Source organism: Lynx rufus, unplaced genomic scaffold (assembly GCF_022079265.1).
Source record: "Lynx rufus isolate CCGP_SWC_20201006 ecotype Redwood Valley unplaced genomic scaffold, mLynRuf1.p SCAF_3, whole genome shotgun sequence".
In the NCBI taxonomy this organism is placed as follows: domain Eukaryota; kingdom Metazoa; phylum Chordata; class Mammalia; order Carnivora; family Felidae; genus Lynx; species Lynx rufus.
The window spans coordinates 126809359-127097716 of NW_025814845.1; the positions used below are offsets into that span (position 1 = coordinate 126809359).

The window sequence follows — 288358 nt, forward strand, 5'->3', positions numbered from 1 at the left end:
CAGGTTCCAGACTGTGAGCTGTCAGCACAGAGCCAGACACGGGGCTCGAACTCATGAACTGTGAGATCGTGACCTGAGCCAAAGTCAGACCCTTAACCGTCTGAGCCACCCAGGTGCCCTGAATTCTTTACACCTTCTTAACATTTTTTTTTCCATCCATATTTAGTCTGTTGGAAGCTAATAAGCCAGAACTCTAGATGTAGCTGTTTTCCCTTTGTGTGTCTTCTCTTGAATATTTTCTCAAACATCTTGTGGTCCTTATAATTGATTCAAACAGCATACTGTAGGGGCACCTGGGTGGCTCAGTTGGTTGGATGTCGAACTCTTGATTTCAGCCTGGGTCATGATTCCAGGGTCGTGGGATTGAGCCCTGCATTGGGCTCCGTGCTGAGCATGTAGCCTGCTGAGGAGTCTCTCTCTCTCTCTCTCTCTCTCTCTCTCTCTTTCTCTCTCTCTGCCCCTCTCCCCAACTTGGGCATGCTTGCTCCCCTCTCTCTAAAAAAACCAAAACAAACCCAAAACAAAACAAAACTGAAAACAAATGGCATATTCTATTAAGATTCTCTTTTATCCCTGTTCACACCATCAGGCGTTTTCTGCACAGGCACTTTTCCTTTCCTGTCGAGATGAAGAGACATCAGGTCTATTGGAATTGCTATACTAAGCTGGACTTGGGTACTGCTGTTTTGGATGTTCATTTGCTTTTATTTTATAAACTTTTTTTAAAGTTTATTTTTTTGAGGGAAAGAGCATGAGGGGGAAGGGGTAAAAGGAAAGAAGGAGAGAGAGGGAGAGAGGGAGAGAGAATATTCCAAGCAGGCTCCATGCTGTCAGTGCAAAGCTTGATGTGGGGCTTAAACTCATGACCCATGAAATCGTGACCTGAGCCAAAATCAAGAGTGGGACACCGACTGAGCCACTCAGGTGCCCCTGCTTTTATTTTAAATTAAAAAATGTTTTCTCTAAGTAGTACATGACCATGGTACCAAATGCAAAAAGTGAAGAAAGGTACACAGTGAAAAAAGGTCTCCCTGCCTCCTCTGTCCCTAGCCACCTGATGTCCTTCTGCAGAGGTAGCCACTTTGCTAACCTTTTTGGGTATCTTCACAGATGGTCTGTGCATTTTCAGGCATATAGAGTAAGTAACACATTGCTTTTTTTCTTACACAAACAATGGCGTCGTGTATTTGATGTTCTGTACATATCCTGGCAGCCTTTCCGATATCGGTACATTCAGAGCTACCTACTTTAAAAAAAAAAAAAAATTGTGACATAGTTTCCATTATATAGAAGTGCCCAACTGGGGCACCTGTCAGCTGTGCTGACAGCTCAGAGCCTGGAGCCTGCTTCGGATTCTGTGTCTCCCCTCTCTCCTCCCCTCCCATGCTCATGCTCTGTCTCTCTCTGTCTCTCAACAATAAATAAACGTTAAAAAAAAATAAAAAAGAAGTGTCCAACTTATGTAACCAGACCACTGCTGGGGGATATTGAGGATCTTTCCAGTTGTTTACTATCTAAACAGTGCTACAAAGGCTATCACTGTAGTTAGAGAGGTGCTAGTGGTTAAGAGGACGTGTCTGGCTCAGATCCCAGGATATCTGCATGACTTTGATTAGGCCACTTCCTTTACCTCTCTGTAATTTCCCTACCTGTGGAAAAAGGGGAGTATAGCCCATGGGACTGTTGAGAAGATTTAATGTTGTAATATATTTCAAATAGTCCTGGCACAGAGACATGCTCCGTGTGTGACAACTCTTACTATTCAGTCTGCCATTTTGCAAGATGAAAGGGTCTTCATAGGATAAATGCACAGAAATCGTTTTGCTGATCAAATTTAATTTTGAAGACTATTGCCAAATCATTCCCTGTAGGTAGAAGACCAGTTGATGTTCTCACCTGAGGTGTGGGAGGTGAGCTCATTTTTAGTTCTCATAAATTGCCTCTGGATATGTGTGTAAATCTAGACCGTGATTGTATATTCCTGAGGCCCATTTAAGTAGTTGCTCAAGAGGGAAAGATTTCAAGTTAAAAATTTCTGACCCCTGAAATTTTTCAGTGCTTCTAGAAGATCTTACTTTTTTACTTTTATCATCATGATGTCTTATCTTAATAATAAACTGATCATGGCAATAATAAATGTGTGAGTGGTAAACTACTTTAAACCAGTAGGCTTTTATTATGTACTCGTAGAATTCTTTACCTACTTATAGATGAGAAAATGTAGTCTATTAAATCTTCATACCATTTGTTAGAGGGATTATTATATTTACATGTAAGGAAGCTTTACATAATTTTTTTTGTAATGTTTATCCATTTTTGAGAGAGAGAGGGAGAGACAGAGCATGAGCCGGAGAGGTGCAGAGAGAGAGGGAGACGCAGAATCTGAAGCAGGCTCCAGGCTCTGAGCTGTCAGCACAGAGCCCGACGCGGGGCTCTAACTCAGGAACTGTGAGATCATGACCTGAACCGAAGTCAGACGCTTTAACCGACTGAGCCACCCAGGCGCCCCCATAATTTTTATGTTCATAAAAAATGAATGTAAAATTAGAACTTGATAGTGTTAGCTTACCACATAAGCTACTAGTATTGCACCTGCTTGAAGGTAAGACAGCAGTCTCGATTAGCTCAAGCACCAGTGGTTTACTCCATTTCTGTCATGTTCAGAGTACGCAAAAGGCACCCAACTCTGTGGCCCGTTTCACAGACTGGTGAAGAAGAGTGCTTTGTCCTAATCAGCATAGGATCATGTTCTCGGAGACGAGCAAATTGTTGACTTCTAAGCCTTTGCCAACTCTGTAATAAATGCTAATCACTTTGTACCTCTGATGCCTCACCTTGCAGTGTTTTGGGTAAGAGTGGAAGCGCTTAGCCAGCCATGAAATTGGTAGGACACCAAGGCCTGACCTGATTATTATTCAAGAGCGTGGTTACTCATGGGCTGGAACCAGCCCCACACTGCTGCAGCAGAACTTTTAGTTACAATTAAAGTCACAAAAATTCTACAAGTCTCTCCAGTAATACCTTTAGTACTGGAACTGGCTGTTAGCCTCTGTTTTGGGACTCTTCATGGCTTTACCATGAATGCATCTTTAAAGTGGCTTTTAAACTTTTTTCAAACGGGAGCAATTCATTGACGCTTTTTTAGAATTGGCTGAAAACTGTAGCTGCCTCTCTTCAGAGAAGGATGCCTGCAATTTATGAGATTCCTGGATATGCATGGGATTTTATTGGTACTTCACTCATTGGATTTAGTATGTCTTATGCCGTGCATGGATGAAGGACATTTTTTGAAAAGAGGGCTTTTCATGTTGTTATTTCAAAAGGTAATCATCACATCACCTTGGTTCTACTATGGATTGTGTATCTGAAAATTTTCACTGAAAGCACTTGAAAAACTGCTGGGAGGGAACTAATTTTGAATGATACAGCTATAAAGGTAGGTGTAGACTCAACAGCACAACTTCCCAAAGTACCTGCTTTTCCCTAGAAAGTGCCCAAAAAACGTGTTGGTCAAAAACTTTTTTTTCCAAGAACATTTCTTGAGAAGAACTTCATTAGTATGAGAGGGTCCTTAGATTCAGAGCGTTTACCCCAAATCTCTGTTTTAGAATATTACCCCATAGAAGTTGTTGGTTCATCTTGTTTCTGCATTTACCTCAGTTTTGTGGCATAAATCTTACCTGAGTTATCCCTTGATAGCTTTCAACAAAATAGTGGTGTGAAAGGGCGGTGCATACTACCAAAATTGTAGTGGTGAACTGGTTTGTTGGGGAGACTCCCCAAGAATGGTGTAGTTTTCATGTTTCAACAAATCAGTCCATGTGTGCAAGAAACTTTTCTGTTCAGTCACCAGCGAGCTGATGTCTCGACACTTCGTATAATTTTCAAAAACTATAATTTTTACGTTCTAAATCCTTACCAGTAGTGGGTTAGTTTCTTAAATAGCCTTAAAAATTAAGTCCCCAAACAAATTTCAGGTATGAATATGAATATTAATTTTAATTTTTCTTCTCCATTCTACTTATCAATCAGTCACATGGCACTTGGGTATGACCTTGGTGGCAGCCTGTTCTAGTGAAATTAAAATGTAAACCATGGAATTCTTTCAAGAAGTTATTGACAGTTTTCTGCAATCTAGTTACTATTTTGAAGTATGCATTTATCAAAGCCTGAAACTATGTGGAATCTACGTACCGAGAGAATTTTCCTTGTGCACACTCTGTTAATGGGCGGTTTACAACTTGGTGGGACAAAACAAGATTCTGCTTTACTGAATAATGGACAGTAATCAGTGAATGAGCCAGAGTCAAAAAACTATGGCAGGTTGAGGGAGGCTAAGGACAAGGTCCAGGAGACTCAGGGCCTATTGGATGCTTGCTTTATTTTCTACAGTCCAGCATTGCTATGTGATATGACAGCCAGAGAGAAAAGGAAACTGGGCCAGAGGATTACAGCACAGGGAGGATTAGGGTTTAATAGGATTTTATTAGGCTCTAAGTAGAGGTTGTCTGAGGTAGTTTAACCCAAAATGAATCCCCCCCCCAACTGTTATTACTCATAATTGAGGGCACAAGTTTTTTCTCTCTTCAGGTGTTCCCAGTATTTGAAGAATCTTCATCCCTAGATGGAATTTTACATGATAAGCACATTTATAGTAATAGACTTTTTATGTATTTAGTAGCAGCCAATTCAGGGCATTCCAAAGTGCATTCTAAAACAATGAGTTTTTCTATTGGCAATTGCTTAGGAAAAAACCCAAACAAACTGAATTATATTAGAGATGGCTGATTCCTGTGCTTTGGGTTCTTTTTTTTTTTTTTTAATGTTTTATTTATTTTTGAGACAGGGGGAGACAGAGCATGGACAGGGGAGGGTCAGAGAGAGGGAGACACAGAATCTGAAACAGGCTCCAGGCTCTGAGCTGTCAGCACAGAGCCCGACGCGGGGCCTGAACTCACGGACCACGAGATCATGACCTGAACCGAAGTCAGACGCTTAACCGACTGAGCCACCCAGGCACCCCTGCTTTGGGTTCTTTAAGTGAACTAGGCTTTAATTGTTGTTTGTTTAATATACCTCCTTTTCTTTTTTTTTTCTTTCTTTTTTTTTTTTTTTGAGAGAGAGAGTGTGTACGTGCAAGCATGAGTTGGGGAGAGGGGTAGAGGGAGAGGAAGACAGAGGGAATCTTAAGCAGGCTCTATCAGCATAGAGCCCAAAGTGGGGCTCCATCCCATGATCCTGAGATCATGACCTGAGCTGAAATCAAGAGTTGCACACTCAACCTATTGAGCCACTCAGGCTCCCTGAAATATGCTTTTAATTGTTAAAAAGAGTACAGATAGAATCCATTTATAACTAGAAATCTTACAAAGATTTTTATATTATGGCCATTATTCTGCTTCTAAGCTATCTTCTTACCCCTCCCCCATTAGTAAAACAGTGGAATAAAGTACAGAAAATAATGACTTTTGAGCTGGGAGAGACCTAAGAAATAACCATGTAATCCTAGTAACTCATCTAAATCAGGTTCCAAACCAAGAGCCCTGTTTTTTTACTCAAGGTCTCACAGCTGGTTAGAGTCCTGGAGCCATCTCCCAGTTCAGAGCTCAAGTCTCCAAGTGATGACTTGACATTTTCTGGCCTCCACACATGGAAGACTGAACTAAAAACTCTTAGCCCTATCCTTTGTTACCACTTTAAATCCACCTAATCTCTCTAAGCATTTCCACAAGCCAACCAGAGAAATATGAGGAGGGAAGAAGGAGAAATGGGAAGGAAGCCTGTCATGCCTTTTCATCAAGTTCAAGAGATTGCTTCTAATTTGGTGACTCACTGTGGAAAAACTCAGTGTGGCTTTTCTTTAAGTCTAGGCCTCTCCTACCCGTGTTCTTGACCTTGCCTTTCCTCCGCTCTTGTTGCTATATCAAAATCCTTAATACACACACACACACACACACACACACACATATATAAATATGTATATAAATATACATATATATTTAAATTCTCTATGTTCATTGGTTCCTTCCCATTAGGCCTGCAAATATGATCATTTTTTCCTTAATAAAAATGTTCCCTTGGCCTTGTTTCCCCTTAAGGTGACCATCATTTCTTTTCCTTAAGGAATTTTTTATAATACATTATTAGAAGATATTATATTTAAATAGATAAAAGAAGGATGGTATGAGTGGTATGAGATCATATATCATTAAATGACAAAATGTTTACTTTGTAATTTCAGTCTTATAGTGAAAGAGGGGTATATGAAAATAGAGTCATTTGTTGTTCAGGGGGAAAGTGATTTTCACACATTTATAGCTTTCCTCAGTATTAAACTTTTCAGAGGAGCCTGAAATTAGATAAGGATGTCTGTCTATTTGGGAATGAGGCTGAAGGAATTTTTGCAGTGGCAAGAGGTATAATCTAGTAACTAGAATCTAAGCCTTTATGATCTGATGGTATATTTTATAATTCTGTGGTATGGAAGCATATGCATGTGCTTTTTTTCATAACCAAATAAAAGATATAATGTACTTTCAAAAAAGAGCAAATAAGAATACATATAATTCTTATGTCAGTTATCTCTATCCCCAACAGTGATTTAATAGCATTTTTCTTTCCTTACTGATGAAAAATGTTTTTACATATAATATTAATGAGATATATAAATTTGACTGTTCAGTAATTTTGGAAATAATAAAGTCAGCTCTGTCTGCGGTATAGAATCAGTGCTGGCTTATCAGACGCTATACATGTATTTTGGTAGCTCCTCCCCCCCACCCCATGCCAAAAAACTCAACAACCACACCACAAAACCACATGCAACCGCTGTCGGAAAGAGTCCTTTGGGTATTTTTCAGTGTTGGTGGTTCATTTGAAGACAGAAAAAAGTCACTCTGAATGGTTTATAGAGCTGTCTCTCAGGCATGAAATTCGAGTTGAAGAGCGTGTGGGTATTTGCAGGGAGAACAGGCTGAGTATGTGGCCAGAGTGTTCCTCTAAACAGTCCCAGCACCTATAGGTCAGGCTACAGAGAGTAGAGGGCAAGAACGGGGAGAAAGGTCCAACAATGCCGTACTTATGACTTGAGCACATGTTCCGGTGGCTGCAGCCTCTTTTACCTGCTCCTGGCTTTTTGCTTAGTTTTGTCCTTCTCTGTTCTTCACTTGGGACGTTCAGCTGTGCTCTGAGAGTTAAATAAAAAGCCTGGAATGGAAAAAATGCAAAAGGGAAAAAAAGTGAAGCCTGAGAACAGGCAGATGCAGGAATATATTGAAAACCTTGGCATTTGAGGAAATATGCCTTTATACATCTCTCATAAATATGGAGTCCTCTCTTTCAGTTTTCTATTGCCCTGGGGATGCGCTAGTGCTTTAATACTCTAACATGGGAATGAGAGACAGATAGACAGACAGACGGAGGAAATATCCAGCTTTCTTGTCTCGGATGTGTTGGAAGTATTTTCATTTATAGAATCTTCTGGCAGTTTCTCCTTCTTAAACATGGCTTGCTTGACTTGCCTGATACCCCACCCCCCCTTGTTCTCCCAAGCTTACCCGTTATTATGGTTTCTGTATTTATGACACATTTAGAATCTTCTGTATTTATGACACATTTAGCCTTAAAAATATGATTGGTTAAGCATCGTCCAAGCGAGATGCACTTTTCTTAGAGAAGATACAGCCTCCTTTGGGAATAGGGCCAGGGATTAAAGCCAGGAGAAAGGAGAATATAGATTTCTCGAAAGAACAGTGGACTGGGAATCAAGAGACTTACCTTTGATTTCCATCAAAACTAACCTGTGGGGCACCTGGGTGACTCAGTGGGTTGACCATTTGACTCTTGATTTTGGCTCAGGTCATGATCCCAGGATTGTGGGATGGAGCCCTGAGTCGGGCTCAGTCCCAGAGTGGAGCCTACTTAGGATTCTTTCTCTGCCCCTCTCCCCTGGCTCTCTCTCTCTCTCTCTCTCAAATAAAATAAAATAAAATTAAAACAACAAAAGAAACTAATTCATGATTTATGACTTTAGCTAAGATATTTTTCTTGTCTATAATGCAGTCTCACTGTCTGAAAAGAGTGCGTGTGCAGCCCCTCTGAGAACAAACCTAACAGACCTTAGAGAGCATGTTTCTAATTTTGATTTAGAAGCAGTTGGCATGTTGAATGTTCCCTTCTTATGTCAGAAGAAGAATCTGGGGATCCTGGGGCTGGGAGGAGTCTCAAGGAGTCTTGTACTTTTTGAACCTCTGGGATGAACCGAAACACTCTGATTTTCCTCATTATTTTCATTATAGCATCTGAATAAGAGACATTGTCACAGAAATATTATGTTTAGGACAACGAGGGAGTTAAGTCAGAAACTTGTTTTTATCTCTTATCACGTAAAGCAGGGCCACATACTGAAATGTTACCTAATAAGGGCCAGTCCAGTAACCAAGAGTGAGGTGATGACGCTGGCTGTCAGATTCTAGGGAGTGGTGGGGACCGTGGGAACGGGAAATGTATACCCTGTGTGCGTGGGGAGGCCACTCCTGGTGTTTAAGACACCACATGGGCCTGTCAAAACATGCCTCTTAGTGGCAAAGAGCTATTGTTGGCAGTGGGCAATGTCTTACTGAAAACAATAAATTTGTATTATTAGGAATTAAGAATTACATGTTGGAAAATTCACCAATTTGAGTAATAAAATATAGTCCTAGACGATACATACGAGCTGTTTCCCTCAGGTATGTAATTTGTGTGGTCTTTCTTCAAAGAGGCTGTCCTCTTTCTACATACTTTAATTTCCTTCCATTCTCCTTAAAAAATGTTTTCTTTCCTCAAGAATGATCACCTCTAGCAAGTTTTCTGTTCTTACATTCTAACATTTTTTCCCCCAGATATGAATGTTGAATGGTTAGCCTTCTACCCCCAAGAGATGTCCTTGTTTTGAATATTCCTTAACTATGTTCTAGTTAATTTCACTCCCTACAAAGAACTTGAGCCATAAGTCTAACCTGAATCCTCACATTAAGCCGCCTTTCTCACACTTTATTGTTAGTGGGCGGAACAGTTGACCAGTGTGATACCCTTCATATTACTCAGTTGAAAATAGCTGGATTTTTTTTGGCACTGCAAGTCTGGAAATTTTATCATGGATTTTGTTTCCCGGTGCTCTAATAATTATCGTGTAATCACTTTGAACTCTCTCCAGTTTGTACGCTTAAAAAAAAAAAAAAAAAAAAAAGGATTCTGAACGGTACCCAGTCCTTTGGATGGGCTGACCACAATGATAAGACAATACCACTGTCTTACCACTTTTGTCTGAGAGTTAGCAACACGCAACTGGCTCATATTTACTATACACTCTGTGACCTCAATATCTTTTTTCTCCCTACTGGCTCTGTTGTAGTCATACTTTCTTCATATTTTATCCACATAATTCATTTTTCATTTGTAAGTGTGCTATCTTGTACTCACACCGAGTAAGCACTATCTTGTTTTTGATGGATCATTTCTATCTGTGATTTGTCAAGGTTACTTGGAATTCTATTATTTTTCAGAAAAGCTAGAAACCTTAACTTGGTTTGTAGCTATGGAATGACTGAGAATGCTTTAAATTCCATTATGACAGCCATTGATTAAAAAAAAAATTCAATCATAATGGACCCAGGAGTCTGGGTGCTGTTTTATAAGTACCCCAGGTGGCATCAAGCCATTTATTTCTGTCGCTGTTAACTAATGGTTTTCCTGTTTCTGGATGTTTTTAAACTCCACAGACATTGTTATCATAATCTCTTGCTTGATTATAGACACTGGATTTGAATGATTAGAAATTCAATCTAGGGGACTGTGGTTGGTGGTAGTGGAGAAAATAAAGCTGATAATTGTTTAATTCATGCACGTAGCTTTGGTAGTAGCATCATTATTTTATATTTTTGGTAGCAAGGTAGGAGAAAATAGGGGAACCCGTAGATAGAGTAGTAATGTCTCTTTCGTGGATATTTTGTTCTGCGTTGGACTTTGAGAATGTCTATGCTTGGATTTAAATTTAATAGCCAGTGTCCTATTAAATATATGAACATAACGAGATGTGTTTTTGTTATTGTCCTTACAGGTTTCAGAAGATAGCAATGAAATGTGAAGAAGTTACATTTCTTACGTGATACTTGAAAGTTAGTGACTGCTTGCCAAATTTTCTGGAAAATTAAATATGACTTAGAAGCATTGATGTATGAAGGTTTATGATGTCATCGGTTGCGACAGAAAGTAAACTCCAGCAGACTGTGAGCCTGCAGGGAGTTGACCCAGAAACATGCATGATTGTATTTAAAAACCACTGGGCACAGGTAATGTATGAGTTCCACTTCCTCTGCTGGCCTAGGTAGCCCTCAAGGTCTCCATCACATTGAACCAGGATTGCCTATCTCTGTGGCACTAACTAAGGCTTCCAGAAGTATAGGGCACGGAAACCCTTTCAGGTGGAAGGGAAATCAACTTTTTTTTTTCTTTCCTAGAATAGGGATCTGGTTAAAAACCATGGTTGCCATAAAAGCAATTAGAGAACATATATGTTCCTCAGATATTTTTAGAAGAACAGCAATTGGCCTTAAAGTGACTTTTGCATCACTTTGCAGTAGACTTGACCTTGTTTACAAACTCTCTTTCCCTCCTCCCTGATGATTTCCATTTACCCCTCACGCTCCAATAGCACTAAAATACACATTTATGAAATACCTACCAAGTGCTGTGCTGAGTACTTCAAAAGCTTTAAGCTTTATGTCATTTAATCTTCTCCGCAAACCCACAAGGCAGTTAATATTAGCTTCCTCATTTTACAGATGAGGGAATGGAAAATTAGCGATGTTAAATGACTTGCTTGAGGTTATACAAATAGTGAGTTTGCAAGCAAGTGCATAGACCTTGGTCCCTTGACTCGTGTATTTGACCTCTGTGCTTCTACCATTTTTTGGGCTGGTGGTCCCTGTGTAATCTAACAAAAGAAGATGCCTGGCAGTACCTGAATTCATTAGAAAGCTGTTTATAAAAGTTTTCTTGATTATTCGTTTTGACTTCTCTGTAACTCTGATCTGCTCATAGAGATAATTAAGGGTTGAGTGTTCAGAAAATTTATCAGCTCACCACCTTTCCTCAGGGAGTTTGTAAGTAGTAAAATAAATAAAATTGGCCTTCTTTACTACTTGTCCAACATTACACTCCCTAGGTGAGCTGGTAAGTGGCTATTTATGTGACAGTTTTTTAATGACTACCCAGTTCCTTCCTGTGGCCGGACACAGCACAGGGGTTAAAGCACTGAGCCTGCAAATCACAACAATTATAGGGGACACAGTTTAGATCAAAAACAAAATCGATTCTACTTCTGGGTCATTTGCACTTTGTAGCTTCTTGTCATTCATATAAAGCTTCCAAGATTTTTTATGCATTTCCCATTCTCTGACTTTTTACAATTAGAATCATAATGGATTTGCTCTGGATTTTAAGGGCATGTCTGCTTTAGCAAAGGGAGGAAAGTAATTCAGGAGTTTTCCAGATAATTAGAGTAGTTGTCTTTGACTTTGCACTTTTATAAGTATTTTAATGTGCCAGCTCCAAAGTGGGTTTGTGAACCAAGGGGATGTGGCTGTTAGCCCATTGGGTGTGGGAAGAATATTTTAGAAAGCCTATTTTTATCTTTATCTTTATCTTTAATTTAACTTATTTTTTGAGAGAGAGAGGGCAGAGGCGGGGCAGAGGGAGAGGGAGAGAGAATCTTAAGCAGTCTCCATGCCCAGCCCAGAGCCTGACATGGGGCTTGAACTCACAAACGCATGAAATCATGACCTGAGCCCAAGTCAGACACTTAACTGACTTAGCCACCCAGGCACTCCAATTAGATGTTTTATATTAACAGTACTTTCAGCCTCAGTCATTTCACTTGGCTGAAGAACTCCCATCATTCTAGTATGTATTCTTGGCTCTGAGCCCATTTTGTTTATTTGTGTAAAAATACTTTTGATTGTAATTGTTCCTGGTGGAGTATCTGTGATGTGGTCCATTTAATATCCATTTATATAGACATGATATATCAACCTCTTGATTTTGTGTGGATGGATCATTTGCCCTGTCAAATTCCGTCCTGGGCGAGCTTTCTCCAAAGCTGTTGGAGTGCTGTTAGAGAGTCTTAATTCATGAATTTGTAAATACTCTTTCACACTAGTGAAGGAGTAAATTAGTGGTCCCAGAATCATATTACTCATTTCCCTATCTTATATGAATGACTTCAGCATTATCAGACATTTTGGGTTATCTGAAACATAGTACCCTTTGTTTTGTGCAGAAAATATATATATTTTTTCTTTTCAAAATTTTAAATGTTTATTTATTTATTTATTTAGAGAGTGAGGGTCAGAGAGAGAGGGAGAGAGAGAGAGAATCCCAAGGAGGCTTCATGCTGTCAGTACAGAGCACGATGGGGGATCATGACCTGAGCTGAAATCAAGAGCTGGATGTTTAACCAACTGAGCCACCTAGGAGCCCCTCTTTTCAAGTTTTTACTTAAATTCTAGTTAGTTAACATATATTGCAATACTGGTGTCAGAAGTAGAATTCAGTGATTCATCACTTACATAACAACACCTAGTGCTCATCACAAGTGCCCTCCTTAGTACCCATCACCCATGTAGCCCAAGCCCCACCCACATCCCTCCATCAACTCCCAGTTTGTTCTCTATAGTTAAGAGTCTCTTATGGTTTGTTTTCCTCTCTTTCTTTTCCCCTCCTCCCATATGTTCATCTGTTTTGTTTCTTAAATTCTAATATGAGTAAAGTCATATGGTATTTGTCTTTCTCTGACTGACTTATTTCATTTAGCATAATATACTCTAGCTCCATCCACTTCGTGGCAAATGGCGGGATTTCATTCTTTTTTTTTTTTTTTTTTTGATCTGATGGCTGAGTAATATTCCATTGTATCTATATATGCCATATCTTCTTTATCCTAGTGCAGCAGAATATTGAGTTGAGAGTAAGGATAACTTTGTCAGAGGGAATGGTGTTTAGTTATTAAATACTTGCTTTTATAAAGTGGAGACACTCTTTGTTTTATTGTTGTTTCAACCATTTCTTTAACTTTCTTACCTCTTTAGCCTTGACTTTTCCTTTTAAATAAACCTGCAAAGTGCCCACAGTGTCTATTTACTTCCAAGAAAGGCTCTTGAGGACCTTTCTGTTGCATTTCTTCACATTGAAGAAATGCATGTGAATGTCAACACAATTATTGTTAAATGGAGATTTACCAAGCCTAAACTGCGGATACATTGGTATAGGGGGCACAGGTGGACATGGGAATGTGTAAGCCTTGGTCTGAGCTTTCAAAGAATGTATATGCTGGGATACCTGGGTGGCTCAGTCGGTTGAGTCCGCCTTCAGCTCAGGTCATGATGTTGTGGTTCACGAGTTCGAGCCCCACATCGGGCTCTGTGCTGACAGCTCGAAGCCTGGAGCCTGCTTCAGATTCTGTGTCTCCGTCTCTCTTTGCCCCTCACCCCTCATACTCTGTCTCTCTGTCTCTCTCAAAAATAAATAAACGTTTAAAAAAATTTTTAAAAATGAAGAATGTATATGCTAATTTGGATGACAAGGTGAGATACATGATTAGAAAATGAATAATACTACTACAGGAATTAAATCAAAGGAAGGGACTATTATGGGTGAAAGTGGCTTGGGAAATGGAGGAAGTGAGATTTTTGCTAGCTTGACTATAGGAAAGGAAAGTTTTCTTGACAAAGGAAAACAATGTTTTGGAGAAGATGTTGGGAAGAAATGTTCAGCTTTGGCTTTTCTTGGTGATAAAAAAAAAGTGAGGAAGTTAGGGCAAAGTGGACGTGCAAGGCTGACTCAGGTAAGGAATGAGAGATTCAGTTGATAGGAATAAATGAGACTCATTTCAGAGTTTTGTACATTAGTACTTTGTTGTGAGTTGTGCAGTGTGGAGGTACATGTGGAAGGGTTGCAGAGGATTGGGAAGTGAGCTAAAGCCTGACATAATCTCCTGTGACTAGTGTGACAGCAGCCCCTGGGTTCCCCTGAGGCCACCCAAGGAAACTGTAAGACTGGTAAGAAATGTGGCAGAGTCAGAACTGGGTGACAACATTGTGTTTACCGAAGTGCCCCAGCAGCTGGCAAGCATAATACTTTTTATCTGTTAAATTAGGGAAAATGAAGTCAACGGACGTCCGTGGTATCCAGAGTTCTTCTGTTTGTTAGGATACTTGAGTACAAATTCAGCCTAATTAACATGTATTTGGCAGTTTCTGTTCCAGGCCTTGAGTTACAAAGCAAACTCTGATGGAGGAGGCTATCTGCTTGCCCACCTACACGTTGCAGTCTGTCAGGGACAGCTTGTCACACAACCAGCCATCATCCACGGCAGTCTGTGATTCAGGAAGGTTGCCAGTGGAGAGATCTTGAGTGGCCCAGTTGTGCACTTGAGTTTCCAAACTGTTCCCTGGGCCCAGTGATGTCATGACATCCCCAGAATAGTTCTTTAGGGGACATTCGGCAGGTGACATTGCTGACGGTGAATCCAGGCCATAGGAAGCAGCCTCTGGCTTGTACTTTCTCTCACTTTCTGAGACGCCGTCTTGCACTGTCATGTTGCCAGAGCAGTGACTCTAAAACCCAGATTTACCCGTGTCAGTTTTCTAGTTGGACATTTAGGTGGCATCTGGGCACCTACAGGCCAGCACGTCACACAGGGCCTTTATGGTCTGGCTTCATTTCACTCCCTGTCTCTGATTTATTCTCTAGAGATGGGAAATTACTTGCAGTTCCTAGCCAACCCCACTCCTAGGCAGTGGCCTTCACGCTATTTCACGCTTCTCTGCTTTAGGCATTTCCTCCTCTTCCTGCCTGGAATATCCCTCCCCCTGGTTAAATGCCTCTCCTTCTTAAAGACTCTTTTGGGACATCAGTTTTCTAGGAAACCTTCTCTGCTCTCTTTTATGCTTCCACTCAGTGCTCCAGCAGCATCCTGAGTGTTCTTTCTCTGTTATACCAGCCACATTTTATTAAGATTATGTGTGCAGTAGCTTCCTTCCACCCTCATTTCAAGCTCTTCATGATCAGAGACCATTTATAGTTGACCTACATCTCCAAGTGCCAAGAATAGCATAGCCCCATTGTTGTAGATATTCAATAAATTGTTGAACTGCAAGATAGGAACAGTGTATGAAGTACAACTTTAGAAGAGCTAGGTGACTTAGAAAACAGCTTTGAACATACGTTAGTATTAAAACATTCCATAATTTTGTAGGAAGGTCTTTGGACTTCTATTTAATGATCTGTGATTTGAAGGACTGTGTGTGTGTGTGTGTGTTTAGTTTTTATAGTAGTCTGGAAGAACGATTTATAGTCGAGTAGATTATTGTTTTTATCTCTTGCCTTTACTTCTGTGCTTCTTCTGAATGGAAGAGAGAACAGGATGTAAGAAGCATTGGTCCACCAGATAATAAACTGTTCAACTATTTTGCCATGTGAATTAACCCACCCATACACCAGTTTTTTGTAATGGCACAGCTGTACCGTGAAGCTTCATGGACCTTGCTCTATTCATTCTCTGTCCTCTCCTTTTGAGCCTTGAATCAGTATTGGTTATATACTCAATGGTGTCTGCACTTAGAGCTAGGAGAACAGAAGTGATGGGTTAAAAATAAAATCAATTGGAAATGCACATTTCTGTGTGCTTCTGGTTAGTCAATAGCCCAAAGCTTCTCCTTACCACCCCTCAGCCTCCAAAAATAAGCGGTTATACAATTTTTGAGCCAAGAAAATTTCAGCTCAGATAGAATAATGGCAATGGATGAAGAAAAGCTAGTGAGTCTAGTAGCCTTTCTCTTCTTGGTGAGGGTGGGGATGGGAAAAATTAGATTAGTTAATTAAGTCAAATGTCTTCCCACAATAATGCAAAGTAGATGATATGGTTTAAGTATAGTATCTTATGTAGAGCTCCAAGGGGCCTGATCCTAGTAAAGAAGTATAGAGGACTTATAAATGGATTTGAGATGCGTCTGTTCCCTGTGAAACTGATTCTCTTGTTCCGTTCGTCTTCATTCTTTTGGTCTATGCCTTGTCATGGACGAAATGACAAAAATTAGTCTTTGAGAGATGAAAAGTTGGGAGGTATTAGAGAATCTCATCTTAATATCTTAGTCAAATGATGTTTGTTAATATTTTAAAAATTCATATCTCTTAGCTTCTCAAGTAGCTCTGAACTTGACAGTAGAAAGTGAAGCAGAACAGAAGCTTTGTTTCTTTAGAGGGCTGAGGCATTAACTTATGCTTCTAGTGGACTTTAAAGTGGTCGAACATGTGGAAATATCAACAGTGCACCCACTGTATGATCAGTGATAAGTCTGTTTTTTACCATGGAATATTATTACATAGATCATTATTCTTAAATCCTTTCCCTAAAACCTATATTTAACAAACATACCTAAATGAAGGTTTTATTATGTTATTTTATTTATTGATGTTTCTACCATGTTTCTTTATTATGGTAGTGCTAGACCATCTTTGGTCCCAAGGAGGTATGATGTGTAGATATAGCTCCTGCTTTTTCCCTGTTCAATCCCAGATTTAGATATGCCTCTGGAGACTGGGACTGGAGCTGACATGAACCAAATTGTACAAGCACAGATATATTACTAGGCTGTTAATCTTAATACAAAAAGAAATGACTCAGTAGATGTCTCCCATGGCAATAGGTGTGCCAGGAATACCCCAGATTGAAAGACATGGCTTTTAAGTAATGATCAAGGACTGGATGGAAACTTAGTTTTGTTGTAGTTATTTGGTACATTAAGTGGAATTTGGCTTAAGATCGCAAAAGCCTGGCCTTCTTCTGTGTGATGGAAAATGTTGCTTAGTAACTTGGTTTTTTCCACGATGCCACTTTAATTAGCATTCCAAAGGATTTGGAAGTATGGGTTATACTCATGTGACTTTCTTGAAATAACTAGGCTCTAACCAAAGTAGCATAAGTAATCATCTCTTAACATATGCGTGTATATAAGACATAAAACAATATTAAGATGTAGTCAAAGCTAATCTGACAGATAAACACTTGTGTTTACCACGAAGAATAATCATTTGTTAGCTAGAGGAGTGATTATGTGGATCTTTCATTTTGACAGCATTTAAGATGCCTATTTTAGAATTTGTGAATATTTTTAATCCAGGCCTATTATTGCTGACTGATGGGGACCATCATTAGGAGTAGCTGATATCCTTAATAAAAGAAAAATGCTATTTATTCATCTCCTTTACCCCTAATAACCTTTATATTTATAGAGCAAATGACTTTGAAGTTAGGTTAAAATTTAAGCGTATTTGTCAGATGATAATTTGTATGCAATTGTTCATACTATTGATTTTTTGTACATTTGTGGTAATTTACATGTGGCTCTATTTGTGATCCAGGCTATGATTCACACATATATGTATCAGCTTATATTTTTTAAAGTTTGTAGACCAACAAATGCCTAGCCATGATCAGCAAAACATTTACAGTACTATTTCCGATCTTAGCTGCCTTACTTAATGAGCTGGGGCTGTAGCAGGGGTTGATTGCTTTATTAAATGGCATTTTTAGCCGAAAGAAGTGAACTTGTTTAGTAAAGGAAATATTTGCACAGCATATTTTGCTTGCGTTCATTCTCTTCCCATCTCTAGGTCCCTCCAGCTCCCCTAATGGTGTTTTTTTCCGGGACCTGAATCCCCGAGACTGAGTATACAGCTGAGAAGCCAATTTAGCAGAGTTGTGAGCATAAGATAGAGGATACTCAGGGGAATGTGCTAGGCCTGGGGAAACCACCAGGAGCAGCAAGAGACCGTGGATCTAGAGGACTGGAAGCTCAGAGTAGGTAAATGGATGAAAGTAGGCAGCAGGCAGAAGTCAGGACACAGGAGTACTGGTATGGTGGAAGTGATGTGAGAAGACAGCACTAAAGGAAAAAATAAGGAAAAGTCCAGGTCACGTGAGAAAGCATCTACAGAAACTGAGAGAACTGTGACACCATCTGGGCAGTGAACTTGAGGCATCAGTTCTTTGGCATTTCAACGCATGTTGTGCTGTAGCCGAGAAGCTTCTTAAGACCTTCCCTGTCAGGTTAGGAACCAGGCCCTGGGTATGGGCCCTTAGAGACCACTCTTAAAAGCAGTTCATGGGTGTGTCTGCCAGGAAGGGAAAGGGAGGTGGCCTGGGAGGGTCCTGACACCTAAGAAGAGAGGTTAAGGACATGTGTCAACACAGGCATAATTAACGCTTTGCTGAGCACTGTATATTCCATGACTCACAGGCCTTGGTGTAACACACCCTTTTCCAGGCAGTAAAACCACCCGGCCAGGGCCGGGAATGAGTAAGGGCTCTTAACATGTCTGCTCCATTACAGATGATCAACAAACCTTCAGTCTCCATGGGTTATCATAGCTCTGTTCTTGAGTTTCTCTGCCCATTAACCAGTGTAGAGGAGCTTATACTATAAAGAGGGTAAAGATGCTTCAATTTAAAAGTGGCTAAGTAGTTTGTCTTCTGTATAAAAAACTCAGTTCTCTTTTCTAAGCTTTTTCACAGCAAAAAAAGTAAGTCTGTTTGCAAAGGAATACAGTGGAATAAATAATATGTGACGGTTAATTTATGAGAAAATGTGCTTCATGACTATGTAAATAGTTCTGCTATATATTACTTATATATATTTAGATGTGTAACATATACTTACTTACATGCATGCATATAGTATAAATACATATACACGTCTATAAATTTATATTGCTTAGGAATTTCTGAGAATTAGGAGATTTTCAATTATTAATTGCTTTTAACTCAGTGTTTTGGTTTTTCTTTTTTTAAAGTTTAATTTTTGAGAAAGAATGAGCAGGGTTGGGGCAGAGAGAGAGGGGAACAGAGGATCTGAAGCAGGCTCTGTGCTGACAACAGAGAGCCTGATGTGGTGTTCAAACCCACAAACTGAGACCATGACCTTAGCCAAAGTCAGATGCTTAACTGACTGAGCCACGCAGGTGCTCCAGTGTTTTGGTTTTTTAAAAAAGAGATTAGTGCAAAATTACTTTGTCTACTTTTATTTTTATTTATATTATGAAATTAGATCAATTTATAGGGGAGAAGAAGTAATTAACCTTAAAATCCCATTTATATCTTTTCAGACTCACTTATGATCCTGTGTCTATTTGTCAATATATTTAGTTTTTAACTTAAATTATTTCATATATACATTTGCATGCAATGATATGTTTCACTTAGTGTTTATTTTTAATAATTTTATTGTATGGTGATGTAACATTTCGATTATAATTCTCTTATTGTTGACTGGGTCAATATTATTTTTATTTTTCATTATTGAAAATATCATTGGCGTGAACATTTCTTAACATATTATTTTTGGATTGTTTTCTTAGATTCTCCCCAAAGTGAGATTAACAAGTCAAAGGGCAGGGATAATTTTATAGCTTCTGATACAGATTGCCAAATTGTTTTCCAGAAAGATGGAGCTAATTTGCCCCACCACTAACAGTGTATAAAGCATAGGATCAATTTTAGACAGTTTAGACAGTCTGAGCACACATGAGAAGTGTAATTACATTTCTACCCTGAGGCCTACCTGTATAGATAGTTTTCATAAGTAAACTCAATATGTGGACTTTGAAATTATGAAACTGGGAGAAAGCGTGTTGCTGATTTATTCTTCAGAATGTGGAACGTTGAAGTTCGAGCTTTGGGGGCTCGAGAACATACGTGTTGAGGTGGAGGCCCCTTTTGGACAAGTGAGGTACTGTGGTCCCATGCTGGGAGATGTTGTCAAGGCCAGAGCAGAGGGAAAGGACAGCCAGATCCCAACATTTCTGCCAGTGAGGTAGTCAGGCCTCTGAGGAATTCTGGAGGACTTCTTGGAGGTTGGGGGAGGCTGGGGGATCTCTGGAGTCTGGCAGGGAGCAAAGGAGAGATGTCCGTCCAGTAGATGTGCTGGGGCTGACTCATTAGGCCAGGTGCCACCTGGGTAGCTGCGAACCCAAGGCCTTTCTCATTGAAAATGTCAACTCAGGGGTGTTGCAGTGATTTTTTTTCTTTGTGACAGCATTATTCATTTTATAATGAAGGTTGATAGAGATTCCAGATTCTGTAGAATTCTGTTCATTCTATGAGGATACACTTGCTTGGTCTATAAAGGCTCATTTACCTTGTTTCTGACAGGAGAAAAACTTAGACCTTTCCTGGGGAAATACATTTTTCTCATTTCTCATGCATGCTGACATAGCATTGTACTTTTGCCAGCTTCCCCAGTGACTTGCAAAAATTCTATAACCTAAATATAGAGCGTGTAACAGCACGTTATAGAACTGGGCCAGGAGGGTACTGCAAAAGACAAACATAATCCCCATAGCGTGCAGTTCAGAAAGGCAAAAAGGAACAAGTATAAATTCATCGCTAGGGTGCTGGGTTGTCTAAAAATTATTATTAGAATATGTATACATTTTAAGGGAAGTCAATTGAATGGATATTGTAGAAATTCCAAGTCATAAAGTTACATGGGAGTTGAGATAGGAAATTCTTTTAATTTCTAGGTCCTAAAGTAGAGGTAAGTACTGATGGGCAGAGAGAGGTAGGAAGCATTCAGTAGGCAGCAGTCGTAAGGGAGAAAAACACCAGGACATCGCATGACCTAATTGGGGATTTATTTATATTTTACCGTCAATAGATTTTTTTTCTTTGTGGTGGTAAAACATATATAACAAAGATTGCCATCTTAGCCTTTTTAACTTTCTTATTTATTTATTTATTTATTTATTTATTTATAAATTGATTTTTGAGAGAGAGAAAGAGAGAGCACAAGTGGGAGAGGGTCAGAGACAGAGGGAGACACAGAATCATGAGCTGTCAGCACAGAGCCCAACATGAGGCTCAAAGTCGTGAACCACAAGATCGTGACCTGAGCTGAAGTTGGATGCTTAACTGACTGAGCCACACAGCTGCCCCTCATCTTAACCTTTTTAAAATGTGTAGTTCAATGGCCTTGGCTACTTTCACAATGTTGTGCAACTGTCTCCACTATTTCCAAAACTTTTTTTTATCACTTCAAACAGAAACTTGCTGCATTAGGGATTTACTTAGTAAATGGTCATCCCAGAACTTTTCTGGTTTTAAAAAATGCAAAGTTCAAGCCTTCATTTTTTTAGTTTCATCATATGCCATATGCTAGGGGTGATTGTGCTAGGTATGTATCCCTTGTTCATCAGTTTCCTTTCATCCTTACTAACCTTGCATGCTTGGTGGGAGAATGTGTCCATCCAAGTAGAGGAGGGAGGGATGTTCAGTTGAGGGCGTGCGAAGGAGCCGTGTTTTCCTGTTGGAACCTCCAAATCTATTTGTAGAACAATGGGTAGTCTTACTTATTTAATGTATTTTAAAATTAAAAAGTGATATTTTTGACAGTGCAGAAAAAAAGTGAAAATTTATCATCACTTTGAACACAAAAGTGATTATTTTTCCATATATATTTTTCGATCTTTTTTCATGTACGTTTTTGACATAGTTGATAATGATGTATCTGACTATATATAAAGACTTTATTTTTCATCTAATATATCACTTACAATTTTTCATTTTGCTCAGTAGTATTCATAATAGGCTCATGAACACGAGTAGCTTAATTTTTTAAACTATACTACTTTCTCTGACAGTTAGGTTGCCCAAATTTATAACGATTTTAAATGAACATCTTCAAATGTCTGCTTTCTATAGTTTAACCACTTCATTTTATTCTTGTGAGAGAGAGAGAGAGAGACAAACACAGTGTTCATATTTATCTTGTTTTGGGCCATGGCTCCTGCATTTTCCATGAAAGATAAGGCGCAGTCAGGGGTGGTGTGTATTGTAATTATGGTAAACATGAGATGGATGACAAATGTTTGAATTGGTTACAGGTTGTGAAGATCTTAGAGAAGCACGACCCCTTGAAGAACACCCAGGCAAAATATGGATCCATCCCTCCAGATGAGGCCAGTGCCGTGCAGAATTATGTAGAACACATGCTCTTCTTGCTAATTGAAGAGCAAGCCAAGGATGCTGCGATGGGGCCGATTCTGGAATTTGTGGTCTCCGAGAACATCATGGAGAAACTCTTCCTTTGGAGCTTGCGGAGGGAATTTACTGATGAGACTAAAATCGAGCAGCTAAAGATGTACGAGATGTTGGTCACTCAGTCGCACCAGCCTCTGTTGCACCACAAGCCCATCCTGAAGCCCCTGATGATGTTGCTGAGCTCTTGTTCGGGAACAAGCACCCCTGCCGTGGAGGGGAAGCTGGTTGTCCTCCTCAATCAGCTTTGTTCCATCCTTGCCAAAGATCCATCTATTCTGGAACTCTTCTTCCACACTAGTGAGGACCAAGGGGCAGCCAACTTCCTCATCTTCTCCCTTCTGATTCCCTTCATTCACCGAGAGGGGACAGTGGGTCAGCAGGCCCGGGATGCTTTGCTTTTCATCATGTCTCTGTCTGCTGAGAACAGCATGGTGGCCAATCACATTGTGGAGAACACCTACTTTTGTCCAGTAAGTCCCTCTCGTTGGCATGCTTTCCACCCACTCCGCTTTTCCTCTCTCGTGCTAATGGTAAATACTTTTTTTTATACCTTTCTTTTCAGCAAGTTGTACTTGGCACCTTCTACGGAAAGATGTTTGGAGGAAATCTTTTGGAGGGAGCAATCTAAGTTGAAAAGCTATTGGCTGAGCATTGTCAGCTCTAAATAAGCCAACAGAGGAAACTCTATGTGTTACCATTTCATGTTTCATTTCTGTTGGGTTAGGAACTATTTTAGTTTTTTACTATGAATATATCCTGAGTGATTGGTAGAACGTGCACTTTTCTATATTCTTAGCTTTTCAAGTTGATCTTGCACTGTAGAATCATGGCACGCTGTGAGACTGCTCAGCGGGTTTCATAGATCAGTTTATTTCTCAGCAAGATAATGACCAGATGATTATAGACACAAAGCACTGATTTTATTTATAAAAATAAATACGTATTTACAGTTTGAGGTAGCAAGAAATACTTCACTCTGTATAGCTTCGTGATCATCGACATGGTGACAGAGAAAGTGTGAGGTCCTTTGCAGGTGTTGGTGTAGCATAGATCCAGTCGTGGTCACAGTTCCAGAAAATAATGGGAGCTGTCTGAGGCTCTTAAGATACCTTAGGGCTCTGATTAGTTTTTGGTGTTAGTGTTGTCTTTGGAAGGGGCATTTGAATGGCAGATTTATATCATCTGATTTGTCAGGGATGTTGGGCAACAGCTAATTTTATTTTCCCAACTCAGTAAACACTCCCAGTCTATTTCCATTGTCTGTTCTTTTTAAAAATTTTGTATTTATTTTATTTTTTGAGAGAGGGACAGAGAGCGCACACATGCATAAGTGGGGGAGGGGCAGAGGGAGAGAATCCTAAGCAGACTCCACGCTCAGTGTGGGGTGGGGCACAGGACTTGATCCCATGACCAAGAGATCATGACCTGAGGGGACGCTTAACTGACTGAGCCACCCAGGTGCTCCGATTGGTTGTTCTTCTTACAGTCACCTCATTATATTTCTTTATAAACTGTACTGTCTTAAGTATGCCTGATTCTGCTGGAATAGTAAGACCATTAATGAGTTTTATTGAAATAGGCCAGGCAAGTTGCCATAAGTAGATTAGATTCATTATTAATGAACACTATATGAGTAGTTCTTGACTGGGGGGAGGGCAGTTAGGAATGTCTGTGCGGTGTCCTTTGTTGTCATAGGGACATGAGGTGGCTGTGGAGGGAGGTCAACCAGCATTTAGTGTTCAGAGGCCAAGGATGCTTAATGTCTGGTAGTTTGTGGAACAGTCTTGCACAGTAAAGAACCGACTTGCCCAAAATGCTAATAGCAACCCTAGTGAATAATATACTGTGTTTTGCTTTGAGGTTCAAAAGCAATAATCTTTTTCATGCTACTAAATTCTTATTTTTACTAATAAACCAGGATCACCTAGTATGTGGTGAATATTTTGGGGCAAACAGATGGATAAAAATTTTGAAAATTAGAACTACAGTTCAGAAATTCAGGGTACCATGTGTCTCTTCTGGGTTCTGACCAGTAGAATTAGAAATTGTAGAAAGAGTGATAGTCAGATGGGAAGTAAGGAGCTGATTCCCTTCCATCTGTGCCAACATATTAAATCTCCCTTCCTTACTGCCTTCAACGGTGCGGTTTCTTGTAAACTCTTTTTAAAGAATATATTATCATCGGCAAAAATGGAACTTCTTACCTGAATCTAAGCACCTTTGAAATACATTGCTGTATTACTTTTTTATTTCTTCTGGGGGCTTTAAGCAACACAGATTCATTATCTTACGGTAGTATTGGCTTACTGTAGGTTCGAAGTCCAGCAGGTGTCACTGGGCTAAAATGGAGATCTTGGCAGGGCTCCTGCCTTGGCAGCCTCCTTTCTGGAGGCTCTCGTGGTGAGTGCACTTCCCTGCCCTGTCCTGCTTCTAGAAGCCTCCCACATTCCTTGGCCTGTGGCCCCTTCCTCCACTTGTGCGGTCAGCAGTATTGTATCTCTCTGAACACCATTTTGTAGTCACGCCTCCCTCTTCTACTTTGAAGGAGCCTTGCAATTTACTTTGGGTTTACCTGGATTATCCAGGATGACCTTATTTAACCATCAGCTGATGAGCAACCTTAATTCCCCTTTGCCATGTAACCTATTACATTCACAGGTTCAGGGATTAGAAGCGAACAGTGTGGGTGTGTGGGTGCGGGTGGGCATTAGTCTGCCTATCACATTTGCTCTATCCAGTTCAGAGAGCTCTTGAAGAAATTTGAGCAATAACACGGTAGAATCAGAATTCTTTTAGGAGTTTAAACTGGGTAAGATAGGTGAGTTTGCTCAAGATGGGGAGATGCTGAGGAGGTCGGGAGATACATTAGGGTCTAGAAACAAGAATGATAGGGATGAGAATGACAAAGAAGGGCTGGATATGAGCAATGCTGTGGAGGCAGAAGCTTACTAAAAATAGTTTTGTGAGAGACCTATACAGAGGTTTGGGTTTGGGCTTATTTGAATTGTTTTGGGTAGTTCTGTTAAAGAAGGAGCACAGCCATTGAAACAAATCATCAAAATATTCAGGTGGTTCTCCAGATCAGTATGCAAAAGGCAATTAAGAAAAGATATTATCTGCAAAAGCAAACAATTCTAAGGTATCTTGAATAAATCTAACAAATCTGTGAAAGGGTTTTACAGAGAAAATTATAAAACTTTTTTAATCAGTATAAAAGAAGACCTAAATAAATGGAAAACTATTTAGTTTGTAGATACCGTGTAGATGACACTTTCCTGAAAATCAGTCCATAAAGTTAATGCCACTTATGCTTTACAACCTTTTGTTATAAAAAAGGTAAAATACAGAAAACTTGGAAGAATACCGAAATGATCACCAAATACACACCACTTACATTCAAAATTGTTAATATTTATGTTTATCATCTATGTTTTTTGTTTCTGCTGTACAATTTGAAATGAAGATATAGACATTTGGAATTAAGTTACAGACATTAAATACTTTAGTATGAATCTCCTATAAATAAGGACACCCTCCTGCATAACCACAATGCCTTTATTATACCTAAGAAAATTATACAATAATTCCGTAATAGGATCTAATATCCAATTTCTCAGTTATGCCTCGAATGATTTTTGTAGGTTTTTTTTTTTCAAACTGGAGTCTGATACAAGGTACATCTCTGATTGTCATATCTTTTTTTTTTTTAATGTTTTTATTTATTTTTGAGACAGAGAGAGACAGAGCATGAGCAGGGGAGGGGAAGAGAGAGAGGGAGACACAGAATCTGAAGCAGGCTCCAGGCTCTGAGCTGTCAGCACAGAGCCCGACGCGGGGCTTGAACTCACAGACCGTGAGATCATGACCTGAGCTGAAGTCAGACGCTCAACTGACTGAGCCACCCAGGCGCCCCTGTCATATCTCTTTAAGTCACTATTAATCTATAACAACCTGACACTTTTTCCCTCAATGACAGTGACTTTTTAAGAGAAGCCATTGTCTTGTTGAATGTCCTACATACTCTGGGTTTGTTTCTTTTTTTTTTATTTTTTTTATTTTTGGGACAGAGAGACAGAGCATGAACGGGGGAGGGGCAGAGAGAGAGGGAGACACAGAATCGGAAACAGGCTCCAGGCTCCGAGCCATCAGCCCAGAGCCCGACGCGGGGCTCGAACTCACGGACCGCGAGATCGTGACCTGGCTGAAGTCGGACGCTTAACCGACTGCGCCACCCAGGTGCCCCGCTCTGGGTTTGTTTCTTATGTAGTTTAACTTGTCCCTATCACCTGTATGTCCTGCAAATTGGAAGTTAGGTCTAAGTGCTTGATTAAATTCAGGGTAAGTTTGTAAGAATACTTTACAGGTGATGTGATACACTTCTTATTGCATTATATCAAGAAGCATGTGTTGGGTCGTCTCACTTTTGTGATGCTACACTTGATTACTTATTGGTTAAAGTGGTGATCACTTTATCTCTCTCCAGGTAAAAGTAACATTGCCCCCTTGCAAATGTAAGGTGTAATTTATGAAGTGTTAATGTGACTTAAATCAAAATCCCAATAGGATTCTTCATGGAACATGACAAATCACTGCTAAAAGTCCTATAAATGTGTGTAAAATACCAGAAATAACAGATGATTATGAATAATGGTAACAGTAACGTATTTGTTGAGAACTTACTGTATGGCTGATACTGTTCTTCATGCTTTACATGTATTAAATCATCTAGTCCTCACAACTATAAGTACTAGTATTATACCCTTTTTTATAGATGAAGAAATTGAGGCACAGTGACAGTAAGTAAATTTATAAAAGGCCTCATGGCTAGTAAGAGATGAAGTCGGGATCTGAACTGGGGCAACCTGACTCAAGGACCCTTGTGCTTAAGCAGCACTGTGTTCATTATATGAAGACTTCCTATAATGCATGAACCATAGGAAGTGACTGGAATTAAGAACAAAAACACAGATTTGGAGAAGATATTTGTAATACACATAACTGCGTATGTGTTTGGAACCCCAAATACACAAAAATATATGTAATGCTACAAATTAATAAGAAAACAATGAAACAGCCCATTAGAAAAAAGGGCAAAGGAGGCCCGCATGGCTCAGTTGGTTAAGTGTCCAACTCTTGATCTCAGCTCAGGTCTTGATCTGAGGGTTGTGAGTTCAAGCCTCCCATCGGGCTCCACACCCAGTGTGGAGCAAAGGATATGAATGGACAGTTCCCAGAAGACACCCAAAGCCAATAAACATATGAAAATATTCTCATCTTCAGTAGCATCAGGGAAAATGCAGATTGAACCCACAGTGAGACACCAGATAATGCTCATCAAGTTGGCTAACTGTTGGACATCTGTTAACACCAAGCGCTGTCAAGGGTGAGAAAAAACAAGAACTCTTGAGAATATAAATTGGTACAATAATGCAGGAAAGCTGTATGGCAATATTTAATAAAATGGAATATTTGCATACTATGTGATCTTGTCTTCACTTCTAGATATCTGCCCCAGGGAAATCTGGCACATGTTTACAAGGGTACACACACAAAGATATTCAATAGAATAGTGATTTGAGGAAGAGCAAAACAAATACATTAAGGGAAAGATAAATGAATGGTTTATTCTTTTTCAATGGAATACTACTCATGATTCAAAATGAATGAACCACATGTATTAGCAGGTAACTAGATCCACATGTGTGAACACCAGTAATCTAAAAACATGTTGAGTAGAAAAAGTAGAAAGAGGTTTCATATAGCATGTTAGTATTTACATAAAATTTACATAAGGTTTTAACTCACAGAATTTTAGTATAGACTGTTTTTTGGACACATATGTATACAGCAAAAGTACAAGACCAAGCACAGGAATAATATGTACTGAGTTCAAAATTGTGGTTATTTCTGGGGATGAAGGAAGGAGAAATGATTGGAGTAGGCTTTAGCTCTATTTGTAATGTGGTTGTTTTTTTGTTTTTTGGGTTTTTTTTTTTTTGAAAAAATAAAGAGCACTCTGAATAAATTATGGCAAAATATTAAAATATGTTAAGTCTTGGAGGTGTTTTTAGGTTTTATGTTTGTAATATTTTATACTTCAAAATGTAAACATATCACTAGAATGGAGCAGTTTTTAATGTTTAGATACCCACTTATTATGTGTTATAAGCAGAATTCACTGAGTAATTGTTGCTTTTATAAAAACGTGTTTTAAAACACTGTACAGTTCATTAAAATCGGAGGGACAACAACAGCTCCAGCTGACCTTATTTGCTAGAGTGGAACACAGAGGTCTGTTGTGCCAAGTTGCCCCTCAGGATAGATCCCATAATCTCATTTGTACCCAGTTTTCTATAATTACATCTGACAACATAATTAAAAAAAAAAAAGAACTCTTTATGTTGATGATAAAAGCGTACTCTGTTAGCCATCCAGCTAAGGACCACAATTGACAAAAAGCTTTCTGTAATTAGTATGATTGTCAAAGTGTGTTAGCATCAGGCTTTGGGAAGAGTAATGACTCTTTCAGGAAACTGGACCACATTTTGGAAACTTTTGTGTTGTAGTTTTTAGGAAGAGCTCGTTCCGCTGCCTCCACTGACAAGACATGCTCTCCCAGAAAAGGAGGAGAATGAGAATACTCTAGGGTACAATTTAGTACTGACAAATGATGGATGGGCAACTGTATATGACCCTATCACTTTTGATTTTTTGTAACCAAATATTGATGGTTATGTCTTCGTCACTTGTTATATATTGGCCAAAGTAGAAAGCTGCATATAGGTAGATCAGGAAATGTAAATTGAATTAAGCAACTGTAGGTACACAGCCACTGATAGAAAGTTATTTATCTCCTCTCCAAAATTTATGAGCTTTTTTATTTTGGCAAGTTGTATCAAATGGTCCCCACCAGCTGTTTTGCTGCTAGCTTCAGACTAAAGTCATCTTCTAGAAATCTTTTTCTTTTGCTAAAATTAACCAGGTACCATTAGTGTTTAAAGTTAATGATGGACCTTCCCTGAATTGTTCCGCCCTCTGTGCATGTCCTCTTTCCTCACCTCCACTGGAAACACTGCTGTGTGTAAGCCACGATGCCCATCTCTGTACATGCGTATTGTCTTTAATTCTTTCACCAGTTCACTGAAGAAGCTGAACCTTAGAAACCTCTGTAAATGGCAAAGTCAGGTTTGAAACCGTGTTAGTCTGATACTAAAATCCACAGTTGCAACAAGTCCCATACTGTTCTGCTGTCAGGGAAGTGGTTTGCTTTTTATTTTATTTTGTTTTTAAAGTTTTTGAGAGAAAGAGAATATGTGTGAGAGAGCCCTGACATGGGGCTCAAACTCACGAACTGCGAGATCATGACCTGATCGCTTAACCAACTGAGCTACCCAGGCACCCTGTTGTTTTAAACTGTTGTTATCCTTATGATTTTATATGGTGATTAGCTTTCTTTTAAGGAGACTCTTGAGAGAAGATAAATTAGAAATACTGAGTTAACACTTAATGGGCTGGGAATAAATACTATGTTTTAAAATTACTTTTTTTTTGTTTGTTTTGTAGAGAGGATCATAAAAGGCTCAAATAATAGATGGGTATTTTATGTTTAACTGTTGAATGTCTATGTTTTTTTAAATTTTTACGTTAAAAATGAAATATAAAAGTAAATAGATTATGTCATTAAACTACTGGGAAAATGATCTGCAAAACCTATTGTTGCCTCTCCTTTTCCCTTCTACTGTTCCCACAGCACCCCCTGAGTCCCTCTGTAGAGCATTCGTGTTTCTTGCATTTGTTAGTTTGTTGGCTGTCTTCTCCGGCTCACCCGGTCTGACTTGTTCATTCTAGTCCACTCTGGAGGTGTGGATGATCTGTCCAGTCAGGTATGTTGAGTATCAGATGCTAGAAGCACTCACTATGAATAACACATCCAACTCCACAACAGACTACAGGCCTGTAGATTGAGAATCTGAGGTCTTCATGCGGAGACACCAGCTGATGCCATGGGAGAGAGTGGGAGTCGGGCGGTGTGGGGGGGCAGGGGGGCGCATCTGGGAGAGAAGCCCACAGTGGAGTATGAAGGGCCCTGAGAAAAACAGGTGAACCATTTCAACATGGGAGGTGTCAAGAGTATATGTATTTCTCTGTTTTGTTTATAATGACCTTTATTGATGCATTCATTCACTCACTCAAATGAACACCTTCAAGCCAGATAATATGTTAAAGTACTGGAAACAAACAGTAAACGAGATTGTGCATTTATCTCTTTTTCAAAATCAGGGCATTTGTTGTCCCAAAGAAGAATGTCCCCTATTTAAAGTATTTAACTCCTTGTCAACATACCCAAACAAATCATTTTAATTCCAGTTTTGAATGTGACCCGAGTGAGTTGCCTGTTACAAATTTGGAACCTCTGGCAAGGGAGAACAGACACGGAGAATTCTCCTTGAAGGGAAATCTAATCTTGATGTCACATTTTAAAAATCAATTACATTTGCTAACTCATGCTAAATTAACCGCAGTACAAAGGCTTTAATTCTGCATACTCCCGATTCCTTAACCACTTTGAGGCTTTGAAGATGAATTCATAGACAGGCCTAATTTGTCTGACTAAAAAGCTGGGAATAGCTATTCAGTATATCAATATAATTACAGCAACATTAATTTTCAAATTACATACATCACTGACAGTAATTAAAGATAACACATACCTAATATTTTACTTAAGAAAAAAAATTTTTATTTATTTATTTTGAGAGAGCGACAGAGAGCGAGTGGGGGAGGGGCAAGGGTGGGGGGGGGGAAAGAGAGGGAGAGAGAGAATCCCAAGCAGGCTCCACTCTGTTAGCACAGAGCCTGACATGGGGCTCGAACTCACAAACTGCGAGTTCTTGACCTGAGCTGAAACCAAGAGTCAGATGCTAACCGACTGAGCCACCCAGGTGCCCTAGTATTCACTTTTCAAAAAGAGTATTCTGAGAAGGGCATGGTTCAGATGCAAACAGAAGCCTGCCTGTGCAGAAGGACAGTGCCACGTGATAGCTGGACACAGAGGCCTACTTTGTTCTGGCCTACAGAAAGTGGAGCCAGAGGAAACATGGATGAAAATGTTCTGCAGAATAATGAGTATTGCATAGTCTTAAGAACAAGACTCCAAACCTTCGTTGCTAAATATTTATGTCTTCCTTTCCAAGACTTTGCTCAGAGTTCAGATTCATTCACCCGACCTACACATATTTCTAGAACAGCGACTGTCGGCCAGGCACTATGGAAGGCTGGTGCTGGGGAAAGAGCAGTGAATAAGTCAGACCAGATGAACTGGAGAAAATAGCCAATCACCTAATAAAGACGATCAGAAAGATGACTGTTCCACAGAGGGATGGGAGAGTGCTGTGGGAACAGGACAAGAGAAAAGGAGAGACAGCAATGAGTTGGCAGATAATTTTTCCAAGTTCAGCATACCTGTTTCCATACTTTCTTCTGACTTTCTGTTTCTGATGCCAAGCCCTGGATTATTTTGTCGTATCTCATCTGTCTGAACCTACCTTCCCTCCTCTCTCTGGTCTTGATGGCTTGAGGTACCATCTACAAATGGATGACTCCAGATCTCCACATCTGGTCCAGATCCCACTCCTGAGCATCAGAAGCACACATCTGTCTACTAGGCTCCCCATCGGGGTGTCCTTCAAGCTCTTTTCCCTGGCCTCCAAAACCCTATAGGATCTGAACCTGCCTGGTTCTTTCTACCTCTACCTTTACATTCCAGTAATGCTGTATTTCTCTTAGTTCCTGGAAGATGCCATCTTTTCTTACCCCTATGAGCTTTTGTACATCTGCTGCTTGAAATAGTCTTCCTTCCAAGGCTCTTTTTTGGCGTAACTCCTATTTATTCCTCAGCAGCTTGGATATCAGTTCTGTTGAGAACATTTCATGCTCTCAGCCCCCCAAGTCTAGAGTAAGAGCCTTTTGTATATCCAGAGCACTATATTTTTTCTCTTACATATTTTGAATATTTATTGCGCTATTGTAATTGGCCTGTTCATCTCTTATTAGATGGTCAGATCAATGAATAGTTCACTCTTTCTTTTCTGGGGCTAACTCAGGATTGAACGTTTCCTTGAGTGTTCAATCTGATTTGAATTCCTTGTAAATTTAGCATTTACTCTGGAGCAGTGCCTTCTATAGATGACCTCGTTGCACCCGTTCTGGGCCACTCCTGCCCGTTCTTTGCATGGCTGCCAGATTGGGATCTCTAAGGTGCTGTTTAGCTGGCATCAGTTCCCAATTGGGAGGCCTCTTAATAGTTTTCCTTGGTCTTATACTCTGCAAGATAAAATCAATAGGTACCCACTGTAAATGTGTTTCTTTCCTACACTTCTATCTCTGTTAAAGGCATCACCAGGGTGCCTGGGTGGCCCAGTCGGTTAAGCATCTGATTCTTGATTTCAGCTCAGGTCATGATCTCATAGTGTGAGAATGAGCCTTGCTTTGGGCTCCCCGATGGGCATGGAGCCTGCTTAAGTCTCTCTGTCTCTGTCTTTCTCTCTCTCTCTGCCCCTCCCCTGCTCACATTCTCTCTTTGAAAAAAAAAAAAAAAAGAGGATCGCTATTTTCTTAAAGACCAAGCTGGATAACCTGACAAATTTGAGGTCTCATTCACCCTCACTGACTGAGCCCAAATGCTGAAAGTTTCATGTTAGCACTGAGAGAGGATGTAAATAAACCCTGTGACCTTTGGATTACTACTGGATTGATAGAGGCCTACCTAGTGCACTCTCACAGCCACCTGACACATGATACTCAGCTCTATTTCCTCCTCTCTTCTCTTATTGCTGATGCTTCAGCTTAGACCCACCTTAGCTGATCATCATCACATCTAACTGGCCCATGACCTCCACTTCTTGCTATAATTTGTGGAGATCAGATTAAGGTGCTTTCTAAACTGTAAACATGTGTGTATTGGTCATGACCTTTAATACGTCTGCACGAATCTTTCTCATAAGGCTACTCATGGTTCCTACCTGTGCGATCTTCTGTCCTGGATTGCCTTAGTCTTTCTCTGGATTTGAACTCAGTGTATTGTACTGTAATGCATTGTATATGGATCCGCCTCTCTCCCAAACACCTTGCGGGCAGACTCATGTTTTCTTCATCTCCGCATGTGTCTCCCTCCACTCCCTGTACCCCCAGCTGAGCGTATGCCTGGCACATAAGAGATAAGCAGCCTGTATTAACTGTGCATGTGTCAGCCAAATCCCTCTGGTGCTGCTGTGTCCTCGGCTGGAGTTGAACTCTTCACCTGTTGAGTCCTTCCTAGCTAGCTGATATTTTTGAATATTTGAATAGCCTCGGTGCTTAGAGTGTGGTCTTTGGAAAAGTGGCATTAGCATCACTAGGCAGCTATGAGTTACAGGCTAAGAACTTTGGAAAAGAGCTTATTTTTATGTCTGAACACAGGTACTTGCAACCGGGCTCAGTGGTCTCTACTCTTCCCTGCCTACAAAGCTCGAAGAGAAAGGTGAGGAATGGCACTGCCTTCTGAAGGACGACTGGCTCCTACTCCCTGCTCTCGTTCAGTTCATGAACTCCCTGGAGTTTTGCAATGCCGTCATACAGGTGGGTAGTGGAACACAGTAGAGGAGCCCTTTGTGCTGGTGCATTCAGGATACAAGCACTGCGGAAGATAGTTCAGCAGCATTCCTTTTTAAAATTTTAATGTTTATGGAATATTGCTGCTTTGTTTTAAGCATACTGAATGTCCTTGAATGAACAAAAATGTTAGTTTATAGGTTTGGGGGAAGTTTTAATTGAGAAGAAAATAAGTAGGTTTTCTTTATCTTCCTTATAAAAAGTGTTAATTCTGTTTTGATTATCCACTTAACCATCAAAAATAAGTTCAATGCTTCACTCATTAAATAGATATTTTTAGGCTTCTAAGTACACCAAATTATACTACTCTTACTTCAAGGTCTTCTTGGGAGTATACAAAGGAAAACACTTTATTTTGCTTAATGGCGCATGCTACATAAAGAATATTGTTATCCCAATTGAATTTAGAAGAAGTTAAGCATCTTCTTAGCAACACAAATTAAATCTATGCTTTGAAATTGGTCTGCTTCGGGGAAAAAACAACCACTGAACTCTAGTATATTTGGCTCCTTGATTAGATTTTTACCTTCAGATTTCTTGTTACTGCTTTCAATAAAAATCAGATTTTATATATATTTAAGGATGTAGTGGTTTTTCATAAAAAATGTCTTCTTTCTATACAATACAAATATTACCTTCATATTGGATTTATTAAGAAATCAAGTTTTCCTTATGTTGATTATAAGGTGAAAAATGTTAGTTATAATCTGTTTATCTACCAAATAAAGAAATAGCTTCTGGAAGAAAATGAAAGTAAATTACTTTAGTTCCTATCTCATTTTTATTGCTAAGTCAAAGGAAGTTTTATTTATATATAAGATAAATGGATTACATCTTCAGGGTTTTTTTTCCCCCCCTTTAATATTACAGTCTATCAACATTTCTTGCAGAAGTGTGTGGAAATAAAAAAGATGAAACTATTAGTTCCTTCCCAAATGTACACACAGAGAGAGATTATCAGTAATTTAAAGATCTAGGTTTACTTCCCTAGAAATTGCTTTTCACTTTATTGTTTGATTTTATTATTATTATTTTTTTTTTAAGAAAGAGAAGTAAAAGCTAACAGGCATGGTTAAAGACAGAGAAATGATATATTTCATGCTATATTTTGAAATTGAGGCCATATAGTTTTAAGATTTTTTTGTTTGGAGGTATTACTGAAAAGATTACTCATAAAAGATATTAGTAAAGTGTTATCCATGCTAAATATATTTTAAAAATCAAACATAGGAAGAGTTGTACCTCTGGTAATGTTTTCAACTTTTGAACAGAATCTTATTTTTTATGAAAAGATTTTCTACATGCCTTCCCCTCAGTATAAATGTCAGAAAATCCATCATTAACATGAATTCTTTCTGCTAGCAAAATAAATGTATTGAATTGTCCACTCTAGTAGTTGTACTCTTTTTTTAAATTAGTCAGAAGTTGAGATGGGACATAGGTGAAGTTATGGGGCAAAAATATACTTTATAGTTTGTTAATTTTAATTTATGTGTCCTTATACATATTCAATCCACTATCTGTTTTCAAGTAGAAACTTGAAATTATCAGTTATTTCAGAAGTTTATTTATTTATTTTGAGAGAGAGAGTGTGAATGGGGTGGGGGGCCAGAGAGAGACGGAGAGAGAATCCCAAGCAGGCTCTGTGCTGTCAGTGCAGAGCCCAACGTATGACTCGATCCCATGAACCTTGAGATCATGATCTGAGCCAAAAATCAAGAGTCGGATGCTTAAGTGACCGAGCCACACAGGCACCCCTAAAGTTACCAATTTTTAAATTTGAAAGTCCAAGCTGTTTATACTGGAATAAACCATCTGAAAAAAATTACATAGTGGTTTGAAGTCTGAATTACTTTTTAACCATGGAATAAATGGCCAAAATATGAATTTCCTTTTTTAATGTAGGATGTTCACAGAAATGTGTGATTTTAAGAAGACCTAAAGATTAAACTCTTTGTCTTTTTCATGACTACCTGTTTCTCTCTTAGGTGGCTCACCCCTTGATTCGCAATCAGCTTGTTAATTATATTTACAATGGGTTCTTGGTACCGGTCTTGGCTCCTGCGCTCCATAAGGTCAGTGACTGGCTAATGTAATCTTGTCTGTTTATGGTACAACACCTTGAGGAAGGTGAACAGTGTAATTGACTTGATAGTGACCTTAGCTTCGTTTTTCTTCTCATTCCATTCACATTCCTCAGCAATATCAAAGATAGGTCTTTTTTAAAATTTTTTTAATTTTTAATTTTTTAATTCTAATTTTTTTAAATATGAAATTTATTGTCAAATTGGTTTCCATACAACACCCAGTGCTCATCCCAACAGGTGCCCTCCTCAATACCCATCACCCACCCTCCCCTCCCTCCCACCCCCCATCAACCCTCAGTTTGTTCTCAGTTTTTAAGAGTCTCACTTAGCATTAACACTCTCCAGTTCCACCCACAAAAGGCCTTTGCTACAAAAGGCCATATTTCATTCTTTCTCATTGCCACGTAGTACTCCATTGTGTATATAAACCACAATTTCCTTATCCATTCATCAGTTGATGGACATTTAGGCTCTTTCCATAATTTGGGTATTGTTGAAAATGCTGCTATAAACATTGGGGTACAAGTGCCCCTATGCATCAGTACTCCTGTATCCCTTGGGTAAATTCCTAGCAGTGCTATTGCTGGGTCATAGGGTAGGTCTATTTTTAATGTTTTGAGGAACCTCCACACTGTTTTCCAGAGCAGCTGCACCAGTTTGCATTCCCACCAACAGTGCAAGAGGGTTCCCATTTCTCCACATCCTCTCCAGCATCTATAGTCTCTTGATTTGTTCATTTTGGCCACTCTGACTGGCGTGAGGTGATATCTGAGTGTGGTTTTGATTTGTATTTCCCTGATGAGGAGCGATGTTGAGCATCATTTCGTGTGCCTGTTGGCCATCTGGATGTCTTCTTTAGAGAAGTGTCTATTCATGTTTTCTGCCCATTTCTTCACTGGATTATTTGTTTCTCGGGTGTGGAGTGTGGTGAGCTCTTTATAGATTTTGGATACTAGCCCTTTGTCTGATGTGTCATTTGCAAATATCTTTTCCCATTCCGTTGGTTGCCTTTTGGTTTTGTTGACTGTTTCCTTTGCAGTGCAGAAACTTTTTATCTTCATGAGGTCCCGATAGTCCAGTTTTGCTTTTAATTCCCTTGCCCTTGGGGATGTGTCAAGTAAGAAATTGCTGTGGCTGAGGTCAGAGAGGTTTTTTCCTGCTTTCTCCTCTAGGGTTTTGATGGTTTCCTGACTCACATTCAGGTCCTTTATCCATTTTGAGTTTATTTTTGTGAATGGTGTAAGAAAGTGGTCTAGTTTCATCCTTCTGCATGTTGCTGTCCAGTTCTCCCAGCACCATTTTTTCCATTGGATATTCTTTCCTGCTTTGTCAAAGATTAGTTGGCCGTACTTTTATGGGTCTAATTCTGGGGTTTCTATTCTATTCCATTGGTCTATGTGTCTGTTTTTGTGCCAAAGATAGGTCTTAACAATGGCAACAGTTTAAGTCTGATGGAATCCAGCTGGTGTCATAGAACCCAGCATTGTGAATGTTAAGTAAGATAGTCTATGTGAGGATTAGCAAATGACTCTGACTATTGTGTTTCCTTCAGTTCATGGGGAGTAGCTACTTGGAACTCTCTGTTAAGCTGTCCTCTGAGGCCAAGTCTGTTCTAGAGAGTGAAAGGTTTACTGTGGTGGGGAAAGGGGCAGTGGTAGCACAAGTGTCATAGATTCGTCATCTCCTTAATAGAACGTAATTTTTTATTATAACAATTGTGTGACAGCAAAAATTAAAGCGAAGCAACTTAAGGTCCCAGCAAAGATTGGCTGTCCCATTAACACCACTCTGAATTCCTTATGATGCACTCATTTCATATAATAAATCAACTGGTATCTTTTCCATTGTGAGCTGTCCGGAGACACCCATGCACCTAGAATTCTAATTACAAGGAGTTTTTCTTCACTGAGTAAAGAGACACATAGAGTATTTAGTTCATAGAATCTTTGTGGAGTTACTAGAGTTGCCAGTGCATGTGGGGAGATAAGCAAGAAACAACTTATCACATGTGTTGATGGGATGCCCAGGTTTCTACATCTGAAAGTACCATTTCCATGGGCTCTCATTTTACAGAATTGAAGAATACGTTATTATGGCAGCTTTGAAGCCATGGTAATGGGGTTTCTAGTTTAGAGCAACAGTTTTGATAGAAAATGTTCATCTTTTACCATTTAGTGCTGCACTATTTTGCAAAACAGTGTTTTTGGTCTGACTGGGACTTTTGTGCTACTTCTAAGTTCAGGAGGTCATCTTGGATGTGGTTTAAACCTCAAAATATTGATATTTCCAGATTGTTTTAGTGGTTAATGGGCACAAAGGGACCAAGTGTTCAAAATGAAGTCTGTCTTGGAAAACACAGGATATATCTTTGGAAAATACAAAGCTCATGTTTGTTTCCAGGTTGTCTTTCTTTTAGTACCTTGCTGTCCTGGAGGTGGGGTGGATGTCTTGTATTGAAGGTCTCTAAGCCTCTACATGGAGACATTTTCCTCTATGAAGGAATACAATGCTGCTATTGAAATTCTTTGGCAGTAATTATACTCTCTCACACATTTAGACTTTCTTCCTCATTTATTCCCATGCTTTTCCTCATTGACCAGTTGATATAAAATAATTTCCCAAGTCATTATTATAATAGTGATAATTATCATGATTATTTGTTCAGGATATTTTACATTATTATAATTATCATACCTTAATGTTACAAATATTAATGATAACTCTTTGTCCATAATTGAGAATGAGATCCACCTCAGAGACTGTTACAGGGACCTCACTGGTCACTCTGTACTACTCCTTCATAGCACTTACCAGAAGTGGAATCAAATCATTAAATGTGCAATAGCTTGTTTAATGGCTGTCTCCACAGTGGTTTGCCTGCTTCTTGTGGGTAAGGTTCAGACCTGCTTTGTTCACTGGTGTATCTTCTATGCCAAGGACAGAGCCTTGGACTTGGGAGGCTGAATAAACAGTGCCCAAACGGAAGGATGTTTGTTAAGGTGCCATGCAAAGAGAATACTAATAGCACTTTATGTATATTAATTAATATTGCCCTCTATTATGCCTGTAATTAAAATATGAGGTTTTTTAAAATCAGGAAGTCAGAAATACATCCTTATTGTGATAAAAAACAATACCGTCACTACTGAATAAATAAAATGCAAAGTGAATGTTACTGTATTGGATTTGAATTTCCAACCCCTAACTAAAATTCCCTAACTTTTATCCATTACTGACAGTTTCTCCCAGGGCTATTTAGAGACCAGGGAGAATATTTCCTCCCTAATTAATTTTTCTTCTTGCTTTCCAATATTTTCTCCTTTGTGGTTTTTTATCATTTAGAATGAAAAGGTTTAGGAAGGAAGCAGGGCAAGGTGGGAGGGTAAACAATCTCTCCCCTGACTGTTGGCTGCCTCAGTGGTTGATGAGGTAAGGTGCCTCTCATGAGTGGCAGGACAGGAGCCCCCGAGGCAGGTGAGGAAGTCCAGAATGGGGTGTTTCTAGAGGAATTCCTGGGGGAACACTCACCTCCAATAGCCTGTGGCCTCTCCTTTGATATGGGAAAGGATAGCTGGAAGTCTCAGGTCTACTGTAGAGGCTCCAGTGTATGTTTTTTCATGTTTTGTGTCCCTTGCCCTAGGAGAGGAGCCTAATTTAGTATCCTAAATAAATTTCCATGGTGTACTATCTCAGCTCCCAAGTTATGCATAGTATTTTAGTTACTGTCCGTCCCATCCACGTAGGCAGTTTGCAGAGGTGAACTCATTCTCTCTCTCATAAATAATATAAATAAATTCATAGTTAAAAATATTCCTACATCACAATCAATTCTCATAAACTATTTCTATGGCATTTCCTAACCAGAGATGAAGTCATCACGAAGGACTGCGGGTAATGAGAGGTGGGGTGCTGCTGCTTGACAGGCGAAGGTAGCCTCTACCATCCCTCTCCCAAGTCAGTATGTGCACAATGTAAAGTTGCCTTTGCAAGTTGTTCCACTAGGTGCTTTCTCCATCCAACACTGTGGCCTGTTAGCGCAAAGGCATATTTGTGTTAGCGCAGAGGCATATTTGATTTTTTTCACAGGGCTGCATAGTTTTCTGTAGTGTGGATATACTCATCCATAATCCCTTATCCTCAAGTCAGAAATTCAAAAAGCTTGGAAAACCTTTTTTTTTTTTTTTTAAATAATTCATGTGGCAGCACAACCTAACCTTTGCTGAACTCATTTTGTGGTAAACCCTCCCCTGAACTATCTTGAGACTATTTGTTTTTATTCCACTTGTGTTAACATGTGTATGTTCTGTGGAAGGAATACTAATATATTTGGTTATAAGGTGCTGCCTCAGATCCGCTGGGTTAGTCAAATATGGCAAATTTACTTTTCTTTTTTAAAAATTTTTTTTTTCAACATTTATTTATTTTTGGGACAGAGAGAGACAGAGCATGAATGGGGGAGGGGCAGAGAGAGAGAGGGAGACACAGAATCGGAAACAGGCTCCAGGCTCTGAGCCATCAGCCCAGAGCCTGACGCGGGGCTCGAACTCACAGACCGCGAGATCGTGACCTGGCTGAAGTCGGACGCTCAACCGACTGCGCCACCCAGGCGCCCCTCAAATTTACTTTTCTTAAAAAACAATTTTTGTAATGTTTATTTATTTTTGAGAGAGAGAGACAGACAGACAGACAGACAGACGGAGTGCAAGCGGGGAGGGACAGAGAGAGGGGAGACACAGAATATGAAGGAGGCTCCCAGCTCTGAGCTGTCAGCACAGAGCCTGATGCGGGGCTCGAACCCACGGACCGCGAGATCATGACCTGAGCCAAAGTCGGACGCCTAACCGACTGAGCCACCCAGGCACCCTGCAAATTTACTTTTCTAAACTATGAAAAGTTTGAGTTCCAATGTATGTATGGTCTCCAGGATTTTGAATAAGGGATTGGAAGCCTGTTTTGTACATTTAGGAAAGGATCAATTTTTGGAGATAGGTTTAAAATCATACTTTGTAAAAGTCATACTAGAGAAAATGATACCATGTTAATATGGATGATTTAGGAATTAGTTTGATCTAGACACTGTGTTGTACAAAACTGGTTATTTATGACTTTAGGCAGCCCTTAACCAGTAAGAGTAGTTCTCTTGTTTCTGTATATTTAATTTATTAAAACTAAATTTTCAAGGCTGAATATTCATTGGTGTGGTTGTATTAGTCTGTGTTCTCAGAGAAGCAGATGCCAAGACAGGATTAAACGTGCAAGGATTTTATTAGGGGAAATGCTTGCGAGAGAGAAAATAGGCAGCAAGGTGGGGAAGGCTGGGAGTTGTCAGACCTCAGTGCAAATCTGACCCCAAGTGAAGTAGAGAGAGGGAGGTTGGCTGGGAGTGTCCTTCGGTGTTGTGCAGTCTGAGGAGGCCCATCAGAGGAGGCCTGTGTCTCCCAGGGACAGGTCTGCCTGGTGTCCCTGCTGCACTCAGTCACTATGGGGGCCGCCTGTGGGATATGTGGCGAGGACTTCTGAGTGTAGTAGCAGGGACCCTTGGTCTCTTTCACTCCTTGTAGATGGAAGTCTAAGAGGTGGGTTCCCATGTTTCCAAATGGTTGACTGATTTCCATGCTTTCCTGATTATAGATGTGAAAGCGATGGACCTATATACTTGCTTCCTTGTGTACAGAATATTCAGGAGTTCAAATGGTCTCCACTGGCAAGGGTTTGCTTTGGTCAGGATTCACTTGACGAAGGAGTGTACTATGTCAGTCACGATGAGTATGCTGCAGTCGCAAATGACGCCAACATCTCAGGGGCTGAAAAAACTAATACTTATTATTTGTTCACACTACTTGTCCATCTTGGGGTGTGGGGCGGGCAGTTTGCAGCTAGCGTTCCTCCATGTTCTTCTAACTCAGGGACCCAAGGTGGGGGTCCATCTGGAACTGATAGCTGGGCACATAATGTCAGAGGAAGAGAACACAGTAAATGGTCCACTGGCTCTTGAAGCTCTTATCTGGAAGTGACCCATGTCATTTCCATTCACATTTTGTTGTCTAAAGCAAAGCAAGTCACCAGGCCACATCTCAGAGGGAGGTGCAGTTCTACCATTTTCCTAGAAGAAGAGAAGTCTGCAGTGTGATTACAATATGACCCTAATGTCTGTCATATGTATTTTATCAGTCAGGGCCCAGAAGGAACAGATGGCACTCAAATTGGGCAGTGGGGGGACTGGTTACAAGAGTATGGTGTTTCAGTGATCTACTCCTATGTAATAAATTCTCCCTAACTTAGTGACTTGAAGCAACCATGTATTAGTGTAAAGCACGACTCTTTGGTTCAGGAATTCAGGCTGGGCACAGTGGGGATGGCTCATCTCTCTCTGCTCTTTGATATCTGGGACCTCAGCTGGGATGAGTACGGTGGCTGGGGCCTGAATATCTTGGGGCTGATTGGAACGTTGGGTTTCTTTCTCTTCATCCCCCTTCTCCCTCTCCCTCTTTCCCTCATCCCACACAGTTTCTTCACAGGGCTGGCTTGGGCTTTGTCTCAACATGGCAACTGCAGATAGATGGATTCCTTTTTGTTTGCTGGGGGCTCAAGAGACAGGAAGTAGAAGCTGTCAGTCTGGAAACTGAAACAGTGTTACTCCTGGCATATTTTATTATTATTCATAGAAGTCAGAGTCCACCCCTTTTAAAGGGGAAAGGACATAGACCCCACCTTTTGATAGTAGGAATGTCAAAGAATTTGTGGGCAAGTTGACCATGGTTACCATCCCTAGGACTGAATGTGTTTGTAAAGTGTCAGAGAGAGCTGTGTGGAGAGGGCCACCTGAATAGAACCAGAAACTTCAGGTGTGGGTCACAGCCAATCTGAGGCAGTGCCTCAGAGAGGGAGGCAAGGGAAGAAATAGCCAATTTCATTCTCCTCCTTCCCTCTGGTCTCCTGCTGGACTCCCTTTGAGTGAACCCAAATGGAAACCAGATAGCAAAGGAACTGTGGAAAGAAAGTGGTCCATACAGGTCATCTGGGGCTCAGAGCATGGTGGAAAAGATGGAGAACAGATATGGAGAGGCGAACAGAGGTGATTCAGCACATGTATTTACTAGTATCAGCACTTTAGAGTGTCGACTGTAGGAACAGACAACTGTAGAGTGTATTTGGATTTAGTGCTTAAGTAAAATGTGGTTTAAAAATTTCTAGAAACACAGAAGTCCACTTGTCATAGTTTATAGTTACTGCCTGTTTCTGTGTATTGATCCTTGTTCTCTGGAACCTGAAATCATAGTTAGACTTTAATGCGACAGGCAGATATGCTAACGATATACCAGATATGAATAAACAACGCAAAATTACCTAAAGCACAGGCAGAAGCAGGGTGTGCGCTGGAAGAGTACTAGACCGTGAATCAGAAAATCTGAATTCTAGTCCTGGCTCTCAAATTTACTGCTGTGTCACGTTGTGCAAAGTTTTTAGCCTCTCTGAGTCTGTTTCCTCAGCTGCACAGTGGGAACAGCAAACTCCTCTTTCCTCCTTGCAGGGAATGGAGAGCAAACATGAGAGCATTCTGAGAATCACCTGCCGTTATGTGCAAAGGTGCTATCATAGTTATTCCAGGACAAATTCTGCCATCTCCTATGCAGTCAGAGGATAATATTGTGTGTTCTAAGACCACTTAGTGATTGTGCACCGGAAGCAAAGGTCTGTACCAGACCCTATGGGGAAATGAAGTTGCCTGAAAACCTTCTTGTCTCCATGGGGTTTATAATCTGGGACCTAGGGTCCTGACATGTTAAGCACAAATGTGAAGCAAGATGGACTAACATAAGTGCTGTCCCAGAGAAGGAAGCCAGGCAGGTGGGGGAAGGTGTGGGGTGGACACAGAAGGTGGAGTAGTTAGGGAGAGAGTGACGTGAGTGACCTGGGGCTGAACCTTGCAGGTGAGCAGGTGGGGAAGGACGTTCAGGAAGCGAGCTCCAGCGGGAGTCCGGGCTCGGGGCGGACCGGAGCGCTGTGGTGTACACAAGGGGACAGGGAGAATGAGGACTGGGCAAAGACCCTGGTCTGACTCCCAGGGCAGGTGAGCATTTGCATCCATAGTGAGCAGTTTCAGTGCAGAGGGAGTTGGGAGATTGGGCTCAGGACCTGTCTGGCGGTGACAAGATACGGCAGTAGGTGTGGTTGGCGTTTTGGGATGTGTGGGGGTGAACTGAAAGAAAACAGAAAGAAGGGACTCAGGAGAAAGGAGGGGCTGAAGAAAATAGGGATACAAGGAAGAAGGATCCTAAAGAGAAGATATTATCCCTCTTGCTACCCATAAAACCCTTTCAAACTACTGAAAGAGATGACTGCTTTTCTTTTTTATGTATGCCTGCCAGCTTTCCCCTTGCTGGATCATTAAATGCACTTAAACTTTTGTTTAAAATTATTGGGATTTGAAAAAATTGCTTTATTAACAAATCCAAGACTTCTGACTCCTTAGTAACCTCCTTTCCCCTTTGATGTCCACTCCGTGGACTCTCCTGGTTCTCCTGTAGTCTGTTGGCCGCACAGACTTAACTTTCCCCTTTCCTTCTCTAAATAATGGGCATGCGTGGGGCTTGGTCTTCTGCTGATCAACCCCTACACCCGCAATGAACTACACAGATGGCCTGAAAATCCTCCACCGCCGGCTGGATATCTTTGCCTAAGCGACCTGCTGTGTTCCTCAAATTTAGAATATCAGAAGCCAAACTCGTAGCTTTCGCCCTAGTCCAGCTTAGCTCCTCCTCTGCACGTCGTTTATTTCCTAGTTACCTGGCCTAGATGCCTGGTTGTTTTTGAACCTTTTCTCTTACTATCCCCTTTGTTAACCTTTCTTCATAAGGTTCTTTTGTGTGATCCTTTTGTTTCTTCTCCCAACATGGGCACTTTAGGTCCTGTCTCCATGTGCCTTGACCAGGGTTACTGTCTGCTCACATGTCTTGTTGCTGCAACTTCTTTCCTCAGGTTGTCTCACACGTATGGCTGGGTTAAGCTTTCTAAACATATCTTTAAAGCCATTACCCTCCCTCTGAAACCTGAAATGGCCCCATTTCCCTCGGTCTCCTCAGTCCACACCTTGCACCGTGCCCCCTCACCCCCCACTCCAGGCCGTCCTCCTTCTTGCTTCAGAACCTCTCCTATACTTAGCCTATTTCCTTTGCTTGGAATTTTCTCTTTCTTCCTCTTCTCTTGTCAGGTCTTACTGTCTCTTCAAGGACCAGCTGAAGTCCCACTTCTGCCTGTGGCTTTCCCTGACTTTGTGGGTTCCAGGCATCTCCCTTTTCTAGAATCTGTAGCTTAGTGTCTGCGTCAATCTTTTATCCATGAGCCTATTCTCCTTTCTGTTGTTTGATGTATCCTTGGCATTTGACTCTGTTTCCCTGCCTCCATCCTATCAGCTGCAGTTCCTAAACAGTGTGCCAGGTCTCGGTGAAATACTCTAAATTTATGAGGGAAGTACAGTGACGTCTGTCAGATACCACATGAATTACTGGCTTGGAATTGCTGAGTTTCAGTATTAAATATACATTCCTTTCAATATGATTGTGCTTTTGCAAAACTGAGTTTTTGGTGGGTGCTGTACATAAAAATCAAGTATCACCTGAAAATCATTGTGGAATGTGGAATGACGTTGGTATTGTCCAGTCTGATTCCGAGGTTTGAGTGCCCAACAGGAGGTAAGTTGTTAGGACTTAAGTACATATTAAGTTGTTTGGACTGAAATACTTAATAAATGGGATGGTTGGGTATTTCTTTTGGCCTAGAGGTGCTGTGAAAAAATTACTGATGCACTGAAGGTGCCATGGACTGAGAAAGTCCTACGACCTCTGTGTTGTAATACTCTTTTATGCCTCCAGAGCAGGGCTTGGAAAACTATGATCTATGGGCCAAATCTAACAGACTATGGCCTGTTTTTGTATATCCTGTGAGTTAAGAATGCTTTTACATTCATCTACAGATAAACGGATGAACAAAATATGGTATAAACCTACAATGGAGTATTATTCAGCCTTAGAAGGAAAGGAAGTTTTGATACAGGCCTCAACATACATGGGCCCTGAGGACAGCATGCCAAGTGAAATAAATGAGTCACAAAAAGACAAATGCCGTATGGTTCCACATAGTAGTCAAATTCATAGAGTCAGAAGGTAGAACAGTGTTTGCAGGGAGCCTGGGGGAACATGGAGTTTATTGAGTATAGAAGTTTCAGTTTTCCAAGATGAAAGAGCTCTAGAGATACATTGCACAGCAGTGCAAATGTACTTTACTGACCTGTCCACTTAAACATGGTTAGGATGGCAAATTTTATATTATGTGTGTTTTACCAAAATTTCTTTTTAAAAGAGTGTTTTTTACCTTTCTCAAATATTGTTTTTTTCAACGTTTATTTATTTTTGGGACAGAGAGAGACAGAGCATGAACCGGGGAGGGGCAGAGAGAGAGGGAGACACAGAATCGGAAACAGGCTCCAGGCTCTGAGCCGTCAGCCCAGAGCCTGACGCGGGGCTCGAACTCCCGGACCGCGAGATCGTGACCTGGCTGAAGTCGGACGCTCAACCGACTGCGCCACCCAGGTGCCCCAAATATTGTTTTTTAAAAATGTTTATTTATTTTTTTTGAGAGAGAGTCAGCAAGTGGAGCGGGGGGGGGGGGCAGGGAGAGAGAGGGAGAGAGAGAATCTCAAGCAGGCTCCGTGCTGTCAGCGCGGAGCCCCACGTGGGGCTTGAACTCGCAAACCGTGAGATCATGACCTGAGCCCAAATCAAGAGTTGATGCTTAACCGACTGAGCCACCCCATCACCCCTCAATTAGTGTTTTTTTTAAGAAAGGAGTATATGACAGAGCCTGTATGTGACTCACAAAGCCTACGATATTTACTCTCTGGCCCTTTACAGGAAAAGGTTGCTAACCTGTACTGTAAGAGGCAGCATGGTGTCCTGTATTCGTTAGGTGATCCCTAAATGTTTGAAGATGGTGGTAATACTGGAAGGAAGTCCCTAGGTAGAGAGGCCTAGTAAGGGGATTATCAAGACCCTTTGTTGTTGGTGCTGGTCGTTTTTTGAATGCGGTGATCAGGCTGGGGAGTAGCAGATAAAAACGGAAGTGAGGCAGGCTGGTTGACTTTGTCACTAGCTTGGAAGAATCTCTGTGCAGGTGTGTCGTTTAGGCCTCCTGGGCTGGCGGGAGACCGGCAGACTGCTGGCAGTAGCAGCCAAAGGTGGCGTTAGTGCTTGTCCTGGCCATGGCGGGGTTAGGAAGAGGGGACTGGCAAGGCATTTGGAGGAGAAAGGGTGCGCGAATAGCATCCCAGGCTCTGTCGTATTATTTTGGTCAAGTGTCTTGTGGACTAGCATGTTCTTCTGTTCTGTGGGTTATTTTGGCTCCCTTATTTGGAGACCGCTAGGAAATTGACAGGAGACCTTGACAGGGGAGTGTGCTGAAGGAAGGGAGAGAGAGAAGGAAAAATAATTACGTACCCCGCTTTTTTGCAGGCAGCTCACAGACATTAGCAGTAATAACTGACCTCAAAGAAAGCCTGTACCTTTGGTTTTTGTGAAGAGCAGCCAGCTGTGTTTCATTCAGCAAGTTACTCCGTACAAGGATGCTTGGAAAAGAAGTAAAAAAAATCTACCAGAAAACCCAATTTCCCACCATCTCTTGTGTGCTACATGCTTGAACAATATACATGGGTAGAATAATTTCAGCCATTTCCTTAAAGGCACGTGTGGCTGGCTTCCTCTAAACCACGGTGGAGCCCATTTGTTTTACAATCTTGTCTCCTAAACACACACATACATATTCATGATCTGTATCCTGTGAGCTCAATAATTCATGGCTTATTGACTTAGGTTGATGGATGGGAGTTTTTTGGGGACTGGAGAAGATGGAAATTTTGAGAGGCTGGGAGCAGCCACCCTCCTGAGTCACCCATTTGCTCTTAGTGTGTCTGTGGGTTAGGTGGGCTGGGACCCCTTTGGAGTCTAATTGGGCTCTCACTGGCTAGGAATGTTTTTGACTTTTATGCTCAGGGGAACTTGTGACTGAAAGTTTTAAGAGAAATTAAATACCATCTTCAAATTATCACCAGTAATAAATGTTAAAGAGCTATAATTGGATGCTGAGTTTCCAGGAGGTGTGCACTGACCTCTGAGGTCATACTGTTTTTAGTCTCCAGGGAGGAGTGGGCAGAGCAGCCTGTCACTTAACTGTCACTTCACTCCGTTTCTTCTGTCCACCATTCTTTACGCATCTCTAGTCTGGGAGATGGTGGAGAGGGTTCTGGAGTGGCCAGAGACAGGCCTCCTGCCCTTCTGGCAGACTTCCTGTTGCGTTTCTGGATGCCCAGCACGTTACTCTGCTGTCGTCTGCATTACTTCCTGATGAAAAACACCTTGAAGTTTTATGCCTGGTTCCAGTAATGCTGTAAAACTTCACCGATCAGGTCATTCCTTTCAGTGGGAAATAGGAAGAAAGAAGGAATCAAAAACATGGAATTAGGATGCCATCTCGGCCCTGGAATTTTGAGGTTTTATATTTGAAATTTGGTGTTTCTTTGCTAAATCTTTTACAATTTCCCTTGAGTGATGGAGCTCCAAACTAGGCTCCAGCTCTGGGGTGTGCCGTATAAATAACTGTAATGGGATAATATTTTGGTCTCTCCATTTCATATTTCTGCTTATACACTTCAGTAATTTGCTTTTTAAAACCCATTCTCTACATTTTTGACCTAAGGTATCCAATCACTAAAGACTCTGGAATATTATCCTGCCCCCCCCCCCCCCACCGTTTCTTTGCTAGCTTCTTACTCCTCTTCTTATAATGATGTTGAGCTATACTTGTTCATATGGAACTTGGTTTCTTACCATGCCTGGAGTAAACCAGTCACTTAAAATGATTCTGTCCTCCACCATGCTGAAAGCATACCTGTGCACCCACCTGGCCCATACACTGCTGGTCTGGTGTAAAGTGAAGGGGTCTCAGGGATGTCCTAGAGAAATGGGGTCACTTCTTCTAGAAGTTGCTGCTCTTGTCTCAGAGCCTGAGGCAGGCTCCAGCGGCTTCGGGTCAGGGAGGCAGGCATTCTCTTTAGGGCCATCTGGCAGTGGGGAAGCCATGTGCTGCGGATGTTTGAGCTTGAGCTCAAGCGGGAAAGCCTGATGCACCTGGTGCCGTCTCCAGCTTACATCCTAGTGTCATGGTCCCAGTCTGATGCTGGAGATCTAGTTGTGACCGAGTTGCTGGGATGGCAGTGGCAGGGGCCCGAACAGTCATTCTGTGTCCTCGGTCATCCTGGATTTAAACAGAAGAGTCCGTGGAAGTCGAGAGGCCAGATGTAGGGATCACTGTGGTCTGTCAGTAGAGGCAGTTGAATGAGGTAATTAAAAGGCCCGTCCTGTCATGGGCCTGCAGCTATGTAACATGGATTGGCTGTAGTGCTATGCAACTTGGATTGAAGAAATCATGTGAAGCAGGCCAGCTTCAGACCGCCTTAATTAATAATTGCTCTGTCCAACGAGAGGCAGCTATTAAATAGACCCAGAGGATTTTAGTGACACTTATAAGAGGCTTTGACTTGGAAATACTTGATTTATGAATTGAAAACTGAAGGTGTGTGTGTGCCATCTAAGACATTCAATTAATGCATTATAATTGATTAATACAATTTGAGGAAGCAATCTAGCATAACATTTCAAAAAAATGTTTTTTGAGGTCAAAGAGATCTTAGTTTGAGTTCTGGCTCTTTGCTACTTAAGTAGCAATGTGACTGTGGCAAGTACCTTTGTCTATGTATATATAGTATGTATGGATAAAATGATACCTATTTTATTGGGTTCTTGTGAAGAACAAACAAGGCACTGCATTTACAGTTCTTATTGTCTCTGGCACTTAGTCCTGACGCATATCACCCGTTAACTAACCAGCTGAATCTCTTAAATGAGACATCCTTCACATGACACCGTATGTTACTGGACAGTGAATCTTGTACCATTTGTAGTCACCGGTATTTTGATTTTAGATAATATGCTTATTGTTCCCTTTTTTTCACTCTAAATAGACACAATTTTATTTGTCAGTTAAATTTAGTGGGAAAAATTACTGGTTCATCAGTATTCTGTAGCCCTGTAATCTATACTTCTGCTTATATTTTTTTAGACCTTTCAGTGGAGATTTTTTTAAAAATTTAAGTCCAAATTCATTAACATATAGTGTAATGATTTTACAAATCGTATTTAGTGATTGATCGCTTACATATAACATCCAGTGCTCATCCCAACAAGTGCCCTCCTTAATGCCCCTTGCCCATTTAGCCCATCCTGCCCCAACACCCCTCTAGCAACCCTCAGTTTGTTCTCTACAGTTAAGACTCTCTTATGGTTTGTCTCCCTCCCTGCTTTTATATTATTTTTGCTTCCCTTCCCTTATATTCATCTGTTTTATATCTTAAATTCCACATATGAGTGAAATCATATGATATTTGTCTTTCTCTGACTGACTTAATTTGCTTGGCATACTACACTCTAGTCCCATCCATGTTGTTGAAATAGCAAGATTTCATTTTTTTGATCACTGAGTAATATTCCATTATGTATATACCACATCTTCTTTATCCATCCATCGATGGACATTTGGGCTCTTTCCATACTTTGGCTATTGTTGATAGTGTTGCTTATAAACATTGTGCGTGTGCCCCTTTGAATCAGCACTCCTGTATCCTTTGGATAAATACCTAGTAGTGCAATTTCTGGGTCGTAGGGTAGTTCTATTTTTAATTTTTTAAGGCACCTCCATACCGTTTTCCAGAGTGGCCGCGCCAGTTTGCATTCCCACCAACAGTGCAAAAGGATTCCTCTCCTCCGCATTCTCGCCAACATCTGTTGTTGCCTGAGTTGTTAATTTTAGCCATTCTGACAGGTGTGATGTGGTATCTCATTGTGGTTTTGATTTGTATTTCCCTGATGATGAGCGGACCATTGAGCATCTCTTCATGTGTCTATTAGCCATCTGGATGTCTTTGTTGGAAAAGTGTCTATTCATGTCTTTTGCCCTTATCTTCACTGGGTTATTTGTTTTGGAGTTGAGTTTGATAAGTTCTTGATAGATTTTGGATACTAACCCTTTATCTGGTATGTCATTTGCAAATATCTTCTCCCATTCTATCAGTTGCCTTTTAGTTCTGCTGATTGTTTCCTCTGCCATGCAGAAGATTTTTATCTTGATGAGGTCCCAATAGTTAATGTTTGCTTTTGTTTTCCTTGCTTCCAGAGACATGTCAAGTAAGAAGTTGCTGCAGCCAAGGTCAGAAAAGTTGCTGCCTGTTTTCTGCTGTAGGATTTTGATGGCTCCTTGTCATACGTTTAGGTCTTTCATCCATTTTGAGTTTATTTCTGTGTGTGGTGTAAGAAAGTGGTCCAGGTTCATTCTTCTGCATGCCGCTGTCCACTTTTCCCAAAACATTGTTGAAGAGATTGTCTTTTTTCCATTGGATATTCTTTCCTGCTTTGTCAAAGATTAGTTGGCCATACGTTTGTGGGTCCATTTCTGGGTTCTCTGTTCTGTTCCATTGATCCGAGTGTCTGTTCTTGTGACAGTACCATACTGTCTTAATGATTACAGCTTTGTAATACAGCTTGAAGTCCGGAATTGTGATGCCTCCAGCTTTCATTTTCTTTTTCAGGATTGCTTTGGCTATTTGGGGTCTTTTCTGGTTCCATACAGATTTTAGGGTTGTTTGTTCTAGCCCTGTGAAGAATGCTGGTGTTATTTTTTTTTTTTCTAATGTTTTTCAAATTTATTTTTGAGAGACAGAGAGAGAGCATGAGCTGGGGAGGGGCAGAGAGAGAGGGAGACACAGAATCCGAAGCAGGCTCCGGGCTCCAAGCTGTCAGCACAGAGCCCGACATGGGGCTGGAACCCACGAGCAGTGAGACTCATGACCTGGGCTGAAGTTGGACGCTTACCCAACTAGGCCACCCAGGCACCCTGAGAATGCTGGTGTTATTTTGATAGTGCTTATTGTTCCTTACCTCATTTTTATCTCTTCTCATAGCCTAACTTTGGATTTACTTCTTTCCTTATTTCTCTCAGAACGTGATGTCAGCTGTGTTGTACCTGGAATTACTTTCTTCCTTATTCTAATTCTCAATGCACTTTGCACTTAAATGTGCAAAGACAGTCATCTGGAAACTTCTTACTCTCAAACTCCTGAGTAGCAGGATCTAATTTAATAGGGCTGATACCCAGAGCTTTGCCTGTTAGCCAGCAACTGGATGATCCATGGACCACGCTGGGTGATTGGACGAATAATCTCTGCCCTTCTGCTGGCATGGTACCTGCTTGTGCTCTTTCATTGGACTAGGATTCAGAAGACATAGATCCCAGTTTTACGTGTGATCCTAAGGGGCTTATCCTGGTTAAGCACGCAGTTTTTTCATCCATGGTAATCCCCATGCTGTCAGCCTCCTAAGGCTGTGGTGAACATCAGATGAGGAGGTAGAGAACAGTGCTTTGGGAAGTTGTGAAGTCTTCCCCAAACGAGCAAGGCATTAAAAAAGGGGATATGGTCTGCTCTGCCTCGCTCTGGAGCTGTTTTAGCCATCAAAGAGGGTAGCATAGGTCACAATTCTTGCATCATTTAAGGACTTAGTAGTAGTAGCATCTAAAGGTGAGTAGTGAAAGGACATTGTTGAGTTCTTATGTATTGGTTCTTTTTTTAAATGTTTTATTTATTTTGAGAGAGAGAGCGAGAGAGAGAGCAGGGGAGGGACAGAGAGAGAGGGAGACAGAGGATCTGAAGCAGGTTCTGTGCTGGTAGAGAGCCCATTGCCGGGTTCGAACTCATGAACTTGCAAGATCACGTTCAGGACCTGAGCTGAAGTCGGATGCTTAACTGAATGAGCCACCCAGGTGCCCTTTTATGTATCGGTTCTAAGAATAAATTTCTGCTCCCTTGTGTGTGTAGAGTGTTTGATTGTGAGAAGTACCTCCCATGGTTCAGGATGCTGGACAAGTGCCATTATTTACTGCTGTGAAATCAACATGGCTTTCCTGTGTAATACTATGAAGATGTGTATACAGTGATGTGAATACCATAAAAAATACTTTCAAATGGAAATGTTGCCAGCTTGGCAGTAGGAAAACTGGCCACACGTTGGTGTCCTGTGTATCACAGAATACAACAAAGCATCATCCTTGTACTGCCGACTGAACCCACCAGATGCCGTGGTGCTATGGGCAGAAGGGGAAGTGAGTGCTCCTTGTCATGAGAGATTGCACAGTAGAGACAAGATTTTCTTCATTTGACTGTAACCATTATTAGTTTTTTTTTTTTTTTACTTCTCATATTCTAGGTTATTAAGTGGAAAGATGATGCACACAGTCATTTAGATCCATATACAAATACACATTTCCCTTCATCAATATATAGAAAAGCCTAAGAGAGTCAACTGTTTATCCCAGAGCGCTATCCCTTGTGGACCAACTGTGGAACATAATGAAATGTCTTAGTATTTATTGTGGGAAACCTCTGAGAATATAGAAATAGGTTATAATAGAAACTATCAGACCAATTAACTTTTTTTCTAAAGAAAATCTTCTAATTAATATCTAGGTTGTAGTGTGAAGCTTCCAGCCTATGTAACCACTGTATCTTAAAAAAAAATTTTTTTTAACATTTACTTATTTTTGAGAGACTGAGACGCAGAGCATGAGTGGGGAGGGGCAGGGAGAGAGGGAGACACAGAATCTGAAGCAGGCTCCCGGCTCTGAGCTGTCAGCCCAGAGCCCGACGCGGGGCTCCAACTCACAGACCGTGAGATCATGACCTGAGCCGAAGTCGGATGCTCAACTGACTGAGCCACCCAGGTATCCCGTAACCACTGTATCTTTGAATATTTTGTAAATGTGGAGGCTCCAGGTAGGGCACATGGTAAGCTGAGACCTGGGCACGCTCTTACGTGCACAGAAACCCAAATCTTCCCTCTCCTTTTGCATATTCCCAGAACAAATTGTGAACTGACTACAGAATCCATGGCCCAGAGCCAGCCTCATGGTGTCTTGGGGGCATCCCTATCTTTATAATGCTGTATATAATGCTGTGACAAAACAAAAACCAAACAAAAACACTGGCCGAAGTAAACAGACTTAAAATAGAGAGCAAAGAGGAAGGTGCATTTATTCATTGGCATAAACCTGGATGTAGTGGTTAGTGGTATCTAGTTAGTTCTTTGCGGAGGATTTAATGTGGTGTGAACTTCAGAGTCACACTGCAGGGGTTGATATTCCAGCTTCGCCACCTGCTAACTCTGTGCCCTTGGGCAGCACTTTCAACTTCTCTGAGCCGTTTTCCTTGTTTGTAAAATGGGGATGATATAATAGTGCCTACCTTAAACGACTTGTGAGGATTTAATGGGTTGATACTTTGCAGTGTTGCCTGGCACAGAGTTAGTACTTTGTATGTGTTAATTCTGTTATTCCTTTTTAGTTCTTATCATGTACATGTTGGAGAATCATAGTTTTAAGTCACTGGGCAGCTCTCTCATTAATCTGTAATTTATAAAATTTGGCATATTGCCAGGAGTAAAAGGTAGGAAACCGTAGGCATCAACTAGGAGAGATACTAGTACTAGGAGAAATAACTCTGGGACTCGACTTGTAGAGCTCAGCTGTTTGAATCTTTTCCCAGGCTGACCCCGAACTTCCTCCAAAGGTTGACTTTTCTAGCTATCTTGAACCATTTACTATTCACTGAGTATGAACTTGATTTCCAGTTAATTGTGCTTATGCCATTCCTGTACTTGAGATACCTTTATCCTCCAACTATACTTATCTCCTCCAACTATACTATACAAATCTTTCTCATCCTCCAGTGTCCCGACCACATACTGCCTCCTTCTGAAAGTCTTCCTGACCAAGCCAGGCATAGGCAATCATTCTTCTCATCTTTAGAGCTTTGTTGGTTTCATTCCTATGGCACTTAAAAGATTGCCTTGTATGATCATTATGGGTTTGCTGTGTCTTACTTATCCTACTAGGTAACAAACAGCATGAGAGCAGAGATTATGTGTGCTTATTTATATATCCATTGAGCATACAAATATTATAGCAGCACATCTAGCACACTGCCTTGCACATATAGGTATTTTGCTGTTTTCTGAATAAGTAAGTGAACATAGATATGGTAACTAGATAGTGATGTGTATCTGTGGAGGAAATGTGAGGGAGAAAGAGGAGAGAGCTAAGAAGACATTAAGTAGTTGGAGCTGTTGCGGAGGGGTCATGTCAGGTTGATGAACTGATGTTTGGGTGACAGCTGGCACTCCGGGGTGGCATGGAATGGGAGGAAAGTGAGGTACTTGAGGGGAGGGGTGTTTAGGATTGGCTAGACGTGGCTTTTTGCTGAAAATGGAATATGTCTTATTTGTTGTGGAAATCCACAATGGAAATGACCAGATTTGAGACAGATATTGCTGGAGCAGTGTAAAGGAAGATACGGAGTTTTCCAGAAAGAAAAGAAAAATGAATAAAAAAATACTACTCAAGAATCAGCGATGACACTAAGATTCATATTTAAACTTTTTTAATGTTTATTTTTGAGAGAGAGAGCGAGCATGAGTGGGGGAGGGGCAGAGAGAGAGAGGGAGACGCAGAATCCGAGCAGGCTCCAGGCTCTGAGCTCTCAGCACAGACCCTGATGTGGAGCTTGAAACCACCAACTGTGAGATCATGACCTGAGCCAAAGTCAGCCACTGAACCGACTGAGTCACCCAGGTGCCCCTCTAAGATTCAGATTTAAAATGTGCTCTCCACATCTGGAATTGAAATTGTTCAAAATGGGAGAATTTTCTTTATTGTTTTTGGCTTGAGTTGCCTAGGAGATACCTATCAAATTAAAAATAATTGGCAATATATCATTTTCATGGTTATTTATCAAGACATTCAACTATCTGGATAAGCATGTATGATATTTATATTCGTGATAGTTGCTTTAATAGAACTAGTGGATTTAGCTGTCCATTTTGTTCTTTGAAGATAGCATTCTGTCTGTCAGAATTTATGGTTTATAACTATAAAATCTATTGGATTTCAGTTTTACAGAGGAACTCTGTGTGGAACAAAGGTAAGGAACTCCTTTGTTTCTGTATCCTTATTTCTGAGACAGGTGTCACCCCAGTGCTTGGCACCCAGTAGGGATTCTAAAAATGTTTGTCAGTAAATGAATTAATAACATCTCAGTTTAAACAAATTTCACAGATTGGTTGGATTTCATGAAGCATTTCCTGTGTGTGAAGTTCTTCCCAAATCTAAATGGAGAGATTGAATTGGAGATAGGAACATAGTATGTGATATACACTCACAGGATTTTAGTACTAGACATAATTTCAGAGACTGTATAGTCTCAGCTCCTCATTTTTCGGATAAAGACATTGAAGACCAGAGAGGTTAAGTGACTTGCTCAGGCTCACACAGCTGATTACGGGCAGAACTTGGACCAAACCTAGAACTGCTGGTCTATAGAGGCTTCAGTATCATCTCTTCCCATTACCCCTGTGGAAGTAAATCTTAGATCCATTGATTGCTTCCAAAGCGTAAGTTAACTCCTGAGCTCCCAGGGCAGAATTTAGAACAAATTCTCCTTATGCTTATATTAATTGCAAAATAGATTTCTTTGAGAGCAAATCCTTTTACTCTCAAGCCTCCTATGTGATCAGGGGCTGGTTGGGTGCGCCCATACTAATTTTTGATGTCCTGCTTGAGTTTCTCCTCTTGGTAAGTCTGCTCTAACAGGAGAGCTTGCACCATCTAGTGGATCTAAGAAGAGGCTCTTGGATTTAATTTTTTGGTGGCCCCACTTTAAAATAAAGAAAGGAAAAATATTTTTAGTTAATCTGCAGATTCTTACCTGGAACTCTTTATTCATATCATGAGAGTGATATTAGAAGCCCAGAATGAGAAAAAAAAAAAAAAGAAGAAGAAGAAGAAAAAGAAGCCCAGAATGATGTTAGGGTCGCTTTGTACCTCACAGTGCTAAAAGCAGAACATGCTATTGACCATGCTCTTCCTCCTTTTTTTAATGGTAGAAGGAGGGTAAGGAAGTGGGTGTTATATCAACCTGTCTTTTCAACCATGCTTGGATCCTTTGCCTCATTAATTCAAAACATTAACTCTTCTATAATAGGTCTTTCTATAATAGGTGGGAATTAGTCAAATCCTGCTACTATTCTCGGGAAATTCTCTAGTACTCATTTGGACAATTAACTTATTCAATAATGTACAGTATTCTATCCAGTTGGATACGTGAAGTTTTTGGAAGCTTCCAAATTACTCCTTTGTTTTCTTCAATAGAAATTTAAAATCTTTTCTCAAGCTCCGCACGATACTCGCTTTGTATGGCAGGTGGTAGAAAATGGCATCTTTCAAGCAGGGTAATTTGATGACTGCGTGGGCAACGCGGGGTGGGGATCTCACCACTGACTTGCCCTGTGATGTGAAATGCTCATTTACCTCCTGGGCCGGAGTCTTCTTTGGAGGGAATGTGATTGTCATCCTTATACTTACAGAGTAATGCTCAGCAAAAACCAGAGTTGTTGTTGTTGTTTGTTTGTGTTTGAGTTCTTCATTTTGGTTTTACTTTTGTTACTCCATCCACTGAACTATCTTACATGGCATCCTAGCACCTGCGTAATGTAGGTGTCCTTTGTGATGGTGGTTCTTACCCTGGTGCACATCAGAGTCATCAAGGGAAGCCTGGCCCCACCCATGGAGATTCTGATTTACCTGGATCCAGATAGGGTGTGAATATGGGTATTTTTTAAAAGCTTTTTGAGGTGCTGTATGATGTCGTTGAAAATGTGTTTGAGGGGCGCCTGGGTGGCGCAGTCGGTTAAGCGTCCGACTTCAGCCAGGTCACGATCTCGCGGTCCGGGAGTTCGAGCCCCGCGTCGGGCTCTGGGCTGACTGCTCAGAGCCTGGAGCCCGTTTCAGATTCTGTGTCTCCCTCTCTCTCTGCCCCTCCCCCGTTCATGCTCTGTCTCTCTCTGTCCCAAAAATAAAAATAAACGTTGAAAAAAAAATTAAAAAAAAAAAAAAAGAAAATGTGTTTGAACCATTGGATTCCAAATCAAATTGAACATTGGAGATCTATATTTGAAAACCATTATTCTCTTTGAGGCTAGAAGCTGTACTGTATTGTGATTGGAGTAATGAGGTCATTGCTGCATCTAAGAGACTCCAGTTTTGCATCCCCGTTTGGGGCTGGTAGAGTCAGTTTTGGGTGTAATTTCCAGGTCTGAGGAATGGGAGTCCCTTCTGGGATAGCCAGGAGCTGTGAGGACCAGAAGTTCATGTTTTTGTGAGGGGCAGTTTAATGTGTTATTATAATTGTCCTAATCTTAGGTATGGATTCTATATTGTTGGCATGTGTCCAGTGATAGTAGGAGAGTTGTCCTTTCACATTAAGTCTTTTTCTTCTCTTGTTGGTTTTAAGAACATTTTTTTCCCTTCCTGTTGGCTTAATAATCAATTTTACCTCTTTCGGTGGTTCCCAGGAGTAAGGTGCTCAGTAAGTTCTTTGGAGAAGCTGTTTTCTGGAGTGAAGTCTAGACTCGTCCCTGGGAGCAGCTGGTTTAGAGAAAAATAGCTGAATTGGTGGGATGAGGGATGGTGTGATAAAAGGGCAGGAATGGGTCTAAATCCTCCAAAATGCCATAACTCAACTCTTATAATGGGAGATAGTGTCTTTGACCTTAATCAGCCCACATAGTTGATACAACTATTCAATTTCAAAGTATTTATGCTCAGTTTCCAGAGGGCAGGGGACGAGAATGCCAAGGAAATGTTAGAATTCTTATCTTGGCTTCTCCTCAAAATAGTACAAAGAACATGAAATTTGGTATTGGGCAGACCTGGTCTCTGGTGAATCTGGTCTCTGCCACTTATTGTGTACTTTTGGGACAAGATTATGAGCCTCACTTTTCTTATCTGTGAGAAGATGACGCTGACAGCTACCTTGCAAAGCCAAATTTATTAACCCAGAGAACATATATGAAACACCATAATGCATGGTGCAGAGCTGGGACTCCATAAATGGTAGCGATTTCTGGAAATGCTATTAATAATAGTAATAATTACTGATGATTATAAAAATAAACAAATTTTTTCCTCCTTTGGAAATGGCTCCTGGCCTGTGTCCAGTTGTCTCTCCGGTGGGCTGAGAATAGGGACGGTAAGGGTGTTGACAGAGGCCCCAAGCTGGAAAAGGTGTATTCAGAATTTTCATCCTCATATAATCAACATGTTATCATTTGGCCTCATCACATGTTAAACTCTTAAAATGTAGATGCTCCTTAGAAGACTTAATTCCACTGATCTTTCATCTTGTGTATAGCTTGCTTGTTTACCTCAGAGAGAATAGACTATAAATCTTCATTTAAACAGTGTGGAAGGGGGGGTTAGGAGGGAAGATGGGAGAATGTGACTTGTGGGGCGATTACTTTAGTGTTAAGTTATACCTGGTGGTGTGGGCTTCGGACATACAGAAAGGGCTGGACCATTAGGAAGCCCAGAAGAGGAGATGCCAGGACCGGGGACTTTAGGGTGGTGAGGGCCCAAATACAGCAGCCGTCAGTTTGGAATTGCTGTCCACAGTTCCCCGTCAGGACTGCCTGTGTGTTGCCGTAAGTTTGTTTCGGTGGCCACCTTTCTCACTGCCCTAGGCTGGCAGTGTCTGGGGTTACAGTACGGTTGAAGCCCTGGGCCTGGAGTCTGAAGCGTTTCTGAAGTGGAAACTGTGCGTAGCAGAGGTTATGCAGTTTCAGGAAAGTCAGTATGGTGTAATTGAGGTATAAAGGGCTTTCTTCCCCATCTGAGTTCTGACAGGTTGAGAACTACGAGTGAGGCAGACAGGAGATCAAAATAGTGCCTTTGTTATCAGTAAAACTGAGGCTGAAGAATAGAGTTTATACCTGGGGGTAAGATTGCCTCATACCGACCCCCAGGATTAGACAGACTTGCCCAGATGCACCATAGAGCCTGCAGTGAGAGGAGTAGAGAAGAATGTGTACTTCCTGCTGGCAGTTGGGCTCCCAGAAGAAAGGAGAGAGGAAGGACAGGCTTCTCAAAATGACCTTACTCTTCTTCTCCTGGGGAGGGTGTTAGGGAGGCAGAGAGGCCGGAAGTACTCTGTTGGGTGATCCTGCATGTGGGAGGAAACATTAAGATCATTTTTCTCTGTCAGGTTTACGGAAATGCAACCTTTCTAAATTCTAGAGATTTGGAAGCAGTAATTCATACTACAAAAACAAATAGGGGTAGTTTAGATGTTATTGCCATGTTGAAGAGCCCATCATGCGTGCCTGTTGCCTGCAGAAAATAATCCAGACTCCCTCCCTTGTTTCTGAAAACCCCTCCTAATCTGTCTCCATCCTGCCTTGTAACGTACCTTCCCCCGTGATTTTCAAAGGCAGACCTGAGGTCAGAGCAGTGCCTCCCTTGTCCTCTTTCTTATTACCGTGTTCCTGCTGGATAATTCTTTCTGCTTCCTGTCTGTCTGTGCAAAATGTATTCATCGGTTAAGTCTCAGCACAGTCCCTGTATTGGGCTAACGCCCTGCACTGAAGTACACACTGAGTTGTCTCGTCTCTGAACTGCTGCTCTCTGGAAGCACGCGGTCTCATGCTTGTTTCTCCGCCGTGAATTTCAGCAGCCCACCTCTGGAAGTGCCACGAGGGACAGGATGTTTCCTGTACTTCTTTTATGTCTCCTCAGCTGCTAGTTTACACAGGAAAAGCACTCAATACATAGGCAGGTGATTAAATAAATGTTTCCAAAGAACGTGGGTAGCACCCTTATCACTACAGAATAGAGTCATGTGTTGATTATGCTGGAGGTAAAATTACCAAGGCAAAGAAATGAAATTAGCTCCCGTTTCATGTCGCTGACATGAAATCAAAGAATTTCAGGGTTTTGGAACTGAGAGGGTAGATCATCTGGTTCAACGCCATCATTTCACAGCAGAGCACGCTAAGGCTCATGACTTGAAAAGAAATATTCAGAGACCGTGAGCTTAATATTTGTGAGAGGAATAGAGGATATGGAATAGATGATTTTTCAATGCCTAAACATTAGATTGTCCAGAGGAGGCTTGTGTGGTGGCTTTATGTTAACTTCAGGGAGTCCTCTAAGTGTTCCAAAGCACTTTTCGGTTACCCTGAGCCTCACCTTATGGGTTCTCACTAAAATCTGTGGAGGAAGATGCTTTTCACAGAAGCTTTCACCACATCTCGTTGTTGGGCTTCTTCATGGACATGCTGGATTCCATCGTGGGTCAGGGACATCCTGCTTGTTTTGCAGCTGCAGCAGTTGAGACACCAATAGATTGCTTGATTTGCCCAAGGTCACCAGAGTCCAAGGATTAAAATGCACGTGTTTTACATTCCCACTGCTGTCTGTTTTCTACTACACCATGCTGCCCTTTGCTTCTTTTTTTTTTTAATTTTTTTATGTTTATTTATTTCTGAGACAGAGACAGCACGAGTGGGGGAGGGGCAGAGAGAGAGAAAGGGAGACACAATCGGAAGCAGGCTCCAGGCTCTGAGCTGTCAGTGCAGAGCCTGATGTGGGGCTCGAACCCACGAACTGTGAGATCATGACCTGAGCCGAAGTCGGACACTCAACCGACTGAGCCACCCAGTCGCCACCCTTTGCTTCTTTAAATTAGTATCTGTAGACTTTGAGAATCCCAGCTTAGAAAGGAAGTGCACTTTCGGTTCCCTCATTAGCTAAGAGAAAGAACAGTTAACCATCCAGAGTAGGCACTTTTGGAACCAAGCTTGGATAAGACATTAGTGATGATATTTAACTATTGTATAAAAATGGCAAAATAAGCACAGTGTTTTGTTTTTTCTACCATTGTTTCTTTTTGTTACCTTTTGAATATTTTAGCTTTTTTTTAAGTTTTTATTAATTTTGAGAGAGCAAGAGAGAGCAAACAAGCAGGGAGAGGCAGAGAGAGAGGGGAACAGAGGATCCAAAGCAGGCTCTGCGCTCACAGCACAGATCCCGATGTGGGGCTCAAACTCACGAACTGTGAGATCATGGTCTGAGCTGAAGTCGGGCCCTTAACTGACTGAGCCACCCAGGTGCCCTGAATATTTTAGAGTTTTAATTAAGAAACAAAAAATCAAACTTTAGTGTTTGCTCTTACTTGTTTAGCAGTTAACAGAAAAATTAACAGGTAAGTATATCTGTATTTTAAACAGTTTTCAAACACTGAGTATTGTCATATTAATGAGTCACAAATTTGGTTTGGTGGGTTGCAATTAGCCCTTAAAAAAACAATAAAATAGAAAACATCGGTGCGTTGTACTTTGTAACTGTAAATACTATGTATTATTGTAAAATATAGTTCTTATGATGGGTTCTGGTTTTAAAAAGTTTAAAAAATACTGTTCTCATGTTTTGGAAGATTATTTGGAGAATGGGTTATGAGATTAATCTTGACACTACTTTTAAGCCTTATCATGGGCTGCAAATGTTAGCTGGTCTTCTCTTGGTATAAAACATTCATTATTAATCCACTCACTCAACAAATATATTTTGAACACCCAGTATATGCGAGGCACTGTTCTAAATGCTGGCATGAGATCACTCCAGCAGTTTACTTACAAAGCAAATCATCTAATTTTCAGAGAAAACACTGTATCAGTTTGCATAAGGTTTAGCTGCAGATAACAGAACACTCCCTTCATGTCACAGAAAACTCCCTTTAAACATTCTTCTTTTCTTTTTTTTTTTAATTCCATACACCACTTCTGTTCACCTCTATCTCACTGGCCAGGACAGGTACAGCTATACCTAGATACAAAGGAAGGGGGAAACTGTAGTTTTTTTAGCTCTAAATTTGAGGTTCATTCTCAAAGAAGAAAGAGAGACTGAATATTGGGGAGACAGAAGTGCCTGCCACAAACTTCAGAGTTTCATAGATGTTAACAAAATTTAGTTTCTGTTGATGGGAAGCTGGAGCTTTCTGTTACTATTCTGTGGAAAAGCCAGGCTGTGTACATATAGGGTTGCACATGTTGTGCACTGCACAGGGACGTCCTGCAGAAAGGGCAGATCAGAAGAGGGAGTTGGGAGAAGCAGCTAGACGTTAGGAGACTAAAGTGTGTTCATTGTCTCAACACATGCAGTCAGCTTTTTAGAGTCTGAATCAGTATAAGTTTCTGAAAAGCTACGTCATCTCTGACCTCGCCGTGGTACTTCATGTCATTTCTCTGCCATTGTAGGAGAGAAAATTAGGGTTATAAATTAAGCTTGCATTTACTGTTGATTTGAAATGGAAAAGTAGATTTCTGTCTTTCTTTCTTTTTAATTTCAACAAGTGCACGAGGGAGATAATGCTCCTCAGTTCTTAAGCATCAGAGTTATGGAAAGATAGGAAGGGTCCCACTCTCTCTAACGCAAAGAACCACAGGAAAGTACCTCGCACAAAGCCCCACCTTATTTATCTAAGGCAGCCAGGTGGTATTTGTCCTGGAAACAGTCTTGGAGAAGGGGAGGGAGGGTCCGGTCTGGAAGGTGGTGTGAATCTTCTATTCTTTCCCTGCACCCTCCTAGCAGAACATTAAACATTTATCGGCAACAAATGCCCGGCAATATTTCAAATTGTCGTGAGAAAACCAAAAAGGAAAACAGAAAGGAAGTTTACAGTCTGCTTAGTTTTCTTTTGCCCCACACTAAACTTTTTTTTGCTCTTCCCCACCCCCCATTTGTATGTCTGACTGGCGTTTCCAGTGAGGTAGAGACAGAATCACTGTGACAGGGTCCGCCTCTGTGTACTTTACTCTGTGATTATCTAGTGCCAGGTGATGACCAGGTTGGGGCAACAGAGAGAAACGAGAATTAAAACAGAGAGACGAGAATTATTGAACTCACTTGGGTAGATACCTGTGTGTTTTCTAAGTCTTCCCTTGTGTTGAGGACTTTCTGTCTCATGGAAAGTAAGCCAGGAGTGAAATCTGGCTCTTGTCATCCTAGCTTGCCTTTGTTATAGTCTGTGGTGTCTAGGAAAATTGTTCTGTGTATAAAACTCCAGGCCAAATAATACCTTTGACCCAGCAGGCAAATTGAATGGGGAGGGAGGTGGTAGGCCTTCTTAGAATTGTTCTCAAATAACTTCATTCTACAGAAGCTGCTGATTGAGACTCTGGTCCATGAGCCATTTCCCCTTGACTGTTGGGTTTTAATGTCGATGCTCATCAGAATTCACTAGTACTGTCCTATTAATCAAGAAGAGAAATTAGGAGGAAACCCGAAGAAGCATTTCTTTTTTCCCAATAGGTCACTTTTCTAGGTTGCTGTAATTCAAGAGCATGGCATGAGTTAGGCTCTGTATTTTCAATGTAATGTTATTCATGATAAAAGGAAAATATCCTCTGCTTTGCATGTATTGTCAAATTAATCTAACCACCTCGCTGATGAAGGCGTCCCCAAACATGGGCTGTAAAAGCCACATGTTTTTATTAGTAACAGGGCTGCTGATTTCCATCTTGACACATGTATTGATTACCCTCTGAGTCCCTGCTGGCGTAGCAGGTGCTTTGAGAATTCACACTGTAGGTCAGACACAGTCATTTCTGCAGTAAGTTTGTAGTCTTAAAGGATGGGCGAAGGCATTAAGGAAACTGGGAAAGGAAATGGACTAGCCCACAAAAGAGGAAGCTGAGGGCTTAATAATTCCAGAATAGGAAAGACAGCTGAGTTTTGAGAGATGGCATTTCCCTGTCACCACGTCTTAATGTGAGCACAGTTTTTTTAAAAAAAAGTTTTAACATTTATTTTTTGAGAGACAGAGCATGAGTGGGGGAGGGGCAGAGAGCGAGGGAGACACGAATTTGAAGCAGGCTCCAGGCCCTGAGCTGTCAGCACAGAGCCCGACGCGGGGCTCAAACTCTCGAACTGTGAGATGGTGACCTGAGCTGAATTCGGGTGCTCAACTGACTGGGCTGCTCAGGCGCCCCGCGTGAGGCACACTTTAGATGACGGGGGTAGAATCTTCTTTACAATGAGGATGCTTTCTGGTTGGGAAGACCGGGGCTGTGTTGCCACGGGAAGCAGTTTAGAAGAAGGCAGAGTGGCGATGTGTGTTTTGGCTGCCCGGCAGCAGAACCCCTTCCTCTGGAAGCCCACTTCTTCAGCCTTCTGGTGGTTCCGCTCACGTACCGCAGGGTCCTTTCATGCAGGGTCATTTTGCTTGGGTTGAGTCCGTTCTCATGAAGTTGTGTGGACTCCAGGAGCTGAAGCAATATGCTGAGAATAATCCTTCATTACACAGTAGGTGCTCAGAAACTGACCAGTGATGATGGCGTTGTTTGTATGGTGGTTCGTATTGTAAGTTCGTAAGATGCTTTCTGAAACAGCTAGTAAACAGCAGACGGATGGATTTAGCGATCTTTGGGATACTGTTTGGATCTCTGCTTCTGCACTTAAACACCCACCCCAGAGTGTCTCTGTTCATTCTGACCTCAGAACCAAACTGTGAAATAGCTTTCTTATGCAATATTTGGAGTATTTCAATAACTGAATTCCATTAGATGAGGTTCAAATATAATGGATCATATGTTGAATTACACTCTGGTAAGTTATATTATAATGAAGTATTAGGGAACAAATTATGCACACATAGTACAGCAAGGGAGGCTTTAGATATAATGTGCCAGGGCACCGGGGTGGCTCAGTTGGTTGAGCATCCAACACTTGGTTTTGGCTCAGGTCATAATCTCATGGTTTGTGGGCTTGAGCCCCGCGTTGGGCTCTATGCTGACAGTGCAGAGCCTGCTTGGGATTCTCTTTCTCCCTCACTCTCTGCCTCTCCTCTGTGCTCGCTGTCTCTCAAAAATAAATAAATAAACATTAAAAAAAAAAGAAAGAATTTGCTGACTGCTCTGGGGAGAGGTTTATGATAGGCAAGAGGAAGTGTATTATATTTAATGAATTAGTTAATTGATAATATTTAATTGATTTAATTATTACATTTAATGTATTACAGATATATGGAAGAAATGCTGGGAATAAAAGATAGAGACTGGCTTAATTTTAATATTTTTCCTTAAAATATGTTGCTGATGTCACTCTAGCCATCATTTTAATTCCTTCCTTCCTCAAATATTTTAGGAATAAGTAGTCAAACTTACTGATTTTGGATATCACCTCCATTTGCCTTTTCAGCCTGCCCGTGGCGGTGTCAGTGACTGGTGTGGCCTAGAGGTCTAGGAGCAGAAGGGAGGCTTGAGGGGCCAGGAGGGAGAGAGTCTGACTCATCAACTGCAGGCTCTCTGCAGACTTGGAATAACCGAACGTCATCTTTCCTGAATGTTTGGCTGAAACAGTGGGGCTGCTTGCTGAGAACCAGGGTATCTGTCTTCCTTTATGTACTTGAACGTTCTTTGTGCTCTGTGTCCTTGGAGGGTAGAAGATGTCTGTGAAGAGCCCACCCAGCTGCTGCCCTTGGCTGCACTTGGGTGGACATGCCTCCCGCCTGGCCGCTAGCTTGTCTGGCAGCAGCGAGCAAAGTTCTTAGCCTGTGTTTCCTGTGAAGGTCCCTTCATGCCTGTTCGGTGCGATCCAGCCTTATTGTTCCTCTCTTCCCTGCTGCTTTCAGTGGGCAGGGTTCAGCTGAGTCTCAGTTTCCTAACCCTCCAATTGGAGCTGCAGGGGCTGAAGACTTACACATGACCCGGGTGAGCCCCTGCTTAGCTAGTTTTTTCCTGTCTATGGAAGGAAAAGCCAGGGAAAGGTGGCTTCTAAGTTGGAGAGGATGCAACAGTCACCTGACCCCACTGCCTGCCACCTGCCTAAGCGACAGAAGGTAGAACCCATCTGTTTGTTCCAATGTGACTGGATCACAAAAAAACAATTAGCAGGTGGGAAATTTGTTTTTCGGGACATACACATAAACCTGCCATTATAGGGAGGATTCTGGTGCTAATTTAGATGCAAATGGAATTGCCCAACTAGAGCTGATTACAGAAAGGTCAGAATGTCTATATGCTCAATTTCACTCCTACGCTACGCGTTAAGTTAATGTGCTGCCGCAATGGCTGGGCTTGGTTCTGGCCTTCGCTTTTGAGAGAGTTTTGAATTACAGAAGTGGGATGTGACACATGGTGTCAACTCCTATCTTCCTTCCCACTCCCTTTTTTAAAAGGAAAACAAGTCCTATTTTGTCCTTTTCTGAGAGGCTTGAGATATTAATTTTAAAAATGCATGTCTGGGGCTCATGGCTAAGATAGAAAGGAGTAGATTGACTGTAAATTCAGTTGCTTCCTGGTCGGAGAACTAATCTGGACTATGCATGCACTTCTTCCAGACTCTGAACATGCTGGGTTGTAGCCTGGGGTGTAGGACTGGTGAGGAGCCTGAGCGGCTGAGGGGGAGGCAGAAAGGCCCGTGGGCTGGTGTGGTTATTGCAGTGCTACTGTGTCGCTTTTCAGATGTTTCTGACTCTAATGCACAGTCCAAAATTTATCTTAGGCATTTGTGTATGTTTGTCTATATTTTTTACTGAGTATGTAACAAGGCACATACATAAATATAATATATTACATTACATATAGTTTGAACAAAATAGGCACCCGAAAGTTTCACAAAATAGTTCCTACCAAGTGCAATGTACTCTAGTATTTTCTGTTTCAGTCTGGTCTAAACCATGAGTGAACTGATACACTGATTTCACTATCCACTTTTGGATTTCAGACTCTAGTTTAAAAACACTATTTTGAGGGACTGGTGAAGGCATTGGGCGTGAAGGGGACCCAGGTGAGAGCTAGTGGAGGGGGGAGAAGGTGGGTGAAGAAAGGGATTGATTTTAAAGGGTAGACCAGGGGCGCCTGGGTGGCGCAGTCGGTTAAGCGTCCGACTTCAGCCAGGTCACGATCTCGCGGTCCGTGAGTTCGAGCCCCGCGTCGGGCTCTGGGCTGATGGCTCGGAGCCTGGAGCCTGTTTCCGACTCTGTGTCTCCCTCTCTCTCTGCCCCTCCCCCGTTCATGCTCTGTCTCTCTCTGTCCCAAAAATAAATAAACGTTGAAAAAAAAAAATTTTAAAAAAAAATAAAAAAAAAAAAAAAAAAAAATAAAGGGTAGACCAAACTGGTCTTGACAGAGATGAAGTCAAGTCCCTGAGTCAGGGCTCAGGTTCCATTCTAGAACTGGGGCTGAAAAGTGAAGCACAGAAGGGTGCCTCAGCAGATACATTCTTTAGGTTCATGGTTGCATTTATCTTGTCAAGGATAATTATTTGTTTGTGGGAAGGAGTTTTCCTTAGGTTATTGCTGTCCTGATGCCTTAATTTTTTAAAATTTGTTTTTCTAAATAATTTTTTTAATGTTTATTTATTTATGAGACAGAGACAGAACATGAGCAGGGGAGGGGCAGAGAGAGAGAGAGAGAGAGAGAGAGAGAGAGAGAGAGAGAGAGGAAGACACAGATGGCAAAGCAGGCTCCAGGCTCTGAGCTGTCAGCACAGAGCCCAACACGGGGCTTAAATTCATGAACCGTGAGATCATGACCTGAGCCAAAGCTGGACGCTTAACCGACTGAGACACCCAGGTGCCCCTATGGTTCTGCCTTTAGTAAGAATTAACATTCCTAAGCTTTAGTATCCTTAAATTTTATTACTGTATATTATATGGTAGTAAGGTAGAACCTCATTTACTATTTCTACTAGTATTTGTACCCAGATTTGTAGCTACCTGCAATTCCTTACAGAACAAGAGAAATAAATACTGACAGTCATCTCACCGGTAAGGCAAAAGGTCTTACATACATCAAGAGCTGATCGTCCTTCGTAATTGGACCATGAAGAGGATGCTACTGTCCTGTTCTACTAATGTGTCCTCTTTGGGGCATCAGTGGCCGCTTTGGTTTTGCATTCTGCATGGCAGAGCTGCCTTCCCCTGGGGGTTCATCGTTAGCTTTCAAGTGATCACACTTAGGCTCTGGTCTCATCCTCGTTAAGGAGGTTGCCTATTTGGGGGATTAGAGGAAGATTCTGAAAAGTAAGATAATGGGGCAGGAAAAGATTTTCTGGGATAAAAGTCTTCTGAGGGCTCTGTGAATATGGAGGAGGGAAGAGACAGAGAAGGGAACCAGATTTTCTTGGCTTGGGTATTAGTTTAAGGTGAATGTGACCTCGATTTATAAAGAGGTTACAACTTGATGCTTAATAGAATTGGGTTTTTAATATTTATACCATGTTATGTAAATGCTGCCCCTCCAAGTGTTTTCTTAAATCCTCTTAGGTTATAAATGACAGCTTTGATTGCTAAGAAAAGAAAAAAAATAATAAAATCTTTCATTTATCCAGCCTAAGAGTAGTAAACAATAGATGCTTAATGCCCTGCTTTCATGTGAGCCCCCAAAGACTGAGACTTCTGTTCTAAAGGGTTTATTGCTGTGCTTTTGAGCTTATTAAGGTCATGTGTAACTTAAGGGGGGAAAAGCTGATGGTGCATTATTGGTGCAAAGGCAGCTCCTGGAATTGTGCAGGACATGTCAGCTCAGCAGTGCTCAGTAAGGAAGGCTGAAAATACAGTATTGCATAAATTGCATGCATGCATGGCCCGTTTGAAATGTCTGGTTGTGCATTTTTCTAGTGATCCAGATCATTAGGGAATTAGACTTCTGCCCAAGTGATTTTGAATTAAGTTTCTGCTAACGGACCCCGAGATTGTGGCAGTGGAATGGGGGTGAGCTAATGGAGCTCCACGTTTGGTGGTGGTATGAATCATTCCCCCATAAGTATACTTGGTGGCATCAGTTATTTCATAGGTTTTTATTAAAAATGTCCCCATTCTCTGGGGCCCTCAGAACACATTCAGAGAAGAGGGAAGAATTAAAAATTAAGCTCAACTCTGGCAAATGTAAATCACTAGGACCTTGGGGGCTGTTGTTTATTCAGGAAATGTTATATTCAGTACCTTCTATGTGCCCAACTCTGTACATTGCACTGGAGTAATAAAAAAGACATAGCATGTGTTCCAGGACAGTGTTAAGAGTGCTATGAGCTTGGGACTGGAGAACACCAAAAAAACACAAGGATAGAAGCAGTTTATTTCAGGACCAGGGACAGCCCATGAGAAGCACTCTTCTCAAGGTAATTTATTTGCCAAGCGGTTGAGGCTCATCTGTTTGTTTTGTTATATTTGGGCCACAGAGAGCCCTTTCAAGTTGGTCAGATGACACAGTGGTGTGTGGAATGTTTTGGGGGCTCAGAGCACTGGCGCTGAGCTGGAGGGGGATGGTGTTTGCACTCTGTTGCACACTGAGCTCATGCCACTCAGGGTTCTGCTGGGCCACTTGTCAACAGATCCTGAGAGGGTGAGTTCAAGTGTACTGTATAGGCATGCCTTGCTTGGAATAAGGAAAATAGACAAAACTTATTTGGCTTTATCTTATCCACTTGGACTCCTCTGTCTGGAATATAACTAAGGACCAAGAAAATATATGAAAACAGTTTAAGCCTTTATGTACAGATGCATCCACATGGGGCCTATCTATACTCAGATATCAGATTTGCTGATCTGGTTTCTAAACTGATTTTGAAGACAACATTACAAGGAGAAGAGTGTATTATAAAAGGAATGACCAACAACATCATAAAGTGACAGTTAATACTTTGGAAGAAAGGAAGAAAGAAATGAAAAACTGGAAAAGAGAAAGATGTAACCACTCAAAAAGCATCCCCATCTGTTTAGCGTCAGGTGCATTAGACTCATGGCAGGGGAGATTGCTGAGATTTCTAGGGGATAGAGCTGGAATCTGAAGTTTGGAAATGTTTCCCTCGTGATTTCCATGCACCCCAGTTTGGGTATTTCTGTTCTACAGTCAGTCAGACAATTGATGACCCCTGTTCATCAAGAGATGTTGTACTTTGCTTTTTAGGAAGACAAAGAAATCTATCCGAGTTCTTAAAATATTCCCTATCAAAATGCTTAAAATTAAAATTTGAATGCTTTAAGCACCAAATCCTCAGCACTTTGAAAAACTTGACTCTTGAGAGTTTTATATTCCCTGAAAGACAGACATTTTACTGCTTGGGATAATCACACCATGTAGAAAATACTAATTTGTATTATAAAAAAAAAAGTCGGTTACTTTATAAGTGGTAAATTCTTATAGCACTTTATAAATAACACTTTACGTATATTATTCAGTTATAAAAATTTGACTTGCAACTTTCCAGGAACATACCTGAACATCTGCATTACTTTGTATCTGTACCTCTTACATATATACATACATACACACACCCATCTTCCTGGACAGAAAATGTGTTCTTATGGTTCTAGCTCCTGGTACATAGCAAGTCTAATAAATATTTATTGGATGACTAATGATGAAACAGTTATATTGAGCTTTCTAATTAATCCTTTATTGACCATGTAGATACTTTACATTATCTCCCCCCTCCCTTTGTGGTTACACACTAAAATCTTTATGGTATTTGAACTGCATTTGATGATTAGAGTTGTCAGAACACTTGAATTGCTTTTTTATGTCCTTGCTTTTCCGTTACTGAATTAAAGGGCGGAAGCAGCATGTGGTATTGTGGGATGTGAATAGGTTATAGGCTTCAGATGAAGCTCTGAAGCGTGTTCTTGTGGTTGGCATGTCCTTGCCTTGATGGGGTCACTACGGTGAGGCCAGGGGCCTTTGGGGAAGCATGTATCACAGCATCGAGAGGATGCTCGCCTGTGCTCACTCTGTCGTTGGTCCCAGGTGACTGTGGAGGAGGTCATGACCACAACTGCATATCTGGACCTTTTCCTGCGTAGTATCTCCGAGCCAGCATTACTCGAGATCTTCCTCCGTTTTATCCTGTTGCACCAGCACGAGAATGTCCACATCCTAGATACTCTCACAAGCCGAATCAACACCCCATTTCGGGTAAGGTGAACCCCAGAGGAAGGGACTTTATAACTCAGAACAAATTTCAGGAGAGTTTGTTTTGGGGATTAATGATGAATATTTTTTCTCTAATCCCCCCTCCCCTGCTTTTTCTTATAGCTATTATTTTTATGACACCATTATGGATTTCATTGACCAGGTTTTAGGTCCGTCCTGTCTAGAACACAGACTAGGAATTACTCCCTGGTGCAAAAAATTACTTAAGTGCTCTGATGAAATGATGAAAGCTTACTCTCAAAAGGGTACAATGATTTTATAATTCATTTATAATAGTATCTTCCCTATTTGGCTGTTTACCTTTCCTTTTTGGAAATTAGAGATCAAAGGAATTCTTCGTTTTGAATGAACTTCTTAGAAAACTGTATTATCATACTCTCAGCACTACTGAAAATGGAACCAAGGAGAATGTTTGCCCCAAAGCCAAGAGACAAGCCCAAAGGAGCTGAGGCATGGGGCTAAACACTCTAGTTGGGGAGCTGGCCAGGGTACCTGCAATTTTCTGTTAGCCCTGTCTTGTAAATAACCAATGTCATATTTGAAAATAACTTGGGAAAATAAATGCCAAGCAGGAGATCGTGTGTGTGCGCGCATGCACTTGCGCGCGCGTGTGTGTGTGTGTGTGTGTATGTGTGTTGGGGAGTTGTAGGAGCACGTTTATGTGGATCTTTAAAAGTTGGAAATAAGAGCACAGGCATTTTGTAGGAGGGTCATTCTGCATTATGGCATCATTCTAGACATAGGCTTTCTTAAATGTTTATTTATTTTTGAGACAGAGAGAGACAGAGCATGAGCAGGGAAGGGGCAGAGAGAGAGGGAGACACAGAATGTGAAGCAGGCTCCAGGCTCTGAGCTGTCAGCACAGAGCCCGACACGGGGCTTGAACTCACGAACTGTGAGATCATGACCTGAGCCGAAGCCGGACGCTTAACTGACTAAGCCAACCAGGCGCCCCTAGACATAGGCTTTCTAATCAAATCCTGTAGGAGAACTAAAAGCCTTAACACACATTCTCTCGGGAAGCAGCATGTTTTTATCAAAGCTGCTAAAAAAAGAGGCCATTTTATTTTGTAATTCTGATTTATTTTCCATCTGTGGGGAGTAGAGCTATCCTTCCAATATCTGAAATAGAATGTGTGTTTTTTGCTTCCCAGCTCTGTGTGGTGTCCCTGGCATTGTTTAGAACTCTCATCGGTTTACATTGTGAAGATGTGATGTTACAGCTAGTTCTAAGGTGAGTTGCCCTCTTTTGTTCTCTTTAAAGAAAAACTCAATATGTACTATTGCTATTATATTTTTCTTTGGGTCATATAAGCCATGTAGGAGCCATGCTTCTAAGGGAAAAAATGATCAGGAATATCAATCTAATTTCTGTATCATTTCCCAAGGTTAATTTTAGTTTTCCTATTAAGAGTATTTACGGGGCTAAATACATTGTATTATAAATATGTTCCTGGAAATAACAGATAGGATGTTGGGAAATTTTCAGACTATGAAGGCTTTCCTGTTCTGCGGCTGAATGTCTTTCTCCTGAAGTACACTTTTAGAGGCCTGTGTTACTGGAAACAACTTTTCCAAATATGAAATGCTATTGATATATAATTTTTATGACTCTTGCTTTCCTAATGTTACACCTACGGCGTGCTCTCTCTGACCCATAAGTATGTTTCAATTCAATTCAGTAAATATTTAATGAGTACTTTCCGTGTACAGTTCAGAAGAGAGTAGGGCATGGGGTAGATGGATTGAAAAGGACTTCTAAACAAGGTGGAGCAGGTAGGACCTTCGGAGGGACAGGTGAGAAAGGTTTGGGGAATTGGCGAGTATTTGAAGACAGGTGTCAGGAGTCAAAGTGAACTGCTGTTAGGATGCTGTTAATGTGGTCATTTGGCAGGGGACTCAGGAACACCTAATCACGCCTTGGCCCAACTCTGCCTCTCCTGTGGGGGTCCCCAAGGGAAGCATCTGCTTTGTGAAGGGAGAGAGGGGAAGGTGGCTAGGCTTTGTGCTCCCACACTCCCCTCTCGGGGTATGGAAACAAAAAGGAACAAGTCAACCAGGGTCGTCTGGCACGCCTTCCTGCCTCCTCCTTCCTTTGATTCCTTTGAGGACGTTCTGACCCTTTGTGTGACCTCCTCCTTGGGAATAGCGGGAGAAGAAGCCTAGGACAGGGGAAGAGGAGGAGACTTGGACCACCTCTGGTCACCAGTGGGGTTTTGATACAACGTGAGTAGAATTACGAGAAGAGGACATTCCAAGTGGCTGCGTTAGCATTTCCAGCGTGGTTGCTGTGGACAAGTAAGGGGGTGGCGAAGTGGTCGGGGGACAAGAGGAGAGGCTTCACCCAGGAACAGGTTAGAAATGCAGATTCTTGGTCTTTTCCCAGATGTGCTGACTCAGGGGGTGGGTGGGGCCTGGCAAGCTGTGTTCTAACTAACTCTCCAGGGGATTCTGATGCATGGCTGATTTTGAGAACCAATGGTCACTGGTTTATCTGCAAATGGGAGCGATAAAAAAACCAAAACCAAAACCAGGCTGGAAGAGGTGGATGGTGGCATCATGGTGGAGGCCTCATAGAGTTATCATTTCGTGGGGAAGTAGATCACTTATTAATTTTCTTACTTTAAAAAGAGTTTTTGGACTTTCTAGAGGTTTAGATTAGGTCATCAGTCACTAATCTTAAGGCACTGGCAAAGAACAAATCTGATCACGAAGAGAGAGCCTGGGTAGAATATTTTGAGTAGAACATCCCATCCTAAAAGGATTGCTTCAGCCTCCCGTTAGGTGTCTGCTGACGTGACAGATGCATTAGCAAGGCCTGAACGGAATCCCTCAGAGCAACTTGTTAAAGCCTTTCTTACTGCCCCAAACCACACTTTGCTTCCCACCACGGTAAAACCTGATTATATTTAAGTGTCAAATTCCTAAAGGCTGCTTCGCTGGGGGCATGAAATGCAGCTGTCTTTTTCAGCCTCCCTGGAAGCCTGGCCCTGCTGGGGATGTGCAGAGCCTTTCCCCTCCGAGCCACCTCATCACATGTGGCCCAGCTGGGGACAACTCCTCCATCACCTTTGGTCTACGCGGGATGCGGTGTGGTGCTTGTTGTGCTAAACACTGCCCTCAGAGATCGTGTTAGCTGCTTTTGAGACCCAGTCACGTGCCACGTGAAGGGGGAGAAATTGGCTCATGGTTGAGATATTTCCATATCCAAGTCAGGGCCAATCGTTTCCCAGCAAAGTGCCTGAAGGGCACACGTCGAAGATTCTGAATAGGGTGATGGAAGCCAAATCCCACGTAACTACCTGGTCTTAGGCTCTCTGAGCCCAAACATTTTCCTTGTTTCTTTAATGAGGATGATGGCGATAATACAATAATGATAGTTGCCCTTTATGTAATACTTTCTTTTTCTTTTTTTTAAGAGAGAGAGAGAGAGTGTGAGAGGGGCAGCAGGTGGTGGGGGAGGGAGAGGGAGAGAGAGGGAGAGAAGGAGAGAGGGAAGCCCCCAAGTGGGCTTCATGCTCAGTGTGGAGCTTGGACGTGGGGCTTGATCCTATGACCCTGGGACCATGACCTGAGTGCAAATCAAGAGTCAGACGCTCAGTGGACTGAGCCACCCAGGCACCCCAATTTATTTCGAATTCTACCTCATTGCCTGGGGGAATCCATGAGCGAATGGAGAATATACACGGAAGTCAGGTATGCAGCAGACTCGTGGGAACCCTCAGCTTCCTGGTCTCTGCCCTCTGAACTGCCAGCCCCCCCCCCCACATTTTAAATTATATTTAATTGTCATAACATACACAGAACATAATATTTGCCATCGTAACCATACAGTTCAATGAATGGTATTAAATACATTCACATTGTGGTGCAGCCATTGCTGCCATCCAGCTCCAGAAATGTTTCCACCTTGCAACAGGAACACTGTGTCCCGCTAAACACGAATTCACCATGTCTCCCTCCTCCGGCCTCAGGAAGCCACTCTCCTACTTTCTGACTCTCTGAATTTGACTACTCTCTAGATACCTCCCTTAGGTGGAATCATACCCTTTTTTTGGTGCCTGAACTTTTTCACTTTTCATTTTGTCTTCATGTTGTTGCATGTGTCAGGATTTCCTTCCTTTTTAGGACTGAATAATACCCCACTGTTTATATATTCCACATTGTGTTTCTCCATATGTCTGGTGATGGACGTTTTGGGTTTTTTTGGCTGTTGTGAATAATGCTTCTAGGAGCATAGGAGTACAGATACCTCTCTTTAACACCCTGCTTTCAATTCTTGTGGGTGATATACCCAGAAGTGGGATGGCTGGATCACATGGTAACTCTATTTTAAGTTTTTTTTTTTTTTATATGAAGTTTATTGACAAATTGGTTTCCATACAACACCCAGTGCTCATCCCAAAAGGTGCCCTCCTCAATACCCATCACCCACCCGCCCCTCCCTCCCACCCCCCATCAACCCTCAGTTTGTTCTCAGTTTTTCACAGTCTCTTATGCTTTGGCTCTCTCCCACTCTAACGTCCTTTTTTTTTTTTTTTTTTTCCTTCCCCTCCCCCATGGGTTCCTGTTAAGTTTCTCAGGATCCACATAAGAGTGAAACCATATGGTATCTGTCTTTCTCTGTATGGCTTATTTCACTTAGCATCACACTCTCCAGTTCCATCCACGTTGCTACAAAAGGCCATATTTCATTTTTTCTCATTGCCACGTAGTATTCCATTGTGTATATAAACCACAATTTCTTTATCCATTCATCAGTTGATGGACATTTAGGCTCTTTCCATCATTTGGCTATTGTTGAGAGTGCTGCTATGAACATTGGGGTACAAGTGCCCCTATGCATCAGTACTCCTGTATCCCTTGGGTAGATTCCTAGCAGTGCTATTGCTGGGTCATAGGGTAGGTCTATTTTTAATTTTCTGAGGAACCTCCACACTGCTTTCCAGAGCGGCTGCACCAATTTGCATTCCCACCAACAGTGCAAGAGGGTTCCCGTTTCTCCACATCCTCGCCAGCATCTATAGTCTCCTGATTTGTTCATTTTGGCCACTCTGACTGGCGTGAGGTGATACCTGAGTGTGGTTTTGATTTGTATTTCCCTGATAGGGAGCGACGCTGAACATCTTTTCATGTGCCTGTTGGCCATCTGGATGTCTTCTTTAGAGAAGTGTCTATTCATGTTTTCTGCCCATTTCTTCACTGGGTTATTTGTTTTTTGTGTGTGGAGTTTGGTGAGCTCTTTATAGATTTTAGATACTAGCCCTTTGTCCGATATGTCATTTGCAAATATCTTTTCCCATTCCGTTGGTTGCCTTTTAGTTTTGTTGGTTGTTTCCTTTGCTGTGCAGAAGCTTTTTATCTTCATAAGGTCCCAGTAATTCACTTTTGCTTTTAATTCCCTTGCCTTTGGGGATGTGTCGAGTAAGAGATTGCTACGGCTGAGGTCAGAGAGGTCTTTTCCTGCTTTCTCCTCTAAGGTTCTGATGGTTTCCTGTCTCACATTTAGGTCCTTTATCCATTTTGAGTTTATTTTTGTAAATGGTGTGAGAAAGTGGTCTAGTTTCAACCTTCTGCATGTTGCTGTCCAGTTCTCCCAGCACCATTTGTTAAAGAGGCTGTCTTTTTTCCATTGGATGTTCTTTCCTGCTTTGTCAAAGATGAGTTGGCCATATGTTTGTGGGTCTAGTTCTGGGGTTTCTATTCTATTCCATTGGTCTGTGTGTCTGTTTTTGTGCCAATACCATGCTGTCTTGATGATGACAGCTTTGTAGTAGAGGCTGAAGTCTGGGATTGTGATGCCTCCTGCTTTGGTCTTCTTCTTCAAAATTCCTTTGGCTATTCGGGGCCTTTTGTGGTTCCATATGAATTTTAGGATTGCTTGTTCTAGTTTCGAGAAGAATGCTGGTGCAATTTTGATTGGGATTGCATTGAATGTGTAGATAGCTTTGGGTAGTATTGACATTTTGACAATATTTATTTTTCCAATCCATGAGCAGGGAATGTCTTTCCATTTCTTTAAATCTTCTTCAATTGCCTTCATAAGCTTTCTATAGTTTTCAGCATACAGATTCTTTACATCTTTGGTTAGATTTATTCCTAGGTATTTTATGCTTCTTGGTGCAATTGTGAATGGGATCAGTTTCTTTATTTGTCTTTCTGTTGCTTCATTGTTAGTGTATAAGAATGCAACTGATTTCTGTACATTGATTTTGTATCCTGCAACTTTGCTGAATTCATGTATCAGTTCTAGCAGACTTTTGGTGGAGTCTATCGGATTTTCCATGTATAATATCATGTCATCTGCAAAAAGCGAAAGCTTGACTTCATCTTTGCCAATTTTGATGCCTTTGATTTCCTTTTGTTGTCTGATTGCTGATGCTAGAACTTCCAGCACTATGTTAAACAACAACGGTGAGAGTGGGCATCCCTGTCGTGTTCCTGATCTCAGGGAAAAAGCTCTCAGTTTTTCCCCGTTGAGGATGATGTTAGCTGTGGGCTTTTCATAAATGGCTTTTATGATCTTTAAGTATGTTCCTTCTATCCCGACTTTCTCAAGGGTTTTTATTAAGAAAGGGTGCTGGATTTTGTCAAAGGCCTTTTCTGCATCGATTGACAGGATCATATGGTTCTTCTCTTTTTTTTTGTTAATGTGATGTATCACGTTGATTGATTTGCGAATGTTGAACCAGCCCTGCATCCCAGGAATGAATCCCACTTGATCATGGTGAATAATTCTTTTTATATGCTGTTGAATTCGATTTGCTAGTATCTTATTGAGAATTTTTGCATCCATATTCATCAGGGATATTGGCCTGTAGTTCTCTTTTTTTACTGGGTCTCTGTCTGGTTTAGGAATCAAAGTAATACTGGCTTCATAGAATGAGTCTGGAAGTTTTCCTTCCCTTTCTATTTCTTGGAATAGCTTGAGAAGGATAGGTATTATCTCTGCTTTAAACGTCTGGTAGAACTCCCCTGGGAAGCCATCTGGTCCTGGACTCTTATTTGTTGGGAGATTTTTTTTTAAAAAATTTTTTTTTTTCAACGTTTATTTATTTTTGGGACAGAGAGAGACAGAGCATGAACGGGGGAGGGGCAGAGAGAGAGGGAGACACAGAATCGGAAACAGGCTCCAGGCTCTGAGCCATCAGCCCAGAGTCCGACGCGGGGCTCGAACCCACGGACCGCGAGATCGTGACCTGGCTGAAGTCGGACGCTTAACCGACTGCACCACCCAGGCGCCCCTGTTGGGAGATTTTTGATAACCGATTCAATTTCTTCGCTGGTTATGGGTCTGTTCAAGCTTTCTATTTCCTCCTGATTGAGTTTTGGAAGAGTGTGGGTGTTTAGGAATTTGTCCATTTCTTCCAGGTTGTCCAATTTGTTGGCATATAATTTTTCATAGTATTCCCTGATAATTGTTTGTATCTCTGAGGGATTGGTTGTAATAATTCCATTTTCATTCATGATTTTATCTATTTGGGTCATCTCCCTTTTCTTTTTGAGAAGCCTGGCTAGAGGTTTGTCAATTTTGTTTATTTTTTCAAAAAACCAACTCTTGGTTTCGTTGATCTGCTCTACAGTTTTTTTAGATTCTATATTGTTTTTTTCTGCTCTGATCTTTATTATTTCTCTTCTTCTGCTGGGTTTAGGCTGCCTTTGCTGTTCTGCTTCTATTTCCTTTAGGTGTGCTGTTAGATTTTGTATTTGGGATTTTTCTTGTTTCTTGAGATAGGCCTGGATTGCAATGTATTTTCCTCTCAGGACTGCCTTCGCTGCGTCCCAAAGCGTTTGGATTGTTGTATTTTCATTTTCGTTTGTTTCCATATATTTTTTGATTTCTTCTCTAATTGCCTGGTTGACCCACTCATTCGTTAGTAGGGTGTTCTTTAACCTCCATGCTTTTGGAGGTTTTCCAGACTTTTTCCTGTGGTTGATTTCAAGCTTCATAGCATTGTGGTCTGAAAGTATGCATGGTATAATTTCAATTCTTGTAAACTTATGAAGGGCTGTTTTGTGACCCAGTATATGATCTATCTTGGAGAATGTTCCATGTGCACTCGAGAAGAAAGTATATTCTGTTGCTTTGGGATGCAGAGTTCTAAATATATCTGTCAAGTCCATCTGATCCAGTGTCTCATTCAGGGCCCTTGTTTCTTTATTGACCGTGTGTCTAGATGATCTATCCATTTCTGCAAGTGGGGTGTTAAAGTCCCCTGCAATTACCACATTCTTATCAATAAGGTTGCTTCTGTTTATGAGTAATTGTTTTATATATTTGGGGGCTCCGGTATTCGGCGCATAGACATTTATAATTGTTAGCTCTTCCTGATGGATAGACCCTGTAACTATTATATAATGTCCTTCATCTCTTTTTACAGCCTTTAATTTAAAGTCTAGTTTGTCTGATATAAGTATGGCTACTCCAGCTTTCTTCTGGCTTCCAGTAGCATGATAAATAGTTCTCCATCCCCTCACTCTGAATCTAAAGGTGTCCTCAGGTCTAAAATGAGTCTCTTGTAGACAGCAAATAGATGGGTCTTGTTTTTTTATCCATTCTGATACCCTATGTCTTTTGGTTGGCGCATTTAATCCATTTACATTCAGTGTTATTATAGAAAGATACGGGTTTAGAGTCATTGTGATGTCTGTATGTTTTATGCTTGTAGTGATGTCTCTGGTACTTTGTCTCACAGGGTCCCCCTTAGGATCTCTTGTAGGGCTGGTTTCGTGGTGACAAATTCCTTCAGTTTTTGTTTGTTTGGGAAGACCTTTATCTCTCCTTCTATTCTAAATGACAGACTTGCTGGATAAAGGATTCTCGGCTGCATATTTTTGCTGTCTAGCACCCTGAAAATCTCGTGCCAATTCTTTCTGGCCTGCCAAGTTTCAAAAGAGAGATCAGTCACGAGTCTTATAGGTCTCCCTTTATATGTGAGGGCACGTTTACCCCTTGCTGCTTTCAGAATTTTCTCTTTATCCTTGTATTTTGCCAGTTTCACTATGATATGTCGTGCAGAAGATCGATTCAAGTTACGTCTGAAGGGAGTTCTCTGTGCCTCTTGGATTTCAATGCCTTTTTCCTTCCCCAGTTCAGGGAAGTTCTCAGCTATTATTTCTTCAAGTACCCCTTCAGCACCTTTCCCTCTCTCTTCCTCCTCTGGGATACCAATTATGCGTATATTATTTCTTTTTAGTGTATCGCTTAGTTCTCTAATTTTCCCCTCATACTCCTGGATTTTTTTTATCTCTCTTTTTCTCAGCTTCCTCTTTTTCCATAACTTTATCTTCTAGTTCACCTATTCTCTCCTCTGCCTCTTCCATCCGAGCCGTGGTGGTTTGCATTTTGTTTTCCATTTCCTTTAAAGCGTTTTTCAGCTCCTCGTGACTGTTCCTTAGTCCCCTGATGTCTGTAGCAAGAGATTCTCTGCTGTCCTGTATGATGTTTTCCAGCCCAGCGATTAATTTTATGACTATTATTCTAAATTCACTTTCTGTTATATTATTTAAATCCTTTTTGATCAGCTCATTAGCTGTTGTTATTTCCTGGAGATTCTTCTGAGGGGAATTCTTCCGCTTGGTCATTTTGGATAGTCCCTGGTGTGGTGAGGGCCTGCAGGGCACTTCCCCTGTGCTGTGGTGTATAACTGGAGTTGGTGGGCGGGGCCGCAGTCCGACCTGATGTCTGCCCCCAGCCCACCGCTGTGGCCACAGTCAGACTGGTGTGTGCCTTCTCTTCCCCTCTCCTAGGGGCGGGATTCACTGTGGGGTGGCGTGGCCTGTCTGGGCTACTTGCACACTGCCAGGCTTGTGATGCTGGGGATCTGGCGTATTAGCTGGGGTGGGAAGGCAAGGTGCACGGCGGCAGGGGGGGCAGGCTTAGCTCGCTTCTCCTTAGGTGATCCACTTCAGGAGGGGCCCTGTGGCAGCCGGAGGGAGTCAGATCGCTGCCGGAGGTTTGGCTCCGCAGAAGCACAGAGTTGGGTGTTCGCGCGGAGCGAGCAATTTCCCTGGCCGGAACCGGTTCCCTTTGGGATTTTGGCTGGGGGATGGGCGGGGGAGATGGCGCTGGCGAGCGCCTTTGTTCCCCGCCAAACTGAGCTCTGCCGTCCGGGGGCTCCGCAGCTCACCCTCCCTTTGTCCTCCAGCCTTCCCGCTTTCCGAGCAGAGCTGTTAACTTATGACCTCCCAGACGCTAAGTCGCGCTTGCTGTCGGAACACAGTCCGTCAGGCCCCTCCGCTTTTGCAAGCCGGACTCGGGGGCTCTGCTTGGCCGGCGAGCCGCCCCTCCGCCCCGGCTCCCTCCCGCCAGTCCGTGGAGCGCGCACCGCCTCGCCGCCCTTCCTACCCTCTTCCGTGGGCCTCTCGTCTGCACTTGGGTCCGGTGACTCTGTTCTGCTAATCCTCTGGCGGTTTTCTGGGTTATTTAGGCAGGTGTAGGTGGAATCTAAGTGATCAGCAGGACGCGCGGTGAGCCCAGCGTCCTCCTACGCCGCCATCTTCCTATTTTAAGTTTTTTACTGTTTTGCATAATAGCTGCACCATTTTACATGCCCACCAACAGTGCACGAGGGCTCCAGTTTCTCCACATCCTTGCCAACACTTGTTATTTTCTGTTAAAGAAATGGTGTTTTTGTGATAATGCAAAAATGACAGACAGATTTCTAAAATTTTTTTTTTTTCAACGTTTATTTATTTTTGGGACAGAGAGAGACAGAGCATGAATGGGGGAGGGGCAGAGAGAGAGGGAGACACAGAATCGGAAACAGGCTCCAGGCTCTGAGCCATCAACCCAGAGCCCGACGCGGGGCTCGAACTCACGGACCGCGAGATCGTGACCTGGCTGAAGTCGGACGCCTAACCGACTGCGCCACCCAGGCGCCCCAACAGACAGATTTCAAGAACCAATCAGAACTCTTAGAAGTAAAAGCTGTAATTATTACAATGAAAAATCAGGGGTTTGGGTAAATAGCATGTGGGACACAGATTAAGAGAGAAAGAGAGAATTAGTGAACTAGGAGATAGAATGGAAGAAGTTACTACATTTGCAGCAGAAAGAGGTAAAGAGATTAAAATTATGAAAACAAGGCTGTGAATGACGGTGGTTAAATTGATAAAGTGTAACAGATCCCATTAGAAGGAGAGTGAACTGCTGACTTGACCTATTCTATTTTTGGAATTTCTAGCTCAAACAAAGATGTTTGGGAGGATCAAGTGTGGGGCTATCTGAAAAGTGTTTTTGAAACACTGTAACATACTACACAAATTGAAGGGAGGAGAATTTCCTGGAAAATACATCCTAAACTAATGAAAACGTTGTCTTTTCTGATTTAGAATCTGTACAAAAGCAAAGACAATGCAAAATCCTTATTCTTCTAGTCATTTAAACTTTATCTTCAGGGACATAAAACACAGATTTATAATCTGTCCTTTTTGTTATTGCCACTATAGTGGTTCGAACGCACATGATAAACGTGTGGGGCTGAGAGGCAGTAGAGCAGTCGAGATTATGTGAGTCCACCGAATTGAACTTATTTGTTATGTGATAAATAATAACTATATGTCCATTTTTGTTGCAATCCAAATACTACTAAATACTGATATTGCAAAGTGATAATCCATTCATAAGTGATATATTTCTTACGGTTAGCATAATAATCAGAAGCCGTAACTTGAAATAAGGTACCCCCAAAAGAGAGGCTATTTTAGTGAGCAGAAAACCAAGGAGAAACTGTCTGCCTGCATGGATGTGACATAGAATAGGCCAGAGGCAGGCAGGAAATGCTGATAAGCAGTGAGGTGACAGATCACCCCCGTATTCCTGGCACTTGCCAGTTTAGGCAAAATTTAATTGCTTACTACCCTGAATGCCGTTTCTGAATGTTCTGGTTGGGGCATTTTTTCCGGAAGTGCTGGTCTGTCATCAGGTTCTTGAATTGCGTTGCCTGTTGTGTTCAGTTAGAGGATGTTTTGCTTGGAGAGCAAAGTGTGTTGCTGTGTGTCCACTTCAGGAACATTTCCATCCTGCATGGGAGCTAGGTGTCTGGAGGAGAGCAGGGGGAAAAAAAAGGCAAGCCAGCCTAGGGGAAGATGGCTAGGAAAAGTACAGTCAGAATGTCTTTGGAAAACAATCTTTTTGAAATTTACTGATGTTGCTTTGTAGATTTTTGCCTCTTGGTGCGTTATTGAGGTTCTTGTCATCTCATAGAAACACCTTACCTACTTCATTGTACTGCTTTGTTTCGCTCGTGTTGTCAGTGTAGCAGTAGGCAATGTGTGCGCTTTGTTATTGATTGGCTGTCACTGAACTGTTTCAGACGCAACGATGCTTCACTTCAATGAGTGAGAGCCAGGGAGAGAGACAGTGGGCCAAGGGGTGCGAAGGGTTGGGGAAATAATGAAAAAAAGAGAGGACAATATGGACGATATCATTTTTTCCCCCTGCTTTGTCGTAGGACGGCTTTGAGTAATCTGGATCTCTAAAATCAGATATTTCTTAGTTTCTGATTATTTTTACTGCTTTTGAATTTAAATAAAAGCCTCCAGACAAAGTATGTGTAGTATAAATGAAAAGATGGTTTGAGGACAAATTCTGGAGTGATTTTTCTCTTATCGACAGCCACTTCATTTTGATATTGGACATTAGGGCAGCTTCTGACATTCATTCTCTTCCTAATCTTTCCCTGTAAGGGATGGGAAGACAGAGGGTCAACGCATGGTTTTCCCACTCTTCCCTCTGGGATGATCCTTCATTTCAGAGGTGCTGTGGAAGCGCTGTGAATATGAGGGAGGGGTTATTCATGTGAACTCACTCCCCATTTCCAATTTTTTTTTTAACTTTATTTTGAGAACGCACAGCGGAGAGGGGCAGAGAGAGAGGGAGAGAGAGAGAATCCCAAGCAGGCTCTGGGCTGTCAGCACAGAGCCCAAAGCAGAGCTCAGACTTATGTCCTGCGAGATCATGACCTGAGCTGAAATCGGGAGTCAGACACCTCACTGACTGAGCCACCCAGGCCCCCCCCCCTTTTCGATTTGATAAAACCTCTGCTTCAGCCTATAGGGAATCTGTTTATTAGATTTACTCGAAGAAAATTCTTAGTTTCTGCTGAAAATATGTGTTTGCAAAGTTGCAAATTCCCAATTACTCTTTATTCTAATATAATTTCCAGCTACCCACTGGTGATATTTGATAAATAGCTTTATTAGGTTTGATCCACTGTTCCATTTCTAAAAAATACTTCAAACAAAGAGCAGAAATCTATGTATATCAACTTAAATCATGAAATATGCTTGGTTGGAGCTGTAACCAGTCATCAAGTTCCTGCAGTGTATCAAAGCATTGAAGCAGTTTCTTTCTTAAATAATTAATGATCAAAATAAGGAGATAATAAATCCTATGTGATATGAGTTTCCCTAGGCCTCACCAGCCAGTGAGATGAGAACAGTCCATCTCAACAACCACACGATGTTTTCCTGGGTCTTCTGGCCTTTAGCTGTCAACTAAGACCTTGGCCTTAGGGAGGGGTCTTAACCCATGGTCACAAGCAAGTGTGTCCACCACCACAGTTGCCACAGCAGTGCCTGGTGTGGCCCCTTTGGTTGGTGCTGTCTCCCTCTGCCCCTGCCTGGTCCCCACCTGAGAGTGCAGAGGTGCTGAGGTGCTGGCCCAGCACTGCCTTCCCTTGTGCCCTCAGGGCCAGAGCTGTGCCCTGTGTAGACAAGTGGGAGAAAGCCTCTCTCCTCTGCATCATTGTCTGTCACCAAAGCATCTCTGCTCACAGAGATCCTTGTGAAAAGACCTCCTTCATTTTGCTACCTACAGCTTCTTTTTTAAAATGTTTGTTTATTTTTGAGAGAGACACACACAGAGAGAGAGAGAGAGAGACAGAGACAGAGGGAATACGAAGCAGGCTCCAGGCTCTGAGCTGTCAGCACAGAGCCTGACGCAGGGCTCGAACTCACAAACTGTGAGATGATGACCTGAGCCAAAGTCAGAAGCTTAACTGACTGAGCCACCCTGGTGCCTCAACCTACAACTCCTGTTTCTTCTCTGCTAGTGCTCGGATCAAGATCCCAGAGCTGGGCCAAGAATTAAAACAGACCTGTCACCTTGCCCATGTTGTCCTCCTCTCTTTCCTTTTTGTTTTTATGACCTTTGATATTCATACACTCGAATTTATGAAAGTCGATGCCACCACATCAGACCTGCGGGGAATGTCTGGATCTCGGTGATTCCAAGTTTAGGCTTCAGGAGTGTGTGGATTATATGCCCGTGGGTGTGGGGGAGAAGAGACTAGGAGCCTCTGGCAGAGTACTTGAAGAATGGTGTGGTGGTTCTTTTGGGAATGGGAGGGCTAAGTGGCAAACTTGTTTCACACTGTGAAAGTTATTAAGATTGTTCATGTAAAGCACCATGAAAAGAATTCAGTCTTTTTTCCTCCTTGACTCAGGCTCTTGCCGTTGGTCAGTCATTAATGTAAACGTACCTTCCTCATTTGGATCAACAGGAAGTGGGAGACACAGCTTAGTTGTTCTCAGGCCTCCAGACACACCCTGAAAGTTGTACTTCTATCTTTTTCACCGAATCCTTCATCATAGCTTGTTTTCTTCTGTACTGCCTCTTTCTCAAAAGCGAAAAACAGAAACAAAAACATTCTGGTTTATTGAAGATCATGGCTCAGGTCTTCGGGAATTGGCCCCTGTGTCCGAGTGACACTTGGCTCTGGAATGCTCCATCCCATTTTTTTCCGTCTTTGTTTAAAGGAACAGTATTGTCTCCCCACCCACCCCCCCCCCCCCCCCGTAAAGAGTGTCAGCCATTTAAACAAACTTTATTCCACCTGTGAAGCCCACGGATGTGCTCCCAGAGTGTCAGAACTGATTGCCCAGATTTTCTTATCTCTAGGTTCATAGTGATACTCAGGTATTTTTGATTACCCACGGAAAGCATTTTGTGTGCAGTGGGGCCTAGTGTTCCTTGGTGAGGCCTTGGCCACTGTGAAGTTGTGATTTATAATAAGAAATACATATTTGGTCTCTGTCCTGTGTCTGGCACAGACCTCCTAAAACCCTTGGAATTTCCTACATGCTGAGAGGAACAAAGATGTGTTTGTTATGTTGATAAGGCCACTCCAGGACCCAAATCTGGGGATGGAGGCTGGTTGCCAGGAGACCCAACCTTGTGATTAGATGGTTACTTACAACTCTTGGTCCTACTCCCCTGACCTCCCGGGTTAAATCAGTCACCAACAGCCAATGACTTAATCAACCGTGTCTCTGTAATAGAGCCTCCATAAAAATCCAAAAGGACCGGGTTCAGAAACCTTCCAGGTTGTTGAACACACAGAGATGTGGGGAGAACAATACCCTCGGAGAGAGCATGGAAGGTCTGCGCCCTTCCCCCACACCCTGCCCTATGCATCTCCACCATCTGACTGTACCCCAGTTATATCCTTTTGTAATAAACTGGTGATCCAGGAAGTAAAATGTTGTTCTGAGTTCGGTGAGCCACTGCAGTGTATTATTTGATATCCAAGGAGGTTGTTGGAACCTCCCATTTATAGCAGGTTGGTCAGAAGCACAGGTGATAACCTTGGCCTGCGATGGTCATCTGAAGTGTGTGTATGTGGGCAACAGTCATGTAGGACCAAACCCTTCACCTGTGGACCCTATCTCCAGGTAGATATGGCCAGAATTGAGTTGAATTGAAGGACACCCTGCTGGTGCCTAGAGCCTTGCTGGGCTTGTTGGTGTTGGGACACCCCTTCTCCCTGTCCCCAGCTCCCATGTTGGAACTGGTGACCAGAACACCTCTCGCCGCCATATTTTCTCAGGGTCAACCACGAGAGTACAAGAGGGGGTTTGCACTGTGGAGTGGGTCTTTGCCTTTTCGTGCGGCTGCGGTCATTCGGCATCCACTACGAGCCAGAGTTTCTGGGACTATGAAACCACACTGTCAAAGAAGGCCCCTGCTCTGGTAGCACGTTGTACTGAGTGTCCGAGTGTTCTGAGACGCTGAAATAATTGTGAGTCTAGGTACCCGTGCTTTAGGAGAGGGCGGTGAGTGTAGTGGAGGGCGGGAGTAGCTCTGTCTTGGAGCAGGAAGCCCCGGAAGCCTTCCCAGAGAGGGTGACACTGAAGCTGGACCTTGCAGGATGACAAGACATCGGTGAGGCAGGGAACGGGGAGCACATTCCTAGTGAGGGTTACCGTGGGTGCAGACATGGAGGCAGAGCGATAGCGGACCCGGTGAGAGAGGAGGCAGTTCGTGAAGGTTGCAGCGTGAGGGCCCTCTGCAAGGGGGTGGTTCTGCCAGAAGAAGGAAGCCCTCTGCAGGTTTTAGGCAAGCGAGTGAGCCCCGGGGCTGGTAGGGTGGCTGGCTCGAGAGTGGGGAGAGGATGCATCATGCGTCCACCTCAGGTCCCGATGGGAGTGGATGTGGCAGACACTGAATGCAGCCGTGTTGTCGTTACAGGTATCTGATCCCTTGCAACCACATGATGCTGAGTCAGAGGTGGGCCGTGAAGGAGAGAGACTGTTACTCTGTTTCTGCGGCCAAGCTGCTCGCCCTGACCCCCGTCTGCTGCTCCAGCGGGATCACCCTGACTCTTGGGAACCAGGAGAGGGACTATATTCTCTGGTCAAAGTGTACACATGATAGTTCAGGTAAAAGAAACTCGCCTAGTGAATAATCTTTAAGCAAAAAGGATGCCAGATGCCATTCCTCCTCTGGATATGTGTCTCTTTGGGTAGACAGGGAATAATGCAGTGAGCCCCATTTCATTTATGAATGACTCGGGGAGGGTCTTTTCTGCTTCATCTTATAAAATTTTTTTAAATGTTTATTTATTTTAGAGAGAGAGAGACAGACAGACAGAGCTGGGGGGGGGCAGAGAGAGAGAGACACAGAATCTGAAGCAGGCTCCATGCTCTGAGCTGTCAGCACAGAGCCCGATGTGGGGCTCGAACTCACGAACCACGAGGCCATAACCTGAGCCGAAGTTGGATGCTTAACCGACTGAGCCACCCAGGCACCACCCACCAGACCTTTATTTTGACCAGGCTTTAGTGGCATCCTCAGAGTACATATATGAAAATATGTGCCACCATGTCTTTTTAAACAAAATGGGGGTAGAGATGTGGAGATGGTTGTAGCTAAGATAGATTAGTCCTTATTCTAATTTCCTAAATGACCCTTTGTGCGTGCTTGCCTGCCAATAATATATCATCATAAAGCTTGAAATTTGTGATGTGGCAACAATATCTGAGTCATTTCGTTGACCTACTTAGGTTTTTTTTTTTTTAGTTTATTTATTTATTTTGATAGAGAAGAGAGTATTCACTCAGGTGGGGGAAGGGCAGAGAGAGAGAGAGGGAGAGAGAGAGAGAGAGAGAGAGAGAGAGAGAGAGAGAGAGAATCAATCCCAAGCAGGGTCCATGCTGACAGCACGGGGTGGGAGCCGAGGAGTGCGGGGAAAAGCTTGATCCCAGGAATCATGAGATCATCACCTCAGCCAAAATCAAGAGTCGCAGAGTCAGATGCTTCACTGACTGAGCCACCCAGGTAACTCCGAGGGTTTTATTTGTTTTTAAATAAATACTCTGGTTTTGTTTTGTTGTTGTTGTTGTTTGTTTTAATAGGAGTTATAGTACTCGTGCTATTTGCCAGTTACAGTTGATCTTGTCCAAGTAAAATTTATTTATTTATTGAGAGACATGGAGTGTGCAAGCAGCAGGGAGGGGCAGAGGGAGAGAGACTCGTAAGCAGGCTCCACCCTCAGCGTAGAGCCCCACGTGGGGCTCCATCCCAGGACCGTGGGATCATGACCTGAGCTGAAATCAAGAGTCAATGCTCAGTTGACTGTGAGTCACCCAGGCCCTGCACAGGTAAAATTTAAATGGTCACCTATATCAACCTTGGCCCCCTGGCAGGCAGTTGAAACAAGGGGGCATTTGTTCATCTTCGGTGGCCAGAAGGCTATTTCAGTTCAGGAACGTTCTGCCTTTCCTGTGACCGCTAGGAAAGAGTCCAACCCTGGCACTGACCCCGGTATTTCCAGTGTGTATTCTGATATCCCCCCAAACAATATCATCCTGTCTATCCAGGCACCATCCTGTTAGATAAAGTATATTTTCTCTAAGAGCTGGGCTACTTGACCAGGAAAATATCAGGGTGTTTGGTGTAGATGTAATTGTTACAAATTAAGGTGGTTTGTATTCTTGGTCTTTAAATAAAGATACAGTGATCATGGAAATTAATAATTTACTTGGCAGTACAAGTTATTTTAAATGTATTTTCCTATTAGGTAAACTATTCCAAATATCTTCTATTTTCCTACCAATAGTCATTTTTTAGAACATATTTGACAACTGATGTCTTTTTTTATTTACTAAGCAAGTTGTTTCAAGAATGATTCTGGGGCTGACCTTGCTGCATAATTCGAAATTTAAATTAAACAAGCGATTGTCGAATGCCTACAACTTGCCACATTCTTTCCCTGTATTCACATTTAATCCTTTGAAGAAAGTAGTATTTCCATTTTACACAGGAAGAAACATACTCAGAGGAGTTGACTTGTTCAAGGCTATACAGCTGATGGGTCCTCTGATTCCAAATTCCACATTATTTCCACTCTCCCACTCTGGGATCGCCTTACAGTGGAGTGCCCGAATGGATGAACAGTGGCGTAGGTGGGTGGGTAGACAGGTAATGCAATTCATAATTCTGGTCTGGCCTGGTAGAGATTTAGATAATGAAGAGACAGGAAGCTTGCAAAGGTGTGGCATCGAACAAAGTATGAACGGGGGTTGACGTGAGACAGCCTGTGCTTGAGTTGTGCTCTGCCCCTGACTAGTTGGGTGATCTTTTGTCTCTGAGCCTCAGTTTCTTTGCCTGTAAATGGAGAAAATGATATCTGCCATATAGGGCTGTTGGGAGGGGTAGTGTTGAAAAAGCACCTGCCATATAAGTTCTCCATTTAAGAAATGGTAGAGTTCATCGGGCTCTGTGCTGACACCTTGGAGCCTGGAGCCTGCTTCAGATTCTGCGTGTCCCTGTCTCTCTGCCCCTCCTCCGCTCATGCTCTGTCACTCTGTCTCTCAAAAATAAATAAACATTAAAAAAAAGAAGAAGAAGAAAAGAAATGGTAGAGTTCTGGGGCACCTGGGTGGCTCAGTCAGTTAAGCGTCAGATTCTTGATTTTGGCTCAGGTCATGATCTCACGGTTTGTGGGACTGAGCCCCACATCAGGCTCTGCACTGACAGTTTGGAGCCTTCTTCTCTCTCTCCCTCTCTCTACCCCTCCTCTGCTCTCTCTCTCTCTCAAAATAAATAAAATAAACTTAAAAAAAAAAAAGAAATGGTGGAGTTCTAGGTCTCCTCTATGATTCTATAACTTCTATGAAGACATTCTGTTCTTAGCTTTCCTTCTTAAAATCTAACCATTTTTTTTTTACTCAGAAGTTAATTAGAACTAAAGTAGCTGGCGGGACAAAATCTTAGCAGCCAAATGAGTCACATCTGTGTCCACTACCTTTGTCTCCCCACCTGTTGTACGTGTAAGCAGGGGGCTCGTTCTGACTCGTTTCTGCCTCCCGTGGCAGGGGCCGTGGAGCAGCCAGTGCCCCAAGTGTCGTCTCCGTCGGCCTGCATCGTGGAGTACGGCAAAGCCCTGGACATCAGCTACCTGCAGTACCTGTGGGAGGCCCACACCAACATCCTCCGCTGCATGAGGGACTGCCGAGTCTGGTCCGCCCTGTACGACGGAGACTCCCCTGACCCGGAGACGTTTGTCCAGAGTCTGACGGAGGACAGCGCCGTCGGCTCCCCCTATCCTGTGTTCAGGCTCCCGCCGCAACTCCCCAGGAAGACGGGCTCTCCGCTGCCTCCAGGAAAGGAGAAGAGCCACACGGAGCTGGAGTGGGATGACAGCTATGACACCGGCATCTCCTCAGGGGCGGACGTGGGCTCCCCCGGGCCTTATGATGATCTGGAGAATTCGGGCCCGCCGGCACCAGTCGACCCCCCCAGACACATCCAGGAGATGAAGAAGAACGCCATCCTGCTCTTCAAAGGGTCCTACATCGAAGAGTCCGACTTCCAGGATGATGTGATGGTGTACCGGCTGTGTGCTGAGAAGGACTCTGAGGATACTAGGAAGGTACAGGCGGAAACCGCCAGCCCTGCAAGCCAAGCCCAGACTGAGGTTCAGGGTCCCGCCCTGAACAACGGCCCCCTGCCCAGCCCTCCGTCAGGCACGGATTCAGAGGAGGAACACGGTAGGGACAATTCAGACCTGTTTCCAAATGCGTCCAAGGGACCGAAACAAGAAGAGGAGCTGGAAATAGCCCCGCAACCGATCCCGGAGTTAGTGTCTCCCATCTCCGAGGCCGAACACGATTCAAAGCCGATGGTCATTAACCCAGGGGGTGAAGATTTCATCGCCCAGTATGACCAAATCATTAAAGAACTGGATTCGGGCCCCGAGGGCTTGACAGAAGAGAATTTCCTCTCGCCTGCTGTCTTGCATCTCAAGGGAGAGCAAGAGGGGAAGGAAGAAGAGAGCAAAGGAGAAAAGGAGGACGAAGAGGAGGAGGCCGGGGAGAAGGCCCTGGAAGAGGAGGACGACTTTGATTCTTTTATAGCAGACGCTCCCACCATCGATGCCGCGCCGTCCCCGTTTGGGGTGAGAGATGAGACTGCCTTTGCCAGTCAGCCTCCCGTGAGGACTCAGAGCACCCCGTTCACAGGTGATGGTCTTCACTCGCTTTCTGATTTCTGCTTTTGTAAGTACTTGGACGTATTGTGACGAGGAAGTACGGTAGGTGGAGGCAAGGGGCATTGCCACTTTACCTAACAGAGGGGGGAAAGTGGATTTGTGAAGAGCACAGAGAGGTGGTTTCATGTTACCTTGTCATTCTAGCGGTCTTTTTTGGACCCCAGCCAATCAGAGGATGCATTTCACAGCTGGGTAACTGCTTCCCTTGATATGTGTGTGATAAAATAATAGGACTGATGAAACCACACAAAAAATCCAGTCTCAGTATTTGATAGCCTCATTTCCCTTAGTCTACTGATTTTTCTCCATGGCATGTGTTTTTGTATAGAAAAAAGGTACGGTTTCCCCCACTAGAATCATAGGCTCCGCGAAGGCACAGGTGTTGGATTTTCTCTGCTCTTTCCCAGCACCTGAACAGAGAACAGAGCACAGGGCAGGTGCTGAGAATAGCTGCTGAATAAAGACAGCTGTATACACACGTCAGAGGCCATTGGAGCTAGGTATGCCTTTGCCCCGGAGCTCATTTCAGGTAATTGCAAAATCTTTACCCAAAAATAAGTAGAGTGGACCCCCATAAACCTGTAACTCTGCCAACGAATGGGTGTGTTCCAGCATATACCCCTAACAACAGGTAGGAACCGAGTAAGAGCCCAAGGGATAGGTTAGGATATCAGACGCGTGGATTGGGGTGAGGAGTTATGATAGAAAACATCATTAAATATTAGCCAGTAATATCTGAATCTGCAAATTGGGGTGCAGGGGGAACTGGCCCAGGGGGCTCATCAAACTCAGGGAAGGCTGGTGTGGGACCCCTGAGCAGTGTCTAGGTAACCGGGAGAGATCCCCCCCTTTAGGGGCTGACACCGCAGAGGGACCCACAGCGACGTTGGAGTCAGGCCTGTGGGGGATTCCTGGCTGTAGCACTTCCAGCTCTGAGATCCTAAACCCTCCCCTTTCTCCTGTGAGGACTGAATGGGAACCCCGGGGCGGGGCGTGTGTGTTGTTATCACTCTTACGGGCAGCCCCCGGCAGCCTTGGCTGAGGCTTGCCTTTCTCTGGCTGGCGGGGAGCAGCTTGGTGGGACCGGCCGTGCTCCACCTCCTTGGATCACCCCAAATAGATGAGATCACATTATCTTCCGGCCCAGTCTGGTAGGCTTCCTGTGATTTCAAGTGGCTCTTCCAGCCTCCTCCTGTATTTATTCATCTATTTACTGAGGCCTGAAGATTTATTTAAAGAGGGAGAGAGCTTTTAATTCCACAATTAAAAGGCTTGAGGTTCTAGTGGAGATAACATTTCAGTGTGAATGGGTTTTAATTAAAATTCAATCAGTCAGTCCATCAGAAGTAAGAAGGATTAGATAATCTCAGTTTTGCCCAGGTGATAAGGGGAGGGGGCTGGGGGTGGGGTGGGGAGCAGGAGGGCCCTGGCTGCGTGAAGGGGGGCAGAGGTAACCTACCACAAACCCGAATTTTGCCTGGGGCCTGCCCCATTTACTCTGGCCCAGCTGGAAATCCCCACTTTGCAGAGCTCTTGGGGGTGTGAGAGCCACCCAGGGCTAATGAGGGTTGCTCTTTAGAACAGAACGCTGGCTTTCTTGTGAAAGAGCTTCGTCCCTGGGAAATATGTAAATTGCGGAAACAAAGTATAGCTTAGGGCAAGAAGAAAAAGAGAATACAACACTTTATCAAATAACATCAATGTTTTGCATAGGATACACCTGAGAACCAACAAAATGTTGTGAGTTTTTTTGATACATATAGGTAATTTTAACCAAAACTTTGCTTTTTTCCTCCTTTGAAATTTGTACACAGCTTCAGGAAACATCTTTTCTCTTTCCACGTATATAAACTTTGTAGTTTCCAAACTCCTGAGTGTGTTGTGTAGCAGTAAGCATAACTTCTGTCTCTCCGTGGAATCCTGATTTCCACCGAAATGAATTTGCTTCTCAGGACGATCAAAGCATTCCATTCCATTTATCTAATTAACTCTATTTGTGCATTCAGCAGTCTTGTATTGATCTCCTAATATTTGGCAGGTTCTGTGCCAGATACTAGGACAGAAAACTGAAGGGATTCACAGACTTTCAGAGGAGAGATCAAGAAAGAATTGTACTCAGTGAGAAAAGCATTATTTTCTTAAGTTTATTTGTTTATTTTGAGAGAGAAAGAGACTCACAGAGTTGGGGGGGGAGGGGTAGAGAGAGAGGGAGAGAGAATCCCAAGCAGGCTCCATGCTGTCAGAGTAGGGCCCGATGTGGGGCTTGATCCCACGACCCTGGGATCATGACTTGAGCCAAAATTAAGACTCAGACACTTAACCGACTGAGTCACCCAGGCGCTCCAAAGAAGTGCATTATTAGTGATTGTGTGTCACACATCTTAGGGGAGCCCAGTGGGGGGGGGGAGTGGGAAAGACTTCACAGAAGAGGGGTACAAACAGCGGATAGAAGCTCTCAGGTAAAAGTGGCTCAGAATGATCGTCTGGGGAAGAGGAAACAACAGGCAGAAGACAAAGGAGCCTGACAGCGCAGGCACAGGTGTGACAGAGTGTGGATCCTGTGAGACAGTGAAGTGTCTGAGAGCGGAAGCCAGAGAGGTTGGTGGGTGCCACCTTCTGGGGAGGGGGTCTTTGGGCCAAGCTGAGGAACAGGGACCTTGCGCTGCTGGCACTGAAGAAACCCTGGAAGCGTTTGAGTTGGCAAGTGATGTGACTGGGTCTGTGTTCGAAAGGCCAGCCTAGAGTACTAGGGAGAGAGAGAGCAGGTGGGAGCCTGCTGTCACTGTGGCAGAATTCAGAATGCACTCATGCTCTGAGTTCTGTTCCTGGGAACGTCTCACAGTCTGTATTCACACGTATGTGCCAAGATGTATTTACAAGGATGTCTGTTGAGGTGTTGTTTATAATAGAAAAAGACTGGAAACAACCCAAAGGTCCACTAGTAGGAGACTGTTTTACGAATGTAGTACCCATGGTGACTGACTAGCTTGCAGCCTTGTGCTGAATGCGACTGCTCTGTATGTGCTGCTATGGGACAGTCTCTAGGGTAGAGTGTTCGATGGAAAAGCAAGGTGCAGGACAGGGTGTGGAAGATGTCATCATTTGATCAAAAAAAAAAAAAAAAAGAAAAAGAACCAGGATACACACACACGTGTGCGCGGGCAGAGGCAAGGCAGTGTGTTGGTGAAAAGAAGCAGAGCACTGGAAACAGATGGGCTGGATTACAGTCGTACTTTTCATTTATTGGCCACGTACACTTAGTGTTCTGCCTCATCGTTCAATGGGGATAAATAACCAACTTCGTAGGCTCCTGTAGAATATTTAAGTAAGTTGATACATGAAAAGTGTGGAACACTTAGAACACTGCCTGGCACATAGTGATTAGTAAATGTTTTAAATAATAATTCAGTTATTCTATTATATATGTATTATTATATTCTATATGTAATATATAGAATATATATAGAACATATACATTCTATATATATAGTATATATATATTCTCTCTATATATATATTTATATATATCTATATATATCTATATATATTCTATATATATATATTCTATATATATTCTATATATATATTCTATATATATATTCTATATATATATATTCTATATATATATTCTATATATATATATTCTCTATGTATATTTATATATATCTATATATATCTATATATCTATATCTATCTATTCTATATATATAATATATAGAATATATATAGAATATATATATATATATTCTATTATATATGTATATATATATTTCTGGAAGAACACGCTCTAATCTGTTAACAGGGGTTGCCTCCAGGGACAAAGGCTATTCTTTATAGTTCTGTACTGTTTGAAGAAAACTTAAAAAAAAAATCATTTAAATCTCTACTAAAATAGAAAGACCATTGCTGGAGTCAAGACAAGCAACCATGGGACTCAGACCTCAGGCAGAGCTGGCAGAGAGGTGGCAGTGAAGGCCCACATTCAGGAGGTATTTCCAGCATGGGACCAGCAGAGCCGAGGCACGGAATTGATGGCCGCTTCATTCTTGGAGTTAGAGAAAAGAGGAGGAGTGGGCGGGTAGGTGGGGGCAGGGGAAGAGGGCACATGAGAGGGGAGAGATGTGAATGACACGTTGTCTTGTTATTCTGAGAAATTAGTATTTGCTGGGTGGGGAGTTTGCCTGTCCTCCTAGAAGAAGAGAGGAAGAAGAAACACACTGCCCACCCCACCCCGCACACACACCTGTGGCTTTCTAAATTGTAGCTGAGTTTTTCTGATTTTCAGCTGCTTAAGAGTTTCCCCTAGCAACTGTTTGTTGCCAAGCAGTTTTTTTTTTAAGTGCTGGAAATCAACTAAGAATAAAAGAGGAATTTGAAAGGGTTTCATGGATGTTTCTTTTTGCACATGCCTAAGAAGTTGTAATTAATGTCATTAGTGGATTATGACAGTTGCTGGTCTTGACCTAACGTTCTATCATTCAGAACAGAGATGGTGATGCCACTCGCTCTCCACAGGGGGCTGGTCTGTTTCCCTCCCCTGTAGTAGCGGTAGACTATACCTGCTCTGCCCTGGGCACCTGCAAGGTTCGCACATCTCATGTGCATTGGATGGCTACACGGGCAAAGTACAGTCTCGGGCCATGGGAGGGCAGGGTTGGACTCTCATTAAGGACATGTGTTTATTTATAGGGGATTCTATCTACCTCAAGGGACTGAATTCACCTGTCTTGGCTTCCTCTGGAGGAAAATATGCTGAGCCAGGGACTGCAGGGCAGCGGGGGAGGGGGTGGGAGGGGAAGAAAGGGCAGACCTGGCCGGGAGTCGGGGAGGATGAGGGCAGCAGCCTTCACCTTGTACCTCTACCTGAAAAGCTTGAATTGGGTTGTGATGCCTTCAGAAGAGTTACTAGTGACGTTTCCAGGGTTTTTGATGAAGCCTCTTTAAGGTGCTTTCAAAGTGGGATTCTCATCCAGTTTCTGAATGTGTTTGGCACACTCCCAGTTGTGTTTTGTGAGCAGGGCCTCTGCGAAGGCTCTCTACTCAGAGAGTTCATTGAACGCCTGTGTTGTGGAAAGTGAGGAGCTCTGTCCATCCCAGAGATGGGGAAGTTGAGGCTCATCTAAATCCATGAGGGGGTAGTACCTTTCTGTTTGAGGCCCCAGTAGAAACATCCTCTGCAACCCCAGCAACAGGAATATCGCCATCATCCAGGGGTAAAGGGTTTAGGTTTGGTGTTCCCAATTCTCACAGATGGCTTCTCTTTTCTTGCAAAGGGTTTTACTGTCTTGCACCACCAAGGCTTCTGAATAAAGCATCTTGTGGTAAAGTGTGTTTTTGTTAAACTCGTATTAATGTTGGTGAAATCTTCGTAAGACAGGTTTATTCATCAAGGGTGATGTGCTTTTGTTATAAAGATGCCATGGTTTAGAGGCATCATCAATAGCTCCACTGGGGGAAATGCAGAATTCTCATTCATTTTGCTTAATGGACCGCTTTTATGGTAAAAATGGAAAATGTCTTCAAGTAATTTTATTAATGCCAGATTAATTTTTTTGATTTTCCCTGTCTTCAATGAATTCCCACATAAAGCACATTAATTTTCTCACGATCCAAATTAGTCAAAGCCTCCTTTTGCCTAATTCTTTATGAACTACTTTTGCAGTCATATAGATTTTCTTTCTTGAGGAACCTGTGACACCTCAAACTATACCTCCCCAAATTGAGTCCCTCTTCTCCCTCCCTCGCCTGCTCCACCTGAAGATCAAAGTATTGTTACCCAGCTGCCCAGTGCCATTAAAATTACAGCCCAGGCCTCATTCACCCCCGGTTTTTCTCTTCTTCCGATTCTTCCACATGGTGATATTTCACAAGACGGGATCTTTCTCTGGGTGCTTCTTGTGGATAGACAGTCCCTGTTCACATGTTGCTACTTGGCAAACATAGTTTGTGTGTGTTTGCTATTCTTTACTAGCACAAAGGTTTTTTTGTTACTAAAACTTTTGCTGGTTTCTGATGTTTGTGTGAAGCCCTACAGTATGTGTCTTCATGAGGTGATTGAATATCATGGTTTTGAGCTCTGGCAGTTCCAGGAAATACGGCAATGTTATGGAGTATATTTTAATTTTTAAAAAAAATTTTTTAAAACGTTTATTTTTGAGACAGAGCATGAACGGGGGAGGGTCAGAGAGAGAGGGAGACATAGAATCTGAAACAGGCTCCAGGCTCTAAGCGGTCAGCACAGAGCCCGTATTTTAATTTTTTTTAATGTTTGTTTATTTTTGAAAGAGAGAAAGCTTGAGCAGGGGAGGGGGCAGAGAGAGGAGCGGGGGGACAAAGGATCTGAAGCAGGCTCTGCACTGACCGCAGCGAGCCCGACGCAGGGCTCAAACTCACGAACCATGAGATCATGACCTGAGCTGAAGTTGGACCCAAGTGCCCCGAAGTGTATCTTTAAAATTATGCTTCCTCTGACTTTTTTCAAGGTCTGTGATAATTTTCAAAGCATCAAAACTGCTCATAGAGTCAAAATACCAGCTCCCATGCACGTATCCCTGCTTTCTCCTGGTGGTGGTGGTTTGCTTCATGTTCTGCTTTGAGGCAGGAGAAGATCTGGCTCAATTTGCTGTTTCTGTATTTGATCTGCACCTGGCGGACCCGCGGTTTGGGAGCGGTGGCCCCAGTGCCTCCTGAGTTGTCAAGGAAAGATATCATCTGTGCCGAGCCAGCCCTGACGCCTTGTGCTCTTCCTGCAGGCCCATTCATCAGCGTGGTCCTGTCAAAGCTGGAGAACATGCTGGAGAACTCTCTACATGTTAATTTGCTGCTTATTGGGATCATTACTCAGCTAGCCAGCTACCCGCAGCCTCTCCTGCGCTCCTTTCTGCTCAACACCAACATGGTCTTCCAGCCAAGTGTCCGCTCCCTCTATCAGGTACGTTAGCTGAGCCCATATCCATACCTGTTGATTTTATGGGCGCTAAGGAGAGGGCTGCTTCTCTCCTTTCCTCTGTTATTTTGTTGTTTTTCTAAAATCCCTCGGTTCTAATTCATTTGCTCTCCTTCCCCGTCCTATGACACCAGTTGTGTGGATTATTCTAGACAAACTGCAAAGCTTCATTTAGCTTGATGTTTCGAGGGTGCCCTACCAAGAACACCCAGGCAGTTAAAAACAAGCAAATGCCTGATATCATAAAAGTTCCGGCAGCGAGGGCTGTATCAGAAAGATGTATCGATAACTGAGGGTGGGATTCCATTGTGAAGCATTAACATCATTAATGTCGCTTTTGACAGGTCCTTGCGTCTGTGAAAAACAAGATTGAGCAGTTTGCTTCTGTGGAGAGAGACTTCCCGGGGCTCCTCATACAAGCCCAGCAATACCTGCTCTTCCGAGTGGACATGTCTGACATGACCCCTGAGTCACTAACCAAAGGTAAGTCAGGTGTCTCCTCTGTGTCTCTCCTCCAACTGTTCTTCCATTTCCCCAGCCTCCTGACTTGGGCTCACCGATGCTGTGCTGGCTCCTGGGCCTTAAAAGCATGTAAATACATCTTCATTTTCCCCAACAGGGGAGAGCCGCCTCTTCGCGTTCTGAAACCTAAAGAAAAGTCTCCTCTGCTTGCACCTGGCCTGCTCCCGGCTGGGAGGGCTTAGTAGGACATTTGCTTGCCTCCCCGACAGTGGTCAGGGAGGAGTGCTGCATGTTGTTGCTTGGCTGAAATAAATAACTTGGCGTGTGTGGGCCAGAAAGAGGCATTATGTGCACACCCTGAACCATTTTTTGGCCAGTCCTGCCCTGAGGAGGGCATCTGTTCTCTTTATTATGTTTTCAGAGACTCTCAGGCCCCAAATAAATGTGCTTTAGGGCTCTGGAAGGTAAAAACTATTCATTTGGACTGGGAGAAGGGAGCTGAAAAGATCCCAGAACTCTGATGGCTTGACCTTGTCTCTGTGTAGCTATTTCCTCTTGGTCACTGGGCCTCACTGAGCCTCCTGTTCCTTGACTTTTAAATGAAGAATTTGTTTTCTATCTCAAGTCCTTTTGGCTGTAGAGCTCTGACTGTGAAGAGCCTTCAGGGCACTGCAAGGCAGACTTTGAAAGACAGGTGGGCCTGTGCCACTGGGAGATGAGGGGGCAGGCTCCAAGCTTTGGCCCTAGAGAAGAGTAGTCCAAGCTGGGCCGGGCCATTCACGGAGGGGGAGTAGCCCCCACGTCTCTGTGGAAAGGTGGGCTGTGGGCCCGCGTGGCCTCTCCTAGCTCCTGGACTACTGGTCTCTTAGTTGTGTTCCTCCTGAACCCAGAGCACACCTCTGTAGCTCACCCTGTGAGCATTAGCTTTTGTTCAGTAACAAACCACTGCAGCAAATCAGTGGTTTAAGAGAAAGTCATTTATGAGTGCTCACAAGTCTGTGTGGTTGCCGGGTTTTCTGATCTGGGCCAGCCTCGGCTGATTTTGGCTGGACTTGCTTATGTGTGGCCGTCAGCGGGTGGCTGGATGTCTGGGATGGCCTCACTCATATGGGTGGTTTCCGGCTGGGGTGATGGGGATCGTGGGAGTCTGTATTACTCATCATCCAGAGGGTTCACCCCGGCTCGTCAACATCACGGCTGTAGGTTTGCAAGAACGAGAGCAGGATTGTACAAAATCTTTTGAGGCTCTGTCTCGGGACCCAAACAAGGTCAATTCTGCTACATTCTGTTGGGCAACGCAAGTCATGGGGCCGGCCCAGGTTCAAGAATGGAGCCAAACTTCCACCTCTCCATGGCAAGGGCTAGAAGAATTGTGGGCATTTTTACAATCTGTAGATGGAAGGTGGCATGCCTCTTCTTACATTACACTCCATGCTTGGTCTTCATTTGTAGTTTTCAATTTGGAACGTGCTTTCCGAGGCAATCTTGTTTTCAGATAGCACGGTGCAGTGGGCGAGAAGGATACTACTGGCTTCATTTTCGTATAAGGCAGCCGAAATTAGGTGCCTGGAGTAGTCCGCCAGGGTCATGAGGCTCAGGTGCCTGAGCCTGTCTTGCCCAGGGTGTGGAGCCCAGGGCACAGACGCTGACTGGCTTCCTAGGCTTTCCTTGACCCACACACTCCAGGTGAGGGGTGGTGGGGTGGGGAGTGGCGGGGATCACTCACACCTTGTGCTATGTCCTGGCTTCAGACTGTTTCTTGGCTGTGGATGCCAGGTGTGTGCCCAGGGGAACTTGTTCTCACCACATACAGTTGTCAAATGAGCCATAATTGATGCTTTCTAAGGTCTGTAATGTTCAGGGGGCTTTGACTTGTGAGAAGCTTCTCTCGGGGAAGAAGACTTTTCCTTTAACAGAATTGTTCAGGTAAACTTTCCAACTTCTTTCATATTGGCAAAGTGACACCCTCCTCTCAACTTAAAAAGTCTCTAAACTTTCTCACAGAATGAGAAAGGTGTCTGTCCCCTTGCACAAAGCTGACCACCAAAGCATTGAGTGTGATGCGATTGCCTATAAATGAGTTGAATCCAGGAGCTCAAGCGTCATGGTAATGGGCCAGACACTGGGGTTTTCCATGTTTGTGAGCTGTGTACTTTGTCTAGCACTGTGGACGTGGTGGGTGGGAGGAGCTTGTAACGGATTTCTCACCTGACTTTTAAATCTTGCCAGTATTAGTCTTGAAAACCCTCTGTTGCAGCTTTTCAGACCCAGGGCAGCATTTCAGAATGCTCCCGATTCTGACATTTATTTATACTTCTCTTCTTCCCTGCCTTTTTCTTCAGGTGCTTGTGCGTGCTTGCTGAGTCCTCTGATGATGGGTGGAACTCAGGTGCCTGCAGCGAGTTCCCCCATCATGCAGGTGCTCTACTCCCTTGGCCTCCTGACAGCCCTGTAAAGAACGAGCCAAAGGGGTGCCTGGGTGGCTCAGCCATTAAGTGTCTGACTTTGGCCCAGGTCATGATCTCACAGTTCGTGGGTCAAGCCCCGTGTTGGGCTCTGTGCTGACAGCTCAGAGCCTGGATCCTTCTTCAGATTCTATGTCTCCCTCTCTTTCTGCCCCTCCCCCATTTGCACTTTCTCTCCCTCTCAAATATAAATAAGAACATTAAAAAAAAAATAAAACAAAAAAAGGAGCCTCCTCACTAATGGCTTCAAATAGGGACAGACTTCCTATGCCAGCTGTCACTTTGTCATCCTTGAGACTGTTGATCTCTGGGATCAGCCACTTCCCCTCAAATACTTTCCAAACCACAGAGGTTGTATTTGCTTGTATTTAGTTATCTTCAGAGTCCTTTCACTGATCATGAGTTCTGGGAGGGAGGGAGGTCAGGTGGGTGGTATTTCCATTTTACAGAAAAGGAAACAGAGATGTTATATGATAAGCTAGTTGCCAGGTAGGAACCATAACTTGGTTCTCCTTGCTTTTGAATTGAGAGCTTGATGGAGCTTTGTGACACCCTGAGAGGCCACTCCTGTGCTAACAGCACAGCCTGCCGGGAGGGTTTCCCTGCAAATCTTAGGTCTCCCTCACTGGGCACGCTCCTGCTGCTGCCTTATTAGTGAAGACAATTTTGATTCTTGGATTCAAGTGGGTAAATGAGCCTTGGTGATGACACTTTTTTAAAGTCATGACACTTTTTGAATTCATGGATGAAGCTAGAATAATGAACCACAAAAACCCTTTTTTGGGAGGAAGGAGGATGAATTTGAAAGAGAAAGATGGAGATGAGGAAAATGAACCATCCAGGGAGATCAGTTGTAGGGAAGAGCTGATGTTGGTCAGTTCCTTCCCTCATTCGTTCACTCAGCGAATGTTTATTAGCTTCTGCTATGAATGACGAAGTGGGTTGGGTGTTGTGAAGGACACATCGCCTAGGGGCTCAGCTCTCAGAAAACTCAAGGTCTGATAGAGGAGGAAAAACAAACAAGGTTAAAGGGCCACATTGGCCTTTGCTGGTTAATAAAATGGGGTGGGAGGCTAGAGCAGGGAACGACATCTGGGGCAGGAAACAGGAAGTCTGTGAAGTCAGTGGCAGCTGAATTGCTGATGATATGATGGATGACCCATCAAGAGGTCCCTGTGTACATTATGCCTACTGGCTCATTTTTTTTTTTTTACCTCTTGTTTGTTGATTTATTGAGGTATAATTAACATACAATATTAGTTTTCAGTGTACAACATTGATTCAACAATTCTATGCATTACTCAGTGCTCATCACGGTAAGTGTAGTCACCACCTGTCACCAAACAACATCATTACAGTGTTATTGACTATATTCCCTCTGCTTTACTTTTCGTCTTATAACTAGAAGTTTATACCTCTTAATCCTCTTCATCTGTTTCACCCGTCTCCCTACCCATTCCTCCTCTGGTGACCATCAGTTTGTTCTCTATATTTAAGAGTCTTTTTTTTGTTTTTCTTTGTTCATTTGTGTTGTTTCTTAAATTTCACATGTAAGTGAAATCATACGGCATTTGTCTTTTTCTGTCTGACTTATTTCACTTAGCAGAATACTCTCCAGGTTCGTCCACGTTTTTGCAAAAGGCAAGAGCTCGTTCTTTTTTATGGCTGAGTAATATTCCATTATATATGTACTATATCTTCTTATCCACTCATCCATTGATGGACATTTGGGTTACTTCTGTATCTTGGCTCTTGTAAATAATGATGCAGCAGAGGGCTGCATAGATCTTTCAAATTAGTGTTTTTGTTCTTTTTGGGTAAATACCCAGAAGTAGAATTACTGGATCATACGATAATTCTATTTTTAATTTTATTGAGGAACCTCCATACTGTTTTACACAGGAGCTGCACCACTTTGCATTCCCACCAAACAGTGCAATAGGGCTCCTTTTTCTCCACACCCTCGCCAACACCTGTCATTTCTTGTTTCTGATTTTAGCCATGCAGACAGTTGCAAAGTGAGATTTCATTGTGGTCTCATTATTCAGGTCTTTTGCCCATATTTAATTGGATTATTTGTGTTCTGGGGGTTGAGTTTCCTATTGACTCACTTAATCCTTACCACTCTGTGAGCTTTTGACACACGAGGACATTAAAGTACAGAGAGGTGAAGCAACCTCCCTGATGTCACTCAGCCACTAAGCGGCAGAGTGTGTGCTCTTCTTAACCACTGCACTGGGGTCTCTTGAGGCTAGTGAGATCTAGAGGAGCAGAGATATGGGGAAGAGAATTCCATGGATTGTGCAGGTCTTGGCCTGGGATTACTGCCTATGGGTGTCCCATTCCTCACTCGTAGCCAGGCCAGCTTCCTTTGTGAGTTTTGCTGGACCCTTTGAAGAGCTGCGGTGCTGGAGGACTCCTGTGAGGGTCCCAGGGGGGTGGTCTCCAAGGCTGGCCATGGACCTCAGTGATCTCAACACTTTTGTCCTCACTTTCTTGTCCGGACATGTTGTGTGTTTCTGCTGAAAGGTGGCAGCAGACAGATCCTCTACAACTTTTCCAGTTCTTCATGGAATGAAGTGTGATAAACTCTAATCTAAAAGATATTTAAAGCAGTAAAGCAGAGGATTTTTTTTTCACACTAAAGACTATAGTAGTGAGATGTGGAAAGTACTATAAATGTCAAGAATTTTTAGTACTGTAGTTAAGCGACACTCTGAGAAGTGTTGAAAAATGGGACTGAATTCTAAAAAGCAGCCAAAATAATGAAGAACTTGAATATAATGATTTATAAAGAGTAGTGAGCCTATTTGAGTAGGGGCAGACGGACGCATAAATAATTCCTATAAATATATGAAGGCTGGAGATATTTAAGAATTAAATAGTGGGGAAAGTTGAACCATTTTAATTAGTAAAACTGATTTGATGTGGAAATGCAAATCATTTGAATATGTTCAAGTTTGGGCTCATCTCATCCTGGACCTGTGTTACTGAAGCTGAGATTGAAACCCCTGAAAACCCTTCTTAGATGGAGGCTTCTAAGCCACTTGCTGCCACTAGATGCCCATGGTGGTGGGAAGTTCCCAATCTGGTCGGTCTTCCTAGCACCCAGCTTCCTCTCCGTTGTTTCCAACCTTTAAAAGGCTTCTTCCATTCTGTTCTTCAAAAAAGGCTGGAGATCCCAGCCAGGAGCTGGGGGTCATCAGGGAGCCCTTGAGGCCGGAGCTACAGAGAGCATGGAGTGGCTTGGTTAGCCCAGCTTGCCTCCTGCAGCTCTGCTTTAATTGGTAAAGGTAGGTTGGTTCCCCCAACACCAAGAGAGCAGGTGGAGCCTCTGGACGTCCCCAGATAACACGTGGTGAGTTAAGTCTTCACTTGGTAGGATGCAGTGGCAGGAGACACCTTTTTCATTTTTTCCTTTCACCATGTCCTGGGCATGGAGGGTTGCCACAATTGCCGCACGAAGTTCCTTACACAGGATTTGGGATAAAACTCTCGCCATCACATACCTCGTGCTGGAGGTTATCTGCTGGGCAGCAACCCAGCCACGTGTGTGTGTGCGCCACGGGGCGGAGAAGGTACATGTTCAAGGGCTGTGTCTTCGGACTTCGGTTCTAGGAACTGAACCCACGACTAGACAGTCCACCAGCCCCCTCCCCTCAAACACACATACTTAAGAGGGTGGACATAAAGGCCTGTGGAGGGTCGCCCTGACAGTTTTCTTTCTGCTTTCAGATCCCATTCAGGATGCTTCCAGGACAGGAATTGGCAAGAACCTTTTGGATGGTCCCCCAAGAGTGCTTCAGCCCTTCCTGACAAACAGAGCCAAGGTGGCTGGGGTGCCCCCAAGCCTGCCCCTGCCAGTGAGGAACACCATGCTGGCCGCTGCCCTCTTCCCAGAGTTCCTGAAGGAACTGGCTGCCTTGGCCCAGGAACACTCCATTCTGTGCTACAAGATCCTGGGTGACTTTGAGGACTCCTGTTGTTAGTTTTTTTTTTTTTTTTTTAATAGAGGTTCTTGTTTTTAAGGTTTTAGCGTCTTGACTGAATGTTAAATGCAAAGCTGCTTACAAAAATTTCTACTTTGATATTTCCTGACAATACTTGATTTGTGGGGAGGGAAATTTTCTGTGTACCTCCTCTTTCTCTAGCCGGGTCTTTCCACCTCCTCTAGAATGTAAGTCTCATAAGCTGGTAACTCCTTGGGCAGGTTTTCTTTTCTTTTTTACTCCTCAATTTTTTGGTATTCTCCCATCCCTTTGAGTCACTTATCTTGCAGCTTAGAGCTTAGATCACACCAAGCAAATACTGGGGTTCCATGATTTCTGGAAGTACCCCGGGTTAGAAGGCTCAGCTTTTCAAATAGCACATGAATGAACATCTGTTCCTGTTGCCTTCTGCATTTTGGTTTCCCTTTTCTAAAAGGGAAGAATAAAGATGGGGCCCCGCTTTCCTCTATCACACAAGCATGTATCATGTGTCCCTTTGCATCTTACTTCCAAGATTTGCACTCTGCCCAACATGTGTTGCCTTATGTTGCAGGCAAATCCATTGGTTTCAGCTGTTTGCCTGGGAAGTCAGATGTCGTTGTGGATAATTTGGAATGCAGGGAAATTTTCTTGTTGCTTGAGAGCTTTCTTTAATCAGTGTATCACTTCCTAAACACTGGAAATAGTCTTATTTTAGTAAGATTTGCACAAAATGAAATCTACATAGGCAAACCGTTACGTTGGTTTTTAGAAGTTTGATCTGATGGAGAAAGTGGGGTATCATATACTCGGGTATCATTGTTTTGTGTTTTACAAAAGATTTTGTGAAGCTATCTCACAGTGGGTTTTGGGGGGGGTAGGGAGGAGTATGGGGCAGGGGAAAGGATAAAGGTGAACTAAATGAAATCTATAAAAACATTGGCAATTATTTTAGATCCTGTTTGCTTTTTCTAATATGTTGCACTTTGTAGAGAAACAAGCACCGTACACTTTGGGACCTGGAATGTAAATGCAGACGGGTCACAGGAAGCCCTGCGAAGCCAAGTGCCTGCTGGTGACTCACTACACACAGAAATGCTGCCTTCTGAGTAATGGGGTTCATTAGAAGCCCCCACACGATGTATTAGTGCCTCTGTGCTGCTTTGCAGCCTGCTCCAGGCATAATTATACTTAGCGCCACCGGTCTCCTTAAACCACCAAAGAGGGAGAAACACAATAACTGTCTGCTAAAAAACGAGACCATGAACAGCTGATATTTGTGGACATTGAGTTCCACTCCCCTCTATTTTGAGCAGGGGAGGAGCACATAACAAGGGTGGGCCTAGGGAGGGGGAAAACGGGAAGTCCCGGTTCTTCCCAGTTCTTGTTTTCTTCGTGGGCATCGCTGCTGAGCCCTGGGGGCAGCCACAGGTCTGGCGGTTGTGCCTCAGGAGGACTGGTATGATTTTAATCAGGCCCGTAGCAGAGGAGGGCAGTGGAGGAAAGAATCCCATCTGAGACCTTGCAGAGCAGAGGCTGCCCTTCAGTGTTTCACGGTTCTTGAAGCAGCTTTGTATTGAGAGCTAGCCAGCCCATGGAATGTGGACCCCAGGAGACCTGGCCTGGGCAAGGAGGCTCTCAGCGGCCAGCCTCACAGTGTTTCTAAGTCTAAGCAAGAAACCAAATATGTCGACCTATTGTATGTTTCTGACTTCACATTTGTCTGTCTTGGAAAATGGTTTGCCCAGCTGTGGTACAGCCGCAGGAATGTATGAGGCCCAGCGGACTGGCCTGGCTTCCTGGCACAGCCTTGTATTCGCAAACCCCCAGGTCTCCACTGGAAAAGAAGGTGGCTCAAGGTAGATTAAGAAAGAGGAACAGGAAGATGGAATGTAAGCTGTAATTTATTATCCTCTAGCTTCGTTTTGGACAAGTATTTACCTCCCAGTTTGGACTGAACAGGTATAGAAAATGCTGCAGTCATACCTGGAAAGTGTATTCATTGGCTTTTTGGCTTGATTTACACTTCTCTCCATTATCTGGTGATGGTGTTGATTCTTCAGTCCATATTGCTTTATTATAGACCATTGTAGTCCCCTGTGTAGAGGGTACCCTTTAGGAAAGAGATTGCTTTTGTGCCTCTTAGCATTTTTAAAAATAGGTACTGAACTAGACTTACCTTAAAGGAGGGCAGAGATGATCAGTGTCGGGGGTGGGAGACAGTAAAATTAGCTCCCGTGGTGGGGTGCCGGTAGCAAACTCACATGATAACCCTATTTGGAACTGGAAACTGGTTCATCTTTCTGCATCCATTATAGGCCTCCTCCACAGTATTGTGTTCAGGGGTTTTCAAAATGAAGTCAGAAATCTGACTTGGAAATGCATTATAGAGAACTGGAAAATCCACACGGTGGAGTGAAACAGCCAGGTAGCTTAGGTAAGGATGGTTGTGGCAATAGTGTGGACATAACAGAGGAAAAACAGCAGAGTCCTGGGGCTATGAATAAGAGAAAAGCAAATATGGTGGGGGGGGGAGAGGGGGGGTTGGAGGAATGAACTTTGATCTAGGAAGATACGGAGATACTGTACCGTAGGTGGGTGACAATGGTAATTCCTCGGTGGGAAAAAATCATGGTAAAAATCATAGTCAGTGGGGCCTGCAGAAGTTCTTTTTTGTAATGTAGGGAAAATTTGTAAAGATATTTGGCGTGCTTTAAAATGTGGTCCAAGAGTGTGGTCCCTGCTCCATACGACAGGCTCCCACTCAGATGCTGTGCTACCTGTTGGCAGGCACAGTGGGCACAAACCCTTTGCTGCAGGCCTGAGACCGGAGTCCCTGTGTCTAGCCTCATGGTCCTGGGCAGTGAAAACAACTTGAGGATTCCTGGAACATCACACATGCCTTTCAATTCCCAGTGCAGGGTCTGAGGTAAAGTTCCAGATGGAGTGAATTTTATGATTCAAAGTATATGTGTGCACTGGGATATTTAAAATAGATCTTTAGAAACAACCAACTAAATTTTAAAAATTATAAACAAATTCCAGGTGAATTTAGGCTAACGTACAGCTTTTGGGGTATAAACAATTTCCCAGCCATGAAAGGGGGGGTGCCAGAGTAACCAATTAAAGGGATGTGATTTCCTTTATTAATAGATAACTTCCTTTCCTCAGTATTTAAAGGAATTCTGGAATTTTCCCCTCTTTACCCAGTACTGGCTTGGAAAATACTTTGACGTATTGATGGCTTGGAACTGAGGTCTCTGTCACATGTAGGGAGGATGCATTCAGTTCTTTTTTGGGTCCTTGGGAGTACCTTTTGCTCAACAAGTGCCTTTGATTTAGGTCATACATAATTGTTGGTTTTCAGTCCATTAAGAAAGACCTCACAGAGCTTTGGAATTATGGGGAGAGCATCCTCTTACAAATAGACTCCAGAAACAGGATACGAGAATATTTGGGTTGCCTGTTCAGTTTGGGTGGCCAGTGGTACTCAGGGTTGAAAATGGTCTCTGAATCGGCTAGGATGCCACGGTCATGTGGGTTGACGTCCAGATCTGGTTGGAGGTTCTGCGCCGTGGAAGCACCGCTCATTCGGAATCGGGATCGGGCGTGTCTAGGTTCGTGAGGGAAGCGCTGCCCTGGCTGGGGTGGGCCGTGTCACTGGTGTGAGGTTAAGGATGTGCAGCATCAGCTACAGCTCTCATTTAAGGGCAGTACAGTTTAATTGCTCATTACCAGTCCTGTGTTTACAGAAGTGGCTGTCAAGCTTGCCATTTTTATGAAACGCTTTATTGCAGGACAGCTATTACTGCACGTGCTACTTCAAGCCACTGGCCCAGACCAGTGTAATTTGTGGCTTGCTGCGAAGCTCAGCCAGCTCTGCAGTGTTGGCTTTTCCTGGAGGCAGCGGTCCTCTGGGGGCTGAGGCCACACCAGCTTTAAGTCATTGAGAAGATATTCTCAGGCCCCTCTCGCTTCAGTCATCATTCTGTAAATCACACGGCACTAATTCTCCATCAAATCACAGCTTAGAACACTGTCAGACCAGTGTATACTCCACCCTTAAATCACATCATTGAGGAAACATTGTAAGAAAACGGAGTGGACTCTTTTTTTCCTTTTTGAATGACCATCATAAACCTAATGCTTTAGGAAGAGCTCTCGGAAGACTAAGAATTGTTTTCGGGATAATTTTGCCTCAGTAAATCTTCCCCACGCTCAGGCATTTATTAGGCCATTACTTGTTTTGGAGGACAGATTATCCTGGCAGCTCGTTAACTGGATAAACAGGGCTTTTGTGAAAGGTTTTTGGTGACGTTCTATGGGGAAGAAGACAGGGACAGGGTTGGGGGCGGGGGTGGCGTAAGTCTTCAGTTCTTTGGCTCTGCACTTTGGATCTGAAGACAGATGATGATTTTGGCTAGGACTGACCCTTCCCATCCCATTGGGTCATTGTGAATTTTGTTCCTGTCTTATGACATGAGAGTAAACCTAACTCACTGTCAGCCACACCGGTTACAAGACTGCCAATAAGCTCTGTCAGTATGCATTCGATATGTATTTCAGGCATCTTTTGGGGAGCTTAGATTTACTATGTCATTTCAGAACCTGACAAGGGTGATGGAAGCTCTCAGGCCAGATTATAAATTTCATGGAGCTGAGGCTGCAGAAGTCTGTGCTTCTGAGTGTGTCTACGGACTTTTTATTGGGACGAGTCTGCAGAAGGCTTGTAACAAGGCCCCTTTTTGGCCTGGAGATATTTTAAGGGGGAATTTAGTGTTGATCTTAAATGCTTTTTGCTAAATTATTTGATTAAGGGAGGCAAGGAGAGAGGATTTCAATCACATTCTAGCCATCTTTCAATTTAGGGTCATCCGTGTTCAAATAATCCATGAATACATTTGTCTGAAATCTGCCAGAGAAGCATGGCCGCCATTTCCACGCTGCTTTTGGTAATGGGTAAATAACATGACCTTTGAGATAGACTTAGTGTTTTGCCCCCGCAACACTCGGTAGAGTCCTTGAAATGCAGCAAATTCAGTAGAAATGAAAAACACAGTATGAATTGTGGGTTATTCCCATAAGCTGTGTACTGAATTAACTCAAAGCTCCAGGAGGGTGTGTACTTTCAAGAATTTCATAGTCTTCTTGCAGATAAGCAATAATTAGAAAAGAGGGGCGTGTGTGTGTGTGTGTGTGTGTATAAGCTCAGCTAAAACATGCTAAACTTGTTATAAATAATGATTAGCTTCTTTTTTTCTGAGGCATGTATACTTTGAGAGACAGGAACAGAAGTTCACCGTGGTGCATATGCCTGGACAGAGTCAAGAAGCTCCTTCCTAGACTCATGTCCAGAATTCAAAGCCTACTTGTTGGCAGCACCAGCCTCTCATTCTAAAAGGCTGTCCACTAATTTGGTTTTATAAACTTAATCAGCATTCACTAAAGTTACTCTGTGCCAGGTACCATGCTAAGTGTTGAGGCTGAGCTTCCTTTCTGCCAGAACCAGCCAGCCAACCAACCAACTTCCCTGTCAACCAACAGAACACATGGTTTGGGCATGACCAGGTCCAGTTGGTTCATGCCATCCTGGGGATGAGCCAGTTTTCCAGCACATTTCCCTCCCAGCCTACAGGTGTGTGGATTCCAATGACAGATGGCAATGGCTTCACATGACACCAACTCACACATCTTCATGAGATTTTCGTTGGAACAGCAACGAACCAGACTAAATTCTCACTCATGCAAAGATGTATTTGAAACTGTACTTGAGACCTGTTTATGAGTAGAGCCATACTTTGTTTCTGACTCTGTTATGCAAATAGGTCTTTTGAATATATAGTCAGGTTCCGAGTAAGATAATCTGAGCTGTGTTTTGATTTTACTTTTTCTATTAGCAGTTATAACTAATTCTCGGGATTTCAGAAGTGGGCATTCAAGACCACGGGCAATTGTCAGAGGTAGACAGCACTATAAAGATCAGGTGTCTCCATGGCATTTTTCTCTGGAAATGATCAGTCCATAATACAGTCTACACTGGACATAATTTTGGTGATTTGTCTTCATCTGGCTGCCTCCCCACCCCCATCACCCATTTTAGCAAGGCCTTGATTTAAAAGGGTCTGGAAAGATCCTCCAGTATCATCTTTTGTAACGTTTGATTACCCAGAAGCCAGACCTTTGGTGAAAATGGGAGTTTTTAACACAAAACTGAACCGTATTATTCCTGAGAAAACCATCCTGCCAGAATCCAGGCTCAGGCTGTCCTGCCCCATTTGTAATTCAGACTTGCAAAGTGCAGAGAGAAGTTGGACTCAGCCTCTCTCTCTAGAAAAGAAAATATTCTACTTCTAGGTCCAGTAGGTCGTCAGTGTTGGAACAGAATGCACACGGAGCAGGCACGTGGTTGCTGCGTGAGGTAACACATTCTCGCACAATTCTGAGCCACTCATTCTGTCACAATTTTTTAAAAACCTTACCTCTTCTTGCTTGTCTGGTTTCCTTTCTGTCCCTGCTCTTTTGGCTGGGTAAGGGGGATGCTTAGGGAAGTCCTGAGCAACTGCCAGCACCTGGGGCACCACTCATGGTCACCCTGGCGATGGGGAAGGTCTGCTTCTCTGTGGTTCCCCAGCTGCCACCGTTCATGACGGCAATGCTTGGACTCTTCTTGGTACGCTGGAGAAGCCAGTGTAAAATCAGAGCCTCCGAAGAGCCTGTTCTCTTATGCCACGGTTTGACACGTTACAAGACAGCATTTGTGAAAGTGGTCTTTGAGCACCATGAGTCAGAGGTAGCAAAGGCACGCAGCACACACAGGGGTGCTCCAGTGCGTTACACAGAAGCCACATTACTGTCAACGAGAACGGGGGTGAAGGCGACCCAGCCTTCACGGAGAGGTTGTTAACTGCACCACAATTACTGCTAAAGGTCAAGATTTTGATGTACTAGTTTATAATCTTATTCTTTCCAGGGAAAACAAATCAATTTAATGTTACTTTTGTTTTAATCTTTTTTCGGCTTGAGGGTGGGGTGGGCGGGGGTCCTTGTCAGCTGCACAATCTTTGACGTGTAAGTTAATTTTTTATGTGATATTTCAGTATATATTTTGTTCATTAAATTTATTTGAAAACTTTTTTTTTTTTTTATTACAAATAATGTTTCATTTACTCTCAGACCTCCCGGCAATCCCTGGGGAGCTGAGCATGTGGGCAATGTCACTTTTACTCCGTGGATGAGTGCGGGCTAGTGAGACTAATGCCCTCCTTCCCAGCCCCGCAGGGCCTGTCTAGACAAAAGTGTGTTTGGCATGTCTGTCCTGTTGTGGTTTTCATCTCCACTCATCTACTTTCAGGTCTAAAATACTGCATCCAGACCATGGTCCCTCTTGACCACTGCTCATGCCTGGCACCTAGAGCAGTGCCTGGCTTTTGGAACTTACTCAGAAATACTTGTTAAAGAAGTGCGGGATGGGAAGTTTTCTTAGAACAGTGGCAGCACTTGAAACCGTGTGTTTCACTTAGTTTAGAATTACTAAGGCCTGGAACGTGCTATTCCTTCAGCACCACTGCGGCCATCCTGGAACCACTTCCACGTCAATGAGGCAAACGGGGCTGTCGCTGCTGGTCTGTGCAGGTAGCATCCCAGGGCAGAGTTGGGTCTGGCCCTGGGTGGCCTACAGCTCTAGCTGGGGCTAGAGACTGGGAGGCGCCAGCAGGTTGAGCCCCTGGATGTCAGGTTTCACGGGCTCAGGTTCTCAGTCATGGCCACTCTGCTGTCCCTCAGGCAGAGACGGACCCAGAACATCTCATGACGACAACTGCTTCTCCAGGATCTCCTTTATCACCATAGGATCTGCTCGGTTGTGAGTTACTTTTCGTACCAACCCAATCAGTTTGTTTATGGCTCTGGGGTTTCCCCTCTTCATGTCCATTACCTTTAAAGATAGATAGAAACTGTTTTAGAGGAGAAAATAATGATATGCATACTTAAAAATGCTAAATTAAGGTTTATGTTTGCTGACACTTAAACTTCATTTCTTTTGTTTTCCTGTTAGGATTAGATATAAAATGAGAAAAGGAAAGGGGGGAGGTGTGAACTTCTGAGGAGGTTTCTAGGCTCCCATCACAGGGATGTCTGCCACTGTGCTCTCTGATTAAAGCGGACAAGGAGAGGGCTGTGTGCATGACGAGGGACTGTCCACAGCAAGGGAGCTGGAGTGCAGGAACGAGGGTGCTCTCCTGGGTGCCACAGTGACACAGGGACACAGAGCTTCTCAGTCTTGGGGTGAGTAACCCTAGATGAACGATCTAGTCTAGTCAGAGTGAGGTCCTTCTCTAATCCTCCCGTGGTTAGCAGGCACGGAGATGCCCGGCTTTCCTTCTCCCCCACTGCCTGCCAAGGACACGTGTTTGTCAGAAGACAAATCTGAAAAATGGCAGCTGTCCCGGACCACGGGGGTTGGGGAGTGCACTGTGGTGGGCAGGATGGAGACAACAAAAGAAGGAGGCGCCAGCTTCCTATCAAGTAGCCACTGACTGTCAGGGCCACCCGCCCTGAGCTCCGGCTCTGCGGCATCTTGATGGGTAATAACGTCTGTGGGCATCTGCACTCAGTGCCGCAGGACGAGTTCGAAACTGAAAGTGTGTCTTTATCAGTCACTACAGATGAGGCAGGAAGACGGAGATTGCTGGACCCAGCGCAAGCTCATTTTCCTTATCGAGAGCTCTTTTCAGAGCTGTTAGTGTCCCTGGCAAGCCGATGGGTGGGTGGGTATTATTCTGAAAGAGATGCTAGCAATTTTTTACCCACTAAAAAATCTCTAGACAGTATGATTAGACTTGGGGAGGAAGGGATGGCACTCATTTTCGCTTTTATATTTTGTTCTGTGCTCAGAACACAGAATGACTTGGTTTTCAGCTATGCTCCTGTCAAGGATTTTCTCCATAATTTACAAGTAATTTCCCTTTCTGCCTTTCTTCCCACCTCTTTTAGGCATGGAGCTAAAGTGTTTGCCCATCTTTCTTCCCTTTCTGCAGTCATGCCTGCTGGCTTGTTAGTGAGCGGTCTCCTTATAAAGCAGAGTGAGCGGTAACAGACTCAAAGTGCCTGCCCTGGGAGAGGGTGCCGTGCTGGGAGGTCAAAACTTGGATCCGGTGAGCCCAATAAACACCCCTGTAAACTGAACTGCGTGAGATGAAACTCCAGGGGTGGATTTTCCTTCTAGGAAATGTGGTATTTTTCTAATATTCACCAAATTTCAGCTCTTGACCTTAGCTAAAAACGGATAAAGTGTTTTAGGGAACTGCTGAGCAAGCTGGGCCGGCCCTAATTAGGAAGTGCCTCTGGGCGGTGAAAGGGAGCAGTGGAGAGGCTCCTGGCCGAGTCCTCAGGCTGGCCCTGTCCTGGCCTGACCAGGAGAGTAGACCCTCTCCACCCTGTGGTGACCATTAATTACCACTTGAGGATGCCCCTCCATCACGGCGTGGCACACCCGTTCCAGTGCCTCTTCATCCTGCATCAGTTCAAGCTTCCTTTCTGAAACAATCTGTGATGGAGTCTTCCCTTTACTCCTCCACAATTCCTCAAACACCTACGGGCCAGAGGAGGGAGAGAGGGACGGAGAAGTGAGGACCTGCTCCACCTGCTGTGGCCAGGACAAGCGGAGCTGAGGTAGAGCAGATTCAGTGAATTCCCAGATGTGTGGGCCTGCCCTATGGGAATTCCCTGTCTCTCCTGAAGCACCTGGACAGTCTACCCAGGCTGAGGTGTTCCCACAGAACAGAGCCTGAGACAGGGGGACAGCGGGCCCTTCCCACTCATGGACTCAAACCACATGGCCGGGAGAGGCTGGGAGGAGCTGGGAGCTGAGGACTCACAGGGCCCCTGCCGCCAAGAGTCAGAGGGCCAGGGCCAGCTCTGCTTCAGGCCCACTGCATAAATTAGTTGAGGTGCTATTATTCTGTTGAAGGCAGGGGCAGCACAGGCTGAGGGATGTAACCACTGCACTGAGATGAAGTCCAGAAAGCTCAGCCTGCTGGGAATTATGATTTCCGGGGGACAAGAAAGTGGCCCCATAATAATTTACAAAAGGGAAAATAACTAAAAACATAAATCATAATCCAACAGGGGCCTCTGCCATGCCACGTTTATCCCCTACTGGTGGAGCTAGACCCAAATCTGGCTACGATAACGAATAGTTAATGGTGTATTTTTCTACCTAAAAAAATAAATAACAGCAACAAATCCCCAAGCTTATCAAAGTTGGGGAAGAAAGGAATACATTTTTAAAGAAGGCATTTGCTAGGGTAGTTTTCCTCCTTCCTCTTGTTTTTCTAGTGTCAACTGCAGGGGGTGGGGTGCGGGCTCCCCTGTTAGTCTCCTGCGGCACCTTCTTCACCTCTGCCAGCAGTCAGTACTGAGCACTGGATGTTCCTTATGAACATTCGGGCTCAGGACAGGCCAGCCAGGAGCCATTCCTCCCAGAAATACGGAGCTTGTCAATAATTAGCACACAGGGCAAAGCAAATGAAGGGGAAGATGCTTTGTATCTCTGCAGGGCTCAAAGGTTTCCCCAGTCTGGACAAAGACAAACCACAAATATTTACCGTGGCTACAACAGTCCGTGCACCATCCGCTCAGCTATCAGAATACTCACGGTGACTGTGGCTGAGCGGTGTCTTTGGTGGGTCTTCCTAGAAGCCCCCCCACAGGGCACCCCTCTGGCTACCGCTACACAGGCCTGGCTGCTTAGAGAAAGCCTGTCCCTGCTCTTAGAAAAACACAGACTATATATGCGTCCAACCAACTTTTCAACTATTTTTTCAGCCAGAAAATGGGTGAGGCATTGAGGGAGAAGGGCTCAAAAACAGATAAGAACTTTCCCTGCCTTCAACAAACTTCTTGGTGGAGCATCAGCAGCATGGGGATAACGGAACAATGTGTAAGGCAGAAAAGCAAGTCTGAAGAATTTCTCTCATCTGCTTCTTAGATTAGAAATTTCTTAAATTTCTTAAACTGCAAAACATTGTTTCTAATTATATGAGTAAATACATGTTGGGGGGATAGGATGAAAATGGCAGAGTAAGAAGATCCTGAATTTGTCTCCTCCCAAGGACACACCAAAACTACAACTACATCCAGAACAATCGTCTCTGAGGACAACCTGAAGACTAGCAGAACAGCTCTTCCACAACTAAAGACCTAAAGTGAGGTGGGCAGGAGGGGCGGAGACGTGGTCTAGTCAGGACCCACACGCCTGGCGTGGCAGTCCACAAGTAGGAGGGAAATCAATGCAGAGGTCCCCCCTGAGGAGTTTAGGATTCAGGCTCGTCAGGCACTGCTGCCCCGGGGACCTGTACTGGGAAGATGAGCCCCCCAGTAATGTGTGCCTTTAAAAATCAGCAGGGTTTAGCTCTGGGAGAGCACAAGGGCTACAGGAAATGAGGTTCTGCTCTTAAAAGGTTGAAGTACAAACTCACTCTGACACCCAGCTCAGGGGCAGCCATTTGAAAAGTGCCAGGCTGGGGCGCCTAGGTGGCTCAGTAGGTTGAGCGTCCGACTTTGGCTCAGGTCATGATATCGCGGTTCGTGAGTTCAAGCCTGTGAGTTCAGGCTCTGTGCTGACAGCTCAGAGACTGGAGCCTGCTTTGGATTCTGTGTCTCCCTCTTTCTGCCCCTTCCCTGCTTGCATTCTCTCTTTCTCTCTCAAAAATAAACAAAGGTTAAAAAAAAAAAAAGAAAAAAAGAAAAGTGCTTGGGCCACATAAGGAGGAGATTTATTGACTACCCTTAGGGTATGTGCCAGAGGTGCATGGATTTGTGGGAACTTTCTTCTCGTGCAATGGAAGCACTGGTGGGCACCATCTCTGATACTCTCCATCTACCCTGCAAGCACTGCTCAACCCACCCAGATGTTCCCCTGAGGTGCCCCTCCAAGCAGCTCCTGTGCACCACCCCTGGGGAGTAGTCGGGATCAGCACATACCTTCTACGTAAGATCATTCCTCAAGACTGGGCAATGTCGCTGATCTGCTTAGTACATAGAAACAAATACAGAGAGTCGGGCAAAACGAGGAGACCGAGGAATATGTTCCAAACAAAAGAACAAGACAAACCTCAAAAAAAGAACTAAACAGAATGGAGGTCAGCAATCTACCTGATAAATAGTTCAAGGTCACAGCCATAAAGATGCTTACCAAACTTGGGAGAAAAATGAATACAGTGAGAACTCCAACAGAGAGAAAATATGAAAAAGAGCCAATGAGAGCTGAATATAATAACTGAAATGAAAAATACAGTAGAAGGAAGCGAGAGCAAATATGAATCGGCATCTGGAAGACAGGGTAGTGGAAGTCCCCTGAGATGAACAGCAAAAAGAAGAAAAGAATCTTAAAAGCAGCAAAAGGAAAGCACCTAGTTATGGACAAGGGAAACCCCGTAAGACCATTAGCTGATTTTTCCACAGAAATCTGGTAGGCCAGGAGGGAGTGGCATGATATATTCAAAGTGCTGAAAGGAAAAAACCTACAACCACAAATCTACCTGGCAAGGTTATCATTTGGAATTAAGGAGAGAGAGTTTCTGAGAAACAAAAGCTAAAGGAGTTCATCACCACTAAACCAGCTTTAGAAGAAATGTTACAGGGGCTTTTGGAAACAAAAAAGGAAAGGCCACAACTATAAGAGAACTGTGAAAGGAAAAAATCTCTGATAAAAGCAAACATACAGTAAAGGTAGTATGAAGGTTAAAAGACAAAAGTAAAATCAGCTAATCTATAAAAATTAGTTAAGCAATATACAAAAAGACTGAAAATATGACATCAAAACAATGGAAAGGGGAGGAAAACCATAGTGCTTGTAGAATGTATTTGAACTTAGGTGACCATTAACTTAAAACAGACTGCCATATACGTAGGGTATTATATTATGAACCTCATGGTAACCGTAAACCAAAACCTGTAATAGGCACACACAATAAAAAGAAAAAGAAATTCAAACATAACATTAAAAGTCATCAAACCACAAGGGAAGAGAACAAGAGAAGAAGAAAGGAATAGAAAAGAACTACAAAAACAACCAGCAACTAATAAAATGGCAATAAGTACATACCTACCAATAATTACTTTAAATGTAAATGAATTAAATGTTCCATTCAAAGAACATCAGGTGGCTGAATGAATTAAAAAAACAAAACAAAACATCAACAACCCCCCCCCCAAACCCAGGACCCACATTTGCTACCTTACAAAAGACTCATTTCAGACGTAAAGACACACAAAGATTGAAAGTGAAGGGATGGAAAAAGACATTCTATGTAAATGGGAATGAAAAGAAAGCTGGGGTACCAATGATTATATCAGACAAAATAGATTTGAAAACAAAGACCATAACAAGACAAAGAAGGGCACTACATAATGGTAAAGGGATCAATCCAACAAGATGAGAAAACAATTATAGTATCTTTGCACCCAATACAGGAGCACCTGAATATACAAAGCAAATATTAACACAAAGGGAGTAATTAACAGTAATACATCAGGCTCTTGAACAACACAGAGCTTAAGGGTGCTGATCACCTGTGCAGTCAAAAACCACATATAACTCTCGACTCCACAAACCTTAAATACTAACAGCTTACTGTAAACCAGAAGCCTTACTGAAAACATAAACAGTTGTTAACACATTTTGTATGTTAGATATATTATATACTTTTATATTATAAAGTATTATATTTTGTATGTTAGATATATTTACAATGAACTAGAGGAAAGAAAATGTTATTAAGAAAATCATAAGAGAAATATATTACTGTACTTATCAATACCATAAGTTAATGTACATTTACAAGTATCATGTCAGTACCTATATTAATACTGTCTTATACAAAACACTGTTATATGTATACAGCAAAAATAAAGACATTGTGAAAAAAATTACATTTACAAAATAAAAACTTTCTAATATATGTTGAAAAAAAAACCTGTGTGTAAGTGGACCCACATAGTTCAAACCTGTGTTGTTCAGGGGTCAACTGTACAATAATAGTAAGGAACTGTAACACCTCACTTACAGCAATGGAAAGATCACCCAGACAGAAAGTCAATAAGGAAACAGTAGCCTTAAATCACACAATAGACCAGATGGATGCCTACCACCCCAAAACAGCAGAATACATATTTTCTTCAAGTGCACATGGAACACTCTCCAGGACAGATCACATGTGAGGCCACAAAACAAGTCTTGATAAATTTAAGAGGACTGAAATCGTATCAAACATCTTTTCTGACCATGACTGTATTTCAAAGATACTGATTTCAAGGAAAAAAACCTGGAAAACACAGAAACATAGAGGCTAAACAACATGCTACTGAACAGCCAATGGGTCAACAAAGAAATCAAAGATGCAATAATAAAAATACCTTGAGGCAAATGAAAATGGAAACATACATTCCAAAATCTATGGAATACAGCACAAATGTTGTAAGAGGGGAGTTTACAGCAATCCAGGCCCACGTCAAGAAACAAGAAAAGTTTCAAACTAACCTTACACCTAAAGGATCTAGAAAAAGAACAAGCAAAGCCCAAGCTTAGTAGAAGCAAGGAAATAATAAAGATCAGAGTGGAAATGAATAGACACCAAAAAACAAAACAAGAAAAATAGAAAAGATAAATGAAACCAAGAGCTATTTCTCTGAAAAGATAAGCCAAATTGGCAAACCTTCAGTCAGACTCATTGAGAAAAAAAGAGGTTCCAAATAAAATAGGAAATGAAAGAGAAGTTATAACTGATACTAGAGAAATACTAAAGATTGTAAGAGACAACTGTGAAAACTTGTATGCCAACAAACTGAACAATCTAGAAGAAATGAATAAATTCCTAGAAACATATAATCTTCCAAAACTGAATCAGGAAGATATAGAAAATCTGAACAGACCAATTACCAATAATGAAATTGAATCAGTAATAAAAATTTCTCAACAAACGAAAGTCCAGGCCTAGACAGCTTCGCAGGCAAATTCTACCAAACATTTTTAAAAGAGTTAACCTATACTTCTCAAACAATTGTTAAAGAAATTGAAGAGGAAGGAACACTTCCAAATTCATTGTACAAGGCTGGCATTACCTTGATAACAAAACCAAGGACACTACCAAAAAAAAATTAAAAAAATAAAATAACATGTCAATATTCATGATCAACAACAGATGAAAAAATCCTCAACAAAATGTTAACAAATTGAATTAAAAAGTATGTGAAAAGGATCATACACCATGATCAAGAGTGATTTATTCCAGGGATGCAAGGATGGTTCAACATACACAGATCAACCAACATGATACACCACATTAACAAAATGAGGATAAAAATCATATAATAATCTCAGTAGATGCAAAAAAAAAAAACCTCTGACAAAATTCAACATCCATTTATGACAAAGTGGCTAGAGAGGAAACACACTTTAACATAATAGAGACCATATATGCAAAACGTACAGCTAACGTATTCAACAGTAAAAGCTGAAAGCTTTTCCTCTAACATCAGGAACAAGACAAGGATGGCCACTCTTGCCACTATCTTATTCAACATAGTACTGTAAGTTCTAGCTTAGTCCTAGCAATCAGGGGAGAAAAAGAAAGAAAAGGCATCCAATTGGCAAGGAAGAAGTTAAACTGTCACTATTTATGGATGACATGATACTAAGAAGTCTCTAAAGACTCCACCAAAAAACTATTAGAATAAACAAATTCAGTTGCAGGATACAATATACAGAAATTAGTTGTGCTTTTCTAATAATGAAATACCAGAAAGAGAAGAAAGCAATCCCATTTACAACTGCATCAAAAAAAATAACATACCTAGGGGGAAAAAAAATGTAACCAGAGTGAAAGACCTGTACTCTGAAAACTATGAGACACTGATGAAAGAAACTGAAGATGACACAAATAAATGGAATGATATTCCATCCTCACTGACTGGAAGAATTTATATTGTTAAAATGTCCATACTAACTAATCTATAGATTCAATACAATCCCATCAAAATGCCAACATTATTTTACACAGAACTAGAACAAATAGTCCTAAAATGTGTACGGAACCACCATAAAAGACCCTAAATAGCAACAATAATCTTGAGAAATAAAAACAAAGTGTGAAGCAGCATGTTCCCTGATTTCAAACTGTACTACAAATCTACAGTAATCAAAACAGTATGATATTGGCAAAAAGGGAAAAAAAAAAAAAACAGAGGTCAATGGAACAGAGGCCAGAAATAAAACCATACTGATATGTTCAATGAATCTATGACAAAGGAGTCAATAAATATAATGCAATGTAATAAATCTACATGCAAAATAATCAAACTACCACTTTCTTACACTACTTACAAAAATTAACTCAAAATGGATTAAAGACGGAGATGTAGACCTGAAACTATAAGACTCTTAAAACAGTAAAATCTTGGACACTGGTCTTAGCAATGTTATTTTGGATTTGTCTCCTCAGGCAAGGGCAATGAAAGCAAAAATAAACGGGACTATCAAACCAAAAACCTTTTTTGTACAGCAAAGGACACCATCAACACAATGAAAAGGTAACTTGCTGAATGGGAGAAGATATTTGCAAGTGATATATCCAGTAAGGGGTTAATATCCAAAATATATAAAGAGCTCATACAACTCAACACCAAAAAACGTCAAATGATCTGATTAAAAAACGGGTAGAAGACCTGAAGAGACAGTTTTCCAAAGAAGAGATACAGATGACAAACAAACACATGAAAAGATGCTCAACATCAGTAATCTTGAGGGAAATGCAAATCAAAACCACAATGAGGTACCACCTTCTGTCAGAATGGCTAAAAACAAAACACAAGAAGCAATAAATGTTGGTGAGGAGAAAAGGAATCCTCATACACTGTTGATAGGAATGTAGACTGATGGAGCCACTCTGGAAAACAGTGTGGCGGCTCCTCAAAAAATTAAAAATAGAACCACCGTATGATCCAGTAATCCCACTTCTGGATATTTATCCAAAGAAAATGAAAAAAACAATTTGAGAAGATATATACATCTGTATGTTCACTGCAGCATTATTTATAATAGCCAGGATATGGAAGCAACCTAAGTGTGTATCAGAAGATGAATGGATAAAGAAGATGTGGCATATATATACAAACGAATATTACTCAGCCATAAGAAAGAAAATCGTGCCACTTGTGACAACATAGATGGACCTACAGGGTACTATGCTAAGGGAAATAAGTCAGAAATAAAAATATCATATGAGTTCATTTGTGGAATCTAAAAAACACAAGACAAATGGACTCAGGGATACAGAGAACAAAATGGTGGTTGTGGGAAATATGTGAAGCGGACTAAGAGGTATAAACTTACAGTTACAAAACAAGTCACAGGGATGTCAAGGTACAGCATAGTGACTATAGTCAATAATAAACTTTGGTAACATGGTAATCAGAGTTATAGTGATCATTTTATAATGTACATAAATGTTAAGTCACGAAGTTGTACACCCGAAATTAATGTAAGTTATGTGTCAACTATACTTCTATTAAAAACATGTTCACTGTAGAAAATAAGGAAATATAAAAACGATAAAAAGAAATCACTTGTATTTCCCATTCCCTCAAGATAATAAATGTTAGTATTTTGGTGTTTTTCCTTCCCCTATTTTTCTTTGGGAACACAGTTGCAATCATAACATATATACAGTCTGTGATCTGCTTTTGTTTTACTTGCTACAGAACTACTTTTCATATTAATAAAAAAATTAATATCCATTAAGTATATTTATCATAATATGATTAAATTAGCCCTCTGGTAAGTATTTAGACTTTGACCAGTGTTTATTTTGTTCATCTGCACAGTCTCCTAAAACAGTGCCTAAAAAATGTCCAACATTCAGCAGGAGAATGTGGAAATCTCAAGAGGGATCTAGATCGCTGGCTCAAAAGTGAAATCACCTGTGAGGACTCAGGAATCTATGCAGCACCTCTTTATAGGCAGATGAGGTGGAAAGCTCAGCAGACGTGTGCGGTCCCTGGGGCCTGGGAATCGTAAGCTGGCACACCTGGCCGACCCAGGAGGCCGCTCCAGGGCCTGCTTCATTTTTCTTGGCCTGCAACAGCCACCGTGGCTGACAGCACACAGCGGACCCGAGCAGGCTGACCAGGGGCTCAGCCTTTGCCTGGCACCTAATACAGTGGGACCCGACAGGCTCGAACGCTGGTTGGATGAGCCTGAGCCAAAAACACCAGAACAGAGGCGATGTGAGGCATCTCGGGAACCACTGCCAAACCACACCATTCAAGAGGAAACGCAAGACAGTGCTGGGATGGATACTTTTAAATGCAGGGGCTGGCTGCTCCCTGAGAAAGTAGAGCGAGGTAGGGCGGGGATACAGAGTGACGCCGGAGAAACATTTCAGCGGCCTACAGGAACAAATGGGAGCCCTGTGTCTGGGGTGTTCTCTACTCCCAGAGTGAAAACATACCAGCTTATTAACTTCCTCAATTGGTCGAGTGGCCACCGCAGCCCAGCCCCCTGGGCCGATGCAGTAGACTCCAGCTGTCTAATCCTCTGCTCGTTCCTGTTTGAGACACAGTCTGTGCACTCCTGGCCAAAGCCCAGCAGGGTGAGAATCACTGAAGGGGCCTTCCACCTCCAGGCCAGACTCGACAGGGCTCCCCAGCCCTCTTGCTGCAAACATAATGGCTTCTGTACTTGCCAGCCTCGTGCTGCAGCATAAATCCTCAGCTTTTGTCTGTGTTTAATCACCACCCTGGGAAGTGCTATCGAAGTGCAACTGTTTCTGGCTAGGAGTGCAGCTCCCAGGCCCTGCCGCTGCCCACCCAAGATCAAAGTCCCTAACACAGGATTCTTAGGGTAATGCTGGCCGTCTGTGTTAAATGGCCACTGAAAGCATGGGGTCACGCAAGCTGGGAACCCCCAATCACACACTGACCACGGAGCCGGCTCTGACACATAGGGCAGCCTTAAGTTCCCTGGGGACTGAATTCACACACCCTTTCAGCTACTACCCAATTGTGTCTCGCTAAAGCTATTTTTAAAGTATCTAGAAGGAAGGATGGAAGGAAAGCAGATGGGCCTCTCACCTGTCCAGGGGTTTCCAGGGTCAGAGTGTGGAGGAAAGGCCTGTTGAAGGGAGAAGGTAGGGAGGGGGCCAGGACAGGAACAGAAAGGGGTGTCCCCTCTGCTCAAAGGCAAGAACTGTGAAAGGTCATTCTTCTAGAAAGGCACAAACATCAGCCCAAGCCCTGAAAAGAAGTAGGGCACAGTAAAATGCACATAGAACTGAAGCACTCACTAAAAGGGAGAAAAAGACATCACATCATTTGTAACAGTTTTACTGCATTACATATAACATTTTCTGCATTAAAAGGCGTTGGTGATTTCTCTTTAAAGCAGATCCCAAAGTAGACAAGAAGAGACGGGTTAAGTGGCACACCTACATGTTAAAATTCAATTTCCATTGCTATGGAATCATAACCTGGCTTGGTTCCACTAGAAATGCTAACCGGACAATCCCCAAGAGACAGTGGATAAGCCACATCTATTTCCAGTGTGCACAAAGGAGGCATGCACACAGTCCACACCATTTCCCCTGGGGCTGTGGCTGGCCAGCAGTGTGGACAACACCCAGGGCCTCTGACTCACAAGAGGCTCAGGATCCCGGGGTGCAGGTCTGCAGGTGAACCGTGACTCTGACGGCCCTCTCCTTGGTGAGGGAGACAGGGGCCGCTACCCACAACTTCAACAGCTAGAACTAGATCCTGTGACAAGAATCGAGATGCTTTTGTCCACAGTTACCAGGAGGTTGCTCATGATGATAAGTAATCTTTTTCTCTTTCCGTTTCTGAAAAACAGGAGTGCTGCATCATAGCAACCTGTCAACACCCCTGCCCCTGGGGTGCCAAGGGGATGAGGCCTGTAAATCTCAGGAGCACTGCCAGAGTACCTCCAAGGAAGGGGCGGTGAAATGTGTAAGGGATGAAATAATGGGCAATGATGTAAGGGAGAGTGATGGGTTAATAGTAAATTAGACATAAAGTGGGAGATTCTTTGGAATTCAGAGTGTTCTAAGGACAGGATGGCTCTTTCTACATATCTGTCATCCTTAGGAGTCAGTTACTTGGTCTACTTTTTTTTCCTCATCTCCTGGTCATCTAATCACTAACAGAACCCCAATCCGTCAGAGGGAAACACCAAGAAGGAATAGAAGCAGAGAGTCTGCTCTACTGGAGCACCCTCCAGCTCACAGGGTTTCTAGAAGCCAAGACCTACTTGGATTCTTTTTAAAAATTCAGTAAAAAGTTAATTGTAACATTTTTCTTTTAAAAAAGTACCCTACAAAAGACACAAAAAGATGCTCAACGTAGTTGGTCATTAGGGAAATGCAAATCAAGCCCACAGTGAGATTATCGCTTTACACCTACTACTAGGATGACTATAATCAAAAAGACAGACAATAACAAGTGCTAGCAAGGATATGGAGACACAGGAACCCTCATACATTGCTGATGGGTATGCAACTGGGTACAGCCAGTTTGGAAGATAGTTGGGCGGCTCCTCAAAATGTTAAATGTACAACTACCATATGACCCAGAAATTCCATTCGTACAGGTCTATACGTAACCAACTTGAAAACACATGCTCAATCAAAAACATCTGAACACAAATGTTCAAAGCAGCATGTTCAATAAGAGCCCAAAACTGGAAACAACTCAAATGTCCATTTACGGATGTGGCATATACTTACAGTAGAATATTCTTTAGCCTTAAAAAGAAATGAAGTACTGGCACATGTTAAAACATAGATGGATTTTGAAAACATCACGTTAAGTAAAATAAGCCGGACACAGAGGCCACATACTGTACAAGTCTATTTACATTAAATGTCCAGAATAGGCAAATCCACAGAGACAGAAAGTAGATTAGTAGTAACCTAGGGCAAGGGGTTAGTGGGGGAATGACTGCTAATGGTTTGGTTTTTTGTGTGATGAGAATGTTCTGGAATTAGATAGGGTGATGGCTGAATAGGTTTGTGGATATACTAAAAGCCAATGAACTGCCTGGCTCATAAAGAAATAAACTAAAAAAAAAAAATCACTATAACCTCTTATTTCTTATTTTCTAAAGTCTTTATTTCTCTAACTTCATGTCTGTCCATCCCATCAATCCATCCTTCTAATAGTACATGTGTATGGAAGGATGCCTGGAAGGGTGTCCACCCAATATTAATGGTAGTTATTTCAAGGTGGTAAAATTTGAAGATCTTTATATTTTTCTATATTACTTAAATTCTTTATAATGAAAAAATACCTTTTTTCCCCACCAGAAAATCATACATGATTTTATTAAATACAGAAAACAAAATAGAAAAATAAATAAAGCAAAACCCCCAAGGCAATAATACACACAGGAGATTCCCTCATGCAACATACATTTAACACCTTTCTAGTCAGACTTTTCAGTTTGATTACCTCACAGCAGCCAGGATTCACCCTGCTTCCTTTGAGCATGCTGAAAGTTGATACAACCTCAGGTGTCCCTACCTACATCTGAACCAACCATCAGCATCTTCTAGCATTTTCCATTGGTCCTACCGAACCAACCACATTCACTGCACTAGGTTTCCTCCCTTTTCCTCATCTGGTGGGGCAGGATGAGTGAGAAGGGGAAGATTTTTTTTTTCCCTTCTTTCATTTCAAATGCTACAATTCATCTGCTCTTATGTATACATACATATATATATAGATGCCCTCAGGCCATCTAATCTTTCTGTCACTGCTGAGCACTGTCATAAACATTTGTATTCCTCTGACATCCAGGCAACTCAAATCCTTTCCTACATGTGCCAAGGTCCCTGTAGTCGACAGCCTCACTGGGCGGTGGGTAAACAGAGCCTTTATTAGTTCTGTCTCCAGTTTCACTGCACAGAGCTGGGTGTGAGTGCCACAGCGCCTCATAATTAGCCAAAAGCAGTTGCTTTTCCAAAGCCTCACTTTGTGCCTGCCACTACTGTTGATGTGGTATAAATATTAAATGCAGAAGGCACCATTAAAGTCACACTAAGTTTCTGGCTGAAGCATTGATGGCTTTGATACCCAAAGTTGAAATAAGGCAGCCACCTTGGTGTTCTTTATCCTTTAAGACTTTTCTGGATTCCAGGAACCTTTCACCCACCTATGACTGTCAGGTGGAAAGGAGACGAGGCAGAGGCCACCTTTGATGACGATGCTGTTCTTCTCAGTTTGCATACACTGCACATGTGTATAAAGTTTTATCTACTAAATAAGAGGCAGTGTGTCTGACCTCATCCTCCTTGCTGGAAGACTAAATTTCAGGGGGCAATCATGCAATGAAGACAAATAAGGCCCTAGTACTGGCTGGGAGCCTGCAGGGGACTGAGAAGGACTAGAGGGCTGGGGAGCAGTGCTGAAGGTGCTCTGGCGTCGGCCTTGTGGGGGTCACAGGGGCAGTGCATGTGCTTCGAAGCCCCCAAAAGCTACAGTCCCGCCTTTCACATAAACAAATGTTTGGAAAACGTTCCAGGCAAAACCACACAGGAACCACCTGCTTAGCAAAGATGGAAAGCACATTACCTGCATTGCACATACCAGCCTTTTTTCATTTGCTAACTGAAATGTTTCTACCTTTTCAGTATGAAAACAGCCCTTACACGCATTTAATACTTTATGAAATTCAGTTAGTGATGGCATTTGAATTTCACATACAACATCTACTGGAATAGCAGAGCAGTCAGAAACTTTAGGAAGTGGGGACATACCTGTTTAGCTGCTGCTGAAGAAATTACTTTTCTGTCCAGCAGGTTGAGAAGCTCAGCCAGCACAGAAGGTGTGACAGGACTAGCAGCCCCCAAAAGGAGAGAAAAATAAATGTACATTTCACACTGTCAGCATACACCCATTTAGAAGAAGAGTGCTCGATTTTGTAGGTTTAAATAACACACCCAGGAATGGAAATAACAGGGCAATGGGGCTCTATTTTATTTATTTATTTTGTAGGTTAGGATATAACAAGTTTCGGTGACTAGTGTTGTTTTACCACTCAACAGTAATGGCCGTTTGGCAGAAGTTGTAGCAACAACTGCTCAGTTTAATTAGTCAAAAAAAAAAAAAAAAAAAAAAAAGAAAAGGAGTGGCTGCAAAATTCATGAACCATGACAAGAGAAAAACAAAACAACAACAATAACAAAAAAAAAACAAAAAAACAACCACTCAGTAATTAAATATTTTCGAATGCAAGATCAGTCTAAAAATTACTTCAAACAAAAGAGCTAACAAGGCTACTTTTCTGAGTGTTTTTATGCAAATATAAATTCTTTTTAATTGTAAGAGCTTTTCCTTAAGAGAGTGCAGTGACTGCCATCCGCTTCGTTAACTGTCCCCATGGGCATCTGCACAGACACTGTTCTCCTCCACAGGCTCACAACAGCTTTCTGAGAGCTTTCACCACAGAAGGGCCCAGGATCCATTATATCTATACCTTTAGGATGTAACTTAGTGAAAAGTAACACTGAACTATAGACTATTTTTAAAAAGATTTTTAATGTTTATTATTTTTGAGAGAGAGAGAGCACAAGCTGGGGAGGGGCAGACAGGGAGACACAGAATCTGAAGCAGACTCCAGGCTCTGAGCTGTCAGCACAGAGCCTGATGTGGGGCTCAAACTCACAGACTGTGAGATCTTGACCCGAGCCGAAGTTGGATGCTTAACCGACTGAGCCTCTAGACTATTTCTTTTAAAATATGTGATTTTGCTATCTTATTATTTAAAAGCAGGCTTCACGCCCAGGGCAGAGGCCAACACGGGGCCTGAACTCACGACCCCAAAATCATGATCTGAGCCGAGATCAAGAGCCACTGGTCTGAGCCACCCAGGCACCCCTGATTTTGCTACCTTTAAACACATACAGCAACGAGGCTAAAAGAACACTGTTTATCTGAGGTCATTAGAGGACTAGTTTTAAATAGGAATGACTTATAAATAGCACGTTAGTATGTCTGTATAAACTAAAACTTTTGAAGTGCTTAACGCCACTTGAAAACACCTTTTGTGTTAGTTTTCATCAATCACAATTAATTTCTTTGCGTGCTTTTAGATAATAAAAAGGAAATTGCCACTTAGCCCCCATCCAGTTTCCATGCATTCCAAACCAACTGAGTTCAAGTTTACCAGCTCTGACTTACTGGACTCTGATTCAAGCACAGTGAAACCTCATTAGGGTTGTTCATTCGAAGCAGCTGACACACGGAGGCAGACCATCATCCTTAAAGTCTTTGTTTATCCCAAAGTATGGATAAGAGGTAATTCCAAGTGGAAATTAAGTTTGGAGACTGTCTGGTGTTATTAAGTTGGCATTCGGAACATCTGTGAATCACCCTGATTAAATCTCAGCAGCAAGAGGGACAGAGGGCTGGGAAATAAACTGATAAACCCCCTTTCCAGCCTTCTACCTTACTGACAAGTAATAAAGAATCAGTTTGTTTTAAAAATGTGGGTTCCTTGGATGCTCTGCAATCCTAGAAAATACAGTGGCTGATTAGAGTGTAGACAGTGTATAGAACCCATAATAAGCATTGAGGTTGAACTGGATTTCTAGAGCATGAAAAAAAGAAAAGGTCCCTTCTCCCATATGAGTTGATGATATAAGGGACATGGAGATGGAGAATAGAAATAGAACACGACGTAACTAAAAATACTTTGCCTTTCATCTAATGACCTTAATTCGTTAGTTAGGTCGTAAATGTACACCATAAAATATTTCCACTGACCTAACAGCATTTGAGATTTCTCACTCATCTTTCTGTACCCACAAATGCTTGACACACAGTCGGTCAGTAAGAAATTGTGTCACAGAACTCTTCCCACCAACAGGGATATCTATCTGGTATACCGCCTACATTAATTCCAGATATGCCAGGGCTAACCTTGAATACGACAATGACAAAGATCAGTACCTGTCACACGGATCCTGAAAGACCCCACTCCTCAGTTAAATAAATAAACCATCATCAGATTTGCAACATATTGGCAGCCGAGGCACAAGCTACTGATTTGTTGCTGTCAGATGCCAGTCTCTGGACAGTGAATGTGTCTCCACTAAGAAGAATCTGACACCTAAACGCTTAAGCTTTGCATGCCAGCTTCCAATCCCCTGAGACCAGTGTAGGTACAAAGGGATCCTTCCAATCTGCCCACTTCCTCTAGTCCGGCTAGCACTCTTTCAGGGTCACGACACCACCTCCAGCTTGCATCGGGAGCAGATGCACTGCCACCTCTACAACTGCACATCCCTGCCGCCTCCCTGCATCAGAGAAATGAGCAGCCCATCTCCATCTCTGCACCCATTTCAAGCCCAAAGTCCACCTTCTCTACTTCTGCTAAGATGGGACACAGGAAGCTCCTGGAGGAGGACACTGGGACTTGGACATCCAGGTGGCTCTTGCTGCTCAACAATCCTTGTGTTCCTCTCGATGAATTCCCCACACCCCTATCCGGTGGCCCCACCAAAGCAACTGTTACAGCCACGGCATCTTCTTCCCACCTCCCTTCTCAGCGCCTGCCCCCACCTCTCACTTCATAAGGACAGCAGCTCATGATGCACGACTCAGAAATTTCTATCATGCCCTCCTCCTCCTCTTCCAGCAAACAAACCCCTCAACCCATGCTTTTATCCCATTACTTTCCACTCCTGCAGATCCCGTTTGCATGTTTGTTTCCTCTCGCTTGGCTTTAATCATGCACCCTCACAAATGCTCAGATCTTCCTATCTTGAAAATGTCTGCAAGTGATCTCGGAGTCTGCAAGCCTGGTCTCTTACCTTACTTTTACAGATAAATATCTAGCATTAGTGGCTACTATCTGTCCTCGTAAGCATGTGCCATTCCAGCACCAATCCTCCCCCTCTACAGAAGATGTTCTCTTAAAAATCACACCCCTCTTGGGGCGCCTGGGTGGCGCAGTCGGTTAAGCGTCCGACTTCAGCCAGGTCACGATCTCGCGGTCCGTGAGTTCGAGCCTCGCGTCGGGCTCTGGGCTGATGGCTCGGAGCCTGGAGCCTGTTTCCGATTCTGTGTCTCCCTCTCTCTCTGCCCCTCCCCCGTTCATGCTCTGTCTCTCTCTGTCCCAAAAAAATAAATAAAAAAAAAAAAACCGTTGAAAAAAAAAAAATCACACCCCTCCTCGCTTGTTGCCAAGCGTAACAGCTTTCCCCATTCTGCTGCACCCTGATCTGGGCTCCATTTAAAGCCCTTTGTGAAAACTCCTCTCCTTGGGCCTCCAATCTCTTCCCTCTCCCTGGTTGTCCCTCATTCACTCGTGGCCCGATAATGAGCACCGGCCAGCATTCTTTCCCACGTGGTCTTCTGCCTTCACCTCAGGCTGCCAGGGAAAGGAAGCACATCTGTTCCCAAGACTGCCGCTGCTTCTTCGGGGTCCAGTTCTCTCCACCATGAGATTCAACCAGCTCTCACCAAACGTGTTTTAAACCAGGGGTCAGCAAACTTCTTCCAGGAAGTGCCAGAGAGTAAGTATTTCAGGCTTTGTGGGCCACACATGGTTTCTGTCACATATTCTTTGTTTTGGTTTAAGAAGTCATACGCACTGTTCGCTCACAGGCCCGCCAGAATGATCTTTAACAGGCTCTGAACCCTGAAGCCCCACTTGGATGCTATCCCATGCATCACACTGCTGGACTTACCTTCCCTTCACCATCAAGCCCCTCTTGGCTCAAAAGCCTGCCCTGATCTGCTAGTGCCTCAGGAACCGCTGCCCCTGGCTGACCTGAAGTTTGGGGCACTCAACTAGACTGGACAACTGGATGGTGGGGCTTGCCTGATCTCACCACGAAATGCTTGGCCAGGGTATCTGTAATTTCCACTTTCTTAACTACATCAAACCCGTCATTAATAGAGATTTAGAAGGAGTTAACAGAAAAACAACTTTCAAAGCAATATGCTCAAAATAATTAAAAAGCTGAGTTCAACAAGAGCTTTTCTGGTTGGACCCTTTAAACACCATGACAGGTCTTTAAAGATGAGTGCTAATTTGCAAAATCGGTTCTTACCAACTTGACCTCCAGAGTGTTCCCTGCCTGGGGTCATCATGAGACTACTGCGAAGCTCCGCAGCTACGGCCGTTCTAAGCTCTGGAAATGTTAGCCCCAGCAGCTGAGTTGTGCACTAATTACTGTTTATTCCAAGGTGAGGCTGGTGTATCCAGCCCAGCTAATGGTTCTTTGAACTGTGTAGAAAGAGGCTGCCTACAGCTTGGTTTTGGATCCTCGGCTCTTGATCTACATAAATTGTGTGATAGAGCTATTGTTTAGCTTCCTCTTTACCTGCTTTTGGAACAGTTACATATACTTTTATTTAGAACGGGGTACCCTTTGGGTTCTTAAAACTCTAGTGCATATGAACTGTTTGGGTAAATACCAGGGGCTCCAAGTGCACTTGACAAGCTAATTTATTAACCTTAGCTCCTTTAACAGCTACCAACATGGTTGTCGAGCAAACCCCTAATTTTACAGACCAATATAGAAAAAAACTAGCTCGGAAGTCCGGGGACGTGGCTTCCAGTCTTAGCAGCTCACCACCTGAGGTATGCCACCTTGTCTGCTAAAGGAATGAGCTGAACCAAAGGTTATCTAAGGTCTCTGCCAAGAAAAGTCAGTGACTTTAAGAATCACAGCCAATAACATGGAAAACCGTACATTTAAAGATCAGATCGGTAACTCCTCCAAAAGCTCAAACCACACCTCGAAGCCTTCCCAGCTTCTCCTGGCCAACATCAATCTCCCTCCTCTCTGCTCTCACTGCACTGTGCATAGTTCTAAAACAGGAAGCACCCCTTTCTGCCTTGAAATAAAATACTGATGCATGAGTCTAGTCCTCCCCAGGAGATGGAGAATTCCTTGAGGGCCTGGATGGGGTCCTTTTAGTGGTGCTCTACACGTATTTACTGGATTCACAGCTAACCTCCCCTGTGACTTCCCACACCCTCAGATTCCAGCCCTGCTCCAACCATACAGGAAGCAGTGCTTGCTGCCGTTTTCCATTCTCTTCTCCTGTAAGCTATGCTCCTCCTCGGTCTAAAAACATGCCAGTTCTTTGCCATTCCACCCTTGGCTCCCTACGGGTGCTGCCCAGACCTCTGCCTCACCAAATCCTATCCGTTCTTTAAGGCCATTCTTAAGATACAGTTGTATCTCCTCCATAAACTCTTCTAGATGGTTCCAGTCTTCACTGAAGGCCACAATATTTTCAGTGTAGAGTGGAGTTTCTGAAGAGAGGCCAAACCTGAAAGGACAGGAATGAACGACAAAAAGGCCACAGATGCCACAGGAATTTAGGGGACTGAGGGTGGCCACTGTTTTGGTACTTGGTATACTGACCTGGCAAAGAGAAGGAAACTAACACAGAGGGCTCACTATGTGCCAGGCACTGTGCATTTTCCTCTCAAAAACCCTTGGAGGCAGGTACTGTCATTTTTGTTTCAGTGTGAAGAAATGGAGGGTCATAGAGGGGAACTCACCCAAGGCCACTGGTGGTAAGGAGCTAAGTGAGGAAGTGAATTGATCCCAAATGCCACATTACAACATACATATACACGTTGCAAGCAAGAGGCTGGATGTGAAACTGGCACTGTATGGTGTTAACCTCCTTTGAGGGAATAGTTTTTCAGAATCACGTATCAACATATGCTTGTCTCCCCTCCTCCACTTCTCCGTGGCCATGGGTGGCTGCTGAGACAAATGACACACCTGCTGAGATTGGGCTCCCCCTTCCACCGGGACCCTGCCAGGCCCCGGCCATCAGCCTGGGGTTCCTGATGAATTCACTCTCCCTCCTTCTCCCATTTAAATTTGCTGCTTGCTCCTCCCTTCCTGAAACTTTCCTTTTCTTAGGCTTTTGTGGTGCTAACTCTGTCCTACTTTTCCTCTTCTCTGCCACTTCTTTTCGGCTGCCTCCTTCTCTGCCCACGCTTCTCACTTAAGAGTCTAGAGCATCTCCGGCTCCTTCCTCAGCCATCTTATCAGGCCGTACCCTCCCTGACAGTTCTCTTCCGCTTTAACAACTTCAAGTACCATCTATAAGCCACGAAGTCCACGTTCCACCCATACTGGACTATGCACTTGCATTGCCAGAAGTATGATGCCTGAACTTACCTCAAGATTTCTACCCGTGCTATTCCCTATACCTGGAACACTCTTACCTCTTGGATTTTGCCTGACTAACCTTACTCATCTTTCCCTCAGGCCTTAGCTTAGCTGTTACCTTCGCCTTCTCAGGGCACCTGCTAGCTCACTGCTTTATAATCACCAGCTTCTAGACTGTCAGCTCAGAGAGCAGGGACTATATCTGTGTGCTGACTGATCTTCCCATGCTTAGCACAGTGCTTTGCACAGAGTCTAAATAAACATGTGCTGAATAACGAACAAATGAGAACTCTAGGATTTATACCTGCCAGATATCTCCCGTCAGTGGTAGATCATATATCTGCCTGCCTCCTGGTTATGCCCGTGAGGGGGATGTCTGTCCCACAGGCAGCCCAGCTCAGCACGCCCCGCCCCTTCCCTCTGAACTCATTCCTCCTCCTCTAGCTCTCGCCAGGCCGAAAAACACTATCCTCCATGTCGCTCCGCTGTCCGAGTAAGAACTGGAAGTCATGCGATGTGAGATAACTGCTCTCCCATCTACCTCAGCTCAGGCCCATGGCATTTCTTACTGGCACTCTGGCAACAGGCTCCTTGCTTCTGGTCTGTTCTTCCATTCCACCCTTCCGAGTGAAACTGGAGTGTGCTGGAGATCTATAGCTTTGAGAGCTGCTGACAGAAGTGTTTGCACGGTGGCCTCTGGTGGTCTCTGCAGCTTTCTCCTGAGCTTTCCTGCGTGCCCCCTTGGCACCCCGAAGTTTCTGGGTTTCCTAAGCCTCCATGCCTGCTCATCTCTGAGTGGCCAATGGCCACTCCCTTGCCCAGAATCCCCTCATCCCTCCCATCACCTGGCAACTCCCATTAGGTCTTCAGGGCCTGGTTCCAGCATATCCTCTGCGGGAAACCTTTGTCATCTTCTGGCCTCAGGCCAGGCCCCCTTGGTGTTCATTCATGGCACCTTGTGTGCCTCCGGCCTAACAGGACCACACTGAGGTGAATGCCTGTTTTCTTACAGATCTGTATTCCCCACCAGCTTGTAGACTCCTGGTCTTACTCATCTTCAGGCCCCCAGCCCTGCATGGTACAAAGGGCAGTACGGACAGTCAGAGATTGGAACAAATAAATGAAATTTCAGAGGTGATGGCGGATAGCTTTAGAATCTGGAATTCACAAGGGTGTTTGTGTCTTGTTAGGAGATCTTAAGGGGAACGACGGAGAACAAAACACCAGCCCTGCCCTACTTAAACTGCTTCTGGACACAGAGTTCATCATAAAGGAAGAAAGAATCCCCAGACCCTACTCACCTCTCATTGACAGCAAGGTTCCGTTGCTTTAAAAAACCCAGAAAAATGTTGAGGACCCAACTAGTTACTTTTTTTGGCTCTGCCCTAGTTTCTTTTATCACATTCTGGAAGAACTCCAGTAGGCCAACTTCATTCTGTAAAGAAAAAAAAAAAATTCATATATATATATATATATATATATATATATATATCTCCAAAAAAATGAAAGATCAGCATTCTGAAGGCAAATCTGAAACTGTCGCCCTCTGCCTCCTCTGAGACACCTACCTGTACTTTCCTAAACATGGAAATGCCACCAGAAAATTCTAATCACTTTCAGTAAACAGCAAGTATTTGACTTCTACTACTGTCATGGCACTTTTTATATAGCTTTTTCTCAAAGGAATGAACATATTTCCAAAAGCCTGGCTTGGTGAACCAGAGGGCAATGAAATCCACTGTCCCCCAAACTCACCTGCCCTCTCACCGTCAGCCCTGTGAACCCTACACCCTTTACCCTTGAGCTGCGTCCTTCATCTTCGGGCCCATGAAGTTTGGCTCCACTTCACTGTCTTTTCTCTTTCCAGGCCTATCCTCTGCTGGAAGTCCCAGTGATTGTGAGAATAAGAAGGCAGGAAAAGAAGTAAATGAAGAAGGAACAGACAGAATATTCTACCTCTGAAAAACCAAAAGTGGATCGTAACTGTATTCATCTTCACATCATCCCCAAAATGACAGAAATGGTTCTCAAAGGTTTCCAAAATGAGGAAGAACCCAGGCACATGTGACCGACTCAGACCACACAGCTGATGGAGGCAGCAGTGGCTTCCGGACCTTCAGAGCCAAACTAGACACAGCTAACCCTGACTCTCCTCTTGCTCTGTGAAAACAATTGCCTGGGTGGGCTCAACAAGGAGATGTGAAGAAGACTACTATGTCTCCCCTCTGGACTGTCAGCTCTGTGAGTCAGGGGCCATTCTGTCCTGTTCACTCGATAAATAGAGCTAAGTCAGTGCTGGGCCATGGCAGCTACATGGTAAATATCCACGGATGGAATTAATGTCTGCTGCCATCACCATGTGCATTGAAAAAAAAAAATCACATGTGAACGCTCATTCTTTATCATACCATGTTCACCTTTAAATATTAGAATTGCCACAATTATGCATAAGAGTAACCCCAAGGCACTCATCAAAGTGCCTTAACTACTATAGCTAACTGCCAGCTCAGAGCAGTTCGGCAGAACCAAAAAAATGTGGCTAAGTCCAGCCTTTGTTTCTCAGTAAGAAAGATAAAAACATGTTCCCCTCACACAGGGGAAGCTGAAGCTTCCAAATGCAGAGGGAACACATTTTTAGTAGATTTCTCCTACCTGCTGAAATGCAAATAAAACCACACTTTCCCCGAAATGGTCTTTTTCACTTTATACTGCAAGTAAGGCTCTCGAACCCTTGCCCTTTCAGAGAACCTTCGTTAAGCAAAAGAACTTTCTGGAAAAACAAGATACTGGGAAGAAGCAAGACATACGAACAAAAGTTCTCTGAAAGCTCAGCTATTGCAGATGCCGTAATATACACAGAGGCACACGGTTGCTAAAGTAGAAATTCCATAAGAAAAAAAAAATCTACATGCCCTTTGTAACAGATAAATTCTCTGGTGACAAGCCTACTGAATAATCCCATAATCATCTCTTGAATCTCTTTTCAAGCCAATGTTACTATTCTGCTCATGCTAAACCAGGGCAAAGGCCGCCTCAGCAGCCAAAGCTTGACTGCAGATAAAGGCAAATGCAGGAAGAATGAAGAGGAAGTTTTGCTTAACTTATGGAAAAGTATTCAAACTTCCACAATGGTACAGCAAACCGCTGGGGAAGTAGAAAACCACTATCTGGCCCAAATCAGACGGGCAGAATTCCCTTTGTTCTAACGCAGACAGGCTGGCCCGCCGGTGAAAAGAGCTGTCAGAAGCAGAGCTCTTTGCTTTGCCAAGGAAAGGTTTTCTAAATCCACCTAGAAATATTGCACTTGAACTCCCAGGCTTGGCTGAGTTGCTGGGACGTGATGAATATCTATTCTTCTACCCTTGGGTGGTTTTTTTATTGGATGGATAACATGGCAAGTCAGATTTCTGTTTGTCTTTTTGTGTCAGTGCTGTGATGAAGCCTCTCCAAGCTGGAACCGTACTTCGCTGGGGGATACGCGGCTCCAGCACACAACTGGAAGCGGATGTGAAAATCTGTGATGGTAATGGGGCGAGCTACACGCGGCAGGGCTGAAGAAGGCCGAGCCGCTGCCGCCCAGGGAATGACGGATCAATACAAAGTCACACATGGGCTGCCTGTTCTGGCTCTTTAGATCACAAGCCCGCGTTTCAAGCATTCTAGATAAGGTCTTCTTAGTTTTTCTTAGGAGGTCGGCAACTGCTAATAAGCTCGGCACAAATCTCTGAGGCCCTGGTGAACGTGGCAGTGCAGCCATCTGGTTTTCTCAGGAAAACAGTGCGCTGGTAATTCCTTTCCATAAAAACCGTATGAAGAGCAACACAAAAAGGCCACTGCATTAGGGAACCCCCAACTTCCTTCTCAAAGGCGACATGCAAGCGTCCGACTCGGACTGACCTATCCTACATCAGAGCCGACACTCTAGCTACACGGGGTGTCAAGTCTCCTGGCTGAATGTAACACTAATTGTTCCTTCAGCTGCAGCTAACGCAGCAGGGACAACTAACTGGTCCTGCCTTTCGTGTAACGCCAGACAGCCTTTGTAGCTCTATGACCCAGAAGCATCCTTTTCACATTTTAATCAAATTTCCCGAAGCATTCAATTACACCCGGCGCCAATGCCAGGTCAGCCTCGTAGAGGCTGACAGGAACCCTCCACCGCTAATGGACCTGTCAGTTGGTCAATGTGGCTGTGAGGCAAGGCAGAGGGATCGCCTCACCTTCACCGCCTGCTCTGCAAAGGAACCCCGATCTACCCTTGCGCCGGGCTCTGGAAGCAACGTCTTTTTGCAATGCTGTTTTTTACATTCTACCTTCAGAGACGACAAAATGTCGGAAGACTATGAAGCTGGGATAGGATGAGGGCTGCCTTCCCAACCACCATTCTTGTTCTAAGTCACACAGCCTTTGAACTTGATGACAGGGCAGAAATTAGCTGGACTATATTTAGAAGTAGAATGCAACTTGACAGAGACAGCTGCCCAGTGGCAGACTTCAGAGAAGAAAAAACCCACAAAGTACAAGCTGAGGAACAGCTGATTATGTGGCAGGGAGTGACATGGCAGCTAAAGGGACCTTAGATTAGCAATCCGGGGCTAGTTAGGAGGCTTTCAGGAATATTTCCAGAATAGCTGCTAGACATGGAGAACGGCGGCCAGCCCTGTGGGGAGCTGCGCATGGCTGCCGCCGCCATTGGCAATGATAATACATTTTAGTAACAACAAGAGGGGCTAGGCACTGTTCTAAGTGCTGTCTCTGCGTTAACTCATTTAATTCTTAACAACAACCCTGGGTGGATCCTAGCAGAACTCTCTCTCACAGACAAGGACGCAGAGGCATGAACTTGCTTGAGGTTCCACAGCAAGAAAGCAGCAGAACTGGGATCTGAACGCCTGTGGTCTGTGCTCTTTATCTCCACGCTACACCGCCGCTGAGGAAGAAAATATCATGTTGCTGCCTTCCTGGGGACCAAGACGGAGCACCTACCAGTGCCAGGCACAACGTGAAGCAACTAGCTCATCAAAAGAATGCACTTTCCCACCACTTCCATTATTTTATTCGGTACCTGCCAGCTGTTCAAAGATTCTTAACATATTAAAAATGTTGCAAAGGCCCTTAGCAATTAACTGAGAAATTAGGAGAAAATGGCAAGTTCTCTTTCTGCCTCTGCCAATGTACATCTACACCACCTGGCACTCTCCGCCGTGGCCTGACACACACCTGCCCCCAGATCAGGGAGGAAGACACTCAACCCCCCTACCCACCCCCCCACCCTATGCCATACAGAGCTTCCAGGGGACAGGAGGGTGGCCAGAGTTGCTGGGCTTCTCTTCTGCACCCCTTCTGCACCCTCTCCTCAGAGAAGTTACAGCGGGTATGTATATGCCTCAACCAGGACACTGTCTAATTCTGATGCCCCTTCTGACATTACGAAACCAACCCCATTACTGCTCACATAGTTTTGGTGTCAAGCATGCTGCATTTTACTGCATTCTAATTCTTCTAATACGAAGAACTTGTGCATGGGTTTACACCTAACCGGGCAGGTCAATCCTGTGGTGGGAGCGGCTGACTGTACAGGAGACCCTGCATCTGTAGACTGAGCCAGGTGCTCACGTGCCATGTGGTGGAGACACAAACTGGAACCGCACCCTTCCACCACGTGGCAGGGGTGCTGGGGCGAGCGGCCACTGAGCTTTTCTGCAAACACTGTAAGAGGGCCCAGCATCTGTGGATCAGTGGGGACTCCACTGTTCCCTCTTTATTCCTGTGAATTCGGTCGCTCTCACAAAGTGGGAACAGAATGCAGACCCACCAACTTTGTGAAAAGCAGCCCTAAAAATAGCATCAAACGCTAGTGTTGGGATGAAATGGAAACTAGGTAGGGATGCCTGAGTGGTGGTGCTAGGGAAGAAAGCAGAAGTTATGGCTAGATTAAGGACTGACATTCAGTGGGGTGGTGGCTTAGGTCTGTGATGTGAGGGAGCCCTCCCTCTGCTTTTCATGGAAACAAGAAGTGGCTGTGGAAATCCTGCAGTGAGCGAGCACGAGCGTGCGCGCGCGCGCGCGCGCACACACACACACACACACACACACACACACACACAATCATCCAGAGGAGTCTTGGATGGGGAAAAACTAAAGGCAGCTGTTTGGTGGTGTGAGACTAGCGCAGGAGACACCACTCTCCCTTGAGTGTGTCAGGCGAAGTCAGAATCCTGAACCATCACGGCCACTTTCAAGAACGCGGAGATCTGAAGCAGCTCTGAAACTGGCCCAGAAACACCAAGGGTATACTCTCTAGTCTGTCTCATAAAATACGCAACTAGAAAGAGCTACAGTCCTATTTTGGTCTTCATACTTTTTCCTCCTGGGTCATGTTTCCAGTGGGTCTGGAAGCCCCTACAATCTGAGCAAAACTCTGGTGCCAACAATTTCACTTGTGCTGTGTTCCCAGCAGAGTCGGGAAGTAACACATCTGAGTTTAACTCAGGATAATGGTTCCATTCGGGGAGGGTTCACACCTACATCTGGCTTAGACTAACGGGAAAACAAGTGTACGTTTTCCAAGATATATTAACTCTAGGAGGGATGTGGAGGGAAACCAATATAGCAATAAGACTTTTCCTTGGATAATTAAAACCCAAATAATTTAGGTAATAAACAGTGACGGTAGACTGGCATAATTAGAAAACTGTATCTGCAAGAGTGGGCCATAAAAAGTATGCTGTCAAGAAATCAATTCTGATTACAATCACATTTCAATGTGCCTAAAGCCACCATTGTCACATGGGCCCAACACGGAGAGAACCTGTGTTGGTCAACAGCAGCTTTCTGGCTGCAGCTTAAAACCAGCAACAAAGCTTCAAGGCAGTGCTTGCTCACTGGCTCTAAGATCTGACTGAAACCTGAAATAATGTATTTTAATTGTCCCCAAAAGGAAATCATTCCACAAACAGGAAACCAGGTTTCAGGAAGGATTAAGGAGAGAGCCCCTGTGAATCCCCAAGGTTGGGCACTCGGGGCTTCACTCCTCCCTGTACTTTTGGGCCAATGAGCGTGTCCCTGAGGGGTCAAATGACCCTGAGCCTGGAGGATCTTCATCTCTGAAAGTCCTTTGTTAGTTGTATCTGAAATAAATGCATTGTTGGTTTTGCAGGAGCGAAGTTAGAAGGTGCATCTTTTATTTAGCTTTACCAGAAGAAAATATTGGTTATGTTTCTAGTGCATACACTAACTGTAAAAGCACCCATAAGCTGGCAAGCACTGGGTACAATTTTATAAAATGAAGAATAAAATCAATTTCGAAAATTACATGGAGCTGAAATGGTGAGCGACGATGTTGACCAAATGGATTTTCCTTCAGCAGCAGTTAGAAGACCAGTGCTTTGCTCCTCAGTACATCTAAGCAGTCTGAAACCAGTCAATATGGTTTCAGATGCCTTTTTAAACTATTAGCTTTAAAGCAGTATTACCTATGGGTATACAGATATTTATCATGGGAAATTACTTTAAAGACAGTTCATCCAAACCAAGCCATTTCAAGCTTACTAGAAACTCAAAGCAAAACTCTTGGAAAACAATCCATTTAACGACCAACCATAGTCATGATATCTTTTCTGTTTCTTGGTCCCCTGGAGTCACTTTAACCTTTTTCATGGTGTCAGAAACAAAGGATTATGACTTTAAGTGGGGAATAACCAGCTGGAGAAAATGAAGTGGTTCAAGTAAGACTACACATCTTGAGGCTGAATACAAAGAAAGACAGCCATATACAGCAGCACAGGTCACTAATCTGGCGGGTTATGACCACTTTTTCCTGCAGTCTTACTGGGGCCATGCTGGACTTTTCTTAAAATGCAACATTTTTAATATGTTAAGAACCTTTGAACAGCTGGCAGGTACTGAATAAAATAATGGAATGGTGGGAAAGTGCATTCTTTTGAGGAGCTAAAATCAATGTGTTAGTTAGCAGCTGTTCGGTGCCACTGCTCTTCTCCCCGGCAACTCATTCTAGGGAGTCTGCTTGGCTGCATTTAGGCTTCTTTTAGATTCAGTGAAGATTCTTCTCTGTCAATCATCTTTAGGATGAGTGAATCATCCCCTCCCCTCTTTCAGCTGGGGAGGGTAATAGCTCCAGTCACCTTTACAGAGCTCTCCCCTCCAAAGCATCAGAGGTGAGATCTGAAATCAAGACTATCTCTTAGTCAGTGTTTCAACCCATTGCCCTGTGGGGCTACTTGGGAGAGTTAAAAGTGGCACGGAAAAGATAAAGTTCTTATATCTGAAAACAGCATAAGGCACTGTGGCGCATATAGCAGGCCCTCAAGAAATACTAAATTGGGGATGCTATGCCATTCCTCCACTGAAATCTTTTAAGTTTATTTATTTGAGCGAGAGAGAGCGAACGTGCGAACACGCAGGGTAAGGGCAGAGAGAAAGAGAGTAAAAGAATCCCAAGCAGGCTCTGTGCTCACAGCATGCAGCCCGACGCGGGGCTTGAACCCACAAACTGAACCGTGAGATCGTGACCTGAGTCAAAATTGAGAGTCAGACACTCAACTGACTGAGCCACCCAGGCGCCCCCCTCCACTGAAATCTTGGTGAGATGGACATCTTTCCATCTACTGACTCCGTACACAGCCAGCCACCCTGTGAGCTCATATCTGTTCCTCACCAAGTGCCTACCATGTGCCAGGGTGCATGACATGAGGCCAACAACAGGCAAAGTCATCTCACAAACTCCACATATTCTGCACTCTGTGCAGACCCTTTACAATGATTTAGTCAGAAGGAGCCAAGAACCTGAGGCAGCAAGTTTGAGAAACAAAGTTGCAGAGGAGAGCTTACATTTATTTTTGGTGACTTAAATTTCCTACTTGGAAAATGGACATAATATCTGCTTTTCATCGGATTTGACGGATTTTCACTAAATTTAGTAGACAGCATTTTTTATTTATAAGGCAGTCTGACCTCTTAAAAACCAAGTGGTCAAAAGTTCGAATTGAATCAATGGTCTGTGACTGTGCCTGATTGAAGCATTAGTGGGACTGTATAAAACATTAACAAACGTAAAAATTCTATTTTCTCTATCAAGTGATCCAAAACAGCAATGAACTTGACACATTATTCCTGTTTGGCATTGTGACACATTACACGTGCAGGCAGGCAACAGAGCTTCGGCATGTAAATAAAGCCTGGGCTCTGAAGTCCCCACAGGCTTGGCTGAGTTACTTAACGTCTTACATTTAACCGCAGAGGTTATGTTTCCTCATCTGTAAAATGGGGAGAACAGCAATATCTACCTCAGAGGGTTGTTGTAAGGGTAAATTAAAAAGTGACCACTATAAACCACAGAGACTTCTGTCAGCGAGTAGCCATTTTTATGTACTGCTTAGGCAAATGACTACAATTTGTTTGCATTCTCTGAATCAGGTAAGGCAGATTTAGGAAGAGATACCCCCACAGACATCATTTTGGGATTATCGGCACATGCATATAATCTAGATCATTCTAATAATTACTCCTGGAATATGCTGACTCAGGGAAGGACTTGTTACACTATTAAAACCTCATATTTTTCAGAATCCTAATACCTGGATCTCAGCTTCTACAATTCTATTCCTTAATCCTTACAAAGGAGGTCAACAATCGAGCAATCTGACTTATGAAAGGGAAGCAAGGTTAACTAAATAGGTCAAAGTTTCAGGTCGGGCAAGATACTTTTTATGTGGCCAGAGGAAAAAACAGTAATACAGATTTTCTGTTTGGAGGTGACTGTCAGGAAGGTTCATGAGAGAAAACCAGAATATAGATTGGACTTAATGTCCTGACAAAACCAGTTTAGAAAACAAGAGTCAGAGACACCAAGTGATTTGCATCGGAACACAGGATCTGGGGTGGTTAGAGTGGTGATCCAGGTCTTCTCACCCCGAGTTCAAGGAGTCAGGTATCGTTCCATGATTTGCTAGGTTGTCAAGACTGGCTTATGTATCTGATCTTTAGAAATAGAGATGCTTTTGTCAGAAATGCTGCTTCTTCCAGGGCTTCCATGAGTATTGTAATGGTATCCGACGTGCTTACTTGTTTGTCTGTCCATTCACTGAATAAATATTCACTGAGTGCCTACTATGTGCCAGACATGGTGGGAGATGCTAAAATATAATATTAGGGTTCTGTAAATATCAAGCCTAAATTATCAATACATAATTCAGTCCTTACCAGACAATAAAATAAGATAAAGATCAGAGTTAGATTCTGAAGTCTCTGTTATTTGTGAGTAAGGCATGTGTGTGAGGGTGGGTATGTGCTTAAATGCTTAACTTAATAAGCAATCTGAAGGCACAAAGCATGGAATCGAAGCTCAGCAAAGCACACCTCCACTACTGCTATTTATTTAATGAATACTCCTGGGCACTCTTTAAATTGAAAGATGGTTCATTAGATTTGTGCATCTGCCCTTCTCAGCAATCTGTTGTGTTTCTGATGAAGGCAGGAAAAAACATGAACATATCATTTTCGGGTCTGAGTAACTCAGCTTTCAATGATTACAAAGTCATAAAGAGCTCAGGATGCCTACTTTCAGGAAAACAATTTGTCTGACTCATTCTCTTTCCATTGCTTTTAAGTTCTCTTTGCGCTCATCTTGGGAATTTCAAGGGCTGGCCCTTTAAAAAACAACGAATCACCTAATACATTAGCTGCAAGCTATACAAATAAGCATATTTTTAAGCTATTAAAAGACCAGTCCCGTCAAAACTGGCTCAAAAATCACCTCCTTCTTGAAGTTTTTCCCTTTTGTTCTGATCAAGGTAATCACTGCCTCCCCGGGCTCCCATCCTGCATTATGCATCTATTGGTTAGCTGCTTAGCTGTGTCATGTGTGTGTGTATACATATAAACTCTTGGAAAGCAAAGAAACGCTTTTTTTTTTTTTAATCTCTGCCACTGAGTACCCACTACATAGGAGATGCAACAGAAAATAAAAGTGGTGGACTGAAGAGATGAAAGGTGGGTTCCCCTAAACAGGACCTTAAACTATGAAAACATAAACCCACTCACCAGGCATCCCTCAGCCTTTATTCAAGGCCTCCTGTGAAGGACACACGAGTGGAGCCTGGGTCAGAAACATGAACAAGAAAACCTCCCTGCCCTCAGAGGACTTCTTTCAGTAAGGGATGGCAGACGCTCCCCACCATCACATGCTTGTCAGAGGCCAAGTGTGACAATGTTAGAGAGATGCTCTTCAAAGGGAGTGTATATTTGCAGTCCGTGCCTCAGAGAGAAATAGCCATAATCTTGAGAGGAGTTTCCGAGAGATCTTTTCACCTCTCTTATAAAGGAAGTTGATATACAAAAATAACTTTTAACATTATATTTAGTGGATTCTTTTCTAAAATCACAGTTGTGAGCAAAGAAATGGCCAAGAGAAGCCTGGGAGGTTCAGGTGGTTAAGCATCTGACTTCAATTCAGGTCATGATCTCATGGTTCGTGGGTTCGAGCCCAGAGCCTGGATGGAGCCTGCTTTGGATTCTGTGTCTACCTCATTCTCTGCCCCTCCCCTGTTTGTGCCATCTCTGTCTCTCAAAAATGAATAAAAGTTAAAAAAATTCTTTTTTAAATGGCCACGAAACCTAGGTTCTTCATTTGCTACCTCCAAGGGCTGCCTGTGTTCACCTGGCGGAAGGCCAAATAAAGAGAGGTAACAGATGTCTTTGAGGCTAAGACCCAGTGGGCTCCATCCCAGTCTTCCTGCCCCCTGTGTAATCTGGCAGTTGTAAAATGCAGAACCAGAACGTGGCATTTCGTATTTAGTCCGGTGGGCTGGAAATTCAAGTGATCAGATGTTGGGGAAGATGGACAGGACTAAAACTCAGTTTGGTTATGTCAACCTAGTGAAAAATACTTGAGTTGTAAGAGGTTTCAGATTAAACGTTGTTCTGTCCAAGATGCTAACTGATTCACACAAAGATCTGTCATTAAGCACTGCTGATGCGCTAATCTGTGCTGAGGAACAGCGAATGAGAGGGTGACACAGCCTTTGCCTGCAAGGCACTGAACAGGTCACACGATGAAATAATTAAAATCTAGCACCGCAACCATCACAGAGTTATGGCTAAGACAAAATTTCAGCCCATGGCAGGCAGTGGTCACCTCTGCCTGGAGTATGAAAATATATCTGCGCATGCCTAATCATTACCGGGAGGAAAAGAGGAGTTTTCAGGTGAGATTCTCCAGGAAGTTTTCCTATTAGCTGATTTATAAAGAGAGAGCCGTTCACTCAACAAATATCCACTTGCCAACCCTGTACCAGAAACGGCAGGGCTGCTGTTACTGAAGTATATAAATATGTGCATTCCAGCATCCCTATGTAGTTATTATTGGTTAATTAAAATCCAAAAATCCAGAGTCTGTGCAGACTCCGCTGCTCCAAAAGCTAAAGTGTGGCATATCCCCAGTGCCTGAACCGTGCAGCAGCAAAACTTCCTACTTCCTAACAGGCACGCAGGAGACAACTGTGACAAAACCCTACCCTCACTGAGGCTGTATCACTTTAATGTTGCCATGACAAAGAAAACAGCAAAGCCCCGGGCAGCTTTGAAAAGAATGGAAAATCCCTAAGCAGGTCTCAGTGGTGTCAGATTCTCTAACAGCCCCTTAAGATGCATCTTCAAGCCTCAAAGGGCCGATACTTTTAGTCGGAGTTTTCAACGTTTCGTGTGGAATAAACGTTTTTCTTCTACAATTGGAGAAACAGCTGGCTGGCTTTTGAGAACCGAACTTCCTGCCAGACCCTGTCATGGTTCAATACTGCTAGACATCTAGAAACCCTATACATTGATTTTCTTTTGTCCTGCGGACACATGGGAAAACATTCATCCATAACATTTGGACTGTCTTCAAGAAGCCTCCACGGCTGCTGTGAGCAGCTGTTCATTTCTACACAGAAGAAATGACTGACGCGAGATTCTGCTTCATCTTCTGGTTTTTTGAGGAGTATTTACCGTAAAGGTGGTGAGCAAAGGTTATCGCACCTTGTTCTTCTCAGAAGCATCTATTGTACAACTGAAGCAACCTGCCTGCTCCACTCAGAGCCCACAGTGTAGAGCATTACCCTAAACTGCTGAGCTGGGTTTATTTTAGCCTCTGATCAATACCTACCAGTAAGGCGAAGCTGTGTTCTGGCAGTATCCCATACTGTTGAATGAGCTTCTCTCGGGTCTCACTGGGGAGCTCAGGGAGCTGCTCCCGAATCCGGTCAATGTTGATCACTTGCTGCGGGTCTGCACCAGCAGGCAGAGATGCAGTGTCATAGAGCAGCAGGGGAGGAAGGTTGGGTTCGGGCATAAACCTAGGCACAGAGAGGAAATGGGGTCTGACTCGGAAGTGTTTCGTTTAACGGGAAAAAACTCCTATCATCAAAAGTTTCATGTTTAGCTGCTGTGTTAAAATTGCCAATGTCTTCGAATGTCCCATAATATCAGTTCTCCCTGTTTCCCAGGAAGGAGTCTTTGGACAAGTGTATTCTACAGGTCAAGACCACCAGATCTGCCAGCATCCATGCTTATAAACGAATGATGAGCAAAAAAGGCACCACGCAGGGTTGATGCCACACTGCGATTTCTAATTGTGGATAAAGTACATATTCATAAAGACATAGGTTGCAAAAAAATAGGACCAAATGAGAACGATCTACTTATTAGGCAGAAAAAAAGACTTTCCCTCATTTAAAAATTCTCACTATTTTTAGCAGTATCTGTGAAATAAATGAAAAGTCAAAGAAAAAGAAAACCTTGAGATGTGGAAGAAATCAATAAGATTTTGCCTAAATAAAATGTAGAAGCTATTGGGGAGGGAGGGACGAGTAAGCGGGGCACAGGGGATTTTCAGGACAGTGAAACTATCCTCTAGGACACTGTAACAGTAGATGTACGTCATTATACATTTGCTCAAAACCCACAGAATATACAACATAAAGAGAGAACCCTAATGTAAACTATAGACTTTAGTTAATAATAAAATCTCAACATCAGTTCATCAATTATAGCAAATGTACTGTACCAGTGTGTTTAGTGAGTGTTCAACATTTCCTGGGGAATAGATGCAAATCACACAGCAATGCAACATGCTGTCAGGGGAAACTGTGGGGGGTGACGTGGAGCACACGGTACATGCCAAGGAGCATACGGGACCTCTCTGCTGCACCATTGCATATAATGTCTTTCCCTCTGTTGTATTCCAGCATCCAACATTTTCTCTCTGCTTATACTTGTCAAAGGGCTTACGTAGAAGCAGGATAATGCAGAGCAAATGGTGGCGCCATGGTGATAGATCAGACGTGCAAACAACCCATCACCTCAATGCCAAATCTGTGCTGTGAATCAGCCTGACTTCCGATGGCAAGAGGAAAGCCAAAGGGAGGCTTCCTGAATCCCGCCTATTAACCTGAGGGATTGAGCCAAAGCCACTAGCTGACCTAAAAGCCAAACTCCACGATGATTAAGAAAGCAGCACAAACAGAGTAGGGCGGCAACACTGGAGAAAAAAGAAGCTCTTGGGAAGAACAGGTTGAACTGAGAAGATCACAGTGATTCAAACAATCTTGACTTCGACAGACAGGAGAGGAGCCCTTCAGGGGAGGTTCACTCTAAGGGTTGAGGAGTTTCTTTCCCACATCACAGTGCTACTTCTGTTCAAGATGCTTGTCATCGACAGCAAGAGCTGCACTTCCTGCATTTTGTGGAGGAACAGTGGGCTAACCTCAACAACTTTGTCGCTTAAAACCTCAATCTTTCAAATCTGCTAAACTCAGTGGGGAAAAAAACAAAAGGTTCAATTTACCTTAAGCCTGTCCTTATTTCTGGATCTCATATTAAGTACAACTTGTTTAGTTTATCAATTAAATAGCATCACCTGAGATACGAAGGGAAATGCCACTGACATATGCATCTCTTTTTTTCCCCATATCTTCTCAAGGATCTTCAGTGTGTTACTTTATCTATCACTGAATATAAGAACATCCTAGGCCCCATCCTCAACTGCCACCCTCTTAGCTCAACAACTCTCACACAGAGGTGAGTCAACAGTGTCTTCCAACAGTTGAATTTCGTCAAATCAGGCACTCTGAGGCTACCAAAAGAAGAAAACATTCTTTCTCTCAGTATACACATAAAATAGGAAGTCCAGATTTTCCATCATGCAACAATACAAACACAAAGTGGTTCTTCAAAACTATCCAGGATCATTATGGTACTCTGCGAGTGGATTTGAAATACGCCCCTGACCCCAAACATGTAACGGTACTTTGACAAGAGGAGTAACCACCTGTAGTCTTGTTTTCCTTCTTTGTCTCTCATCGGTACGGTGCACCTATGACAGTTAAATAAGAAAACGTTACACAAACATTGCGTGCAGCACCGCCTAACATATGTGCAAAGGGAAATGGGTTACCCCTCTCAATAAGAGCCACGGGCAAATTCAAGCTCTTTCACCTTCTTTGGCAGACACTTACGTGACTCCATGAAAAAATTATATTAATGGAAGAGAAATATTTAGATTAACTAAAAAAAGAGAGAAGAAATTGCTTCAATGTTTCCGGCTTCTAACCAGCTCAAACTCTCGTCTTCTGAGCTTTTTTCGGTCTCTTGCTAAAAGCACAAAATCCTCAAAATTTGGAGTCAGAGTATCAAAGTTATCAAAACAAAGCAAAACAAAACAAAGGACACCTCTGTAACCAACCCTAAGCTCTCTTTACCTCTAGCTTGAACTGGTAGAGCTTAAGTCTGATAGAATTTAAGGAAGTAGAAATTTTTGCCATAAAGTGGGTAAACTAGAAGCAAATGAAAGGCCAGAACGTAATAAGTACTTATGTACAAGTCTGGTTCAATTTCAACCTCTTGCCAGCCCTACAGGATATTCTATCCCTGTAGCATACAGTATTCTCCCAATTGCACTAGTGAGAAAACCATTCATGCAGAGAAGCTAAGTACCTTCTTCAAGGTCACAGGGCTTGCCTGTGGTGAGCCTGGACTGGAGCCCCACCCAGCTGTGTTCAAGATGCTTGTCAATGCAAACTCACCCTAGCTTGTAGTCAAATGAGCGAGTTTCATTCAGAATTTCACATCCATTCTCAAGTTCGTTGATTTGTCTCTGAATTTCATAGTCTAAGAAAAACATAGTAATTTAGTATCATATTTTGATTCCTTTAATCCAATCAAGCAATAATTAGAAATCTTTTTCAATCTTCAAGTCAAAAATAATCAAGAGAGTTGTTCATAATAATTCTTCCCTGATAGGCTATATTTTCTCATTGCAATCATAGGATAATGGTGCCGGAAAGGGCCTTTTAGGAAGTTCTGCTTCCTCACTTTCTGAGAAAACTCAGGTTCATGGTGACCCAGTCCAGTTTACAGCTCTTGGTAGAAGAAGGGTTAGGACCAATATCTAGGCCAACTAACTCCAGATCAGGGACCGCTGCCAATCAAGAGTTCTTATCCAGGGATCCATGGACAGACTTCAAGAGGTTCTGGTACCTCCTGAAATTATACACAAAATGTGGGTGTGTGCATTTGTACATTTTTTGGAGTTTTGTACAGAATTTGTACAAAATTTGGAATTTGTACAGAATTTTCATAGGGATCTATGACCCCACATGATTAAGAGCCACTGCTCTATGCCATGCTCCCTCACCACCAAACCAGGCAGACTGTGGTAAGCAAAACACAGCCACAACTCTTAAAGCTTCTTTCTGAAAGCAGCTTAAGCTTCCCCTTTACTCCCCACACCATCATATACCACTTTCCCGCACCCGAATCCAAACTTTTTTACCTGAGCTGACAAGCAGCAGCAACACCAAAATGTGTCAGTTTCTGCTCCCCATCTCCCCCACTGAGATGATAGCTACTAGGCATGATGTAGGGAGAAACATGGGGTGGAAAAATCATGGGCTTGGAGAATTAAGCCCATCATAGTAAATCTGAGGTTCTTCTGGTCCGAGTGAAAACACAGGCAGAATTCTGTCTCGGGAGCTCCTTTGTAAATCATTACGGATAAACCTACCTAAAATCTTGCTGCTTGTTTTTTTTTATTATTATTATTTTTTTCAACGTTTATTTATTTTTGGGACAGAGAGAGACAGAGCATGAACAGGGGAGGGGCAGAGAGAGAGGGAGACACAGAATCGGAAACAGGCTCCAGGCTCTGAGCCATCAGCCCAGAGCCTGACGCGGGGCTCGAACTCACGGACCGCGAGATCGTGACCTGGCTGAAGTCGGACGCTCAACCGACTGCGCCACCCAGGCGCCCCTATTGCTGCTTGTTTTTTTAGGTTGCGTCACCACCTCCTAGAATAATGAGTTCCAGAACACTTACTATTCACAGGGTGAGGTGGAGCTTTCTTCTATTTTTGCCAAGCTTCCCCTTCATAACACTGCGCTGTAAGGGTTTCCCTGACCCAAACCTTTCATGGCTTCATAAACATGGACTGTATCTCCTTTTAGAGACAGAAGAGTCCCACCTCTTTGGTCTATCTTCATGTGGGAACCTTCCCTTTCCCCTTTCCCTTGAGTAAGTTATCCCCCTTGACCATTAGGATGCCGTTTTTCTGAAAATTTGTACTCACAGTATCTTTGTTGAGGCTGATCATTTCAGGTTCAGGATAAGGTTTCACACAAGACTAGAGAATCTCTGCTCTATTGTTTCCAATGCTTTTCTCAACAAGACCCAAGACTCTACTCAACACACAGCAATGTATCCAGATAGCTTGTGCTCTGTGCATCCTTGAAGGAATGCACTTTAAACTCAATCCCTCCCTACATTCTCTCTTCCTCTACAGATACTTTTGGTTTTAAAGAATATTTTAGGCCTTTGAAATGTCTTCACAGTCAGCAATGTCATGGGACTGTATGAGCTCCAATAAGACCAAAACTTGACTATATAGGCACATGCAATCTATTAGTAAAAACAGTAAGAAGCAGAAAAATATACTGACCAGTGAGGTCAAATTATGGCCAATGTATAACGAATAAACATGACTTTATAAAGTTCATGCAGGTCAGAAAGAATGTGGTAAATGGAAAAACAGAGTTACAGTATTTTGCAGACCCTCCCATAAAAAGGATCCTCCCTTTGAATCTGCTTTGAATCGAATGTGCTGGAAGAGAGAGACACTACAGGAGTTCTAGAGCTTAGGACTCAAGAGGCCTTGAGGCCTCTGCCTTCATTCCCCTAGAATGCCCATCGCCAAACAAAAAAGTCCAGGCTAGGCAAGCGAATGAAGAAGGACCACAAGGAAAGAGAAGCCTAGCAGACCTCTAGCACCAAGGCGTTGATATGTGAGTAGCGTCGCCTTAGACCCTCTGTTTCAGCCGAGGTGCCAGCTTCCACAGCCTCATGAATGAGCTGAGGCAGGATCTAATCAGTAGAATTGTGAAAACTGAAATGATGACTGTATAAGCCACGAAGGTTTGGGGTGGCTTGTTACAAAGCAATAGATAATGGATACAAAAGGAACATTAAAAGTAATAGCTGACATTCACCTATTGCTCTGGCCAGGAACCTGGCACTGTTGAGATTCTTCACTTCAGTTCGAACGCCCAAAGGCTCCCCAGGATGATGCACAGATATGTTGGCATCCACTCTTAACTGGCCCTCTGGAAGGAGAGAAAAAAGACAACTCTTCAGAAATTCTTTGAGGCAACGTGGTCTTTTGAAGTCTCCCGGCAAGTAATATTTAATTCCACTTGCTGTTTAGTCAGTTATGGCAACCCAAGTTTAGAGAAGGTATGGTTGGTCCCGAAGCTCTTCTGCCCACTTACGAGAATTACAGTCCTAAGGCATCTGAGGTGTGAGCTTATGTGTGCGTGCATATCTGTACGCCCCTGTGCACATGCAGAAGACAGGAGAAATTCTGGAGGTACCAGATGCAGAAATCTAACTTTTTGCCAAATAAGAAGAACAACACTGTCAAAATGGAAAATTACTCTGTAGTTTTATCCTGAGTTTTTATCCAAAGTGTGAGAGCTGAGCTGGCAGGAAGGCATTAGAAATGATCATCTGATAACCCTGCACAGCTCTCCAATGGAAGGTGGATTTCCAACAGTGATTCCAGGAGATCCATAAGGGAGTCCTTGAGATTTTACAGCTGAAGGGCAAATACCAGAAACCTGGGCTTTTCCCCTCCTCCTTCCTCTGGGTACTGCAATCATCTCTTCTTTCCACAAACAGGACTCTGAACCCTTCCTGATTGCTGTAAGGATTTGCTGCAGCAGACAGTGCTGTTATGAAGGGGTGAGTCTGTGGAGGAACCCGGAGGGGGCTACCTCCCTCCTGGAAGGCCCTTCTCTGACCCAGAAAGCCCCTTCAGATAAGGAGCAATAACCCCTAAGGAAGCAGGTGGTTTGTGGAGAGGACTAAGAGGCCCTTGAGGAGGAGACAGAGACAAAATCCTAAGACAAATAGGTAGATGAAGATAAAAAACAATCGCATTTTATACCCTACGAAGTAAAACTTAGATTCTCTATTCTCCAGTTTCATTTACAATATTCAAAACTGAACAGAATGTGAGGGCAAAATGCTGGATTTTTATTTTCCTAGGCAGGTTCTTAAATTTAAAAAGGACGTGCCAAACCTGAGGGCTGTGATGGGCTGAATCAAGAGATTCATTTTCCAAGACTCCGCAGCAAAAGCATATTAAAATAATGAAACAGGATGCATAAATTCCATGCCAAGAAATGCCATGGTCTTAGTCTCTGTTGCTCCCCCAAATGCTGATGTGGGGCTCAACCTCCTGCAAGCTTGAGACCACCGGCCACCCACTGCCTGCCCTACTCTCTCCACTTGTTCCCCCAGAACAAAGGATGAGCTCCCCCACTCTGCGACCCCAAGTGCCACCCACGCTGACCGTCAGGGAAAAAGGTGCTTTCAGCTCAGAAATTAATCTACGTCTCTAGCACGGACTTCTCAACATTTTGGACAATTTGTGCCTCCTTGAACGTCAAGAAGTCCCAACTATTCCTGACGTTAGACTCGTGGTCTAGGAAACCTGAAGTCATCTACACTGCCTGTTTTCTTTTCCTGTTATGTCCAAACTGACAACTAGATCCTGTCAGTTCTTCTCTCCCAACACCCCTCACATCTGTCACTTCGTCTCTATTTCCACTGCGGCCACCCTCGCTGGAGGGCTCGGAACTTCAGACCGGGTTTCAGAATCACATCCCGACTTGTAGTTCAGCAACCCCTCCTTGTCCAGTCACCCACAATGTGGCTATGACTTTCATCCTGCTACGATGTGGCTTTCTTCATTTTCTCTGCTTGCTCATGTGCAGGGCCAGCTCCTGCTGGACCATCTTGTCTCCTCTGCTTGGTACTGAAGAGCCGTCATCCAGTCTTGGCTGACGTGACCCACATTTTCTCTGCTACTCAGACCATGAGAACGCTTTCCTCCAGTCAGGGAAGCTTTCTGCATAGGAGCCCCCGCCCACTCCACTGGCTCCTGCACGTCCTCTTTATCACTATTACTGTCCCTTCTTCAGCCTCTGCTCATCCCCCAAGATCCCACTTGAGTGTTACCACTTCTCCTCCTAGAAGCTCTCATCAATAAGCTTGCCTCCGCTGGTGGCTCCTCTGAATTATTAGAATATACACGGTCAATACCATAGAACTTAGCACATGACTACAGTCTATTTTGAATTAATCTTATCCTTAGGACCAAAATGGAAGTCTCTTCAGGACTGTCCCTGGATTTCAAATCCTCACCGACCCTCCTTCCCAAGAACATCATTCTTTCAGCTACCTCCTCTCTCCCACATCAGTCAACCCCCTTGCTTTCTCAGCAGTACTTCTAGTAGAGACACACGCAGAAAGTCTCGCTCCTGGAAAACAAAAACAAACCAAATAAACCACAAACCCTAGTCCCTTGAACCCCATTTGCTTTCCATCAGTTACTAAGCTGTCTCTCTACTTTCCTTTCCAGCAAATCCTCTCCCACAGGTTTTGCTTGCTTGTTGCACATCTTGTCTCTACCATCTCACCTCCTGTTCACTCCTAAACCTTCTTCAGTCTGGCTTCTGTCCCCGCCTCTCTGAAAATTCCTCGCTAAAGTCACCAGCAACCTCCTGGCTGCCAAATGCAGTGGACACAGGACCTGTTCTGTCTCCCCTTGCTGGACACTCCAGAAGCATGCAGCATACCGACTAATCCTTCCTTCTTCAACTACCTTCCTCTCTCAGCTGCCGTGACCTTATATGCTCTTGGCTTCCCTCCCACCTCTCTGGACACTCTACTTGCATTTCGTCTGCTGGTATTTTCTTCCCCATCTAATTCAGGACCCTCTTCTGGCACTCTCTCTGGAGGGGTATATAGTTCTAAATACCACCAATGTGCTGCTAAGTCCTAAATTTCTCTCTTCTGCCCAGACCTCTACTCTGAGCCCCACCCTTACCTCCACCTGACACTTCCACTTGGAGATCTCACAGACATTTCACTTTCCAGAACTAAATCCCGATTTCCCCTCCACAAATATGCTCATCTTCATCTTCCCAGTTTCAGCCAACAGCACCACCTAGCTCCTCAAGCTTCTTTGAAGGCATCCTTGATTTCTTCCTGCTCCTTGATTTCCACACCAGCCTGTTAACAAATCCCATTATTTAAAAATCCACCTTGAATCTACTCAGCTTGATCTCTCCATCTTTCCTGATGCCACCCTGTCCAAAACAGCATCATCTTTCATCTGGTCTACTATAAGAGCTTCTTTCCTGGTCTCTTTGCTTCTACTCCTACTCATCTGAAATCCACTTTCAACACAGCAGCCAGAGCGGTTTTCTACAACGTTCTTCAGACTCTGTCATTCCCTTACTTAAAAGCCCTTCAATGACTTCCCACTGCATTTGGGATGAAATCCAAATTTCTTCTCATTATTGGTAATCTATCCCTTGTCAACTCTTTTCAGTCTTATTTGATGCCATTGTCTTTTTCACTGCCATATTCAGAATCTAGAGCTGGATCTGGCAGAAAGTAACTGTTCAATAAATTAATACCTTGTTGGAGAAGCCAGAACTCTGGTATTTTCCTGAGCAATGAGTAAGCAGACTGGTTACTGTCTCACAAGAGGCTCCTGATAAGTTCTCAACTTCTGTCTGAATAGGACTGATCTACAGCTGGAATCATCTGAAAGGCCTATTCAGCTCAGAGGAAAACTTCTAAAGTATGCTGAGCTGTGCTCAACCAAATCTCACTTCTTGGGAAACAACTTTTTTTTTTGAACTCAGGGAACCCTGAGCGGGACTTCACCCGCTTTTAAAAATGGCACCATCTTTTGCAATTTAGAATTTTAACTTGGATAAGGAACAAGAGCATGAATTTCAGTCTCTCCCGGCGAAGGCCATGCTACATAAATGTCTGAGAGGAATCATTTAGTATCCTGCAGTGTTGAAAGAGAGTCCACTAGCCTGGATTCAAATATAGTATCAAGCATTAACAAAAGACATTCTATCCAGTGAAGACAAAATACCTTTTAAACAAATTAAGTTAAATTGCCTCCGGTGCACAAAAGCCTTACCAGTCAGGTTTACCTCAATGCATTCTGCAGCACTGAGTGAGGGGCCTTCATTCACACATCATGAGAGCGTTATCAAGCTCGATTTCTGCCCTCCAGAAGCAGAGATTTGTAACAGCAAAACTAAAAAACGATACCACTGAGCACAGTGATATGGTGCAGTTACATATTTTTTTTCTAAGAACACATTCACACATCAGAAATATACCATCAGGACAGAAAACTGTTTCTGTAAACAGCAGGGGCCTGAGGATTTAGAGAGGTCTGTTAAGCTATCTCATTCTGATCACTGGATGCTCTCCAGGACTTAAATAACAAGTTCTGACACACACACACACACACACACACACACACACACACACACACACACTGACCAAATTTTATTGAACATATTTTGCAAAGCTTATGTACCCAAAGTGAGTGGTGGTTCTGTAAAAGCAACAGTACTTACTATCATTAATAAAAGCACCTAACGTTTACCGAGCACATGCTACTTGTCAGCGCTTGTGAGAAGTTTTATACACTTTATCACATTCATTTCCTACGATGCAGCTTTAGATGAAGCCGCTTAGACACCCTTTGGGCATCTCAAACTTCACATACCCAAGATGGAATTCCAGATTTTCTCCCCGTCTTCCATGTCTCAGTGCACAGTGACACCACACCCAGCTGCCCAGCCCTATGTGATGACCTTTCCCTTTCCATACACAAGTATCTGGGGACTCGCTTCATAAATGTGGAAAGTGAGGCTCAGAGAAATCAAAACCCCTTGCCCAGGTTCTTTCGGCCACCAGAGGCAGGACAGGGCCCCAACCCACGGCTGGGACCTTAGTATCCTCAGCACCCATGCTCTGCCATCCTGCCTCTCTAAGGTGTCATCTATGGCTGTGACACCGTTGTGGCTGCCTCTAGGAAGCAGTGTGATGCGGGGTTTAGAGGAAGGGCTCCTGGGCTCAGACACACCTGGACTCAAATCCCAGCTCAGTCACTTCTTGTGAGCCTTGGGCAAATAACACGACCTCTCTAAACCTCAGCCTCTTCACCTATACAACAGGCGTGACAGCACCTATCTCTCAGGAATGCCGTAAAGTTTAAATGAGATGGTAATTTTTAAAAATGCTTGGTGAGCTGATGAGCACAGGCTAGCCGTTCAAAATGGCAGACGTTATCACCAAAACCATGTCAAATGTCTACTTCAGTGCACACTCAACTCTACAGATGGCTTTGAGGATCTCAACAGTGGCAAATGTCCACTGAGAAGGAAATGACTTCAGGAACCCAGGCTGAGCTGACCCATGCTCATTAGCAAAACTATCAGGAACTCACTGAATCACAGTCCAGAGCAACTGAAGCTTCATTCCAAAAGCACCCTGGGGGTCCACTGGTCCCTTCTAGGGTGGTCCTCAGTTCTCAGACTGCAGTCTCCAATGCCAGCATAGTGGTCCTACGGTGGTGGGGCAGAAGAAGGATCAAAGGGGTTGGGGCTGATAAAATACTAACAGCACAAAAAGCTGGACCCCTGCAGACTCTATGCGGACCTTCCCTCCCCATATCACTCAGAACAGCCGCAGCCGCTCTGCTGCTGTGCTAGAGGCAAAGCTGCTGGATTTGTATTTAAAAGCAACAAACAGTGTCACAACAAATGAGATTTAATGAACCCTCTCAGCTGTCACCGACTGATGAGTTCTTGCCTTTATGGTTTATCTCTTGGCAAGGACCCAGATGGGACCATTTCTCAGCTAACAGGTGGTCCGTTTATTATTCCATAGGTTTGCTAGGAATCACAGTTATTTTGAGGAAGAATGGAATAATAAAATTTTTTTAAGTGATAGAGAATCAACACTTAGTGCATAAATGGATAACCATCCAACCTGCCCATATTTCATTTATGTTCTGTGGGTAAAAAAGCAGCGTGAACCATAAATCTGAAATGCAGAGTTCTCTTACCCTACAACAGAGCCTCGCTTCTATAAAGCCAAGTTGTAGGCAGACTCATGTAGCTGTGTTTTTCCAGTGTTTAGCTTAAAGTAGATACTAAATAGGCAAGTTCTGTCTTCAAATTCAACTTGTATGGGGCTCCAATGTTACAGTTTGTTGCTTGTAACATGTTCTCTGTGACAAATGTGGCGTTACAATTTCAGAAGTCCTTTTGTAACACACAAATATAATGTGGGACATCAAAAGGTTGGTAAATAGTATTATAAACCAACAAGGAGATGAATCATCATCCTCAAATGGTATTTACTGGCATCCACTGTGACCACTTTCTGATGGTTAATTTTATGGGTCAACTTGACAGAGTCACGAAGTGCCCAGATATTTGGTTAAACGGTATTCTGGGTGTGTCTGTGAGCTGCTTCTGGAGGACAGAACATTTGAATTGGTAGACTGAATAAAGCAGACTGCCTTTGCCATTGTGGGTAGGCCTCATTCAATCTGCTGGAGGCCTGAGGAGAACAAAAGGTAGAGGAGGGGGCAACTTGCTCTCTCTGCCTGACTGTCGTGGAGCTGGGGTACTGGTCTCCTCCAGCCTTCGGATTCAGCCTCACACTGGAACTTCCACCACCGGCTCTCCTGGTTCTCGGGCCTTCAGACTTGGTCTGGAACTATACTACCAGCTCTCCTCCTGCAGCCTGCTGACTACAGATCATGGGACTACTGGCCTCCATAATCACATCAGCCAGTTCCTTAGAATAAATCTCTTCATATATAAACATACATACATATGACATTCACGTGCACATATACACACATCCTATTGGTTCTGTCTCACTGGAGTACTCTAATACACTATAGAACTATGAATTAACAACTGTATATGCAGAATCTGTATCTTTTCTCCACTCCTGCCTTTCTCTACTCAAGGAATGCTGAGTGGCAAGAGTTTTGTTTAAAGCCCCTGGGAACAGAATATAGAGGGCAATCATGGGCGAGGTTAGCTTTTGGTGACTTAAGGGCAGGAGGAGCACCTGGGTGGTTCAGCTGATCCAGCATCCCACTCTTGATTTCGGCTCAGGTCATGATCTCACAGTGTGTGAGTTTGAGCTCCACATCAGTCTCCATGCTGACAGCACAGCACGAAGTCTGCTTGGGATTCACTCTCCTTTTCTCTCTGCCTTCCCCCAGCTTGCATGCATCCTCTCTCCCTCTCTTTCAAAATAAATAAATAAAGTTAAAAAAAAAAAAAAAAAAAAAAAAGGAGTGCTAGGAAGGGGCCATGAGAGGAACCATTAAGAAATTGAGTTTGACCAAAATTTGTAATCTTTATTTTTTCTGAGAGAGAGAGACAGACAGACAGACAGACAGACAGTGAGGCGGGGAGGGGCAGGGGGAGAGGTGGAGGGAGAATTTTAAGCAGGTTCCACGCCCAGCCCAGGGCCTGATGCTAGGCTGGACCTCACAATCCTGCAATCATGACCTGAGCTGAGATCAAGAGACAGACGCTTAACTGACTGAGCCACCCAGGTGCCCCCCAAACTTGTAATCTTTATATCCAATTTGCAAACACTTAAAACATACATTTTGCTTGGTCCCAATGGCACAGGTGTTTCTTTTGTTTGATTTCCTACTACATTTCTAATGAAGTTGATATTATCCCAAAGTTCAAATATTTTGAAATCATAACTTTGCCTTATACTTGATGTAATTGGGCTTCAGCTGTAGTTGGATGAAAATTCCACAAAATGAAAGACACAAATAAAAATCATCAAGTAGCAACTAAGTGCTACCTGCACAGACTCACAAACTAAGAGCTATTCTGGAAAATATAATGTCTTCTGAGAAAGATAAAACTGTTCAAACACACTATTTCACTGACCCTAATTTTGGTGCAAAACAACATTTGGATAGAAGAAGCCAGAAGAAAGCATCTAGTCGCATCTAGTCCTTTGTGAAAGAAAGAAAGAAAGAAAGAAAGAAAGAAAGAAAGAAAGAAAGAAAGAAAGAAAGAAAGAAAGAAAAAGTCGCTCACCCCCAGTATAGCAAACCAAAACTTAAGTGCAGTTTCAGCCTCTCCCAGGACCAGTGACCTTTTATCCAGTTGACCTGGAAGTTCCGGATCAACACCAGAGAGGTAATCTGCATGACAGACCCCGCCCCCCAAAGAAAGGTGACCTTACCTGAAACAATCCACTCTCTGCTATAAAACTTCCTTTATCACTCCTTTCTCTCTATAAAAGTCTTCCATTTTGTACAACTCCTTGGCGCTACCTCCTATTAGCTAGATGAGACGCTGCCTGGTTCATGAATCTTTAAATAAAGCCAGTCTCATCTTCAAATTTACTCAGCTGAATTTTTTTTTTTTTTTTTAACAACTCCTAATCTCATATTCTTGGGCTCAGTGCCTTGGTGCCGTTGCTGTTGGTGTGTTTAGTTTTGACTAGGGGCTCATTAAGGAATCCAAGGAAAACTCTAAGGAAAAAAACCCCAGAGGTCTAAAGGCTGACAAAACACGTAAACAACCCCAATGCAGCTGACGCAGAAAACACTCCAGTGAGAAGACACCTGGGAAGCGGAAAAAGAAGATCAAGAAGGAGGGACAAGACCGACAGCTCCTCTGTGGCTTCTACCTGCCATATTTGCCTGGCTGGTCCCCAGTGCTTGAAGTATCAGCTGCAGCTCTCTGACGGCTGTTGCTGCCTCTTCTCCACAGGACATGTCCGGCTCCAGCACCACTTCCAGAAGGCCAACTCCTACCAAAGAGAGGCAGGGTCAGCCTGACCGCAGCTCTCCAGATAAATCAGGCTGAAGTCTCAGGAAAACCCTGCATCACTGATGGACTCTCAACACGGGTTCTAGCCTTTGAATGGTTTCTCCTCCCCTTCAAATTTTGATTTTTAACTTTGGTTCTTTCAGTGTCTGCTTGAGAGATCGAGCTGCGGGGTCGGTGACGAGGTGGCTACATTTATCACATTTTAGGGATAGGTTATTAGCAAGCCTGACGATAATCACAGTTATTGGTGGGTTATTAGCAAGCCCAATGGTAATCACAGTTCAGGCTGAGTTCTCGAGTCAGTTGTGCCAATACCAATGCTGATATTTGATCTGGATCTGTGAAACTCTTGGGCCTATTTCCTCAACTGATTTGGGAAAACTCTAGGGGGGGAAGAGGGTTGGCTGGAAGGAAAGGCAAGAGAAAATCTCCAAGCCTACCTGCCCTGTTCAAATCGATCAGTGTCTGAGACCGCAGCTCATCGTGGAGGCTTTTGCCACTGTCTTGCTCCAGCTGGATCTGCTTGATCCTCACGGTCTTGGTGATCACCTGCCTCCATTTCTTCCCCACACAGACACTGTATGCCAGGCTCCCATTCACAGCAATCGGGAGTCTCTGCTGAGTAATTTGGTAGCCTGCCTGCACACAACATGAGTTACACAGTGATTAGGCCATAAATGTGAGCGGGAGTCCAGTTCACTATTTCTTTTTATGTCACTAAGACTAGAGGTTTACTTAAAAACACAACAGAAGAAAAAAGGAAAAGGAGAAGAAAATTAGTTTAGGCAATTTAGCTGTAATTTAACCTGGCCTCTTCTGGCTTTCCCCCCTCCCTTACCTTCCCTGAACCTCCCCCAACCCCCAATCATGATGCAATAAACACGAATCCCATCTTCCCTACAAATTGGGGAATAACAATAATCTCATTGTCAGAGGTCTCTAAGAGAAGAATTTATTGTTTCCACTTAGCTCATTAGCCTAAACCCTGCATCTGATTACTGGGCTCTTGACAGACCCTCCTTATTAGGAAGTGCTGGCTAAGCATTTTGCCATCTACTCTCAGCGTGGGAGACAGCAGTTGCTAGTGCCTTTACGCTTGTTTTGTTCCTGCTCTTTAAGGGAACCAATCATGCCAGCTGCCCTCCATGACCCAACTTCCCATTTCCCTCGCTAGAAAATGCTGTGACACTCACACTCGGCTAAGAAAACATGTAGTACTAAAATACTGATGGATGTTGCAAGGATTCCCTCACCTCCTTCTAAGTAGAGGTGGAAGGACTTCCAAATGCACACATGCATCAGCACACATTAAAGAGACAGGAGGTTGATATGGAGAACTGGAGAACAGAGAGTAGCAGCTGAAGCCCCCGCAGTGCTTATGGGGTCCCAGACACTGTTCTGAGTTCTTCACACCATTTAATCCTCACGACAACCCTATGAGGGAAGGAGTTAAGTGCCTTGTCCTAAGCCACAGGGCTAGTAAGTATCCATGTCAGGATTTGAACACCGGATGGTCTGGCTCCACACTCTGCTCTTAGCTACCAGGCTGGCATTTTTCACATTTCCTCTGCACCAGGAGTCCTCTGGCAGGCTGGTCGAAACAGACTGGTCCCACCCGAAGAGTTTCTCATTCTGCAGCTCTGGGGCAGCACCTGAGATTTGTATTTCTACCAAGTCCCCAGGAGATGCTGATCCTAGTGGCACGGGGACCGCCCTTTGAGAACCGCTGCACTGGGTCAACTCTGTGCTGCAATAGCCAGTCGCAATGTATAAAAATTAAACTCTGAATAGGGTTGTTGAATAAAATACAGGATGCTCAGTCATATTTGGATTTGAATGAACTGTTTATTCAGATAAACAACAAAGACGTTTTACAGAAGTATGTTCCATGTAAAATTTGGCAAGACTAACTCTGGTTATCTGAGCCACCTGGGCCAGAAAGAACAGAAAGCCACGGATAATTAAAACATCTCATTTTAGTTGCATGCTAAGTCTCCCACCTTAACCGAACTGATTAGCACTCTCAAAAGATGGAAAAAAATGCAGTTTCATTCCCTTCATCCTACCAAGCGATAGAATTTGCTAACGGGTGGCAGCCAGAGGGGAAAGCAGCAAGCAAGCAATTGGAGAAATAAGGTTCCAGTCGCATTTTGTATTTAATCGCACTTCCACCCTCACCCACTAACAACCAGCTCACCCTCATCTTCAGTTCAAGGAGAATAACGGGAAGCAATATCTTCGCTATCGTTTTTCTAAATCTGAAGAAAGGGCATACTTACTAATCAGAGGCTCAGATCAAATGAAATACTATTTTGGGAAACCCACTCAACGTTACAGTTTCGGTTCAGTTCAACATTATGAAAAACTGGCTCTACTTCACCCTGGCTTCTCCTAAAGAAGAAACTATAATTTTAAGGAAAAAGCAGGTTAATATTGGGTTTACTGCACAGACAATTACTGTCGTTAGTCGAGGCTTCTGGTTCATGTTTCCGCTTACTATTGTCCACTTATGTGCTCCTCGTGAGATGACAGAAATGTCCCTGGAGGAGACAGTCCTATTACTGGTAACTTCAACTTCAAAGAGGGAAGCTATCACTCCATCTGCAAAGCTACAGTATGCATTTACTGTTGCATCAGCCACAGAGTTAGATTTGACCTAACAGGCAATTAGCGCCAAACACCGCGGCTGGGCTGAGCCCGAGAACGCTGGCTTCTACTCCCCGTTCAATTACGAGGGAGCCGGCAGAAGCATGAGGCTAAGCAAGGAGTCAGCAATCAGGACAACTGCATCCAATCTAGTAAACATCGGGGGGCACCTGCCTTCATCAGGGCCAGGCAGAACCTCCCGCTGACACGGACAGAGCTCTGACTGAAAACATGAGAGGCGCGGCCCCCCTCCCTCGCGTCAAGCCCCCCAGCTCCGAGGCCGTACACAGGGCGGGCCGCCAAGCGTACTTACAGGGAGGTCTGCATAGAAGTAGTGCTTCCTGTCAAACAAGGACTTCTTGTTTATGTGGCAGTTCAGTGCCAGGCCTGTCATCACCGCCGCTTCGACGCATCTCCTGTTGAGAACCTATGGAGACACGACGCACAGCATCTCTCAGATCCAGTCTGAACAAATGCTTCTCCCACACACTGACATCCTCCCTGAATATTCAATCTGGCCCTTCAACAGGCATTATCTCTGGTTCTCTGTGTGGGCAGCTCCAGTTCGCAAGTAGGCTCTGATCCTCTGGAACCGGGAAAACTTGATATAAAAAAGAAAATGCATGCGGTGGTGGGTTCCACGGGGAACTTCAGGAACTGCCACATCAAAGTTAACAGGGAGGGACCCAGAAAAGCCCAGCAGGGTTACATGGAATAAACTTAATCCTAAAACAGAACGAGGAATTGGTCAGAATACAGGAGAGGCACTGATTCCTAAGAGGAGGAGCCAGGAAGCAGCTCACCAAGCCACCTCAGCGAGGTTGGAAAGCACTTCGCCAGAGGAAGAATGAACTTCTGGAAACCCCAGGAAAAATCTTCTGGAAAAACGGCCACAGCCATTTCCTCAAGGGCTGGGAAATGGGGCATGCCTGCCTCCTCAGTTTCGGTCCAGGCCTGGCGGACTCGCTAGAGGCACAGACCGAGTGTGCCCTGCACCCCGACTCTTCCTGAGCCTCTGGTCCTTCCAGGGGCTGTCGTACCTCACAGGTTCCTTCTAGATCCCACCCTACCCCACTTTCAGGAGTGAACGACCAAGAAATGGCTAGCAAACTTCCCAGCCCAAAAGGACATGAAGAGCTTTTTAAAGAACTTCGGGGGGTGGGGATGTGGGGTAAGGAATAAGACCGGCAACCAGAGATAAGGTGAAAGCATTAAGTTCTGGAGTAAGCAGGTCCAAACCCCACTTCTGCTATGTATAAGTGTGTGAAGACTTAGTTTCCTCCTCTCTGAAATAAGGGTTTAATACCTACCTTGCAGGATGCATAAAGTAACAGACAGAACATCTACTCCATAGTAAGAAATCCCTATCTAGTTAGTTCATTTCCCCACTCTGCTTCGGGAAAATTTTTGAAGATGAAAAATTTTTGTACTTGCTAATGAAACATACTTCTACTCTTTATTAGAATATTTATGATGTTCATTAGTATATTTAGTATACTTTTATTTATATAGGGCTTTCCACATCCACCATTTTATTTCAGCTTCACAGCAACCCTGTAAAGAAGGAATTTGTATTATTTTATTTCAGTAAAGAAAAAACTAAGACCCAGAGATCCTAAGTCACCCAAATCACTGAGTTGGCAAATGGTAAAGTCAGCTATAAGGTCCACACAAGCCCTTGCCTAGTGAGTGACAAACAGAATCCCTGTGGTTTAGGGACCGGCTCTCCAGGCTGGAATAATGAGTGGGGCACTCCAGCACAGGCAGAACTTGATCAAACACAGATTTTGAAGACAAATCTGTACAAGAGAAAGGTAAGAGGCGTCTCTACTCACTGCAATATACCACCCCTGAAAGAGAACTCAGTGAATCTCCCTCCTAGTAACATCATTATATGCATTTTCTTCAGAAACCAGGTTACAAAATGGACTTCTATTTGGATTTCTTCATTCTGGGGCAAGTAATATTGTTAGCTCTGCAGTAATAATGGTTTTCATGAAGAGATGTGTGGGGGGGGGCGGGGAACAGGATGCTCTCTAATTATTGATGTTTTCACTTGTTAATGTTTGGTATTTTACTGAACAGTTGTTACTGCAATACGAATATAGCTGGCAGAGAACACTGCCAAATCCCAGCCTGATCATTTGGGTCAAGGCACACAAGAATGTGAAGCTCGTGTCCCAGCCTGGAGCCCTGCTCCTCCTGGGCTCTACCGTAGTGGGGGCTTGCTGTAAACTGCCTGTCTTGCTAATCTGTACCAGTTCTTGCTTTATTATTCCCACTGTTTTCCCTCTCATCTCTGTCCGGTCTGCCCCTCGGGGGGCCAACCTGCTTCCTCCTTCTAGACATGAAGAGAACCCAGCTTTGTTTTGCTTGCTCATTTCTGCACGTGCATTGCTAACAAACTCCCTGTACCTGGCCCTGCGAGGGAGTGAGGGGTTGTGGGTGATCACAGACTCCCACTGTGCCTGTGTGCACAAGAGGATGCAGGCATTTGAGAAACCATCAATTTCCAAAGAATAAGAATGCAGGAAAACACATAAACATTACAGCAATATTGAATATACTTTAATCTTTTTTTGATGATTTAGAAGACTTGAAGTACTTCAGGGTCAGAATTATAAGCATCAATCATCTCCACACTATAGCTGCACAGAGGGGCTAGTAAACAGAGAGTGCCAGTTAAAAGAATGCCAAGAAAAAAGAATTTATTATGATCTTAGTCAAGCTGCTTATGACAGATGGAGGTCCAGGTCAGCATGTTGCGAGAATGAGATGCAGAACTGGAAAATTCAACTTGGGCTGTCTTTATTCAGAGGAACTTCTGAAGTGTCTATAAAGTACTAGATTTTAGAGATACAAAGGTAAATAGGACTCTGTCACTGGCCTCAATGAATCTGTAGTGGGGACATGAACATGCCCGCATCTCCAACATCCTTCTCAAGTTCACCTGCTATACTGGGAAGATCTTGCTAAAAATGTAAATCCTACAGCATTCCATTGCTTAAAATCACTCAATAGCTCCCAACGCCCACAGGCTAAGCTTTTATAAGATCCAGTTCCCACCCCCCATCTTCAATTTCATCTCCCGTCACATTCTGCTCCCCACCACCCCATATGGTCCATCACCTATACAAACCACGCTGACCTGTGGACTCTCCCATTTCTCATTCCATTCAAAATCTACTGAGATGTCACCAAACCTGCGAACCTCTCCTTACTAATCTTCCCTTTGTACCCCTCTTGATCGTCTACACACTTCCATTTGTGCTAGTAATACAGTGGACTGAACTTATTTACATATATTTCCATTAGACTAATTTTCACGAGGATGGGAATTATCAGTTCATCCTTGCATCCCTGGAGCCTAATAAGGAATTGAAAAATAGCGGTGCTCAATTAATGTGTGTTGAACTCCAATGAGGATGGAGGTGATGCATATCAAGGCAAGGTTTCAGAGAGGCAGTGATGTCTCAATCTCCAGGCCTTCACACTGGTTTCTAGAAGTTTCCTGAAGCAAAAACCAATCATGTATAATGGGATCAAAGAGGTAACTTGAAAATCCAAAGAGTTAACTTCTCCCGAAGAAAGCATGTCCCAGGATTTTCTTTACAATTAACATAAAGTGACTACAAAGGATCTCAGGTTTAGCCCCAACAGCTTTAATGCAGAAGGAAAGTAACAATCCTTGGAACTCACACAGCACACCGGTCTCAACTGAGTCTTAGAAGAGGCTTCGCTTTGGCTTCGGGAATGATCATCGGCGAGTATTTATTGCACACTGCATTGTGTCAGGAAGTGTGCCATGCACAACACATACGTTAGCCATTTAACCCTTTCAGTAATCATAGGGCATCTTACACGTAATGAAGGGGGTTCTAGAGATAAAGTAATTTGGCCAAGGTGACACATATGATAAGTGGCAGAGCCAGGAAGTCAGACCCCTGGAACTCCGGCTCTCAATTACGACACTCTACCTTGAATCTTCAAAGAATAAAGCGTACCGATAGCTATGTAAACTGCAAATACCTGGCTGTAACTCTGGAGCAGCAACTCAAACCAAACTCCGCTGTAGATAAGTTCAGGCAGGTATCGTTTCTAACATCTTTCTCTTAGCAGTTTTTTTCTCTCTAGGTTTGTTTTCAGAGGTTGAACTCCTAGAGAGCAAGCACTGTGTTCTTTTCAATTTGTAAAACAATACACAGTCTCTGGCATGTGGAAGATTTGGTGATGAGTGGACCTTTAGCAGGGGATGTTCTATTTCTAGGTTTCTGAAACCCTTAGACACAAGTACCCACGAAATGATTTATAAAATAAGTGGAGAGGCTCTTTGATTTAATCAGAAAATAAGAGAGGCAGAGGTAGAAGAAACATGCATCAGACCTCCAAGGACACATTGTGACCCCAATTTGAGAAACAGTCTTCTAGTTTTAAGCAAGCATTTCCCAATCTCTGAGTAAAATGGACCATCATTTAATAACAACTACCAACACATCTTCCCCCCCAACCGCCCCAATTCACCAAGCTGCACATATTCCACCTTCTCAGTATATCCTGACTCACCCCTCCCCACCACCCCGCCTTCCTCTCAAATCCTCTGGTTTAATTCAGGCCTCTATTCAAGCATCATCCCCTCCAACTGAGATTTCTGCACAAACCACCTTGGCCAAGTTTGTCTCCCTCCATTCCAGCCCTCAACATCTCCTCCACACCCATTCAAAAGCAATCTTTCTAAAGAGGAAATCTGTCCATGCAATGCCCCTGCTTAAAAACCTTCTTCACCACTTCTCATCACTGTAAAGATAAAGTGCAAGTCTTCGGGGGAGTCTCCTATGTCCTTCGTGATTTAACACCTACCTTTCTAGCTTCCTCTTCTTCCACTGTCCCTAATCCCATAGACCCTCATGCAAACATGCATTTGACACCCTTTGTGCAGACTGCTGCTTCTGCTGGTAATGCCCTGTATTCTCATCCACTTGAACAAGATCTCAGCACCTGGCAAGCCTTGGACATCCTGCCTCCACTGCAGTCTAGGTACTCCTTCTCCAGCACCCATGCACTCTGGTAAAGCACCAGCTTCCAAGCAGACTGAGCTCCCTGAGGGTAGTCAAATCGTTTTATCTTATTCCTCTTTGCTCCGCCCCCCCCACCTAAATGCAATACCAAGCTGATTAAACATTAACCGAGGTAATGAATAATTTAACATTCCCTTTATCAACATCCAAAAGACTATAAGCAATGAAATAAAAGCAAAATTGTTCTATAAAATATATGTGTCAAGAGATAGAAACCACCCTTAGTATGTAAAACAGAACCACCTGAAAAAAGACACTTTATTACACAGATGACAAAAAGCTGGGACATCACAGAGGGCGCAGTAATGCAATTTAGGAGACTCTCAACAGCAGGAAGCCATTTCTACCCCTTGATGGAGGGAGGGGGGTGGGGAGAAGCAGCATCACTGGATCTGGGGCATAGGGCACCCAGAGGACCCCAGAAACACAGCGGACCTGTCTCCTGGGAGGTGGAGCCAGGGATGAGACCCAGCCACTACCAGAGGTGTTGCCAGAGGAGGCTAGGGAAGGAGAAATACCCTGTGGCTCCTTTCCTCCCACTTCCGGTCTTTTACCAGCTGAGCGGAGGCACCAGAAACAGAAGTGTGTGTGGGCAGTTCCCCAGTGACACTCAGCAGAGCAGAAGAACAGTGAGGTGTGATATGGGGATACATGGGCCACAACTGCACAGCAAATACATACATTTTTATATTCACTTCTGTAACTTTTGATAATAGCTAATATTTGATGCCACTCTCACGTCTATCCAATTAACATAAAACTGAAAATTTCGTGGACTCCTTTTTCACAGACTGGGAGCCAAAAAAATCATGAAATGCTACTAATTTCTAAGGAACATCTGTGATAACTTGGGCTGGAACAAACTCTAAGTCTATACACTAACTATTAGGAAAGGATTTGCTAAGCAAATAAGCTGAATGAAGAAGATTATATAACGCACTTAAGTCAATATAATATTCACTAGGATTTCCTGGAATTCTAGTAATTATAAATAAGTCTATTCATTGAAGTCAGTCCCTGGGACCTATACCAGGGAATATTTTGTGATGCACTTCAAAGAAATAAAACTGCCTTTCATAACAGTCTGTAATTCATACCATTTCTCTCCCCTTCCTACTTCATCCTTAACTGGTGATCCCCAAAGTTAGTCCAACTGGTATCAGTGCCTCCTTTAAAAACGAAGGTAACGGGGCGCCTGGGTGGCTCAGTCGGTTGAGCGTCCGACTTCAGCTCAGGTCACGATCTCGCGGTCCATGAGTTCGAGCCACGCGTCAGGCTCTGGGCTGATGGCTCAGAGCCTGGAGCCTGCTTCCAATTCTGTGTCTCCCTCGCTCTCTGTCCCTCCCCCGTTCATGCTCTGTCTCTCTCTGTCTCAAAAATAAATAAACGTTAAAAAAAAAAATTTTAAAAACGAAGGTAACATGACAAGACTCGTGTACTCGCTGAAATTCTAGTTAGCACTTCTTTTGGAGTGAAGACTATAAGGTGATGTTTTACAAAAAGCCCAAATGGCAATTATTCTGTGAAATTAATGCTATATATGACAAATCTGATGATTAAGATACAGCATGGTAAATGCTTTAATTTATGGATAGAAAGTAATTAAGATTTATTAAGTAAAAATAAGGCAGTAAAATGGGCCTTTATCTTACTGCTCACCATAAATTTATTTCAAAACATGAACTCCCTCTAATTCATATTCAAAGAAAAAAATTACTACACAGATAAATTTTCCTTATGGTAGAGAAAACTGTTCCCCCATTTCTGCATCCCCACATCCCTTCTCACCACGGAGCTCTTTTATCATCACCCAAAACAAATACAAACACTCACGAGAGCTATGAAAATTAAGCTTGTGAAAACTGGTCAGTTAGTTAATTTTTTTAAAGTGAAATTTTACCATCAGAAGTTACTAGCTTTATGCAGATATTAATGTTTATAAGGATATACCCACATAAATATATATTATTTATGCCTAAACATGGACACTGCCTAGGGAAAAGGAGAAAGAGAATGCTATATTTTCTTTTGTTTAAATCCCTCTTTCACAAAAGGGAAAAAATATCAAATATGCACTTCACAGGAAACAATTCTTGTTCCAAAGAAGGGTGTGGTTTGGCAGTTTTAACTGTTCTTCAGTTCCAAGGTTCCTCTTTATCCTCTTGCACCAATTCTACTCCCAACGTCTGGTCAAGATCAAAGGCAAGGATGTTGTGTTGGTCCAAAGTGCCAGAAGGCCCAATCTCCTCAGGTGGGATTCCATCCTCCTCTAGCCTCTGCCCACCTGGCAAGGGGGACCTGGTGCCCACAGTCACCACAAGCTATGGCTAGCCTAGACCAGCTTGGTCTTTAGAGCTGGAGCAATCTCTCTTGCTTTTCCACAGACCACTGGCATCTAAGATCTGACATTTACCTGTGGATCGTACGAAAAAGAAGAAAAAACCTTGGCAACTCTAGACCCATCTCTAACCTAGTTAAAACTTCTCATAGGGCACAGCCTGGTTTGCTTGGACTTCCCTTTGGGGTTGGAGGCCAATGGCCTAGCTACTGTATGTTCATTTGTGGAGTCTCAAGCTTGGCCACTTAGCCAAATCAGACAGGAAGGCTTAAGAGGGACTGACAGCCAGTAAAAAGCAAGATTGGGTATATACATTAAACTGGTCTCTTTCCCACAACATTTCCAACAGTTATTAATTTGGCATTATTCATTGCAGTCAAACTGATCTATGAGAAGACTTTTACTAATTGACAAACTGGGACAAAATGGAGTCAGAAAGATCTGAATCTAATCTCTACTGTTACTAGCTGTGTGACCTTACACAAATTACCTAACCTCTCTCAGCCTCAGTTTCCTTATCTGTTAGAGAATAGTAATTTTGCAGGGTTGTTCTATGAATTAAACAAAATCACTCAACACATGGTAGACATTTAGAAAATACTGATTTCAGAACTCAAGTGTTATTAAAGGCAGAATGCCCATCTCATTTGAATCTTTCATATGCAAGCTTTCCTAGGAGGCAAAAGACTCTAATGAGAAAAGGTCTAAACAGCTCCATAGATCCATTACTCTAGATTTACAATCAAAAGTAAGGCACAACAGATGCTGAAATTATGTATTATGTCAACATGCTATTTCCCCCTTAAATGGTAACCAACACCTTTTGTGATAATTAGTGTGTTATCGCCAGTGCAACAGAGACCATATTTCTTAATGCCTCAGGAAACTTGTATTACTTCATTGTCTCTGTTTTATGGTGACCCCAAATTTTCCCGGATAACACTGCATGCATGCCTGTGGCTGGAAAAAACTCCCATTCTCAAATGAAAGGAGCTACCTTCTAACAAGTTGAATAGTTGTAAATTAGTTAAATGAGCCAACTTTTACCGTCATCTCATTGATGTCCACCACACATTTGTGGCTTCCTGTCTTCTGAGAGAGTAAATATGTTTGAAATGCAGACAGGCTGGGGAGAAGAGATGTATGAAGAAGGCATGAAGTAGATACAGGAATAATGTTTAAGAAAAAAAATCACTGTTCTTTTTCAATAAAACTTTGGGATGGGGCCACAATCTTTACTGGAGAAAGATCCATCCCACCCCTCCCCCCGCTAACTCTGAAATTTGTCTTTCTCTTGTTTATAACTTTTAAGAATAAATATATTAATGTCAAAAAGGCTAAAACACACAAACCCATTCATTTTAGATTGACCCCATACCGAAACTGCTGAGTCTTTTCTAATCCATCCTAAAATTTACTCACAAGATTATCTACCTGGAGAAATTTAGTGGCATGACAAACTGTTTCATATCACTGAAATCTCGAGAGTAATCAGTGATAGTGGTAAGAAATTTCATGAGTCAAAAGCTCTAATGATTCAGAATGAGATCTACTTTCATCTTTGTATAGAAGAATAGTATTATGGTGAAAGATCTGACTTGCTGAGAAATGAAACAACTGGCCTGAACCAACTAAACTCTAGAAAGGCATTTCAGCCTTCATTCTTGATAAAAACCGTCAACAAAGTAGGGATAGATGGAACATACCTCAACATCATAAAGGCCATATATGAAAGACCCACACCTAATATCACCCTCAAAGCAGAAAAACAGAACTTTTCCTCTACAGTCATGAACAAGACAGATGTCCACTCTCACTAATTACTATCTAACATAGTACTGGAAGTATTAGACTCAGCAATCAGACAACAAAAAGAAATAAAAGGCATACAAATCAGCAAGGAAGAACTCAGACTGTCACTATTTGCAGACAAGATACTCTGAGGAAACCCAAAAGACTCCACCAAAAAACTTTTAGAACTAATACATGAATTCAGTAGTCGTAGGATATAAAATCAATGTACAGAAATCTGCTGCATTTCTATATACCAATAATGAAGCAGCAGAAAAAAGAAATCAAGGAATTGATCCCATTTGCAGCTGTACCAAAACCTGTAAGATACCTAGGAATAAACCTAACCAACGGTCTGTATGCTGAATGAAAGATCTATGGGCTGAATACTATTGAACACTTATGAAAGAAACTGAACAGGGCACAAAGAAATGGAAAAACATTCCATGCTCATGGATTGGAAGAACAAACATTGTTAAAATGTCTATACTACCCAAAGAAATTTACACATTTAACGCAATTCCTATCAAAATACTACCAGCATTTTTCACAAAGCTAATTCTAAAATTTGTATGGAACCACAAAAGACCCCAAATAACCAAAGCAACCCTGGAAAAGCAAAGCAAAGCTGGAGGCATCAGGATTCCAGACTTCAACCTGTATTCATCAAGACAGTATGGTACTGGTACAAAAACAGACACACAGATCAATGGAACAGAATAGAAAACCCAGACATGGACCCACAACTATACGGTCAACTAATCTTCAACAAAGCAAGAAGGAATATCCAATGGAAAAAAGACAGTCTCTTCAACAAATGGTGTTGGGAAAACCGGACAGCGACATGCAGAAGAATTAACCTGGACCACTTTCTTACACAAAAATAAACTCAAAATGGATGAAACACCTAAATGTGAGACAGGAAACCATCAAAATCCTAAAGGAGAATACAGGTGGCAAACCGCTTTAACTTCAGCTGTAGCAACTTCTTACTAGACATGTCTCTGGTGGCAAGGAAAACAAAAGCAAATATGAACAATTGGGACCTCATCAAGATAAAAAGCTTCTGTACAGCAAAGGAAACAATCAACAAAACTAAAAGGCAGACTACACAATGGAAGAAGATATTTGCAAACGACATATCAGATAAAGCGTTAGTATCCAAAATCTATAAAGAACTTAGCAAACTCAACACCCAAAAAACAAATAATCCAATTAATGGGCAGAAGACATGACTAGCCATTTTTCCAAAGAAGACATCCAGACAGCTAACAGACACATGAAAAGATGATCAACATTACTCATCATCAGGGAAATACAAATCAAAACCACAATGAGACATCACCTCACACCTGTCAAATGGCTAAAATTAACAACATAAGAAACAGTAAGTGTTGGTGAGGATGTGGAAAAAGGAGAACCCTCTGCATTGTTGGTGGGAATGCAAACTGGCGCAGCCAATCTGGAAAACAGTATGGAGGTTCCTCAAAAAGTTAAAAATAGAAGTACCCTATGATTCAGCAATGGCACTACTAGGTATTTACCAAAGGATACAAAAATACAGGGTACATGCACCCCAATGTTTATGGCAGCATTATTAACAATAGCCTAACTATGAAAACAAAGAGCCCAGATATTCATCAACTGATGAATGGATAAAGGAGATATGGGGTGTGTGTGTGTGTGTGTGTGTGTGTATGTGTGTATAAAGGAGTGGTATATATAGGTATGTGTATACATACACAACGGAATTTTACTCAGCCATCAAAAAGAATGAAACCTTGTCATTTGCAGTGACATGGATGGAGCTAGAGTGTATTATTATGCTATGTGAAATAAATCAGTCAGTGAAAGACAAATACCGTAAGATTTCGCAAACAAAGCAGATGAACATATGGGAGGGGGAAAAAAGAGAGAAGGAAACAAACCATAAGAGACTCTTAATGATAGAGAACAAACTGAGGGTTGGTGGAGGGACGTGGGTGGGGGATGGGCTAGCTGGTGATGGGTACTAAGGAGGCCACTTGTGGTGAGCACTGGGTGCTGTATGTAAGTGATGAACCCCAGAGTTCTACTCCTGAAAGCAATATTGCACTGTATGTTACCTAACTAGAATTTAAATAAAAATTTGAAGAGGAAAAAAAAAAAATGCTAGCTGGGTATTCACTACTGGGATGGACAGGGAATTTGGTGGAAGAAGGCCTGTGAATACCAAAAGCAAACTCCTACAGGCACATGTACCTGCTGCGTTCATCAGTCCCTGATGAGTGTCCTGAGGAGCGAGCCTTTGGAGGAGTCTATCAGGATGTACATTTTTAGGAAGAAAAAACTATCTTTAATTTTATGCACCCAACAGGAATACATCTCCTTAGAGGCTTCATGGCAAGCCATGAAATCATGGAAGTTAACAAGTAAAAGAAAAAGCAAAAAGCCAAGCCTTCATAGGGCAAAACACCCCATTTCCTTAATCATGTTTGCTTTAAGAATAGATTACAAAAGAACTTGGCCTGGACTTTTAAAAGAAGGGAAGGGAAAGGAGAAAGAAAAAGGAAGGAAATGATACCAAAGAGACAAGACAACTAGTTGCAGTATGTGATCTTTGAAAATTTTTTTTTTAACATTTATTTATTTTTGAGACAGAGAGAGACAGAGAATGAACAGGGGAGGGGCAGAGAGAGAGGGAGACACAGAATCTGAAACAGGCTCCGGGCTCTGAGCTGTCAGCACAGAGCCCGACGCGGGGCTCGAACTCACGGACCGTGAGATCATGACCTGAGCTGAAGTCGGACGCTTAACCAACCAAGCCACCCAGGCGCCCCTGCAGTATGTGATCTTTGAATGGATCCTGGCCTGGGGAGAAGAAAATAAAGGATAATGCTGAGGCAACTGTGGAAACCTGAGTATGAACGGTGTTTTAGAGAACAGCGTTGTATCGCTGTTAGTTGTGATCAGTTCTCAGTGAGCAGAGAAGAGGAGGTTTTTGCTCCTTGGGAGAGAGATGCTAAGGTATTTAGGGATAAAGTGCCATGATGTCTGCAACCTACTCTCAAATGACTCATCCAGAGGGAAAAACAATCTAGGTGCAGGATGGATGTGTACTGTACTATTTTTTCAACTTTTTCATAAGTTTGAATTTCTTCAAAATAAAAAGTGTGGGGGCAGGAGAAAGGAGTAGATAATTCTACCTGAGAGGATGGTGAGATATTACAAGCCATGAGAGGGAGAGAGAGCCTGGAGGAGACAGGAGCTATTTAAACTGATGCTAACTCATAAACTGTACATGTGTATCAGGGGCTTATATTCACTGCTGCTGAAAATCAGCTGTGGAAAGGAAAACATTCTAGATACTGTATCTATCTAAAACTTTCCTATGCCAAAATTAAGTGGGACATACTAAGGCCCTACAGAGGTGATGAAGTATGGTGCAACCCTCCAGGAACGTGAAAAATCTGTTGACAGGGAATTCTCTACCATCTACATGTAAGTATATAAATCCTGCATATAGGCAACATGTTCGCAATGAAGAATATGGAAAGACAACTTGTTTATTGTTTTTTACATGGTAGGTAAATTATTTTCCCCAACTATATATTTTCTGGTTGAAAATACTTCCAGCTTCCCCCAAAGCTGTGTGGGTATCTTATTTTCTGTTGATGCTTCCATTCTGTTGCTTCACTATGTAAATGTACATGAAATTTCTCAATGTGTGCTTCTTGAAAGACATCCATGGTCAAGAACCTCATCTTAAATAAATTCATGCTGTTGTGACATGTGCAACCTTAAGCTATTTCAGTGAGCATTACACAAATATTTAACCACCTCCATTCCTTGCCCAAACCTACTGGCCACTATGAAATGCAAGTATTTATAATTTAATGACACAAAGTTAAGAATATGGGTATCATAATAATACCAAAAACATTTACATGCCCCTTGAGGGTTCATGAAGTGCTTTCACATACATTAACTTCTCTATGTTCATAGATGTAAAAATGGAAGAGAAAAAGAAGGCAACTAAGATAGCTAGCCAGCTATGATAAGAAAACACAGGTTATGAGTGAGGACAGGCATCTTAAAAGTTTACAACCAGCTATAAAGGAAAAAAATCCCTGTTATGTGTTGGAAATGAACAATTAGCAAATACTGCAGAACAGAAATACTGCAGAATGGGGACCAGGCAACTCTCACTTCTATTTTTAACTGGGCTCCTGACCTCCCTGACTCCCTAAGGCAAGTCAGCAAAGCCCTCAGCTTCTTCTTCTGTCGGCTGAGGTTGGAGCCTCTGACCTTGCTCACTGGGGTGGCCTATGAGTTGGCAAACATCACTGAGAATTCAGGACACTATTGACAATCACATATTATTTCCTGCCTGCATCTCCTAAGAAAGCTGCAGAGCATGACAAAGACCCTTGATTGATCATGCTTCTTGCTTTTACACTTGTGAAAGAAGATTCATGCATCAGAATTTGGAACAGAATACTTTAAGATTCCTGGGAATGCAAATGCTTTTTGATATTCCCACTTCCTCTTCCTGTCCCAGCTCTAGGCCTGTTATAACGATGCAACCAGTGGTGGAAGGCTGGAAAACATGAAGGCTCACTGGCAAGAACGCTCTGCCACAAGGAACAGAATGCTCTTCAGAGAAGCCCAGCCTGACTACACCAACTATGCCAACATCACCAAGCTGACTTTGTCATCTGAGATGCCAATGGCAAAATGACTTCCAAACTTTGCCAAGATTTTAAAAAGAGCTAAGGAAAAAAATTCCCCAAGATGCTGCAGTGTACAGAATAGCCAACCATTCCCCACCTCACCCCCTCACCATATTAATATAAAGCTGAAAATACACACAGAAATGACCAGGTAAGAAAGACCCCTCCCAATGGCCTCAGATGACAAGTGTATATATACTTGTGGTATGGAGAAAGAATTCCACAGAACCTATCCAAAAAGAGTAGTTCCCATCTACTGCCAGACACAATAAAACTGTCCCATGCTTTTGAAGGCAGAGTGGGCATTCTCCATTCTCCTGTTCCTATGTTACCATAGCTAGATTTTGCTCTCTACTCCATACTTTGTTCTCCCAAAAGAGGAGTGACTTGACTATAGTGACTTTGGGAAAAGGAAGCAAGCACATGGGAGTTGGCCCCTCTGGCTGAACATTTTTTTACAGGCCTCTAGCATAAATCATCAAAGCTATATGAGCTCTTTCCGATCAGCATGCCTACAGAGATGATATATTCTGGTACACTGTGGACACTTGAAAAGTCTTCTGTAGAAGCAGGCTCTTCCCCAACAAGTGAAAGGCCTACAGTTTTGGGGAGCCAGTTCAACTTAAGCAGAAAGTGTTAGAAGTTATTTGGCTATATATCAGGTTGCATTTTTCAATCAAGTCATTATTTGTAATAAAGCTGATACGCTCATCTCTATCTGACTTCTGTGTTGATTTCTCCACTGGTTCTGATTCAAAAGGAGAAGGGGGTCTTACTTTTAGTGACCCCCTAAAACCATATAATATCTTCCTGGAAATTCTTTTCTCATACTCATAAAACCAATCTAGAAACCTGCACAGCATCACCAATGACTCCATAAAGCAGAAGAAACCCAGGAGGGCCAGCTGCCATGGCTAGGCATGCATTTCCTGTGAGGGAAGAGCTTTTACATGTCTGCTGCAATTTTTTAAGTTCTGGTACTGTCCATGGAGGAAAAATGAATGGTACCCAGCTGCATGATTTCAGGCTGCATTTTTATTACAGGCTGCTAGTATAAATCACCAGTACAAAGCCTGTATGAGCTGCCTGAATGTCAGAGACAAAAATAGCGTCACAGAACACTGTTAGGTAATTTTTTTAACTACTATATATTTTTATCAACAAAAGACCCCTAAGCTTTCATACTCCTGGGTATCTTTGGTAATGTGTTTATATTTTATTTTCTACATATCCCCGCCTCACTTTCTAGTATGACAGACTTTTTGGTGCAGTAGTGTACCAAATTCATTACAAACAGTTATGTGTTCTAAGTATAGCACCATCTTTTCTGACAAGGGTTCGTTGTTACTGTGTGCAATCTCTCATCCAAGCACATATTTTGAGGGGAAAACAAACCAGCATAAGGAATGTGGAAATGGGAGAAAATCCCTTTCCAAATACAATACTGAAGGTTTCATCCTCAGGAATGAATCTCTGGGAAGACCGAGTATGCTGCCTAGAGATGTTCCCTTATCAGGAAAAAAGCAGATAGCAGCAGAGAAACACGGCTGGGTTAGAGAGATGCTTTGCAGGCCTAGGAGAGTCACCTGGGGAAAAGGCCAGGTGACTTTCCTCAGGTTCCCCAAGGTTGGGGTGGAGGGAAAGACAAAACCTCAGTTTCCTCATGGGTCTCCCACCATAGCTGGCTGAACCTTTCAATTCTATCATATTGCTTTTTGTTGTCTCTTTTTTTATTTACTAAAAAAATTTTTTTAATGTTTTATTTATTTTTGAGAGAGAGTGTGTGAGCAGAGAAGGGGCAGAGAGAGAGAGAGGGAGACACAGAATCTGAAACAGGCCTCAGGCTCTGAGCTGTCAGCCCAGAGACCAATGCGGGGCTCAAACTCGCGAACCGTGAGATCATGACCTGAGCCAGAGTTAGACACTTACTTAACTGACTGAGCCACTCAGGTGCCCCACTTTTTGCTGTTTCTTAAGAGGAATGAGATGGCACCATCATTTCCATACAAAGGTGAAGGCAATTATTCAATAATTTTTTTTGGATAATGATAAAGGATAAAGGATACATTCTTTTTGGAAAATGATAACTTTTAAAGGCAATGGGTAAATGGATGATCAAGACCGTGGAGTAGGAGGATCCTGTACTCATCTCCTCCCATAGGCACTCCAAGACTGCAGCTACATAGAGCAGCCCTCTCTGAAAAAGACCTGAAGACCAGCAGAACATTCTTCCACAGCTAAAGTTATAAACAGCCACAGCGAGAATGGTAGGAGGGGGAGAGATGTGTATTGGATCCTTCACCACTGATGTGGGATCCACAAGCGGGAGTAATATCACACGTGTGGAGATCCTCCTTGAGGAGTGAGGGGTTCCAGATCCACACCGGGGGCGCCTGGGTGGCTCAGTTGGTTATGCATCTGACTGGATTTCAGCTCAGGTCATGATCTCACAGTTCATGAGATCAAGCTCCACGTCAGGCTCTGTGCTGACAGCATGGAGTATGCTTGGGATTCTCTAAGTAAATATTTAAAAATTAAATAAATAAATAAATGCAAAAAAAGATTCACATCAGACACCCCCTACCCTGGGGCACTCTACTGGGAAGATGAGCCCCCCATAATGCTGAGCTTTGAAAACCAGTGGGGCTTAACTCTAGGAGTTTTGAAAATGAGTGGGGCTTACCTCCAAGGGAGCCAGAGATATAGGAAACCAAGTGTCTTCTCTTAAAGGGCCTATGCATAAGCTAACTTGCTTGGAGACTGAGCACAGAGGCAGAAGATGGAAAAGTACCCAGGCCATATGTGAAGTAGATGATGAGTTTTAGGGCATGTGAAAGAGGCAGGGATCTGTAGGAATATTCTCCAGGAACAGAAGCACTGGCAAGCACTATTCTTCTTGCCCTGATTCTACCTAGCTGGCCCACTGCTGGCCAGAGCCAGTTCTTGCGAGCACTGTTCACCCTGCCCCTGTGTTCCTCCATGGACCTGCCACACCCAACCTGCTAGCCTTGACAGGTGTCGCTCCATAATGGCTCCTACTCTGCCATACCCAATGGGTAGACTCTGTCAGGACCAGCAAATCCCCAAAGCAGCTCCCACCCTGCCATAACTGGCAGGTAGCTCATTTGAGACTAATACTCCTCCAAAACTGCTCCCACTCAGCCACACCCACAGCTAGCCTTGAACAGCTATGTGAACAATGAAATCTTGCCATCTGCAACAATGTGGATGGAACTGCAGGGTATTATGCTAAGTGAAGTCAGTCAGAGAAAGATATCATATGTTCTCACCCATATGTGGAATTTGAGAAACTTAACAGAAGACCATAGAGGAAGGGAAGGAAAAAAAAAGTTACAAACTGAGAGGGACCCAAACCATAAGAGACTCTTAAATACAGAGAACAAACTTAGAGTTGATGTGGGGGGGGGGGGTTGGGGAGGAGGGGTAAGTGGGTGATGGGCATTGAGGAGGAGGCCTTGTTGGGATGAGCACTGGGTGTTGCATTTAAGTGATGAATCATGGGACTCTACTCCTGAAGCCAAGAGCACACTACATACTCTGTATGTTAGTTAACTTGACAATAAATTACTTATGAAAAAAAATGTGTCTTAATAAAAACAAAAACAGAAAAAATAAATAAAACAAAATTAATAAACCTTTGGTGAGACTTACCCAGAAAAAAAAAGGACTCAAAATCAGAAATGAAAGAGAAACTTATATCACAGAAATACTAAAGATTTTGACAGACCACTACAATTATACACCTGCAAACTGAACAACATGGAGGAAATGGATAAATTCCTAGAAACACACAACTTTCCACGACTGAATCAGGAAGAAATAGAACATCTGAACAGACCAATTATTAATAATGAAATTGAATCAGTAATCAAAAACTCCCGAAGAAACAAAAGTCCAGAACCAGACAGCTTCGTGGGTAAATTCTACCAAACATTTAAAGAAGAGTTAACACCTATCCTTTTCAAACTATTCCAAAAAAACTGAAGAGGAAGGAATGCTTCCAAATTCATTCTGAGAGTCCAGCATTAGTTCAGTACCAAACCAAAGATACTACAAAAAAAAAAGAGGAAAGAAAGAAAATTAAAGGGCAATATCTTTCATGAACATAGATTCAAAAATTCTCAACAAAATGTTAGCAAACCAAATTCAATGACACATTTAATGGGTCATACCACAATCAAATGGGATTTATTCCAAGGATGCAAGGATGGTTCAATGTCTGCAAAAAACAATTAACGTGATATACCACATTAACAAAATGAAGGATAAAAACAATATGATCATTTCAACAAATGTAGAAAAAGTATTTGACAAAATTCAACACCATTTATGATAAACTCTCACAACAAATGGGTATACAGGCAATGTACCTCAACATAATAAAGACTATATAGGACAAACCCACAGCTAACATCATAATCAATACACATTACCGGAAGTCCTAGTCATAGCAATGGGACAAGGGAAAAAAAAGACATCCAAACTGATAAGAAGAAAAACTGGGGCACCTGGGTGGCTCAGTCCATTAAATGTCCGATTCTTGATTTTGGCTCAGGTCATGATCTGATGGTTCATGAGATCGAGCCCCAAGTTGGGCTCCGTGCTGATAGCACTCAGCCTGCTTGGGATATTCTCTCTCTCTCTCTCTCTCTCTCTCTCTCTCAAAAAAAAAAAAAAAAAAAAAAGAAAAGAAAAAATAAATAAACTTAAAAAAAAAAAGAAAGAAGAAAAACTGCCACTATTTGTAGATGACATGATACTATATATAGAAGACCTTAAAGACTCCAACAAAAAACTACTAGAATTAACAAATGTCATTGAGGGATACAAAATTAATATACGGAAATTGGTTTTTATTAGAATGAAATACCAGGAAAAGAATATAAGAAAACAATCCCATTTATAATTGCATCAAAAAGAATAACATATCTAGGAATAAATGTAACCAAGGAGGTGAAAGATCTGTACTCTGAACACTATGAGACTCTTGGTTTCAGCTTAGGTCATGATCTCATAGTTCAGTTTGCAAGATCAAACCCGGTGTTGGGCTCTGCTCTACATTGACAGAACCTACTTGGGATTCTCTGCTCCCTCTCCTGCACATGTGCGCTCTCTTTCTCTCTCTCCCAAGCAAAAAAAACCTTTCAAAAATACATAAAATTACTAAAGAATTCAAAAACTGAATACACAAAAAAGGCAGTATTTTTAAAAGACAGGAGACATTTGGGCACCTGGGTGGCTCAGTCGGTTAAGCGTCCAACTTCGACTCAGGTCATGATCTCATGGTTTGTGCATTAGGGCCCCATGTTGGGCTCTGTGCTGACAGCTCACAGCCTGGAGCCTGCTTTGGATTCTGTGTCTCCCTCTCTCTGTCCACCCCCCTGCCCCCGCTCACACTCTGTCGGTCTGTCTGTCTCTCTCTCTCTCAAAAATAAATAAAGATTAAAAAATTTTTTTAAAAAGTCAGGAGACATTTAAAGGAAAAAACCAAATTTCTATATATGGAAGATACTCTCAGAAGAAAAAAAAAAAAAACCTCAATGGATATATTGAAAAGCAGAGCAGACATAACAGGGAATTCGTGAACCAAAAGAAAATGTAGAGAAAATTTTCCTGGAGGAAGCATATAGTAAAGATCCTAAAAGAATGTTTCATTATAATCAGTATTTGCATGGTGATATGTACAGCTGAGAGCTGCCCAGAGCTACAGCTGCTCCCTTAATTGTGGGTCTGGAGAAAGACTAATTAGGTTAGATTTTCTTTTCTCCATTTCTTCTTCGGAATCAGCACTCTTTCCCTCTTTACTCTCTCTCCAGATTTAGATCTCTCACCCAGTGGACACTGTCATTAGAAACAGTGCATAATATCAGTGTCAATGCTAAATAGTCAATGCCTCTCTGTCTATCAGCATGTGGATGCACATGTAAACACATTACATACACATCTGTCAATGGTATTATGTTTTGAAATATACACATACCTGCAAAATAACAATGCCTACCAGCAATTCCGATAATGGTGGAATATAGATTGGAAGCTAAGCATGAGTTCTAATCTGACCGGGACACAAAGCAGTTGTGTGACTGTGGTCAAGTCACAACAGCAGCTCTCTCATCTGTAAATTAAAAGGACTAAATTGAATAATTTCCAGGATCTCTTTCTATTCCATTCTCATACTGTTTATAACTTTAAGAAGCTAACAAGCTTCTTACCACTCATGTACTTTATATTGTAGAACAGATCTCTGTGCAGAGCCTTGTTCTTACTTACAATAGCAAGTGAATAATCAGGCTTTCTGGGCTACAGCAGATGAGAAGCAATGATTGACAAGCAGAAAATGAGCAAGAAGGGGCTCCTTGAGTCAAATATACTAACAGCAGCTTAAAAAAAGGTGAGGGGTAGATAACTATAATAGCAAGGAAAAAGACCACAATATGAAACCTAAAAAAATGGCTTTTACTGTATCTGATCCATTTACTGTAGGATCAGATAGGTTTACACACCTCAACAGCCTTTGAAGGCAGCATTATATTACAACACTGACCAATAACTGACGTTGCTGATGACCTTGAGTAATCAAGAGGTTAGCTTATATGTTCAATATACCCTATGCAAAAGTCGGAAAAGTATAAAATATACTTCAGAAAGATTCCCATAAAGAGGTTAAAAAATGGCAAAAGGGTTTTAGACACCTAGAACTTTATTTCATATGGACTCCTCATGTATGTGCATGCAATTATATAGAGAAATATCTATTCACGGTGTTATATACATGTTATATGCAAGGTACTGTCAAGCGTCCCAAGAAAGGTCCACGAACTGCTTTTTGGAAACTTATAATCAAACACATAAATTGCTATAAACAATATACACAAAAAGGATGGTCAATCAACTATACAAAACAAATATATATTGATACAAAGTAGAAGCCTTATTATTAATACAGTCAGACTTCACGTGGGGAATACTGCAGGTAAGACTGCTACAGGGTAGGGGAGGTGAAAATGGTCGTGAAGAGAGAGGCTTTCAAGAATCTACGGAGAGCTGGGAAAAGACCCATGGCAGGGAAGGAGTCAAATGATTCCCACGTGAGGGGAGAGGAGGTCATACTGCCTACTGAACATGTGAGTCCATCACCCTCATGAGTCATCTGAGTTCATGGGAGATAGCCAGTTACTGACATCATAAGGCAAATGTTGGACCATCAGAAGAGTTTAGGAGCTGAAAGGGAACTTTTCCACATTTGTGTGTCTGAACTCACAGACACACCACTTTTATAGGGACAAGGGTCATAGGGCAAAACTCCTCACCCCTGGAACACCCTATTTTACAAAAGAAGGAAGGAAAACCATCAAAGTGACTCCAAGAATGACTGGCAAGATTAAAGACTGAAAATATAATGTAATTATAAGTTCTACAGATTACATTAAAGCAAATCATTGAAATGGAAAAATATTTTAATAGAAAACTGTCACATTTTGTCTTCTTAGTCAAATAACATAATCTAGTATGAATGGACAGAGAGGTAAATATAGATCTGATTATAAATGTATGCATTTAAACACTTCCCTAATGCTGTGTTCTTGAATTTCTATTTCGTTTAGAAGTTTTGAGTTAACAACTTTTATAATTACGTTTAGAATTAAGAGTCAGGAAAGCACTTCAGCCTAATGCTCTCTAGAACTAGTCAAGTATTTCTAAATCTATTAGGTCCTTCAAAACAAAAGTTATTACTAGTATCTGCTATGTTCAGAGAGCTAGGATATTGACAGCTAACTTTAAATAAATATGCCATAAGAAATTTAAAAATTCGGGGCGCCTGGGTGGCGCAGTCGGTTAAGCGTCCGACTTCAGCCAGGTCACGATCTCGCGGTCCGTGAGTTCGAGCCCCGCGTCAGGCTCTGGGCTGATGGCTCAGAGCCTGGAGCCTGTTTCCGATTCTGTGTCTCCCTCTCTCTCTGCCCCTCCCCCGTTCATGCTCTGTCTCTCTCTGTCCCAAAAATAAATAAACGTTGAAAAAAAAAAATTAAAAAAAAAAAAAAAAGAAATTTAAAAATTAAATTAATCTCAAAGTATTTTACAAAGTATTCACATCATCATTTCTTTAAGGGCCAAGATCCCTTATGGTGCAACGTGGCATACATGTTCAAGTATGAATCTCTAATATAAAGCATCATCTCTCCATCGTTTGTTAGTTTCCAGAGGGCAGGCATCATCTCAGATATATTGACATCATATCTTTCCCCCTCTTCCATTCTCTTCTTGCTAATAGTAATGCGGTTAGCCCTTGAACAACATAGGTTTGAACTGTGCAAGTACACTTATATGTGGAATTTTTCCGACAAATACAGAATATGACAAATAAATTTCCTTTGCTTATAATTTTCTTACTAACATTTTCTTTTCTAGAAGACTTATTATACAAATAACACATAATACATATAATCTACAAAATATGTGTTACTTGACTATTTATGTTATTAGTATGGTTTCTGGTCTACAGCAGGCTATTAGTAGACATGTTCTTGGGGAGTCAAAAGTTATATATGGATTTCTGACTCTGTGCCTCTAACCCCTGTGTTTGGGGGTCAACTGTATATACTCTTAGGCATAAAAGAAAGTTTTGTAAAATATGGTAAACAATCTTCCAGTTTCCATTCCACAGCTGCCAGAGCCAATTCCAAACATCTTTGATATGTAAAACCTCAAATGCTTTTTTAGACAGGTTAATCCTGAGAAAAGAGGAGAATATTCTTGCCTACGCGTGGAAAACAGTTTTTTACAGCCCTCTCCCCTGTTCTGGAAACAATAGACATTTACAGTTACTAGGGGGCTCGGTGTTATGTACAGATAAGAGCTTTCAAACAAGGAAAACAAGAGCAGAGTCACTAGTTCTTAATTAATCTAATTGTGGCGCAGCCTGATTATCAGAAGTAGCTATCTACTGGCCATAGCTGAGCAACCTACCAGCTGGCATCAACAGAGGCAGAATGTTCTCTTTGCTTTCTCCTGCATAGGGATTGACACTAGGAGGGGGCAAGCATTTCAAGTAACAGACTGAAGGGTGGGTGGGTGTGTGTGTGTCCAGGCAGGTTTGCACAAGCACAAATTTCAAACAAACTTGATGAAATTTCACCCTTACTAGAAACATTAGCAAATTACAAGAGTTGTAAATTTGACATTTTATCAAACAAATATGTTTCCTTTCCTATTGTTCTTCCCATTTCACATCTCATAAAAGTATTATAAGTAGAGAAATCGAGATGACACTGATAAGTAGGAAATAGTAAACTCTAGGCAGATAACCTAAGATTTGCTTAAGTTCTATAGATGAATAATTATTCAATAAGTTAAGGAAGATTCTGTACCAGAGTAAGAGGTTTTACTAGGTCAAAGTAATGAGTGAGGCTGAATCCCTGCTAATAAAAACAAAGAATGCTGTCCTTAGTTTAGCTGTAATCCTGCCTATAAGCAAGAAAATGCGCTGAATGACCTTTTCAGTCTGAAGATTTATGATGGGATTCCATATAATTCTAAAACTAACGGTAAAATAAGAAGATAAAATGCCTGTGGTCCTAAGAAACATTCAGAAGAGTCATCAATCAGAACAGGGGCAGGGGGCTGGGGTTGTAATCACTGGTCAAAATAGCAGCCTAAGTGACAGACAGCTGGGAGTACAGATACACTGGGGTTGGAGGGGACATGGTGGATGAAAACAAGTACTGTATCTATACACACAGACATTATATAAATGTATAAGTTTATAAATACACACACACACACACACACACACACACACACACACACAGAGCTAAGTTCAAAAGCCAGGAAGGAAACTGGGGTTCCATGGCAGTAGTGGAGCTTAAAGCCATGTATCACCCAAGGGTCACTATAAGAGATAGGATGGCAAAGGGGTTACAAGTTTGAACCTGGAAGGCAGACTACTGGGTTTGTATCTAGCTTCTCCACTTACTTTCTAATTGGGATGATGATGAGAACTGTCTGATATAGTTATTATGAGATTAAAAAAGGTTAACACATATGAAGAAAGCACCTCGAACAGTCCCTGCCACATACCATGCACTCGGTAAATGTCAGTTGATTTTACTACTATCATTATTGTAGTAATGATAGTAGTACAGGCGGAGAGGATACCAGATGTTGGCCACTTAAAGCCCCTCCCCCCTAACCCCCACCCCTGCCCTAGGAGCAAAAGTCGAGGTTGTGAGACACCTGGGGCAGGGAGATGGGAACCACAAAATCCTGGTCCAGGCAGAAAATGTTCTGCCACCAACTATAGGAGTGGATATGGAACAGGCCACCTGCCTCAAGGCCAAAGTGAAAAGAAAGTGTTGAGAAATCAGGGCCCCTGGCCCTGTACCTAGCATGGGTGTGGCTTGAATGTTGGCACTATCCAAGCTGAGTGATATTCAGGAGCTGAGAAAGTAACATGGAAACAGTTTGTTTAATAAAGCCCAATGGGCCTTGGTAGAGGCCGCCATGAATTCATCCCGCAGAGATACCTCCACAATCCAGGGTAGAGTCTTCAAGTGGAAAAATCATACTGGGTACTGAGCAGAATAAATAAAAACAAATCCACACCTAGACATGTCCTGGCTACAGCTATCAGAGAAAAAAATCAGATTACTTACAAAGGATGCAGACTTCTCATCAGCAATAATAGATGCCTGAGGACAATGGAATCATGTCTTCAGTGTGCTGAGGGGAAATAACTGTCAACTTAGAATTCTGTGCTATCATTCAAGAGCTAGAAACGACTGGAGGCACAGAAAAACTGAGAGACTGAATCACCCACAGACCCAGAATGCAAGGGATACTGACTCAGGCAGGAAAGAGCTCCAAAAAGGAGTGTGAGATGTAAGAAACAGTGTTTGCTAGGAAAGGGAAAAACCAGATGGGAGATTCCTCAACCTTCCACAACCCAAACTAAAAAGTTGCCTTTACAGATGGGTTGGAGGGACCATCTTCTGTGAGATTACAGACGGAAAGCTGTCCTTCTTCCTGTGCTCTGAAGATACTTCTTGCTTTCTCAGGAACCTGATTCTATCAATAATTTCCTCTTATCTATGTGTTGCTCCTTGACAACTAACTTTTAGTTGTTTAACAATTTATTACAGGCAGGTATTTTGAAATAATTTATAATGAAAACCAGCAGCTCTTGCTGCCCTCACCCGCCAGTCCTGTTCCCTGGCAGCACCACTTTCAGATCTTTGAGCTGTCTTGTCATATTTATCTTCCTATTTTTAAGTAATATGCAGTGCCAGGGGACCTTTGGAAAAATCCATCACCTGCTGGCCAAGGCTGCTGGCCATTTGCCAAGTGACAATCCTTCCTTCATCTGGGAAAAAGACAAGAGTTGATAGCTGTCCTAATGACACAGTGTTCTTGTTTTAGAACATGGAGCCCCAAGACTTGGCCAATTTCATTCCTACGAGATAATTTTTTTTTTTTTTTTTTTAGTGTTTATTTATTTTGAGAGAGAGAGAGGGAGAGGGAGGGAGAGAGAGAGAGGGAGAGAGAGCGAGAGAGCGCAAGCGCACAAGCAGGAGAGGTGCAGAGGGACAGGGAGGGAGAATCCCAAACAGGTTCTGCACTGTCAGCATGCGGCCCGACATGGGGCTCAAACCCACAAACCTGAGCCAAAACCAAAAGTCAGACGCCTGACTGAACCACCCAGGTGCCCCCCAGGAGATAATTTAAATAAAGTTATAAGATATTTTGCAGTATTTTGATCTTACTTTGCCTCTTAGAATTTACCCATGCTTCCTATTTTACTACATTTCTATTCAGGAACAAAATATGCCACTCTACAGTCCAATCCCATGGTGAGCTGAGTAATGTTAAAGTCCAAAAAGTCAAACTGGTAGGTAGGTAGGTCACTTCACCTCCAGGAAAGCACATACTCCCACAACATGCATAAATTTGGGTATAAATAATCTAGAATATAGATGAGCCTGTTCCTCCTAAAAGCATGGTAAGGATGGGAATCACAGGTAGGGAGTGTGGGGGGGAGTCTGTCACTATTTGGACTTTGGGAACAAAAAAGATATTTCACTAGCAGAAGGCTGAGAAACCAGCAGAGGTTAATATTTGATTACTTAATATTACTCTTACATAAAATTTCTTAATACGTCATTGAAACCCCTTTTGACTAATTTGTCTCTTGAGAACTCTAAATTTTTCACTCATTGCCTTATTTGTAAAAATTAAAAAAATAAATAAAAGCCAAAAAAACAAAAACAAAAACCAATCTACCAACTTAGGGCCTGGAAAGCAGAAAGGGGCCTCCCTGAATCTGTGACCAAAACTGTTCCTAGAGCATATTCTTATTTTTTTCTTGCCTTATCAATTTGGAATGTGACTTCTGATAATGGTAGATAAGAATTTAGTTCTTTTATTTCCCCAAATCCTAGTTATATCAGCTTTTGTTAAATCAGTAGTTGGTTCTTCTATTATTATTAAGTAAATGGGTTTCTTGGCTATGCTGGTAAGTGTACTATGATCACATTTCCTTTCTTGAATGCTGTGTTTTTTCTGGAGTTGACGAGTCTTTATTTCATTATTTGCTTCATATTTTTCACTTTACTTATTGCTTATTATTCTCAAAGACTCTATATGTAAAATCTTGTATCTACACAAACATTAGATATTTGCTATTCCCACCCAGCTACCCATTCTTTCTCGAAATGGCTCTGTTCTAGAGCCATCCATCCTGCTGTCCCACCAGATTCTCTGGGGCCTGCTGCAGGGCTGGCAATCTGGAACCTCTCCATTACTCCAGTAGGTTTTCATGACAGTAAAAGGCCAAGTTTTTGAGAACCTGTCTGAAAATATTATTATTCTACTGTCACAGTTGATAGTGGACACAGAATTCTAAATTAGAACCATTTTTTTCTAAGATTTTTTTTAAGATACCATTTCATTCTCTTCCAGTTTTAAGCACTGCTTCTAAGAATTCTGATGACTTTATGGGGTGCCTGGGTAGCCCAGTCTGTTAAGCATCTGACTCTTGATGTTGGCTCACATCATGATCCCACGGTTTGTGAGTTTGAGCCCTGCCTTGGGCTGTACGCTGACAGCAAGGAGCCTGCTTAGAATTCTTTCTCTTTCTCTGTCTGCCCCTCTCCCACTCATTCTCTTTCTCTCTCTCTCAAAATAAATAAACCTTTAAAAATTAAAAAAAAATAGAAGTCTGATGACTTTCTGATTCCCAGTCCTTTGCATGTGACCTTTCTTTTCTTTTTTATGTAAGTTCCAGTATCTTACCTCTATCCCAGGCGTTCCTACACTTCACGATGACATGCCTGTATGTGAGACTCTTTTTGTTCCTCGCACTGGGTCCTTGGCAGGCCCTTCCCATTTGAAGATTCAGGTCCTTCCGTTCTGGGAAATGAATCTGTGTTATTTGATAGTTTCTTCTTGTCTATGGTCTCTCTTCTGTCTTCTGGAACTTCTATGAATCAGATGTTGGACATCCTAGACTGATTCTCTAATGTTCTAATTTTATCCCCAACTGTCCAATTCACTGTATTTGTGTTACACTTTTTGGAAGATTTTCTTAACTTTATCTTCCAACTCTTCTGGATTTTTTTGTCATCATAATTTTAATTTCTTGGAGCTTTAGTTCTGATTATTTTTAAAAAGTACTATCATGCTCTTATCTCAAAGGTGCAGCTACCTTTTTTATCTGAGGATATTTATAAAAGCTTTTAATTTTTAAGGTATTCTTTTACCCTGTGCATTATCTGCTGCCGCTTATTTCTTTTAGTCTTTTTATTTGGGGCTGTCTCCATTATGTAGGAGAATCTCCTCAAAAGTCTAGTGATTTTTGGCCATCGGTCTGTATTTTGAAGTAGGGTACTAAAATGCTGATTACAAGTTCAACGTAAGTATCCAGGACTTGTTGACCGGTGGCCTGCATTCTAGGATGATCAGGTGACCAGGCAGTTTTGTTTATAGAGACCCCTACCACTCCAAGTTTCAGTATCTGAAGCTCTTCATTCCAGGGACATGTAATCTCCAAACTAGTTCCTGCAAATTCCTGCTTGGGGAAGGGGAGTGATGGCTATACAAGGTTGCCTGAGGTCCCCAAACAGTGTAGAGAAAAGCACTGGGCAGGCCCTGGAGTCTAGAGTGTAGACAATCTCTAACATCAGTGCCTTTCCTCTGCCTGGGGTCCCAGGGAGAATGTGTTACCAGTTGAATTTTTCCTAAAACTATAGATTCCTGTGGGGAGTGGGGCAGCTACAGAGGGTCAGGGGAGAGGACGTTAAGTCTAACTGCTCCATATCCAGACTCAGAATCAATCCCTTGTTTCCACCTCTCCCTGGCCTTCCACAATAATTAAGGATCCCATATCCTGACCACTTCTGAGGCTACGAAGGGCATGCCATCTCACTCCTCACTAGCGGCCCTTTCTTGGGTTATACTTAATTCAGCTCTGCTAAGTCACTCCCTCCTCCATCTACCATCTCTCATGTACTCTGGTCTCCCATTCTCTAATAGGTTTATAACTTTTAAATTCTTTTACTGTAATTTCAGTGGGGTTTCTTTGGGGTAGGGAGAGAGACCGGTTACAATGCATATGTTCAAGCCTCTTTAACTGTTTTTAGCTTTTCTTCATTGGTTCCTCATCAGCATTTTTAAAAATTTTATTTTATTGCAGTAAGAATACTTATGATGAAATCTACCTTCTTAACACATTTTTTAAGTATGGAATATCTTATTGTTGACTATAAGTCATACGTATTTAAGTATTCTCAAATCTCTCCAATATTAAGAAAAACAGACTAATAAAAATTTTGCCGTTGATTTCATGTCTGCTTTCACCCACTTAAATGTCCCAAACACCTTCACTGTTTTCTTGCTATGCTTATCACTGGGCAAGCACCTTCTTCTTTGGTGTATAGCAAGAAGTCTTTCAAAGCATGTTGACATTTTAGTTATTTTAAATTGTCTCTAATATTTGACCACATTTAGCCACAAATGAAAGCCTATTTATAGAAAACATACGTATCTGCAAATAGATCTATTTCTAAATGTGAACTATAATAAATACTTTGTTGGATTCTGTATTCCCAGCTGCAAAAACCTAGAAAGAAATCAGAGGTTATGTGTAGCCTCTTGATAATGAACTACCATACGGTGAAAAAAAGTTTTGAGCTCAGAAGGAAAAAAGGAGAGGGGTTATGATGAACTGCTTTCCATTTCACTTGTCTGAACAGATATTACTCTGTTTCTACTATATCTGCATCTCTGCCCAAACAGGAACTCATACGTTTTTAACTGAAAAATTGTCTCTTCCCAAACAAAAATTATTTTTCCACAGATAGATACTCTAAGCCGGAGGGAGGGAGGAACAGACATCCCTTTATCTGTCTTTCCTCCAGAAAGACCCAACAGCAAATCAAAGGTGAGCCTGGATAGGGTTTGCAGGGATAGGAGTCCTCCACAAAAAAAAGCACAAGTAAGAGACACTGCCCAGTAGAATCAAAGCCCTGGGTATAGCAGGCACATTGGAGGCACTGCCCATAACCTTCTACTCTGGACAGTGACTCTGAGAAAAGTAAACCTCCATCTCTGCAAGTCTGCCAATGGTCACATCAACCAGCTTTCACTTGTATTTACATGTTAGAGAGTGCAGAATTCACCCATCCTTCCCTCTCCCTGCCAGTTCCCACCATCTATCTATACACACTCCCTCCAAGGATGGCAGGAAATCCCACACCCAGTCGATATTGTATGTCCCACACAGACTATGATTTATTGATTACCTCAAATATTCATATTGTTCCTTCCATCCTTTCCTTAAAAATCCAGTTAACTGTATGAAATTATATGATAACAATCTTGCTGACTGAGTACACTGGACCTAGTCATTCCCTGGGTTTAAGTGAAAGTGAGTAATAAGTAGTTAATTCAATGTATACTGTGGTTGACTTTTTCTACTATTGACCACTTAATTTTCAATAATCACAATCATTGTGAACCTTACATTATAATATCATGTGACATATGTTGTTTTCCGTGACCAGACTCCTTCTCCTCCTTCATTTACCTAACTCTTATCTGGCTTCTCAGATACCTCAGACACCACCTGTTTCAACAAGCTTTCCAATCATACTCATACCCCAATTTCTCACAATAATCCTTCTCTTACAAAATTAGATGTCCCCACTCTGGGTTCCAAAACCATGTCCTTCATATCACCTTCACAGGCATAATCACACACTACTCTACTTGTTTATAAGACACTTCTCCCCACCTAGTCTTTAAACTCCTCAAAGGCAAGGAATGCCACTCATCTTTATGTTCCAGTTCATAGCACAGGGTCTGGTGTTTAGTAGACATTTTAAAATGTGTGTGAAATGAGTTAATACATGTATGAATAAATGGATGACATTTAGATTTAGAAACAGAATTACAGAGATGGGTCTTTAGAAAACATTTAGTTCATCCTACTTCACTCCAAATCCCTAAACAAGTACTTTCTAAGAATTGTGCCAAGATGTTAAAACAAGGAAATCATTATCTACATCCAATAAAACATAAGCATTTTCTAATGAAATATGATTAAACAAAAACCTTACCGGCAGAGTTCCAGGCAGAGATGCATCAAAAAAAGATACCAAAGAATTTGGAGGTGCTGCAAAGTGGACTTGAGATCCAGAGAAGAGTTTAGAGTTGGAGGCAATCTGGGCATGAATTTCCAAACCTACCACAGCTGCCCATTTGTGTTCACTAAAGAGAAAAAAATAATGGTTAAGAAGTAGTTGGATCTGCAACTATGCATGAATTTCTACAACCCTAAACCATATGTATTAATTTCATATTTTTTAACTTATTAAAATTTTAGATCCTTATATTTAAAAATATGTCATATTGTATTGATCACTGAATAAAAAGCAATCCATAGTGAACATCTACAAGACCAGCAAGATAAAATGCATTTACAACATGGCATAAGGAAACTCATTGTACAGAGGAAGGTGATGAAGAAACAATTTGGCATCCTGAAACAATTTAGAAATGGGTATCACGTGACATCTGCTTGGCTGACTTCAGTGAAAATCAGCATTTTCTACATTAACTGTCTTTCCCCAATTAATGACTCAGTAAATGAAAGCTGATCTTGCAAATATTTTAGAATTAACATAAACATTATGCTTTTACTTCTAGAGAAATAATGATAAATAAATAGTTGTATATCTTATTTAAAAAGGAAGGGCAATTCTCCATCATGCAATGGCTTGCAAGTAAAATGGTAAGAGTGACATAGATATAATAAATCATCACTAAATCATACTCTTCCTGGGAATTTTGTGCAAATGAAAACATTAAACTGTAAGATGTGGCTTTGTTTTTTTTTTCAATTCCCCAGATACAGTTTCAGGTTCCTGTTTGTTTATGCTTGATTGCTATCAAAATCTAAGAAGCTGTTAAATGCTATAATAATCTCTATCTGGCCACTCCTACTCTATTGGGTCTATATGAACATTCCATACACAAATGTCTCCAGGTTCTTGTAAGTGTGCTTATTCCTTCTGCAATCATACATCCTGGACAATGCATGTTTACACATACTCCTCCCATGTTCTGTTTCTATTCTGCTTTGCTCCCAAGCAATTTCCTATATTATCTAGGTTTTTGTTTGCATGTATTGGGTTTTGTTCCAATCATTTCAACACAAGTTCTCTATCTATAGTACTGTGAGAAGATTAAGTCCTTCCTTTTAAAGTTTGGAAGCACTGCCTGCTACTGAGAGGAATTAAATGAAAAAACTCATCAGAAAGTCTGCATTTGCTAAAACATTACTCAGAAGTTTTTTTTTTAAGTTTCATTACATGACAGAAAAAATACTTTCCATTTACAGTCGGACGATCTAATTTATAAAAGGAATAGAAGTTGAACGTTTCTGGACATTTTCCTTCTGTCGCTCCAACAGAAAAGCAAATATAATGCCAACTTAACTGTCTCAAAGGATATAGTGATTACCAAACACGTGCCTTCTGTTTCTGTATTTAAAAAGAAACTACTTAAGTCTTATAAAGTATAAACAGCTGTTTAGAGGCTATTTAACAAACGAAGCAAAGCTCTCTAATCAGAAGGAAGATCTCTTGTATTGGCTGCATCCTCCTAGGTCTAGAAAACGTTCAACATTAAACACCTCCACAGATAGGTGGAGTTTTCTGACAATATTAAGCCACCACCATCCAGAGCTTGTAGGTAAAGGATCCCTCTCTACTTTGAAAACACTTCTCCCACAGTAGCGCTAAATAAATGTCAGCTAAATAAGATCCCGCTTATTGTCACGGACCCCACTGGTAGTGCTATTAGTAAAGTGACTGAATCCACACTTCGGTGTGTGTAGTTTCACATTCAAGAAAACACCTGCGATTTTACACTCGCGAATTCCTCAAATATGCTTATCTATTTGATGATTTAGTGCGGAGGCGAGGCTGACAGAGGGCTCGTGTTGCTCTTTCATTTAGGTTTCAGGTTATAGTCCAACCCCCCCGCCCACAAAACGTCTAGACTGAAGCCAGGCTGTAGTGGCCACCACCTCCCCACTCCGGCAGTTCCACCTCACACCAAGTGGGCAGTAATGGTATGAAACAGTATACCCTTTCCTTGACTTCTGGGCCGTGAGGAGGGGCTGCTGAGCCACGAAGCTCTGTCCCCTTTTCCCGCTTGACGTGAACCCAGTCGCGGCCCCTCTTCCGTGGCGAGAACCGCTGTCAATGCAGGCTAAAGCCCAACACCTTCCAAGGCAGCACCCGCGCAGCATGGGCGCCGCCATTGCCCCGCCAGAGTCCTGGTCAGGTGACACAGCTTTCCTCTGCCGCGAGGCTCTCTGGGAAGCGTAGTTCTAGAAATGGATAAAACTCCTTAGCCTCACACCGGAAGACTACTATTCCCAGTGAGCACTGCTACTCGAAGGCTGCCGGAACTCTGGCGGGGAGGGGAGGGAAGAAGAACTAGAGGAGAGGGTGGGAGGGTTTCTGGGTCGGGAGGTGTGACTCCTCCTAGCGGGGAGTTGGAGAGGTTTGTGGCTGGGAGTGCCTAGATGAGTTTGAGTAAGAGCAGGTGGTGCCAGAGATCCAAAGCTAAGAAACCTGGGCGGGATCTTATACCTCAGTTAACCTTAACAGCTGAAGTGAATGAACTTGACATCTCCGCGAAGACTTCCTGAGGTTCCAAATTCACTCAGTTATTTTCTCTATTTACTCTGCCCGTTCACACACTAATTTGTGCATTAATGCCACGAATACTCACTTGGGTGCCTACTTATATGCCAGGCACAGTGCTTAGGCACTGACAATAAAGGAACGAGGAAGACATTTACGTCCACTATTCTCGTGGAACTTACGTTATTGGGAGAGGAGCTATACAGAAAAGTTAACAAAACTAGGATACTTTCATGTAGGTAATAAGTGCTGTATTTAAGGAGAGGTGCTTGGAGACAAACAGACCTAGATTGTACCTTCAGGTACATTTTTATTTTCCTTTTTGTTCTTGCTGAGTATTTGAAACACTTTTTCTTACAATGAGAAAAAGCCTTAATAGATACCATCATCCCAAAGGACTTCTTTGAAACTCAAACCCTTTCTGAAACTCTCACTGATTTCTTGTGTTTGAGCACACAATTCAGAATAGTCATTCAGCCATTCTGTATTATTCACCCTATTTTAATTCTCTATATAGTGATTATTATGACTATCTGATGTTTATCTTCTGTCTCCACAAGCTCCTTGAGAATGGGGGATTTGTCTTATTCAACAAAGTGCTATCAGAGTACAAAGTAGACCCCTTAAAAATATTTGTTGAATGAAGTAGTGCAGTGTGGAAAATGTGTTTGACAAAGAATGGAGTGGATGCCCTTTAGAGTAGTAGTTGTTTAGGAGGGAGATGGTGAAATAATGTGGTGGTAGAGGCAAAGAGAAATTGACCTATGTGAGATAGATTTAGGAGGTAAGACTGAAGGACTTGGTGATGGATTAGATATGGTGGTGATAGAATAGGTGGGGTCAAGTAACTCCTGAATTTCTGGCTTGTGAAAATGGATGGCTGGTGGAGTTATTCACTGAGATAAAGAAACTAGAAAAGAAATAGGTTTGCAGGAAAACATGATTTTGGTTGCCTTGGAGACATACAAGAGGAGAAGTCAAGTAGGCATCATGGATGCGTGACTTTGAGTATGGAGCAGGGAAAAAGCTGCATACTCTGCATACCTCCCACTGGTAGATTTTCAATTATTGATAAATAACCTATTGATTAGACAGCTTTAACCTATGATCCATTTCCACCAATACTTTTGTACAACTGTGGTATTTTATGCAGTTTAATCCCTCTTTGGAGGCAATTTTAGTCATTCTCTTCAAAATGTCATTATTTACTTTTTCCATCTTTTCTGTTTTTCACCCATATCATTGATCCAAATTGCTACACTGGAAGTATTTATTCATGACCAAAATGAAAATGAGAGAAATGACAGAGACTGCAAAGTAGAGGAATAGATTTGTTCCAAAATTCATGGTTAATTATTGACCTATCAGGTTCAGATCACTCTTCAGATTCATTAGTATCTCTCCTTTGAATTTCCATATTGCCCACCTTTTCTTTAGGTAAGTTTGTTTTCTCTTTCTCATTTAGTGCCTCAGATTTTTCTGGCCTAGATGGGGTGTCAGGGCAGTTGCTTCTGATCACAGCATGGTTCCATCTTTGATAGGAATGTAGAGGAAAGGGGAATCCTGTATCTCAGAAGTGAGCACAGGCATCTTTTAGCAAAAGAACAGCGGGATCCTTGCTACCTTACCACTGGTAATGAGCATACTTAGGCAATTCATTCCCTAACACGAAGTGTTGGGGTGTTTTGAAAACTACCATAAGAGAGAGCAGCACACTACTAGTGAAAATACTCATTTTATGGGCAAAATGCACATCTTTGTTTAGGAAGCAGTATTATACAGTGATAGCATGTCACTTCAGAGGCTCCTGCCCTACCACTAGAGGGAGAGAAAATCCTCTGCATGCAAGTATATTTGATTCCTTTCACAAATGGAAACCTTCCAGTCGGATGCATATTACATAGCCCTTTCAAAATCCTACAAGAGCGATGGTTCCCTTCTCCCCCAAGATTATGTGTCATTTCCAGAAGTGCCCATTGGTTTCCTCAAGCGTGGTCTGGTGTCTAGGAGGGCACTGTTTTCCAAGCACCCCTCCTGTTAGTCAGGTGCTCCTTAGTAGGTGCTCCCACCCAACCCCCTACCATGGGACCATTTCTTACCTTCCTCCTGCATGCCAAATCTGTTATCTGTCAGAACTCTTACTGACAGCACTCTAGCAGAGAGAGCTATTTTGGTTCCACCAAAAAGGTGGCTGTCATCTGGAAGACAGAGATTTTCATTTTCAAGAAGCTCAGAAGGTAGCAGGACAGGGTTTCTAGCAAAAACATTTTCTTAGGGAGAGTTTCTCAGCTCTTATTTTATTCACATAATTGACACAGTACAAATAAATTTAGAACAAGTTTTAAAAAAGATATGTAAGCCAGAGCAGGATTTTTGAGTTGTTACTTATAAATGGCAATAGTTAGAAAGTATGTCTAAAATAGCATGCTTGGTTTTGTTTAGTATTCTTCAGAGAGTCTTTGAATGTCAGAGTTGGATCAGACTGGCTTACCCCTGGGTTTGACTCAAAATCTCCAGGTATCTATATAAACACATTGATTTTTTACACACAAATCATCACCCCCAAATCTAAGTTGTGTTTGACTGTAATCACTCCCTTTCTCATCCTTCTGTTGGCTTGGGATGAGGGAAATGGTGTGAAAACATGGTGTCCTAGGATTTATGACTGCATGACTAACATGGGTACAATGTGAGAGGATGGTGCAAGTGGTTCTAAAAAATTAGAACCACTTGCATCATTTTTCACAATGAAGTAAACGATTTTAATGGAAACATTAAAATTCCAAGTAAAATTTAAAGGAGATAGTTTCCACTATTCACTTTGATAATGTATCACAGCAATGTATCTCAAAATTTCTTTGTATATAATTTTGAAACTTAAAGTTGTGTTAACCGATTTATTCTTTGATAACTACTTTTCCCTGTGGAAACAAAACAGTGCTTTAAAGACGTTTAGCAGACTGATAAACAAAATGCCCCTTGTTGTCTAACGGAGCTGGCTGTAGTATTTCTTAACACAGTTGTGACTTTAGTTCCTCTGTGGGACTATTAGTTTCTATCTGTTCTATGGCTATAGTGCCCAGCCTGCTCTCTTAAATTTTGTGTTATGTGGTAAGGAGGAAGGGTAGCTAGGTAAGTATAAATTCTCTAAGAAAAAAAAAATAACTTAGAATGATGTACATATGACAGAAATTGACAGCATTATTTTCATGTAAGAAGAACACTGGCACTAGAAGGAAGAAGTCCTGCTTTTGAAAAGACATTCTGAAAATAGAAGTTTCCTTCTTAGAAAAACCACATTTTAAGATCCAGTTAGGTGTCATTAGGGGAAGAAGAAAGACAGGGAATAGGTACATGCTGGACAATTGGGAGAACAGGATTCATTTCCTTTTATTTTTACCATTAAGTCTTGATTCTGATAAAATACTGATGTGAAGGGAACAATTGCTTTCTCTAGAAGATTGCTTCAGGGCAAAGAAATCTATAACTTTTTCTTCCTTTCCAAGGCAGGGAAATAGAACACCCTGTCCAATGTCTTTGTAGAGATGAAGTGCCATCTGGGGAAGATGAGTCTAGAGCATAGCTGCTAATAGGCTTGCCTGGCCCATAAACTGTAATCTCTCCACTGGCTTTCCTTGTTTCTGGTCTCAAGGGACGGTTTGCTGTTTCCCCCGTCCTTTTCTAGAAATCTGACTAATCCTGGAAGCAAAGAGAAATTATGTGTAAGAAAGAAGTTCCACCTCTACATATCCTCATGACTCACCATTTACTTGAGAGAAGAGACTCCTGAGTCACAAGTAATGGGTAGTAGAACATGTTAAACACTGTGTCCCTGTAAACTATGTTCGGCATGTGGTGAGATTCCTGCTATGCACTAAGAAGCTGTCTCTTTTCTGTTTTGAAATTGGGTCTTTACCCTTCAAAGTTGCAGAGCTTATACACACACACACACACACACACACACACACACACACACACATTCTGAGTAATATCTTATTTCCAGATCATGTACCTATAATGATGAACAGCTTTTAAATTTCAAAACAGATGATTTTTTTTTGTATGTCAGATGGTTCTCTTGATTTTAAGTCTGAAGATTTTAAGGAGTAAAGTATGAATTTTAAGAACTACTCCACCAAAGACACAGGAGCTCTGATGACAATTTTCCCTGAGTGAATGAAATCCTACTTGCTAATCGAAGGGAAGACGTATCAGACTCCACCAGGGTGGTATAGAAGGGAACAGAAAGGCTTATCTTACACATCCTGCCAGGTAATCCGTGTCATTACCTGTGAGTATCTGGACTGGGATCTCTACATCTAGGCTGCCCTTGAACCAAGAATGGACGGGCTGCACAAAGCAATAAAAGCTGAAGTCTTGTTGGTGGCAGAGCCTTCAGGGCTCGCCACGGTTTAATGTATGGCCATTGAGAGGAGATTTAGTGCTCCATGAAGAGGTGCCAGATTGAATTAAAATCAAGCAGCTCAATTCAAACACATTAGCAATCAAATGATACAACTACTGAGATAAATGCAAAGAGAGAGACAGAAAAAAAAATCCAGTGATTCATGAATACTAATTAAAGAGGGAAAGACTAACATAGACATTATTCTTGTCTCCTTGGAGTCCGACTCTAGATTTTAATTCACCAGTAAGATTCGATAATTTGACCCAACAGTGATTTCAGGTTGATGCTGATTTCACACTTAGACCAGCTTTGTTACTAAAAGGTATTTTCACCCCTTTCATACGTAGTAAAAGTGAAAAGAGATGATACTAAAAATGGGGCTGGATGCCACGTTTTTCAAAAGGCAAAGGAAATCAAGATTATATAAAATGCCACTCTAGCAAATAACAAGCCTAATATTCTGTGTTCCTTCTCTAAGCTATTTTCTTTATTTTGGCTGCCATAGAACATTGATACGGTATTTCTGGGAAACATTTTGCAGTGATTCAGAGCCTGTGATTTTAAAAACTTTATATAGATTTATTCAATAAATGCATTACCTTCTATTTGCCACACTGAAACTCACATAATCTGTTGAAATGTTCTCACAATTTATGGGGGTCAGTTTGACATTTTACAGTCTCTCAGAGTTTAGTGTCCTTAGCAGATGCCAAAATGAAGACTCTTGAGTTTAGGAAAGAAAATAATTCGTCTTGCTTAGTTGTCCAGACTAGCAACCATTTTAGGTGCCTGGGGCCTTTCTCTTGGGATCTATGACAAGAGGACATTCTGCTATGTAACAACCTCCCTTAGAGCAATTTTGTTTTCTAGAATAGTAGCTCACTTCCCCAAGGAAAACCAATATTTTGCTGTTGGCCTACATTGTTTATTGTTTTTTTTTGTTTTTTTTTTAGAAACTTCAACTAGACTTTTCCTTATGCTCCTGTGTTCTCTTTCCCCAACAGAGATCTAAGGTGTCACTTATTTCAAAGTGATAATATCCATTTGTATTGGTTCTATTGTGCAGTGGATCACATGAACTGTGCTTCTTACTGTGTAATAGTCATTGTCCATGGAGTTGAAAAGTAAAATTGAGTATTTATATGTCTTGTGTTAGATTTCTATGGCACCTTTGACTCAAATGTTGTATTTACTCTTTCTTCTTTCAAAAGTGCTGTTATTTATTTTCGCTTGTCAAAAAACAGCAAGTGTGGAAGTGATAATTTTCACTCTGAAATATAATGTTGCAAGACAGGTCAAATTACGGAAAATCAATTAGTTTTTATTACAAGAGTCCTGTATCCGAGGTCCTATTTTGTCTCTAGATACCATAGCTAATGTCTGATCCTCTCCAAAGTAAATGTTAGGAGAAAACCACCCAAGATTTTTTTTTTTCTAAAGCAAAAAACAGATGAGGCCTAGGCATTTAATCTTGGTTAATTAAGATAGAGGCAGAAATAATTCCTCCTCTTCCTATACTTTAAAACCACGGACTCTTGAAAGAAGTTATCATTTACTTTCTGAGGCCTAAAATTTCCAAATACTACAACTGCTATATCCTACGATCTATGCCTTTTGATAGAAGATAAAGGCTATAATGTTCCCCAGGCTTGTGGTTTCATATATGTCTCATCACATCAAGAATTCTTTCTTCTCTGTTATCCTCTGATATAAAATAAACTAATAAGCTCAGTTAGACAAACATATCTAGGCCTTAAGTTTTCATTATTTCATTATGTTATGTTTTCATAGATTTACAGTTGAACATGCCTTTCTACCAAGATAAAAGTTGCCCCCAAATCCCCTTCCTTTTCTTTCAGGTTTTAGGAGGACAGCTTTTGTCTCAAAGATTTATTTTGATGTCAGATAACTTATTATATTGCACCTGGGGAAACTAAATAGCTCTAAAAACAGGAGCACCATAGCACCGAAGATGTTTAAAGGTAAAGAGCATTAATTTCTGATTTCACAATGTCAGTGCTTCCATTTTCCCCACTATAGAACAGGGAAGCCATAGTCAACAAAGTTTTCAATTAGCATTGACTTGCACTTAAAGCACAGATGTAGGATAATCATTTTTAAAGAGTTGTTACACAACATAAAACTTGTAGTAAGTCAAGTTAGAACTCCTGTGTTATCTAGGGCCTACAATTAATTTTTAAAAATCAAAACTCTGTTAAAAATAGCTTTGTATATTGAATTCCAGCATGGCACTGCTTTTTGTAGGGCCATTTCTGTAAAATGCAAGTTTATTTATAGATTGCAAGTGATTCAAAGATGTTACAATATAAAAGGAAATGATACTCTAGAGTCTTTGTTCAGGGCTGTTTGGGGCTCTCTTAGAATGCCTAACTCACTCAGAGGATTGCTTTTAATCTTCAGAAGCAAAAGGAATTTCATAAATTAAAATTGTTGGCCAGATGGAATTTCCTGATTAATTTTTTAGTGTTTGGTGTTAAACATAATAATGAAAGGAAGAGTGCTAGGAGTAAACCCAATTAACATTTCATAAAATTTATTGCTCTAGATGGCTTACCCTTTATTTTTATGGTTTCCAACTACTGTCTTCCTGGACAGCCTGACTACCTGGAAAAACTGAGCATGGTCAACTTACTCCCTCCTTCTCTTCTCTTCCTTTCTTTTATTCTTTATTCAACTTCCTTCTCTCATTTATTCTCCATGTATTCCTTGAGTCCTTACAAGACTACAGGCATCATTCCAGGGCTTCCTTTGTCCTATTCTTTATGGATCCTGTAGAAAGAATATTTTTAGCAGTCTGTAGTAGCAAGTCATTGCTGCTATAATGGTGTCACTGTTGTTGAACAAGAGACTCTTAATTCCATCTGTAATCATACACACGAACTCATAGTTTCATAAAACCAGTCTTTATGAAATGAAAGCAAAGGTGGACATTCTCCCTGCATTTTTTCTTTAAAATTATTTTCAGCTTTACTGAGGTTTAATTAACAAAAATATTGTAAGATGTTTAAAGTGTATGACATGATGATTTGATACACACATACACTGTGAAAGGATTTCTACAAATGAGTTAATTAACACATCCCATCATCTCACATATTTACCTGTTTTTTCTTTTTTTGGTGAGAACATTTAAGTTCTATACTCTTAGCAAATTTAAATTCTATAATATACCATGTTATGTATTAGATCCTCAGATTTTGTTCATATTGTAACTGAAAGTTGGTAGCCTTTTACCAACCTATCCCAATTTCCAATCCCACCCCAACCCTTGGCAATCCCTTTTCTATCTCTGTGGCTGTGAGTTCAACCTTTTTTTTTTTTTTTTTTAGATTCCACATTTAAGTGATATCACACAGCATTTGTCTTTTTTTTTTTGTCTGGTTTACTACACTTAGCGTAATGCCCTCCAGTTTCATCCACGTTGTTGCAAATGGCAAGATCCAATTCTTTTCGTTTTATGGTTGAATAATATTTCAGTGTGTGTGTGTGTGTGTGTGTGTGTGTGTGTGTGTGTGTGTGTGCATATATATACAAACTGCGTTTCCTTTATCCATTCATGGACACTTAAGTTATTTCCGTACCTGTCCTACTAGACTGAGATTTTTGAGTAAAAGGACCATATCTTTCATGTTTCATGCCCTTTAAGTTCTCAGAACTCTGTTAGCTGTACTGGCCACCATTTACCCATTGATCCTAGGGTTATTTCCCACTCACACCATTCATATGACTCTGTTAGGAATTGCCAAGCTGAGCTAGAATTCCATGTCAGGGCTGGCTACATAATTTGGGGGCATCCAGTGCAAAATTAAAATGTAGAATTCATTGATTAAAACTTATTAGGAATTTCTAGATGGAAACAGCAAAGCATTAAGCCAAGAATGGAATCCTTCTAAGCACAGATCCCTGTGTCACTGCACAGTCTGCATGCACATGAAGCTGACCTGCTACACACACACACACACACACACACACACACACACACACACGCACACACAGCTATGGCTTATTTGACCTGAGGAAAGGAATATCTGACCCAAGTAAGTTCAATCAGAGTCCTTTCCTGCTTTATTTGTTTCTTTGTAACTAGAGAACTAAGAGAAGAAGTTTGTCCTAATTGGTTAAAACTGAGCACCTATCAGAAGTCTTGTTTCCAGCCATGTGAAGAAAGTCATTGATGTGCTAAACATACATGCCTCCATCCTATCTCAGACATGTGCAGGAGAATTTTGTAAATATGCAAGTTATCATCTAAAGTCCTGTTGGCCTGATAGTGTCCCCGCACCCCTGCAACTTACTATCCATTAGCTTTGAGTTTCAAGAGGTTGGATCACATGACCTCTTGAGCATTTTCAAGATCTAGAATTCTCTGGGTCTATAATCAGATTCTATCAGACTGACTTCCTCTATAACCATAATGAGTAGAAATACAGAAAATCTCCTGATTACTCATTTTTCTCAGTCGAGGTTCCTAGAACAGCCATTTGTTTAGACCTTGACAGTATGGTGACCTCTTGAGATAGAAAAAAACCTTTCCCTTAAGGCTGGCCATTAGCCAAGGCAATTTTGCAGCAAGGTGATTTTGAGTGCTCCCTTGGAGGGAAAATCACTTAGGTCTAAGCAAAGAAGACCTCATACCCCAGGGAACATCTGTCTCCACATTTCAGTCTCTCCTTTTCCCAGTAGTATAACTCCAAAGAATTTTCTCAAAGAAGATTCACAAAAACACTAGCAAATGAATAAATATTGGCTCCTGGAAGACCTCTTCTTCTGGGAGGTAGTTTTAAAGAGTATCTTTAGGGCCAGGGCACAGTTATCTTCCTAGGACTGGGGTCTGGCTTTTGTTTTTTCTGAATTTTTTTCTATCACTGTATTAGTCAGACTCTTCAAGGAAAGAAACACTGATCAATATTAAATGAAGGCTGTAGATCAAGTTTAAATTGAACAAGTAGTTCACAAACACACTCACACAGAAGCTTAGGGTACACTTAGCTGGATTTACTGCACTATCTCAACTATTTTAAAACAGAAATGTGTATAGATTGAAATCTGTTCCAATGAGAAATAAGTCATTTCTGAAACATCCAAGAATGTGGGGTCCTAGATACGGAACAGCTTGTTGCAGAATGATATTTAAGCAGGTTGTCATTCTTAGGAAGACTCTTCTGTTTATGTCACCCTTTGCAAATTTGTAGGTGAAGATGCTAGAACCCATCATGGTGAAAATTCGTATTTTCACAGTGTCTACCAAGATCTACCCAGACCTTTTTTTTTTTCCCTAATCATGGCTGGTTAATAACCAGAGCCCTGCTTCTGTGCACTGCCTCAGAGGTGAGAAATTGATACGTGTCATAATGATGACTTACTTCTACATTAATATTTTTAGTTCTTTCAATTGAATGTGATTTGGCTTTTTATCCCTTAAGTAAAAACAGAATAAAGCTGAGGTGAAAGCCATAGGACTGGAAGTGAATGAAAGCCTGCAAAGACAATCCCTAAGGGAGGGCTCTTCTACAAATGTCCAGAAGATTATGTCCATATGTCTTTCTGGAACCTTTGCCAAGATAGTCACAGGATCAAAATTACTTCTTCATGCCCATTATGCAGTGTCACATCTTACAGAGCCAAAGGAATAAATTCCAGACATGCAGAACACACGTCCCTTCAGCCTCTCTCAGGCAAGCTGTCAACTCCAGCATTAAAGCACAAATCAAAAAGGGCAGCCAGAGCCTTAAGACTTTTCCTGCTAACCTGTTCCCTACTGTCTGCCTTCCTAACGCAGTGGAGTGAGAAGCCTACAGCCAGGCCCTTGTCCTCCACACTGCACTCTCCCATGCAGGCATTCCTAGCCCAGAAAAAAATAGGGTCAGAAAGGAAGCAGGAAACAGAGGGAAGAGATTCTGTCAGGTAGAGAAGGAGAAAGAAGTCATATATTCATGAAGTCTCTAGTAAAGGACCTACCACAAAAATATTGACCAGTACCGCCTCTCCTTTAGGTGGCTAGAAAGCATGCTTCAAACGCTGCTCCCCTTTTCCTCAGCATACTTCCATTTCTCTCTCTCCCTGTGGTCTGTCCTCCATAGCCGAATGCTTCTGAATGTTTTCACTCTTAGAAACAGTATGATTCCTGTCAAACCACAGCTTAAACTTTTCAGAAAAGCTCTTGAGCTTTCATTTCTGCAACCAAGATCAGCAATCTGTCATGTACAGTGGCATTTCCAACCGACTGCTGGAAATCTCCACCTGGATGCCCTGCCAGCACTTTGAAACCAACGTGTCCACAACGTCTCCCCTCTGAGCGTCATGCTCCTTCTCTGGGCTTTTTTTCTGTTAATCAAAACGGTGCTCTCGGCCATTCTGGCCACAAACATTGAAATGACACATGAAAGTTGTCTCTCCTGTACTGTCGTGTGTGTTTGGTGATTGCCTGGCTTCTGGCATGGGTGACTCCAGGGAGGTGATGCCTCTCCACAGGAAAATGAGCAGTTGTGGGGAACAGGATACCAAGTGTGGTTTCGGACACACTGAGTTTGAGATGTCAGTGAGACATCTAAGTGGATACATGGAGGGCTGGTGGAAAATACCAGTCTGAAAAACAAGAAGTCTAGGCTGAAAAACGTGAATTTGGGAGTCTTAAGAAGGTATGTGGTGGTTAGGACCATGAAAATGATGAAATTAGCTGGGCTGGGGTGTATAGTATGATTTAAAAGTTGTAAATATAGGGGCACCTGGGTGGCTCAGTTAGCGGCAGTTAAGCGTCTGACTTCAGCTCAGGTTATGATCTCACAGTTCGTGAATTTGAGCCCTGTGTTGGGCTCTGTGCTGACAGCTTGGAGCCTGGAGCCCGCTTGGGATTCCGTGTCTCCCTCTCTCTCTGCCCCACCCTCGCTCATGTTCTGTCTCTTTATATATTTTAATATATAAAATACATTGTCCTGAGAGCAAACATGAGGTTTCTGGGTCAGAAGCAGAGTTGTTATAACTGCATGTGTTCCTCACATTGCACACTCCCCTTTCAGGGCAATGTAATGAAAGTCAGATGTCACCTACATGTCATCTACAGGTCTATGACACATTCTGAGTTAATTCTGGAGTTTGGTGTAAGGTGTGGATCAAAGTTCTTATCTTTTGAAATGGACATTCAATTGTTTCAGCACCATTTGTGGAAAAGACTATAGTTTCTCTACTGAATTGCCTTTGCGCCATTGTGAAGAACTCAGTTGTTCATATATGTGTGGACCTATTTCTGGATTCTCTAGTCTTTTCTACTGATTTATAGGTTTATCTTTTTACCAGTACAATACTATATTATTGTAGCTTTAAAATAAAACTTGAAATTGAATAGTGTCAGTTATACAACTTTGCTCTTCTCTCCCAAAGTTGTTTTGTCCTTTGAATTTTCCATGTAAATTTTAGAATCAGCTTGTCATTTTCTATAAAAACATTGCTGGGATTTTGATTGAGATTGCACTGAATCTATAGATCAATTTGGGGAGAGCTGACATTTAACAATATTAAGACTTATTTAATTCATCTAGTTCTTTAATTTTTCTCAGCAACATTTTACAGTTTTCAGTATTCAGGCCTGGCATAGTTTTGTCAGATTTACCCTTAAGAATGTCATTTTTTTTGGTGCTATAATGAGTGGTATTATCTTTAAATTTAAATTTTTGGTTGTCACCAGGATACAGAAACATGACTGAGTGTTTGCATACTGTATTCTGCAAATCTTCCTGAAAGTCACTTATTAGTTTATTGGCTTTGTTGCAGATTTCATCAGGTTTTCTACCTGAACAATTATATTGTCTCAAATAAAATTAGTTTTCCTTTTTCCTTTTAAATCCAGTTGCCTTATTTATTTATTTATTTATTTATTTATTTATTTATTTATTTTTGCTTTATTGCATCAATTAGAACTTCTAGGATAAGTTTGAATACAAGTCGTGAGAATGTACATACTTGCTTTGTTCTTAGGAGGAGATATGTTTTTATATATTTACCCATTGCTTACCAGTTCCAGCACTCCCTTTCTCCTTTGTGTAGATATATATTTCCACTTGTTATCATTTTTCTTCTGCCTGAAGGACTTTCTTTACAGTCTAGATCTGCTGCTGGTGAATTACTGCAGCATTTGTATGTAAACAAAACATCTTTATTTTGCCTTTATTATGTAATGATTTTTTTCTGAGTTCGGAATTCCAGGTTGCACATGTTTTTTTATCCTTTTACTTTATTATTATATTTTCTTATCCCTTTACTTTAAATGTTTTCCCAATGTCTTCTCACTTCCATTGTTTCTTATAAGAAATCAGCTGTAATCCTTACTGTTCTTCTCTACCTAACATATCTTTTTTTTCCCTCTGACCAATTTTAAGATTTTCACTTTATCCTGACGTTGAGCAATCTTATTTGATATGCTTTGTTCTTGAAATTTTTTTCTAAGATCTGTGGATTTATAGGTTCTGCCAGATATGCAACATTTTCAGCCATTTTCAACTTCAAATATTTTTTTGTCCACCTCCTTTTTTTCCATTTCTGTCTTCAGGGACTCTAATTTTATAATATTAGGTTTCTTAAAGATATCCCACAGCCTACTGAAGGTCTTTTTGTTTTTTAACTTTCCTTTTTCTCTGTGCCTTTTTATTTAGATCATTCCTATTACTATGTCTTTAAGTCACTAATCTTTTTTTTATTAATTTATTTTTTAAATTTACATCCAAGTTAGTTAGCATGTGGTGCAACAATGATTTCAGGAGTAGATTCCTTAATGCCCATTACCCATTTATCCCACCCCCCTCTCCCATAACCCCTCCAGCAACCCTCTGTTTGTTCTCCATATTTAAGAGTCTCTTATGTTTTGTCCCCCTCCGTGTTTTTATATTATTTTTGCTTCCCTTCCATTATGTTCATCTGTTTTGTATCATAAAGTCCTCATATAAGTGAAGTCATATGATATTTGTCTTTCCCTGACTAATTTCGCTAATCTTTTTTTATATAATGTCTGTTCTGCCACAGGCTCCACCCAGTGTATTTTTCATCTCAGCTTTGTCTTTGGCAATGAAGCTTATGAGGGAAGGAACATTACTTATCAGGTGGACATCAGTGTCCTAAAGAACTTTTACAAAATGAGTATTTGGCAATTCTTCTCTTTATGCATTTGCTGACCTTCCCTTCTTTCATTTCTAATTTTTATCCAAGGTACACATACATGGTTTAATATACAAGATAGAGAATTAAAGTATATGTGTTAGTTAGAATTAGTTTCAGCTGCATTTAGCAAAAACCCAAAATGACGATGTCTTAAATATATAAGGTTTATTCTCCCTTAGTAAAAGCTATTTAGTGCTAGATAGTCCAGAGCTTGTTTGACAGTGTCTGAGATTATCAGAAACATAATCTCCTTCTAGCTTTCTGCTTCTCTGTCCTCAGTCACAGTGAGGTTCAGGCTTTCATGTCTGCATTCCAGGCAGCAGAAAGAAAAAAAGAAGAAGGATAAAAGGCATGTCATACTCAACAACTTCTGCTTACATCTCATTGGACAGAATGAAGTCACATTGCTAGATCTAGCTGTAAGTGTCATTGAGAAGCATGCCATTTTACCTGGGCATACTGCTCTCCTGAATAAATTTAGTATTCTATTACCAAGAAAAAAATGGGGAAAATTGTAGGCAACAACATTTCTGTCCAAATTTCTAAGAAGAACTATGTCCTCTGGGCCATCTTCCTTCTCACCCCGATTCCCACTTCCTGGAGGCAAACTGTTTTCAGCTATTTCATCTGTTTTCCCTAGAATTCAGGCAAACATTCACATTCAGGCAAAAACAACAACATTGTGCTGCTAAGTATTTTATTGTTTTAAATACTATCTATTTATTTTATTATGGAAAATGAGAAATTTACCTGTCTTGTACACTTATGCCTACACCACTACCACTTCTCTTCACTCATTCTTCCAACATAATTATGTCATAATTTTATTCACTCTATGCTCAGTGTTTATATTATTAGGGCCATGTTAATATGATTCAAAGCTGTGTTATGTAGTATATTACAGTTACATATTCTTTTTAAAATTTTTAATTTTCACCTGTGCCTTTTTTTTTTGCTTAGTTTTGTATGTGCTTAATTTATTCCTAAGATTTTACGTGTAAATTGCATCTCGATTCAGCCAAACATGTATTTGTTTATCAGTTCCATATTTGTTTTAGAGACTTGCTTCTGGAACTCACTGTTTCCTCTTCTGATCCTGGATGGTTGTTCCCTGGTCCTGATACACAACTGTATTCCTGAACAATCCTATTATCATCACCCTGGGGATTCCCTCTACCTTATGAATGTGTAGGAGGAGCTCTATTTCCTTATTCCCATGGTATGTCTTCTTTCTTGGTTTATTTCCTTGTTTTGATAAGGCACATTTTCTAGTAGTTTCTTGAGAAAGGGTATATTGGGTGTACATACTTGAGATGAATATCTGACAGCATATTTGTTCTAACCTCATATGTGATTGATAACTTGGATGGACTTAAAATTCCAGGTTGGAAATAATTTCCTTCAGAATTTTTTTCTCTTCTTCGCTTAGACTTTTAAAGACATTGTTCCATTCTCATTTTCAATGTTACCATTGAGAACTTCTGTGCCATTCTGCTTCTCAGTCCTTTTATGTCATCTGTGTTTTTTTCTCTTTTGATGCTTTTTGGATCTTCTCTTTATTCCTAGTGTTCTTAAATTTCATGACAATGCCTCTATATATGGGTCTTTTTTTATCTCTCCAGCTGGGTATTCCACTGACTATCTCAATCTGAAAATTTATATCTTGCAGTTATGGATAAAAATTTTGAATTATTTTTCTAGTAATCTCCCTCTGTTCTCTCTCTTCAGGGTTCCTACTATGCAGATATTGCATGTCCTAAATTGATCTTCTCTCTCAATGTCTTTGTTATTGTGAGATTATTCTCTTAGTACATTTTCTTTCATTTTTATATAATTTCAAGATGTAGTAATAAATGCATGTGTCCAGTTCTCTGAATTTAACTGGAACCTTCCAACGGCTTTTCAGATACTTTTATTTTATGGTGGGTAGGAACGGTTTTGTAAAAATCCATATGGTCTCTCTGAGATGATAGCCAGATTTCCTTTTGTTGGTCTGATTCTCCCACCTATCAAACTTTGCTTCAGGATGTTTGCACAAAGTAGAAACAAAGGCAAGTGAATGAAAGTATAGCAGGACCAGGTGCAAGCCCCTTGGGCATGTGATTCACTCTCTGTCTTGTGAGGCTTATTCATTTCAGAAATAAGGGACAATAATGCCCCCCCCCCTGCTTTTTATAGCTCAGAGTTGTTGTGATAATTGAATGAGGGCGTGTAAATGAAGATTATTGGAAAGATACATAGTGGTATATTAATATAAAAGATTATAACTCTAAGAAAGGAACACAGAACCTCCTAATGAACACTTGATTAGAACTTCTTGATGTTTTTGACCAGAGAAAATGAAATAAAGCAAGAATAGAAGAAGTAAGAATCAGGTAAGAGACTATTCAAGGTCGCAGAGGAAGCTCTGGACAGTGGATGGAGCAGAGGCCTTTGAGACAGACAAACAGACAGGGTTCATATCCTGATTTCAGAACTTATTTGGGCCAACCGTTAAGTGTCTTTGTCTGCAAAATGAGGAAGATAACATCTACCTTGTCGTGTTGCTGTATGAAACAGATTTATAGAGATAAAAATAAATGTAAAGCCTCTGGAACACAGCTGGCATTTAATAAATAGTAGCAATAATCAGTGGTTAGGGGCTTGCTGGTTCTGGAGCTAGATTGTCTGGGTTTTGTCTAATCTTACCTTCTACGAGTTGTGTGATCTGGGGCAAATTCAGCTCAACAATTCTGGGCCTATTTCCTTATCTTTAAGATAGGATAGTAACAGTAACCACCTTATATGGTGGTTATAAATATTAAATAAGTTAGTCAATGGAAAATGTCTGGAGCCCTGGCACATAATCACCACTCAATAAATACAGGTATTATTATTTTTATTAGCCACTAAACAACAAAGCAACTATTTCAACCATGCATTGAGTCATCATTTGGAGTCCAAATAAAGTCACAGATGTAATTTAATTTGCGTGCTAAAATAAATTTGCACATAATAAATAAATAGAGATTACTTGTTCTGGTACCAGGTGGCTCATTATCTAAAGGACCTCCAGTCTTGTGTCTCTGGTCCCAAATGTACTTAAGCCAGGGGTGGCTTGAAGACATTCTGATGTCAGGGCTCTGGGCCAAGTCCTAATTTTTTACTGAAAAGTAGACGCCCTAAATTGGGAAATAACAAGTCAAAAATGGATGAATTATCTCCTGAACAGCCTTCCTTCATGGGCATCCCTGGGGAGATTCAGACATCAGGGTCTTTCCGTTGAATTCAAAATCTGAGAACATAATAGAACTTATTGAACTTTGCCCTCTTGACTTCAAATATTCCAATGCTAGTTGCCTCCTCCAGCCAATGATTAGATGGACTGTGGGGACCCCGTAAGCTGCTCACCAGCCCCAACTTTACCCTGGCTTGCTTTTGACTCCAGACTTCCTCTTGGCCTGTGACTGCCAGCTTCATACTCTGGCATGGTTCCAAATTATAAGGATGGCAGCCTTGCCCAAGTGCTCAAAGAATATTTGCTGAATGAATAACTAAGCAGTGGGGGCTAATAGAGTGAATATGTCTGTATCCATATCATAGCATATATATGAAACATAAAGGTAATATGTAGCTTATATATATTTTTATATTTATTTAAATCCAAGTTAGTTAACATATATGTAGCTTATATTTTTAAAGGTAATGTCTAGTGTTTGATGCCCTTCCCTGGCTCATGTACTTGCTCTGTAGTGGTTTACTGTTTGTGACTCCTCTAAAAGACTATGAATCTCTCAAAGGTGGGGGACTTATTTTTTCTCGTCTGTAATGTTTGAGGAATGGATGAATGAATGAATCTATCCATTCAGCAAGTATCCGTTGAGCTCGGAGCAGTAATCTGGAGATACAGGAGATACAGCAGAGCAGTGCTCAAGACAGAAGAGGTCTGTGATCTCATGGAGCTTACATTTTGGAGGAGGAGACAACTCATACATGAGGAAGTGAACAAGATAATTTCAGAGAGTGAATGCAATAAACCCCTCATAAATTCCACCGATGCAAATTTCTTTGGTATTTTTTTAATAAGGAAAATGTAGTGTGTAATTTGGCCCTGAGTGCCTTCTCTGTGCATCAGATCTCCACAGAGGGAGGGCATATAGACTGCAAAGATTTCTCTAAATTACTAAACTGTAATGATCTGGTCCTCCAAAATGAGACAAGCTGCAGCACTGCTTAAGTGTTTTAGCTTGGCCTGCAATTTGCTAATCAGAGGCTAGAGGTGACGTGCCATAAAACTACACAGGCTTTTAACTGATAGGTTTACAGAAGGTTCAGCAGCAAATCTGGGCTCTGTAATTGGAAGTTTAAAGGCACAAATCTCAGGTCATTTAAATAAAAAAGCTCAATATTCCTCCCACCTTCTCCCTCTTCAAAAAACTGAAGGAAACCTCTCTGTCAGAAATAATCTGATGCTGGTTTGTAACTGCAAATGAAGGAAAAATGGATGACTATTGACAACTAAGTCCTTACCCGTAGCAATTTTAACTTATAAGTGTATATGAGAAAAATTATTTCTTAAAAACATGATAAACAGATTTTGAAAATATTGTTCTAAACAAACTTAAATAGCCTAGACCAAATTTCACCCTTTGATACACACAGATAACTCTGGCTGAGATGATTATACAAAAGTGAGGGCTGTACTTGGACCTCAGAATACTATGTTTTCCCAAGAGAAGAAGGTGGTCTTAAGCATGTCTGAATGGTTCTGTATCCACATGTAGTGTTTGTGTGTGTAGTTTCTGTGTCTCAATGCACTGCCTATGACACGTTTCAAGAACTAGGTAGAAATTAGAGCTAAAAGGATGAGGACTCACCTCCTTTTTGCTAAATGATCCCTACTGTGGCTCTCAGAAAAGCTTGTTTTAGGGGTTTATGTGTATACACGTGCAGGTGGAGATTCTCTTCTGATCCTCTGATTAGTTAGTAATCTGTAGGTGGCCAAGAGGTGGGATAAATAGGAAGTGGGGCCATGAAACAGAAATGTCAGCAACCAGGGTACATTCCACTGGTGCTTCCCTCCACCAGCATTGCCTAGTTTTCTTTCTGATCCCTGTTCTGTAGACTGCTACAGAACAAGGAGTGGTTCTATGAAGCCAAGGAATGGGCAGAAGGAAAATAAGATCTACGCCTTTTCTTCTAGTCCTATTCCTCGTGTTTAAATTAAAGCATTAAAGCTTCAGAACCTTGGAATGAAAAGCATTGACATTAGTGGGAAGGGGTCTATCTTTAAGTTTGTATTAAGTCAACTCTATAACATGATAAAAATAAATTACATATTTCATCCTAAGCATACATGAAAAAAGTGAGAATAAATTATTCCAAAGAGATTACTCCTTAGAAAAGAGCTATTATACAACTTCTACTCTTGCTCTAGTAATTCACTTAGATTTATATTCAGAATGTGATCAGAACACATTAATCCAAGCAAGATACTGCCCAAGAATTTCAGTTATTAGTTACTCTCCTCTTATAATTACACATGCATTTTCAAAGGAAGCACATGCATGCAAATAGACAGACAGACACACGAACACATGATGCTCCGTCTCATACAGTGCAATCACTTTTGACAAGCTAATTTCTAGTAGGTGCCCAGTCATTGGGTTTCACAGCTTAGCTATTCATCGACAGACAGGGTGTCTGTGTTTTCCCCCATGCACTTCCAGTTTGTAGAATAGTGCCAGACTGGCATCTTGTCTTGTGACTTGATAACAGATTCCATTAATAGCGCATCCAGTGGTACTAACATGCAGTCCCTCTCAGCTGGGAGAATCTGGCAATCAGTGCCAGGCTGAAGAATTGTAAGTGTTGGGGCGTGCACGTGCCAGGTCATGCATAAGAAGGCAACTGTGAATTCACACCCTCTGTGTGCACAACGAATTATAAAAGGGGAGCTTTGCAACTAAAAAGATGAGGGAAGATTATGGGTAAAGACTTTCCTGATATTTACCATCCTCACTTTGTGAAATCTGAGGTGAAACAAAATCCCCATTGTTTCACTGGGTTGGGACCAGGCCTAGTTCTGTGCTCTATTTATCCCCCAACACATTGCTAGTTCTCAGTGATTATCATTATCATTATTAATGATGGTAATAATTGACAACATGGTAAATAACTTGAAAAGAGCTAGTTTCCAGAAGAAAAAAAATAAGTCACTGTAATAATGGCTCTTTTACGCAGTAATAAATAGCACATTTGTGTCTTGGTATTTTAAATTATGTCTTTGTTTGCTGAGGCTGGAGGGCATAGGGTGCAGTTTTGAAATCCAATAAATGAACAAATGAATTAGCATTAGGAAAAGGGTACATGTTAATCAAAACCAGCCATTTGGACTTCGGGTCCTTAATTGCACGTACATTTTCTGTTTCACTTCTCTCTTTCTTTCTAAACACCACTTCAGTTTGGGATTTGTAGAACTGGCCTTATCCATAAGAGAAAGAGAATGTTGCTTACTGGGTGCTGAGGTTTTAGGCTACGACACATGAAATAACTCCTTCTGAAGGAAATACTCTGTAGTAGAGGTAAAGCTTAAAATGTAAATGTACTAAAAGGAAGGACTTAAAAGAAAATGGGAAGCTCCCGATTCACCCATCATTTCTCCCCAGCTTTGATCAGTTAATAGTAGAAGAAAGAAGATAGACCTGGATAATCAGCCGCCCCAAAAATAGAAGGTTCGTATCTTTTTTTTCCCCACAAGACTTGCCAAAGATTCTGCTCAATAGTCTGATTGAGAAAAATATATGTGTTCTCCTCCTACCTGTATCTTGAAACATTTTTCTGTATTTTCCTGTAAGGTAAATATATTTACCTTGGTAAATAATTTCAATTAAATTGGAATTAAGAGAAAATAACATTTCCTTCCATGTGCAATGACAGCTCAAGCCTTTACACCTCTACTCTTTCTGTGATTTACAATGACATCTAATACTGGAATAAAAACTCAACATGATCTATGGAACTTGAAGTACATTTCTTTTAGAAATGGTTTGGCATGAATGTATTTGTGCAACCGAACTCATTTGTTTAAAAAGATGGCAGAGTAGATTTTTACCTAGAAAACCCCTTGGAATTCCAAATACATAGTCTTGGGGGTATGGATTTATTTTTGGAGTCTGATAGAAAAAGATAGGAACCCATTTCAACGAAGAAAGCCTTTCTTGAAATATCAGCTTTGGTAGATAAAGTGTCAACTTGGTGGAAGTAATAATAATAAAGATGATAATATCTCATTGAGAAACAGATTGAGCAACATTTCATCCCCTTTTTTCCACAGAACACCAGTGGCCGGCTGTACTGCATCTACAGATTATGAATTTACATTGCTCCCTGATGCCTCATTTCCTAGGGCTCCTTTACTTAAGGCCCTAAAGCACACACATACTTGGAGAGGCATTGTTCCATCGCCTGCTTTCAAGCTTTGTCATGAATTCCTCATTTCCTTTACCCATGCAATTGGAAAACTTACAGTTTAAGACTGAATTCCACCTTGGTCCACCATAGGCTTCATTTCTTCTCAGAGCCACTGAATAGTTTTTGAGTATGCAGAAGTCTGTTTTCTAGGTCTCCTGCATTGTTCTGGCTGAGCTAGAAACTTCATGTGGCTTCTGCCTCCAACTTCTTCTGTGCCACTCCAGTGAGTCAGAACATCCTACTCTTTGTGTGAGAGTCCTCTGTGCTTCCCAGTACTATATGATGCCTGGTTGACGCACTCCTCACATGGTACTTGTGATAGTTTCCTGGGGCCACTGTCAAAGATCACAATAAACTGGGTGGTTTTGAACCACAGAAACTTTTTCCTATACAGTCCTGAAGGCCAGAAGTCCCAAATCAAGGTGTTGGCAGAGTTGGTTCAGAACCACTGGGTGTTCCGAAGGAGAATTGGTTCCACGTCTGTCTCCAAGGTTCTAGTGGTTTCCAGAAATCCTTGGTCTTCCTTGGCTTGTGGCACCAAAACTCCAATCTTTGTTTAATTCTTTACATGGCGTCCTCTCCCATATGCTCTTCTTTGTAAAAGGACACCAGTCCCACTGGATTAGGGCATCAGAAGGGAAAAATGATTTTCTCTCACTGTTCTGAGTTCTCAGCAGAGACTGCTTAATAAAAGACAGGTTCACAGGAGGAAGGCAAACAGAAGTTTCTTATATAGACTTCATGTATACATGGGAGATAGCTAGAGAAAAAATGAGTAACTCCATGAGGTGGCTTAGAATGCAGCATTAAATACCATCTTAATAGACAAAAGAGAAGGCTGATATTGATCTCTTAGGGGAGAGTCAGGGGTTTTTAGTGAACGAGCCCTTAGAGGCATAGATGGGAGGTATGGTAGTTCGTGACAAAGTTTGTCTGGGTGTGATGTCCACTTTTTGTGTCTCCTATGATGAGAGTCAATTTCCTCTGGTTCATGCAACTCCCGGGGAGGGGATTTATGGCGATTGAGTCTCTTTTGGAGGATTCATCTTTAGGTAGATAAAGGGAATTCAGAGAAAGCTTCTCCGTGCATTTGCTCTTTTTTTCAAGTGCCTATGGCTTAAAATAATCAATATGACAAACCAAAGTGGCATACTTTGAAATGGCATGTCTTGAACTCCTGTAGTCATATTTTGGGGTGGCATATTCTGCTGCCCTTCACCTGATTACATCTGCAAAGATCTTATTTTCAAACAAGGTTTCATTCTGAGGCACTGGTGGTTAAGACTTCAACTTATCTTTCTGGGGGACACAATTCAACTTACAGCAGTATTATAATTTGTGTTTACATGACCACCTTTTCCTACTTTATTGTGAGCTCCTTGAAGACAGTTCCATGTCCTGGAAAGCAGTGTGGAGGTTCCTCAGAAAATTAAAAATAGACCTACCCTATGACCCAGCAATAGCACTGCTAGGAATCTACCCAAGGGATACAGGAGTACTGATGCATAGGGGCACTTGTACCCCAATGTTCATAGCAGCACTCTCAACAATAGCCAAATTATGGAAAGAGCCTAAATGTCCATCAACTGATGAATGGATAAAGAAATTGTGGTTTATATACACAATGGAATACTATGTGGCAATGAGAAAAAATGAAATATGGCCTTTTGTAGCAACGTGGATGGAACTGGAGAGTGTGATGCTAAGTGAAATAAGCCATACAGAGAAAGACAGATACCATATGGTTTCACTCTTATGTGGATCCTGAGAAACTTAACAGGAACCCATGGGGGAGGGGAAGGAAAAAAAAAAAAAAAAAAAGGGACGTTAGAGTGGGAGAGAGCCAAAGCATAAGAGACTGTTAAAAACTGAGAACAAACTGAGGGTTAATGGGGGGTGGGAGGGAGGGGCGGGTGGGTGATGGGTATTGAGGAGGGCACCTTTTGGGATGAGCACTGGGTGTTGTATGGAAACCAATTTGTCAATAAACTTCATATAAAAAAAAAAAAAAAAAAAAAAAAAAAAAGACAGTTCCATGTCGACTGCATCTATCCCAGCACCTGATGCATTGTGGTGCTCAATAAATAATGACTGATTAATAAGTAAGCAAACTTACGGATTCACAATCACTGTGTTAGGGATTGGGGAAATGTTGCTACTTGATAGAAAAGGGCCCCTGATTCCTGCTTGAGGTGTCTAGAATTCATTATCCTGCAAAATATTGACTGGAGTGGGTACAAACACGACAGTTCACTTTGTAAAACTACTTTCAATATTTCAATAAACCTGACAGAAATGGTACCTGTATCTGCAGAAAGCCTGTGCACACTAACCAATATGCCTTCTGTGCCTAAGGACACTGCTGGGTTAATTTGCAGGAGCCCAGGGCTAACTTGGGTGAACTTTTCCAGAGCCCCAAAGAGAAGTTGGAGCAAGAGTTTTTATTTGCCCTTGGTGTTACTCTTATTATACTCATTTATCTACAGTAACTACCCTCCTCGGGTTTAAAGCTGGTCTATTGATTCTCTCTCCTTTTCTCTCTTTCTCTCCACTCTCGGAGTCTTTCCCAGGCTTTTGCTTTTTTGTTCCTGTTTTTTACTCCCTTACACTACATCCTCTCCATGTTGAACAACAAACCTCACCAGTTTTTCTGTCACAGGGAGAAAGGGATAGCTTCTCACCACAACAGAAGAGCTCCACTACTGGCCCTTAATGAAGTGGATATTAGAGGACTTTGGAAAATCCTTTCAGCACAAATGCCTGGCTACTGAAGCTATTGTTTTACTGCATAATCCTACTTTGCATGTTAGAAGTGAATACCACCCTATAAGAAATTCTAATCTCCCCAATGGCAGATGGACACCTTGGGTCTGCAGTACAAAAGCAAACAGGAAAAGCTAATTAAATAATTTTCAAAATATCACTTCTAATATACTAAGTAATTACAAGTTACTTAGTGACAAGTGCCAAAGAAGAAATCAACTGGGTGATGATATAGTGAGAGTAACTTAGTGGGGAGTTCACAGAGGGCTTTCCAGCCCATCAAACAGCTTTGAAAGGGGTTTAGGAGTTCAGAATATGCCATCCCAGAATATGCCACTCTGGCATAAGGATTATTTTGAGCTGAAGGCATTAAAGAAGAAAAAAAAGCAGGCACAAAAGACCTCTCTGCCCTCTCCCTCTCTGTCAGGAAGGGTAAGATGATTCTGAATCATTGGAGACAATTCTAGACTCTTACAAATCCTAAATCCAGAGATGGCAGGCACCGGAGGAATCTATACAACAAACCTTGCCAGAACAACGCTTATCTTCCATTAGTGTCGCCATATATTTACCTTCCCACAGTTGGCCACCCCTAAAAGCCTGAAGCCCTTTTCCTTTGTCTTATCACTTCTCTACAAAACTTACTATTCTTTTGTTAAGATGCTATATAAGCCCAAGTTCTAACCACCCCATAAGTACTCACTTATCGCTGAGTACTTCCATGTGTATGGGCAGTGCACATGTTAATAAACTTCTGCTTGGGGGGTGCCTGGGTGGCTCAGTCAGTTAAGCCTTCAACTTCGGCTTAGGTCACGATCTTGCGATTTGTGGGTTCGAGCCCCGCGTCAGACTCTGTGCTGACAGCTCAGAGCCTGGAGCCTGCTTCTGATTTTGTGTCTCCCTCTCTCTCTCTGCCCATTCCCCCACTCACACTCTGTCTTTGTCTCTCTAAAAAAATAAACATTAAGAAAAAATTTTAAAAAATATACTTCTGCTTGGTTTTCTCTTCTTAATTTTTTTTTCTCAGTCTAATTTGTAGGGCCCTAGTCAATGAACCTACGATGGATAAAGGAAAAAAGTTTTTTTTCCCCAGTAGGGGAAAACTTAGGAAAACTTAGGATAAAAACAAAGAGATCACATTATTCTCTTCATTAAGGCATAGACCATATTTCACCACTTCATTGGCCGGTCAACCACTTAATTTTACTCTGCAAATTCGCCCATTTATTTTAGATTGATAAGCATGTCTCTAAACATCTAGTCTTAGGCAAGTCTTGTGACACTCTCAAATACCCTTATCTAGGTATTTTTTTTATGTTTTAAGAACCTGTCATTTTCATGATGGAACATGGAGGAGGCAGAAGGAAGAATTAGAAGCTTTTGTGATGCTATGGCAATGGTGCTGTTCATTAGAATCACCTATGGAGCTTTAAAAACTGTGTAAGTAGTACAGCCAAGGTGGAAAACAGTATGGATGTTTCTCAAAAAATTAAAAATAGAATCACCATATGATCCAATAATTCCACTCTTGGGTATTTACCCAAAGAATATGAAAACACTAATTTGAAAAGATACATGCACCCCTATGTTTATTGCAGCATTATTTACAATAGCCAGAATATGGAAGCAACCCAAGCGTCCACTGATAGATTAATGGATAAAGAGGGTGTGGTATACATACACAATGGAATAGTATTCAGCCATAAAATGAAGGAAATCTTGCCATTTGCAACAAGATGGATGGATCTAGAGGGTATAATGTTAAGTGAAAGAAGTCAGTCACAGAAAGACAAATGTCATATGATTTCACTCACATGTGGAGTTTAAGAAACAGGCAAACCAACACAGGAAAAAAGAGACACACAAAAAATCAGATTTTTAAATATAGAGAGCAAACTGGTGCTTACCAGAGGGGAGGTTGGTGGAGGGGTTGGTGAAATAGATGAAGGGGATTAGGAGTTCATTTATTGTAATGAGCACCGAGTAATGTAGAGAATTGTTGAATCCCTATATTGTATACCTGAAACTAATATAACACTGTATGTTAATTATATTGGAGTAAATAAGTAAATAAATAAATACAAGACAAAATATGTACAAGTGTCAGTATGCAAGAGTTTACTATTATTACTTAAGCCCTGGTTTCTGGGACAGCATGATCAGGCCCTGCGTTCTGGAAGAATTCCTTTTGGATTTCTGTAGTTAAGTTGGGTCCATGCTACTTCTATCCCAGGTGTTGGCATCGGCTTGTGTTCGAATGACATTTTTCAGCTCATAGTGCTCCCCATCTTCTCTTCTCAACCTGTGGAATCACATACTAAACTTTAGCATGAGCCTGTGCTGCACCATTAGACAGCTGGAAGCAGTTGTGTCAAGACCTGTAATGTCATCCCACCCAGCATCATGGATGTCTGAGTAAACACTGCCAAGATCATGTCATGCATAGTGTATGTCTTATTACAGCAGAAAGGTATGGTGTTGTGTGTGAGAGTTCAAGTTAGGGGTGCATCTCTTTATCTCAATGAAGATATCTGCCATCTCCTTGGTATTTGGCAACATAATGCTTATATTTCCATTTTGTCCATGAGTGATAGAATTGGGAAGAAGACCATTAATCTTGTTTTTTGAAATTCTGCAGCCTGCCTTTATTCATATTCCTCAAAATTAATCGACCAGATCATTTGGTTGGTGTGGCCCATGAAAGTCTGAAGTCATGGTAACTGTGATTTAAGAATCCTTATTTATAGGTAGGTGAGAAAGAGCCCAACAGGAGCCAAGGTTAAGGAAGTACATAGCCTGGGTTGCTCAGTTGGTTAAGCGTCCGACTTCAGCTCAGGTCATGATCTCACACTCCGTGAGTTCGAGCCCTGCGACAGGCTCTGTGCTGACAGCTCAGAGCCTGGAGCCCGCTTTGGATTCTGTGTCTCCCTCTCTCTCTGCCCCTCCCCTGATTATGCTCTCTCTCTGTCTCAAAAATAAATTAAAAAACATTTAAAAAAATAATAAAAAAAAGGAAGTACATAATAGCAGAAAGCTGCGGGTGCTAAAAGATGTGTAGATTTTCTGAAGGATTGGCTTGATCATTCATTATTTTCTTCTATTGTTTATTGGCTCAAAAAGTACTTATGAGATGCACCTCAAATGTTTGTGGAATGAGTAGGTAAGAAAATGATTTGTAGAAAGAGCTCCTCCTGAATGGCCCTGACCGGCTCCTTGCATCCTAGACTTCCTGACTGGTCATTTCTGTAATGAATGTGGAGCAAATGCTCCTGCTTACTGATTTCTGCAGCTACCTTTTTTTTTCCTAGCTATTTGTTGGAATAGACACCATTTCTGTCTCACTCCTACATCCTCTCCACATAAGTCTTTGGCTTGTCAATCATGACATTCACATTTATAAATCCATTTTTGCAACTTTTCATCTACCAGAAAAAACTGGGATTAACTTCAATACTGTTTGTAAGTGAATTACACTCTGCTTTTCTATTTGTGTCTTAATTTTTTTATATACTTTCATTTTGCTTTTTCCTAGTTTCTATTCTTTCTCAGTTTTTCCCTAGATGCGATTTTCTTGTCCCTACATAGATCAGAATTAAGAATGAGAGCTAGTGAAAAACTATTTGACATGATTATGATAAGGATACCCATATTTATTATGGGAATCTTAAAATTAATTTTAATTTATACTATGCATTTTGCTGAGATGATAACAGAAAACAATTGAAATCAACTCTGTTATTATTAGGGTCCTGGTCAGCCCTTGACCCTGGTCCCTTTCTCCTAGATGCCCTGTTGAAGGTCTGGCATAGAACAGGCCATTAATAAATATTTATTTAATGACTAGAAAGGAAACAAGCTTCTTAACACCCAAGTTAGTTCAACAGAAAGATTGAAATGGAGATGGGGGAAAAGATTGAAATGGGAATGAAATTTCAGAGTTCTCTGTGGACCTTGTTTCTCATTTCTGCCTTTTTTCTATAAGCATTGATAATTGCTTATAGAGAAATTAAACTGTATTTCAAGTGTATTAATTGATATGCAATTTGTTTTTCCTGAAAAATCAGTATTGTTTGACTACTTATCCAATTGATTTATTCAATGAAGTTTTAAGCTTTTGACGCATTTTTACCTTACAAGCCTGTTCTATACTTCTGAATAGTTCAAATAAATTATATCTCTAAAACTACTGGAAAGTTAGTAATAAAGCTTAATGTAACAAAAATCTCAATTTATGGAACCCAATTTTCCAGGGATGTAGGCTTTATGAAATGAAAATGACTATTCCAATCCATCGTGTAAAATCTGCCTTCCACTCAAGGTGATGGCAGAGGTGCCTGCATTTGTGTCTCAGGTGATTCCCTTCGCGAATTGTCCTTTAAACACCCTTGATTACAGGCATTCCTTGGGATTTCTGTTTTGCGAGCTTGTCCGTTTCACGTAGTTTTCCTGTTCTCAACTTCTTTTATCCTTCACACCTAGCTGGGTATGATCACTCTGCAATTTCCTTCTCTACTCAAGTTCCCCAGTGACCGCTCCCTTCCTCAGTTTCCAGGAACTGCTCAGGTTTCTCTCTGGACATGAGTCTTTCTCTTCTAGAGTTCCCCTTTTCTTCTTTTCTAGGTTAGACATTTGTTGGTGTATTTTCTTGGTGGTCAGCATTTGTTGCCCGGTGAAAATGTCAACACCTGCAAGTTTCGTCCTAGATCTCCCAACATTTCCTGAGAATCAGCTGATTTCCATATTTAGAGAATATTATTTTTAATGGAAGTGCCCTTGACCCTGACCTGTTCTGTAAAAATGAAATTTTGCTTCATTTTCTTTCATTTTTGTGCCTGGATCTTGAACCTAATATTTTTATAGTTGAAAGCTATGCTATCTAGGGGTGCCTGGGTGGCTCAAAAAGGCTATGCAGGCTCGTGATTGCCCTTAAATAAGAAGACTATTACAGACTTGAACACGTATGTAGCTTCATCTAAGAGAAACCATCGAACCACAGTTAGCCAGACTTTTACTAAATGTACTAACGAAGTTTGACTATCTATCCCTCTTCCTCATCTTCCAATACCCAGGAATGAGGAATTTAGTAACAGTTAATACAACAGATTTTATTCATTCCCTGCTGATGACGATTGTATGTGATTTGTATGTTATTGAAAAGTTTGTATGTGATTGAAGATGGATGCCTACATCCAATGAAACAAACAAACAAAAACCAAACAAACAAAAAAGAAAATAGGCAAGTGAAAGTTTCAATGTGAATGTTGGGTCTCTGGTACCCACTGCTGACATGGGAGCCCCTGGCTAGTCCTAACCTCTATGACTTCAAGATGGAAATTTTGGCCAAACTCTGGTTGGTCTGAATTTGGTGCAAGGTCAACTCAGAGGACAAAACACAAGTGAGTGCACTGCAAACCATTTTCTTGTTCCAAAAGTGAAATTTCTTTTAAGGAGGCCACCCTCCTTCTCCTCACACTACAGTTTTCGCTGAGGATTCCTTAATAGGAGTGTGTCATAGTAAAGGACAATGTCACAAGCTAATGAATACCAAATATTGGGGCTGCATGAATAGCTGTCAGCCAAATCTAGATCCTGATGAGTGGCTTTTTAATGTTCCTTTTCTCGAATTTAAACTGTGCATCTTTCTTCCCCTTGGTACTTTAAGCCTCTAATGGACTTCTAACACCAATTCTATAACCTAGTGTCTCCAGTGAAAATATACAAATATATTTATCTGAAAGTTGCCTTCTTATAGAGATTTGGATTTAGCTGTAAGAATGAATGGTTCTGCAGAAAGCCAGAGGCACCCCTGTAAGAAAAGGGGTAGTAAGTAGGACATCTTGGGGGACTATTTGCAGTCCAGGATGGTCCCACATATCAGGTAGACTCAAGATTCTGAGCAGGCTTGAGGTTAAGCAAACAAGAATACAGAGCTTGCTCAAGCTAGAGGCAGCAGGGCCAGTAAATCTGAATGTTTTGGATAAGATTCTGTTTGCAATATTGCATCCCTATAGGACAGAGAGATATTTCACAGTGTTTCTTTTGATGAAAATTCTAAAGTGATTTATGACAATTTAGACAGACACTCATCTGAGTGGAGGAACTCATGGAGTTCCTTGCACATTAATGATGAGAACCAAAAATTGTGTGCCCACATCTGTGAAGAATGAAAGGTTAGTGGAAAAATGTTTGTCATAAGTTGTTGATGAGGAGTTCACAAAATTATTCATTCAGTTCTCCCCATCTCTCTTTTTTTAAAACAAAACAAGCCAACATTGCACACACATGCATACACACACACGCACACACACATACACACATACACACACACACACAGAAAAAAGACTGGAAGGAAATGTATTGGAATATTCACAGAACTAATCTAAAATGGTAGCATCCTATTTTCTAATATACATATTCTAAATTTTCTACCAAGTGCATATAATAAAATTATTAAAAACTAAACATCATTATTTGTCTTTTAACACTGCACCTGATATTGAAGGCATTAAAAAATATACACCAAAAACCAAAAAACAACAACTTCCTAGAACTCCAGGAAATTAAATGCTCAGAAGCATAGAGTCAGATGGGAAGCTGTGGCAGGTCAAACGCCTCACACCCCTCCCCAAGTGCCCCAGTATATAGAATTGCCATGACAGCTAACTGTGGTTCAGATGACAAACCAAAGAGAGAGAGAGACTTTTATTTGAATTGTCAGCCTTAGCCTTGAGATACAGCGCAAGTAGTTTTAACAGCCAAATCACATCTTTGCGAACAATGTCACAAAGATAGAAAAGGAGCATTATATTTTTTATCTCGCAGATGTCCTGAATAAAGTACACTTGGTTCCAATTTCATCTTGATAGCGCATCACAGATCACAGTGACAGCCTTGCTGGAAAATCGCTGATACTGGGTTCAGTTCAGTTTTTTCCACTCTGGGTGGAGAAGCTCTGAATTTTCATTAGCACAGACCCATTACTATTACTTACCATTAAAAAGGTCTTCTTGGTTTTGATGGATTTCTAGCACAGGTACTAGAATGTCTTGGCCTCTAGAGTATGCAGATGGGACAGGTGAACTTTAGTGAGGATCCCATCTAACTAAACACACCATGGTATCACCTACCATCTGCCACAGCATATGCTTAAAAGACATGGTTTACAAATTAAATAGACAGTGAAACTCTGGTTTCCTAGCCCACATCATCTCCAGTACAAAACATTAGCTATATTTTCAAAGGCATCAGGAACCGAAACAACAATGACCTTCTGTAGGTCTCTAGCTGGGAGAGCTCATTTATTAAAAGGTCCAAGTAAGTAACTGGGAAGATGGAACACAGCTATACAGAAAGGAATGCCCTACTCTTGCCTTAACCTGGTAGGAGCAGATCTCCGAGCATCCAAGTTAAAGGGCCCATGGAGGGTCACAGTCTCAATCATCTTAATTCCATCTTAAGGTCACAGTCTTAATCATCTTAATTCCACAGTCTTAATTCCATCTTAAGGTCACAGTCTTAATCATCTTAATCAACTGATTCTTGAGTTGATAGGATTGGGTCCTGTTTGATTTGGCGGCTTTCTCTTAACTTGGAGCTAACAACAACAACACAGAAGAAAGTCAGAGACGGGGCCACGTCACTCCCAAGAGGGAAGCTGTGCATAAACAGGCATCAGACAGCAGACAAGAACATAGAAGCAAATAAGGGCAGTCTCCGTAGAGTTCACTATTGTCAGGAGCGTGATTCAGCTTCTCTTTGGTGCTTGGTGCCTTGAGGGCCCCAGAGAGATCTGACAGGGGCAGAGCAGGAGGAGAGAAACTGAGAAGACGAAGCGCAGAACAAGAAAGGAGCCGGTACCTCCACATATCTCCCCAGCTAGTCTGGGACTCGTTGCGTGCACAGGTAGCACCCTACGGCTCTGTCGCTCTCAGCTCCCAGCACAGCGATGAGGCAGGGAGAGAACTGGTAACCAGAGAAGAGACAGAGTGAACCTCCTCACTCCCACATGTGCAGACTGAGCAGCAGAGATGTGACACTTCTGTTGACTCGGGAGCCCTTTAATTCTAACATGGTTCTTAAACTTACCAAAGAATCCACATTTCTGAACTATCCTTCAAAACTGTCATTAATGCCAGTTAAGTATTGGGTGGGTGAGTGATGTTGTAAATAACACTGCCCAGGACATAGTTGGGAGAGGATCATAGATACTTAAAGTGCCGTACGAAATCTTTGGGAGTGGCCCAATCTGTTGTCCCCATCTTATTTTATGTATCTTCAAAATATATCCAGGATCCAAACACGTTGTATCATCCACGTGGCTACCACCTTGGTCCAAGGGTGGTAACCTCCCTCTCATACTGACAGCAATGCTATGGCTTTTTAACTTGTCCCCTGCTTCCACTTCTGCCCTCACCTCCTATCCGCTTCCCTACTTCCCAGCCCAACAGCTATTCTGGACAGAGACAGATGGATGCTCTGAAGACATTGGTCCTATCATGTTACTACCCTGCTCCATGGTTGTCCTGTCTTGGGGGGAAAGCCTGAGTCATTACAGAATATAGTCTCCATGACCTCCCTGACTTCATCCACCGCTCTTCTGTTGCTCACTCTGCTCCAATCACATGCCAGGCATGTTTCCGCCTCAGGATCTTTGCACTTGTGGTTTTCTCTGCTTGGAAAGTTCTTCTAGATATTGGCATCCATCATCTTCATTTGCTTAGATGTCTCCTTCTTGGTAAAGCCTACCTTAATTCTATTTAGTATTGCACCCCCACCCCACCTTATTTTCCCCATTTGATTTTTCTCTATAGCACATAGCAGTTATCACCTTAAAATATATATAATTTATATATTTTGTTCACTGTGTGTGTGTACCACCCCCCCCACGCCCCAGAATAGAAACTTCATTAAGTCAGGGCTTTAAAATCTGTTTTGTTCACAACTATATCCCTTAGTACCTAGAATGATGTTTCACACGTAGTAGGTGCTCAAAGATATTTGTGAATTGAACTTGCTCAATTTTTCTAGAAGTCTTGTGGCCGTTTTTGTGTGTACAGCTTTATATATTTGAAAGGTCATGTCTGATTGGAACAAGAAAAACATTTGTAAAACCTTATACACACCATCTGGAGGCTGTTCAGCAGCCTATACATGCAATGGGTTGTAAGCGGCAGCCAAATGTCCTGTGGATAGAAATCCACACCAAGAAAACCCGCTACATCCTGCAGTTCCTTCACAAATGAAGTGGTAGTTCATTGGCTGAAGAAAGTGTCTATGTTGTATCTTTATCTAGGTTGTGTCTGGTGAGTGGAAAATGCAATTTCCCCTGCAATGTTCCTTCCTAACAAACCACTTTGGTTACCCTCAATGGCTTTAAAATAAAATAAAATAAAATAAAATATAAAAGGTAGATATGCTGCCAGATCTCTCCAAGCCCATCTGTATGCTAGTTTATTTTTCATGAGGCTTGTTTCATTAGAAACTTGGACATAAGTGATGAAGGCTTATTGGATTGTTTTTGGTCGTGTATTGCAAATAGCTGGAGTGGGACAATAACTTTAGAGCCTTTCAAGGATATTATCCAACACTTTCACAGATCCTATTTACATATATCAGTCTTATTGGCTAAAAAGCCATAATTATTCTCTTGACTTTTCTTTGTGAATTGATATTGCCATCGAAAATAACATCCCTGAAGACAGAGCAAAGTACTATTCATTTTTTCAAAAAGCTATCTTATTAGGTTTACCTGTTGTTAAGTATATTTCTTATTTAGCCTAGAAGTGCTATAGTGTGGCAAAATACTGTATCTTACATAATGATTGTAATTTAAAAATGAAAACCACTAGGTTATCTTTTCTTCTTTGCTTTGGTTTTGCTGGCTGTGTGATTTTTTTTTGGCTCTATCTATAAACATATAAAATGAATAACAGTAAATGAATTACAGAGGTATAATTCCATTGAGGGTTCTGGAAACAGCTTTTAGCCTCAAGAGCCAATCTCTTACACTCTGTGTTGGATCAGAATTGCAAGACAGAATTATAGCTCCGTTACTCAAGGTTTGCTTGTTGTTAATTTTATGGAGGACATAAAAGCTAATGTAAAGCATCTGTCGCATCCTTGACCCCTTTAAGAAACCTGTATCCATGGCAGCTGACATCAGGTAGGAGGAGGCGGCAGCCCTGAATCCTCACAGGGTATTTCAAGAAGAAGAAATGCCTGTCCCTTGAATATCTCTTTAAGTCAGTGTGGTGGTTAGGTTGTGATCAATTGCAGTCTATTCAGTGAACACGTATGTATTGAGCTCCTACTGCTGGCAAGTCCTGTTCTAGATGCTGGGGTTACAGCAGTGAACAAGTCAAACAAAAAACCCTCCTGCCCTCTTGGCTCTTATACTAGAACCAAAAAGTGGAATGTAAAATATGTTGCCTGTGACAACCCATTTCACACAAAATTGGTGAAGGAAAGATAGTTGATAGGAGATTGGGCTTTCAGGGCTGGGAACAGTAAGAAAGACGTTACTGATGTCGTGGCATCTGAAGGAGGTCTGAGAGCAAGGCCCAATGAAGATCTCTGAGGGAAGAGCCTTCCAGGCAGAGAGGACAGCCTGTGCAAATGCCCTGAGACAGAGGCTTGGCAGAGGGAGCAGTGATGCTAGTGTGACCAAAGCTGAGTGCTGGAGGAAGGGGAAATGGGGGGGAAGAGGTCCCAGGAGATTCAGAGGATGGTATCCTAGAGGGCTTTCTAGGTCAAGGGAAGGCCTTAGGATCCTCTGCATGGAATGGGAAGCCATTGGAAAGCGCTGAGCAGAGAACTGGTTACATTTCAAGAGGTTCCTTCTGGCTGCTTCACAGAAAACAGACAATTGGGAGACAAGACTTTAAATAGGAGACCAGTTGGGAAGGCAACTGCAGAAATCCAGGCAGGAGATTAGAGTGTTCGGAGGAAGGTGGAGGTGGTAAAGTGTGGTCCCCTTTAAGTTACATCTTGCAAGTAAGGGCAATAGAATTTGCTGACGGACTGGATGTGGTATCACCCCACAGGCCTATTCCCCTGGAATTGATGCAAGCTGCACAGCGATCTTTGAGATTCCTCCGCCCTCCTGCTTTAGGCTCAGATGGAGTCTCAGGACTGCATTATTGGTCATACTTGGGGTTTACTTCTTTGCTGGTTTTTGCCCTGGGCACATATGTGGCATTTGCTAGGGTACAAGAACACGAGTTTGCTGCCCTTCTATTTTCTGAAACTCAGCTTCTTGCCACCATTGCAGAGTTCTTGCTAAAGCTCGGAAGTTCTCCTGGATTCAAGAACAAGTGTCTCCGTCTTCCCCGCACCATCATCTCATCATGTCTGGCGTTCCTTCACCGGAGTCTCCAATTCTGAGACCCCATGTCTCTTTCCTTCAAACTCTGCTGCAAGCCTTAATTGCTTCATGTTAGATTGATGTTATAATTGTCACGTTGGCCTTTTTGTCTCCCCTTATGCAGAAAGCTAGCAGCTAGCAGCAACAATGATCCTCACCCAGCCTGTCTCCATGTTCCAATGGTTCCTTTCAGATTCCTGGCTCGGCTTCTAATGCCCTCATCCGCCATGTACATCGTTTAGTGTACCCTCTGGTAAACACTCATCGTATCCTTTTCATCTTCAGCACGTATTTGTGTAATTTTGGATTCATGGTGGCAAGCCACTTGGAGAACTGAGAGTGAATAAAGCGAACGCAGGATCTGAACTGGAGAGAGGTTCCCCTTGTTTCTAGCATCTGCCCATGTCTGTGCAGCACCAGAGAATGGAACATAATAAGCTTCATTGTGCTAGTGAATGCCACTGGGAGGGGTAATTCTTTACTCTCTGAATCTTCATTTTTCTTCTTGGTGTAAATCAATTAAGTGGTGTGCTAATTATTTATGCAATTCAGCAAATATTTCTATTCTTCCAATGCACAAAAGAGGATTGTACTTCCTCTTTTTTTTCGGATGGAGCAATGTGACTAATTCTGGCCAATGACTTGAGAGTGGAAGTAATACTTATCATTTCTAAGCCAGTGCCTTCAACTGCCAGGAGAAGATTCTAGAGCCTTCTTTCCCTTGGGGATGATGACTGCAACTTCTTTTTTTTTAATGTTTATTTACTCTGAGAGAAAGAGAGAGAGGGGGAGTGAGAGCACACACACAAGCAGAGGAGGGGCAGAGAGAGAGGGAGACAGAGAATCCCAAGCAGGTTCTGTGCTGTCGGGGCAGAACCCGACATGGGGCTCATACTCATGAACCATGGGATCATGACCTGAACTGAAATCAAGAGTCAGATGCTTAACTGACTGAGCCACCCAGATGTCCTGATGACTGCAACTTCTAGGATGGTGGCCTGGGTTACTGGATGGCTCTGAGGCATAGACACTTGGCAACCTGGGATGGCTATGCAACACGAACAAGAAACCCTTATTTTGACCACTGAGATTTTAGATTTGTGTATCACTGCAGTGTAACAGTCTATCGTGCCAGACATATTCGGGTCATTTCCCTGTGAGAACTACTTGACAACAGGACCCCAGGCAAACAAAGGTGTGGATGGACATAAAGGACAAACCTAAGTTAGACGCCAGAATGGCCTATGCTGGTCATGGGGTTTCTAAGAATGATGGTTCTAGAGAGAAGAAAAGTGTTGCAGATGGAGAAAAGCAGAAGGACCCTGGAGGCAACATGGAGAACTATCTAGGGTTTGTCTTAAGTTCGTACTGTGGTCTGCTATGGCTTCTCCATGGTGATAGAAGAAAAATATGTAGTGATCTCTGCCTAACACCTGGTCAATTGCTAGATGCCTCGCAGCTGGGGTCCCATTTGGTCAGGAGAGAAACTTCATTACACGTGATGACGGGAAGGCAAGGCCAGAGGTATGACTGCCTCTGTTCCATAACCTCCAGAGAGGATAGCTTCCATGACCCATCTGCCCAGCTCTATCACATTTATTCGAATGAGTGGTCACATGTGGACAATGTCTGTGAGGAGGTGCTACAAGGTCAGGAGAATCCAACAAGGCCTGATGCTGTTGAAGTCCCTTAACATGTCAAATGGATGATTTCTAGCTTCCTGTAGATACCATTAGCTAAATTGCAATATCTGCCTCTAGTACTGCCTTTGCCAGGATCCTTGTCTCTTGCTTTGAACTTTGGGGGAGGGAGGGAGAAGTAGGTGCCCTCTGCTCCTCCCCTCCCCCCGCCTTTTTTGTGAACCCTGGCAAAGGAACCTGCTGTTTGGAAAGTTGCTTTGTTTTTAATTAGCGGGAGGAGGCCTGTGAGAGCCTCTATCTTTCTGCCGGTGTTATGATTTTGTGACAGTGTGAAGTCAATCTTAGAGCAGTGACTGCTCTCCCGAACTGTCAGTAACTCAGAGACTTTGACTCTGATTAAAACCCATGACTAAAAAAAATTACCATAATCCACTGACAGGCATGAAGAGAAAGCCATAATAATACTGATAACAATGTGCCAGTTAAGAGGCTATTATATTTAGTGCCTTGCTTCAGCACAGAGAAATCTCCCCAGGGTTGCCATTGATATAACCAGTGCCTTGTTAATGGATGTGACCAGGTCTGTGCAGGGCCTGCCTTGCCTCAGACACTCACTGTGGATGCACCTGGGGGAGGAGGAGGTGAGAGGTACAGCAAGCAATTTGTTTGCTGGAGGTTATGCTGGTGGCAGGAATAGAAGCGACATGGTCTTTGCTCCAAAGCAGCATGTTTAAGAGACCAGCAGGAAATGGGGCTCTCAGGTTTCAGTCCAACAAGCCTGGTGAATTGCCTGAACCCCACGAAACACATCCCTTGCAGCCTCTCACCTCTGTGCCCTCAGAAACACCCCTTGTTGTCCTGTTTGTGCTGGAACCGTCCTTCTGTCCCCAGATCATCCAAGACATGTCTTTGCTACCCACCCTGCCCTGACTTTGGCCTCTGAGTAATATCACATACTCTGGTCTCATTTCCTTGGAGTCTTCGGAGGTGGCTCCAGCTACTTGATAAGCTCATTTGAGCTCAGTTGTTAATGTTGCTAGTGGCTTAAGGTGTTGACTCTTCTAGCTCATCTATTTGTGTCTTAACAGGGACCTTTCAGCTCAAAGCAAAGGTGTTACTACTTAGAATTTAGGGCACACAACAAAAGGCTGGTGGGGGAGATGACACTTGGGAGTGTGAGTCTGTATGGGAGACACTTGAGAGCACACCAGGTAAGTAGCTATTTGTGCATTTGCATCCTGGGATTCCACCTCCCTCTAGTTCTTCAGAAACAGATAAAACGCCACCTCTTCCAGCCACCCTTCCTTTGCTGGGATCGTATGCATGGCTTGCTGGCCTTCTCTCTGTGACTTACTGTACACAAGCTCTTCACAATCTGAATATATTTGGGGGATGCACAGAAACCTGTCATTTAAGCAATATAGGTAGTCACGCGTCATAGCTCTGCATGGCTAAAAAACAATAGTCACTCCATTATTTGGTTGGCAAGTCCCTTTGAGAAATGGTGTTGCTCTTTTGGAATAAAGAGTTTAAGTCTAGAGAATCTCACTGCTTACCAACTATAGGTACTAATTGAAGACTAAACTTTGCTTGTACTTAGCATGAAAAGGACAGTGGATGTGGTTGAGTCACATGTGCACACGCACACACGCACACAGAAACATACATACACAGAGCAGTCCCTAGTAGAGAGTTACTTTATGTTAGAAACAAAGGATTCTGGGGACACCTGGGTGGCTCAGTCAATTGAGCGTGTGACTCTTGATTTCTGCTCAGGTCATGATCTCACGGTTTATGAGTTCAAGCCCCATGTCAGGGTCTGTGCTGACAGCCCGGAGCCTGCTTGGGAATCTCTCTCTCTCTCTCTCTCTCTCTCTCTCTCTCTCTCTCTGCCTCTCTCTCTCTCAAAAGTAAATAAACTTAAAAAAAAAAACCCTAAAAACAAAGGACTCTGGCGTAGGTGGGAATCAGTGCAACATTTTTGGAGGGAAATCTGACAAGTATCAAAAGTCTTGAAAATGTGTATATTCTTGGACTCAGTGATTCTAAATCTAGGAATTTACTCTAAGATATTAGAGATGCTCACAAAGAATTATGTATAAGGACATAGGAGGATATTAATCAGAGCACTTTTTTTTTTTCTGCTACAGGTGACCCTGCCACGACATGGGGAAGGGACAGGCCTGTTTGAGGGTAGAATAGACTGGAGTGGAACCCAAAAAGGGCTCATGCTGACCCTAGGACCCTAGCCTGAATGTCCTATCCCAGGAGCACTTGATGGGGAGTTGAGTGCTGCACTGCAGGGCGTTCAGGCTCAGAGGATCTAGGTGTGGAGAAAAAAAGAAGAGCTCTAAGCACTCTGGTGATCACACCTCCCTGGCCTCAGTCTCCTCCCCTGTAAAATGGAGGTGATGGTAATATTGACCTCACAGAGTTGTTGAGGGGTCTAAGACTTAATAAGTGAGCCTCCTGTTGGGTATCTTTTCCCTGGCCAATCCCTGAATGTCCTGTTCAAAATCCCCCAATAGGAGAATTCATTTATTCATTCATTCCATATGCATTTATTAATCTCTCCCTCTAGGTATCCCCAGAATCAGAGCACTTTTAGTTGTAAAACAGTAGGAATAATTCACATGATAACAATGGAAGATTAATAAATGGCTGCAGTATTTATGAACTAAGAAACAAAAGTTAGCCATTAAAATCCCTATCTTAGGGGAATATTTAATGGCATGATGAAATGCTCACAATTTCAATTTACAAAACTTAGATTAAACTATCTCTTATAATCTACTTTTTTTGGTTAAAAAAGAGATAGTTTAAACTAAACAACTTAGTTTAATCTAAGTTTTGTAAAATATATATGATATAGGTATGGAAAAAAGACTACAAGGGCATATACCAAAATGTTAATAATATTTGTCTGAATGCTTGTATGAGTGATTTTAAATTTCTTCTTTGTATTTCAAATTGTCAATGAGAATCATTACTTTTATAATCATAAAGGGGTTTGATTAAAGAAGATAAAACTCATTTGTTAAAAAGTTCATCACGGAAAACCTACCAAGGTATTGTATGCCATATTGGAAGGCTTGGCAAACTATGGCGAGCCTAGCAAAGGTTGTTCAGGCAGCTTACAAGAAGAGTTCTGGGGCGCCTGGGTGGCTCAGTCGGTTAAGTGTCCGACTTCAGCTCAGGTCACGATCTCGCGGTCCGTGAGTTCGAGCCCCGCGTCGGGCTCTGGGCTGATGGCTCAGAGCCTGGAGTCTGCTTCGGATTCTGTGTCTCCCTCTCTCTCTGCCCCTCCCCCGTTCATGCTCTGTCTCTCTCTGTATCAAAAAAAAAAAAAAAGTTAAAAATCAGAAAAAAAAAAAAAAGAAGAGTTCTGATTTTATATTCCAGTAAAACTGGGTTGGAATCCTGGTTCTTCCACTTATTAGTGGAATATTATTTATTCTAAGCCTTAATGTTCACTTCTGGATAATGGGGCCAATAAATCCACCCTCTGGAGTTATCCCAAAGATTGATGAGGAACATTCAAAACTGATAGCTGTTATTTTTAGTGGCACAGTGTTACAAGATGTTCCTTCCTAACCATCTCTGCCCCACTGCCTCATCCATCTTAGTCATCTGTGAGAGTCACACAGTCCATGGGATTTGCCTACCCATTTAAGTTCACAGCTTATTGCTTTATTTTACAGGTTTTATTATTATTTAGGTATAGTGAGGCCAACAGCTTAGAAGATGACTGCCATTGAAAAGATGGCTTGTTATACTCACAGACCCCGAGAGGAGGGCCTGCCATGCTATGTGGGTGGGGGGCATATAGGGAGATACTAGGGTTAGTCAAGAGGCAGAAGGATCAGGGGAAAGCCTAGGCAAGAACCTTTACTGTGATTTCTGTGAAAGGCAAGGCAGGGTAAGCAGGCTTAGAATTGGCTACTTTGAATGATTTCAGTGGGCTCTCTGGTTGTCTGGTACCCAGAACTGGTAATTATAGCAGGTGGAGGGCAGCCTAGAGTGTGAGAACATGATAAGGAGGTAGTTGGGGTATGAGCTCTGGACTGGTTGGTTTGTGTATGAAAGATATGGAGCCCTGTATTATTAGCTCTAGGAATTGGCTATCCCAGGGAGGGACAGTTTCTCCAGGGTCAGCAAGGCCCCAAGATGTCAAAGCACTGAAAATATAGAATAAAAATGCATGATTAATACAGTTATTGGCTGGGACAAATGAACAATTTTAGCTTTTATCAGCTTCATAAGGAAAAGGGTAAGATCCTTGGCATATGAGACAGCCCTTGCCAACCTCTGTTTTGCAGAATCATTTACTTTTTGGCTCTCTCTTGCTATGTAACAAACCATCCCACAAACTTAGTGGCCTAAAACAACAGCCACTTTATTTGGTCATGATTCTGCAATTAGGGCTGAGCCCAATGGAGTGGTTTTTTGTTAGCCTTGCCAATGGTCACTCCTGTAATTGTATTTAGCTGGCTATCACCTATGGGCTGGGTTCAGCTGGGATGCTGGCATGGCTGGTCTCTCTCTCTCTTTTTCTCTCTCTATTCTCGACTCTTTCTCTTCTTGAGGGCTCAGGGTCCTGCCTCTTCTAAATGTCTTCTCCAGCAGAGAAGATGGACCTTTTTTTGGGGGGGGGGCGGGGAAGATGGACATCTTAGTAGTACCTCAGAGCTCCCAAGAAGGCAGAAGTAGAAGTTTCCATGACTCCTTAAGGCTTAGAACAGAAACAGGCACACCATCACTTCTGCCACATTTTTAAATGTTTACTTATTCATTTTGAGAGAGAGAGAGAGACAGGCAAAGGGAGAGGAGAGGGAGAATCCCAAGCAGGCTTCATGTCAGCACAGAGCCTGACACGGGACTCAGTCCCATGAACCACGAGATCATGACCTGAGCTGAAATCAAGAGTTGGGCACTTAACCAACTAAGTCACCCAGGCGCCTTTATGGAAGCAAATCGCAGGCGAGGCCCAAACTTAACGGGAGGGGAGTATACAAGCACATGAATTCCAGGACATGTGTTTATCAGGAGGAGAGTCTCATTGGGGCCATCAGCATAATGAATTATCATGATAGACGAGGCAGGGCATTCATTTTAGCAATCCTTCTAGAGATTCTGAGACCCTTGGAGACACAGAGAACCTTAGAAGTCATCTAGCCCAAACCAGTGAGGAAAGTGTGATCCTGATGTTGACTAACTGTAGAGGCTGTGTGAATGTTCTGGGCTTTCTCTTAAAACAGTGACAAGTTGAGAAACCATACTTGTTTCATAGAGAAAAAAGGTCTTGAAAAGGTAGAGACCAGTTTTCAATGAGCAGGCCTCAGAGAATGAAGGTATGCTATATTTTTAGACAAATTCTACTAGGTCACTACTGATCAAAGAGTCACTAGCATGACTTGATGAAAAGACTTTCTCCACCTCATTGTCCCTTAAATAGTTATTCTAGCTTCTGTTTTTAGCTCTCTTCATATTCTTCCTAGCTCATCTTACACACTCCCGTGAATTCTTGTTATCACTTACATTCTGATTATTGTCCAATTTTTACGTATAAAGAGCACAATCTTTTTTTTTTCTTTGAAGGCTGGAAACCTAATTTTATCAGCTTACTGAACATTTCCATGCAAATGCCCTGTGGTACCTCAAACTGAAGTGAGCTCATTATGTCCTCCACAAAATCTTCTTCTCTTGTGCTCCCAATCTTAATACCACACTTCTCTTAGCTCCTACCCTAAGTTGGGAACTTTGAAGTTACATTTGATGCCTCCTCCTCATTTCCTGAGCTCAAACACCAAAATTCTGGTGATTATAGCTCTAAAACATAAAAACACACAAAACAAAACGCACACACACATACACACACACCCACACCTGTCTGTTTTTCCCTAGTCCAGGAAGATACCATCTTTTGCTTGGTCTTCCTCTTAGTTAGCCTAGGCTTCTGTAACTGTAAACTTAAATAACAGACATTGATTTCTCATAGTTCTAGAGGGTGGAAAGTCCAAGATCATGGTGGCAGCGAATTTGGTTCTTGGTGAGGGCCTTCCTCCTGGCTTGTGGATGGTCACCTTCTTGCCATGCTCTCACCTGGTGGGGAGAGAGTGAGAGAGAGAGAAAGAGAGACGGAACTCTGACATCTCTTCCTCTTTTTATAAGGACACTAATCTCATCATCAGGGCTCTATCCTCATCTAAACTTAATCATCTCCCAAAGGTGCCACCTCCTAATACCCCCACATTGGTGTTTAGGGATTCAATATATGAATTTGGAGGCGACACAAACATTCAGTCAGTACAGGCTTTTATGACAATGTCTAATTGGTCTCCCTCACTTTCAGTCTTTCTACGCAGCTTTCAGATTTGTCTTCCTAAGATACATTAAGGGCACATCACTCCCTCGTGTAAAACTTTTCACCAAGTCCCCGTGTTATTTAGCCGTGGCATTTGCAGCAGATTCATCTCTAATTACTCCTTCTGTTTTCCCACCCTCTCTCCTTTGCTCCCCTTGCTAACACTCTTTCCTCTGGCCCCATATGCTTGGCAAGGCAAAAACTGCTCATTCTTTCTGGCCCAGCTGAAATATAATGGCTTTTATGAAGTCACCTCTCCAGGCAGAATTAATCATTTCCTTGTCTGGGGTTTATAGGTCAGTTGTTCTTAACTCCTATAGCATATTTGAATCACTTGGTATATCAGGCTTCTCCAGAGAATCAGAACCAAAATATGTATAATATTATATAACACACACACACACACACACACACACACACACACACACAATTAGGAATTGACTTACATGGTTATGGAGCCTGATAAATCCCAAGATCTGCAGTCAGCAAGCTGGAGACCCAGGAGGGCCCACGGTGTAGCCCATTTTGAAGACCAGACACTGGAGATGCAGAAAGGGCCAATGTTTCAGTTCAAGTTCAAAAGTAGGGAAAAAATGATGTCCTGGCATGAAGGCAGTGAGACAGAAAAAATTCCTTCTTAATTGAGGAAGGGTCAGACTTTTTTGTTCTATTCAGGCCTTGAGTTGCTTGGATGAGACCCACCCTCACAAAATTGCCCAGCATATTTCTTGACCAAATATCTAGGTGCCCTGTGGCCCAGTCTAGTTGACACATGAAATTTACCATCACACCTGGGGAACTGTTACAATATGCTAACACTGCTGCACTTCGTTCCGAGGTTCTGGTTTTATTGGTCAGGGGTAGAATCTGGGCATCAATATATTTTAAACTTTTTCCTGCAGGCTATGGGGCGAAAACCAAGTAAATTACTCATATGTATGCCTCCTCTAATAGACTGTAGGATCCTCAAGAGCAGGGACTGGCCTTACCCATAGTTACCTCACCACCTGCCTGCATGTTATCTAACATCAGATGCTGAATTAATGCAAAATGCTTAACTGAACCAGACTTGAGCATAACTACTATGGGTTGAATTATGTCCCCCCCCCCCCCAAAGATATGTTGAAGTCTTAATCCCCAGTACCTCAGAATGTGACCTTATTTGGTTTTAGGGTTGCTGTAGGTACTGGAGTAGGGTGGGCTTCTAATCTAATACAACTGGTATTCTTGAAGGGAAGAGACACAGAGACAGACACACAGGGAAAATACTATGTGAAGACAGAGGCAAAGGTTGGAGTGATGCAACTATAAGCCAAGGGACACTGGAGTTTGCCGGAAAGCCAGCAGAGAGAAGCCAGCAGGAGGCAAGGAAGAATTGCCCTACAGGTTTGAGGAAGCATGGTTCCGTCAACACCTTGACTTCTGACTTCTTCCTTACAAAGCTTTGAGACAATACATTTCTGTTTTAAGTCACCAAGTTTGTGGTACCTTATGATGGAAGATCCAGGAAACCGATACAATAACCAGTTAATGGAAAGATACATTAGGAGAATGGTCTCCTAAATTTATGGGACAGTAGAGTGGGGTAAACAAGAATCAGTCTTTCTTTCAGTGTGGTTGAGGAAGGAGTATTTTGAGAATTGCTTTCTTTTTCTTTCAAGCTTTAAGATTTGAGATCCTCCAAATTTAAGTGATCTTGTGAAATATAATTGAGTCTCCTGAACTGAACAGCCTTCAGAAAGAATCATCTGAGCTGGCAACCAGTCTCATTTCACAAGCCACACCATAGATCCATTGGAAATTAATAAGCAAGCACCCTACCTGCCTTATCAATTTATCCTTTTCCTCTTAAAGCTTGGTCAGTTCAGGATTTCATTCATCAGATGACATTTCTGGATCTGCAAAACTCAGGATGAGGCAGTGGGCTTGGGTGCCCCCATCAAGGTCATCGAGAGGCACTGCCTGCTCAGCCATCTGCCCCTCACTCTTTGACGTCTCTTCAAATTAAACACCATACCCTGTGGTAAAATTGTTCTTGCTCTATAAATAGCTGACTTGGCTTGAGTCGCGCTGAAAATGTTAACCAGAGAAAGGGTGTCAGAAAGAAGAAAAAGGAAAGGCCAAAGACTCAAGGGTAAATTTCTTGGTCAGATGAATTTGTCTCTGAGGAATCCCCAGAACTCTCTGTGTGAAGGAGGCACCCTGGGCCTCTCCCTCACGTCTCTTGTCTCCCTTGACTTCCCGTTCTGAGAGCTTACCCACCCAAGTGAACATTCCCCTTTTCCTTGACCAATTTTTTCATGCTTGAGTTTACTTTGGATCAGGAAATTGCTATGAGGTTACTTTAAGAAAAGTACACACTTTCTGTGGCCTCATGGCACACTTCTAATTTCAATCACATCATTACCGAATTAAAATGGAAACTGTCCACAGGCAACACATTGTTACTGATGCTTTCTTCAGCCACATCATTATAATATCATAATATAATTTTATGACTAGTTGGCCTACGGTTTTATAGGGCTGCTACAAACCTCACATCTGCTCCCAAAGAAGGGCGCTGAGAGCTTCCTAACTTCTCTCTCCTGTCCTCTATACTATTTTCTCTAACTTCTCTGTCCCAGCCCTGTCGGGTGCGCTTTTCTCCTGTGGCTGCCCCCCTCGAGGAAGCTCCTCCTGGTTGTTACCACGAGAGTCAGTCAGTTCCCAGCAAAGCTTCTTGGGCTATTAAAAAAAAAAGTTTGGCCTTTGCTCATTCTCTGTCGTACCCACTACTCATTCTTCCTGCTCCTTCACTCCACACATTCACTTCCTGTTTGTATTGCACCCCCTCCCCACCCAAGCCCTCGTTTTTGGCTACATGCCAGCTTTTACATCCAGTTCCTTCCTTGTGCCTTATGGTGTAAAGACAGAGCAGTGTGGCTGTGTCCAGGGACAGGGGTTCTCAGCTCCACTGAGAAGCTTGCATTCTGGTTCCTGACCCTTCCATACCTGAAAAAGTCCCATCTTGAAGCCCCTCATCATGGTGGGCTGTGGCTTTCCCTCAGTGGTTCCTCTCCCAGTCAGGTGCAAAATACAGAAGACCTGGGAGTAGAGGTCTTCCTGGACTCAGCTCTCTCAGAAGTTGGGTTTTGCCTCTGTTCCTTTCAATAGAGGATTAGGTCTCCAGAATCTGCAATGATTTTGAGGTTAATTTTGGTGTCTGCATAACATGCTTTTTTTAACATTGTTTGCAGCTTTCTGGGGGGTTAGAAAAGCAGGGTAGAAAGGCCAGCACCCTTGAAATGCACTGGATGGTTTGGGTGGTTCTTGCTATAACCCGGGCCACCCTACCTCAGGTCCCCCCCTTTTTTTTTTAATGTTTATTTATTTAGTGTTGAGAGAAAGAGAGAGAGCAGGGGAGTGGCAGAGAGAGAGTGGGGACAGAGAATCTGAAGCAGGCTCTGTGCTGACAGCAGAGAGTCCAATGCGGGGCTCAAACCCACGAACCATGAGGTAATAACCTGAGCTGAAATCAAGAGCTGGACACTTAACCAACTGAGCCACCCAGGGGTCCCTGGAATCTCTTTTTAATTCAATCCCTAGGTGGTCGAGCATAGGGGTGCACTCTACCTGGGGGGTGTTATGTTCATGCATGCAGTCACCTGGGACAGTGCCCCATCCGGCCCAGTGCTCCTGGTGCTGTTGAAGGCTCAAGAATGTTAGCAGGCTTAGTGCATTTAGAGGTTATCAATGTGTCAGCACAGCAACCTTTTTATGGGGATTGTTTAATTAACGTTAATCGCTCTTGGCCTATTGTGTGACTCGGACAGGATTTACGGAAAATCACCACAATCTAAAACCCTGTAAAAGAGTCATTGCTTTTAGAGGCCTTGTAACTCATGCCTGGAGACACCTTCTGATCTTTGATGTATCACTCTGATGCATAAATACTGCCCGCGTTTGCATAAACCTCAGAGGCGGCCAGGCACTCCATTTTTAGGGGGGCAGGTACACCCAGGTGAAGAGCAATGCCCCCTGTGCGTTATGATCCGGGTAGCAGTGGGTGAGAATTTGCTTTCTAAAGAGAAAAGATTTATCCAGTTTTAGTACCCAGTTCTGTGCTTTCATGGATTACATAAATTCTGTTGTCACCGTCAGCCCAGTGGATGTATGAAGTTGTTTCCACATCACTAGGACACCCCACCCCTCCTCCTTGTAGTGTCCCACAGGTCAGGGAGAGGAAGAGGCAGGCTTGAGATAAAAGTAGAGACAAGTGATGGCTCGTGAGGAGCTGTGGCCTAATCAGAGGAGAGCCCGAAGGGCCTTTCTGAGGACAGGAACCTGTGCAGATACCACTAATAGGTTAGAAGGGAAAGGGAATCACTGGGCTGAGGACCAGCCTCTCTGTGCCCACCCCATGGCTAAGATCACAACCATTTGAGCAAAAGAACAGGTTTGTCTTCTTAATATTAATCTTTGGCTTCCTTGCCCTCTGCCCTCTCTTCCCCCCCCCCACCCTGCCCCGCCCTTTATCTTAATCTCTGTTATTTGAAAAGGGTTTTTTTGGAGTCATTCGCCCTCTGCTTCAATTATCATCAACAGTAATGTATCTCCCATATTTATTACTCTCCCGAGAGGAGTTGGGCCTCTGAAACTTTTACCCTTCAAACTTTCAAAAATCATTCCTCACATTTGTTTTTTCCCTAAGAGAAGAATGTCTTTCAACTTCGAAAACAGTTTCGTTCGTGGTCCTGAAGTTTTCTGTACCCCATGCATTCCACCCCCTCCTCTTTTTTTGTTTTTCTTATTTTTTTCTTTCTTTCTTTTTTTTTTTTTGAAATTTATTGTCCAGTTGGTTTCCATACAACACCCAGTGCTCATCCCAACAGGTGCCCTCCTCAATACCCATCACCCACCCTCCCCTCCCTCCCACCCCCCATCAAGCCTCAGTTTGTTCTCAGTTTTTAAGAGTCTCTTATGCTTTGGCTCTCTCCCACTCTAACCTCCTTTTTTTTTTTTTCCTTCCCCTCCCCCATGGGTTTCTGTTAAGTTTCTCAGGATCCACCTAAGAGTGAAAACATATGGTATCTGTCTTTCTCTGTATGGCTTATTTCACTTAGCATCACACTCTCCAGTTCCATCCACGTTGCTACAAAGGGCCATATTTTGTTCTTTCTCATTGCCCTGTAGTACTCCATTGTGTATATAAACCACAATTTCTTTATCCATTCATCAGTTGATGGACATTTAGGCTCTTTCCATAATTTGGCTATTGTTGAGAGTGCTGCTATAAACACTGGGGTACAAGTGCCCCTATGCATCAGCACTCCTGTATCCCTTGGGTAAATTCCTAGCAGTGCTATTGCTGGGTCATAGGGTAGGTCTATTTTTTAATTTTTTTGAGGAACCTCCACACTGTTTTCCAGAGTGGCTGCACCAGTTTGCATTCCCACCAACAGTGCAAGAGGGTTCCCACTTCTCCACATCCTCTCCAGCATCTATAGTCTCTTGATTTGTTCATTTTGGCCACTCTGACTGGCGTGAGGTGATATCTGAGTGTGGTTTTGATTTGTATTTCCCTGATGAGGAGCGACGTTGAGCATCTTTTCATGTGCCTGTTGGCCATCTTCCACCCCCTCCTCAAACACAGAACATCGATGGCTTGCTCAAGACAAGACCAAATCCTACTCATCTTCCCTGAGTTGGCCTTGTTTTGGTTTATCTTTACATTTGCTATTTCTTCCAATCTCATTACACTCCTGTGATACTGTAAATAGGGAAAGTACTGAAATTCCTATTTCACAGATGAAGAAACCAAGGTCAGGGAGCCTTTTTCTGGAAGCATAGCTGAGCAGGGAGAAGACCTCTGGCTCCCTGTCCAGGGCAATCGTGGCCACCCAGGACTGCCTCTTCATGGTGGTCTGGGTCCTCTGCAGGCCCCAGCTGCCAGGCACTCTGGTGGCAGCAGCACTGTGCCACGGGCCAGTCAAGTCCTCTCTGCTGTGTGATGGGGCCACCATTGGCCTACCCATGGAGGGCCAAAGTCAAGAACCCCACCGAGCATAACACAGCATTTGAGCTTGGTTCTGCCAACCTATTGTGGGCACAGGCCACATTTGTCAGCACCTCGGTGCTACCTAACAATGCTGGAGTCTCCACAAATCCACCCAAATTCTTCCCAATTGGCTCACGGCCCAAAGGCTCTGCTTCTCTCCAAGGTGTCTTAGGCTCTATAGTAATTGGTCTGGGAGAGATGACCCATTTTTCTTTAAAAAAATTTTTTTTTATTTTATTTTTTATTTTTTCAACGTTTATTTATTTTTGGGACAGAGAGAGACAGAGCATGAACGGGGGAGGGGCAGAGAGAGAGGGAGACACAGAATCGGAAACAGGCTCCAGGCTCTGAGCCATCAGCCCAGAGCCTGACGCGGGGCTCGAACTCACGGACCGCGAGATCGTGACCTGGCTGAAGTCGGACGCCCAACCGACTGCGCCACCCAGGCGCCCCTAAAAAATTTTTTTTTAATGTTTATTTATTATTGAGAGACAGAGAGAGACAGAGCATGAGCATGGGAGGGGCAGAGAGAGGGAGACACAGAATCTGAAACAGGCTCCAGGCTCTAAGCTGTCAGCACAGAGCCTGACACAGGGCTCGAACTCACAAACCGCGAGATCATGACCTGAGCTGAAATCGGATGCTCAACCGACTGAGCCACCCAGGCACCCCGAGATGACCCATTTTTCTATACTGGGCAGCATGTGCTATCTGTGGGCTCTTTCACTCAAGTGATTCAAATTCTGTTAAATCTAGTTTCATTATCTTTGTCATTTGTTCTGTATCCCAGCTTTGCATTGTCTGCTAATCAGGAGATCTGAATTTCTGTCATTTTGCTCCTTCCAATCTGTAGATGAATTGGTGGAGAATCAGTGTTGCCCAGAAAATGCTTCATTCACTCCCTCCCTCACTCACTTTTTATTGCACACTTACCTTGTCTGAAGCCCAGTACTGGGCACTGGGTGACATAAAACTGGCCAAGGCTAGGTGATTCCTGCCAGTGAACTCATCCCCCAGCGAAACAGAACAAAATGGACAAGAAGTGGGTTGCATTGAGCATGAAGTCCCTTCCATATCCCACTGGAATCAAAGCACCACAGCAGGGATGATCGTTAGTGTCTTTTGCCCATAGATCCCCAGCACCTAGAAGAGTGCCTGGCATGCATTAGTGCTAAGTATTGAACTGAATTTCAGTTTGCATGATTGGCCCTGTTTCCCCATCCTCCCTTCTTCTTACCCTTGCCATGTGACTAGGTAACTCCCTGGAAAGAAGAGAGCATCTCCCTGCTGCTTTACTTTGGGGTGGGCCATGTGACTTTCTTTGACCTGTGGCCTATAGTGGAAGTCAGTGGAAATCACCTTAGTTGCAAGAGGCTCCTAAGAGCTGACGCACATTTCCACTCTCTTTTGGCCTCTGTCACTGCCACAAGAAGAGCAGTCTTGGCTAGCTCACTGGCCTGAGGAAAGTGAGAGGCTGTGGTAGAGATCCAAGCTGCAGACTTGCAGTGTAGAGCAGACTGCTCTAGCCTTGCCTCGCCTAAGGTGGCTTGTTCACCCCACCCAAAGATGCCTGAGTGAGACCAGCCAAGATGGGCAGAAGTGCTCCAGTGAGCCCAGCCCACCTACAGATGTGTAAACTGCAGTGTTATTTTCAGCCAAAGAGATTTGGGAAGGTTTGTTATGCAGCGTGCTGTGAAAATAACGAAGTGAAACCCTCTCCTTGGGCTACCTGATTTCTTTCAGGGTCTGGACCCTTAAGGAATTATTTACCCTCTGGTTATTTCAAGACCAGGGGTTGGCAAACTTGTCCATAAAGGCTCAGATGGTAACTGCTCTAGACTTTGCAGGCCCACATTGGGTTTCTGTGGCATACTCTCTTCCCTCCCCGTTTCCTTCCTTCACACCTTCCTTCCCTCTTTCTCTCTCTCCCTCTTTCCTTCCCCCCTCCCTTCCTTCCTTCATTCCTCCCTTCCATCCTTCCATCCCTCCTTCCTTCCCATGTATATTTTATAAGAGGTCCTCTAGCTGATGAAAAGAGCTCTGAGCATCACTGAATGTCCATTCAGTTCGATTAGAGATTGGAAGGAGCAGAATGACAGAAATTCAGATCTCCAGATTAGCAGATGATGCAAAGCTGGGATGGGAAACAAATGACAAGAGACAGTGAAATTGGATTTCAGAGAATGTGAATTTGAATCATCTGGGCCTGGACCTTCATTTGTACTCTTGCTCTGGGCCCCTGTCTTTAATTTGGAGAATATGAAGTACTGACTTCAGGATCCCTCTAGTGATTCCTTTCAGCATTTTTAAAAGTTTAAAGATTAACTTATTATTTTAAACATAGGTTCATTTAAATGGCACAAAAACCAAAAGGTCCAAAATGGTATAGAGTAAAAATTAAGTTGCCTGCTCACTCTTGTACCCCTTTGTCCTTTTCCCAATTCTCCCTATGGAAGTAAGTACTGTTCTTTGCATGGAGATTATATATACACTATACACTATACACTATATATATATATATATATATATATATATATATATACACTTTTTTTTTCCTTTTGAAACACAAATGTGAGCCTACTCTATGCATGTGTGCCTCGGGGAGCATTCAATATCAGTACTTCTAAAGCCACACCCTTCTTTTTAATGAATGCATAGCAAAATTGAAAGAATTTGGGCTTGTATTATAGAAGATATGGCAAAGCTGGAACTTCAATATTATATGCTATTTAGTGAAAAGTTCTTAAAAAATGCATCCCCGGGGCGCCTGGGTGGCGCAGTCGGTTAAGCGTCCGACTTCAACCAGGTCACGATCTCGCGGTCCGGGAGTTCGAGCCCCGCGTCAGGCTCTGGGCTGATGGCTCAGAGCCTGGAGCCTGTTTCTGATTCTGTGTCTCCCTCTCTCTCTCTGCCCCTCCCCCATTCATGCTCTGTCTCTCTCTGTCCCAAAAATAAATAAACATTGAAAAAAAAATGCATCCCCAAGTCATTTAAGAGTCAGCAAAGTATGGCTTGCTGGTTAAATATGGCTGATAACTATTTTTATATTACCCATGAGCTAAGAATGGCATTTACATCTTGAAAAATAATCAAAAGAAAAATAATATCTCATGTCACATGAAAATTATATGAAATTCCAATTTTAGTGTTTATAAATAAAGTTTTATTTGAATATACCTCCCTTTAGTCATTTATGTGTTGTTTGTGGCTGCTTTTGTACTACAGTGGCAGATTTGAGAGGTAAAGCCTAAAGTATTTATTCTAGATTTTTACATAAAAAATTTGTATCGTATCTGGATTTTTACGGAAAAAATTTGCTGCCCCTTGGCCTAATCATATAGTTTAACACTTCGATCATTTAAACTTTGGGACAGGAGTATATGATCAATACTCATCAATATGATCAATGAGGGGATTCCCCAAAGCATTTCATTGGGAGGAACTCTGGAACCTTCTGACTGGGCTAAATCTACTGTAACTCTAAATCAGAAAGAAAACAGATTCTTTTATCTTATTTGAAATCCAAAAGCCAAGATGCATTAATTATCAAAAGTTATTTAAAATTTCAATCAAAATCAGACTTGCTAATGGATTAGAGTAAAGAAGTTCCTAACCTTTCTTGTAAGCATGCTCTTAATTTAGAAATCAGCTGCACATTAGCAAATAAAATATGAAAGGGAGTTCGTACTAAAGGGAACTGACTTTTGGGTCTTTTCATTCTCGGAGATGAATCAGAGAGGGCAGCAATTGGCCTTTTTCAGGTCTGGAGCTGAGTCAAATTTTTCAGAGATAGTGAATCCTTACTTGTGTATTATTTAGGGATGTATCACAGTTAACAGTGGATTTGCTCCTAACATTTAAAAATGAAAATGATGTATATATAAGAAATGGCGTTTTCCCCTTTTTTTGAAATAGCAACAGTAGTAATATATATATTTACAGATATTTGCATCCAAGGGTCTCAAAGTGACCTCTCAACCTAAATATCAGAATCTTTTAGAAAGCCAAAGGAAAAGCAAGAATCATGTCCGTCATGAGGTAATTAATGTTTCAGATCACATATCTATTCTAACAATAGTGAAGAAGCAGTAAATTAAGAAGAAAAATGTAACCGACAAGTAATACAACTTGAAAAGAAAAATTTCTGACCAGCAACTCTTGTCTTTGACTAGCCTCTCAGAACTGGATATAGGAGTGGCAGATGAAAATTGGGAACAGTATGGATTATAGATAAGGGAGGAAAAAGAGTAGTCCCCATCTGGAAAGCTGTCCATCTGTGAACTTAAGAGCTGTTACCTATGAATCGTTTCATCCAACCCGGAGTGATCAGTATGTGATGTTATGCGAGGTTCTGGAGGAGTGGGCAATGTAAGTGTCCTTGCCCTTCTAAAGGAAGGGCAGTGGAGGTACAGAGAGATTCCTTTATCTGAGTTAGTGCTCAAAACTGAAACCATCACCAGACATTTCAAAACAGTTAACCAGCAGTTCAGTTTTCCTCCTCAATCACGAATCGATAGCCTCTTCTGTTCAAAGCATCGAGGCAGGCAGAGTGGAACACAGAGATCCATACAACAAGGCTCTCACCTACCTGGGACCTATAATTTTGCAGAAACATAGACTCCAAGCCACCAGAACATTCTTGGTAATATCATCTGCAATGCTGGCTGAATGATCCTAAGAAACACTTATGGAAGTGGCACCTGGCTGGCTCAGTCAGTTAAGCATGTGACTTTTGATCTAGGATTGTGAGTTCAAGCCCCATGTTGGGTGTAGAGATTACTTAAAAACAAAAAAGTCTTAAAAAAAAAAAAAGAGTTGTGGATGTTAAACACATGAGAACTTATTTTAACATTTTATTTTCAGTAAATGAAAGAGAAGTGTTTCTAATTGGGGGTCAAATGCAAAATTCAGAGCAGGGCATATGGGTCTGGTTCTAAGTGGTTAGGAGGTAAGACTGTCTTGTGTTCCCAGAACCAGAGGAAACACCATTAGAAAACCCACTGCATTCAAATGAGCCTCTTTTCAAGGTGGATCAGGAGGATTACAGTATGACATGTAATTTTTTTACAGATTGATTTCTTTTTAAAATCTTTGATTTAATTGGAGTTTATTTTGGTGAATTGTAGATTTTTTTCTTCCAAATAACTAATGGTCTCAGTACCATTTGTTGAATTGTTCCTTTCTCCCAATGACTTGTGAAAATATTCAGTCACCATTGGTTGAATGTCTGTTATGTAACAGGAGATTTGCTGTATTTTGTAATGGACTTGTGCATCTTCTAGACCACTCAGAGTCTGAAGTTCCTTCCTCTGTTTGGTAAATTCTCCATCTGAGGCACCTTTCTGGGAAATGGAACTTGCCTTGACTATAAAACTTGAAAATGCCAAGAACTTATTTTCCCAGCCTCCTCTGCACTTTGATTAGGAGCATGTGATCAAGGTTCAATTGATCAATGAATCTATTCAGATTTCACAACTGGACCTATTGATTCACAGGAGGTGGGCCAAGCAAAGGCCATTTGATGTGTGATGTCAAAAATTCCTACTTTGCATATGGAAAGAGCCCAAATGTCTATTGATGGATGATGGATAAAGAAGATGTGGTATATATATATATAACAATGGAGTATTACTCGGCAATCCAAAAGAATGAAATCTTGCCATTTGCAACTACATGGATGGAACTGGAGGGTACTATGCTATGTGAAATTAGTCAGTCAGAGAAAGACAAAAATCATATGACTTCACTCATATGAGGACTTTAAGAGACAAAACAGAGGAACATAAGGGAAGGGAAACAAAAATAATATAAAAACAGGGAGGGGGACAAAACAGAAGAGACTCTTAGATGTGGAGAACAAACAGAGGGTTGCTGGAGGGGTTGTGGGAGGGGGGATGGGCTCAATGGATAAGGGACATTAAGGAATCTACTCCTGAAATCATTGTTGCACTATACGCTAATTTGGATGTAAATTAAAAAAATAAAATAAAATAAAAATTCATCAAGCCACACACCAAGATATACATACTTTTCTGTTTATATTATACTTTAATAAAAGTTTGCATTAAAAATTGGATTGGAAAATAGAAAAATGAGTGTGCTCCAGATTTGGATATGGAAAAATGTCATGAGGGGACATTGGTATTTCAACATTAAATTATTTGTTTTTGTTTTTTTTTTAAATCCTACTTTTCAAGAGTAAATGGGGCAGGACCAGCTGCGGCAGCCAAGTGTTCAGTGGTGGGGCTGAGTCTTCACATGCTCTCTGCTGGCCTGCCTTCTTTGGTCCTTCCTTTTCGCAAGCCTGGGAAAGGTTCTCCAACCTTCTCAGACATTTTGCAAGCAACACGATAGCCTTGAATAAATTCCTATTCTGCCCAAATTAGCCAGCGTATGTCTCTGTAACTACAAGCCTAGATTAATACATATAATGTAATACATTTGGTTCTCAAATCCTCACACCTTTCATTAAATTTAGGTGACTAGTATTTAGTAAGAGCATTAAGCTAACTATGCAGGGAGGACTGGAATTCAAATCCAGGTTTGAATTTGCCTGATTCTAAAGTTCATAACTCTTTCTACTCTAACACAATGCCAATGTTATCATAAAATACATTACACACATGCACACACATGAGTAGTTTTTTTGTCCGTGGTTATGCTCTGTTGGTCTGGTCATTTAGTCTTGTGCTGGCACCACATTTTTCACTGCAGTTTTATAATGAGTTAAAAAATCTGGTATACGGGGCGCCTGAGTGGCTCAGTCAGTTGAGTGTCCAACTTTGGCTCAGGTCATGATCTCGCGGGTTTGAGCCCTGCGTCGGGCTCTGTGCTGACACCTCAGAGCCTGGAGCCTGCTTCAGATTCTGTGTCTCCTTCTCTCTCTGCCCCTCCTCTGCTTGCACTCTCTCTCTCTCTCAAAGATAAATAAACATTAAAAAAATCTAGTATAGCAAACTTTCCTTTATTCTTTTAAATCTTTTTTTTTTTAACTCCTTCTTGAATGTTTATTTTTCTAGATGAACAACTGGACAATTTGGTAAAGTTTTCCAAAGTCATGGAGGGACAAATTAACAGCTTTAATTTAAGATGCCTCAATCTTCATGTTATTTTCACTTAACAAGGTTATATGAGGTATTCATAGCTTCCGCATACTCATGTGTACACACACTCACAAATACATACCTATATAAAGATTTTTTTATCTGTTAGCTTCAGCACATTTAAACATTTCCCAGAAGCAGAAACTGTAGCAGTGTTGGCCCAGGAAACTCTTTCACGTTAAGGCTAGCCAACAACTGAAGGAAGATGCCCATGATAAAAAAGTAGCAGTGAGGAGGAGAATAGTTTGTCACAGGCTTTATTTTTTATATTGCTTTGTTCCTGCAAACAGAAGCATGGATCACTTTGAGTCTTCCATTTGTTTTTCTCTCTCAAAGCATAATTTTGCTGCTATGGGAATTCTCACTGAATGACATCCAGCAAACAAATCCCAGAAGAATATCTGATTTGTGTTTGCACACAATTTGCCTGATGTGGATCCTAGATAATAGAAAAGCTAAATAATGCCCATGGAACTGGAAGAATTTCTTCAATTATAGAGTTGTTGAGGCTCTGTTAAGAACCGATGATACTGAGAGTCCCTGCTTAGTCCAATGAACCAAGAGGGTAATTTCCACCTCTTGAAGTGGATGTGGATTTGATGCATGTATATCCATCACAAATTAATGAAAAGCCTGTGCTTTCGATCCAGGAGGACACCAAGCTCTTCCTTTTCTCTTGCAAAGAAACATTCAAGTAAAAACATCCCTGTGAGAATTCCCCATAGGACACTCCATGCAACTGCTCAGATTAAAAAGGCATCAGCTTATTTATTTCCTCTAATAGAGAGGGACTTCTCTGAACACTGAGTTCTCTTCTGAAAGGCCAGTGGCTTGGTTCTGGGAATTGTGAGCTCCGGAAGGTAGGCCTGATCCTCTTCATAGTAGATTCTGAGGGTGTACGAATGCTGATAGCCTTGTGCCAACTGTGCTGCAGGACCCAGCTGCCTTTGTTGTAGGCATGGATCTGACAGTGTCGGGGAATTTCAGAGATTCTGCGCTTTTATTCCAGATTCGGAGTTGCTCTTTGGTTCAGCAAGTCGCACAGGTATGTTTCGCTTGTCTCAGAATTGTGGATCATACCAGAAATAGAATTCAGCTTGTAGCAATCCAGAGAACTAACTTCTTCTTCTGAAATTAAATTAGGATTAGCTGTCGTACCTCATATCTCTGAAAGCTACCTGTGCTGCATAATAAGGTGGAACTGAATGCTGTCCCCAGGAAATTTATGCCACATTTGCGGCAACATTTCTGATTAAAGAAAAAAAAAATGGAGTTGATGAGCACAGAGTTAATCATGTTGTAAATGTATATAATCTCATGAACCACTGTCCACTGGAGTAAGAATTAACGTTGTGCGCGCAGCTAGCCGGTAAAGTTTTCCGGTCTGGCTTTCCATCAGCAAGACCTCGGCCACCAGGCAGAATGGCTTCTGAGGAGAACCAGTTAAGAAGCTGGATTTGCCTCTTAAAAGCCAACACTTTTCGTTTGTCCCGATTTGGAACAGAGCTGTTTTTCTAGCTGAAGTTGTAGTGACAATGACTCAACACGAATTTCTCTCATTGAGGCACCTTCTGAAAGGTCAGTTCTGGGCATCCAGAAAGAAAAAAGCTCACAAGTTAACAAAGTGAAGGGACAACATGATAGTTACTGTAATACTGCTGTCCCTGATCAGTAGCCTGTAAGCCCACACAATTAGGTATTAATAGTCCTTTCTCACCCTATTGGGGTAAAAAGAGAACTTGCTTTAGCTTCAGAGAAACCTGGTTTTACTATTATTTCAAACAAATTAAAAATGCATATTGGATCTCCTCTTAGCTTTTTGAAGTTTCAATACTGAATATTCTGTAACCAGTACACATTCAATTCCTCTAGTGATCATAAGCTCTGGTATTAATATGTATACGCAGTTCCTTAAAAATCAGCTCACAGTGCGATCTGCTATTGTGTTTCGAGTGAATGACTCATGACTACAAGTTTAAATGGTAGCTTCAGAGAAAAGTCATCTGAGTTTTTTAATGATGTACCTTTTCCAGGTGAAGTGTCAGAATCATTCTTCCATTTAATTTTTCTGGAATCCAATGAAAATTTATCACCTTACTTTCCTCTTCCCTTAAGTGAACAATTAGCCATTGCAAGCACTAATGCAACAGTCTGAAAATTTAAATTGAAATCCCAGATTAAAAAAAAAAATTGACGATCAAAATCGCTTAAAATATTGCTCACCAAAGCTAGAAAAAAGTCCAAGGGGCCCTAAGTTATTTATTCCCTAGGTAAAACACACTTGGTGGCTTCGCAATTTTGAGGGGAGCCAAAGGTTGTTACAAAACGGTGGGGGTTCGCCTAGCATGGTGAGGGGTGTCTGTCTCTCATGGATGAAAAGAAGGAAAAGTCATTTCATATCAAATGTGTGATATAATTATGAGAACTATTCTGGGTCCTAAACAGAGCTGATTAACATCCAAATGTGGACAGTTAACTAAAACAATGCAAACTGGTCAGCCTCAGAATATGTGATTCATGAAAGAAAATGGAATGCACTCATTAATCCTAGATGCTGAAGACCCCACAATAGTTACGGAGAGCTACATTAAAATCTGCTCTTTACTGAATTCCCCATTTGAATTTTCTGCAAGCTATAGAGCTCCTTAGATCTGTGCTCTCAAATACAGTAGCCATTGGCAACATACGACTATTTAATTTTTTTTAGTTTATTTTTTATTTAGAGAGAGAGAGAGGGAGACAGAGACAGAGAGAATCCCAAGCTGGCTCCTCACGGTCAGCGTGAAGCCCAACGTGGGGCTTGAACTCACAAATTGTGAGATTATGACCTGAGCTGAAATCAAGAGTCAGATGCTTAAATGACTGAGCTACCCAGGCGCCCCAACATATGACTATTTAAATGTAATTAAAATTATACAAAATTAAGAATTCAGTTCCTCAGCTTGCACTAGTCCCATTTCAAGTGCTCAATATCCATGTGGGACTGGTGGCTACCATATCAGAAACTCAGAGACAGAACATTTTCATCATTGCAGAAAACCGTATCAGACAGTGAGGTTTTAAAGAAAGGAGTAAAGAAATATTTATTGAAAAGTTACAATGTGATAGGCATCATATTTGATCTGTATTTTTCTCATTTCACAGTGAAGAAGCTTAACCTCAGAGAGCATAAGTCACTTACTCTAGTCCCAATACCTACAGAGCAGAGTTAGGACTCCAACCAATATCTCTTGACTCCAAGCCCCATTTCCAAGTGCCATTTCTGATATATGGCCAAGCATTTGCTCATCCATTCATCCATCTAACACATACTTAATGATAGAATAACTGTGTATTTTAATAATTATTAGAGGACAACAGGTAAAAACTGACACTGAGCAAATCGGTCCCTATACTAAGAACCTGTGCTTGCAACTGGGGCCCTAAGGTTAGAAGGAAGAATACAGTTCCTGATTTCATAGCGTGTATAGATAGCCTAGTGGGGGAGTTAACCATTAAATATATAATCACAAAACTAATTATCAGTCACCCTGGTGATAAATATCAAAGAGGAGACTCCATCTGTTTTGGGAGAGGCTTCCAAATCCCATTAAATAATAACAACAACAATAATAATTAGCAATAAACTTTAGTTTCCAAAGCCTGTAAAGTTCAAATTAGTGAGACAAATCTATGATACTGTTAGCCTCCTGATTGATGAGTCCACTGTAATCTTTATGCCTGGTAAACAGAGAGATCTATTTCATTCAAGGTCATCCTGGGTTGGCATGACCGACTTCAATTTCGTTCCATTCTCCTTGGGTGGAAGTATTTCTGAAACGAAAAGCTGAGATCGGCTAATTTGTCAACATTACAAAGCAGGAGCCTATCGCCGTAACTCTTCCCTCTCACTGAACCTTCCCAGCAGCAGCAGCTGACATATGAACCTCGCAGATGAAGATGCTATAGCACAGCTACTTCTCAACCACACTGCTGAGGGTCAGATAGTGGGAAAATGCTTCTTCTTAGCCATTTCTTTATCATTCTTAACAGGGTCAAGCTCAAATACCCATAAAAGGAGATTGAGAGCCAATATGCTATGCCATCAAATTTAAGAGGCTAGAAAAAAAAAATAAAAACCATAAACTGTTATCATTTTCAGTATTTTATTCCTTTTAATGCTAGTCTATTAGTTTCAATAGAAGGACAACAGAATGTCCATTACACCGTAACTTGACATGCCTATTATGCCAATATGATTAGTTTTTGTAAAATGCTCATGTACTGGTTATAGTTTATAGAAAAATTGATTTTACAGAATCAGAGAAATTAGAATTGGAAACATTCTATTAGGTCACTAGATACATCCCGTGAGACTAGTATAGAATTGATCCCTATTTCACAGTGTGTTATCTGATACATTTTTCTATCAGGTTTTGATAGGTTTATATATTTATTATAGGCTGGCAATATGTACCACAAAAAATTATACCAATCCATCTGAGAAATAAAAGTCTAGAAAAATAAGCATTTGCTGAGCACTAATTTTACTTTGGTGCATACATTTTTAATATACTAGTTTTTATAGCCTCTCATCTTATAAGAGGCAGGGTAGTAGCACCAGATCATGGGTTGGCATTATAATCAAATAGTGAATTTGCATATCTTAAGTTGTGGAAATTTCCCCAGACATAGTTTCCCATCAGATTTCTACAAAATGTGGTACGAATTTTTGATTGCCAAGAATGCCTTATTTTTCATACAGGAAATTGAGCCCTGTGCCTCAAGCAAGTGCCTACAAGTGCCTCAAACACTTCGTTAGGCTGACATTTTCTTCTTTGCGGGCAGTGTGTACTAAACTGTAACTTTTGGAGAGACCATTTCAAGAGAGCAAATGGAACTCTGAACTAGGGGTCCTGGGGTGGGGTGTAGCCAGTGAGTGAGCTGGTGTCACACAAACTCTATGTATTCTTCCTCTCAGTGACTCAGAGAGGGAAAAAGTAGAGAAGAAGAAAGTGGCTTCACCAGGCAAAGTTTACATGTAATATAATCAACCTATAAACTCCTGAGGTCTCCCAGGTCAGATGGGTGTGATTGCTACTCTCTGCTTCAACACCTATCTTTTTGGGAGCTCTCTTCCCCTTTAAGACCATCCTTAAAGTTCAGTTTCACCTGAATGCATTTATTAAAGATGGAGAAAAGTGCACGATGTGATTTTTTTTTCAGTCCTGCTAGGTTTTTCCTTTACCTGTAGCTCCTTAATGGAAGTAGCGAGTGGAGTGTTGGATGTGGGCTAAATTGAAGAGTGAGGGAGAAGCGGAATCAGGCTATGTGTGGAAAAGGGCAGAGAGGAAGGCACAGAAATGTAGCATTCGGCTAAATAATGCCTAGTTCCACTTGTTGTTCACGTTCTCATGTCCCTGTTCAAAAGCCCAGATGAAATTCTTGTTTGTTCAGGATGCAGCTGATGAGTATTATGTCTGGAGAGAGTCCCAGAGAAGGTCTTATACATCTTTTATACACCTGCATGCTAAATGAGCAAGAACACCCAGGTGCTGAGTAAGACTTATGAATTCGTGGTAAATTATGCAAACAAGTAATTTTGCATGTCCAGAAAGTAGTGCTATCAGTGGTACAGTTTTCCTAAACTCTCCATAATTTAGGAGAATGCAAACTGAATGGCAGTCAAACAGTGACAAGGCCTAATTGCTCAGCCCAGTGTATCTGCTTCGATAGGCGCCAGTCACATGGAAGGATATTTGCCCCTTGGGGACACTTTTACAGCCCGAGCAGAAGCCAGTAAAACTGTTCCAGGGGATTAAAAATGGCAGAGACCTTAGCCATGTTAACCCCTGGACGGCAGCAGAAAAGACAGCTTTATCCATGGGACTCAAGCCTGAGCCAAAGCGATAGCAACACAACTGTGAAGAAAGAGAGACAGGGAGCTGTGCTTTTGGGGTCAAACAGACTTACAGTAGTGATGGAGGATCTAACCTTGCAGAATCAGCGGGTCTTGGGAATTTGTTGTGCCTACAGAGTCCTGGGCCCCACCCCAGACCTACTGAATCAGAATCTGTACTTTTTTTTAATGTTTATTTGTTTTTAAGATAGACACACACACACACACACACACACACACACACACACACACACACACACACAGAGTGGAGAGGGGGAGGGGGAGAGAGAGGGAGACATGGATTCTGAAGCAGACACCAGGCTCTGAGTTGTCAGCAGAGAGACCCGACGTGGGGCTTGAACTCACGAGCCGGGACAAAGTTGGATGCTTAACTGCCTGGGCCACCCAGGTGCCCCAAATCAGAATCTGTATTTTAAGAAAATGCCAGGTGATTTACAAGCATGTTAAAGCTTGAGAAGCACTAGTACATGCCACCAGCTCCCTAATAGTTTTCTACAGTCAGGGCCTAAGAAGGGACACAGCTTTTCCAGCCCAGTGGGAAGTTGGTCTCATGTTCATGTCAGCAAAAGCCAATGAATGATTATGTTTCCTTCACGAATACACATTCCTTCTTCTTCTTCCTCTCTCCCTCCCTCTCTCCCATTCTCTCCCTTTTTTTGTCTGCTCCCATTATTTCCTTTTGGTAAGTATTCCTTCCTAACTGCATGTGATTCTGGTAAGGCCATACTAGGAAGCCGAGGCACCTGACTGAAGCTGGCCAGGAACAATTTCTTTCTGGGACTGATATATAGAGGGAGGGCATTTATTCTACTGAGATCCCAAGGTGCAAGGGATCTCAGTTTGAGATCCCTTGAGATATTGGCTTGAGACTGGCAGGGGTATCTTGTTACCACATGTGGAGGGAATTTGCTTGAGAATGAAGCCAGGGGAGTAGGCAGAGCAGAAAGATGGAAGGGAGAATCATTTGAACACTCAATTCAGCTGTACCCAAAGTCAGTCAACCCCTTGAAGTTCTGAGTTGTGTGAGCCAATAAATTCACAGTTTAGAGAAGTTGTATGTTGGTTTTTGGTCATTTGTAACTAAAAGAGTGGTCCTGACCAATACATTTCTGCAACTGGATTACCAGTTTTTCCAAAATGGAAACTTTTATGCTTTGCTAAGGGAATAAATTCATTGCAAAGTTCACAACCTATAAACTGACATTAGTATGTGTGTTTAAGTGTAATTTGAGTATAATTAAATGTAGAAGGTTTAAAACTTTTAGGCACTCATGTGTCCTAAATACTGGTTATCTGTATAATTGCAGCAGGCTGTATTTATTTTCTAGATTTAGAGGCAATGCCTACTGAACTTAATATTCAAATTTATGCCAACTAATATGCAAATAAGCATAGCTTTGGTGCTTTCAAAAACAAGAGGATAGGATTGCAGCACTGGTGTTTCAATGGTGCTGATGCTTTGATGAAAGAAGACAAAGAGGGTTGGGATGCAGATGAAACGCATGCCCTTGGAATACCCAATGCAAATGCGAAACTCACAGCTCTGGAAACTGTTCTAAAACAGAAGACAATCCCTCAATTTAATATAGCAATTTAACCATTCATTAATTTACTTGCTGCCAATACCACAACTTCTCAGAAACGATGCCACTCATAAAGATAATCTATAACCACAAAAGAAAATATGTACTTTTACTCTTGCCAAATGTCAAAATTTTAATCTATAATTGCTTGTTCCCGGTGAAACACCGAGGTCTGCCTCTCTTCTATAACCTCTTCTACGCCTCTCTTCTTGGGCAAGGATTTCACTATTATGCGTATAGCTCAATATTATTTAGGGTGTGCGCATATGTATTATAGAATTATCAGTTAGGATTAAGTTAAGTGAGGAGTAACAACAACTTGGGAAGCAGTAGCTCAAATAAAATGGAAATTTCTTTCTTAAGCAGGAGAAGTCTGGAGGGGGACAGTCCAGAGCTGGTATGGTGTCTGCATGGTTATTGAGGACTAAAGATGTTTTTCCAGCTGGGGCGCCTGGGAGGCTAAGTCAGTTAAACATCTGACTTCAGCTCAGGTCATGATCTTGCAGTCCTTGGGTTCTAGCCCCACAGTGAGCTCTGTGTTGGCAGCTCAGAGCTTGGAGCCTGCTGCAGATTCTGTGTCTTCCTCTCTCTCTGTCCTTCTCCCACTTGCACTCTGTCTCTCTCTCAAAAATAAACATTAAAACAACAACAACGAAAGAAAATTCTTAAAAAAAAAAAAAAGATTTTTTTCCAGCTTTTTAAAACACAGCACCTAGGATGTGATTCTAATCCTATAGGGTTCAATATGGCTTCTGGGTCCCTAGCCATCCTATCCAGTTTTCCAGCAGCAAGACGGAGGAAAACAGGAAGGGGGATTTGCCCTCTCTCCTTTAAGGAAACTTCCTGAAAGTTCCACAAAGTATGTCTACTTATATACCATTGATCAGAACTTAGTCCCATGCTACAGTAACTGTGAGGGAGGCTGGCAAATATGGTGTTTTAGCTGGGAGGCTATGTGTCCAAATAAAATCATTACTCTGTTAATTTGAGAGACAAGCATAAAACAGGTACCTAGAAGGCAACTGTCAAACTCTGCTCCAAATATTTAAATACATATTTGGTCATTGATTTATTGTGTGTTTTCCCCCATGAGAAGCTAGCTCCATGAGGGCAAGGACTTTATTTTGTTCATGATTGTATCCTTAATGCTAGTCTCTGTTCGTCTTTCCTGATTTTCTTTCATGAGGTTAGGAACCTTGGTCAATTAGAGTGCTGTGTGGAGAAGAATGCAGGAACCACATCCAGATGTGGCCAGAAAGAGTGCTGTGTTCAACTAAGAATGTCTGTGGCGGCCAGACCGGATGGCCCAGGCTTCAGGCACTCCCTCCAACCCCTAGCTTTCAACTAAAATGTTGTGCAATTGTGGTTACTGGGAAGCCAGTTTAAATCAATATACCAAAAGGCCTTATTTAAATTTGTTGGTTAAAATGTTTTCTTCTGAGTGGAGATTGGGTAGTCTCTGCAACATTTCCCCCCCTTATGTGGAGCTGTCTTGTGCAGTTTTAAATTTTGCAGGTTTCCAGAGAGTTGCTAAAGGAATTATATGCAAATTCCAGGTTACACTTAGTTGGCAGATTCCAACTGGAAAGTTGCTGGGAACAGGGGATTTTTGCTGTCCTTTAAAAAACAGGTCAATGAAATTTTTGCTGTCAGAGTAGAGGTGTAAGTGCTGTGGCTTGTCCCTCTTCTGATTCCTTGAGAAGGTAGGAGGGGACAGGAGAAGTGATAAGGACTCTCCAAGTTCTACACAAATGCTAGAAAGAGAAGCTTAGGCCTTCTCTTTATTTAGCTCCAACAATCTAAGCATGGGGACAAGAGGACCAGAGTTAAATTAAGCTACAATTAAAAATAGCTAAGACTGTTGAGTAATGTACCAAACTGCATCTAAAAAAGTTTGTCTTTAAAAAGCTGTCACCGCAGCAACCTTCTTTTTCTGCCCCACACAACTCGTTTCCTCATCAGTAATGGTGACAAGACAGTGACTTGATGTGGCTGTGATTCTTTCAGAAGGAGGGAATTATGCAATACTCTGAAAAGAGAAATCAGAATTTCAAGGATGTCATTTGAAAAGCCCCCCTTGATTACTCTTATGCACTTCTCCTTGGGTACATGTCCCTCTTTCTCCCTACTTTGCTGTCTGTGAGTCAACAATTACTACCTAATTGGGATGACTTGCTTGCTTTTTAAGTTTTGTTTTATTTAGCTATTTTCATGGGGAATGGCCATTTCTATGTAATATCTGGAAATTCCACATCTTAGTTTGGGTTCTCCCAAAAGCAGAGTCTAAGAGTCTTGGGAGCATGTATTTTATTTGGAAGGTGGTCCTAGGAAGCAGGGATATGGAGATAGAGGGGGAAGGAAAAGCCAATAAATGAGTTTGGTAGTAAGGTTACACTATGGGCAATAAAGGCTTGATTCTATCAGACCCTCTGGAAAAGTAAACATATGTCAGAATTGTCCCCCTAAAGGATGGATGATTGCAGCACTTATCCGTTGGCTTCCATTCCTATGGGTTGCAAGTTGCTTGAGGGGCATTAACACACTTCACCCTCCCGCCACTCCTGGGTTGCACTGGTGTGGGCTGGGTACCCCATGGCATCAGATAACTCAATCCACACTGCCCATAAGAAAAGTCCATGGGACTGATACTGGCAGAGCAACTCTGCGATTACTTGGAACTGTCCACTGTGCCTGCAGCTGAAGTCAGAGGTAGACTGAGTGGGAGTGATGTTAGGGGAGGGGTGTGTGTGCTGGAAGTATCTGGCTAGAGTCCCTGATTGTGACCTGGAATTGAGTTAATGCTTAGCAGCTTGATATTTAGACTGCATGGTTATATTGAAGGCATTTGGTTGTGCATTTTAGTTGAAGATGCAGTTTCAAGTCAGCAAGGACCCAAAGTTATAAAGTGAAGACTAACATTACAGTAGCCATATTACTCATATACAGGTAAAATTTAAGCCCTTGGATATTTTTCTCTCTCTTCCTGCTGTTTGATTTTCAAATTTCTCTTCTGCATGCTATGATCTCTACTGATGGGTAGGGTAGAAAAAGCAAGGTGGTGGAAACAGAACCTGTCAAATATTGTCACTTGTTAGGAACTCTTCAACAAGTCCTTATGGAATAAGAGGCTGAGATTATTGGCTGAAATGAGATTTGGGGGATTACATGTGATTTTTAATTTCTCCATGCTGTCCAATTTCTACGATTAATTGGGACACGACTCATAATCCTGCGTAGTCAGCACAGAACACAGAAAAGAAAGATGTATCAGCTGCTTATTACTGTTGGGGATGCAATTCCTGTACGCAGTGGGCATGGTGGGCGAAGGATACAGAGGCAGGGTGGCATGGTGAAAACTGCAAGATCTATGAGTTCGAGTCTGCCCCTTGCAGCCATGAGACCACGTTGAGCCTCAGTTTCCACAACTCTAAGATGAGGGCAACGATAGCTTCCTTGCAGGGCTGTTGCAAGGATTAAGCATTATTAGGCAAAGTGTTTGCACATCAAAACTGCATTGTTATAAATCAATTAATAAAAAAATGAAAAATCTTGGTTCCATTTTGTATCCACTTAGAAGTTGGTTTCTGGGTAAAGCTTACATTTACTGAAACAAACTTCTTTGAGTCATTTAGACTAAGTCTTTGAAGATAAAATCAGAAAACGCCTTGGGTTGATACTGAGATGAGATAACAGGTGCCAAGAGATAAGCATATTCCCCATTGTATCTACTCCAAGGAAAAGGAGTAGTCTCCAAAATAACTCCTCCCAAACTGTAGTAAGTCGTTCCAGAGCACTCCCCACTCCTATGGCCACTGCTCACATTCTAGATGTAAGTTGAGAGGCAGGTCCTAAATGGGATGGACAGGGCAACACTTGGTGGTCCCTCATCATCCCCAGCCATACGGATCCATCATGGGGGAGGATCTTGGTTCAGTCTGCAGCCCATGGTACACTTCTCTCAAGAGCAATTGGTTTTCCAATCTGGGGTACATGAAGACTTTCAAAGAGGTACACAGACTTTCCTAGATTTAAAGGGAACTCATTTCCAGTCCTCAACTTTAATATGTACCCTTTCTAAAATTGAGTAGAGGTGGTCTGAAAACAAGACTGTTTCTCTCTACCACATTCCCTTTCATAGTTTTCCTTCACTTCCTTTAGAGAAGCATTTATTTCCTACTCATCCCAAGTCATACTATGATGCATTGCCCAGGATGTAAAAACCTCTGTGGTGCCAAACAAAGGGACAGTGAGAAATATGGTAACTTTCTAAAAGACCTTGTCTTTTCCCATACTCCAGAGATTGCCAAAGGAACATTCTATTCTGGGGAAGATCGCTGTGACTTTTGATAAGACCCAATGAAGGCAGAGTCTTATTTCATGAAGGCTGGGAATATTATCTATCTCCAGTGGATGGTTGTCATAGAGACATGTCTCAACATGTTTATTTGACTTAATAAGTGAAGTCAGATATGTTCTGGCAGAAAGTAAGCCTGATTTGGCTCATTGGCTTGATATGAAGGATTATTTATATGTCAGACATTTTCCATTAATAAACGAGTTAAAGGAATAGCTCCAAAGTTGTTTTAAAACATATTTAAAGTGGGGGAGGATCCAAGATGGCATAACAGCATGGAAGTTTTTTGTGTCTCACGTCCATGAAATACAGCCAGACCAACACTAAACCATCCTGCACACCTAGAAAACTGATCTGAGGATTAACAACAATCTGCACAACCTGAACCACCGAATTCAGCAGGTACATGGCGCGGAGAGGTGAAGTTGGGGAGTGAGAAGCCGAGAGAAGGGAGGTGCTTATGCAGGCAGAAAGAGCCGGCGGGGGGGGGGGGTGGGGATACGGGAAAAGCACCCCTCCCCAAAAGCAGCTGGAGAGAAAGTGGAAAATTGGAAACAGCCGCAGGGACTAAACTAAAAAGGGGAAAGGAGAAAGGAGAGTGTTTAAATTCCATTAAGACTGTAAACGAGGGGAGCGCAAAGTCTGCAACTACGCAGCTCGATACCTGGCGATGCTCTGGTGGGAAGGGCGAATACCCAGGAGCAGAGTGGGGTCCGGGAGGTTCTCAGGCCACACGGGAAAAAGCGGTTCCACTGCTGGAAGGACATTTGGTAGAGACTGCTGAAGCCACCTGGTCCCAGCAGACCCCAGAAAACGGCCACATCCACTGGTGCCGGAACAGGGTCGTTAAGGGTGAGGCTCGGTGTTAGATGTGTGTTGTGATTTTCCGTAATATGTGAAAAGCTGCTGCTATACTATCTCGCGAACTTTTTCCGGGGCGGGCTGGCACCTGGCCGCAGTCTCGGGGCACCGGCAGCAGCAGGGTCCGGCAAGCAGTCCTGGGTGCAGCCGACATTCAGCCATTGCTCATTCGGCCATTGCTCATTCGGCCATTGCTCGGTGAGACCCTCCCGCAGAGGGGCGGAACGGGCCAAAGCCGCAGTCCTTCAGAAGTAAGGGGCCGCGGAAAATAGCCACATCTGAGACAAAGCTCGAGAGAGAGGTACTGCCTGCGGCTTGGTCACGGACAGTGAAAAAGCGGGAAGTGGACAAAAGCTGAAGACAGACGACGGGTGCGCGATTGCTGACGGGGAGAACAGACTGGGTAGCTGGGTGGGGGCCATTTTCAACGCTACCGTGCATGCGCATACGCACCTATGAGCACCGCAACACTCCACCCCAGTAGGCTAGCAGCGCCATCTAGTGGAGAATGGAGCCGTTACACTGAGCCCCGCCCAACTGGGCCAACCTCGCTCTTCAAGAACACGTGTCTTCTCACCGCCTACTTGTTTATGGACTATAAAGTACTTCATAGCCTGACTTCTAGGGAAAAACAAAGTAATTTCAGTCCTATTTCAATCTGTTAGGTCCATCTATTCAATTTTCTTTCTTTTTTTTCTCTTTTTCACTTCTTTTTCTTGAATACAGAAAGAGAAAAAATTCATTTTTATTTTCAATTTTTATGAAAAATATTTTTCTTAAAATGTTTTTTACTATATTTTTTACTTTTGTGTAAATTTTTTCAAATTCTATTTTACTTCCATCATTTTATTTCAGTCTACTTCAGTGTATTCATCTTTTCAAATTTTCAAATGATTTCCTCTTTTTCTTTTTCTTTTTTCTCTTTTTCGTTTCTCTTCTTTTTCTTGAATGCAGAAAGAGAAAAACTTCATTTTTACTTTCAATTTCTATTATAAATATTTTTCTTTAATTTTTTTACTATATTTTTTGCCTTTATGTAAATTTTTTCAAGTTCTATTTTACTTCCATCATTTTATTTTAGTCTACTACAGTGTATTCACTTTTTCAAATTTTCAAAATATCTCCTTCTTTTTTCCCTCTTTTTTCTCTTTTTCTGTTTCTTTTCTTTTTCTTGAGTACAGAAAGAGAAAAAATTCATTTTTATTTTTAATTTTTATTAAAACTATTTTTATTTCAAATTTTTCTACTATATTCTTTACTTTTGTGTAAATTTTTTTCAAATTGTATTTTACTCCCATCATCTCATTTTAGTCTACTTCACTGTATTCATTTTTTCAAATTCTCAAACGATTTTCTCCACCCCCCCTTTTTTCCTTCTAATCTGTCAAACCACTTTCAACACCCAGACCAAAACACACCTAGGATCTAGCATCATTTATTCGATTTGTGTGTGTGTGTGTGTGTGTGTGTGTGTGTGTGTATGTATTCTTAATTTTAATATTTTTTAATTTTAATTTTTTTAATTTTAATTTTTCTACCTCATTAATTCCTTTTCTCCCTTCAAAATGACAAAATGAAGGAATTCACCCCAAAAGAAAGAGCATGAAGAAACGACAGCCAGGGATTTAACCAACACAGATACAAGCAAGATGTCTGAACCAGAATTTAGAATCACGATAATAAGAATACTAGCTGGAGTTGAAAATAGATTAGAATCCCTTTCTGCAGAGATAAAAGAAGTAAAAAATAGAATGAAATTAAAAATGCTATAACTGAGCTGTAATCATGGATGGATGCCGTGGTGGCAAGGATAGATGAGGCAGAACAGAGAATCAGTGATATAGAGGATAAACTTATAGAAAATAATGAAGCAGAAAAAAAAGACGGAGATTAAGGCAAAAGAGCACGATTTAAGAATTAGAGAAATCAGTGACTCATTAAAAAGGAACAACATCAGAATCATAGGGGTCCCAAAAGAGGAAGAGAGAGAAATGGGGGTAGAAGGGTTATGTAAGCAAATCAGATTGGAAAACTTTCCTAACCTGGGAAAAGACACAGACATCAAAATCCATGAAGCACAGAGGACCCCCATTAGATTCAACAAAAACCGACTATCAACAAGGCCTATCATAGTCAAATTCACAAAATACTCAGGCAAGGAGAGAATCATGAAAGCAGCAAGGGAAAGAAGTCCCTAACCTACAAGGGAAGACAGATCAGGTTTGCAGAAGACCTATCCACAGAAACTTTGCAGGCCAGAAAGGAGTGGCAGGATATATTCAATGTGCTGAATGAGAAAAACATGCAGCCAAGAATTCTTTATCCAGCAAGGCTGTCATTCAAAATAGAAGGAGAGATAAAAAGTTTTTGACACAAAAAAAAATTAAAGGAGTTTGTGACCACTAAACCAGCCCTGCAAGAAATTTTAAGGGGGACTCTCTGAGGGGAGAAAAGATGAAAAAAAATGTACATAAATTACATATATACATATTTTATATATATATATATATATATATATATATATATATAAAACAACAAAGATTAGAAAAAACCAGAGAACACCACCAGAAACTCCAACTCTACAAGTATCATAATGGCAATAAATTCATATCTTTCAGTATTCATTCTAAACATCAATGGACTCAATTCTCCAATCAAAAGACATAGGGTTACAGAATGGATAAGAAAACAAGATCCATCTATATGCTGTTTATAAGAGACCTACTTTAGACCTAAAGACACCTTCAGATTGAAAATAAGGGGATGGAGAACCATGTATCATGCTAATGGTCAACAAAAGAAAGCTGGAGTAGCCATACTTATATCAGACAATCTAGATGTTAAAATAAAGGCTGTATCAAGAGATGCAGAAGGGCATTAAATCATAATCAAAGGGTCTATCCACCAAAAAGACCTAACAATTGTAAACATTTATGCACCAAATGTGTGAGTACCCAAATATATAAATCAATTAATCACAAACATAAAGAAACTCATTGATAGTAATACCAGAATCATAGGAGATGTCAACACCCCACTCACAGCAATGGACAGATCATCTAATCAAAAAATCAACAAGGAAACAATGGCTTTGAATGACACACTGGACCAGATGAACTTAGCAGATATATTCAGAACATTTCATCCTAAAGCAGCAGAATACACATTCTTCTCCAGTGCACATGGAACATTCTCCAGAATATACCACATACTGGGACACAAATAAGCCCTCAACAAGTACAAAAAGATAGAGATCATATCATGCATATTTTCAGACCACAATTCTATGAAACTAGAAATCAACAAGAAAAAAATTGGAAAGGTAACAAATACTTGGAGACTAAAGAGCATCCTACTAAAGAATGAATGGGCCAACAAAGAAGTTAAAGAGAAAATTAAAAAGTATATGGAAGCTAATGAAAATGATAACACCACAACCCAAAAACTCTGGGACACAGCAAAGGCAGTCATAAGAGGAAAGTATATAGCAATCCAGGCCTTCCTAAAGAAGGAAGAAAGATCTCAGATACACAACCTAACCTTATGCCTTAAGGAGGTGGAAAAAGAACAGCAAATAAAACCTGAAACCAGCAGAAGACAGGAGATAATAAAGATTAGAGCAGAAATTAATGCTCTTGAAACCAAAAAAAATGTAGAACACATCAATGAAACCAGAAGCTGGTTCTTTGAAAGAATTAACAAAATTGATAAACCACTAGCCAGTTTGATCAAAAAGAAAAAGGAAAGGACCCAAATAAATAAAATCAAGAATGAAAGAGGAAAGATCACAACCAACACAGCAGAAATAAAAACAATAATAAGAGAATATTATGAGCAATTATATGCCAATAAAATGGGCAATCTGGAAGAAATGGACAAATTCCTAGAAACATTTACACTACAAAAACTGAAACAGGAAGAAATAGAAAATTTGAACAGACCCATAACCAGTGAGGAAATTGAATTAGTAATCAAAAATCTCCCAAAAAACAAGAGTCCAGGGCCAGATGGCTTTCCAGGGGAATTCTACCAAACATTTAAGGAAGAGTTAACACCTAATGTCTTGATGTCTTGAAGGTGTTCCAGAAAATAGAAATGGAAAGAAAACTTCCAAATTCTTTCTATGAAACCAGCATTACCTTGATTCCAAAACCAGGCAGAGACCCCACTAAGAAGGAGAACTATAGACCAATTTCCCCGATGAACATGGATGCAAAAATCCTCAAAATGGTATTAGCCAACTGGATCCAACAATACATTAAAAAAATTATTCACCACGACCAAATGGGATTTATACCTGGGATGCAGGGCTGGTTCAATATTCGCAAAACAATTAACGTGATTCATCACATCAATAAAAGAAAGGACAAGAGCAATATGATCCTCTCAATAGATGCAGAGAAAGCATTTGACAAAATACAGCATCCTTTTTTGATAAAAACCCTCAAGAAAGTAGGGATAGAAGGAGCATACCTCAAAATCATAAAAGCCATATATGAACAATCCAATGCTAATATCACCCTCAATGGGGAAAAACTGAGAGCTTTCCCCTTAAGGTCAGGAATAAGACAGGGATGTCCCTTCTCACCACTGTTATTCAACATAGTATTGGAAGTCTTAGCCTCTGCAATCAGACAACACAAAGAAATAAAAGGCATCCAAATCGGCCAGGAGGACGTCAAACTTTCACTCTTCGCAGATGGCATGATTCTCTATATGGAAAACCCAAAATATTCCACCAAAAAAGTGCTAGAACTGATCCATGAATTCAGCAAAGTTGCAGGATATAAAATCAACACACAGAAATCAGTTGCATTCCTATACACCAACAATGAAGTGACAGAGAAATCAAGGAATCAATCCCATTTACAGTTGCACCAAAAACCGTAAAATACCTAGGAATAAATCTAACCAAAGAGGTGAAAAATCTATACGTTGAAAACTATAGAAAGCTTATGAAAGAAATTGAAGACACACACACACACAAAAAATGGAAAAAGATTCCATGCTCCTGGATAGGAAGAACAAATATTGTTAAAATGTCAATACTACCCAAGGCAATCTACATATTCAATACAATCCCTATCAAAGTAACAGCAGCATTCTTCAAAGAGCTAGAACAAATAATCCTAAAATTTGTATGGAACCAGAAAAGACCCTGAATAGCCAAAACAATCCTGAAAAAGAAACCAAAGCAGGAGGCATCACAATCCCAGACTTCAAGCTATACTACAAAGCTGTAATCACCAAGATAATATGGTACTGGCACAAGAAAAGACACTCGGATCATTGGAACAGAATAGAGAACCCAGAAATGGACCCACAAATGTATGGCCAACTAATCTTTGACAAAGCAGGAAAGAATATCCAATGGAATAAAGACAGTCTCTTCAGCAAGTGGTGCTGGGAAAACTGGACAGCGACATGCAGAAGAATGAACCTGGACCACTTTCTTACACCATACACAAAAATAAACTCAAAATGGATGAAAGACCTAAATGCAAGACAGGAAGCCATCAAACTCCTTGAGGAGAAAGCAGGCAAAAACCTCTTTGATCTTGGCCGCAGCAACTTCTTACTCAACACGTCTCCAGAGGCAAGGGAAACAAAAGCAAAAATGAACTACTGGGACCTCATCAAAATAAAAATCTTCTGCACAGTGAAGGAAACAATCAGTGAAACTACAAGGCAACCAATAGAATGGGAGAAGATATTTGCAAATGACATATCAGATAAAGGGTTAGTATTCAAAATCTATAAAGAACTTATCAAACTCAACACCCAAAAAACAAATAATGCAGTGAAGAAATGGGCAAAAGACATGAATAGACACTTCTCCAAAGAAGACATCCATAAGGCCAACTGACACATAAAAAAATGCTCACCATCACTCATCATCAGGGAAATACAAATCAAAACCACAATGAGATATCACTTTACACCAGTCAGAATGGCTAACATTAACACAGGCAACAATAGATGTTGGTGAAGATGCAGAGAAAGGATCTCTATTGCATTGTTGGTGGGAATACAAGCTGGTACAGCTACTCTGGAAAATAGTATGGAGGTTTCTCAAAAAACTAAAAATAGAACTACCCTACGACCCAGCAATTGCACTACTAGGCATTTATCCAAGGGATACAGGTGTGCTGTTTTGAAGGGACACATGCACCTCCATGTTTATAGCAGCACTATCAACAATAGCCAAAGTATGGAAACAGCCCAAATGTCCATCTATGGATGAATGGATAAAGAAGATGTCGTATGTATATATATATATATATATATATACACACACACACACACACACACACACACACACACACACACACAATGGAGTATTACTTGGCGATCAAAAAGAATGAAATCTTGCCATTTGCAACTACGTGGATGGAACTAGAGAGTATTATGCTAAGCGAAATTAGTCAGAGAAAGACAAAAATCATATGACTTCACCCATATGAGGACTTTAAGAGACAAAACAGACGAACATAAGGGAAGGGAAATAAAAATAATGTGAAAACAGGGAAAGGGACAAAACAGAAGAGACTCATGAATATGGAAAACAAACAGAGTGTTACTGGAGGGGTTGTGGGAGGGGGGATGGGCTAAATGGGTAAGGGGCACTAAGGAATCTACTCCTGAAATCAGTGTTGCACTATATGCTAACTAATTTGGATATAAATTTAAAAAAAAAATAATTAAATTAAAAAATAAAACATTTTTAAAGTGTGTGATAATATTAAAGCACTTAATAAAAAATAGTATATTGGAAAAAGTCCAGTGAAAGAAGCCATAATTCCCAGCGCTTTGTGTGTGTATCACACACACATTTTGCCCTTAAACGAAAGAGTAAAATGTACAAATGATGGTGATTTGCTTAATTTGAGTAGAGACTTTTTTTTATATAGTTCTAAGTATTTCATAAAGGGGATGGCTGCCTGAGTAACGTTTTGCAAGTTGAGTGGGTTCGAGTCTGTGCTTTCAGTAAAATTGAAGGAGGACCTAATTGAGTTGTCAGCTCTCAGACATTAAAAATAATTTGTGGTGATAGCTGACTTTGTTATTTTTGATATGGGAATCAGAAAGATTTCAAAGAAGTGAGTAGTACTTCTAAAACAGACCTATTTTCCTTCCATGCACGCCTATCTATGTATTTATGTGAACAAGGTATATCAGCAATTACACTGAAAACAAGGGTAAGTAGAAATGGAATTGCTGCTGAAGCCATCTTATTCTAGCAAAAAGTAATGTTCATTCATGGAGCATCAGCTAATTGAAAAAAGAAGCTTCATCTGTCCTGCTGAAAGACACATTTTTAATAAAATGTGAATTTTGTGTTTAATGATTATTTGTCAAGATTTGTAATATATTCGTATTTTGTTACTAAGAAGTGTCTATTAGCATAAAATTCTGTGGGCAAGATAGAATGAAAATGTGAGTTCAAAGGAGAGAGAAAAAAGAATCATGTAAAATTTGCATTTGTAAATATGATGAATAATTTAAATGTTAACTTAAACATGTGTTGAGGGAGCACATTAGTTTTCAAATTTTATTAGAGGATATTCAAGTGAAAAAAAAAAAACCCACACCGTTGCAGTAGGGGAGCCAGCCGCTTATAGTCCTTGGACTAATATGTCCTTGCTGGTATGGGGATGAGGGAGAGTTATGAGAGGGGCTAAGTGGCTCTGGGGGAATGTGTCTGGCGACTGATTTCATGAGATTTTGATTTGTCGTATAGGCTTCCTTTGAATGGGACTTGAAATTCTGGGTTAATATTGGAACCAGCCTTTTGCCTTGGCATTTTAGGTTGTCTTTAGTTCAGATCTGTACGTTCTTAAAGATAGCTCCCTCTTTGAAGTTATCCCTGACATTTATCTCTGCTACCACTTGTCTCAAGATTCAATGAAAGCGTGGCACCTGGGTGGCTCACTTAAGTGTCCAACTTCCACTCAGGTCATGATCTCAACGTCTGTGGGTTCGAGCCCTGCGTCGGGCTCTGTGCTGACAGCTTGGAGCCTGGAGTCTATTTCAGATTCTCTGTCTTCCTCTCTCTCTACCCCTCCCCCGCTCGCACTCTCACTCTGTCTCTCTCTCAAAAATAAATAAACATTAAAAAAATTTAAAAAAAGATTCTATGAAAGCATTTCATTCATTCATTCATTCATTCATTCAAGAACTATGTGTGGGCCAGGCACTGTGTAGGCAGCTGGATATGCCATTGCAAACCAAACAAGCATGGGCCCTAATCTCATAGAGTTGATATCTCAGTGGAGATAGATGAACAATAAAAGTAATTATGCAGATAGATGACTAAAGATGGTAACAAGTATTATAACTGAAAAGAACATGTTGATTATGACAAGAAGGACAGGGGGTGCTTAGTTCTAATTGAATAAACGGGGCAAATCTTTTTGAGGAGATAACAGGTAAGTTGAAATCAGCAGTATAAAGAAGCAAGCAGCCATGATAAAGATGGTGAAATGGTGTTCCAGTTACTGGAAATGACACGTGGGAAGACCCAGAGATAAGGAGTCCAGCTCATGAGGAACACTGAAAGGAGGTCAGTGTAGCTGGAGCTCATGTGTAGGGGGTGGGGGTGGGGTGGGAGACCAACTCGTGACATGAAAGAATGGAAAAAAAGCAGGGATCCCTAAAACTTTCAGAAGCTCAGATTTTATTCTCAATGCTGTGGAAATCCATTGAAAGACTTCTAGCAAGTTTTATTTGTTTTTAAAAGATAATTTTGGCTGCTATTTGAAGACTGGGCTGGAGTGGGCAAGATAGAAGCAGGGAAATCATTTAGGAGGTGTATCAGCCAAATTAGGCAAGGCTCCCCATTAATAACCCCTAAATCTTCGTGGCTGGTATCAACAAAATTTTATTTTTTACTCATACTACACATCCATTACAGGTCGGCTGGGAGCCCTACTCCATATCCACTCACTCCAGGATCTGGGCTGATGGAACAGCTACCATCTTGAAAATTGCTGATCTCATAACAGGAAAAGGAATAGGGCAAACCAGGTACTGGTTCTTAGACATGCCCCCTGCCACTTCTACCTGTATTTTATTGTCCATATTAAGTTATATGATCACTGCTGATTTCATCGTAGACAGAACGTACCCCCTGCAGGGAGGGGCACAGCAGGAGAAGAAAATGAAATATCCAGTGGACAGTAGTATGATGTACTGCTGGAGGCCATTACTGCAGTCCAAACAAGACATGATATTAGCTTTGATTGAGGTGATGTCAGTAAAGACAGAGACAACTGGACAGATTTGAGGTTATTTTTGGAGTTCCTTTTTGGATGTGATGATGGCTTGAAAATGATGTTTTTTTTGTTTGGTCACCCTCCTTACACTGTGGACCCCATGAGGCAAGCCGTAATTTTCATCTCCATACATCCAGGGCCAAACATGGAAACGTTTACTGAATGAAGGAATGGGATTCCACAAATCAAAAATGTACCTCCTGGTGTATTGTGGCTTAGACTTTCCCACAAATGGGCTGAACCTGCTCTGTAAAGAGAGGGAGGGAGAAGATTAAAACAATTTTGTTTACACGTAAAAGAAAGCCTCACTCATTAGATTTTCTGCAGGATTGTGAGGCAAATTGATTTAAGAAATCCTTCGTGCCACACAGCACTGTTCTTTTCATGGGAAAGATCTGACTTAGAGAACTCGAATGTCCTGCACTGTCCTACTCCATTTCCTCTTGGGCTTTACGTTTCTTCCATCTCTTGTCAGTTTCAGATCTCTTTACACCGCAGGATAGAATGGAAGAGTGGGCATCTGCAGCGATGCCTTGGGAGAAAATAGATTCTAGATACAGCCAATAAATCCAGCACAGAGAGTAACTCCCTTTAACAAAGAGAATGGCTGGTAGAAAAGAAAAATTCCTGTGGAAAAGAAATCATCAAAACGCCACAAGGGGGGCGCCTGGGTGACTCAGTCAGTAAATCGTCTGACTTTGGCTCAGGTCTGGACCTCGTGGTTGGTGAGTTCGAGCCCCAGGTCACACTCTGTGCTGACAGCTCAGAGCCTGGAGCCTGCTTCCGGTTCTGTGTCTCCCTCTCTCTCTACCTCTTTCCAACTCATGCTCTGTCTCTCTGTCTCTCTCAAAAATAAAGAAACATTAAAAATAATTGCCACAAGGAAGTCGCCCTCTGCACTGGTGACAGCCCCTTGCAGTCGGCTATGGTGGAGTCCCAGCCCCTGTGGGATGCTGGGTGAGGACATGGCCTGCAGTGTCTCTAACAAGCAGGGTGATTGGAGGCCCAGTGTGCAGACAAACAGAAAGTTGGCTTCTCCATGTTAAGGCAGAACCCCCACCCCACCCCCACTCCCCCTGTGTCCCCTCCATGCCACTGAGTGCGCTGTGGGTTAGCGGACTGCAGCACTGAGGTTCAGCATGGGGGCGCCAGCCTCCCACAAGGGTAAATTTCTCTGTCTGTAGTCCAGGCAAATCCCACCAGAGGAGTGCCTGCCACTGAGCAAAGCACATTTCTCCCTTGTTGATGCGGTCTCTATTACACCGGAGGACCAGACTCTTCTCTAAAATCTGCTTTTGAGAACCCCCTTTGGGATTTATTCTGATCCTTGCCACAATTTTGTCCACTCGGTTCAACATCTGGGGTGCTGGGTGAGGGGATGGGTAGGATGGGACTTTCAGATCGTCACCTTAATTCTCTGCTTTCTTGACCCTGCCCTGGTCTCCCTGCAGCTGGCTTCCTAGCAGTCAGTCACCCCCCGCTCCCCACTGCTGCCAGCTGTTGTAAGGAGCCAGGCTCAGTCAGAATAGCCAGGGAGGAAGGAAAAGGGCTGCCGCTCCTGCCTGGGAGGGCTGCAGTGGAAGAGACCGTGTGGGAAGAGAGAGGAGGCAAATGTGCCCAAGGCACAGTCCTGGGCTCAGCTACAGAGGAGGAACAGCCTTAGGCTTCACTCCTTGGGCTTCAAGCCTCACTTTGCACATGAACCAGTAGCAATCTTATGCCTAAGAGAACAAGGAGCTGCCTCTGTGGTTTGACTTCAGATAGGACAGGCAGCTCCAAGGTGAAAAGCTCCCATCTCCGGAGACTGAAATGCCATATTTTGGGGTTTATTCTTCAGAACTCTGCAGTGTCCCTCCTGCCCCCTACACCCCCCACCCCGGCCACCCCCACCGCATCTCTTAAGAAACGTTGCTATGACATAACTGCATTTGATCTAACCACTGCGAAAATTCATTCCGCTGTACTATTTTCACAATATTTAAAGCAGAAGCATGTCAGTTAGGTGTTTTTTTTTTTTTGCATAAGGTTTTTTTTTTTTTTTTTTTGTAGTGTGTAATGTCTTAATCATAGTCCACCATCAAATATTTTAGGAGTATCTTTAATGTTTAGGTGGTATATTAGCAGCGTGCAATAATTGCATCCCAAGTTCTCAAGCAGAGGCAGTCTATCGCAAGGACCTTCTTTGCTGTCAGTTATCATAGGCTGTTTTAAGTTAGAAAACCGGATAGCAACACCGAATACTGTAGAAATTCACTTTGCTCAGTAGTACTTGAGTTGTTGCAACATTTGTTTGTCCATTTGGTTGTTACAGAAAAATTCTTAACTGTAATTGATGGTTGTTGCCGTAATAGTATCTTGCCTGTATTTCTACCTCTAGTAATGGGCTTTATGTGCCAGATTTTAATATCCTTGAGGCTGAGCAAGGGCACAAGTCTTTTTAAAAGAAACACGGTTTCCTTGCACAAAACGGATCAGTGTTGAGAGATCTTTAATGCCCTCGAAGTGGTTTTGTGGGTGTGAAACAAATGGTGAGAATTTGAATTGGTCCCTCTTATTATAGTATTGAAATTGCATCTACTTAATTTATCAAGTCATGTTCATTTTTGATTTCATATACGGATTTTATGTACTTGTATCTATCAATAAACATTGTGATAGTTGAAACAAAAAAAAATGAAAATCTGCCTTAGAGGAAGAACTCCAGCCAGCCACACCATCCAGTAAATGAAGAAGTTCTCTGTCAGATGCCTCTGGCTTGGGGCAGGAACAGGCGAGAACAAAAAGAACCTCTGGGGTACGGAGGGTGGAAGGTCTTGAAACAAGGAAGAGAAGAAGGGAAAGGGAGGAAGAGACTGCAAATCTTGGGTGACAGTGACAGTGGAGGATTACCAGGCCCTGCAGTGGAGCTTTTGACAGGGGGACCTGGAGCATTGCCCCCCACACCCCCGCACCCCCAACCCCTGGGGGAGCAGAAAGGAGCCAGCCCCAGGGGAGAGCACTAAAAGTGTTTTTTTAACAAACCCGAAGCTCTGGCTAGATGCTGTGCTGATTTCTCACACCCCTCACCCTGACCTGCATGGGCAACTCTAACACATGTCCCAGTAACTGATTTTTGGCAGGAAGGGGTGGTACCAGGGGGCAGTGATCCTGTCCATCTACCTGGGAAGCCAGAGTGTGAGAAAGACACCATAGGTGCAGCAGCAGCAAGGGCTCCAAGCTTCCAGCCCTGGCCAGCGACTCTTCTGCTCAGCAAGCGCTCATCCCAAATGCGCATTCAGGTCCCCATTTGCCAGTGATCACAAGGTTCAGAGAGCTGAGGGAGCCACGTGCTTCTACAACGCAGCCTGCCTCACCTACCTTCTGCACATCTGAACGGGCAAACCTCACACAGCAGCCCTTCGGCCAGAAACCAGTGCCTGATTCTCCCTCTGTGCCTGTGTGGTAGATGCAGAGGGTGCTAGTGTTGGCCCTGAACCATATTCTGGGACAACTGATGTGGTCTGCTCATTCTAGCCAGGGCACAGACGGTGCCCTCTAGGCAGAGCCCAGCCACCCCCTGACTTGCTGAGAGGCCCTCAGCTTGTTGCCAGGGCCTCGTTGTGCATGAGCAGGTGCGTCTGCGGGGCAGTGGATGGCCCCTGAGAGATGCCCATTGCTTTATGGAGAGGCAATCATAATGCAATGCTTTTCTGCATTCACATAAGTTTAAAGTCAGCATTCTGTTGGGGAAAAAACAAACAAAACCCAAACAAAACCTGTTTCCAGAATATTCTCCTGCCTCCCATCATCAGTATAACACCTTAATGATTTGTGATACATAAAAAAGCGGTGGGAATCAACTGACATGCCAATCAACAACCTCTCTCATCATCAGACCTGGGGGAGCAGCAGATACTTTTATTCCGTGATAGCTAGCTAGCTACACAGTCCCACAGGCCAATAAATGCAAACTCCACAGCCTCCTCCTCTCCTCTTCTCCCCACCACACTGCCCAGTGCATACTAAGTACTGAATTAATGAGTTCATCATTGGGGTCAACTCTGAACCGGGCTGACTTCTTAACAACCAGTCTGAGGAGAAGCAGGCGGGAGTTGTCTACTCACTGACCTCAGATGAACATTTGATAAAAATGTTGATTCCTTTGGTTACTTAGGAGTTATAACATGCATATAGATGAGCATGTCTTATTAGTTGGTATAAATATTAAATTTTATCAATATAAAACACGCATTTCGCTCTAAAGGAAGCTAAACTGGGTTAAAAGTGAGTTTTCAAATGCCGTTAGAACTTGTGTTCCTGACTGCATGTCTGTCCCAGAACAGGTGCTCCTTTGAATCGTAGGACCTAGCATTGCAGAGCTCATCAAACCCACCTTCTTTCAGAGATGAAGGAAAGGAGGCCCAGAGAGGTATAGCACCCTGTGAGAGCCTAGCCAGCATGGGATGGCAGAGCCAGAACCAGTGTATAAGACGCATGTCCTTTGGGCCAGTGTTCTGGTTTTTTTGCCATGGTCCATATGATCAGAGTTTCTAAGAGCCTCCCAGGCTGGGGAATGTGGTTTTTTTTGCTGTTCTCTCTCTCATTCTTCTTTTTTTTTTTTTTTAATGTTTATTTATTTTTGAGAGAGAGGGCACGAGCGGGGGAGGGGCAGAGAGAGAGGGAGACACAGAATCCGAAGCAGGCTCCAGGCTCGAAGCTGTCAGCACAGAGCCCGATGCGGGGCTCAAGCTCACGGACTTCGAGATCATGACCTGAGCTGAAGTTGGATGCTTAACCAACTGAGCCACCCAGGTGCCCCTTTGTCCTTCTCTTTAAAGCAAGCTGTAAGACCTAATCTGCAGAGAGTACGTTTCTTTATAATTCCACGTGGGGATTATAAGCCCTCTGTGTTATTCTGTGATTGTATCATGCTAGCTTATTATATTGAAATGTTTCTTTTAAATATATTGGAGTCATAAAGTATTTATTTAAAAAATTTTTTTTTCAACGTTTATTTATTTTTGGGACAGAGAGAGACAGAGCATGAACGGGGGAGGGGCAGAGAGAGAGGGAGACACAGAATCGGAAACAGGCTCCAGGCTCTGAGCCATCAGCCCAGAGCCTGACGCGGGGCTCGAACTCACGGACCGTGAGATCGTGACCTGGCTGAAGTCGGACGCTTAACCAACTGCGCCACCCAGGCGCCCCTTAAAGTATTTATTTTAAACAAGGGGAACTAGCCTCTAGGAGCTGTAGTAGTTCCTATGTTAGAAGCTCAGACATTTTAGTTTATTTTATTTTTCAGACATTTTAAATTAGGACAAAAGGCCCTAGGTAAAACTTTGAAGCAGGCCAGCAAGCTTGGTGGGTGCATGAGAGAACTTATTGTGAGGTGTCAGTAGATTCCCGTATACACTAAGAACTGATTAGAGACTGAACAAATAATATTTCTTACCCGTAATCTCCTACAGGTCCATGAGCTTGTCTTTTAAACTTTTGGGGCCAAACATATTTTGGAAGTCAGGTATTTTAAGTTTTGGAAGTCAGGTATTTCAAGTTTCAGAAGTCAGGTAACAGGATGTATATACCACATACTGGTAACATTCCCAGTAGAGTTGGAACAGCACCCTATCATCAAACACCTTAATAGTTTTACAATCACGTACGGGAATGTTCACTACTAATAGAATAAAACAGGACTATTAATAGCCTGATGTTAGTTCAGGTCAGGTTTTGCCCCCAGAATGAGGGGTGGGAAGACCAGTGAGGACCTAAGGCTGGAGCCTGGCTAGGAAAAAAACGCTATCTTTTAGGGCAGGGATTCCCAATCTTATTAAATAGGAGGGCCCCCTTTTAATTGTATAGACTCCACAGCCAGATTTCTGGGTTAAAATTCTTGCTCCATGACTTACCTGTTGTGAGAACTCAGACAAATCATTTAACCTCTTAGTACTTCACCATCCTCCCCAGTTATAAATGAGGATAATAATAGCTCCTATCTCATAAGAATATTATAAGGACTAAAGTTAATTAAGTAAAACTCTTACAGGGGTACCAGGCACATTGTAATCTCTCAATATATGTTGATTATTATTATTATTATTACTATCATTATTGGTCTACATGTCTATGGCAGACAGAATAATGCCCCCCAAGATGTCTACACCTTAATCCCCATAACTTGTCGCAGAATACACTGGAACATGCCAGTATAGATGTAATTAAATTAAGGACCTTTAGATGAAGAGATTATACTGGATTATCCAAGTGTTCCCTACTTAATTTCGTGAATCCTTAAAAGGGGAAAATGATTCCTGGCTGTGGTAAGAGAAAGAGATATGACAACAGAAAGAGTCAGAGAGAAGCTATAATGCTGACTTAGAAGATGAAGGAAGGGGCCACAAGCAAACTGTGGTACATCCATAGCATTAAAGATTATTGGTCTGTAAAAGGAATGAAGTTCTGATGCAGGCTATAATATGGATGAACCTTGAAAACATCATGCTAAGTGAGAGAAGCCAAACACAAAAGGTCACATTTTGTATGATTCCATTCATGTGAAATGCCCAGAACAGGTAGATCCATAGAGACAGAGGCAGACATGGTGGTTCTAAGGGGCTGGCATGAGAGGGAAGGTGTGGGGTACTCTCTGTTAAGAGTCAGAGAGAGAGAGAGAAAGAGAGAGAGAGAGAGAGGGAGAGAGAGAGATTTTCTAGCACCAGACAAACTTTATTCCATAAACATCAAGAAGTGGCAGCCACAAAAAAGAAACTAGATGCTGCTGGATGGAGCTGAGCGGGGCTCCTAACCCTGCATCACCCTGCATTTCTGACCCTCCCCTAACCACGTCTGTTCCCCCCTTCCCCAAAAATCATGAGGAGGAAAGATAACCAATTAATGAAATCCCGAGGATTCTCATCAATATGTTCCAGCTTTAAGAGAAACAGATTGAGGGGATGACTAAGCAACTCTGGGAAATGTCCTTGAGGAAAGCCTCAGGGCTTGGTCCTGGGGCTTTGTCTGTGGCAGAAAGGGCTTCCGGGTCCCTGCATTGAGCTGCAGAAACAAGCTGATGCCCAGAGGAGTGCTCTCCACCCTTGGTTAAACGGACTGGGCTCCAGTTAAAAGATAGTGAGCTGCACCTCAGAAAGGAGTGAAACCCTGGGCCCCAAGCAAGGACTCCACTCAGGCCCAATTTGATTGCTCCCTTGCCTCATTCCCAAACTTTCAAGCTATAGAAAAGGGGCTTGAAAACAATACCCGGCCCTCAAATTGCAACTCCGAGCAGGGAAGGAAATGTTCCATACAAGGTTGGGAGGGTGCCAAGGAAAATTCACTTATACTGTATTCTATTGAAGCAATAGACAGAATTGCCCATATTAAGCATAAATAAGATGAAAAGAAATGGCAGGGTCATTGTAAAAATGTACTAAGGAAAATACATGCATGGTAAAGACAGATGAAAAATCCTGTCTGGAAGAAACCAAAACCAAAATAACAAGCAGGTTCTCTGCAAGTGCATTGCACTATGTAAGAACTTAATAAGAACACAAATTAAATAAAACAAAAGATCAAAATAAGAAGATAAAACAACAAAATGAGACGGAATGGGGTATCAAAGAGCTAAATGAACAAAACATATTTTCAAGACACTATCAGAAATAGAAAGAGATTGCAGACATCGATAAAAATCATGTTAATAATTAATGAGGACTTGAGATAATTATAGCAAATATAAAGGAAAAAATAATTGATAATAATTATGGAGCTCAAAGACAATTCAGTACAAGGATTTTTTATATTCCTGATAAAAACCCGACAAGATAAACAGAAAAAAATATTGAAAAACATAACACAGGAAAAATTTCTGAAAGCAATGGAGGAAGTGAAATGGCAGTTTGAAAGATCACACAGTATACTAGGCAAATCTGATATGGAATGAGCAACATCAGTCATATAATGACTAGGCTATTCCACCCCAAAGATAAAGAACTTTTTCAAGCATTCTGCAGAAAAAGCCAAAGGGATAAAAAGCCAAAGGGGCTTCCAACTTCTTCCCGTCAACTCCCAGATGCCAGGGAACAGCATGGCAATGTCTGCAGAGGAAAAGAACTGTGACCTAGAATATTTTCATCCTGCCAAATTGTCATTCATGGATAAAGGCAACAAGGAGAGCATGATAAAACATGACAGAGCTCGGGGAATAAAGTACACATACGCCTCGTGGAAGAAAACGTTGGAGGACAGAGTCTCTGAAGCCAGATTGCCTGGCTTTGTGTCCCGGCTTTGCCACTTAGTAGCTGTGTAATTTAGGCAAGTCACATTTTGTAACAAGTCTCCTCATCTGTAAAATGAGGATAATAATAGTCACTATTTAATTGGTTTGTCTGGTGGGTTTACTGGATTACTATGTATACGGTGCTTGGAATAGTACAAGGCCCATAGTAAATGCTATATATACACATGTTTTGCTGTAATCAATACTGGGTGTCATTGTGAGGAGGAAAGCCATTTCACCAAGAGATAAACCAAAGAATGGTAAAGATAAACCAATGAATTAGTTGAAACACAAAGCTAAGATTGAACAAAAACAGCAACAACCGAGGGAAATAGGGCCGCAGAACAGAATGTAAATGTGTAAATCGTGACTAAGCAAACAAAACAAAAGCACCAAAAAAAAAAAAAAAAAAAATTGGGAGATGATATGAGGAAACAGGAGAAGAAGTACAAGTATGCTGGTCACTTACCTTTCATAGTAAAATTTTTCAATTCATACTGTCTAAATTGAAGTAAGTAATTAGAAAGACATCTTAATGATACTCCTGATTTTTTTTCTTATCCTTCGAGCAATCTCTTAAGAATGAGGGGAGTTCTGTGAGTTCCAGCATTTTCTTTATTTTCCCTTTAGTTTCTGCGTTTTTTTTTTTTGTTGTTGTTGTTTTTTTTTTTTTTTTGGTCTTCCATTAAATTCATGTAAAATTTAATGGTTTTTTTTTTTTATCCTTAAAGGGAATATAACACAATTCTATTCTTATGAGATTATTTTTGACAAGCTATCCATCCCCCAATCCAATTATGCATTTGTGTTGAGAGAAGTCTGAACTGATGTTCAACATGTATTAACACTGGTTATTGTTGGGATTTGAATGATGCATCATTTTTCTGGTATGTTTCTTGAATTTTTTTTAATAAAAATATTTTTTAAGTTTATTTATTTATTTTGAGAGAGAAAGAGAGAGCAAGCAGGGGAGAGGCAGAGAGAGGAGAGAGAGAATCCCAAGCATGCTTCATGCTGTCAGCATGGAGCCCAATGTGGGGCTTGATATCATGAATTCTGGGATCATGACCTGAGCCGAAACCAAAAATCAGATGCTTAACCTACTGAGCCACTCAGGTGCTCCTTGAAGTTTTATAATATGCATGTATAGAACTAGTAAAGTTATTATTCTAAAACTAATCAATTAAATAACCAACTAAACCAATCAATTGATCATTTCATGACCCTGTAAGGAATGACTCATGCCTGTTCAAACACATTTTATTCTTAAGAGAAGAGACTGTATGTGTAATCAGAATCAACCTCTTCATATCTTGTCAACTATTTTCCACTCTATTACTTAAGCATTAGGGAACAGTTTTGTTTTGTCAACACCTAGCTAGAAATAAAAGCTTATATGTGTTGAAAAATAGTGGCTGTGGGGTATGGAGTGATTCACAGGAACGTGATTTCCCATGTCAGGAAGAAATGATTTCCACCAAGTAACTTGGCTGGACTTCCTGTGATGTCAAGCAAGAAGGTAGGACTGATAGGAGCAACAGTCAACTGTTTCTTCCCCTGCTACTCAAACAAATATGATAATGATGCCTTCTTTTGACTAAAGATAACCCCATGTACCTGACATAGAACCTGCCATTGAGTTTTGAGTTCTGTATTCAGTAACTGGCTGAGCCTCTGAGCTGCCCTAGGGAGTGTTTGCTGTTCCTTCCCTTCATTCCCATTGCATCTTGACCACTCTTGGCTTATGCGTCATTGTGGTAGTTGGCCTGTCCCCCGTGTGAGCCTGTGAGCTCCTTGAGGGCAGAAACCGTGGCCTTGTTCACTACTTCGCCCTAACCTCTGTGTCTAGCACAGAGCCTGTCTTAAAGTGGGTGTTTGGTGGACGTTTGGTGAATGGATGAATATTGCATGAGTTATCCATCCTACCCACCTTGTCCCCTTTGTCATCAGGTATATACACGTGTTAGAACAAATAGGCTGGGGTGAAGGAATCCATCTTCTTCTCATAATGTCACGTGAGATTGAAAACTCTGAATATGACCAGCTTCGTTACTCAGATGTAGGCATGGCTCCCCTGCTATCTAACCAGATTCACTTTTTTTTTTTCTTTTTTAGAGGCAACGAAGAAACCAAAGAAGGAGTGATTAAAGAGCAGTTGTTCTGGAATCACTCCACCAGAGACTTTATGAACCAGTAGAATAATATCTGGCAAAGTATTATTGCCTTGGTACCAAATGTACTAACTTGGGGTCCTCTTCATGCTGTTACACATCCTAGAAGCCCTGGGCCTCCCTCGTAGTACTAGACACGCCATTAGGGAACAGCTTAAAGGTTAATCGTTTACAGAGTTACCTTGGCGAATAACAATGGACATGTCTGAAAAAGAAATATTTGGATTTTTAAATTTCCATTAGAGGTAGACTTGGCCCTTTTAAAGAATAGGGCCCATAATTCCCTGTGTAAGTCAGATCACAAAGACCCTCTTGTGTTGAGTATGGTTGTATTCATCGGAGAAGGGCATTTAAAGAGAAATCTGGAAGAGAAACTTGCTTCTTGTTCCACATTAGTAAGAAGAAACGGGTGCAGTGAACGGGGATCAAGGCTAAGGATATGCACAGAAATTGGGTACATACAAGAGCTAGTTCTGAATGGCCTTCAGACAGCATTTTCTTCTTAATACTTAGACCACAATGCAGATGGTATTTTCTGGTGAATGGAAATAATGGGGGGAAAAGGACAGAAAGGAGAGGAACTCTACAAAATACTAAAACTACTGTGTTTCCTGATTAGTATCCAGATTTAAGTCACGAGATGGATAGACATTTGCCTTTTGGGATAGGACAGTCAGGTGGTACTCTCTAACCCACTTAAGTTTCAAATACATCACTTAGAGATGGACTCAGGTTCACTGAGTCCTTGGTTTTGGTCCTCCTATCGATAAGAATTTGCTGTTATTGTGTAAGCCTTGAACATTGCTGAGGGGAAAAAGGTATTTTTGATTTCAGAATATTTCCAAATTTTTGAGAAAACCTAACAGTACAGGTAGACCTGGGGTGCACTCCTGGCTATTTGGGCCCCTTCCCAGGCAGGAGAGGATCTT

At 42.0% G+C, this 288358-nt stretch overlaps 2 protein-coding genes across 2 annotated transcripts; one reads left to right on the forward strand and one right to left on the reverse strand.

Annotated features, from left to right (window-relative positions):
* The first annotated feature begins 10226 nt into the window (after nucleotides 1-10226).
* Nucleotides 10227-106482, forward strand: FHIP1A (FHF complex subunit HOOK interacting protein 1A). Its single transcript, XM_047090463.1, has 11 exons — nucleotides 10227-10331; nucleotides 21979-22605; nucleotides 33593-33751; nucleotides 35773-35859; nucleotides 71658-71825; nucleotides 72998-73077; nucleotides 88318-88508; nucleotides 91446-92591; nucleotides 99373-99551; nucleotides 99911-100049; nucleotides 106229-106482. The coding sequence occupies exons 1-11, from the start codon at nucleotides 10227-10229 to the stop codon at nucleotides 106480-106482; spliced, it is 3135 nt and encodes a 1044-aa protein (XP_046946419.1).
* Nucleotides 106483-113191: 6709 nt separating this feature from the next.
* GATB (glutamyl-tRNA amidotransferase subunit B) lies at nucleotides 113192-198346 on the reverse strand. Its single transcript, XM_047091803.1, has 13 exons — nucleotides 198169-198346; nucleotides 196135-196285; nucleotides 165901-166014; nucleotides 163382-163580; nucleotides 162799-162921; nucleotides 154215-154328; nucleotides 151757-151841; nucleotides 151003-151047; nucleotides 148840-149029; nucleotides 136979-137112; nucleotides 129285-129363; nucleotides 115916-116050; nucleotides 113192-114394 (listed from the first exon to the last, which is right to left on the reverse strand). The coding sequence occupies exons 1-13, from the start codon at nucleotides 198342-198344 to the stop codon at nucleotides 114266-114268; spliced, it is 1674 nt and encodes a 557-aa protein (XP_046947759.1). The 5' UTR covers nucleotides 198345-198346; the 3' UTR covers nucleotides 113192-114265.
* Nucleotides 198347-288358: the final 90012 nt, after the last annotated feature.

Bases quoted from the DNA above. Each gene is read 5' to 3' on its own strand.
- GATB (XM_047091803.1), bottom strand. From the start codon at position 198,344: ATGGCGGCGCCCATGCTGCGCGGGTGCTGCCTTGGAAGGTGTTGGGCT. The intron at 154,329-162,798 runs GTAGAAGCCACA...CTCTCCTTCCAG, and splicing joins CAGCCAGGCAAATATGGCAG to AGGGCCAGTTAAGAGTGGAT. The intron at 114,395-115,915 runs GTAATTAATGGT...CTATCTTTAAAG, and splicing joins TGGAGGGGCATCCTCAAGTG to GTAATGGACATGAAGAGGGG.
- FHIP1A (XM_047090463.1), top strand. From the start codon at position 10,227: ATGATGTCATCGGTTGCGACAGAAAGTAAACTCCAGCAGACTGTGAGC. The intron at 22,606-33,592 runs GTAAGTCCCTCT...GTCTGAACACAG, and splicing joins AGAACACCTACTTTTGTCCA to GTACTTGCAACCGGGCTCAG. The intron at 99,552-99,910 runs GTACGTTAGCTG...CGCTTTTGACAG, and splicing joins GTGTCCGCTCCCTCTATCAG to GTCCTTGCGTCTGTGAAAAA.